We start from the raw sequence: 246980 nt of genomic DNA, 5'->3' as shown, positions 1-246980 counted from the left end.
GCTGGTCATCACATACATAACACAAGAAGAGCAGGGCCATGAACAAGGGCTGGAGAGTCTAAATACTGTGTCACTCTGCCCTCAGGCCCTTAGGGCGCTCATCCATAAATAGGGTCACCCTCCCTGTCTCTCTGAGGGACCTTGAGGATTATGCAAAACAAACCACCTGATGTCAGAAAGTGCCTGTCAGGGGCGCTTGGGTGGCTCAGTCGGTTAAGCATCCGATTTCGGCTTGGGTCATGATTTCCCGGTTTGTGGGTTTGAGCCCCGTACCGGATGGTTCCGCTCTCAGCACAGAGACCGCTTTGTGTCCTCTCTCTCTCTCTGCCCCGTCCCTGATTGTGCTCTCTCTCTCTCTGTCTCTGTCAAAAATAAATAAACAGGGACACCTGGGTGGCTCAGTCGGTTAAGCGTCCTACTTTGGCTCAGGTCCCGATCTTGCAGTTTGTGAGTTCGAGCCCCACATAGGGCTCTGTGCTGACAGCTCCGAGCCTGGAGCCTGCTTTGGATTCTGTGTCTCCTTCTCTCTCTCGCTTGCTCTCTCTCTCTCTCTCTGCCCCTCCTCTGCTCACTCTCTGTCTCTCTCTCTCCCTGTCTCTCAAAAATAAATAAATAGATAAACAAATAAGTTGTTTTTAAGTGACTGTCATACCACGGTGCCTTGTTGATATTTGTTTCCTTCCTCCCTCTGGAGCCACCGGCCACCACTACAGGGAGTGGTGGGAAAGAGTTCCACCTGAGGTGGTGGCAGACCAGGCTCTCTCCCTAGGCTGCAGACGGCGAAGGCTTGTGTGAGAGCTGCTGGGGTCCCGAGGAGACAGGAGCCTCGCAGAGACCCCAGACAGGGACAGCTGTCCTCACGGTGCCTGGCACCTGGTTGGGGAACGAAAATGTGATGGCAACTCCAGGGACTCCCTTTTCTCCCTGCCCCCTCGGCGCATATTAATGATCTCTGATAATTAACAAGACTTTGCTCTTTTCTTTTCTAGAGACTCCTCCCACCACGAATTCCCAACGCGTGGGCCGTTGAGAATTTAAACTCCCAGAGAGGAAGTCTGAGGGGCAGGTAGGCACCGGCAATTCTACGTGGGCACGCGTTTTCTCTCTGGTGGCTTCTAGGCTGGCCTCCCCGGGCCAGATGTGCTCAGCGGCGGTCACAGGGATGGGATCACAGGAGTACGGGTGCTCTGGGAACAGCATGGGGGGCGGGGGCGGTCAAGAGCCTGGGGCCATCAGCTACAGGGACGGCGGGCCGATCTACACGCAGCAGTGTGACACAGCCATATGCGGGCATAGGCTTTTCCCTCCCTCCTTTTTCATTGTCTTGTTTCAGGCCCACCCGTCCCAGGCCAAAGATCCTTCCCCATCAAGCTGGTGCCATCCCCAAAGCAAAGGGATTATTGTGCTAGTAGAGCCTGGGAGCTGTGATAGCCTGTCTCCCAAAGGGCTTGTTTTTGTATGAAAGAGCCTCAAAGAATCACAGGCCTGGAGATTGCACACTGTACAGAGCAAGTTTTGTCACCGCATGGGTCCCAATCTTCACAAATTAGCTAAAGCAGAGGGCGAGCTGCCTGTCAGGGCCCAGCCCCTGGGACAGGCATCCTACGACGGCGTGGAGAAGCTGATTTTGGAGCCATCTTGCTCACATCCACCTGGGCGAGGTGAGACTGCTCCCTCCATCTTGCCGGTGGGAGCTGTGACAGCATGGATGGCGGAAAGTCACAGCAGAAAGGGAGTGACCAGCCGTAACCGCAGCCAGAAGAGGCTCTGGCCGTTGTGCTGAGTCAGCATGCCGCACCTACTGGGGGTACAGGATGGGGCTGTCACCACAGGGTCCCATCAGTCCTGGTGTCAGTTACCTGGGGAAGAGGTGCATCCATCACACTGGAGACAGCCAAGCTCCTGGGACAGAAGCCCTGCCCGTGGGTCTTGACCCGAAGCGCCAAGAGAGGGCTTCCCATCCATGGGCGTTGTTGGTTCCTTCATGGAGGACTTTGTTCTTCGAACTTCAAGACCATTGGAATCACCCGGCATACTTGTGGTATACATTCCCATGTCCCTGCCCCAGAGGCTTCCATTCGGGGTCTTCGATTTTGGCGAGTCCCCCCAGTAGTTCTGACCCAAATGACCAAGGACCACACCTCAAGAAACCCGGGCTAAGAAGAAGGGTTTGCTGTCAGGGCGGCCTGGATTCATAGCCTTGCTCTGCCACTTGCCGGCTGCATGGCCACTGGCAAGGTTTTTCATCTCTCTGGGCCTCCCTTTCCTCTTCTGACAAATGGGGACAAATAATACCCACCTCATCGGGGCCTTGAGGAGAATAAAGTCTATGAGGTGCCGCTCTCAAAGGCATGGGAAGGGTGGGCGCAGGTGACAGAATCTGTCCGCAATCTCCCTTGCAGAACCGTACTTGTCAGGGGGCGCTGTCTGCAGGAAGGAACGTCACTTCGAATGTCCTGAAGAAATACCAGCTTAGGACCTTCCGTTCAGAATGTTCACTGATGAGCGAGTGTAGCCTAGCTGGCCCACACCCCAGCACCCGCACCCCCGCCTCCTTCCTCTTTCAACGGGACCAGCCCTCTGCCTGGAAGCCTTCCGGACCCTGTTGTTTGGCCCCAAACACGACACCTGTCAGCGGGGAGTGTTTCCTCACCAACACCCCAACTGTGCAGACACCTCACGCAGATTCCGCAAGGACTCTTAGATCCTACACTTTGGTTTTTCAAGTAGTATTCCAAGGGCTGGTATCCAGCCATCGGGCAAATAGCTGAGAGATGGTAACAATCGGTTGTTTGGCTGGTCTTACACACATTCGTGTTTGAGGATGGCTGCTTTTGTACAGAGCATCTGGCAATCCCTGAACTCCACTAGGCATACTTTAATCTTTGACGATTAGAAAGTTACTTTACAATCTTCCTGTTTAATAATTCCAGTTCAGGACAAACCAGCTTCTACCCAATTAAGCCTACGACCCTGGCGAACATCCAAGGATTCTGTCTGTCCCGCACAAAACAAGCTGGGGATCTTGGTGGGATTGCTTCTGAGCCTTGGGGTCCCCAACCACATGGCGAGGGGCTCCCATGCCCTCTAGCCTGTAGTCTGTGTGTACGGGTGAGGGAATTGGCATTCATGTTTCTGTAGAGTGATGCCTGGTCTTGGTGCTGCCTCGCTGCCCATGACCCAACACGAAATCCTCGCTGCCAATGATCCAATACAAAATACATTTCTATTTGTTTCGCACTGAACAAATTCCCCAGGTCAGCCATCTAAGCAGAACAGAGTTGGTGGTGATGGAGAAAGCCCGAGATGAAGGCACAGTCATCAGCACTAGGAGCGTTAGCCGAGCGCACACCTCCTTGTGGTGCCTGGGTGGCTCAGTCGGTTGAGCGTCCGACTTGGGCTCAGGTCATGATCTCGCGGTTTGTGAGTTCGAGCCCTGCATCGGGCTCTGTGCTGACAGCTCAGAGCCTGGAGCCTGCTTTGGGTTCTGTGTCTCCTCCTCTCTCTGCCCCTCCCCTGCTAGTGCTCTGTCTGTCTCTCAATAATAAATAAACGTTAAAAAAATTTTTTTTTTTAAAGAGTGCACAGCTCCTCTGGGCACCCACTTGTCTGTCCTGACCGGTGCCTCTTGCCACCACACTGATGAGAGTCCCCACTTGTCTTGCATTGTGTAGGGGAGATACAGCTCTGAGAAACCACGTGTCTCTGCCACCCACTGTGCCCCTCCTCTGCGTTGCGTGTCGAGAGAACAGCAAGGCTAGCTTTGTAGTGGCCATCATGTCCAGGACAGCATTGGGCAGTGTCAGCGGAGGGTGGGGTCACGGCCTGGCTTGTCGCATCACCTGGCCAGCGCTCCATGGGCCCCCAGTCACACAAGGGAAGGCTCTGAGAGAGGATTCCAGAGCTTTGGAGCAACGCTGACCCAGTTCTTCTGTTGGGTTTGCCTCATCGCCACACTAGTCCCTGTGCCTGTTTCTTCCCAGCTGGGTCTGGCCATAAGCCGTGGGGAAGGAGCAGCTAAAAGGAGAGGCTGCCGGAGTCAATGACAACAATATTCATACTAGTAGCTCACAGTGATTAAGTGCTGTACCAAAGGCTGTTTCCTTGGAGGATTTTATTTGGAAAAACTGAGGCAAGAGAGGTTAAATGACTTGTCAAAGCCGCAAGGCCAGAAAGCCGAGGAGAGAGCATCTGAGTGCACATCATCCAGCTCCAGGGCTGGCCGCTGTTGAAGAACAATGCCTTTCTAGAATTTTTGAGGGCAGGGGGCATCCTCCAGAGTCCTGGGCAGCTCTGGTACAGCCCCTTTCCAGCTCCTTTCTCAGAGCCTGATGCCACGGCCTGGGGAGAGGCAGATTTCTCTTTTGGGAATGTTCCACTATTTGCACAGGGGTGCAAATAGGTTCCTTTTCTCCTGAGGGGCTTGAGTACAACAGCCTCAGCTTGGAGCTTTATAAATGCTCCTCACCCTGCCATCTGGGGGGGTGGGGAGGGCGGGGATTGTTAAAGATCGTTTCTCGAACCCACCTCCTGCCTTCTAAATCAGAATCTTAAGCATCCAGAGGGGTTCTTTGGAAAACCCCTAGCATAGGGAGCAGAGCACCAGCTTCTAGGCAGAAAGACTTGGGCTTATGTGAAAATCAGCCAGCTACATAACCTCTCTGGACATCCTCTGTAAAACAGGGCTAACACTACCTGCCTCATCCGGACCACAGCTTTATTGTCAGGGTGACGTGTGATCATGTACATGACAGCATCTTGATGAATTTTAACAATTAGCTAGCACTTACGAAACTTGCAAACGGAGGACTCAGCAAGCATTCTCTGTGTGTTTTTCGATGTGCAAAAGGCAGCACAGAGCAGTTCAGGAACGGCCCGAGAACCCACTGCGTAGAAGCCCAGGCTCGCTCTCGGCTCTAAGTCAGAGCTGTCGACTCCCTTTCCAAGTGCTGGTGTCAGACAAATGCAACGCGGTGGTGAGCCGGTGCCCAGGCGAGGCAAGCCCACGTTCCAGAAAGCAGGGTGGAGCCAAGATGCTCCACAGAAGCGTGAGAGCTGCCCCACTTATAGGGGAGCCTGAGAAACCTCTCCGGCCGATGGAGCGGCCACTTCGGTCACTAGGCGTGGCCGTGCCTCTCCTATGCCTGCAGACAGAGAGCGCCGGGTGACTAGAATCCTCAGCCAGGCCTGAAGGCAGTCGTGTCCCCTGCTGCCTCAGTCACATGTTTTGTGGGCAGCATTCCCAAGGAGCAGGGAGACACCGAACTGGAACATGGGCCCTGGCAGCATCATCCCCCCCCACCTCTGTTCCTTCTGCCCCCCAGCTCCTCACAGCTGAGACCAGTTCACAACGTTCAGGCTTGTCCACCCCAGGCCTTCAGTCCCCATGGAGGGGCTTAACGAGCTTCCTGAGAACCCAGGCACAGACCAAGGCCTGGGTCATAGACTCCCGGGAACCTCATTCTGCAAATGAGCTCTTGTGCCTAAGTCTTCAAGCGGGAGTCCTTCTAGGGCCCCCAGTCTGTGGGATTAACATTATTATTATTTTATTAATAGTACAGCAAAACCTTGGATCACGAGTAACTTGTTCTGTGAGTGTTCCGCAAGACGGGCACACGTTTCTAACAAATTTTAACTTGATAAACGAGCGATGTCTTGCAATATGAACAGTACGCGAGGCTGAATGTCACATGATCACAACGGAGCCAATGGTTCTTCTCTCTCTCTCTCTCTCTCTCTCTCCCTCTTGCTGCTGGATTGTGGGTGATTGCCTCCCATGCTCAGATGCTTGGTCTCAGGCTTGGTGTTTGGCAGAAGTCAGTGATTTTTCAGAACATCGGAAGGTGCCCACAACTGGCACTTGTGTATTTTTTTGTCACTTCAAAGCACCTTTGGACAGTCCTTTATTTTTGCATACAAGAGTAAGCTTAGGAAGGTTTTGCTTCATTCTAGGTCAGGCTGCCTGCAGATACAGACCCTTTCCTCTACTGCGTTATTTATTGCCAGTTACATAAAATACAGCATATGACAAGAGTTTGTTAATCTGTACTGTAGTAGACATCCGTGGGAGTATATACAATGGCCCCCGTGCAAAAAAGGTTGAAAAGAAAGGCAGTGAGGAGATATTTACGGTGAAAGTTGAGAAGGAAATCATCAAGAAGTACGAATGAGGTATGGGAGTGGCTGAGATTGCAAGATTTTATAAGAAGTTTATGTCCTTATCTCGTCTGCAGAGGAGGAGAAAAAGGCAGAGGAATCCCTCACTTCAAATGAGATTAGGGAGATATGCAGAATGTGGGAAACAGTGCAGAATTTTGTAGAAAGGCATCACCTGAAGGCTGTAGCAGTACGAGTGATGAGTCTGTTTAACGACGAGGTAATGTCACATTTCCATGAAACCCTCAAAAGGAAGCAAAAGCAATTGTCATTGGACAGGTTCCTTGCTAAAGTTGCACGAAAAGAAAAAGATTCCATTGTGCCAATAGACAGCAGTGATTCCATTAGTGATAGTGAAAGTCGCCCTACACAATAACCCTCCTCTCTCTGGTCTCCTTCACACCAGCCACGAAGGTTTTCAAAGGTAAGTGCAGGTTAATGTGTTTATTTTTCTTCATATTTTGCATTTCCTTTATTATTTCATATTATATTACAGTATTCTAATCATTTTCATGTGAATATTTTTTGGGCTGTGGAACGAATCATCTGAGTTTCCATTAGTTTTTATGGGGAAATTCGCTTTGATGTACAAGTGCTTTGGATGACAAGCTGGTTTCCGGAATGAATTATGCTCACAAACCAAGCTTTGACTGTATTCGTTACAAAAGAGTGTTACTATTTAAGCTGGGGCAGACTACGTATTGGGGATTGTGCTGTGCTCTCTGCCTGCATTACTTTAGGGACATTATTGTTCCCATGGGACAGATAAGGAAACTGAGGTGCAGAGATATTAAGTGCTTAGCCAAGTTAAGCCAGCTAGTAAGCGACAGAGCTGGGGCTGTTGGACTTCAGGCAAAGCCCATGCCCCACCGACATGGCCACTGTCCTGTACTCTTGGTCTGATAACCTGCCCCCTGCTCCAGGCTCTGCCATTCCTTTGCCCCCCTGGAAATCAGGGTGTGGCACCTGTGGAGAGACCCGAGTCCCCACCTTCCTGGACTCGGTTCCTTCTCCACTCTACCAGCAAGCCCAGCTGACCCCCCACCGGGCCTCCATAGCCAGCTGTTCTCGAGCCACCTGTCCCCCAAGTCTGCGTGCCTCCTTAGCCAGCCCTGGGGTGTTTCCAAAGACTCCCAACCTGTCTCGTGGCTCCCAGGTTTCTCATACTTCTATCCGTCCTGCCCGTGGCTGCCAAAGTCCTCTTCTTGAATCGCTCGCACTCTTTCCTCGGTGAGACACCCCAGACCTGGCTGCAGGCTATGGGGTCAGACCAGCCTTCCAGCCTGGCCACAAGAGCCTCCCAGTCTGACCCGAACCCCCGTCGATCTGCCTCCCACGCTGCCCTTCTCTGGTCTGGCCTTGCCGGCCTCCGCCTTCCTCCTCATATGTGCCTAATGCTTTTCCCCTGCATTCCCATCAATGCACAGACTGCTCACTTCGTCACTCAAAAATATTTATTGAACACCTATGGGTGCTGCGCATCTTCTCAGGCACCATGAGGGCCAAAAAGCTTCACACTATGGAGCTTAGAGACTGGCTGAGGAGGCACACTGGTGTCTTTAAGGAACTGAAAAGCCAGGGTGGTAGTTCAGGGCGGGCTGGGGAGTGAGGCTTGAAAGAAAGTTGAGGACGTCAGCGGGGACTGAGTCACGCAGACGCTTGCAGGCTACACACAGGGCTCCCTGTGACTTCTGGTGCAAACGGAAAGCACTGGAGGGTTTTAAGCAAGGAAGTGGCATGATCTGACCTCACAAATCCTGCTGTTGCTGTTGAACCATTCCCGGCTTCCGGTCTGATCTCTCCACCAGAAGGAGAGCTCCTGTCCTGCAGGCGCTGGACCATGGGAGGAAAGCGGGAGTGACAGTGGGGCGCTGCGGTAGTGATGGCTGCCAGTCCGCGGTGGCCCTTGCCAAGTGTCAACCCCACCGAGGAGCAGTGTGGTGATGCCACACGGAGAACAGTGCAGGACAAACCATGGGCAAGGGCCAGTCCCCATGGCAGGACCAAGGGGCACCCTGGAAAAGAAGGGTGAGTGAAGCTTCAAAGGAGGAGCTTTGAGTAGCGGGTAGATGGCAGGGGGACTCGGGGTAGGGGGAGCTGGGGACAAACAGGAGGAACTGCCCTGCTGGAAGGGTGGCATGTGTCCAGCAGGAGGAGGAAAAAACTGGGCTAGTCTGACGGGGGACAGATAGTGGAGCTCTTGACTGGTGGACCAGGCCTGATGCAGTGGGGGAGTGCTGGTCGGTGGGGGCAGGGTCCACGAGTGCCCCCGACACCCACGCTGCGTGCTGAACAGAGCAGCCTCAGACAGTCCCTTATCCGCCGGCTGCTATGCTGTGGGTCATGTGACCATGTGACTGTGGCCACAGATAACCGGTTGACCTGAGGCTCAGCACCTAACTCCAGAAGAGCCACGTATGGTCATCAGGACACCAGAGACCCGTGAGGTGGCCTGGCACGGCACTCTGTCCAGCTAGGACCAGAAGCCAGAAAGAAAGAACTGCCCCAGTCAGATCGTCTTGGGGGTTTCGGTAGCAGCTGCGTGGAGATGGCCCCGGTCGGGAGAATGCAGCAGCAGTGACAAGAGACACCCCCCAACCCCTCGCCCCGAGGGATGGCGAAACAGAAGCCATAACGTCCCAGACGCCCTGTGCAAGCAAGAGCAAATGAGACGGAGAGGAGAGGAGAGAGGCTGGGGTAGCGGGCCCAGAGCAGCGGCCGAGAAAAGCTGAGTTGCAAGGATGATGAACACCCAGGGGCAGGGAGGAGATGGTGTGGCTCGGAGGGACCACAACTGCTGTGCTGGGTGGTGAGGATCCAAGAGGCCGCTCTCCACAAGTCCTGCCCCACGCATCCTGCCAGCAGCGCCCGAGGCTGCCTGAGCGGGCCTCTAGTCCGCAAGCACCCCCAGAACACCAAACACGAGGATAGAGCTGCCGTGAGCTGCCACGAGCTGGGTGGGGGCTGGAGCGCTGCTGGGCCACAGAGGTGGCTTCTCCGAGGACTTTTGTGACAGGCACCCCGAGCCACCACACTGGACCAGGATCTGCTTGGAAAGTCTTTGGTGCAGGGAGAGCCTGCAGGCTCTGGGTGGTAAATTACAGGGTCAGAGACCACAGAAAGCCACAGGAAAATTCCTGTCAGGGCCAGGAGCAGACACAAGGAGGGGAGAGGCTGTGAATGGCTGCCTGGATGGGAGAAAAGATAGAAACAGCCAAAGTTCAGCTAGATGGTATGGAAAGAAAATGAAGAAATGATGGAACAAATGTCTAGAATCCCTGAGTGGGGTAGCTGGCAGGGGAGGAGGGAACTGTGTGACCAGATGTTTGCTTTGCCTCCTGGAATGGAAAGCACTCCAAATGGAAAACTTGCCCGGACCAGTGAGGTCAGAATCTGTGAGCAGCCCCTCTTCCAAAAGCAAGATGGCGGCATCCTCCAGACCCTCTGCGCCCAACTGGGAGTCCTGCTGGGATCAGAGGGCAGGCAACCTCTCAGCCCCTGCCCTCTCCAGTCCCCTCTGAGTAAAACCTCTTGTGGGCTGGACAGAGTGCGGCAACAAAACATTTGATCCCCAAGTTTACAGACCTGGCTCTGGAAGGAAGACCCACGGGAAGGGAACCACATCCAACCGGAGGCTGGGAAATGTTTCCCTTGGTCTGTGGCAGGGGCTGATGTTGGCGTGCTTCCTTCTTGTCCACAACAGGATGGCACAAGTGAAAGCAAACAAAACAGAAGCCAAGGCAAAGGGCTTCTTGGTCTGTCTCAATGAGAACAACCCAGAAATCAAGGCCAGGAGCAAAGGAGGAGCTCCTGGGGTGGGGTGGGATGGGGTGGGGTGGGGTGGGGTGAAGAGACCTTGTGGGAAAGCTGGCTAGCTCCAGGGACCTGCTAAGTGCTACAATGTCTCATGGAAGTGAAGGCCAGACAATATTAAGGGTTTCCTTGTGTTTTGTGTGTACATGTGCATGCCTGAATGTGCATGCGTGTGTTTGGCCCCCTTCAATCCCTTCCTTGACTTCAGTTTCCAAGACTTGGCTCTTGTCCTCTCCAGTAGGGCACGAGACACCTTGGAGACCCTTCTTCTTCTTAACACTGTTTGTACGAATCCATTTGGCTGTGGTAACAAGCAACCCCCAAGTCCCAGGGGTTCGCGATGACAACAAACATTTCTTTTTCACTCCCATCACGTGTGGGTGACTGTCAGCTGTGGCTCCCATCCATTCACACTCCACTGGCCAAATCATGTCACGTGGTTAAGTCTAAAGTCAGTAAGGTAAGCATATATGCTACTCTTAAAGGGATAGTAGGCATGGATAGGGCATACAGTAATTCAACCTGCTCCCTTGGTCTGCTCAGCAGTCTCCTCTGTGCAAGCCAGTTTTGTTCCAACACCTTTATGAAATGATAGCAGTTGCAACAGTGATAAATAAAGGCGCTAAAGGCTGTACTCTTAACCTCAGCGTGATACCGCTTCTTCCTCCGAGGCCAGGGTCGGAGTAGCAGCAGCTGAACCAACTGAGAAAGGTGATTTGACTTGCCCAAAGATAACGTATCATAAGCTGAACTAAACTACAAGTAGCCTGTGATGGGCATTAAGGAGGGCATTGTTGTGATGGGCACTGGGTGTTTTATGCAAGTGCTGAATCCCTGAGTTCTATTCCTGAAACCAATACCACCCCATATGTTGGCTAACTAAGATTTAAATTAAAAAATTTAAAAATAGGGGGGGAAAACCCCCAAAAGATCAAATATAAAAAAATTAAATAAAATACAGATACAAATGCCCTTGTGTCTGAAATTCAAATACCCTGGCCCTTTTTGACCCACCTCACTGCCCCAGGGAGCCCACTGGCTGCCCCGGTTTCTGGGGGCTCCTCCAGAGCACTCTTCTCCTCAGCAGTGCCCCCCCCCCCCACCAGACCTGGGGGCACGGTCGTCCAACACTTTGGAGCCTCGACCACTCCTTGTGCTAGAGCCGGACAGAGTGAGGCCCCAGGCACTGTCCCTGTCCCGTCTGTCTGCCTTTCCCGAGGGGCAGCCCAGGGTGGTGAGGAAGCCAGGTCCTGGGGATCAGATGGACCCGCTCTCGAGCCCTGGCTTGACCACTAATGACTTCAGGCAGGTTCCTCGACCTCTCTGAGCTTTATGTGCCTCTCTGTGACATACGAGCTTATTTAGTGGGTAGGGTCCACTGCTGAGTACCGGCCTTGCTGTTCCTCTTCAGCTCCTCCATTCTGCGTCCTGGTACGTCTCCTTGGTTAGAACACTTGCGTCTGTCTCCGTCACCTTCCACCGCCACTTTTCCACCCCTCCTTCTTGGGCTTGGGTCACTCCCACTGCCCCCCCAGGTAGGTTGGTGCCAAGGCACAAGGTGAGGTGGGCACACATTCCCATCTGCACTTGAACAAAGAAGCGAAATGGACGGGTTCTCTGTACTCTCTACCTGGACACACATACACCGTACACACGTGCACACACGCACGCACACACGCACCCACCCATGCACGCACCTATACATGCACACGTGTGCGTGTGTGTACATGTATGTTTATATTTATACACACAGCACAAACACATATATACATACATAGACAAACACACTCATCCACACACACACACATGCATATATATACAAATAAACACACATACACAAATCCAGACGCACATGCACGTTCCATGCATGCACAGCCCCTGAACAGGGTGTGGCTGGTGGAATGTGTGATGCTGTCTGTCCACCCACTTCCTCCCACGCAGGGTAGGAAGTCAGGGCCTTCTTCTCAGGCAGAGGACACCGGCAGGAAGAGGGCCCTTGGCAGTCCAAGTCCTTCCCCTGACCCCATCTTGTTGGTGAGGAAACTGAGGCCCCAAGAGTAATAATAGCTAACACACAGTACTTACTACAAGCCGGGCCCCGATTTAAGCGCCTCGTGTGTATTAACCCACTTAATATTCACAATCAGCCAGAGAGGTATCTCTTCTCTTGTTTTTCCAAATGAGGAAGCCAAGACCCAGAGGGTCATCGGCCAGCGGTAACACCGGCGGGGATGGTGTCAGGGTTAGGCCCCGTGGCTCTAGTACCCATGCTCCCAGTCACTTAGCTGGCCTGCCTGTCTGCCACCAACTATAATCTCATGTCCCTGGGCAAAGGCCTTGTGATAGCAGAATCCGGGTTAGACCCCAGAACTCTGGCCCCCCACTGCCTCGCCCTGGCTACTTGGCTGAGAGGCCTGTGACTTGACTGCTGGGCAGTTTACAAGGTGGGGCCGAGGGTGGGGAGGGTATTTGGGAGTGCGGTGGGGTCCTCGGTGCTCCTCTCCTCCTGCTTCTCCTCCTGCTTCTCACGAATGGCCCCCAGTTCCTGAGAATCAAGACCAGCATCTGAACAGGCCAGATGCCTGGCTTCTTTGGCAACTTTGCTCACATTCTCCTGGCTGTGCTTTTTGGGGGTTTGATTCAAGTTTAATTCCAGCCGGAATGACTGGAAATACCAAGTATTTCGCTAGGATTAATGCCTGGCTGGAAGAGCCAACAGCCTCCACCACGACCAGGTACCCTGGACCTCAGAGGATCGTTAATCCCAAGGAAATCTCTGTGACTCAGCTCCGGGAGGCTTCTCGGCCCCAGGAGGGCCAACCCAATTTTCAGACGCCCAAGCCCTGGGCTCTGCTTAGCTGGGGGAGGGGAGAGGGCGGAGCAGGATGGCTGAGCTCCAAGCAGCCCTGTTCACCCAGCCACTACCTTGAGCCGGTCCAGCCCATCCCCCATCAACAAACAGTGCAGGAAAGGGGGGGTGCCGAGGGGTGGGCAGGCAGTGTGCCCTGGGGGGCGGGGTGGCACTGTGCAGTGGTCGAGGGGCACAGCTCCTAGCCACGCCACCTCTTATGGTTTCTCGGCCTTGGCCCCATGCCGCGGTTTCTCATCTCAAAGACGGGATGGTACCAGAGCCGGTACCACCTCCCACGCAGAGCCGGTACGAAGACTGGGTGAGGCGATGTTTTCAAAACACACAGCAGAGTGCCTGGCACGTGGGAAGCCCCAAATAAGACTAGGGACGGGTATGAAACCTGTCACGCTGGCCGAGGCCTTGAAGTGTGAAACACCCCCATCCCAAGGTGATTAAGCCGGTTTTCCTTCCTACTGGTCCACTCTGAACCCCCACACTGCTGCCCCAGGCTCGTATCCCTAACTGGTGGTGTTGCCTTACCCCCACACACCGCCCCCCCCCCCCGCCCCCAGTCATAGCTGCATCTTCTCTGCCCGGGGCTCTTATTCCTGGTTCTGACCAGCCACCCTGCTGGTACCCCAGGTGCCCTCCAAAGTGGGGTCCTGCTCTGAGCCCCACGTGGTGATTAGGAAGCAGTGGGGGAGACTGTCTTTCCTTTCGTAGGCCTAGCTTCCCAGCTGGGTCCTGCCACCACAGAGAGGTCCCCTCTCATCCCTTGGGCATCAACTGTCTCCTGAGGTCCCTGCCTTGCACCTCGCCTCTCTGTGAGCTGCTGACGCAGCTGGAGAGCCCGCTGCATGGCTGGGGAAGTCCCGCAGTGCCTTGTGCCCGGTGCTAGACTATCTTAGAAGGGGCAAACACAGTGCCCGGTGAGGGAGTTAGAAAGAGAAGAGGTCATGGGGAAAGGATGGCAGGATGCAGAATGCCCTCGAATGCCAATCAGACTAGTACATACTGCAAGGCAATCAGTGAAGAATTGCCCACACTATTCTACAAGATGAATGCCTTGCTCCCAGGAGTGACCCTTGGTCGCCCAAGCAACCCAGCAAGACCTCATCGATGATCATAGCTCTGTACCCATCACGTACCTTCAGACCTTCTGGGCCCTGCAGATAGAACTATTCCTTCTGCTAGAATGCCTGCCCACCTTCCCTACTATATACCATGAGTGAACCCGTATTTATCCTTCAAAACCTCCACTTGAATGTCACCTCCTCCATGAGGCTTTCCCTGAACACTCCCTCCCCATGGTCAATCATGCCTCCTTGTGGTGTCCCACACTTTGCACTTTGCACCTGTGCGTCTCTCTGTGTTGTGGTTTGTTGGCTATGCCATCTTCCCTCGCTCTGCTCAGGGCAGGGAGAATGTCTGGTCCATCTCTACGTCCCCAGCTCCCGTCACAGAGTTTGGCACTCCGTGAAAGCTCAGCTACAACAATGACGTCTTTTAGCTAATCCTTCATGCCCGCCCTCAACCCTGTCGAAGCAAATCTAAACCCCAGCCCGAGCCCTCTATGGGGCCAGACGTCCAAGATGGACATCAAGACAAAGCTCCAAACATCACACAGCCTCAGGGTGGGCCACCTTCAGGCATGGGGAGTCATAAAGAAGTTTCCAGAGGGGCTCACGAGTCACCTCCTGGGGTCCTGCCATAAGAAAGACATCCCAGCAGGTGGAGGGCATCTGACATGCCAGAAGCGTGAAGAATGAAAAAGCAGAGTGTGGCCGGCACTGAGAGGCTGGCACTTGTGAGCTGGAGCAGCCAGAAGAGAAGCTCTGGCCCTCCCTTGAGTCTCTCCTCCCTGACCCACCGCCCCAGGTTCAATCTCAGCCTCGGTCCCCTCCCACCTAGCGTCCAACATCCAGCCTCTAGGGGCTGGCGCTCTTCCAGCCCTGCCCCCAGGGCAGACCCCGTTTAAGACTCTCCCCGTGTCACCCCTCCCCTGGAAGAGGCAGCTTGGGGGAATGAGGCAGTGGTCGAAGGCACGAGAACTCCCAGCCCGGCAGACTTGATGCCCTCTGCTTGTCTCTCCAGCCGCTTCTCATCACTCGCATTGAATGTCCTGGCCTCCCTTCTCCACCTGCTGCCATCCCTGTCTGCCCCACTGAGTGCCGGAGGAGCCCCCAGTGTTCACAGCCCCGGGCCCCACACCTCTTTTACTTTCCTCTCCAGCTCGGAGTTCTGAGTTTCAATAACAGAGCCCCGGGGATACAACCATGAGCGAAACGGTCTGTTTTGTTCACAGACTGGATGGAAAGTATACCTTGTACGCATACGCATATGCATATGATGTTTGGTTTTAGGGGGGCGCGCTGGGGATTAAGCGGGGAGTAAGTGCCAGCGGTGCCTGACATAAGACCCCAGGGGAAGAGGAGCCAGCCACGTGGATAACTGAGGGAACTTCCTGGGGTCGTGGAAATGTTCTATGTTTTGACCACGGTGGGGGTTATGCAGTCGCATGCATTTGTCCAAACCCGCTGAGCTGGACACTTATAAACGGTGACTCTGACTCTTACTTGAATTGGACTGTAAACCTAACATCATAAAAGAGTGTCCCAGACAACAGACACCAGGAGGCAAGAGTCGTGGCCGGCAGGATTGTGCAGGGTTCAAGGAGCCGCAAACCGGCCATGGTGGAGAGGGCAGAGCAGGTGCACGGAAGCAGAGCTGCATGTGTGTGGGTGCACACCCGCGTGTGCCTGTCGTCTTCCCTCGAACGTCTGCAGCTACGCCAGCAGCATAGCTCGTGCTTGTCAGCATCTGGAAGCCGGGGGAAGGCAGGGATGGGGATATGCTCGCTTCTGCACCCCAGGCCCCCCCTCACTGCCTGGCACCCAGGAGGTGCTCTACGTGCAGTGGGTGGGGATTAAATGGCATTGATTACCACTGAATCCCGTCCGAGGGATGTGTAGCTGTCTGCGGTGGTGGCTGTCCCCCAGGCTGCAGGAGGGGGGCCCAGCCAAGTTCCCCGTGGAGTTGGCTGGGACAAGCCTGTCTCCGGGGCTCACATGCTCCAGGGCAGGGACTCGCTAGGTGTGTGCAGTCCCACACGCTGGCCGATGCCGGGTTCTCTCCGCTCCCACCTGACACCACAGGCTCCAGGCTGGGCACGAGCTAGCAGCCCGTCCGCCTCCTCTGTCCTCAGGAGCAAGGGAGGAGGGTAAAAAAAGCCTAGTGAGCAACTCAGAGGAGATTAAGTGAGGTTGACAGGCGGAGGCCTTACATGCCTTATCTGTGTGCGTCACTGGGGGTTAGGTGACACAGCTTTGGAGGCTTGAGAACAGAGCTGTGAGGAGAAGGGAGACTGTCCGAGGGGAGTGAACCCCACATTTCCAGGCCTGGAGCCAGCGCTTCGCACACGTCCTCATTGTCTCTTCGCTACAGCCTGCAGGGGGACTGGGTCGTGTTTCACAGACAGGGAGCAGAGTCCCAGAGCGCGAGTCACTGCCCGCAGCTGGACTCAAACCGTGTCTTCCTGCTCCCAGGTCAGCACCACCTCGGAAACCAAGGAAGGAAGGGGACGCTGTGAGGAAAGTCCTCACTGAAGGGATGGGGTGCGTGGGGCTGTGGTGGCCAGGAGCCATGGGACAGGCCTGGGGCTCAGGGCAGGGGAGCCATGTCTCCCAGGCTAAGGCCAGTAAGCCTGGCAGGGCCTGGGGTGGGAGTAGGGTCAGCCCAAGGAAAGGACAGTGGCCCCTCAGAGGGTCTGAGCCAAGGGCAGATGGGAGCACAAAACGGAGAGGATTCTGGGGGACTTTACGTTGAGCCTGAGTACCACAGAGCCCTGTGACTGTGGTTCACCAGCTGCAGGGCCTCTGACGTCTATGCGGCAGGTGGTACTTCTGACAGGTCCCTCAAGTGTCTGCACGTGACTATGGTCCATCTCACCAGCGGGCTTGCGGGGTGTCAGAGCAGACGAGGGGATGAGGTGGGAGAGTTAAGTGAGTGCACAAGATTCCACGGCAAATCAAGGCTCAAGCAGGCCCAACGAAGGGCAGGGTGCATCCCGTATCTGCTCCTGTGACTCGTCCATGTGCCCCCGCGAGGGCCGGATTCCCAGGCGGGGTTGCCCTGGATGGCAGGTGAAAGAGTGCTGCAGACTGGATGTTTGTATCCCCCAAGAGTCCCTATGTTCAATCCTAATCCCCAGGGTGATAGTATTTGGACGTGGGGCTCTGGGAGGAGATTAGGTGGTAAGGGTGGAGCCCTCCAGGAGGGTCTTAGTGCGCTTATAAAAGAGAGCTCTCTGGCCCCTTCCACCATGGGAGGACATCCCGAGAAGACAGCCACCTATGAACCAGGAAGGGGATCTCAGGAAGCATGGAATCTTCCGGCACCTGGATCTTGGACTTCCCAGCCTCTAGGACTGTGAGAGAGCATGTGTTGATGTTCAAGTCACCAGTCTGTAATGTTTTTGTTATAGCAGCTTGCAGGGTCTAAGAGAGAGGGTCCGACCAGGCCAAGGGTGCCAGAGTTCAGCTTTTGGAGGAATAATATCGCCCTCCCACCTGTGGTCCCCAGGGCTCATGGCTGAGTCGGCCAAAGCAAGCAGTCCCAAGTTCAGTCAACTGTTGTTTGGTTGGGGGGCCACCAAGGGACATCCCTTTCAGCACCAGGGCTGGCAAACATGCAGAGAGTGAAAACCATCCATCCATCCATCCATCCATCCAACAAATGTCTACAGAATCTTGCTCACTGCTTGGCACTGGGGATACTGGGGTCGGGGCCTACAGCCGAGTTGTCATGAAGCTTTGCAGCCTAGTCAGGGAAGCAGACGTTAACTGGACAGCACAACCCAAGCAAAATTCAGCAATGGCAAATGCTTCCAAGAACAAGGACGTGGTGCTCATAAAAAGAAGGTTTGACCTGGTTGGAAGATCTGAGAGAACAGTGGGTGGTAATAAGCAGAGAGGAACTGGAGGACCATTCTGGAAGGAGGGAGCAACCCCTACAAAGGCCCCTGAGCTGTGAAGCAGCAGGCCTGCTGAGAGGAACAGTGGACGGTGAGGGTGGCCCGGGGCTGACAGTCTGGTCAGGGAGGCCACAAAGATGAAGCAACGAAGGCCACCAAGAATGGAAAGGTGATAAGTCAGGTCTCCCTGGGGTGACAGCCAGGGCAACAGGAAGTGTGGTTACTGTTAGACAAATGCAGTCCTCATGGCCAGCGCTGCTGAGAAGGAAAGCTAAGGTGCTTGCCCGTGTCTGGGTAATGGGATGTCTGTGTCTCCCCAGCAAAGACCTGGGAACTCCAACCCAAGGGACGTGGGGGGACAATTCCCTTCACCCCAGCAGCATCCATCTCTACTCAGTGCCCCTTTCCTTCTGGATGTTTGAAGGCTGCAAGGGGCAAGGGCAGGGTTCCCCAGTGGTCGAGGGGTGGGGGCCACTGTAACGGGCAGGCCTAACCTGTGGGCCCATGTGGGCAAGGAGGATGTCAGAGGAGGATGTCAGATGAGGCCTCACCACCGCACACCCACTTACCGGGGGGGAAGGGCCAGCTTAGGCGCTGTTGGATGACTATTAACACAGGCATTTGGTTTTCTGAGCCCACATGGGCCATCGTCAGGGTCTCCAGGGGACCCCAGCTTTGCTTTCCTCTCTACCCTTCTCCCTCTGAACCCCTTCCCTTACTAGCTTCTCTCCAGAACAACTAGGACAGTCAGCAGTCCCCCCAGACTCCCCACCTTACAACCCCCCTTCTCCACCCCTCACTCTATACCTCCTGAGCCTTCCCACCTTCCCCTCCCTTGACCAAGCCCCTGGGGGGGACGTAAGTCCTCAGAACAAAGGGATCTGGCTGCGAGCCACCTGAACAGTGGTTTGTCCAAAAGGGGAAGGATCCGGGTCACTGCAGACCCCAAGGTCTCTGGCTGCCAGCTCTCCTTCTGACTCCTGCTCTGTGCTGCTCCCCGCCCCCCCCCCCGGGGGCCTGATGACAGAGCAGGAGAAGAGCATGAGCTGAGGCTGCCGGGGACGCCTCTCCGAACTCCCGTCCACCCGTCTGCCCATATTCCTGCCAGAGTCTTCTTCTGGCTCATGAGTCCCAGGCAGGATGGCTGAGAGCTGCGGGGCTCGCCACACGCACAGCCCCAGCACATGTATGTGTTTGCACAAGTGCACATGCGCGTGTGTTCACAAGGAGACCTCTGATCCCCAGCTCGTCAGGCTAGTCGTGGTCCTCAGAGGTTACCCCCAAGGCCCCAGCATCCCTTTGGGAGTCCGGGAAGCAGGAGCCTCTCTCTGGCCTGGCTGATAGAAGCTTGGGTGGCAACTCTCTGCTTCCTGGGCACAAATGGCTGGTACCTCCGGGCTGGGAGAGGCTCTGGGAGAAAATAAAAATGACCTTCATTCCTGTCCCCACTTTTGTTGATTTACTTTTTCCCACTCTCACCTTTAAGCTTCCCCAAGTTCCCACACAGATGTCCAGCAGACACAGGCCCCAGGGCCGATGGGCTTGGGGCATCATCCTGGAGGCCTGACACAACCCCCTCCTCAGTGCAGGCTCGGGGACAGTCCCCGAATACAAGGACCGCACAGAGTTACTCGCTTTGGTGCTTGCCAAGCATATTGTCCCCGGGCCCCCCCTGGGGCGTGTGGCACTTACTAGCTTGGGACACTAGCTGCCGTGGAACTCATTGGAAACCCCTATGCCCAAGAAATGCCCTTCCAGGGGGGCTCCCATTCCCACTTTGCATGCACACCTGCAAGGCTCTCGGAATCAAAGTGCTTTCTCATAAGAGGCGGTTTTGAGTGTGCATCATGGAAAGTAGCCTTTGTGTTCCCTTCTTCAACAAATATTTATTGAGCTCCTTTATTACCTTTCCCTTTGTTAAATAATCGCTTCGTATGTACTTTGTAGGAGGCAAGACTTTCCCACCGGGACCCACACGTTCCGGAGCCTCCAGCCCTTCCCTTAACTGCCCCTTTTGTGAAGCTGGAGAAAAGCTCGGGATAAGGGATCCTGGCCAAAACAGAGCCCAAGAGATAAAGCCCAAGGCCAGGGAGGCAGAGATGGGTGTGCTCAGGGGCAGGGCTTCAGAGACACAGAGGGTGGCCCTTGTCAAACAGAGGCCCTGGGAGGAGGGAAGCAATCCTGGGGTGAGTGTGGCAGACAGGCTCTGCAGAGGCCCAAAAGGCTGATGGAGCTGTGCCCTGTGAAAAAAGCAAAGGAGAAAAGAATGAGTGTGCCCTTTCTCTCCATGGGACAAGAGACCCCAGAAGTTTGGGCCAGGCTTGGGCACCCCTCCGGAGTTGAGGGCTAAGGATGCAGAGGTGGTTCTGGGAGGAGCAGCAGAAGGGAAGGTCCATGTGACAGAACCGTGACAGAAACCAGCCATTGCAGTGACAGCAGGTGTTGAGGGCCTGCACACGGAGCCACATGACAATCACCAGCCAGCGGAGGCTCCCAGAGCCCTGTGCTGTTGACATGAGATCCGAATGGTGCCAGGCCCTAGCACCGTTTGGGGTGGACTTGAGAGAACCTAATACAGTGGTTCTCAAAGTGCAGGAACCGATTAGAGATGCAGACTCATAGGCCCCACCCCAAACCTACTGAATCGGAGACTCTGGGTGTGGGCCCAGCAGCCTGTTTTAACAAGCCGTCCAGGTGATTCTGATATGCACTTACGTTTGAGCACCTGTGGCCTAATGGGATCCCTGGTCCCTACCCCCCCACCCCCAAATCCCAGAGGAGGGCTGGATCGAGGGCAGGCTGGGCCTGTGGGGTTGGGCCCTTGAGGAACAAGAACCCCAGGACCCTTGCACAGGAGCACAAGCTGCAGAGGCAGAACTTGAAACCATGCCACAGGGGTGCTGCTTCCCCTGGTCTCTGCCCTAATTCCCTAGGTCTCCAGTGTGAGGATACCTGTTCTCCGTCGCCACAGCCAGGGCGAGTGCAAGCTGGTGTCACAGTGGCCTCAGGGGTTCCCTTCCAGGGATCAGCGTTGTACTTGGTTCTCTCATCCCAGAGCGTGTGAATGTGGATTTGAATGTGTCCAGCATCTCTCAGGAGTTTGCTTATGGGAGGAGTCTCCAATTCTAAAGCCTCCCCTCCTGGCATTCCCTGCACCCTGACCCACTGCTGGCATCCACAGTGGTGTGCCGGCTGGTGGAGACAGGGGACGAAGGTGCACCTTATTTCCAGTGAGTCAGTCACGGGGCCGCGCTCCCTGGGGCCCGGTTTTGTGCTACTCCTGGGGTCTCATTTGCACTGTGTGTGCTCAAAGACCGCACCTCTGGAGGAGGACAGGTGTGGCAGGAGCGTGGGCAGGAAACCACAGAGGAGCCTCATGCCCTGTCTGCCCCCATCGCTTGTGGCAGCCTCCTATGCTGGCAGGGAAACCCCACCGCCACCGCGCGGTGATGCTCCGGAGCCCTGGGCTCCGCCTGGGGTGAAGGGTCAGCCTGTCCCAAGGCATCCAGGAGGGCCAAGCCCAACGCTTTGCAGGAATGGTTAACAGTGCAGATTCTCGGGCCTCGTCCCAGACCTACAGAATCAGGAACCCTGGGGGTGGGCCCAGCGCTCCACTGGAACAAGCCCTCAGGTGTTCTTGGACCCCAGGAGGGGTCCCTGGACAGGTAGGTACCCCCGTGCACCTGCCAACCTCTTCTCTCTGCACCAGCCCATACCCTCACCTGTACCCCCTGCTCCGCTCACGCACCTCCTTCACCTGGCATGGCCTCTAACCACCTTGTCACTCTGTCCCCACACGCAGAGGCTCCCTTCACTTCCTCCCGCCGCTGTCTCCTCACTTTCCCTTCCTCGGGATGGATGTCTTTTTTCCTAACTCCAAAATAACCGAATCCTCGGTTCTTATGTTTGACAATCTCACTGCCCCATCTCCACACGTCACATAGCGTTGGGCCCTGGGGACACGACAGTGGACGTACACAGCTGACAGTCCTGTGGGGGCTTGGGATAGAGAGACGACTTTAACTGAGCATCTGTTCACTTACCATTCCAGGCCATTGGCCACCTCTCTGAGCCCGTGCCTGATTGGGTGCCAGGCCAGCGCAGGGCTTCCTCCCTGCCCAGAGCGCCACCAGCGCCCCAGGTGCACGCACGCATGCCCACAACGCCTCACTCCTGCAGCTGGCTGAGGGCCGAGGGAGGGGGCAAGAACCCGCGCAGCTGGGCAGCACCGGGGGGATCCTGGTGGCCACATCGGTTCTTCGTACCGCTCACTGTTGGTAGCACAGGGAAGAGCCCCAAGGAACGTGTCCCTTTACTGAACGCAGAGGAAAATAGATGAAAACCATTTTCCATCTTGGTTACACCTTGCGTCCTCTGATGAACACCAGCATCTCAGTAGATTGCCTCAGTTGTTCCCGAAGCTTCTGTTGTGTGCTGTTCTGAAAAGAATTCACCAGAAGCCACCCCACTCATGGGGTCTCAGGCCTCTGCACCCTTCAGCTAATTGCAGACTGGCGGACCAACAGTGCCCACTGCCTCGGGCAGGCAGCATGGCAATACGGTGTGGTGGGTGATGGTGTGACCCATAAAGTCAGACTGTCTGGAATCAAATCAGCTCCCCCATCCATCACCTGCTTACTGTGTGACCTTAGAAAAGCTACTCAACCTTTCTGTGCCTTCATTTCCTCATCCCACTGTTAAAATGGGCATAATAATAAAGTCTACCTCATAGGATTATTATCAGGTTTAAATTAACTGACACACACAATTTATTGAGTAGATAATAAATGTTAAGAATTATTTTGATTGGCTGGTTTGGTGATGACAGACTCAAAATCCTGTATTTCTTACCAGGACTGGCATTTTCATGCAGCAAAGGACACCTAGATCTCAATACAAAGCTTCTGACTGAGACTATGAACAGGAAAAATAACATGCTCTTGGTTTATTGTCGCCTTGCCAGTTAGGGTTCTGTGGGAAGGTGCCCTGGGGATTTCCACAGACCCACAGAATAACCGATGGAATTGACTAGTTCCAGCTACTAGGTAACATACATTCTAACTAGTGTTGGTTTGGGTAAGGTCAGTTTCCAGGGGATCATCCAAATGGACGAGGCCCAGGCTGGTTACTTATCTGCCTCCCCGGACATCACCAGCCCTGCTCATGGGAGTGTAGATGTCTCAGCCTCTCTTTTCTAGAAAGCACTCGGCAACCTGCAATGAAGAGCAGTAAATGAGCTCATACCCTTTCACCTAGTCGTAAATCCACTTCCAGGAATCCACATCAAGGAAATAAGCAGAGAGGTGTACACAATTTTAAGTGGAGGTTTGTCCACCATAGCCTCGATTGTATCTAGAATAAAACAGGTAGAAATGTCAAACACTAGGGAAATAGTTAAAGGAAGTATATGCCAATGACCAATTATTATACAGCCTTTGATAACCTAGTCGAAGACTATTTAACACCGGGCATAAAATGGAGTGGAAAAGAGGCCTCTGGGAAGGGGAGTGACCCCACCTAACTCACAGGACCTCAGGAACCTTAAACAAGGCATTGAGGCTGGTAGAGTGCAGGCCACCTCGTTGGTACTCAGTAAAGGGGCTGCTATTCTCATTGGCTCCCACCAGCTCCCCTGAGCTAAAGGCCAGCCTCCCATTTTAACAAGAAGGAGCACAGGGCTTGGAGTGGTTGCACTGGTGGGTCTGGGGCCACAGGTTGAAACAGAAATGCTGGTCTAGCCTCAGAGGAAGTGGGTGTAGGTGTGACTCCCCCAGACCTCCCCTCTCCCATGCTCACTGGCTAGCACATACTTCACGTTTGCATTGAGCCTTCCATGTCCCGGAGAGTATCTTGGACGTTATTGCAAACCTCTCAGCGACCCGGGACCCTGGCTGGGCCCGACGGGAATTCAGACCCCGCCACTTAGTGCTGCGTGAACCGAGGCAAGTTACCTTCGCAAGGCCTCAGATTCCTCTTCCTGGAGGGGCCACAGGGAGCGAATGTGGAAGTGGCCTTTCAAACGTACGATGCAAAGCCGTGCTAGGGGCCTGTTTTGCAGATGAGAGAACTAAGGCCCAACGATGTGAATTTAAAAACTTTGCTCAAGGTCCTGGGCTTAGGCAAGCATGGAGCTGGGAAGTACCCGGCTCTTCCAAAGTCCTAACCTTTCTTTCCTTTCCTTTCTTTAAGCAGCTTTATGAAATATAATTCACATGCCATAAAATCCGTCCCTTTAAACTGGATGGTTCAGTGGTTTGGGGTGTATTCACCGAGTCATACACCATCAATACACTCTCATTTTAGAGTATTCTTATTACCCCAAAACCAAACCCTGTCCCCATCAGCCATCATTCCTCACTCCCCACCAACTCCCTCTGCCCCAGGCAACCACTAATCTGCTCTCCGTCTCTACAGATTTGCCTAATCTGCACATTTCGCGCAATGGAATGATGCTGCGTGGTCTTTCGTGGCCAGCGTCTGTCGTTCCGCAAGTTTTTAAGACTCATGTTTAGCCTGAATCAAGACTTCATTCCTTCTTACGATGGATTTATCTACTGTGTGGGTATTTGTCCACGCATCAGTTCTGGGACATTTGGGTTGTATCCTCTGCTTGACTGTCACCAGCAATGCTGCCATGAACGTCGGGGACAAGTTCTGTGAGGACATATGTTTTCAGTTCTCTTGGGCATAGACCCAGGAGTGGATTTGCTGAGTCACTTGGCTTTACTGTACTGTTTCTCAGAATGTTTGACAGAACGGGCATTTTCCACACTTCTTCGGCCTGGAAGCCGTATTTCCACAAAGCATCTCAGAAGAACTTGGAAGAGTCTGATTGAGCCCCACCCCCTCATTTTGGGGAACCGGAAGCTCAGCCGAGTTCAGCGACCTGTTAAGATCACCCAGGAAGTGCGAGATGAGGCCATCTCAGGAAACCAGAAGAAATATGTGGCTCTTTGAGTAGCAAAGAGCTTCTTAGGCCTAAAAGATACTGAAGAAACCATAAAGGTAAAGAAAGATAAACATGGCTGCACCCGTAAACACTAGAACTACAGGACCTGAAAGACAAAGTCAGCAAGCAAGTGATGATACTAACACAGACAACCATGTCTGAACCCTGGCCACCGAGGTAGGGGGGAGTGCTAATTCTAATCCCCAGACCTCACTCTGGGAGTTTGAGAAACTCCCAGGTGCCTCTACTGTGATCTAGTATTAAAAATTAGAAGATCCAGTGTTAATATAATTAACAGGTAAAGACGTATTAAAAAGATCAGCAAGAAGAAGTCCTGTATTCCAATAGAAGAGTGGGCAGAAGACAAACACATTCTTTGTTGGAGAAGAAAGACAAGAAATGCAAAAGAAAATTCAACTTTACCATTAGCCAAAGACATGGAAATGATACATTGATTAAACATGTATTATGTTCCACGTAGCTTGCATTATCATTTTTAAGCCTTGCAACAATTCCGTGACGTATCCCCATCCTACAGATGAAAAAATTGGCCAAGGAACGCACCCAAGGTCACAGAGCCTGTAAGGGACAGGGCTGTGGCTGTGCCCAGCAGTCTGCCCCCAGAACCTGCACTTGAACTGGCACACCATGCTTAATCTCCCCAGTGAGATGCTTTTTTTTTTTTTTTTTTTTTTTTACCCACCAAATGGAAAACAATATGGAAATGTTACCTTTCCATGTCGAAGAGGATGAAGGGAAAAGGAGGGCTTTTGCCCACCGCTGGAGGACTCTTCGGTTGGTGCGACCTCTCTGGAAAACTGATTGGCCATATGTGGCACCAATCTTAACAGTGCTGAGGCCCTTTGACCTGGGACTTGCACTCCTAGTAACCTGTTCTGAGGTGTAAGCACAGAAGAGGACACAGGACATTCCAGGAAAAGCAGAGTCCTAACTGCATTTCACAAGACAAGAAACCTGGGGCTCAGGAAGATTAATACTTTGCCATGGTGACCTTGGTCACAGGACAAGAAGTTTCCACCCAGGCCCAGAGGCCTAGTGGTGTAGATGGGCCCCTCTCACGCTGTGGTCCAGGACGCAGCAGACAGCACGGGGGCTCCACAGTGGCTGGTGCAGACAGTGTGGAGACCTGTTCCGTGAGCAGCGCAAACCAGGGAATCTGTGGGTGCATGGGCAGGGCTCACTCCCCACCCTGACCCCCCTTCTTCCCAGAGACCCCTGGTCCCGACCTCTACCTTCCATGCCTGCCCCCCCCTCTCCAAATCTCACAAGGCAGGGTCGTCCCAACCCCTCCTGAGTCAGTGAGGGCCTGACTCACTCTTTGTCTGGCCTCCTTTCCCACTGGATACGGGAAACAACTTCAGTATCTACAACAGCTTGTGTGACCCAACATGGCTTCCCCGGAAATACTCGTTGAATAAGCAGACGTGATCAAATTTGGATTTGCAAAAAAAACCAAAAAACCCTTTTTGTCCTCTCAAGACTCCTTGGTTTTGTAAATGCATACAGATGGCTTGCACAACTTTTGTCTCCGGAAGGAACCATAAGAGCCTGCGCCGTGATGTTCTCTCCTTTGTATTCCTGCTGTGACAATCCTCATCCTCCCAGAAGAAAGGGATGGCCCTGGATGAACCTGGAGGCTGGCAGCAGACACAGAAGAGGCAAAGGGAAAGGCCACACATTTTATTCCTGTACAATAGGTTTATCATTCTTATTACTATTTACCCAAGGATGCCAATGAAGGTGCCACCATCTTGTCACTGAGCACTTGGTAGGCACTACCACCCAGAAGTTTTGAGTCCTGCAGGGCAGAGTCCCTGCTTTGCTGCTATCTTAATCCCCAGCACCTGGCCCGGGGCTGCTGTTTGATCACCAGAGATCAAAGACAGAAAAAGTTAAATATTTAATAATTATTAGCTATCATTCTTCAGTGACCCTTGCCCAGAGCTGTGTCAGCGGTAGGACGGTGGCATTAAGGACTGGTTTGAGGAACGGATCCTCGCTGCACAGGCCTGCAGGACGGACAGCCAAGCACCACACCTGGAGGCTCATGACCTGGCTTCCAAGTTATGTGACCTTTGCGAGTCCCTTCACCTTCCTGAGTCTCCCGCTCCTCATCTATAAAATGGCTGCAATAAGCAATTGGGTAGGCAAGAGGTCTTCTGAGTAAGGTGACCTGGTTTCATCCTGATCCTCGTGTTTCAGGGCCTGTGACAGGGCCGAGGGTAGATACGTGGCCCATATAGGTCTTCCCAGTCCCCTCGGATTACATACTGCTTCCCCTTCAGACTCATCAGACTGTGTGGTGGAAAAATCTGAGGACACTGTAGGGCCATGAGCCAGAACACTGCAAATCCGGGTCTTAGGCTGCCATGCCTCTGCGTTGTCTATGAGCGCTGCACACGGCTCGACAAGGTCCCCTGAGGACGGCCGTGGTCATTGCCCCACCCTCGGTCCTGCCTGAGCCCCAGCAGTGGGCGCCTCTCCGGGCTACCTAGGCAGATGGTGCTCCCCCCACCGGCCCTCCCTACCCCTCTGCCCTCTCCATTCGGTCACCAAGGTGATGCTGGGCATTGGTCTGCAAGAGTGGAAAGCAGGTGTCTGAGCACTCCTAGGTCCATTAGTTGCTAAGCGGGAAGTTGCCCTGCAGCCTGGAGCCTGAGGTTCAGGCAGACATCCGTGGACCCTGGGGAGGGCAGCTCCCCCCGGAGCAGACTTGGGGGCCTCCAGGTTTGCTGGCCTTGCTTGGTCCCCGTGTGTGCTGGCCACCCAGCTCATTTGGAAGTGTCCGGCCAGCCTGCAGGGGAAATCCGGCTAGGGAGACCTGCTCCATGTCTCCTGGGGAACCTCCAGAGGCCCTGAATGTGGTCTTGTGTAAGGCGGTCCCATAGCCCACCCCCTGTCCCCAAACACCTCCTCTACTTGCCAGCCACAGGATCTAGAATTCACTTTGGCACACATACAATGTTCCAGACAGCAGCCTAAACCTTGGAGAGACAAGGAGGGAAGATAATGACAGGACTTGTGCCAAGTACTTGTCCTGGCGTGAACACGTTCTCCTGATTCTTCCTAGGGAATGACAGGCAGAACTCAGGTTACTTTGATTATAGCAAACATTTATAGATTATTTCTTATATGTCAGGCATAACCCTAGATGATTTCACAACAACCTTCTGAGGCAAGAACTATGTTTGTCTCTCTTTTCTAGATGAGGAAATTGAAACCCAAAGAGGTTAAATAACTTGCCCATAACCACAGCTGTCAAATGTCAGCGTTGGAAGGAACCCCAGTGATCACTGGGTCTAAATCCCTTCTTTCACAGATGAGGAAAGGGAAGCCCTGAAGAGAGAGACATGTTTTACCCAAGGTCGTTCCCAGCTGGAAGGTAGGTGGTGAGTGGAGAGGAAAGGTCCTCAGGTCCATCCGGCTGGGGGGACCAGGAGCCCCAGGCACTGGGTGAAGCCGGATGGTAAGTGTGGATCCCCAGGATCCATACTGCCTTTTTCACTTGAATAGTCAGCCTGGCTGAGTTGAGGCTGGGCACACAGCTGCTGTGCCAGAAACGGCATTTCCCACATGCCCTTGCAGTAGGTGTGGCCATGTGTCCAAGTTCAAGCTGACACGTGAACAAAAACACCTCCGGGTCCTTTCCTAACACCCAGCTGGGGGCCCGGCATGCCCTCTCTCCCCTTCCCGCTGCCTGAGAGATGGTGACACGTGGGGCCATTGCCTGGGAGGCACCCAGGTGCAGAGGCCTCATGTGGAGGGTGGCACAGAGCCTGGCTGCTGGTCCCCAATTGGCCTCAGGGCACAGAACTGCCTCCTTGGGAGAAGAGAGGGTCCTCGGGATGAAACAGACCCCGTACATGTCTATCTCAGCAGGGATCTATGCCACTTCAGCCCTGAACTAGCTCCAGGCACACACCCAACCACCGGGGCCCTCATCCTGTTCCTGCCCAGGAGGTGGAGAGCCCTGGTGACCAGCAGGGACGGGCTCCGCAGCTTTCTCTGGTCCTACCGGGGACCAGTCCTGAGAAGAGTGGCCCTTGACTGCCTGGAGTCCAAAGTCGTGTGGCCTGCAGACCAGGGTGCACGTGGAGAGGCCTCTTGGGTTCCCCTGGCCACGCACCATGGTGCGCTCCAGAAGCTCCAGGTGGAGCACGGGGCCGTGGGCTCTCCTGCAGCCCTTCCCAGCAGCCTGACCTGGAAAATAAACTCAGCTCCTTGGTGATGGAGAGGTGGATAAGAATGGACAAGTCAAGCAACAAAGGCCATAAGCCTGGGTCCTGAGGTGGGCCTGCCTGGGGTGCAGTCACCTTCCTGCCCTGGCCCAGATGCAGCCGAATTCACTTCTCAGATATCTTCCTTGCAAACCTTAATTCTTTTTCTTCTTGTTTTTTTTTTTAATTTTTTTTAATGTTTATTTATCTTTGAGAAAGAGAGACAGAGTGTGAGCCAGAGAGGAGCAGAGAGAGGAAGACACAGAATCCGAAGCAGGCTCCAGGCTCTGAGCTGTCAGCACAGAGCCCGACGCGGGGCTTGAACTCACGAACCGTGAGATCATGACCTGAGCTGAAGTCGGACGCTTACCGACTGAGCCACCCAGGCGCCCCAAACCTTAATTCTTCTGATTTCATCCCACTGGACACGAGTTGAGCACCTGCCAAATGCCAGGCACTTTTGTAGGCTCTCTGGGGCGACAGGAGGGGATCATGAACAGGTCCTGCTTTTAATAGAGCTCCTGGCCTGGAAGGACTGAGGGACAAGTGCCCAAGGGATGACTCACCCAAGGTGAAACATTCGCAGGGGGAAGAGACCAGAAGTACTCTGTGCTTCGGGGAGCACTGGGAGAGAAGCAATGATTTCTGCCCACCCTAAGGGGCAGGTGTAGGTGCAGCGAGGGTGACAAGTGAGCAAGGCATGAACGATGAGCGGTGTGTCCCGGAAGGGTCTGGGGAGGTAGGGACTCCGAGTAGAGGGACCCGAGCAAAGTATTAAGACGGCGGCATGAAGGCCAGGCTTTGGGTCATGGAGGCAGAGGCCGGGAGGGCAGGGACAGCTGGCTGCCGGGTGATTACCTCCAGTTTCCAGCTTGGTGAGAGCTGACCCTCCCCTGTGCCTTGAAACCAAGGAGCTGTGCAGACCTTACTGTTCTCTTGCTGTTTACCTTGGAGAGGCATTTCTGTCTTTGGGCCTTGGGCTCCTAGCCCATGCGTGAGGGGCCCCGCACTGTGGCAAACAGCCAAAGAGCCACCCCAGGAGGAAGCTGTGGAGGGGAGGTGTGTCTGTTGCCTTTGGGGACTCAGGTGCCAGGCTCCGCTCTGCCTCAGGGGACTCTGGCACCTGTTGGGCCGGCTGCCTGACTCCCTGAGGTCCCACCCCTGGGGTCTGGGGCTCTCTGTTCTCTCTAAAGGTGAAGTGCTGACATCAGCCGGGCCCCTGTGGACATTTCCCACCAGCTCTTCCTCCTCTTCCCAGGCGCAGATGACAAATGTGTCCTGGCAGCTGCACAGAGAAAGGGCCTTTGATTGGGGGGGGGGGGGGGCTGGGAGGGGCTCTGTTTTATTTGTTGACTATAAAAATGTCAGCTTCTTTGGGCACCTTCTTGAATCAATATTTGCTGTTCTGAGGCTGAGTTCAAATGCTCAGTAATCCACTCGGCCTGGCTCCTTCCTCCCTCACCTCACTCACACCCACAAATGCTTGGCAGGGTCCCTACTGCCTGGGACGGGGAGCCCGCTCCGTGCCCTCCCACCCCGTGCCTCGGAGAGGCCACCCCTTCAGCTCTGGGGCCCAAAGGTGGCTCCCGAGAAAGGAAGGTTCGGGAGAAAGGATTTCACTGTGTTTCAACTTGTTCATCTGAAAAACGGGCAGAATCATCACATCTACTTCCCGGGGCGACGCCAGTTCAAAGAAAAGAAGGGATGTGCAAGTTGTCAGGTGTCCAGCCGTGTTCGGTATAACAATGACTCTGATAACGACAGTGATGGCGTTGAAGGCCGTCTGCAGAAGCTTTCCAGGTGTTGCTGTTGGCCCGGGGTTATCCCTCTAGCCCAGTCATGTGGCAGTGATCCGACGGCAGATTGTGGAACGCTTTGCTTTGGGAACCTCCACACTGACTGCTAGTTCTCAATCTCCAGCAGGCTGCCCGCCTTAGGCTTCTTTCTGGTAAGGGCCCCATAGAATGTTAGTGGGGAAACATGGGACTCTGAAGCTGGATGGACCCTCGAGTCTCCTCTTAGGGCTGGGTGCCTTTTGGCCAGTTACCTAACCTCTCTGAACCTCAGGTCCATTTGCAAGATGGAACAACAAGGTTTACCCTGCAGAGGCGTTGTGGGGCTTAGAGAGAGCGCACATAAAGCAGCCAGCGGGGCACCTGGCACTTAGTGGGGGCTTCACGGGTGTTCATTCTCCTCCTCCATAGTTGGCGCCTCCCGGTCCAACAGGATTATCTACCTCACACGTGGTGCATGCACTAAGTATTGCCATCCTGGGTGCCAGACTGAACACCATCCTGAGAGATCGTGAGGCTGCTTTGCTGGCATAGAAGAAGCTCCCACTCCAGCCTGCTTCGAGTTACTCTGTGCCCTGCTTTTGTTTGGCTTCTGATTTGGCTTGGCTGCAGAGTTGGCAAGGAGCTTGATACCTGCAGGGTACAGGGCAGAGTCGTCTTCCCGGGGCAGGTGGAAGCCTTGCGTCTGAGTGGCCTTAGGGTGAGGGGTGCGCATTGGGTCTGAGTCACACAGCGCCAACCCCAGGCTCCTACACATCACTGCAGGGGACACAGGGCCCCATAGCCTCTTCCTACCCATTGCTGTTGGCCGTGAAGTTCTGCCAAGGTGGCCATACCTCAGAGGCGGCATCATGCGGGAAAGTCCCAAATGCTGGAGGCGATGAGAAATGGCACAGTTATTTCAGGACACTGGAAGTTTCTTTAAAAGCAAAAACATACATTTACCCTAATTTGATTATATAGTAAACCGCAGTAAAACCACATCACTGCCGTTTATCATAACTAGCATTCGTGATGCACTCTCGAAGGTATCTTTTAAGATTGAAGTCACAGGGAAGTGGCTGAGTTGGTTAACTCGGTGAGACTTGAAAAAGAATTGTCTTCCATTTCCTATCTCCCCGTCCCGAAAGGCAATTCTTCCTCAAATCCATTAGTTTTTTCTTTTAATTTTTACAATTCTCTGTTTTTCAGATTTTTGTAGTCTAATTAACTTCTCGCGATGGAAGATGAGAATTTGGGTGTCTTTAACCAGAACCACCATACATCCCAATCATCCTCCACCAACCCCTCTTCCTATGGAGCTACAGCTCAGAGTGTGTTGGATATTTAGTATTTACAGTGTTATTCTTTTTTAATTTTTTTCACATTTATTTCTTTTTGAGAGACAAAGCAAGACAGAGCGTGAGTGGGGGAGGAGCAGAGAGAGCAGGGGGACACAGAATCCAAAGCAAGCTCCAGGCTCTGAGCTGTCAGCACAGAGCCCGACGCGGGGCTCGAACTCACAGTCCTGTAAGATCATGACCTGAGCCGAAATCAGACGCTTAACCGACTGAGCCACCCAGGCGTCGCAAGTATTTACAGCATTACGATTAAACGCTATTAATGGCTGAGCCACGTCCTCTACTAGTAGTGTTTTTTATGTCTTAACGCTACTTTGAGTTTCCATATCGGTTTCTTGTTTATTTTAATCTTAGCCCAAATCCTTTAAAAAGTAGAGTCTGAAGTACAGACAACGCTGCATAAACTTTATTTGGGAGATGCAAATCCAGGTTATCGAGGATGGGGAGAAAGCAAGGGAAGAAGGAAAGGTGGGTAGCAACGCAAAGTGGTGTGTTAGTGCGCTCGGTAACACAAAGAGCCACTACGAGCTGCAGGTTGCTGGACGGCAGATGCCCCCGTGATTTCTCCAGATGAAACGACAGGTTAAACTGGGCCCCCCGTGTCCTCTATGGAAGAAAAGAAGAAAAGAGAATTTCTCCGCCTGGCTCCTTCTTGTCTCTGGTTTCTCATTTGGTAAAATTCACCCCATGTGAATCTACTCCCTTGCACTTCCAGGTTGGATTATCCAGTGCGTCCACGAGCTACCACTTACCCCAGCCTGGGGTGTAGTAGTTTACCTGACACTGGAAGTAGCGAGTGGAGACAAAGCCTGGGAGGCTGGCTGCTTGGCCCAGCTGCAGGGATGGCGAGGAGAGGCTCACAGAGCTTGTGTCTCATACAGTTTTCCACATACATATGACTCACGCAAACTTACTCTCCGCTATCCAGCTAAAACTCCCCTCGATCATTCAGACACATCAGGTTGTCTATCAGTTTCAATCGCCTGGAGAGGGATCTCTGATCCCTTTTAACCTGCTCCACTCAGGACTGACGCATTGCTGTTGTTCTAGAATCTCCTTTCATTGTCATTTGGAGGTTTTCTTCCTGCCTTCATTAAGATGGAACTCTGGTTTCATGGACTTCACGTTTCCTTCTTGTTTTACGCCTTTGTTTTGGTAGGAGACCGCCTCAGAAATGGAGAACAGTTTGCACAGGGTGCGTATTAGTTCAATTTTGGCGTTAGTATTAAGCCTTAGCCTTACGAAGGCCAAAGCGCCAAATGCGTACTCCAGCATGATGTCTGGCATCCACAAGTTTGTGATAATCCATAATTACGTGACCTTGAGAGTTACCATCATATATAATGAGTGCAAAAATGTCAGTCATAGGAGTAAGTCGTGCCGTTCAGAGAATTGTTATATTAGAATATGCATCTTTGTGAATACTCGTTTTAGATGGATTTTGGAGTGAGAATGTCTTTGTGTACCTTGTATGTTTTAATTCTATAAAAAAAAGTCAAATATAAGTGTGTATCTACTATTGTGAAATTAAAATGCTATCACAATTAACAAGTGGTTTTATGCACAAAAACAATTGTTAAAAACAAATAGCTAACTATATAGGAAATAGGTTGTCAGCTGATACGAAGGGCAAGATAGGATGGGTTAGAAGGATAACTATAGGAAAAAAATTTATGAACCAAAAGTGACAATAAAAAGTTAAATACTGCGAGAAAGAATAATAGAGCCTAATTCAAACCGTTATAGAATAGCTTGATGTACTAGCACTCTTAACACTAACAAAATAAACTTTAAGAACTATATTTAGCTTTTGGTTATTTAATTCCACTTAGGCCAAAGGTATTTCGAGAACGCTTGTTATGGCTTCTGAGGATGTATTTTTGTCCCCTCAACATTTCATAAGAAGGAAAAAAATCAAAATCATGTACAACACCAACCACAATAAATCATCTTCTATCTAAACATAATATGTAAATAATGTACCAAAAAGAATTTTTAGGGGAAAAAACGAGGTAAACAACACATTTTCTTTTCACTTATCAGATTTCAAAGTGATAGACATCATCTTAAAAGTGCTTTAAGATAGTTTCTCATGGTTTTGCGTCCTTGGAGAAAAATGCACACAATATACTTGTTAAAAGAACTGATAGACTGCCATCAATTTTCAGTACTCAAGGATGACGTATTTTTGAGATTTGTTCAAGCAATGAATTTCAGGTTGAAAAAAAACCATGACACTAAAAAACTTACCTCTAATTATCTGCTATGCAGAAATGGCAATATTGGTAATCCTTCTGATATTAATGTAGTATACCCAGATTTTTTTTGATTAGTATTTCCATGGTGTACCTTAATCTAGTTTATTGCTTTTTTAAAAAAAACATGTTATTGCTCTTAACATTTCTTATCCTTATATTTCAATAGAATCTACTGACAGCATCATATGGCTTATTTTGTTTGTTTTTAAAAATTCTGACTATCTTTGCTTTTAATTACAGTATGTAGTTCATTTATGTTTAATGTAATTGTTGACATATTTGGGTTTAAATCTGTCATCTCATTATTTATTTTTTACTCATCTCAACTGATCTGTGTGGCATTTTCTCTCCTTTTTGTCTTTTAGTACATTAATAAGTGTATATTTTTTTATCATTTTTTTCTTCCATCCACTAGCTTTTTTATATTATTATCCTTAAAATTTACAAGGGTCTTTGACTTATTAAAGTCTACCACCATAAGTTAGTACTTCTACTGCTTCCCAGATACGATATAATATTGTGATACAATAAGATATATATAGATAGATAGATAGGTATAGATATAGATATAGATATATCTTATTATATATATAATAAGCATATATAATAAGTATAATAAGTATACATATATAGTACATTATATATATGTATATATGTGTATATATATATAATAGATCTATATATATAATAGATCTAAACCTTAATAAATAGATCTATATATATAAATATATATATTTATATATAAATAGATCTATATATAAATAGATCTATATATATAAATAGATCTATATATATAAATAGATCTCTATATATAAATAGATCATATATATTTATATAATATATATATTATAATTTATATTTATATAATATATGTGTATATATAATAGATCTAAAACCTTAATAAATTCCTAAGCAATAAAAGTGCTAGGAACATCTTCTATCCTAATATTTAGATATTAGCACTTTTATTGCTTAGGAATGACACAGAGTTCCTATATCCCTTGGAATTTCCTGGGTGGTAGGAATACCTTTGTTCTAATAAGGTGACTCTTGGTGGACTTCTAGATGGCTTCAGGATGGGGAATGGTCACCAAGACCAACCAAAGCTGGGAACTTTCAGCCCCACCCTCATCCTCCAGGGAAGGAAGCAGGACTGGAAATTGAGTTACTAATCAATCATGCCTATGTGATGAAACTTCAACAAAAATCCTTGAACTGGGGGGGTTCAGAGAGCTTCCATGTTGGTGAACACATTTATGTGCCAGGAGGGTGGTACACCACAACTGCACAGAGAGAGAAGCTCTTGCTCTCAGGACCCTTCTGGACCTCTTTGTGTATCTCTTCATCTGCTATCCATCTGTATCCTTTATCATACCCTTTATTGCATAGTAAACCAGTAAACATAATTGTTTTCCTGAGTTCTATGAGCCATTATAGCAAATTATCAAACCTGAGGGGGGGGGTTGTGGGAACCCCTAATTTGTAGCCAAGTCAGACAGAAATGTGGGTAACCTGAGGACTCACACTTGCTATGGCTGTATTAAGGGAGAACAGTCTTGTGGGACTGAACCCTTAACCCATGGGATCTGCCTCCCAGTAAATGGTGTCTGAACTGAACAGAATCGTAGGACATCCAGCAGGTGTTGGAGAATTGGTTGGTGTGAGAAAAAAATCCACACATTTGGTGACCAGAAGTATTGGTGAAAATAGTAGTGAAAGGAAACAGTAGAGGAAACAATTGTGTTTTTCCTTTTCATAAGGTAAGGACTTCCAGGAACTAAAACACTCGATAAAGTAAAATAAAAGTTGCTTGTCAAGGAGTAAGGCAGGGGTGGGGGAGTGGGGAAAGGCATTCTTACCGAAAGAATGGCAAAACTGGTAGAAGACACATTTATAGAACAGAAAACCAATCTTTAGACTGACAATAGAAAAATCACAGTGAAGATAATAAGTGACCTAGGCATCACAAGCAAAACATTTTGCACGCCTCCTTAAGTTATGTATTAAGAATGTAATTACAGGAGCACCTGGGTGGCTCAGGCATTCAACTTTGGCTCAGGTCATGATCTCATGGTTCGTGGGTTCAAGCCTCGCATCGGGCTCTGTGCTGATGGCTCAGAGTCTGGAGCTTGCTTCGGATTCTGTGTCTCCCTCTCTCTCTCTGCCCCTCCCCGGCTTGTGCCCTCTCTCTCTCTCTCTCAAAAGTAAATAAATAAATAAACAATTTTTTTTTAAAAAGAATGTAATTGAAACTGTATATTTTAACAGAATTACAGGCTGAAGCAAAAAAGATAATGGGCCGTTTTCATGGTTCTTCCCCTGAAGAGAAACTGCATGACTTTGGAATTGTTTTGTCATTTACTTATACGAGATGGTCAAACAGATGGAAAAGGAGCTATGACCTATAAAAGAAGGCTTGACATTTTAAAAAAATGACCTAATCTTGTATGCCTGAGGTAGTAACACCAGCTTCGTGGGATTAGCTAACATCCCCTGGTTAATTGCAGAGAAATTAATTCATTTGCTAGACTCTGCTGGAGAAGTAACCAGAATGAAAGACCTTGAGGGAACAACATTTTCTTAAATTATGCCTGTTTAAAAGACCCTCCTTTTGTTCTTCTCCAGGGAAGATGCAGAAATTGCTGTGCATGCATAAGTTTTAGATGCAGATGAAAATTTATAGAAGACTTTGTTATTCTGAAACCCACTTCTGTTACTTCATTTCCACACCTGTGTATCCAAGCCTTAAAAAAAAAAACATATTTGTGTGAGAACAAATATTTGTTTTCTTTATGAAAATACTGCAACAGTACAAAACTTCCATGCTATTTCCAGGAAAGAGCATCTTTATTGGCAACCAAATCTTCAAGTAGGAGTTGAAAAAGGAAACAAGCATTACCTGAGTTAACTATAGAGAAGAGGAACGATTAATCATTTGGGAAAAACTTCACCTTCAGGGGTACCCTGTGCCGGCAAGGAGACACTAAAATTAGTTTTCTCCACCACGAAAGCTCAGTTCAAAGTCAGCATCTGTTTGTATGACAGATATAATGACCACAGGAATAATCTAGCAGCCTGAAGTGCTGACGAAAATGCCAGACTTTCAAACTCGACCTCTAACGAAAGCTTTTAGTAATAAAATTATATCGATAGGCAAACTTTTTAGACGAAAATTTCTGATGTAGCCGTGTGTTTCTCAGATGGTGATTTTCGGCTTCAGCCAAACACGGATGCTCGCTTGGCCGTTTCACAAGCGTCTCTCGTCAGGTGGTAAATTTTTAAGACCTTGCTCATCTGAAAATGTGCTTATTTCAGCCTTATGCTTGACAGTTTGGCCAAATGTAGAATTCTAGGTTGGACATCACTCTCCCACAGAACATGAAAAGCAATGATCCATATGTCCCCTCATCCAGGGTGACTGCTGGGGAACCCAAACCCATTCCTGATCCTTTTAATATGACTTTTATACTCTGACTCTCTCTCGAAGCTCTTCAGGTTCTGTTTGTTTGCTGATAGTGTTCAGAAATGTCAGTTTCGGATAGGTCATCTTTCATTTTGTGATGGGTACCCAGAGCATCTTTTCAGTGTGTGTAAGCTCATGTTTTGTTAGGTTGGGGAAATTCTCTTTATTTGTTTGAGACCCCCCTCTTCTATTTTCTCTTTCAGGAACCTACTCTTACTTGGATGTTGGTCTTTTTCTCAGGAACTGCCTACTGCTGCCCACACTTGAGAAATCTGTTAAGATCCAAATACAAGATCTTATATTGATCTCAAAATTTTCCTTATCTCTTGGGGAAAAAAAAAAGAAAACAACCAAACAAACCCTTTTACCTAAAGAAGAGGCAAGACGAGTGGGGGCAGATGGAAATACAGGCAGGGGGTCGGCCCGTTTCTCTCCCACTGACTCCCTCGTATCACCCAGCAGAAAGAGAAACCAGCCCACACCAGACGAGCCGGCTTCCTTTCCCACCGTTGAGTGAGCTCAGGCAGGCCACGTCAGTTTCTGGGTCGCTGTCTCCTCATCAGTAAAAGGAAATGTGAAAAATAATATCTTCCCAGCCGACTGAAATAATAGGATCTCTTATTATTTTGAGGTGAGCTGTGAAGAACTTGGGAGAGCAGGGACTTGAAATCAGCCAAGCTTTGTTCATGTGGGAGGAATTTTTATTGCAATAACATTGGCGTTGGTCGTTTTAAAATATTGTGTGTGTGTGTCTCTCTCTCCCTAGTGTGCTGTTAGTTTCTGAGAGAGCGGAGACTCAAGTGAGAATTGCAAGAGATAGGTTTTCAACAGGACGATTGGACAGTCCCCTCTCTCAGTGGCTGGATCGGGAGGCCCAGACAGTCTGGGACACTAATTATGTCACTTGTAAGTAAGAGACGGTGAACCTCTCACAGTCCTGGAGGCCCTGATATGGAGCTCAGAATTCTGGCCTGGTTTTGGCACAAACGGTTACATTTCCCGGTTTGAGACCAGGGGCCTGTGGCTGGCATTCTGATTGGAAGAACGTGGCCACTGTTGGCTTTCTGTCAGGACGACTGAGATGACTTTTTCATTCTCCCCAGCCGGCCCCGCCTGCCCCTGGTCACTGCCACAGCCTCAGCTCGGGTCCTGATCGTTTCTGGCCCAGACTGTGGAGAAGCTTCCCGCCCCGGTGCACACGCCACGGGGGGTAGCCTCATCGTCCCAAAGCTCCGGTCTGACTTGCCACTCTCTTACGGTAAACCTCTCGATGGGGGCATTTAACTTGTGTACGGACTTATCATTTAGTTGTGCATTGCATATATAGCCTGGCACTGTTTTAGTTTATCCAGACCATTCCTGCCATTCTCCATTCTTGCCTTAAAAAAAAAAAAAAATCAAGTTGTTTCCTTTATTTCATATTTTTCTGTCTCTCCACATTTGAAATGTTCACGTGTTATTTCTGTCCTTCTAGTGGTCAAAGTTTACCGCACATATTTAACCGGAAATCTTACAGCTGAGCTCTCTCTACCTCCCCTCCAGATTTCTCCTTCTCTGATCTCACATGGAGCTATTTAGAATATCTAATTCAGGGGCCCCTGGGTGGCTCAGTCGGATAAGCGTCCGACTTCAGCACAGGTCATGATCTCACGGTCCGTGAGTTCAAGCCCTGCGTCGGGCTCTGTGCTGACAGTTCAGAGTCTGGAGCCTGCTTTGGATCCTGTGTCTCCCTCTCTCTCTCTGCCCCTCCCCTGCTCGTGCTCTGTCTTTCTCTTTAAAAATAAATAAACATTTAAGAAAATATTTAGAATATTTAACTCAGGGGAAAACTGTTTTGTGTTTATTGATATAGTAACACTTAAATGCTTACTGTTTTTTCTTGCATATCATACCATTGGGTTGGCATCATTTTCTTCCTTGAAGTTTATTCTTTGGAATCGTTCTCTTGATGGGAAATGCTCTCAATTTTGCTTCCTACAGCTATTTTGCCCTTCGTCTGGAACAGTACTGTTACTGAGTGCACAGATCTAGGGTGACAGCTATATTCGCTCAACCCTTTATGGTCAGTCTTCTGGTGTCCATTGCTCTGTTGAGAACTTAACTTGCTTCTAACTGTCTTTCTCAAGGGATCTGTATTTTCTCTCTGGTGGCTTTCAAGGTCTTCTCTCTGTCTTTGATGTGCTGCCATTTCAATACAGGATGTCTAGGCATGAATTTGGTTTCAATTTATCCTGCTTACCATATGTTATGCTTCCCGGATCTGTGGGTTCATCTGTGTTTTTCATCATTCCTGGGATTTCCTTAATATTGATTGCCTCTGCTCCATTTTATCTTTATTCTCCTTCCAGAACTCCAATCAGGCATAATAGGCTTCATTCTATCTTTGACGTCTTTTCATTTCTCTTTCATTGTTCCCCACATTCTTCTGTTCCTTTGCTGCGCTCTGAATAAATTCTGTTTCAGTATGTCTAATCTTCTGTTTACTTTATTGACTGTGATTTTTCACTGCAATGGTTACACTTCTTATTTGGATTTCCATTTCTGTATTATTTGGATCTGTCATTTTTTTTGCCTTTCTGTAGTAAACTTATCTTTGTAATTGTATCCTTGTTGGGGGTAAGACAGGAGGATGTCAAAGAAGAATTCCTAACGGAAGTTTAGAAATACTCAAAACTAAACAATGGTGAAATCGCCACATATTAAAACATGTGCAGCACAGCATATGTGATGTTTGCAAATGTTTATATCCTAAACACTTGGATCAGAACAGAAGGGAGACTGAAAATTAATTAGGTAAGACTCCACCCTAAGAAATGAGCGGAACAGAAGACCCGAGGACCATAGAAGGAAGTAAATAAAGATAAGGGTGGAAATTAATGTAATAGAAAACAAAGGAAAAGAGAACGAACGAAGCCAAAGTTGGTTCTTCTGAAAGAATAATCTATACTCACTGTCTTCACACCCGCAAATTGGCTTTTATCTCATTATTCTGCTGATGTTGCTCCAGCAAAGGAACTTCTAGTAGTTTCCTGCAGACCAAATCTGAAAGAACTCTTGGTGGTCCTCACCCACCTTGCCTTCTGCGTGGCCGTGGGTGTTTCTGACTGGTCCCTGAAGTTCAGATCCAAGCGCCTGCCCAGTGTCTCCACTCAGATATACCTAGGGGCATTTTAAACTTGGTATGTCCCTGGCTGAGCCCCTGCAGTCCCCACCCCCAGCCTCACTCCTCTTGCCATTTCCTTGTATCAGAAAGGTCAACTCCACTTTTCGTTCCTCAAATTGAAAATACTCCACAAGTGCTCCTTGCTTCCCTCCTTGACCTTTTACAGATTGTCGGAGTCCCTGTCCAAATCCTCCCGCAGCCTCCCATCACCCTTGGAACACCACCCAAACTCCTCACGGGGGCCCTTACTGACCTGTCCCCTCCCTTGCCTCTCCACCCACCTTTCCACCCGTTCACAATGCTCCTGCCGTCTGGCCAGCAATCGTGTTCCTACCCCAGGGACCTTACGCTCGCCAGTTCCCTCTGCCTGGAACACTCTTCCGCCAGAGCCCCCAGGCTCACTCTGCCAGTTAGTTCGGGTCCTTGTTCAAATGTCTCCGCCTCGGACCTCGGAGAGGACTTCTCTGACGCTGTATTTGCAATGGACACACAGGCCTCCCCTGTGTACACTCGCTCTGTGATCCCTGCACTTTATTTTGTTTTAATTTACAACACTCACCATCACCGACCTGGCGGGATGCTTACCCATTCATTGGTCGGTGTCTTTCACCCATCCCCGCCTACGGGAATGCACACAAGCGGTTGGGACTTGATCTGTGCCACTCCGCACTGTATGCTCGAGTCTAGCACAGGGCCTAGGACACCTTGGAGCTTCATAGGTATTTGCTGAATGTGTGCACGAATGACCCAGTGAGTGAATAAATACTTGGCTGGGATAGGACAGAGAGACAGAAGGGGGTGCAGAGTTGAGGAGGGGTGTATTAACTCTCTAATGTTGTCTCCTTCATAAAGTCTTCCTGATTTCCAGCTGTGTAGTCTTATCCTCGCTGTCCACAGCATGTCATGTCTTTTATGGCCACTAACTCTACATAAAAATACCTTTGGCCTAGGGGCGCCTGGGTGGCTCAGTCGGTTAAGCGCCTGACTTGGGCTTGGGTCGTGATCTCACAGTTTGTGGGTTCGAGCCCCGCGTCGGGCTGACAGTGTGGAGCCTGGAGCCTGCTTCGGATTCTGTGTCTACCTCTCTCTGCCCCACCCCTGCTCACTCTCTCTCTCTCTCTCTCTCTCTCTCAAAAATAAACTTAAAAAAAAAAAAAATCTTTGTTAGCTGAGTCACCTGACCCAAAACAAACCAGATTTGAAATTTATTGACAGAGACTAGATGGGATAAAGCTCTTTCCAGGGTAATTTTTTTTTTTTTGATTCCAATCATCCTGAGAGCAGAGCAAAAGTGACACTATAGCGATAGGTCCTTGAGCCCAGGCACTAACTATAACAATCTTTGTAAACCCTCCACTAACTCAGCACTAATGATTACAGAATGTGCTTTGTAAATAAATGTCGCATGAATGAATTTGACAAAAGCTCCCTCCCCTACCTCTCTCTCCCTCTTTTTATTTTTCTGTTTTCTATTTGCAAATTGTCTCCAAGGACAGTCCCCAGGACCCCTTCAAGATAGATTTAAAAAAAAAAATTCTAGCTTCTTTTAAGCAGAGGCTCTTGGTTCTTAAGCCCAAGGTGAGAACTAAGGGAACCTCCAAGCGCCCTGTGGCTACGGGTGCTGGGTGGCTTTGCCCCTTTGCATCCTCTGCTCTCCTGGTGTTGGTCTCTTCTGGCCTATACTGGCTCCTGGAAGGGCCACAGAGGACGCAAGACTCCCTGTCTTACTTTTCTGCAGGCTGTGCCAGCGGCCGGCACCTGCTGCCGGCTCTAGGGGGCGCTGGTGGCAGGTCTCTGCAGCTGCTCTCCCTCTGGTCCCGACCCGGGCAAGCTGGGCTGCATGGCTCAACTGGAACTGAGCGGGGCTGACAGGGAATGGGGGGGTGGAGGAAGACGGAAAGGACTAGAGCAAGGGAGGAGTCACCTGTGCCCTATAAATCACAGACGTTTGCCAAGTGGAAAAATACCCTCAGAATGTTTCATTTTGTGTTTCTTAGAAACATTTCATCACAGGACTAAAACGAAACCATCCGCGCGGGAGCCAGGTGCGACCTGCTTGCCTCCGTCCTGCGTCCTGCGCGCACCGGCTGCCTTTCCCCGCTCTTTGGTCTGAAGGGCGCCGGGCCCTGGATGCCCAGGGTGAAGCGCGCACCGCTGCGTCACGCTGGTGCCCTTTTCTGGAGAAGTTCCTTGACACGCCTGGGAGGCCTCCAGCGGTCTCTGGTCCTCTGCTCCTTCCAGACCTCTTTGGGGACCACAAGAGCACACAGCATGGCCATGTGGGCGGCGGGGCTGTGCTGCTGCTTCCTCTGCGCCCCAGCGGAGGAGGCTGGCCAGAGGCCTGAGCTCTTGTTGGGTGCACATCCCCGTGGACAGCCCAGAGCTCCAGCCGGACTCACATAGCCCCCGGCAACACGCTTGGACCAGGATGCGGAAGAAGAGGCCCACCCAGCTCTGAAGGAGATGGCCGGGTCCCTGTAACATTCCCAGTGGCCACTGGCTCTGGGGGTAGGCTGGATTCGTGCTCTAAGAGCCAAGGTGGCCGGGGCTGGGCCCACAGGCTGTCTCCATTAGCCACTGCCAGAGGTGGTGTGGCCTGGCGGTGAGGAGAAGGGGCTCTCATTTCAAAGCATCAGGGGAAACTACTCAGGCTCTTCGAGGCTCAGTTTCCTCACCTGAAAACGGGCGCTACCAGAGTACCTACCTCATGCTTTGTCACGAGGATTGCATAAGATGATGTTTGTCATGTGATTATCGGGGCGCCTGGCATTTCAGAAGGGCCTGGAATACAAGGGCGTTTTGTCAAGCTGAATAACAAGAGCCTGAGTTACCGAGGGATCTAGGCTTCACAGGATGTATGCAACCACTGTCACCTGTAAAAGCCACATAGACCGGGGGTTCGTGGAGCAAGGCTGGAGCCGAATGGCGTCTCTGAGTGAAGACCCGACCCCTCGGCCTGGCTCCCGGCCAGCAGGACAGCTGTTCAGGGAGCAAGGTGGTCTGAGCCTCAGCAGGTCCGGCCTTGTGATGCCGTGTGGGGGGCAGGCTCTTTGATCGCCACAACCACCCTATTCAAGGGGAATTATACCATTTTTCAGATGAGCAGATTGAGCCTTAGGGATGGTCGATCCATGGCTCACGGTCACGCGGCGAGCACATCCCGGACCTGAGATTTGAACCTCGAGGGTTTGACTTTATAGATCATCTGTCTTTTCTGTTGGTGCTGCTTGCCAGCACCCAGACGGCCTTCCAAGGTTTACGGACTCCCTTGAGACATGAGTCTCAGAGGACAAAAGCTGCCCCCTGCTGCCCCCTCTCCACTGTTCACCCCGAACCCAAACTTCAAATATCGCGTGATGTCGCAAAGCAAGGGGTCGCTAAGAGTAGGCCGTGATGGTCCCACGCTGGAGACCGTGTCTGACGGTGGCCTCCTGCCCAGGGGTGTCTGTGGCCCGGCTTCCTGAATCCCTGGTGCCTACACATTCTCCAAGCCTGTGCCTCCAGCTTTCTGTAGACGGTCTGAGTCCCTGTATATTCTTGTCATAAGTCCCTTGTGCCTGAGTCCTGCTCCGTGCACTGAACACTGACAGCCCTGGGCCCAAAGCCACACCAGGCGTCTCTTCCACCGCTTCTTCCGACCTTGACTAGGAAGCGGGGGTGGGGGCTGCTTCAGCCCTACATGCAGAGCGGGGGTTTCGTTGCCTGCCTTTGACCTCATTCTTTCTGGCTTGGGATGCCCTTTGCTAGGGGCGCCTGGGGGGCTCAGTCGGTTAAGCGTCCGACTCTGGCTCAGGTCACGATCTCACTGTTCGTGGGTTCGAGCCCCGTGTCGGGCTCTGTGCTGACAGCTCGGAGCCTGGAGCCTGCTTTGGATCCTGTGTCCCCCCCCTCTGCCCCTCCCCTGCTTGTGCTTTGTCTGTCTCTCAAAAATAAACGTTAGACATTAAAAATAAATAAATAAATAAAATGCCCCTCACTCAGCACAGGATTCTAGAGGTTCTTGCTGGCCCACATCGGCTGTGCTTCCTGCAGTCAAGAGAGGTGGGACCCCAGGGCCGGCCCAGGACATCAACACACACCGAGAATAAGCCCCTTTACCCATATATGCCTCACACTCTCGCACACGCCCCACCTGGCTTCCCTACCTCCCCTGCCCCATCCTCCAGGCACATGCTGCATATGTCCCTTCTGGGGCCCGCTGGCTCCTGCGGGCCCCGTTGATTTCCCTCCCCTGTCTGCCAGCTGAGCCGCCCATTCTGGTGCCAGTAAAGTGAAGCCGGGAGCGGTGAGGAGGCTAGAAAAATGACCAGACTTGGCGTGGGCACAGACGTGGGCTTGTGGGCTCCACTGAAGGCTGGCCTGTGAGCGGAGAGGGCCTCTGAAGTGCAAGGTCAGATATGAGACCTTGGGGTGCCCCCCCAGCTCCCTGCTCCAAGAGGTCAACAAGGCAGTGGCACCCACAGGGGCGGGGGAGAGGGTGGTGTGGACACCCACATGCGGAACCCTGGAAGGCCCGGCCCCCTCCCACCTGGTCCTGTGCTTTTCTTCCCCCCCCCCCCCCCCACATCCTTGTGCCACAGAGCTTTCCATCTTCCAGAGCGGGAGGGGTAGTGAGGGGAGTGGATCAGTCAGCCTCTGGGTCACCTGTGCATTTATTCTCACCTGGGCCCTCAGGGACCACGGCCTGAGCTGCCCCTCCCCCCACACCCAGGGTTGTGTCCTGTCCCCGCGGTGCCCAGAGGGGCGCCCAGGAGTGTCCCACAGATGCACAGAGGACTGAGGGGGAGCCCGAAGGACGGGGAATCCGTGCGGTCAGCTGAATTGGATGCCCCGCTCCGGTGCCGCTGAGGAACTCAGTGCCCCAGCAGTTTCTTCCCTATCACCAAATGCCCTTGGGTCAAAGGTGGCCTTGAGCATGGGCCTGACTTCTTTGGGTTCTTTGGGTTCACGGCTTCCAGATTTGGGTCTGATGATACTCTGCTAGCTTTTAGTTCTTCAACGCTTTTAAAAAGATTTCTCTTTCCTTGTTAAAATTCCATTTTGGCTTTTTCAATGGCCCTTGGTGTGAGCATTGATGGAAGATGGCTGGTAGAGTTCTTACAGCAGATGATGAAACGGGGGCAGCTTCCTCAGTCTCCCCTATTTCCCCGTTCCCCTGAAACTGTTTCTGATGCCTTTTCTCACCTCCTTTCTCCTTAAATCTCCTTAGATCCCACCTCCTCCACCTTCTCCCGGGCACCAACCATCGCACACCCTTACCCCCCTAGCCACACGGCTCCAGTGGCCACCCTTTCTCCCACAACAGCAGATTCTCCCTCCTGGATGTTTCCATCGCAACACGTCGAAGTATGTCCTTCTAAAAGAAAAACTGTCTTTGGTCCCAAGCCTCTTTTGCGTGGCTACGGCCTGTTTTCACGCTCCTCATTGCAGCAAAACTCTTCTGAAGAGTTGTTGACACTGGTCTCCATCTCTTCCCCTCCCGCTTCTTCTTGATCCCGCCCCGAACTGGCTTTGGTCCCCACCGTTCCACAGAAGAGTTTCTGTCAAGGTCACCAATGAGCCCAGGTTGCCGAGCCCAGTGGTGGATTCCCAGCACTCGTGTGGTGGTGCCTCCCACCCCCTTCAGCCACGGTCTTCATTCTCTTCCTCTGGACCTCAGTCCCCCACCCCACTCCCCCAAGGCTTCCCTCTCTTGCTGCTGAGTGTCCCCCTGCGTGACCGCAAGGCGGCCATGTGGCTAGGTAGCTAAGGTTCCCCCTCCAGCCTGGACTCTGGTGAACTCCAGCAAACCCCTCACCGCACCCCTCCCAGATCTTCGTCTTTCCCATTCAGCGAAGGGTAACTCCATCCTGCCATCGCTCTGGTCAAACACTTGGGAGCCGACCTTGACTTGTCTCTTCTGCACGCAGTGATCGCCAATCAGTGAACAAATCACGTTGGCTTTTCCTTCAGAATACAGACCAACTCACTGTCCTCACTACTGGTCTGAGTCATCACGGCTCCTCACCTGGATTAATTCAGTAGCCTCCTAACGGCCTGCCCCCAGCCATGGGTTGTCCACGCAGACCCCTTAAAAACACAGAGCGATGGGTCTCGCGTGCTCCGTCACCCAGAGCTCTCTCTGGCTCGAGTAAAAGCCCAGCTCTCTGCAGTAGATGGCCGGCTGTCAGGTGACTGGGCCTGGGCACATCTCTGGTCTGCCCCCAGCTCGCTGGACCCCGCCACGTACTGCGCTGACCACCTTGCAGCCCTGCCTGGACGGGCTGGTGGCTGTAACATGCGCTCTCCTCCTTGCCTCCGTGTCTTAAAGTTGACGCTCGCTTTTCCTAGAATGTCTTTCCCTGTGTGCTGCAGCCTGGCTCCTCCCACATCCAACAAGCTCCCCATCCCTCAAACTTCAGCCTCGTGCTTCCTCCGAGTGAGGGTGGTTTGGGTTCCTCTGCACTCTGCTGGCTGCCTAGGAGCCCTGCCTACTCCCAAAGGTGCAGCCCTCGCCCTCAAACCTTGCCCTTGCTTAGGAACACTCACTTCGCAGACAGGGAGGATTTACAGTCAGGGCTCGCGGTCACCCTGGCACATCCTCCTGCCCGCACCCCCGCAGTGCCGTCTCCCAAGCTCCAGTGGCAACAGGTGCACACCTTTCCTAGAGAGCATGCTCTCGGGCTTGCCCATCTAACCTCTTCTAGCCACAAGTGGATCCCCAATTGCCAGAGTTGATGCCGTATCTCCAGTGCTGGGCACGGTTCTGGCACATGGAGTCTAAGTAAATGTTCAAAGAAAAAATAATTCCGAAAGGACACAAGCAGAGCTGTATAAAGAGGAAAACCGGTGGGCGATTACAATTTCATTTATGAAACGTCATTACATAGACCGTTCCACAATATATCTGTTGAGCTAAAATCATTTGTAGGGTTGGAATTAGAATTTTCCTAGGTCTGTCTTCTGACGGAGCTATTTTTCATCTTCTAACGACTCTTACCTAGAAGTTCAAAGGCTTTAAAGGAAGGAGGGGCATGTTTGGAGGGAAATGGCAAAGTCTTTTTCAGGCGACGTTTGTCTTCTGTTCGGCAAACATCCCATCGCTGACTTGGTTTCCGCGCGGCATGAGCTCCGGGGCAGGTGGGACCACTGTAGGTCCCAGAGAAGCCTCAGTGTCAGTTTTGTCCCGCAGCAGGAGCTGTGGCATCCTCCGTTAGCTGACGTTAGGGTGTATTGAAACACACAAGAGGTTTCACTGCGGCTCTGGCCTCACAGGCTTCAGCCTGCTGAAGAGCAAATAAATAAAAATAAATTGAGACCATCGCCCTCTAGTGGCCTGCATTTCTGGCTTCCTGCCGCTGAACTGTTTGAAAACACTGAGGCCACGCTTCCTCGTTTTGGAGTCAAAGTTTTAATGAGTATTTTTGAAAGACATTTTTAGGAGAGTCCCTCAACCACTTCCTAAGTGAAGTCTTTTTTTGTCTTTCCTTGGAGACGGCTGAACCCAGGCTTGCAGAAGGGAGAGGCATTCCCGGGACCCTTGGTGGGGCCCCCTGTGGGCCTAATGCGGGCCATGGACAATGCAGTCTCCGGGCCTGAAGAGAACAGCATTGTTTCGTGGGTCTCTGTGAAGTGGATGTCCTTTCTCAAGTTCAAGGCTAGTCTTCCCACCTTTGGAAATCATACCCCCTGCTTCTTCAGGTATCTTTCTTTGCCTTATCAAATGCCTCCTTTCCTCCTTATCTTCAAACCCACTTCCTCTTACAATTTAGTTCAAATATCAGCTCCTGAAGAATCTCTCTTGGTGACCCTCTCCCCTCCAAACCCATCCTAAGCTTGATTACGTGCTCCTCCTGCTGTATATAAGACACAATGTATTCCGCTCTTAGAGCATTTGTCACAATATCAAGCAGGCCAGTCCCTGGTTGAGGGTGGAGATTTTTTTTTTAATTTATTTTTAATGTTTATCTTTATTTTTGAGACAGAGAGAGACAGAGCATGAGCAGGGGAGAGGCAGAGAGAGAGGGAGACAGAATCGACAGCAGGCTCCAGGCTCTGAGCCGTCAGCACAGAGCCTGACACGGAGCTCGAACCCACAAACCATGAGATCGTGACCTGAGCCGAAGTCGGATGCTCAACAGACTGAGTCACCCAGGCGCCCCAGATTTTATTTTGATTTGTGCATATTTGAAGCTTTTTAGAGCTTCTGGAAACCGTGGAAGTTCAATAAATGTGTGCGGAACATAATAACCATTTAATTATTTTATGCATCATATTCAAATTTTCTAGCCCGGGTCCTTCATTTTATAGAACATGCACCAAGCTCCAGAAAAGTTGAATGACTTATGTAAGGCCTTGCAATCAGTCAGGGGAAGACTAAGGTCTACAATTTTGGAGTCCTAACTAATCAAGAGATCCCTGTTCCTCCCACTAGGCTTTCCTGACATTCTGTGTGTCAACAGCACATTTGCATAAAAAGGACACAATGCATACCATATCCCTTTTATGACACTTAGACTTTTCTTAGTGTCTGAGGCTTTGATAAATTTTTTGTTGATAGAAAACTCCAAATCAAGAGGAATGGACTATAATCCGCCTTAAATGGGGCAGACTGGTCTGGTGGTAAGTACCGAGGTCTGAGAACTGGGGGTTCGTTCAACACATATTTAGGTTGTTAAGTGGATTAAAAAGGTGACTAGTATACTGGCTACGCCCTTAAGCCGCTGACAATCTAGTTGAGGAAGTAAAGGCGTGTCCACAATGAAGGTAGGGCACAACCGTATAAAGGACGATGGATGTACAAATATGCAAGAAGTCTCTTGAAACTGGGGGAAGTCGAGGAAAATTCTGTAAAATTTTCAGTATGTGGCAACACAAAAGATGAACAGGATTAAAGAATAAAACTTTTAAGAAGGCTACAATTTGTAGAGAAATTTATGAAGAATGTCCATAAAGATATCCTTCCTTCCATCCATCCATCCATCCATCTTCTATTTATTCCTGGATTGGCAAATGGCAGAGTGAGGAGAGATCCTTCCCCTCCACCCCCCCAAAGTAACAAAACGGACATTTCTTGAAGTTGAGCAAAGGTGTACAATAAATCAACAAGTGCTTATTGAAGAAAAATCTCTGACTTGGGGGTAAGAACAGTGTGCCTGTGGTATTTTAGCCTAGAGCTGCTCCTGCCCTCTTCCAGCCCCTTCCCAGTGGCAGGTCTATCTAGCAGAGCAGGACAAGCTGGGAGGGGACCACTTGGTTGAGAATGGTGTGCAGAAAAACACTCCCTTGGGCATTGTTAGCAATAGAAGCCATCTCAGTGGCCAATGAACGGGAAAGGTGAATGCAGCTAACCTGAGGTTTGAATTTGGTGAGGACAATCAACACACTGGCACACTGGCCAGAAACGTAGCAGGGAGCTAGATTTGTGGAGTGACACAACCACACTCTAGCTGGCCACACATCCCTGGCGGTCCAGAAGGCTGCACACAAAAGCAGGGCCAAGCAGAGCACACATTCAGCGAGACCAGAAAGAGCCCAGACCTTTTATATACATTCCTGGCTGAATGTGAGACCTTGGATACAGGCAGCCCGCGTGCACGCGCGCGTGCGCACACACACGCGCACACACACGCACACACACACACACACACACGAGGGCCTACGGTCAAAAGCTAGGGAAGGCATGTAAACTTCCTGAACTTTGAATGGGTTCCCCAACCTACACACAGCTCCACTGGCCAAGGTATTTGAGTACAACTTTTGACAAATTATTGACTGACCTCTAAGTAATGCTGACACAGGGATGACTCCGGGAAGCCAGATCTAAAAATAGAAGTAAGATTTAAAAGTACAAAACTGAGGGGCGCCTGGGTGGCTCAGTCGGTTAAGTGTCGGACTTTGGCTCAGGTCATGATCTCACAGTTTGTGAGTTCGCGCCCCGCGTCAGGCTCTGTGCTGATAGCTTGCTCAGAGCCTGGAGCCTCCTTCAGATTCTGTCTCCCCTTCTCTCTGCCCCTCCCCCGCTCACACTCTGTCTCTGTCTCTCTCAAAAATAAATAAGCATTAAAAAAAAAAAAGTACAAAACTGAGCAGAGACCTCGGTGGCCAGGAAAGACAACGTCCATACAATTAGTGCAAGGAAAGCACTACACAAAACACGGCAATAGCAACCACCACCACCTCCTTGGGTGGAGGAGAACAGATCCAAATCCACAGTCGTTATAAAAACGTATTACATGAAATGTCCTCTTTTTAGTAAAAATTGTAAGCTATGCCAACAAACCGAAGAGTAAGCTATTATCAAGGTGGGGAAAGGAGTGAATAAATACTATCTCTGTCCCCGGTCTTCACCCACTAATGTCAGCAGCACTCCCCTGCCCCACAGTCATGACAATCAAAAATGTCTTCAGCGGCTCCTGGGTGACTCGGTTGAGCATCAGACTCTTGATTTCAGCTCAGGTCATGATCCCGGGGTCGTGGGATGGGCCTGGTGTCCAGCTCTGTGCTGAGTGTGGAGCCTGCTTCTGATTCTCTCTCTCTCTCTCTCTCTTTCAAAAAATAAAAATGTCTTCAGACATTGCCAAATGGGGAGGTAGGGCAAAATTACCCCTTGGTTGAGAACCACTGCCCTAAAGCAATAGTAATCAACCTAATGTGGTATTGGCACAAGGAAAGACATAGATCCATGGAAAAATAATTAAGAATTTGGCAATAAAATCTCACATTTATGATCAATGGATATTTCACAAAGGTATCAAAGCAATTTTAATAGGGAAAGAGCAATCTTTTCAATAAATAGTACTAGGATAATTAAATACTCACATGCAAATATGACTGTAGACCGTTACCATACATGAAAAATTAATTCAAAATGGATCGGAGACCTAAAATGTAAGAGCTAAAATTCTAAAACTTTTAGGAGAAAACATAGGTCTCAAGTTTCTGTAACCTTGGATTAGGCAAAAAAAAAAAAAAAGAGGACAATCTGTAAAACAAAATGTTGGTAAACTGTCCATTATCGAAATCAAAATATTTTGTATTTCAAAATACACCATTAAAAATGGAAAGATATGCAGCGCCTGGCGGCTCAGTTGGTTGAGCATCCAACTTCAGCTCAGGCCATGATCTCGAAGTTCGTGAATTCGAGCCCCGTTGTCGGGCTTACTACCGTCAGCCTGTCAGCACAGAGCCCGCTGGGGTTCTCTGTCCCCCTCTCTTTGCACCTCCCCCACTCATGTATCTCACAAACAGTAAATACAACATTTAGAAAAAAAAGGAGAGAAAAACCACAATGTTAAAGAAAATAAATATAGAATACAGAAAGAGCTCTTACAACTCAGGAAGACAGACAATCCTATTTTTTAAGTGGGCATAATATTTGAGCAGACATTTTACAAAAGACACACGAGTGGCTAAGAGCATAGAGAGTCAGCCATTAGCCATTAGGGAAATGCAAATTAAAACTACACTGAGCTACAACTCCACACCCACTAAAACAGCTATAAAAAAGATCAAAAATAACAAACGTTGGTGGGGGATGTGGAGAAACTGATCCTCTCACCCTCGTACACAGCTGGTGGGAATGGAGAAAAACCAGTTTGTAAGACAGTTTGGTAGTTTCTTCAAGAGTTACCCATAACTTTACTTATTACCTAGCAATTCCACTCCTAAGTACATACCCGAGAGAAATGAAAATGTCCGCGCAACGACTTTTATGCAAACGTTCCTGATGTTATGCCCAGAATTCCTGATCCCCAAAGACCACCAGGGAGCCGAGTCCGATGCAAAAGCAAAAGAGCCTTTATTCGAGCTGGCTCGAGCTCAGTCCCCTACCTGCACGGACGCAGCGGTGAGATACTGGGGTGAGAGAGCGAGTTTCAAAAGCACAAAGGTTTTATAGGGGTCTAGGGGCAGCCGATTGGCTGGGGAAGGGTCGTGGCCGCGGCCAATTGGCTGGGGAAGGGTCAGAGTCCTGTTAGGCAGGTCGCTGGGCGTGTTTTGATCAGGAAGTTTGAATGGGTGAGCGGGAGGTTACTCAAGGGGAGGAGGCGTGGTCTAGGTGAAGGACACAGAACAAGATGGAGTCCGCAGGCGTAGGCCCGCCCTTTCACCTGACAGCGTTTTCACAATAGCCAAAAAGTGGAGACGATCCAAACGTTCGTCCCTTGGTGAGTGGATAAACAAAATAAGGTATATCCATACAATGAAGTTATTTCCAGCAACAAAAAGGAATGAACTCCTGATACTTGCTACCGCATGGATAAAGCTTGAAACGTTTTGCTAGGTTAAAGAAGCCACATGCAAAAGACCACCTATGAATGATGCCATTTATACGAAATGTCCAGAAAAGGCAAATCTGTAAAGACACAACATAGATTAGTGGTTGTCAGAGGCTAGGCTAGGAATGAAGACTGATTGCAAATGGGCAGGCAGGGTCTTTGTGGCTTATGAGAGTGTTGTAGGAGCCTCTAAGCTTACTCAACAAGCACTAATATTCCCACCTAAAACGGGAAAGCCATATGTAAATCCCACCTCAATGAAGCTGTTTTTTCTTTAAAGTTGAACAAATACCATAAAATTCTTACACCTTACCCCACAAAGATAAATGCCACTTTTAGTGTTTTGTTTTGTTTTTCTGCGTATGTGAGCAAAAAAGTGACTTCAATGGTTTTTAAACTGCTTCAACAAACTGCTTGGTTCACATTATGAACATATTTGCTTGCTATTAAACTTTTTTTTTTAATTTTTTGTTTCAACGTTTATTTATTTTTGGGACAGAGAGAGACAGAGCATGAACGGGGCAGGGGCAGAGAGAGAGGGAGACACAGAATCGGAAACAGGCTCCAGGCTCTGAGCCATCAGCCCAGAGCCTGATGCGGGGCTCAAACTCACAGACCGCGAGATCATGACCTGGCTGAAGTCGGACGCTTAACCGACTGCGCCACCCAGGTGCCCCGCTATTAAACTTTTTTAAAGCAAAACTGTGCAAGTCTTATTTCATAGAATCATGAATGATGAAACTGGAAAACCATCTTAAAGATCATCTAATGCCTTTATTTTACCCCTCTTTTGGTTTTAATTTCTTTGTGTATACAATGAAGAGGGGTAGAGCTAGATGGTTTTCTGGGCTCTTTACTGCCCTGTTCTTTTCTCCTCCTCCACCGCCCCCTCCTCCTCCCCCTTTTTTTTTGGTTTACAGAGAGAGAGCGTGAGCAGGGGAGGGGCAAAGGCAGGCAGAGAGAGAATCTTAAGCAGGCTCCACACTCAGCACAGAGCCCCACACAGGGCTCCATCCCACACCCCTGGGATCATGACCTGAGCCGAAATCAAGCATCAGACCTCAACTGACTGAGCCACCCACGTGTCCCTTTACTGCCCTGTTCTAACTGCCCTTCCCCTCCTTATTAAAAAACAATTTCTATTCCTTCAGAAATGAGGACTTGGATCTGCTAATAAAAATCATTAAAAACTAAATGAACTCGTGAGCTCATTTCAGGCCAGGTATATGGATTTTTCTCAAAAGAGAATTCTAAAAATCCTGTACTATCCTGCTTTTACCAACAAGAAAATTGTGATTTCCCTTGGTGTTAAGAAATTGGGATTTTTTGCAAGGGGAGAATGGGGAGTTATTTCTTAATGGTTATAGAGATTATCTGCAGTGAAAGGCACGTTTTGGAGACAGTGATGGCGGTTACACAACATCATTAATGTAACTATTAATGCCAAGGGACTGTATGCTCAAAACTGGTTAAAAGGGCAAATTTTATGTTATGTTTTACCACAAAATAAAAAGAAATTGTTAGGTCAGCCAATGACCTACAGTCTCATCTTATGTGGTATGCCACTTATATCTCAGCAAAGCTTTTTTTTAAAAAAGCTTTTTTTCCTATGTTTTTTTTAAAAACAGCTTTATTGATGTATGTGGTACAAACTCAAGGTGCATATGATTTGCTCTGATATATATTGTGCAACGATAACCACAATAAGGTTAACATATCCATCATCTTACATACTTCTGTGTGTGTGGTGAGAACACTAAAACTTCTACTTTCTTAGCAAGTTTCAAGTATGGAATATGGTATTAATTAGAATACGGTCATTAATAAAATGACCGATGGTCACCATCGGTACATTACATCCCCAGAACGTATTTACCTTATAGAGGCTTGTGCCCTTTGGCCAACATTTCCCCCCATTTCCCCCACCCCCTAGTCCCTGGCAATCACCCATCTATGATGCCTTCTATGCTGAACCCATTCTCTTAACACAAAGGCTATTTGCACGGTGACAGTCTTTTGCAACCCAGTAAAATACTGGTGGAAATTTCAGGTATCTGGCAGACAGGCCCAGATTTTGTCAAATCATAGTCATTTGGAGATGCTTGTTCTTGTATCTGGTCCTATTTTAAGTTGGTCTTGAAAAGGTAAGCCCACAATGCATTTTGGTACACTGGCAACGTAAATTTCCAAGCTTAAAATGTTGATTAAGTTGACATTGACTGTGCTGGAAAGAAAGAGACCCCGAGGGTGTAAATTAGCTGCTGCTTCAGAAGGTTTTCCCATTACCTAACTGGATGCCACATGGGCTCAGGGTTTTAAATATCCCGTCTTTACGGCATCAGTAGATTAAACCACTCTCTGTAGTCCAGCTGATCCTACTCAAGCTCCCGAGGCTTTTGCCCAAGAATCAGGTCATATTTTAATGTGACAGAATGAGGTCCAGTGATTAAGGTGAGATTGAAGCTTGATGACCTCAGAGGTTGGACTAGTCGAGGTACCAGGCACAGCACTACTGTTAAGATTGTTACATCGGTCTATAGTTGGTCTTCTCAAAATCAGATGGGGTAAAAACTACCCTCGACTCAAGCTCTTCCCCTTTCTATAACGTCAATAAATGTGAAGATGAGCTGAACCCAAAGAAATCCTCTCTGGAGGTGGGAGACTGAAGATTACCAGCTACCGAAAAAGCCAAAGATGTCGTGTAAGTAGGAAGACCGAACTGTGTTGCGATCAGTGGGTACAAATGAAGGATGAACAAAGACTTTCACTGAAGGAACATCTTTATTTGATCTTTAATATACAGTATTACCTTGAACTTATAAAAATTACATATGGAGGACATGACTGGAAATCAGTTCAAGAGCAGCCAGTGGGTACCGATTTTAAGAGGTTATACTTACCCCACTCACTAGCTGAGGGAAAAGTTTTATCGGTGAATTTGAGATCAGTGAGATTGCGGAATGGCATTTCAATCTCCAAATCTAGTAATTAAAACTGGGGGTGCCTTATTTAGTTAATCCAACCCAAACTAATTTGTTTTCAAAGAAATAATTTTTCCCAAGAGCAAGCTGAGCTTATCTCTATGGGGTGTTCCGGTAAGCAATTTGCAGAATTCTGTAGCATTCAATAGCTGCTAAGACATCTGCCAACTGTTTAAAATCTTCTGCCTATTAACATGTACGTATGTGGGTTTATGTGTCCGTGTGCATCCACACGCTTCACGTCCACACTGAACCGAAGCCGTCTGTGGATGTCGGACCTAGAAAGGTAGCTCAGTTACAGGCTTTCCCTCTAGAATTTCCCAAACTAGTGAAATACCTACTTGATAAACTCCTTAGTGAAAAATCTCTCTCACACGGCAACTGGTGCGCTGCAACGTATCTACTAGTGATAGGGAGTCGTGTAACTTTGAGTCATTTCATGAGTGCTACTGGGCCCGAGCCAAGTGTAGGAGATGAGCTGTTTGTTACACATTGGAAATGTAAGGCTGAGATTGAGGGACGCCTTAATTTAGATATGATGCATATCGACACTCTGAAATAATGGTACTGGCTTGTACAGGATTTGAGTCAAGTTATGCAGTACAAGAGAACTCTCCTCTTGGACAGATCTTTTGTCTACACTCCTCAGATTTAGGCTGTTCACGAGGTAACAGAAGCGGTACCATCCTGCAGTCTAAAAGAGGGATAGTGGCTGCCAAACGGCAAATGAGGCACGTAACCCATTTTCTGTTGCTTAAAATTTTTCAAGAGATTGGTTTTTGCAGCACAGAGGTCAGATTCTAGCTTATTCTCATTGGAGGGATCTAAAAATACTCAAGTGGAGGAGTTTTTCCAGCTCCAGCAATCCAGAGTCCTGGTCCAAAGGTCAACGAGCAGGCAGAACTTGGAGAGAACAGAATATTTGGACACCACAGAGACCCTCCTTTTTACATGGGGTCTGGAACCATGGCATTCAATGACAAGGCAAGGCAAGTGCCATGCCCCCAAAACAAATGAAATTGCCTCTTTCATGACAGTCATATCATACTGCGACCTGAACGGAGTCCAGAAGAGTGCATCTATTTTCAAGACAGCAAAACATACGGCGTTCGGTTTACAATCGTACAGACACACACCTTTCTGCTTTAAAAATGAATTGCGTAACCCAAACACAGAGAAAAGATGCAGATCAAGGATTACAGGGTCTTACAGAAATTAAACGTGGGATCAAGGGTTAACGATTGTGACCCGGGGGCCAAACCCAGCTCCCCATGCTTTTGTCAATCAAGTGTGATTGGAACGCAGCTATACTCCTTCACTTACATAATGTCTCCACCAACTTTCATACGTTCCAATGGCAGAGCTGAGTAGTAGAGAGAGACCGTACGGTGTAGAAAGCCCAAAATACCATCTGGCCCTTTACGGAAAAGCTTGCTGACCCGTGAGAGGTCAAAGAATGTTTCCATCATGATCTGAATGGGCTGAAGTTAACAGAAAATCATCTTCACCTGTGTTCTTGAGCCAGAATAAGTACACTAAGATATCTCCAGATCATAATCTGGTTATTCAACTATTCTGCTTAGAATGTGTGTAGCCAAAACTTACTAACAACTGTGTTTGCTAGTGTTTGTCAACACAGACCATATTAAAAATCTGTGTATAATTGTGTTTATGTATGTATCTATGAAAAGGGTGGATAAGATAGGAGTTAGCCAATTTGAAGGGAAGGAGACCTAAAGGAAAATAAGAATTCAAAACACAATTACTAGAAACTATTATTTGGAACTTAGAAATATTTTAGTATATTTTTCTTTATATTCAACAGCATGGGACCATCAGTAGGGCCGTTGGCAGAGGAAAAACAACGTACAACTGCAAATTTGACCCATGACAAAATGTACGTGAATATAAAATAACCAGCGTTTCTATAAAACATTAATTTTTAATTATATAATTAGGGCGATATAGCAAAAGAAGAATGCTTTAATTTACTTCGAAAGTAAATATTTTAGTCAAAGTTGCATCAGAAGTCAAGTATGTCTTTAACATTTTCCAAGAGGCTTTAGTTATTAGCTACAATTATAGTTCTTAGTATTATATAGTAACACGTTGCTTAAAATATATTATAAACCATTTCTTTTCCTCTTTAAGTGACATATAAAATTAGGGATTTTGTAATATGATTCAGACTGGGAAACAGTGAAAATGGTATGCATGCCACTGGAATCACAAAACGTCTGACGCTCGCGAGTGCCTGGCGTAAAGCTCGGCACCTACAAGGTACTCCGTGTTTGCACACTCATTCTCTCACTCGCTCACGCATTCATTCATGGAAATCCAGGCTTGAGGGGAAGCTGCATAATGAGAATGGCAAGCGCAATCTTTTATCGACAGACCTGTGGCTCTGACAAAGACTTTGGCAATGGAGAGTGGAGAGGAGAAGCTGATGGTCCCGATTCCAAACCGCGTGGCACCCTGGGGTGCCTCAGATGACATCACGGAGAATGAGGATCAACATTCCACAAAAGGAACACACTCCTCCAATATCCAGATTTTACATTTACATATAAACATCTGCTCAAAGACAGAAGTAAGGTGGTGCCAGACACAGGACAGAAAGAACGAACCCTCTGACCAGGGCCTTGTTTTTCTGCGCTGAGACTTCTTGGTTAGGACCGCACTCGCTTGGTTTTATCAATTTTATACCAGTTTCAACAAAAAAGCATGAGTCTAAAATTCTAAAAGAGAAACGCAGAAGGGAGAGGGGTGTTCAACCTCCATTTTTTTCTTTCATGTGCCAACTGATCAGCCTACTCAGCACACTTACGCCAAAGGCACAAAGCGGGGTATCAGCTCTCTGAAGAGGCATCTGGAAAGGAGCATCTCTAGGTTCTTTGCAGAGAGTCTTAGACGTGTAATGAGTATTTTAACCTGAGGAATAAGGTCTACGAAATGCAAAGGACTGTGAGGGATGGAAGAAAGTAAATACTCTTGGAAAGTAAGTAGAATACAGGACAAGGATTGATTCTGGAGGAAATAAGTTTAAAAATCTGTAATAAAAACAAAACATGACACTGGCAAGTCCTTTGTAGCTGACTTTAATTGCCTTTGGTATCCAGAGAAGAAAACAATGGAAGCGTTGGTGTCAGCTCTAGTCTTACCATCACAGGGAGGGAGCAGGCAGTGAAGACGACCGAAGCTTCCCCTGCCCCTCTCCGGATTCTTCGCTTGCACAGAAAGGGCCATACTCACGCACCTCTCTGCCTTCTCTTAAGCCCCAGTCAGCCGAGGGGGCGGAGGCTCTGTCTTCTCTTTCCTTGAGAAGCTCCTGGGAGACCAAGAAGGCCCCTTACTCTGCCCTCTTCTGAATAGGATACGGGCAGACTCGCTGCCATCTACTCAGCGGCTCTGGGTCTTCGCCACCTCAAGGGGTTCACGTTTTTTAGTGACTCCTAAGTGGGCTTATGCTACTTTTAGGAGGAAGGCTAACGTTTTTTTGAGAACCAAATATTCTCCCTTTCTCAGGTTAGTCATCTCCCCTTCTCATTTCAAAATTTTAACTTTTCAAGTAGTAAAAGATACTATAATTTCAAAATGTGTGCTAAAATTTAACTCTCTTAAAAACTTAAATAATGCAACTGGCTCCACATCCTTATTTCCTATGTATCCTGAAAAATCTCGGGTTTGGTTATCATTTATGGATCGACTGCTGAACTGTGAGGACTATTTGTGGCGTAAGATGATCCCTTAGAAAATACTTAATTATGTTAATTTATTAAATCTTTTCTCCAATTAAAATCTGCTACGTGCTAATAAGAGATGAAAAAGAAAAGCTATCAAAATAAGAAAATAAACCTTCAGAATTCCAAGGTGGGCTTCTTGCACAAACACTGTTTCATGAAATCTTCAAGTTCAGAGTAAATACTAGACTGATTATAATGCTCCCAACTTTTATTGTCAATGGAAGCTGTTTGTATTAAACGTAAAGAAGAAAAAGTGTCTTGCACTGTGACACAAATTCAAGGGACAGAAAACTTACAATCATATTTATCTTACAATACAGTTCTTGATAAAATTTCAGTTCCTCCCCCCAAATATGAAGAAATAGTAATTTCTTTAAAAATAAATATCACTGCAAAATCTATTTATGGTAAGAGAAACTCCCTTAGATATATCCCAAATTTAGTTAATATGATTAATTATACCACACTTTTATCACTAAAAATTACTTTGAAGTGGTTCTGATTAATTCTTTGGATTTCTATAAATATCCTTGGAGAAAATAAAAGCTGAATTTTATTTTTGACATAAAATATTTGTGAAAAGTTCGCTCATCTGACGAGATAATACAGGATCCCCCTGTTCCCATTTCAGATAGAATGTATGAGCAAGTTTCACTGTATTTTGTTTTTGATTTCATAAGGTTCTAAAAGTAATTTGGCTCATCAAGGTAAATTTGGAGCTGCATAATAGTATAGCGAATTGTGCCAAGCCACAGAGAGTTGTAAGTTGAGGGATTTTACTAAATTTGTAAGAAGGTTAAAGTGGATAAAATTCACTTGGTAGATTTGCTGGTTTGGGGAAAAAAATCTCCTACCAACAAAACCAAGGCTTTCTCTCAAAACGGGTTTCAAGGCAACAAACTGCAGCATTTCCCCCACTTGTCGTCATGCTACCAACACTAGACTGATCAACATGCACGAAATCCCAAACCCAGGCTCGTGAGTAGTGGTTTCGATAAACAACAGTTTCAATGATTCCGTATGGAGACGAAGACTTGAAGAGTATTCTTTGTGAGATCATGCCCCCAGAGAAAATCAAATTTAACCAAGAGATTTCAATGGAATAGATTGAGAGTTGAAATGGTTGCCAGTCTGATCGTCCAACGGGGAACCTGAAAACTGAGACAGGAACAGGTACTTTTGTTGTCTTTTCCAGACCTCTTGCTCTTGATGCGGTTCCACTGCTCTTTTGTTGTTTGTTTTAGTTCCTTCCATTAAAAATGGAGAAAAAAGGGATAAACGATGAGTAAATATCTGATTCGAAAGCTGCTCCACTTTGGAAGGAACAAATGTATAATCAGTTCCAAAGGCCATCCCTCACTTCCACAAGGTGCTCCGCATTCTTGGCTTATTCTCAGGCAGTCTGGTCTCCGGATGCCAGGACTCTAAAAACAGTACAGTAGTAACAGGCATGATTTCCCATGTGACCATCTCCTTATGAAACAAAGCGTGTCAGGTCGCTGTCCTACACATACCAGAATATGTTTTGGTCAGGTATAAAATGGAATCATTTCAAAGTTGAGATATCTACAAGTTGAAAAGTCTTGTGGGGCACAGTCATGTTTCACCCTGCCATGTTGACTTATGAGGTCCAGGTTTCCAAAAGCCCCCCCTCCAGACTGATTTCTGTAGTGGTCCATGTAAACAAAACACAGGGGAGAACGGTCTTTCTGGAGCTGCTTTTCATCGAACAGCAGGATTTCCTGAAAGTGTGGTGTTGGCTAAATGTAACACGGGCAGAGGATGAGCCTCTGTATTGAAAACCCAGTGGTCTAAAGGTAAAAGGTCGTCACTGGAGAACAGCAGATACAAATATCTGAAAATAAAAGAGAGAAAAAATGAGCTTTGATTAGAATTCAACAAGAAGATCGTGTGATCTAGCTACGGTGGCAAAAGAAACCAATAACCTACTTTGAGCAGCTTTGATGAAAAACATCACACAATGAAACTCAGTCACGCAGTCACTCACATCATCTGAAACACAGTCACAATGAGTTCTAGAAGAGTGCAGTGTGTGAGAAAATCCAGTAAGATGCACAACTAGACTTTGGAAGTAAGATGGTTAGAAAACAAGCCCCACCTACCTGTCTGAAGCACATCAGACAACAGTGCTGTGAAACGGGATGAAACAACCGCTTCACAGTATTTCATGTTCTTTTAAGAGTCACATGTAACATTGGTCATATGTTTTGGCCAATTACAGTTCATAGGACAACTAGAAATTAATCAATTCACATTTATTAGCAGACACTGAGGCACTAACTAGTACGTTATTTGGACACAGAAAGGACTTTTTAAGTTTACTTATTTTGAGACCGTAAGAGTGAGCATGAGAACGGGGGAGGGGAAGAGAGAAGGAGAGAGAATCCCAAGCAGGCTCCATGCTGTCAGCACAGAGCCCGATGTGGGGCTGGAATTCAGGAACCTCAAGATCATGACCTGAGCGAAAATCAAGAGTCAGACACTTAACTGGCTGAGCCACCCAGGTGCCCCAGCAAGGACTTTTATATACTCTTAATACTTTAGTATTAAGTACTTTATTATATAATTAATATAATATAATATAATATAATATAGAATATTATATATAATGTATATATAATATTCTATATATTCTATATATTCTATTTTATTATATTTAATATATTTAATTATATTTAATATATTTTAATATATATTATATTATATATTATATATATTTGTAACTATAACATATAATATAATATATAGAATATGATATATAATATTCTATATTATATATAATATTCTATATTCTATATTATTATATATAATAGTATATAGAATATATATACTATATATGTGTATAGAATATATACATTATATATAATATTCTATATTATATTCTATATATAATATATATTATATTATTATATATATTATATAATATTAAAGTACTTAGTACTTTAGTATTACTCAGAGTATTAATACTTTGAGCAGTTACTGCAGTGTTAAATAAAAATTTCAGAAACACTATGGATTTACAGGAGGTCTAAGAATCTCGAATTGCTCTGAATAGGTAGTAACATTGTTTATATGAAAGCAAGACTCCTGACCTCTCCACGGGCACTGCAAGCCATGATGGTCACTTGGAAATCAAAATGACAGGGCTGACACAAACAATAACTTTTACTCATAATGTTCGGCACATTCTAATCTGAATTCTGTTAAAGGGTTATCAAAGTGAGCATAAAAAAACCAACTGTACTGAGTCAGGAAATCTGGGTTCTAACTCTTCATTTCAGCAATAACTAGCTGGGCCTAGCATCAGGCTTCATGGAAGAATTCCTTTAGAGTGGTTTTGCTGAAATCCCTATTTTAAAAACAGGCACATTAATCTTTTTCTGATTACTATTACAGTTCTAGATGGCAGAGTAAAAACACAGCACTGAGATAAACAGGGACTGTATACCAACTTTGTAACTGGTAGAGCTGGATGGACAGTCACAGGCTTCCAACCTCACTCTCTGTCCCTACACCTTGAGACCTGCCGGACTCGGATTTATTCACCAGGTCATGGACAGGGACATTGGAAATGAAAAAGCAGACGTGGTTGGGCATAGCAAGAAGCTCTGCCGGGTCTGCTAACTCTGGGACTAGGAGCACAGTGGAGCTCGGGGCACTGACATGTCCAGGAATGCTAGGCTCGGAACGATCCCACGGCTCTTGTTAAATGAGCCGATGCATCAGGCTCGCTCTAACCTCATCACTCTTTGAGACAGAAAATTCAAGAGTTTCCAGCAAAATGATTCCTTTCCACGGGAGACGCTATGGAAACATAGCGGATATAAACACAGGTTATAAAAAATCAAGAAAATAACAAATGCGGATGTTTTAGATAATCAAAGTGATATTATTCTTAAACCATCATTTTAAAAATGGATTTTAATTAAAAACTACTGTAGTGGGTTGAACAGTGCCCCCCTACTCACGTCCACCTAGAGACTCTGAATGTGACCTTATTTGGAAAGAGGGTCTTTGGGAATTAATCAGTCAAGGATCTTGAGATGAAATCATCCTGGATTTAGTGTGGGCCCTAAATCCATTGACTTGTATCTTTACAGGAGAAAGGACAGGGAGATTTGGACACACGCGTGTGCGTGCGCGCGCAGGGAAGAAGGTCATGTGCAGCCAGAGGCGAAGATTAAAGTGATGCCACCACCAGCAAAGGAAAACCTTCAGTGGGAAGTGGTTTCAAACTCCGTTATTCCACCAACTGTGTGGTCACTTGTTAAGGCAGTGCTGGGAACTAATACAACTTTCACCCCCAACCTCCAGGATACCTTTGGCCCTTAAACGCTGCTGGCTTCCTTGGGCCAAGGGGTCTGGAGTAAGACTGGAGAGCAGGGCTTAGACGTACAGTGACACACACACACTCACATAAACACACACCACATACATTCTCACAAATTTATAATAAAATCCATGTTTGAAATTAAAATAATATAGCTAAACATTCTTTTCAACTTTGGATTACACATTCAGAAGAGGATTTTTCACTGGGATTTTGAAAACAGAACAATTGGAGAAGAGTGAGTTTTGCTGCAAAAGTTGAGCAAGGTCTACACTCTAAATTAGTTACCACACTACAATTTTTCCTCTACTAAGCATTTTTCTTAAACTATGGTTTTAACAGATGACAAACAGCACTGACAAAGCCTGTAGGTATATAAAAAGGTGCTATTAAGTACATTTCAGTTTGAATGGATGTGGAGCTTAATTTTTAGAGTTTTTTTTTAAGTTTGTTTATTTTGAGAGAGAGACAGCACCCATTCACAGGCACAAGTTGGGGAGGTGTAGAGAGAGAATTCCAAGCAGGTTCCGCCCTGTCAGCACAAAGCCCGACACAGGGCTCCAACTCACGAAACGTGAAACGTGAGAGATCATAACCTGAGCCGAGATCAAGAGCTGGAGGCTTAATTGAGCCACCCAGGCGCCACCCCCCTCCCCCCACCCAGAGCTAATTTTCAATGTTGTTCACATATGTCTCTTCTAGCTGTCTCTTATCTAAAGACAAGGTATTCAGTGGAGGTGGTGGTGCCCCCAAGTGTTGGCAGTAACCAAACAGGCACGTTTTTACAGACAGAAAAGTCCAGCAAATCTGAGGAGACAAATTTAAGTTCGAGAGAGAAATGGTAAGGTTCACAGAACCAACTGTCAAGTTAATGTGTGCTTACTGACTGCTTTATTTACTTATCAACCAAGCCTTGATGACTCATTTATTCTTCTTAACTATGCTAATATCTAGTATATTATGGGAAGATGTTACAATTCAAAGAGGCTTGCATGTATATGCTCATGTAACTTCTAAAAAAAACCTTAGACTGTTTGAAAAAATAATGTACTTAAAACCTCCATTTCGTTTATACTAGTAATGTTTAAATAATGTCTTTGGAACAGACTGGTTAGAAATCAAATTAAATTGAAGATACTCAGTGGAAATTATATTCTAAAAGGTAACACATTAAAACATGCCATTATTAATCTCTCCAAAAGACCTGCCCCTCTCTGCTCTTCCCCACATCTTTTCTCAAATCTTAAAGTTTTTTTCCTTAGGGGGAAGGGGTGGGGAAGAAAAAGAATATTAAAACTAATGTGGGTACATTACAAATTCAAGTGCAAAATAAACATGCTTTTTTTTTTTAAGGATAAACTGAAGAAAGCAGACATTTCTGATCACTGCAATGGCTTAGGCTTTATCTTGAGATATAAGGGAGCTGGGAGGGACTCCTCTTCCTCTGCTTTTAGGGGCTGCATAAGTTAGGATGCAGAGGTTAGGTATCCTATAGGATAAGCATAAACAAAGGACGTCTGCTCCTATAACAAAAAGCCCAGAGGAAGACAGCGACAAAGGATGGTTAATTCAGCAGTACAACACAATCTGGGTTGCAAAGGTTTTGTAAAGGTTAATAACGAAATGTTAAGTTTTTCCTGGTGTCAAAAGACCTTATCTTTCTTTCCCTTTTTCTTAGATCACTGCCTTGAGAAAACTTTTAATTGTCCCTCTGAAACACAGGTACATCTTTTTAAAAGCCAGCTTTACAATTTAGTTTTTTCTAAAGGCCTGCTTTTGTAATGTAAACGTCGAGGAAGATGCACCCCAATGTCTCTATCACTGTGGGAAGCTAGCTTAGGTGCCTTTTCTCCAAAGCTTTACTACCCCGTGTCACAGAGAAGGAAGTATATGATTTTTCCTTTGGATAAAGACAACTAATTAACATAGATGGCCACCCCAATTACCACGTGAATTTAGAACGAACTATGTATGGCAAATGGTGCTGTGGAGAGAGTACTCTTATTTAAGGACGAGTTATCACTTATCTTCAGAACATGTATATAATGGATTGTATCCGCCTGGTTATATGGGAAGGTGAGATTTTCTGTCTTTGCAATCTGCCTGTGATGCAAACTGCAATCTGGTTTAGCGCTTATTAAACGATAAAAATATTTTTTTAAATGGTTTCTTTTGCTGCTATATTTGTGGAGAGGATTTTCTGGGTTGGCAGAAGACTTGAGTGCCATTTTTTCCCCCAGTAATCAGGATCTCCATGATTTTTTTGACTTTCTCCTCAAATGATGCTCCACACCTTACATCTCCCTACAAGTCCAAAGTCTGAAAGTGAAGGGCAACATTTCTGCAGGTGTGGGTCTATTTTGATGGTCTAATACATGTATAGTAGTATCTCACTACAGTTTTAATTTGTACTTGATCATGTTATGCATTTTTTCCATGAACATATTTACCATCCTTGTATCTTTTATGAAGTATCTGTTCTTTTGCCAGGTTTTAAACTGGGTTGCATGTTATCTTATTTTTGAGTTTTTAGAATTTGTCATATAGCCCAGATAGAAGTCTCTTGTGAGTTACATACTTTGCAAGTGTGTGCCGTATCTCCTCATTCCTTTGCTTTCTTTCATACTCTTTCAAACATATTCCAAAGAGTAGATATTTTTTTAATTTTAGGGGCGCCTGGGCGGCTCAGTCGGTTGAGCGTCTGACTTTGGCTCAGGTCATGGTCTCGCAGTTTGTGAGTCAGAGCCCCGCATCAGGCTGTGCACTGACAGCTCAGAGTCTGGATCAGCTCAGAGCCTGGAGCCTGCTTCAGATTCTGAGTCTTCTCTCTCTGCCCCTCCCTAGCTCATACTCTCTCAAGAATAAATAAACTTAAAAACATTTTCAAAAAGTAGATATATAAAAATTTTTAGACCAAGTGATCAAGTCATTCTTTTAGGTATCATGCTTCTGGTGTAGTTATTTAAGAAATCTTTGCCTAGCCAAAGATCACAAAGATTTTCTTCTACGTTTTCTACTAAAAGTTGTTGGTTTTAAATTTAGGACTATGATCCATCTTGAACTGACTTTTTTTGAAGTTTATTTATTTGAAAGAAAGACGGGGGGGGGGAACAGAGAGGGAGAGAGAGAATCCCAAGTAGGCTACCCCACTGTCAGAGCAGAGCCTGACGTGGGGCTCGAACTCACAAACTGTGAGATCGTGATCTGAGCCGAAACCAAGAGTCAGACGCTTAAACGACTTCGCCACCTAGGCGCCCCTTGAACAGATTTTTTTGTTTATGCATACAGAAATTATTCTAGCACCTTTCGTTGAAAAGCCTGTTTTTTTCTCATCACAATTTTGTACCTGTCAAAACTCAGGTGCTCAAATATATCTCAGGTTTTCTCTGGACTCTATTTTGTTCCATTGATATATTTACCTAGCATTATACCAATATCACTGTGTTTTGATTATCATAGCTTTATAGTAAGTCTTAAAACCAGGAAGTGTTAGGCTTTCAACCGTGTTCTTTTTCAAACTTGTTTTGGTTATTCTAGGTTCTTCACATTTCAACGTTAAATTTAAAAACAGCTTATTAATTTCTATAAAAAAGCCTCTTGAGATTTCGAATGGGATTTCATTTAATCTACAGATTGATCAATCTGGGGAGAATTAACAATACTGAGTCCATCACCCAAGTGAATCTCTCCATTTAATTAGATCTTTAATTTCTTTCAGCACTGAGTTTTAGTGTCCAGTGTTCAGGTCTTTTACGTGTCTTGTCAAGGTTCACCCCTAAATATTTTATAATGTTACACTATTGTTAAGTGGTTTAAGTTTCAATTTGATTGTTTATTGTTAGTATATACATAATTAATTCTGACATCTTAATCTTGCATTTGCAACTCTGCTAAATGCTTATTAATTTTAGTAACTTTCTGAGAACTCCTTAGAATTTCCTACGTTGATAATCACAGGGTTTTGTTTTTTTTTTACGAAAAAAATGATTGTTTTCCTTCTTCCTTTCTAGTCTGGATATCTTTTGTTTCTTTTTCTTGGCTGACTATACTAGCTAGAAACTCCAGTCCAAGACTAAATAGAAGTGAAGAGAACAGGCAGACATCTTTATCTTATTCCTGATCTTAGGAGGAACACATTCAGTTTTTCAGTATGAGGTCAGCTGTAGGTTTTTCCCTTATGCCCTTTATCAGGTTGAGGGAGTTCCTATCCATTCCTGGTTCGCTAAGAGGCTTATCAGGAAAGGAAGTTCAATTTTGTCAAATAACTTTTCTAGGTCTATTGAAGTGATCATATGTTTTTCTTTTTCAGCTCACTGATTTTCAAATGTTAAATCAAATCTCCATGCCTGGGATAAATAAATCCAGTTGGTCATGATGTATTACCTGTTTAATAGGTTGTTAGATTTGATTTGCTAAAACCATATATATATGAGGAATATTAGTCTTGTTTTCAATGAGCACCCTGCTGCCATTCTTATATTTGCTCCTTTTTACCTAACTTGTCTTTTTTCCTCTGGTTGCTTTTCAGATTCTTTTCATTATCAACTGGTTTTAAGGTGCCTTAGTGAAGTAAGTAGTCTTCATGTTTCTTGTCCTTGGAGTTTATTCAGCTTCTTGGATGTGTGGGTGTAGAGTTTACATCAAGTTTGGAAAGATTTGGGCCAATATATTTTTTTAATCCATTTCTCTATCCACTTCAATTTCACATATTTTAGGCCACCTATAGTTGTTACACAGCTCACCAATACTCTCTGCATTTTTATAAGATTCTCTTTTTTTTTTGCTCATTTCATTTTTATTTTAATTGCAATGTCTTCAAGTTCACTAATCTTTTCTTTTACAATGTCTAATTTACTATTAATTCTATATGGTATTTTTTTCAACACAGACATTGCAGTTTCCATTTCTAGAAGTTTGATTTGGGTTTTTATATCTTCCATGTCTCTTCTTAAGTTTTTGAATATATGGAATATAATCAAAACAACTGTTTTAATGTCATCTGCTAATTCTAACAGCTGTATGAATTCTTAGTTTCAGTTGATTATTTTCATTGTTGACCATGTTTTCCTGCCTTACTGTACACATGGTATCTTTGGCTGGATGCCAGACATTAGGAGTTTTACCTTTTGGTTGATGGATAATTTTGTATTCCTATAAATCTTGAGTTTTGTCCAGATATATAGTTAAGTTACTTGGAAACAGCTTGATCCCATCAGGACTTACGTCTGTGATTTATTACGTAGATCTAAAGCAATAAATTGTTCCCCACTACTGAGGCAGGACTGTCCCAAGTACTCTACTCAGTGCCCTGTGAAATTATGAGATTTTCCAGCCAGGCTATTGGGAATAGGCACTGACTGTTCCTGAGCCTTGTGTGATCACCATAAGCTGTTCCCTTTAACCCTCATAGATGATTGTTTCCCCCAAACTCAGGCATTGTTTCTTTCCTCTGCTGAATACTCTTGGGGATTCTCCCGGGTTCTCTCTGTGCAGCTCTCTCCTGTGAACACCAGCTATCTGAGTTTCCTTGGACTCACAATTCCAACTCCTTAGGGAGACTGTGCCTCAGGTACCCCGCCCTATGCTGTGGCCCAGAAACTTATGGAGGCGGCAAGCTGGGGCAAACGCTGGGCTGCTCGTTTGTCTCCCATCTCTCAGAGATCACATCCCTTCACTGCCTCCTCTCCGGTGTTTTGAAAGCCACTGTATCCTATATTATTTATCTGTTTGCTTTGGGTGGAAGGGTAAATTCTGAACCTTGTGACTTCATCTTAGAGGAAGAGGCCTGCTCTTCCATTTTGAGATACTTTGCCAAATAATTTGCTGAATTCCATGTACCTATGTTCATGGAATCACTTAATCCTCTATTATTAAACCAATCCACAAAGGACATTAGAGTTGGTGGAACAAGAACTTGTTCTGAGGAAGCCTTTCTGGTTTTTCTTGATTACTAATTCTTCTCCAGAGTTTTCATATCATGACTTTCTAGAATTTCGTGAAAATGGACATTAAATCCATATACTTTTATTTTCCTCAATCCAACTTTTCCCCTTCTTTAAAATTAGCTATCTATTCTGTTGTTTCCCTCCATCATTCCTGAAAGAATACTGATTACAATATTACATTTGCAGTAGCACCCTGATATGTAATTTCTTAGGATCCTTGCAGTCATTTAAAATAAGTTACTTTTCTTCCTTTAGGGCTCTAATTTTGTCTCAGCCATATTTGTTTTCCTTTAATTTCAGCCCTAGTATAGGTTATAAGGATTGGAGGAAGAGGTTGGAGTTAAAGTGTAGATGCTTTGCATTTTATCTTATGATTCCCTTTTTAGTGTGCCATTGCTTTTTTTTTTTTTATTGTGGTAAGAAAACACACAATATAAAATTTACCATTGTATGAGAGCCTGCCATTTGTGACAGCATGGATGGGCCTGGAGGGTATTATGTTAAGTGGAATAAGTCAGAGAATGATACATGCCCTCTGATTTCACTCATCTATGGAATCAAAAATAAATATAAATAAATAAAGGAATAAACAAGCAAAAAGCAGAAACAGACCCACACAGAGAACAAACTGATGGTTGCCAAAGGGGAGGTGGTGGAGGAATGGGTAAAATGGGGGAGGGGAGAGGGAAACCGGCTTCCAGTTATAAAATATAATGTGGATAAAAGGTACACAACAGGCAATGTGGGCAATGGTACTGTAACAGCACGATATGGTGACAGATGGCAGCTACACTTGCGGTGAGCACAGCATACAGGGACCTGTTGAAGCAGCATGTTGCACACCTGACACGAATGGAACACTGTGTGTCCACTTTAAAAAAGAGACAAAGAAATTTACCATCTGAACCATTTTTAAGCTGAGCAGTGTTGCTATATTCACACTATTGTGAAAACAGATTCCTGAACTCTTTCACCTTGCCAAACTGAAACTCTATACCCTTGAAAGCAACATTCCCCCTTCCCTTACCCCCAGCACCTGGTAACCACCTTCTCCTTTCTCTTCCTATCAATCAGCTTGGTCACTGGTACTTCAAGTAAGTGGAATCCTAACAGTATGTCTTTTTGTGACTGGCTCATTTCATTTAACATGATGTTCTCAATGTTCATCCATACAGTTACTTCCCTGATTTTGATTTTAGAAGCCTATCTCCCATTACTTCTAATGAATATTCTTTAGTCACTAGTCTAGTTTTCTTCCTGTCTTTTTATTTATTTATTTATTTATTTATTTATTTATTTATTTATTTATTTTTAATATTTATTCCTTTTTTTGAGAGACAGAGAGAGAGCACAAGCAGGGGAGGGGCAGAGAGAGAAGGGGAGACACAGAATCCGAAGCAGGCTCCAGGCTCTGAGCTGTCAGCACAGAGCCCGATGCGGGGCTTGAACTCATGAAACGCAAGATCATGACCTGGGGTGAAGTCGGACGCCTAACCAACTGAGCCACCCAGGAGCCCCTCTTACTGTCTTTTTAAAGAGAGGTAGCATTTCTTTTCTCAAGCTGGATCTCTTTTCATGAAATGACTTTCTGCTTTGCCTCACCTATTAACATATCAGGTATCATTTAGCATTATCTCAAACTTTCTTCATGACTGCTCTAGCCCAAGCCAAAGTTCCCTTCTTTGAATCTAAAAGACTTACATTCTATTTGGTACTTGACTATATACTCTGTACTTTTATTGAATTTGCCCATTGCCAGAAGGAAGAGATTTCTTAACTAGCCTGCAAGTTCCTCATACGGTATTATGTTTCATATGCTTTAATTCCCAAATCACACAATTCTGGAAAGAGAGCGGTTACTTAATAAATACTTTTGAATTGGACTTAGTTTGCAAATCAGCTGTCAGAGCAGAGAACAGCACTGAACAGGAGACCTCATATGCTACTTTCCTCATCCAGCTGGAAAAACAGTCCTTCTCTCATGGCAGGAGGTTAACTTTAGGATCCAGTTACAGACAAGATAAAAGATAAATGGAAGGGAACAGTGGCTCTGTTTTCCCAGACTTCCCTCTTGAATTATTTTTTCCTAGGCTAACAATCCTCACCCCAATCATCTCATTGATTCCTGCCTCTCTCTCAAATATACTACTTAGACACTTTTGCTTATGAACTTAAAAGTCATACTACCCTTGATGCTTTATTGACAAAACCATTATCAGAACTGTCTTTGAACCTACTTCAAAACCTTGTTCACTAGGGGATAAGCTTTAATAGTCTGATAGCTGGCTAACTGGGCTTTCATTTGCTTATACTGAGAATAACTTTACAGGCGCAGGCAGATAACAGGAGCTATAAAAAGCAAAACCAGAACTACCAGAGGACAGGATAGCAACATTTGTAACAATATCTGCCCTGTGCAACAATTCACTAGCTTTCCCCTCCTCCCCGCTCTAGTATTTTACTATAAAACCTTCACACCTCAGAAACTTTGAAAGAATTTTACAGTGAAATCCATACATACTTACCTCCTAGATGCTACTATTAGCATTCTGGTATATTTCCTGGTCACAAGTCTATTACTCTCCTCATGTATTACTAGTTTTATCATTCTAAAATATTCTCTCTAGAAAGAGCAGCTAATTAGCAAACCTAGCTAAAATATCAAGAAAAAACTTGATTAGTAAAATTATTTGCAAAGGGAGAACTGGAAGTCTCACTAGAAATTTTTAAAAGACATTTCAAATTTTGAATAACAAACTTTAGGCAACGATATTTACTTGAGTTTTGACAGGAAGACCGGTGCCACAAATTTTGACTGCTATGGGTTCTTCTTTACCATCTCTAAGAAGCACCAAGATTAAAATATTTAAATATTTTATTTAATAATGGCAAACTATTTAGTAATAATTGTTTATTTGATAACAGCAATTAGATACCATTACTTTTAAGGGAAGAATTAAAAAATTCCTAGAAAGAAAAAAATTAAGAGCTAGATACATGTAATCAAATGGCAAACAAACATAATTCCTCTTCTTTCCCTGATTCCTTTCAAAAGCACATGACTAATGCCATCAAAAAGAAGACAGATCCATTGATTGATGAATGGATAAAGAAGGTGTGGGGTATATATATATATATATATATATATATATATATATATACATACATACAATGGAATATTACTCAGCCATAAAAAATAATGAATTTTGCCATTTTCAATGACGTGGATGGATTTAGAGAGTATAATGCTAAGCAAAATAAGTCAGAGAAAGACAAATACCATACGATTTCACTCATACGTGGAATTTAAGAACCAAAACAGATGAATATAAGGGAAGGGGAGAAAAAAAGAGAGGGAAGCAAACTATAAGAGACTCTTTTTTTCGGGGGGGGTACCTAGGTGGCTCAGTCAGTTGAGGATCCAACTTTGGCTCAGGTCATGATCTCATGGTTTATGAGTTTGAGCACCACGTTGGGCTCTGCTGACAGCTCAGGGCCTGGAGCCTGCTTAGGATTCTGTGTCTCCTTCTCTCTCTGTCCTTCTCCCCCATTTGCACTCTCCTTCTCTCTCAAAAATAAATGAATAAAATATTTTTTTAAATTAAAAAAAGAGGTTCTTTTAATTTTTTTTTAAATTTGAGAGAGAGAGACACAGAGTGTGAACAGGGGTAGAGGGGCACACACACACACACACACACACACACACACATACACACACACACAGAGAGAGAGAGAGAGAGAGAGTCAGTCTCAAGCAGGCTCCATGCAGGGCTCAATCCCACCACCCTGGGACCATGACCCGAGCCAAAATCAAGAGTGGGTCCTTCAACTGACTGAGCCACCCAGGCGCCCTGAGACTCTTAACTATAGAGAACAAACTGAAGGTTTCTGGAGACAAGATGGGCAGGGGATGGGCTAAGTGGGTGATGGGCATTATGGAGGGCACTTGTGATGAGCACTAAGTGTTGTATGTAGATGATGAATCAATAAATTCTGCTCCTGAAACCAATATTACACTATACGTTAACTAACTAGAATTTAAGTAAAAACTTAAAATACATACATACTACAAAAATAATATGCCAGGGCATTATTTTGGTTAGGGCTGTTCTAAACAGCATAACCATGTATATATGCTAAGACTTCCTCAGGAAAAAAATTATATGGTACCATGTGTTTTTCTATAAATAAACTCAAGTTTTACAACCAAAAAAATAAATAGAGAGAGAACAGATACACAAAACACAGTATATCCATACAACAGAATACTATTTACCAAAGAAAAAAGTGATACATGCAACAACACTGATTAATCTAAAAAACATTACGCTGAAAAAGTTAGCAGACCCAAATAAGTGCATACTACATGATCCCAATTATATGAAGTGCCAGACAGGCAACCTACAGTGATCAAAAGCAGCTAAGGGTTGGAGGTGGGGTGAAAACCACCATCACTGCAAGACTAGGATGGAAATGTTCCAGAGTGACTGGGGTGGTCGTTACCCAGGCTTATATATTTGCCCAAGACAATGAACTGCACGTCTAAAATACTTCAATACAGTGGATTTTTAAAGTTAAAATAAAGAAGGCTAAAGGAAAAGGACGAAAAAGGAAAATAACCTTATTATGTGTTACTGCCACATAAATACAATTTGGGTTGTAGCTCCCTCTGCTGCAGGGAAAAAAAAAGGCAAGGATGTTTCAAAGTACACAGTTTTGACACTGAAAAAAATGCTTCATGGTGAAAGTGATATTCACTCTGTGTATGTGTGTGTCCCTGCTGTCTAACATTTGGATTGCACTGTGACACTGTGGGACATCCTAAGAGGAATCAGAAAACAGGGAGACCATGGTTTTGGTCCTCCAGTATACCATTTGAGGAGACTGGATCACATGAACAGGCACTTGGCAATGACTTTCCCACCCGACCTCAAGGTGTACTGGCTATACCTCGTCAGTGCAAGGAATTCCTTGATCCCTAACTTCTTCCATAATGGTTTACTGATTCACAGGTGTCAGGGGTTCTCAGAGTCTGATTCCCTAGACCAGGAGCATCAGCATCATCTGGAAACTTGTTACAAGTGCAGATTTTTAGGCCCCACTCAACATGACTAATCAGACTTTGGTGACACAGCCCAGCAATCTTGTTTTACAAGCTTTCCAGGTGATTCTGAGGCAAGCACAAGCTTCAGAACCTCTGTCCCAGGTGCACCAAAACTTCCAGCACTAGTTGGCGTGCATGGTTTCTGCTCTCCTTCACGTGGGCATCTCAACCTCTGCCTCTACTGAAAGCAGGTCCACTGCCCTGACGCCCTCACTTTTCACATCTCATTTCAAAGGTCCTGGGCCTTTTCTTCCTGCTTCATCAACTCCTTCACACATTCACTGTGAGCGATCTTCTAGCACTAACTGAATTCTGAATTTAAGCCTGGAGCCTCAACCAAGAAATAAAGTAGGTCTCTTCTCCTGTTCCCATTTTTGCAAGACCGTATAAAATTGTTCTTTTTCAGCTGTCTCTCTTGGAATCAAATAATTCAATCTTTTATTTAACAGATACTTAATTCTGAGACAAGTAGGTGTGGTCCCACCATAGATACAGAGATAGAATAACTAAAATATACAAAAATCACTGCCCTTATGCTTATATAGTATATGCTTATACTCTAAGTTGGGGAATGCCTATGGAAATGACATAGTATGTTAGAAGTTGGGTGCTGTAGAGTAAAGGTGAAGTAAGGGGAAATGATACAGGAAAAGGGAGCAATCTGAAATTTTATATAGGATGATCAGGGAGTGCCTTAAAAATATAATTAGAGGGTGCCTGGGTGGCTCATTCAGTTAAAACGTCTGACTACAGCTCAGGTCATGATCTCATGGTTCATGAGTTCGAGCCCCACATCAGGCTCCAGGCCGTGGAGCCTGCTTTGGATTCTGTGTCTCCCTCTCTCTCTCTGCTCCTCCCCTGCTCTCTCTCTCTCTCTCTCTCTCAGAAAATGGATAAAACATGAAAAAAAATTAAAAATATATATAATTAGAAATGATAAAATGACACAACTAAAAACTACCATTTAACACCTGAAACTGCAAAACTCCTAGAAGAAAACACAGAAAGAGCTCCTTGACTTGTGCCTCAGCAATGATTTTTTGGCTATGACACCAAAGTGCAGAAAACAAATGCAAAAATAAATAAATGGAACTACACCAAACTAAAAGGTTTCTGCAGAGTAAAACCACACACACACACACACACACACACAATGGAGGACAACCTATAGAATCAGAGAAAATATTTGTAAATTGCATATATGATAAAAGGTTAACATAGAAAATATATAAAGATCTCATATGACTCAATAACAAAAATGAAACAATTAAAAAGTGGGCCAAAGAACTAAATAGACATCTGTCCAGAAAAACCATACAAATGATGAACGGGCACATGCAAACACACTCAACATCACCAATCATCAGGGAAATGCAAATCAAAACCATAATGATATCAACTCACATCTGTTAAAATGGCTGTCATCAAAAAAACAAGAGAGATGTTGTGTGCTATTGGTGGGAATGTAAACTGGTGCAGCTGTTATGGAAAACACTATGGAGATTCCTCAAAAAATTAAAAATAAAAATGCCTTATGATCCAGTAATCCCACTTTCCTGCATCCACAGGAAATGGAAACAGTGTATCAAAGAAATATCTGCATTCCCATGTTTATTGCACCGTTAAGCTTCACAATAGCCAAGATATGGAAATAACCTATGTGTCTACCAACTAATGAATGGATAAAGAAGACATGGTATGTATAAAACACACACACATACACACACACAGAAATACTATTCAGCCCTAAGAGAGATGATTTCCTGCCATTTGCAACATGGATGGACCTTGAGGGAACTTTGCTAAGTGAGATAAGTCAGACAAGAAAAGACAAAGATTGTACGATATCCATAAGTGGAATCTTCAAAGGCCATACTTGTGTAGAAACTTCTAGTTGGAAGGTGAGTTCTGGGGATCTAATGTAGAGGATTAGATTACAGTCAACAATGCTGTATTATATACCTGAAAGTGGCTGAGAGAGATCTTAAACGTTCTCACAAAAGAGAAATGGTTAAGTACGTGACATGATGGAGGCATTAGCTAACACTACGGGTGGTAATCATATTACAATTAAGATAGATGTATTAAATAATCACTCTGTACACCTTACATTTACACAACACTGTATGTCAATTAGATCTCAATAAGGCTGGAAAAACAAACTACGACCTAAGAGCATGAGAGTACAGATGCAAATAGCCAACTTTGTTCTTACGTAACATATTTATTGAGTGTCTCTTACACTGCGTACTGGGTGCTAGGGAGGTGACAGTAGTTAAAAGGAAAAGTTCCTGCAGTTATGAAGCTTACATTCTACTTACTGGTAGAGACAGATAAAAAAACAAATGCATGTATCAGGTGGGAATAGTGCTGAAAAAAATAAAGGAAAGACGAGAGAATAATGGAAAGTACAGATGATATATATACACAGGGCCTATTTTTATGGACAGGCACTCAAAAAACACAGCAGTTGGAAGTCAAGGGGAGTATGAACACAATTTGTGAGTTCCTTGGTGTCAAGACTGTTCTCTATACATTCACTGCTGTATCTCTGGCACATAAAACAGCAAAGGCACACATGAGGCATCAAGTATTTGTTGGATGAATTATTTCATACACTACAGTGTGTCATCTCTATATTCTGATCACCATTTACTTAGTAGATAAGGACACATCAAGAGTAAAGAGGTAGAATTAAGAACCCCAGGAAATAATAGTTTAAAAGGGTGAGAAAATTCTGAAACCTTTATCCCTATTAATTTCCTAAGAACTTCCAACCGTTTTGACTTTCTGTGTTCTTAACCTATAGAAAAAAAAAATCAAGTGACTTATTCTCTTGAGTTTATTTTGAATCACTTAAAAATTCAAAATAATTTAAGACTGACTTCTAAAAAGCCTACTCGTTCAAAACTTACTTTACGTATCAAGTACTATCTAAATATTTTGTTACTTCTCAGAATATTCTCAATTCTCATGTTTCTAACCAGTTAATTTTCTAAAATACTTTTTTCCCTGAACTTTCAGAGCTTTCCATCTGTGAGAACTTTTGTGAAGAGTTAACTCTCTAGACTTAACTCTGTTTAACATTTTAGTTAAATGTTTATCATTTTAGATCATAACTCAAATGCACATGCCCTTGACCCAGCCATTCTACTGTAAGGAATATAAATGACTATTTATATTCATATAGGGAGCAGAGTTATATATAAAAGGATACTCACTGAAATGTTTATAACAGCAAAAAACTAGAACGAACTTCTATATCTAACAATAGAGTACTGATTAAGCAAATGACATACTCCTCAGTGGATTTATGTGTCCATATGGAAACCTTTTCTAGATAAAGAGTAAGATGAAAATTGCAAGTCTCAAAACAGCAGGTATACATGATTGCATCTGTGGGAAGGGGAGGGGGGAAAAGGCTATTAAAAGGATACACATTATAAATATATATTTTTACATGTTTGCTTATACCCTGAAAACCTCTAAAAGGATACCTCAAGAACTGTTGAATAATAGTTATCTTTGGGAAGTGAGACTGGATGTGGAATCCAGAGAAATTTTTCTTCTTCGTTTTTTTCTGTTTAATTCATTTTGCCATATCCACATTTTATTTTTATGATTAAAAAAAAGCTATATTAAAAACAATCCATTTGGCCTTGATTTTTGAGGAACTGCACAATATAGAGGAAAAAGATGTTTACACAACTAATTTTAAATATGACAAGAGCTAAGCTGTTCATTCTGTATCATTCAACAAACATTTGTTGAGTGTATACTGTAACCCAAACGTGAAACTAAACTCTAGGGCATTAATATTTCCTGTAGACTATTAGGACAAGGAAGTATCATGAGTATACTTAAGGATCGATTAATTCTGCCTTAGTGTTGGAGAGAACTCACAGACAATGATATCTAAGCTACACCGTGAAAACCTAGTTAAGAGTTTGTTAGGGATAAAAAAAGGAATGAGGAATCGCATGCAGAAGGGACAGCAAGAGAAGGACATGTAAGTGAAAATGCATAGTAAGCAGGTATAGACCTGGTAAGTGGTTCAGCAGGAGACGTGACCGAAAAGGTACATGCAGCACTTAATCTCAATTATTCAATATAGGAGCAAAGAAGGTGGACAATGTGGAGGCAAGAGGCATCTTTTTCATCCCTCTTTCTCACCTGGTGGAGTATACCTGCAGGACAGTCCGAAAAGCAGGACTACTGGAGCAAAATTAATGTGAACTTAGTATTTCAATAGGTTCTTTCCCAATGAGCTTTACCCCCCACATCAAACAACACTCTCACCCCTCCTGTATGACTAGATCCTTACATCCCTGCCCACACCAGAATATAAATTTTTAAAATCTGAAGTAATCTGATAGTAAAACATAATATTTGATTATTAATTTACGTCATTTCTCTATGAGTGGGTCAAACATTTAGTTTTCATGTGTTTACAGTATTGTCCAACTTTATTTTCAGTGAACTGCCTTTACTTATTTTAGCTTAGCCTTTGTTCCTTAATTTCAAATTTCAGTTATTCTACTATCAAATGAATTGCAAATATGTTTTCCCAGCATGCCACCTTTTACTTTAGTGTTCTTTTTTTTTTCCCCTTGCGGATGTTTTCCATTTTCAAGTGGCTGAAGTGTTTTATCTTTTACTTCTATGATTTCTGGGGTTTGTGCCATGCATCCTCACCCCCAGAGTTGGGAACAAACATTTCCGACTTTTTTCATGATTTTATTTCATTTTTTATATTTAAAGCATGTTCTATGTAAGATCATTTTTTGGTATTTAGCAGGGATCCAGCGAACTAGCCATGACTCTTTCCTAATGAACAGTTTTCCTAGTATCCTCTGGTAACTAATCTAACTTTTCTTCAATGATCTGGATGGATTTTCTACAAAGATGAAATTCCCACACACAAGAGGGCTTATTTCTGAACTCTGTTTTGTTCCACTGCTCCATTTACTCTTGTACCACTACTAACCTCTTGATTTTTATAGCTTTATTAACAGTTTTTAAATGATCCTCTATGTATAAATATTGCATGCTATATGATATAAAGTAGCTTATAATTTCTTTTATTGTCTGGAAGGGCTTGTCCCCTGCAGTGACTGTGTACTTTGTCAAACACAGCAAGCTGGAACTACATTTGTCAGAACCACTTTCTCTGTATGCTCGTGGGTTAGAGCTGGCTACAGAAGACAGACCCTGCACGTGAGCCGGAGGCTGAAGTATGGCGGCACCCACCAAGCGTCAGAGGAGTCTAGTGTTGCCATGTGCTGTTAACACAATGCGCTTGCCGGTGACTGCCTGGCTCACCTTGCAGGGTGGGGAGGCCGCCAGACCTTCAACACCTGCCACTCCTGCTGGAGCTCCTCAGTCATTTTTCCAGTTCTTAAGCCACACATATATAGTCCCATGGCAAAGGGTGCCAGCTTCGTCTGCAAATTAGCTGCTTATCAAAGTCGGAGGCCACGAGACACAGATAAGGGATCATTTGTCCTTGTGAGTTCCAGTCTGCCCTTGTTCTCCTTTGCTTTGCATCTAGCTTCTTTCCCCAACTATTAGCACAACCATCCTGCAATGACTTTCCACCTGCTACCGTGTATTTTGTGCCAGATATAATTCTAAGTGCTTCACTATATTAATTTCCATAACAACCCTTTCAGGTGATACTATTATTAATTTTCTTTTTACATATGATAAACCTGAGGCAGAAAATTCAGTAACTTGTCCACATAGTTACTACGGGGAAGAGTTGGGATAAGACAGACAAATATGTACTGGTAGAGATGTTTGTATGATCTGATGAATTTGGTATATATAGAGAAGACATTAAATCTGTGAGTGTCACAAAGCTAGAAGAGCTAATACATTAAATGAAAAACGCAACAGTTCAAAAAATTTCAACAAATCAGAATATGTTAAATCTAACAAAGTAAAATTTAATAAGGATAAAGATAAAGTGAAATAAAATTAATTACATCAAATAGAAGAAAGTAATTATCTTAGTTCATGTTAAAAAAACAAAACAAAAAAAAACCAGACTGGGGCGCCTGGGTGGCTTAGTCAGTTAAGCATCCCAACTTCAGCTCAGGTCATTATCTTGGTTCATGGGTTTTGAGCTCCACGTAGGGCTCTGTGCTGACAGTGGGAGACTGCTTCAGATTTTCTGTCTCCCGCTCTCTCTGCCCCTCCCCTGCCTGCACTCTCTGTCTTTCTCAAAAATAAACATTAAAAAAAAAAAAAAGACCAATAGCAAAATTTCAAGCTATACTGACAGGATTACTAGAAAATAGAAGAGTATTATCTTGCATTGATGTGAGTATAATGACCAAAGTAGGGACTGGTAACCTGAACTGGTTTAACCACATCTTAAATGCAGTGTTCAGTCCAGAAAACCATGGACTCATGTCCACAGAAGGCAAGCAGACCAGTGCCATAGAAAGAAATAGTACACAAACCTGCAATCTTTAGCCTGGCAAATATGCAGCAGACTGTATACTTCCAAAGGGCGAAACATGTATCACTGAATGGAGCGCACAGTGAAGCAGATTTTAACTCAATGTAAGAAAGAGTTTTCTAATAAGAAAGGCTTTTGAACAGTGGCACGGGTTGGCCTTCTGAGGCAGTGAGCTGCCCATCAACCGAAAAGATTAACAGAAGACTTTATGACACAATACTCTGTATGTTGTAAAGATACTTTTAGCACTGGGAATGTGTGTAGGAGGAAGAAATGGATTGTGGTGGTTTCTGTTGGAATGAATGACCTCTAAATTTTCTTGCAGCTCAAAAAATTCCTTTTGATTCTAGGCACAAAAACAGCAATTAAATTTGAGGCAAGAAAATATGGTTGTAGTTGAATTTACTTAAAAGACTCTGGTTTTTTTCTGATTACGAAAGTAAAAACAATGTTTTGATGTGGAAATACATATGAAGACATTTATCTACATGTTTTATCTATACATGTGTATATATATACATGTATATATTTATATGTGTATATGTGCAGGTAATAGCCTACTAATTATACCATGAGGAGTCTCTATTACTGGATCCATAATATCCACTGTGGATGTGCCATAATTTATTTAACCATCCAACTGTTACTAAACATATAATAACTCTTTATTTTTAGAAATGCACTAAACACCCTTGTACATAAATTTTTTTCTATAGCTTTGACTAAGACTCTTGACCTATTCTTACATAGTTTTCCAGAATTTTGCTATTATATTCGAAGTCTGAATTTTAAGAGATAGGAGGGGGAAAAAGTACATAAGGAGGATTCACAGGAAGCCACACAAAACATAACTTCTGCCCCCAGAGATTTTCCCACCGAAGGCAGACACACTGTGGTGGCAAGCTTGGCCTTTACAGTGTTTCTCTTTCAATAACAAACTTTTAAGAGGACCATGGTTCCAATAACCTGTGATTTCTTGCAGCCTTTAATGCCTAATATATAGGAACGCAGAAAAAGATGGGAATGCGTCTTCAGCAAGTACACTTATCAGACCTTCGAATCAAGACGCCAACAGCACTGTGCTGAGATCCAACGAAAGCCAAACGAGACCTAGGTTAACAGATGTAGATACTGAGGTACAGATATATCTCTTGGAATTGTTGTAACTTAAGGGGCCCTGGATCACCTGCTACGTCGCTAAAAACCAATGAAAAAAACAGTCCTCAGAGCAAACAAACCCGTTATCAAAGACTCTTTCTTGCAAGTATGGCACAGTGGTATTGCCTCCTATTTCTGTATAACAATCCAGACTCCAAACAAAACGCTTCAAGTTTAGCAATTCCTCCTGAGCTGAAAGCTAGTCAAGGCTGGCTTTTCCTTTCTTCCATAATCCCTCCCCTCACCTAAAGAGCAGACTGCCTTGTATTACTAATAATATGCCACCATTTTCAAGAGACTAAATCTCCTCTTAAAATATGCAGATATAAATATTCTACAAATTCAATCTTGAGAAAATCCCTCCAGGGCCTTCTGTCCCATTCAATCTAGACTGATAAACCTCTTGATCTTTCCTTCATTTGTTCCCTAATTCCATGTCTTCTTTTTTGGTTTCTACTCAGCGTTGATGGCACATATCCTCCAAGACATTAACTGAGAAAGTAGGTTTGTGAGACCCTGCATGACCAGAAACTTCGAATTCTAAGTTGGAATTTTCTCTCAGAATTTTGAATCAACTGCTTCCACTGCTTCTAGCTTTCACTGTTGTTCTTGAGAAGTCTGAAGCCCCGCCTGATGTCAGATCATTTTTCTCGGACTTTTATTCCCCCTCTCTTTGGAAGCTGCTGGATCTTTCCTTTACCCGCAAATGTTCTGAATATGGCCTTGTGCCTTGGTGCGGGTCTGTTTTCATCCACTGTGCTGGAATCTTGATGGCTGCTTTCAATCTGGAAACTAATGTCCTTCAGTTCTGGGATATTTTCTTGAATTACCTTGTTGTATTCATATTTTGTTTTTTAAACAAACTTTAAACACTTGAAGTATAACATACAGACATAAACATGCACATATCTTACATATTTATTTTGACAAATATTTCTAAGTCAATACTGCCCGTTAACATTTAAAAGTGAAGCCCCAAATGCTGACTAGACACCGTAGGCATGTTGCCATTTCCTGGTGGTTGCACCACTCGGGGATGGGGGAGGAAATGGCCATTTTGCTGAGGGAGCCTCACGTAGCAGTGCCCCTGGATTTTCTTCTTGCAGGCAAATCCATTTCCCCGGAAAGGAGCCCTCCAATCTCCCATCTACTACCTTCAGCTGGGCCTGCCATCCCGGCAGCCCACAGCCTCCGTGATTTGACCTCTTCGGACAAGACGTCTCTAGTTTCATTCGTGGTAGAGATGAGATGAGGCGGGGAGGGGGGGGGCTGGGGTCTAGCTACTCCTTCTATAAACTTACTTAAAAATTCTACAGTTTTCAATCCTACCATGTCAAGTCCTGCGTTTTTCCAAAGTTCTAAAGCACTCACCAGTTTGCTTCCAGTTAACTTCTCCTGATGCAGGTACTTAGCTTCTCTGTTTTCCATCTCCTAAAAATTTGCTGACATCTCTTGTCTCTGTTGATTTCTTTCTCATTCTTTTTGTCCTTGAACATTGCACCTGCTTAGCCCTCTATAGTCATTTTAATGGCTTTCATGAGAGAGTGGAGGATAAATCAAGTGTTCGCTCTGCCAAGCTAACCTGGAACGCCTCCTTTGTTACATGTAGCCATCTTCAAACATCAGATATATGCTTTCTTTTCTCTTCATCCTCAAAAGCTTCCTGCACTTGTATTTTGAGCTCCAGATCTATATTTGCAAATGCCTCTTGGGAACATATGTCAAAAGTAACTCATTATCTTTTCTGAAAATCTACTTCTTCTTGCAACTTGGTGTCATAATCCTTACAGTTACCCACACTGAAAACTGAAATGTTATCTCCTACTCTTCCTTCTTTCTGGATCTCCCTATATCTAGTAAGATACTAGCACTTGTCAATTACACCCTCTAGAGCACCTGAATCTCATCCTTCATATGTCACTGTCTGCCTTACAGCTATTCCCCGAATACTAAGTCATCCTACTCTACCCATTTTGCCTTCAAGTCTGGTTTAAATGCCACCACTTCCATGAAGTCTTCCTTTCTGCTTTCTAGGTTAAGTAAACACTTCCTCCTCTGGAGGACTGCTCACTTTATTAACATTTCTCTTGTACACTTAACTATGTTTAACATTTTTTGCAAACCTGCATGTGTTTTATTTCCTCTGTTAGAACGTTAGAGTTTTAAGGAAAGAGGCCTCGAAGGAATCTATCCCTGACCTTGCTCATTACATAATTTTTATCATGCCATCAGTATGTATGCTATAGAAATAAACACACTGGCAACTACTGAGGCAAACAAAAGAAACAGAGGACACAGCATTTTACCTTCTGGAGAAAAATGTGTAGCTATAGCTGTAGGACAATAATATGTAAAAGGTAAAACAGCCCTCAACTAGGTCAAGAACACATGCTATTACATTTAACTCTGCTGCTCCCAAGCCAATCAGTTGCCATCTCTGATAGCCAAAACACACGGATTACTGCCCTTTAATGAATGGACAATAAATATGAACCGCTTGATAGAATATACAGTCTTCAGTCAACAGCTACTCAGCTTCTGATAAAGGCCTGTTTAAATTAATTGGTATTTGAGAAAAATCTATGAAGTCATACTAATCTTCATTCCTCTATAGAGTTTCAAGCTCTATCTTCATAGTAAGAAAAATATAAACCTACAACTACATTAGTCTTCACAGAAATGTCTTGATTCAAATGCATTCTACATTATGCCATCAGTTTTTATAAAGAATAAGTCACATTAAGAGTTTTGCATCTTCTATAAAACGTCACTGTTTGAAGATATCTGCCATTATGTACTAGGATGAGCCCTATAAAACTGCCAGTATTTCACTGTTGTTGACTTTTAAAAAGGGCATTTTTATGTGGTGCATCTAATAGTTCAGTACTTAATAACAAGCTATGAAATTAGGTCATCTTATAATTCAGCAGTAAGAAAAAATTGGTCTCATTTGTCAAAGTCATATGTTCTCCCAACTCACAAAGATGAAAATGACACTGAGCAAGATGCTTCCTTTTTGCTACCAGGAGGCTCAGTGCTGATGTAGTACTCAACTGTGATAATTCTGTAGCCTAGATTTTGTTATAATTATCTGAATGATTCTTCTTGTCTCACCCTTTTCACTTTTATTGATTCAAAAACGTATATGTGTTTTTGTGAAAGTGAGTATTGTGGCAATTATATATATATATATATATATGTACATATACATATATATATATATATATATATATGCAAATTATATATATATAATTGGTTACCTAGAGTGCTGTGTTGAGAAGGATTCTTCCTGAACTTGGCAGTGGAAAGTACCAAGGTCAGATGGTAATATTCCATATACGTAACTGGAAGGGGAAAGGCAGCATGCCACATATTTGCAACTTCATCTCATGTCCTAATGGGGACACTGAAGAGGAATCTGAGAATTAATTATGAAAGCCAATCTGCAAGAAGTGAGATCTGAACTCAATTTAGAAATAAGAGAGGGGCATTAATTGATAGAAATGGTAAAGGCATTCCCATCAGAGCCAATAAAACATGAAACAGACAATAAAATGAAAGGGAGTATATACATGTGTGTGTGTATGTGTATGGATACACAAATAGTCACTGTGCCATCCTTACAATTTCCTGGTCTAAAAAAAAAAAAAAAAGAGATCTTAGATAATTTGGGTCAAAGTCCACCGTTTATGGCTATGAAAACTGAAAGCAAAGAAACTTTATTCTGACACACTCTCCCAGCTTACAGCAAGTGTGTAACTAAAGCTGCTGTGGTTTTGCCTTCTCACCCAGTGCTCTACCTCACACGGTCCCAGTCTAACCATGCAGGGTGAGCCCAACAAGGAAGGACCAGAGGCCGGGGGGCTGACTACTGAGCAGATGTTCTAAACCATCAGCAGCAGTAAGGGTTTGGGTTAGGATCAGTCACAGATAGGGAAAGGAGGGGGCAAAATAAAGAAACAATGTAACACGAATCGTAAAGAGTTAATGATATATCAGAGAAAAAAGAAATAAGTTTATAATGTACATGAAGAAAAGGTGGGAAAATACGAGTGCTAGGGACACTAAAGGAAAAACCAGAATAAGATGGCCATCTGAGATCAGAAACTTAGTCTGCAATAGGTACATTTCGATTATAATGTCCCAACACATATGCCAGAAGCAGACTAGAATGCAGACTCCAGGAGGGTAGGGATTTTTGTCCTTTTTGTCTGCTGACACATCCACAATTAGCCTCAACAATGCCTGGAAATAAACTTTTTTTTTTTTTTTTTGAACAAATGAAGTTTGTTTCTGAGGCACTCAGGTACAGACACACAGGAAATAGAAATATGAAATTTACGAGAGGGTATCAAAAGAGATTTACTTGGGAGATCCGCAGGGAAGTGGACACATGTAAGGTGTCGGTTTCTGGAGCTCTGCCTGGAGTTCTGAGTACAAGCCCAAACAACAGTGGTCTTTCTTTTCCATTGTTCCTTTTATGTGTGTCTTTACAGGAACTCTTACAGAGAGGAGGGATGACTGTGGTCATATACCCTCTAGTGCCATCACAACTCCGTTATTATTCCTAACGGACTTCGTTAGTGCGAGCAGGGGGTTCAGGTGCAGTCCCAGGACCAGCAGGACCAGGGTCAGCGGGGAGTTTGCCAGAAACGCAAATTCTCAGGTCCTGTGCTAGGTCCACCACAGGAGAAACTGTGCGGTTGCAGCCTCGTTACCAATGCTTTCAGGAGTCTTCCAGGTGATTCTAACGCATCCCACAGAGCCGAGAACAAAGCAAAGGTACTCAACTCTTAGTGGACAAAATACCTACCTCATAGTTTAAGTCATTCTTCTGGAGATGCAGCTAACAATTTAAGACCCGATTACAGAAAAAGATATTTGTAATAGAATCTGGTGTCACAGGCCACCAGTCGTAACTCCTCAAGCAGAGACCACGCAGCGACACCTGCCTACAGTAAAAACAGAGTATTTAAAGGCATCCACTTACTTCAACGTCTCAGCGAGAAAGAAACTCTGCTGCACATCGTCGTGGGTAGGAGTAGACGAGTACACGTCCTTCACCCCGGAAAACCCGCCGCTCACTCGGCAATACTTCTCAATAGCCTGTGAGAGAGACCAGACAGAAGAATCAATTCCACACAATTTCACGTCTTGGGGACAAATTAAGGAACCCCAGTCAAAAGTTCACAAAGATCTATCTGAGGATTTGACAGGTTAAGAATAAAACTTATTACAGAATGGGAATATTCTCACACTGGAAAAATTAACGGAGGGATCTGTTTCCTGTGGAACTTTTCCCCCTCCAAAACTCCTCAATCTTTTAAAAGCATCTTCTATTTTCCTAACTGAGGAAAGTCAAGTTTGGGCTATTCACACTGAATTAGAGACCTGTCTGGCATAATAAAACCTCATTAATTCTAACAAATCAAGGGCGGTCAGTCTGAATTAAAATTTTCAAAGGGAATTTTTTCACTTCTAAGGATAAACCACCCAAAACAAGCTTAAAGAAAAGTATTACCTAAGAGCTCTGCTCTCCACAGTAATAAGCAAGGAGGTAATATTTACTGCAAACATACTACGTGACAGATGCTACATTACAATCCTAGCAGTTAGACATTACAGGTGGTACCAACTGGCAGAAAGCAGCCATCCACATACCCACTACAACAAGAATTACCATGTCAAGAGCCAACCATTAGGATGTATTTGCTCTAAGTCAAGGCTCTTCTAAGAGCTTCACATGTATCATTGAAATCTCCCAACTACCCGTGAGGTTGTCTTAGGAGGCTCCACTTTTCCCACAGGAAAACTAAGGCAAAGGGTGAGTTGCTCTACATTATTGCTAACTACTGCGCTCTGCTGTCCAACTCGGAGCTAAAACTCTTAATTTGTATCTCTTCTTGCAGCTTTTGAACGTGCCTAAATAAAATATACTCAATCCAATGGAATCCATTCAAAACCCTGTTTTTTTAAAGTTTGAGAGAGAGAGAGAGAACCCATTCAAAACCCTGTTTTCTTAAAAAGTTTATTTTGAGACAGCGAGCAAGAGAGCACACACAAGGGGGGCGGGGTGCAGAGAGAGAGGGAGAGAGAGAATCCAAGCAGGCTCTGTGCTGTCACAAGGCTCGATCTTAGGAACCGTGAGATCATGACCTGAGCTGAAATCAAGAGTCAGACGCTTAACTGACTGAGCCACCCAGGTGCCCCTCCAAACCCTATCTTTAATTCAGAGCAACCGAATATCCTGCTTATGCAGGTGTATATCATACTCTAAAATTAAGCCATTCATGAGAAGTTGAATTACACATGGTTCTTTTCTTTTTCTACCTAACCCTGAGATACTGTCTAATGAAGGTATAGTTATTTAATCATTACTGCCATGGCTTTTTGTTCCTAGTCTTGCTAATTTTCTTATTCTTCTGGTCTCTCTCCTTTCTAATGAAAAGCTAATTAACACTGAAAGTTTTTATTTAATCAAGCTGTTCGTTTTTATATAATTCCATTTTAATTACAGCTGGGTTTTAAAAGTCTTCTTACCAGTTTGGGGCTTTTTTCTATCTAAATATTTTAAATGTATTTTGAATTCAAGAGTTTTTAAATGCCACATTCTGCGCAATGATCATGTGTCTTTACCACCAGAAAACTATCAGAGCAGTTTAAGGATACTGAGAAAGTAGCAGGGAGGCATGACTAATCTTTAAGCCATTTAGAGTCATTTCTTGGAGGCAAGTTTTCATGCAAATATATTCAAGTTTGGAAGTTTGAAGACGTGACTGGAATAGCTAAGGCTACAGAAGACATATGAGATACCATTCTTCAGTCTCAGCCTGTCTTCCCTTTACCTTCTTCATACCCAACAGGGAGGCCAGTGATAGGGAAGAAAGCAACTTCTATTTAAGAGGTGACTCGTCCTCTTTTGTCTTTGCCCCCCTTTTCTGCATCATGGCATACTTCTGAACCTTGAATTTAAAGTATAATTATATCAGTTCTTGTTCTCTATATTTGGAGTTTGTGTGTCTATCTAGACTGTAAAAACAACACTCTAACTCCTGTCATTCGACAGACTTAGGTTAAAGCCTGAGCTCGTGAAACCTCTTTTTAATAGACAGAGTAGGGCCATACTTTAAGAAGGTGCACAGGAAAAAAGAACCTTAAGAAAAGGATAGATTATCCTATAGTGTTTCTCACTGAGTGGACAGGTTTCTGCCACCACCCCCCACTCTGCTGCCCCACGTGATTCAGATAAATCTTTCTTATTCCTCTGAATAAGAATCATTAAATATTAGGAGACATTCAAGTCAGACATCGCAGGGTTGCTTTACCTATTTCTCGCATATACAATATTGCTTAATGTACATGAGCATTAGTAAGCCACTGCTATCCCACAAGTGTGTGTGTCCTATTCTCGAACCACTGTGACAACAGTTGGTTATCTTCCCAACTGTGGCAGGACTCTGTAAAGAGAATTTCACCAGCAGTTATGATCCTGTCTGGAATTCTGGAAGTAAGAGGCCAGTGAAAAGCAGCATCAACAAATGCAGCATCCCTTCCCGTTCAATGTAACCACCTGTCTCCGCTAATGTTCTTTTTGTTAAACTCCGCAAAGACTATCCAGGTCTGAATGACAAATGACACAGAAGTGCCCTCACTGTAGTGCAAGTCTTTATCACACTGCTCCTAGATCACTGGCAGCGGTCTCCCAAATCCAGCAATTTGCAGCTTATAATCAGAGCCTTTGTTCGGTCACTCCCCACTAAATAGCCTTTAGTGGCTCCTTTCTCTTTAAAAAACGTTTAGTAATCCTAGAATGGACACTTCCAGTTAGTTGGTCTTGGTGGGCAGGACATGGTGAGGAAAAAGATCTGACAGGCTGTTTAGACAGGCAAAGGACTTTCTATCTCCACCTCCTGTATGAGAAACACTTATGTAGTAACTGGGAGAGGTGTCTGGTTGTGAGTGCGCGCGCGCGCGCGTGTGTGTTATTCCTGAACCACTGGGTAAAGGACACATCCCTTGATCTGGCATGTAAGACCATCTACATAACGGCTCCAAACTTCACTCCCTCTGGTGGCCACTGTGAAACCTTCTTTTTACATAAACTGGTCTACGTTCTGCCAGAAAACCTATCTTGCCCATTCTTACTTGAGCAAGTTACTGACACTACTTATCTCACCTACAATGTCATCTAGGCTGCACATTCATCATAATTAGTGCTATTTATCACAATTAGCATATCTCAGACAATAAATGCTCCCTCACTCCTGGGAATAAGCTATACTTTCATGAGAAGACTAATATTTTTCTTCCTCCCCAGGTACTGACAGCCACCTTGTTCTCTGAAAGGCTAGTCTTTTAGGAATAAACTGCTTGCTTCCTTTACTTACTAACCATTAAAATTTTCTCATAAATAGATAAGTAAATAAAGTCTTTCAACCTAGAAAAATTTTAACAATTCACTGATTCTTCATTTGGTGGTTACTAAGAAATTACCTGGAACACAAGCGAATACAGGGTAATCTACTCAGGTAATTGTAAGTCTGGGCAATTTTACGATTTTTTTTTCTCCCCCTAGGGTTAAGCATTAATTGTCAAGTACAGAAACTATAGAATCATACTGAAACTCACAATGCCTTTTAAATGACACTTTATAGTTATTCAAGAAGAAGAATGAGTGCACACCCATAGGAAAATAGTTTTATTCAAGAACTAAATCGGATTTTCCTTCTATTGCTTAAGAAACTTAGAAATCGAGTCACAGAGTTTTTCCATCACATAATTGGCAGGAGCACTATGGTTACCGAACATGAGGCAACACGGATGGCACGATGGGAAAGCTTGATTTAGCGCTCACGCACATAAAATGAAATATTGGCTTATTTACCAGTGCTGCTTCCCAGCCCCACTGCCTGTATCTTGGATCGTGAGTGAATCGCCATAGGTACCAATAGGTTTCAATTACTTCTGGACGGAGGATGTAATACTTTTCAGCCTGCCGGACGGCCACAGCCTCTACTGCACCATCAAACTTGAACGACTCAGGACCCAGCTTTAATGCTGTAACGTGACCAAAGAAACAAATGAGCACAATAAGCTACTTGTGTTTGTTCACTAGAGCTTCTTTCTCCCCCCAAAACATGGGGTATAATGTAAAGTTAGTTCCATTTTGTTTTATTTTTATTCTTGCTGTTTTGCAAAACCAGTGACTTTAAAAGATCTACATTTGGTTTTCTTGTAATAGACTTACAAATATTCCTACTATCCTGACACGAAGTATTTCTCATACATAACGTTCATCAACATACTGCTGAATCTAACTATACTGACAAGTCTAGTAATCCTCTGGAAACAAATGCAAAGCTAGATGTAAGCACATTACATAATCTGTTCTGTTCCAAAATAAAATGAGACAGATAATTGTATTGTACGGAACTATTTTTTTAAAAGTCAAGACAATTTTAAAGTCCTTTTAATATAACACACATATATAGGAAAACACTGTAGAGCTCAGATCTTGAATTAGATTTAGATATAAGTTATATACTCTTCAAGCATACTATAGTATACAAAATGCGATATGTTTTAAAACTTAAACCAGTTTTAAAAATAAACTCTTTTATCCTATAGCCTCTGTATATATAGCAAGAAAGAGATTCAAATTGCCAATCACCAAGAATTTTACCTGTGGTGCTCATTTATCAGTTTGAATAAAATAGCGCCATTACACATATATTTCAATGCTACATACTATTCTGTGAATGATATGATTTCCACTCAGGCTAGAATATAGAACTACATGAAAGTCTTTTTAATCACCTCTTTCTAATTACGCCTAGCACCCTAACTTTGGCCAATATAAAGTCATCTTCCATTGGGATGCTGGAGTCACACACAATTACCACTCTCAGCGGTCATTCTTTCCGTTTATTGGTGGCAACAGTTTCAAGGTCTCTAATCTTTCAAAAAATGCTGGAAATTTTTATATTTTCTCAGAAAAGAAAAGGTAAAATAAGAATGATAATGCTGGTAGACCATAAACAGAATCATGCCATAGTTGCTGTCATGACATGTATTGCTGTGGCCAAATTTCAGCCTTACAAGGGAGACAACGTAAGCTCTAAATAATCACATACCATTGTGAAAAACAGTCTTTCTCACCATCTACCACTCCCAAGAGAAAACACAAAACCAAAAAACATTGTACCAATGGTAGATAATTCTACTGAAAGCAAAACATGTGATCCAGAAAAGTGTACTGCTAAGTCTTAGAGAACTAAAGTAGAACTCAAGCACAGGACTTCAACCTGAAGGTCATGAATTCTATCTCTGGCGGGCTCTGAAAGAAGAAGACATTGTGTTGTGTTGTGTTGTGTTGTGTTGTGTTGTGCTGAGAAGCCTCTGAAATTGTATGCAAAACTCTGTGTGCACATAAAGGTTTGACCAGCTCCTCAATGGGATCTGAGATTAGGATTAACCAACAAATCCTCAGTAATTTTTTGTTAGAGAACTTCTAGCCAGCTTATTGACAAGGTCAGCATACGATCAAATATGATTTGGCATTTTAATAAATGCTTTTAAAATGACTATAAAAGTCAAACATCCTAATGATGCCAATCTAATACAAGTACAGGAAGTCATTTGATCTGAATTTCTTATGTCTTTCCTTTCTCAAAGACTGAATGCTAAGAACTGATTATATGGAATTTTTAAATGTTAATCTTAAGGCTAACTTTAAATTAGATAACTTCTGTAATGATAATATTGCCTGAATTTGAAGTAGAAATTGGCCGCATGGAACTAATATTTTTAACTTCTCATTAAAAATTATGTCTCACTTATTGGTCATTCATAAATTCACAAATAAAGCACACCAGAGAGAGAACATATCTGTTTTGTGAGGAGCTGGCAAATAAAAATGTACAAGCCCAAATTATACACACATTACATCCATTACTCTGGTCAAATCGCTGGTTTTCATGTTTCTAAGGCATCATTTCTTAGTGCTGTTTTAAGAAACGTAAAAAATAATTTCCTAACAATCTATCTTGCATTTAATTTCTATTTTCTACCTTTAATTTCCCACTTACACTTGATACTTCATTTCCAACAAGTAAAAACTGAGTTGAAACCATAAATAATTTAGTGCTGGGATACAAAAAGAACTCTAAGAGGATGCAAAAATCATCTAATGTAGGCAAAGGAAAGAGATATGCACAAATAAAAAAAAATTAAAGTAAAATGTCAAATATGACAAAGGTCAACAGTAAGACACTAAAAAGTACATTTAAAGAAGGCATAGATTAGTCTGCAAGTCATAAGATTCTTCCAGATATGTAGAATCTGTAGAGATCTCAGGAAAAATAAGCATACTCAGGTCAACAAAATAAATACAAGAAAAAATAAAAAAGCATAATAAGGAATATTCTGGGACAGGCAATTTGACTACAGTTTGAGTAAATTAATAATAAGGGAAGAACTTAAACTATTTCCCTCCTATTAACTTCCAAGGAAAAAAATAGTTGAAGAAACAAAGTATGTCTAAAACTCATGTCCAGTGGATCTCATTTCCATTGGATACGTTAAATGTATCTAAATATTAAAATTTCCCCCAGATGTGATAGTACGTGGTCTAGGGAAGATCTTACCCAACAACTTCCATAAGAAGTAAATTAAATAAAAGTCATTTTATTGATGTTCAGTAGTTTTTTTTTTTTTTTTTTTATCTAGAAACCTAGAAAAAGAAAGAATAGTACTATGTTTTGGAAGTCTACCATCTTGTTTGGCACCAATTCTGCATTATACCTCAGAATAAGCTAAAACAATGTTGTCTGAAACTCAGCTAAGTTACTGCTCAGTTTCACAAACAGACTGAGAAATGTTTCCTACAAACCCAGCTAAATTATTAAGCTGCAGGCCATGTTCATCAATAAGGCAGAATATATAAAGATTACCAAACTTTGAATTAACATTAATTCTAATTCCAACAACAAATGAAAGTGAAATTCCAAAGTAATTATTGTGTGAATTTAGCTGAAATAACTGCTAAGAAGTGAACAGGTATTTTTAAACAAGGTGGCCAAAAATACAGCACAGCTATACCAAAACACATAAGATATAATAACCAAGTGGGAAGGAAGCAACACTAGAATCTTGCCTTTTAATTCAAGGATCTAAACTGAGATTAAAGATGAGTAAAAACAGTGAAAGATTTGAAAATACAGGACACAAATCAAAGAGAAATCTTTTTGGGCATACCATGGCAAAGAGGGCCACAGGTTCATTGACTTGCAATGTGACAATGACAATCAGAACAAGTATGACAGCAACAACAATAGACTGGATGGTTTAAAATTTCATTTATACTCACAACAGCATTCTGAGGAAGACAGGATAGGTATTGTTATCCCATTGTTTTGCAGATGAAGCACCTGAGACTTAGGCAGGTTAAATGACTTGCCTAAGGTTCATAGATAATAAATAGTGGAACATGGGATTTTTGAATCCTAGGCCACCTTTTCTTTCTATAATATCACAGTATTTCATATCAGCATCAGCAATGTCATTACAAAATGTGAAAGTCAGGGAATCCTCTCATAACTCTGGTAGTCTATGGATTTCTCAAAGGCAAGGGACAGGTCTTATTCACAATTCCACCTGTAAGCATCTAGCATAATGCTTGGCACATAATAGGTGCTCCATGTTTAATGGAGTGAATGATTAATTATACTAACTACAGCATATCACATTTTTAATACGTCTGTATGAAATCCTACTGTTTTATATCTATTAGTGGATTTGTGGCCAAGACCTGCATAATAAGTCTTATTATCATGGGTCCTAGTACATACACTGAATAGCCATAGTGGTCCTCCAATGTTTTACTAATTTTAGCTGCATTTTAAATATATATTTGATACTCTATATTACTAACATAATATAATTTAGCTTCTATTTATAACTTAGATCACTGACTTTCTACATACTACATACCAACACTAAACCACCCTAAAATAACTTCTACTTCAGTGTCCTTTTGACTTAGTTGTAGTTTGTCAAGAAATGGAATCCCTGCCTTACTTAGTGAGAGAACTGAAGGGTCAATTTCACCATAAGTTCAATTCCTCATTATATAAAAACAACCTGAACTAACCTGAACTAAAATGAACTAGGATAAATTTTAAGCCAGTCACACCTGTGTCATGGTACCTGATGGCACAGCAACCCTAAGATGGAAATTCAGTTATTTAATAAAAGCAACAATTCAATTTCTGAAATCACAAATAGAAATTACTAGTGTTTACTTTTTCTGGGAACTCATTGTCCATTATTTCATATAGAAACACATTTTTAAAACCAGAAAAAAATCTTGGAAGGTCTACTTCAGTATTTCTCAGTCCTTTTTCAGGATGTTTAAAAACCTAATTGTTGGGGCGCCTGGGTGGCTCAGTCTGTTAAACGTCGGACTTTGGCTCAGGTCACAATCTCATGGTTTGTGAGTTTGAGCCCCTTAGCGGGATCTGTGGTGACAGCTCAGAGCCTGGAGCCTACTTTGGAATCTGTGTCTCCTTCTCTCTCTGCCCCTCTCCTGCTCATGTTCTCTTTTTTTAATAAAAAAATACATAAAAAACCTAATTGTCTTCTCTCTCTGTGAAATTTTAATAATAAATATACACTGTTTATCTATGACTGTATATAAATGACTGTATCTATGACTGTATACAAAAAAAGAAAAAAAGATTTTTTTTCACCCCCAAGAACCAATTTTTTTCACCACTGAAAACCAACTCATTTTTCAGGTAAGGACACTGAAGCCCCAAAATATTACATATGTGCCTAAAGCAATACAGAGGATCTTTTTAGTTAAACGCACAATCAACTCTAAAATTACTGGTAAGCTAAGAGACTACTAGATACCTAGATAACAATTATACATTCAAATAGCTACTATTATCTTTTGGTCACTCTTATTTTCACAAGAGTATAGACAAGCCAGTAATCTAAATCAGTTTTGTGTTCTTTTAAGTAACTAGTCCTACAGAAGCTGAAATGAATGGCTAAAATGGATTCTTACTATACTAAATAATGTAATCCCATACATCCCCAAATGTCATTTGTCATCCCCGCCTCTTGTCACTAAAACAATTTCTTCAAAATCTTTATTAACAAAGTCAGTAGTAGAATTCAGAATTGAAAAAAATGATTCAGGAATACATTTCCAGAATTAAAAATTCAAGGTCTTAAGAAAATGATTTACTGTGTTAGAATAACCTATTTTAAAGCGAAAACTGCCCATATATTTTCCTCCTAATTTCTGGACATATTTTTAACTTAGAGGTTATTTTAGTCTAAGTAGTTAGTGTTATTAATACTCTTACCAGTTCTGTCATATGACTCATGACATGTACGTGCAATTTCTGCCCCTAGCTCTAAATAATGACCAGCTTTATCCATTCTGGAACCATCTGCTCCTAGTGCAAACATTCCCCCAGCAAAACAGGCCAAATGCCCCATCTTCTTTTCTAAGTGCCCATTTTTCCACTCTCCAATAAAGGTGAGACCTCCTCGGGACTTCTTAATAAGATGTTTCTCTATAGCCTACGAGAAAGAGAAGATAGTTAAAATTTTAGAAGCAAAGTGTTAGTGTTACTACATCCTTCTACTTATCATAAAACCTTGGTAATAGGATATTCTACAAACTGGTAACTTTCCCAAGCCGGAAGAGTTAATTTATAGTAAGTAAGTTTTGGAGAGTAAACAAGTTGCATATAATCTTGAACAAATACCCCATCACTACTACGACAAAGACAAGGTGGAAGAGGGAAGACTGGCCTAAAGACTACCTTTCAACACACCACCTGTATTATAGGTTTTTTTCTTCTTGAGCTAAATGGAATTCATAACAATCAACTGAGATCATGAATAGAAATAAATTAATATAGTTATATAACAAGTTTAACCCAAAAGACTCTACCAACTTATTTTCTATTTCATACAATAAAACTGAAGACGAAGAATATCTAAATTAATCTAAAAATACGATTTTGACAGTTAAAATGGTTTCTCCTTTTCCATATAACTATACCTCTTGTCAAAGTACTTTAAGAAGGTACTAGTAGATGAGGCATCTTGTAAGTTATAAAGCTTACAAAACTAGTTAAAGGTTCAAACTTAACTCCGTAGCCCCTTGCTTTGGCAACTTAGGCACTTATTTTGGGTGTTGTGCCATGGCTATGAGAGACCAAGTGACAAACACAGTCCATCCTACTGGAATGTCAATTTTACTCACAAGATGTAGGGATGGCAAGAAAAATATTTTGTATTAAACTTGAATGTAACATAAAATAGAGTCCAACAATCACATTTAACTTTAAAAATGGGATTTTGGGGGCACCTAGGTAGTTCAGTCGATTGGGTGCCTGACTTGAGCTCAGGTCATGATCTCATGATTCGTGGGTTCAAGCCCCGTGTTGGGCTTTGTGCTCACAGCTCAGAGCCTGGAATCTGCTCCGGATTTTGTGTGTGTGTCTCTCTCTCTGCCCCTCCCCTGCTCGTTCCCTGTCTGGTCTCTCTCTCAAAAATAAATAAACATTAAAAAAATGAGATTTCTAAGAGCTTTGTTCCTTTGGACTATGTTCTCAGACTTTGCTAAATGGGGCTATAAATTAATTTTCTACCTTTAGTGATACTTCTAGGGAAAAGTATAACTTCATAAATTCAGTTCTCCTTGGTGAAAAGGTAAAAAGTATTACATCTGATTAGAAAATATACTTCCCTGACAATAAAGAGGAATAAAAGAATTAACCCACATGTTTGTAGATTGTTCTCTGACAAGTTCAATAACAGCTTTGGAAAAATCTATTGTGTATTCTTTATAATGATGAGGTTTGTTTCAGAACTATACTATACTTCACAAGGCCTGTTAAGTGTAGCTTACAGTCAATAAATGCTTGATTTACAAGTTTTTGTTGTTCTTTTAACCACAGTACACTGAGGCACAAAAGAAAAGGTTAGTTTTTTGAGTGCAAGGACAATGTTTTTTATCTTTGTGAGCCTTGTGGCATCTAGCACGTTTTCTACATGTAAGGCACCAATAAATGCCTCCTCAAGAAACATTTATTGACTGCCCACAATGGAAAGAACACTATATGCCAAGTATTAGTTTCACTCCTCTGAGTTAAACAACTACAGGAAATTAGTTCCCTAAAAAGTAAGGATATAAAAAGGATAAGATTTTTGCTTTACTTTAAAAACAAAACAACTGTAACTGTGAATAGTGTTAATATATATGAAATATATATACAATCAACAAAGCCTAAATGTGTCTCTTTGAAAATCACAAACAGCTTTGATCCAAAAAAAAAAGGAGAAAAAACAAAACTCAAGAATATCAGGAATAAGGGGAGAGAAGGATGGGCAAAATGGGTGAAGAAGAGTCAGATACAGGCTTCCAGTCATGGAATGAGTAAGTCACAGGGATAAAAGGAGCGATAAAAGTCAATGGTGAGCATAAAAGGGATAAAAGTCAATGGTGAGCATAGCATTATGTACCGACTTGTCAAATCACTGTTTTATACCTGAAAATTAATGACACATAATGTGTCGACAATACTTCATTAAAAATAAATGAGTAACAAATTAAAAGAAATGTTTATATGTAACTTTAAAAACTGATTAAAATCACTAAAGGGCTATGGGGTTATAGTGGATCAGAAAGCAAATAACTTAAGTGGTTAACACACTTCTCTATCTCACAGTTTTTGCTTGGTAATATCGCATACAAGTGCTTCCAAGACTGAAACCTGTTCCAATTTTAAGCTGTCACAACACTGTGGTAAAAGGTTACATAAATATGAAAGTCAAGTGGTTAAAAGCACAGGCCCTGGAGCCAGACTGTTCAGTTCCAGGCTCCATCACATACTAGATATGTGACTGTCAGCAATTATTCAACCTCTTTGTGCCGTAAGGTCCTCATGTGTAAAATGATAGTAAAGATTATTTGCTTTCATATACATAAAAGGGGTTACAACAGCACCTGGCATGTGGAAAGTACTAGATAAGTGTTTTGCCCTTGCTATTTATCCATAAGGCTTTCCATGTGTAGGTTCAATGTCATTTGAAAGAAGAAATGTTTATGGAAATGTATATGTGACGTCAGAAGCTTTTTCAGTCTGTGTAGATAATAACTAAATGTAATTAAGTTTCCATACATAAATATGTTACACTAAATTCTTCAACAATTTCTTTAATGAATCATGGGAATCTACTCCCGAAACCAAGAGCACACTGTATACACTGTATGTTAACTTGACAATAAGTTATATTTAAAAATTTGTTTAATGTTTATTCATTAATGTTTAATGTTTATTCATTCATTTTTGAGAGACAGAGACAGAGCCTGAGCGGGGGAGGGGGTGGGGGGGTGGGGACACAGAGTCTGAAGCAGGCTCCAGGCTCTGAACTGACAGCACAGAGCCCAAAGCGGGGCTCGAACCCACAGACTGTGAGATCATGACCTGAACCGAAGTCGGATGCTCAACCGACTGAGCCACCCAGGCGCCCCAACAATAAAATTATATTTAGAAGAAGAAAAAAGTAATAAAATTCCCCCCAAAACGAAAACAATGTAAGATTTTTATATTAAAATTCTAAAACTCTACAGGGAGGACATATAATAAAACGCATGTAAGGTGTTCACTGGTCACTATGAAACACAGCACATATTCAGAATGTTAAGCAGGTAACTGTTGTGACAAGAATTACCTCAATAGCATCATCATACATTTTCCTTGCCTCATGGTCTGTTTTATCTGACATCAACCATGCTTTCAGTAAGTATTCATAAAAACTGTCTCCCAGCCCGCCAACTGACGTATGATCTGTAACGAAAGGCAAAGAGAAGGGTGAAGGTGGAGGAAAGAGAAGACAGAAGGCAATTCAATAATCTTTCTCAATTATAATGACTATTACTGGTCAGTCATTTAAAATTATACTGACAGCCTTACTTCCAGCCTACTTCAAATTTAGTTGAGCAAAAGTATACTCTCATCACTCTCCTCTACGTGGGTACCCAATTTTCCAGAAGTCTCTTCCTGCTGGATGAGGTATTTCACATATTTAGGAGTCTTTTTCTTCAGCCATGTAGTTTGTACATTGTCACACAACCAAGCTTTTCCAGAACTGAAAACAATTATCTTTCATATGATAAGGACTTAAACTATACAAGCTAGAAGATTAAATATGAGATATACCTAAATCTGATGTTAACCAAAAAGAGCCTATTTTTTCCATAGGGTGGTTAATGGTGATTTCTATTCTATAGACAGCAAATTAAAATAAGTCCAAGAATTCCTTGGTAATAATGCCCTGCACTTTTAATCCTATCCAAGGCAACATCATAACTCCCAAGGCAACCGTACTCTTTTATCCCTGACTTTTGACAAGCCCTGCCCTACATTCTTGAGCTTTGTTTAAAAACACATATCCTCCCTGCATGAAAAGAAAAACAGCACACTTTTGCGAGCTGTCAATCATTCATGGAGTACCAGCACTGGTTTTCTACTTTCGCGGGGAAAGGACAGACCCCCTGGGTGGTTTGTGGAACAACTGGTTTTCTGCTTGGGGGAAAATGCATATTAATGTTTTTATCTGTAGCTCATAAATATAAATTTGTGGTGGATTAATGACTTAACAGTAAAACAGAAAACTGTAAGTACACCAGAAAAAAATATAATAAAATGTCTGCCCTTCTTTAGCGAATGATCTTCTTTGGCAAAACAAAGGAGCCACAAAGAAAAAGATTTATAGCAATATATGGTACAAGCTACCATAAATGAATCTGTAAGGCAAGAAATAGAATAGGAACAGATATATGCAACACATAGAACAGAAGTAAGGGTTAATGCCCTATACAAAGAAGCCTGATAATTAAATAAGGACAATTGCTACCGAGCACACACAAGTAATTTAAAAAAAGTAACACAAATTGATGATTAACGTAAAAAAGGAAGTTCAACTCCATCAGTGACCAGAGAAAAGCAAATTAAAACAATGAGGTTTCATTTTGTTGATTTAATTGGCAAACATTTTTCAAAGTATTTTTTTTTTTTTTAAGTTTATTTATTTTGAGAGCAAGTGAGAGCGGCAAAGAGGCAGAGAGAGAGGGAGAGAGAGAATTCCAAGCAGGTTCTGGGCTGACAGTAGGGCTCGATCTCACAAACAGTGAGATCATGACCTGAGCCGAGATCAAGAGTTGGACACTTTACCAACTGAACCACCCAGGCACCCTGGCAAACATGTTAAAAATTGTTAGCGCCCAATGTGGCTAAAGTTATGGTTCAAAGTTGCTGGGAATGGAGGGAAGTTTTATAGTAGCTTTCAAAATTTAAGTAGGCTTTCTACTTCTGGAATTATCCTGTAACAAATACTTGCACAAACACACAAGTATAGATATAAAAACAAAACAAACACTTCATCAGAGCACTATATTCATTAAACATAAGATAACTTCAAAAGTCTAGAGAAGTAGCTACATAAATTACAGTACAAACATATGTAACAGAACATGCAATCATTAAACAGAATCAGATGAATCTGCAATCTGTACCAGATATTGAAGGATATCTATTACATGCTGTTAGGTAAGGGAAGGACAAGTTTCAGAATAATATAGTTTGATACTGCTAAAATTTGTATTTTCAAAGAATATTACTGTACACATAGAAAAGGTATGAGAAGACAACTGTGCAGAGTAATTACATCTCAGAAAGTAGTCCTTCAGTTTTTATTTTGCACACTTATGTATTACTGGACTACATGTAACTTGTGTAATTAAATCATTTTTTGTTACAGAAAGTAATAAATGGGGGGAAGGCCACCAGTCACTTTCAAGAACATGTCTGCTAATACTGTAGTAATTTGCTTGTACCTTCAGTAGCCTGCATCTCAAATGCTCTTTTCTCACTTTTTTCCCACTAGTCATTAGTGCACATGATGAATTTCACGTATGTATACACCCACAAATCCACCACCAGGATGAAAATACAATGCATTTCCAGCATTCCAAAAATCTGCCTCATGTGGCCCTCACAATCAATACCCAACTTCCAAAGATAACCATTTTTCTGACCTCAATCACTAAATGATTTGTCAAGTTCACATAAAACGGCCATATACTCTCAAGAATGATTTGGTAGCTTAATGATTTCCTTTGTTTTCCATCTAAATGTCTAGAAGAAGGACCCGTCTGCCTTACATAGGCTTCCTCAGTCTCCAGCATTAAGTGTTTGGGTATCAGAGAAGACACTTAGGGGAACAGAAGACAGGTACAACGATCCCTTACTCTAAGCTTCGGACTGCACAAGAAAATCACGACTGAATTTCTAATAGTTTTCAATACTCATCACGCTTACATTTAAGAATTTTATAATGATGGTAATATATGATGATGGGCTGAGAGGATAAATTATACTTAGATGCTAAATTAATTCTAAAAGATTTAAATATTTTATGGTTACTGGAAATCATTAAAGATAACATATAAAATATTAAAACAATATGAAACTAAGTAGACAGGGAATGTCCCTCATATTTAATGAACATATAGGACAGAGAAAGATTTAGGGATGCCTTTTAGGTACATTATTTGCTAATGAACAAGAATGGAGTCATTTTATATTTGGCAAGCAACTATTTTAAAGCAGCTATATCCAAACAAGTATGACAAAATATCCCCATCAACACTGCTACCTCAATTTTGTGGCTATGTCAAAACATCTGGACTCACTCAGCAAATGATACCACTACTATCTTACCAGCTGCCCAGTCTTGTCTTAGACTTCAATCAACTGCTTAAAAACATGCCTTACTGTAGTTGTCCTCTTATTTTAACCATGACTTTCTCATATAGCTTTTAGGTTTCATCCCCCAGATTTTCTAGTTGCCTTCCTTTCGTCTCCTATCTTTTTCTCTCACCATTTTTATTCTTTCCCATCCCCTCAGTCATGTCACTTACACTGAGTCACTCCTGCATTTCATCACCCTAGAGACCTTCCTCCTAAGCTATCACCTTCAGACTTCTCTTTTCCTGCTTTCCTAAGTTAAACCCATTATTTCCTCAATACTATGTCTTAGTTCACGCCTGTTGTACTGAATCATATTCTTCTATGATTTCCCAAGAAAGACTATGTGGATTGTAGCTTTATTATGAGCTTCTTAATTTTATTTTATAAAGATATCAAATTCAAGGTTGGAAATCATTTTCCCTCAGAGGTTCTCAAAGGTACTGTTCCAGTGTCCTGTAACACAAGTATCATGAGTGAGAAACATTGGCGATGCTGTTTTACAGGCTCAAGGTGTTCTCTCTCAATGCCCCCTTCCTCACACTCAACTCATTTTTCCAAGCTTTACATCTTCATTTTGATACTGGTTAATTTTTTTCCTACATTCATTGTGCTAAAGATTAGTATCTTTCAGCTCTGAGAAAATTCTCTCCTATTGTTTATTTTCTTCAGTTTTGCTGGTTTCTCTCTTCTGAAACTCTCATTAGTTGGAAATTGGACCCCTTGGATTGATTTTATATTACCCTTCTCTCTCAAATTAGTCTCTCTGTTTCTATATTCTGGGATTTTTAAAAAAAAATCAATTTTTTCTTTTAGTCCTTTCACTGAGGTTTTTAATGTAAGCAATTATACCTTTTACCTCCTTTCTGTCCTCTAATTCTTTCTTTTTCAATGTACCCTGTTCTTATTTTATGAACACATCATCTTCTTAGAGTTCTCCAAAATAAACAGATCTGTTTATTTATAGAATTACTTCAGTTTCCTCTAGGATCCCTGTTTGACTTTAATGATTTTTTTTCTGCGAAATTTAACATGTGCACAGAAAAGCATATAAAACATAAATGTTATGCTCATTATAGAGAACATCTGTATAATTTCTACTCAGAAGAATGTCAGTACTCCAAAAGCCTTTCACATATCCTTTCTCAATTACAATTCCCACATCCTGAAAGGTGAACCACTATCTTGACTTTTGGGGTAGTCACTTATTTTACATGGCTATCATCTACTACCCTCTCTCATCTGCTACTATTTAGTTTTGTCTACTGGTATGTTTAACAAAGGTATCATATATTCTCTTGCATCAGTCTTCCAGATCTCAATGCTTAAGACTCAACCATGTGGCTACATGTATACACTGCTGTTTGATATCCCACTGCACCAATCAACCATAATTTATTTATCTGTACTTAAGAATGAAGTTCTCAGTAGCTAGTGTGGGCTTTTCTCTACCAAACAGTAGGTACTCTCTCACTGAGCAGACTTATTGGTCACAAGGTCTCTCTCTTGAGTGGGAATTCTGACTGGATGCTTTCTGTGTAGGCTAAGTTGAGGAAAGGTGGGCTATGTGTGAGGCTTTGCTTTAGAGTCAGGAAAATGGCACTTGCTGTGAAACTGGATCTGCTCGAATTTCAGAATAAAGGGAGGCTTTATTCTGGCTTATTAACATCCATATGGAAAATTTTCACCTTTCTTCTCAATGAAATCATTAAATTTTTAAAAAATAAGTGCTCAAGGCATCTGGGTGGCTCAGTCAGTTGGGCGTCCAACTTTGGCTCAGGTCATGATCTCATGGTCTGTGAGTTTGAGCCCTGTGTCGGGCTCTGTGCTGACAGCTCAGAGCCTGGAGCCTGCTTCAGATTCTGTGTCTCCTCTCTGCCCCTCCCCCACTCCTGTTCTCTCTCTTTCTCTCTCGAAAATAAATAAGCATTAAAAAATTAAAAATAAAATAAGAAGTGCTATGTAGTTATGCCTACTAGTAAATGTCAGAATGAGCTGGTGCATAAGAATTTTAAGTGGAGCCCATGTTCCCTTTAACAATCTTATACCTAGATTTTAGCTCTACTTTTTACTCATTATTCAATGACATGTACTTACAGTTTATGAACTCTGAACCTCTCTGGAACTAGATCAGTTACGGTTTTTGTAGTGTTCTTGTAGTATATTCTAGGTATGCCTTTCTCGCTTCTACTCACACAGTCCCAGCCAGAATGCATTATGCTAATTTGTTGAAATATCTTGTCCATTATGATCTCCCGTTTATCACCAAATTTCCCTACCATCTTGGGTTTATTGTTTTCTACATTTTTCTATACTTTCATTTCATTGTGGTCTCAATGAGGACGGCTGGCCACAGTGGAGAAGTTATAGTTCAATCTTCCACCATGGGGCAGAAGTCCTAACAAAGCTTTCTCAAGTTGAATTCTTTCTGGATAATTTGTTAATGCTGTATATGTTGGATTTCTCATTCCCCTGTCTCCTAATCTGCTCCCACTGTTGTCCTATCATGAATAAAAATCAAAGCAGGTGGGAACTTAGAGAATCTTAGTTTACTCCAGTATTTCTAGACTGTGTGCAACTTGTAAGCTTGCAACCACGTAATTCAAGATGATTTTAGGTGGTTTATGGAATAATTTTTTAAAACTTGTCATAGTTTTATAATGACTATTGTCAAGATAATCTCTTAACTTCATGCAAAATCCTGCCCCTTCCCTGAAACACACAGCAACAACAAAGGATGAAATAATATTAAAAGGCATTTCCACACTTGAAAACAAAATACAAACTGTAATACATAAGAAATACAAAGAAACTCATTGTGTTAAAAGCAGAAGTTTCTATTTCTTGAAAGTGAAGTAAATAAAGACATCTAGAAGTTTCCCTCCTCCAACATAATGGGCTTCAAAGCACTCACTCATGGTGGGGACTCCTAGACTAGCAGAAGGAAGCAGAAACAGCTGTATGATTGAGACTGGGATAAATTGCTATATATTGGGGAAAGCAGATGTATGATACCCTTGGGAGAGCTGAGATTCCAGCATGAAAAAGAGTAAGTTCTAGACCGATGAGCCAGTGGAGGCATTAATAAAACTTCCAGGAATGGAGAAGTAATGAAAGTGGAAAGAAAAACATACACTTCATGAAGCTCTCACTCAAACTGAGCTTGCAAATGAAACTCCAACGCAGTGTGCCTGGGGGCTCAGTCGTTAAGCATCTGACTTCAGCTCCGGTCATGATCTCATGGTTCATGAATTCGAGTCCTGCATTCGGTGAGCCCTGCTTCTCTTTCTCTCTCTCCCTGCCCCTCCTGGGATTCTCCCCCTCTCTCTGCCCCTTGCTCACTTGTGCCCCCGCCTCCTCAAAAACAAACAAATAAAAAAACTCCAATGCACATAAGGAAAATGAGTTATGAAAGAATTCAACTATGTTAATAGAATTTACCATACCACGAAAAAGCAAATAATGCAGCTATCTTCTGAAAGCAATTATAAAATAAGTATATTTTAAAAGTATACTAAGAGAGGGGCACCTGGGTAGCTCAGGTGGTTAAGCCTCCAACTTCAGCTCAGGTCATTATCCACAGTTCAGGAGTTTGAGCCCCGTGTCCGGCTCTGTGCTGACAGCTAGGAGCCTGGAGCCTGCCTGGGGTTCTATTTTCCCTCTCTCTCTGCTCCTCCCCTGCTCGTGCTCTCTCTCTCTCTCTCTCTCTCTCTCTCTCTCTCAAAAATAAACACTAAAAAAATTTTTAAAAAAAGTATACTAAGAGAAAGAAATTAATATATAAAGCCCAAACTGATCAATTTGCACTGAGAAGTTGGCAAATATATAAGATTTTAACACACCTATTTGAAAACAGATGAGAAAAAAAAGTTAAAAAAAAGAAAAATGAAAAAAAAATAGCTAATGAATCTGAAATGCCTTAAAGGAAATTAGACTCTCTGCTAAACTGTGAGCAACTTGACAACAGACACTCGTTGGCTTGAGTTTCTTTATATATCCTATAGCACCTCACACGATTCTTACTTACGGAGTACTCAATGAGTAATTATTAAACAAATGGCTGACTTTCCATTTTCAAGTATTAAAAGATTTTCACAATTATAATAACTTGTCTTTAAGGTATTTTTTCTTTTTTATTTTAAGGTATTTTTTCATTAAAAAAAATGATTCCATCTTCAGTCTCTCACTTGTTTTCAGTTTAAGGAAACAAATAATTATGGGAGAAACAGTAATACCTAGCGTAACACCTAATACTTACAAATTCAACAAAAAAAGGTTTACAGAATGAATGCATTAACTACTTGAAGCACTCATTCTTGCAAGTTTTACTAAAATTTGCAGGTATACAGTTTTAAACACCTTCCTAATTTCCCCCAACATGATGATGTCTATAATTGTAGTATATTCAATATCTTACATGGAAAATCCACTGAAAATATAAGTTTAAAAAACTTAAAACACCTCATTCCTATGGATTATCAGAAATATGCAAAAAAAAAACCCTTTGTATTAAGATTTTCTTTTTGGAGTTTTTAACCTTCTGTAAACACATCTTTGCACTGAGAGCTTTTTAATTTTCTCACAGCTCACTGTCCAGATACAATATTTCAAACTACTCAGGGGACTGTAGTAAGAATGTATTTTGTAAAAATACCCAAATGCCCAAACTCCATTCCTCTCCTCTCTCTTTTTTAAAAATTTTTAATTAATTAATTAATTAATTAATTTTATTCTTTTTTTTCCAATATATGAAGTTTATTGTCAAATTGGTTTCCATACAACACCCAGTGCTCATCCCAAAAGGTGCCCTCCTCAATACCCATCACCCACCCTCCCCTCCCTCCCACCCCCCATCAACCCTCAGTTTGTTCTCAGTTTTTAAGAGTCTCTTATGCTTTGGCTCTCTTCCACTCTAACCTCTTTTTTTCCTTCCCCTCCCCCATGGGTTTCTGTTAAGTTTCTCAGGATCCACATAAGAGTGAAACCATATGGTATCTGTCTTTCTCTGTATGGCTTATTTCACTTAGCATCACACTCTCCACTTCCATCCATGTTGCTACAAAGGGCCATATTTCATTCTTTCTCATTGCCACGTAGTACTCCATTGTGTATATAAACCACAATTTTTTTATCCATTCATCAGTTGATGGACATTTAGGCTCTTTCCATAATTTGGCTATTGTTGAGAGTGCTGCTATAAACATTGGGGTACAAGTGCCCCTATGCATCAGTACTCCTGTATCTCTTGGGTAAATTCCTAGTCCTCTCCTCTCTTAAAAGAGTTTGAACTTAAGGCTGCTGCTTGCTCCTTATTCCCCTACATTCTGGCTTTAGCCTCCTGCACAGAGCCGAAGCAAAATGGTACTCTACAAGTTAACAGCCACTTTTCAGTCCCAGTACATCAAATAAAATTTACAAGTCAGAGAAGATGACTAGATCACACAAGGCAGAAATAAGGGAGAGAACAGAAGGCCCAAATTAACTAAAGGGAAGAAGAAATCAAGGAACCGATTTTAGAGTTACTAAGAAGGTAAAAACAACAGGACAGGAATCTGGCCACACTGTCAAGTTTCTGGCACAGGCCAGGCTATGTAAAGTGTGGGTGAAATAAGGAATCACAATGAGGAATAAGTTTTAAAGTAGAGATAATAAGCTCAATTTTGTACCTAGTGAGTTTAAGATACCCCCAAACAATCAGGAAACAAATATCCTGTACATGGGAGGTTTTAAGTTTAAAGCCCAAGAAAAATCAGTAATGAAATACTGACTTCTATCAGGAGGGGGGTGGAGGGACAATTTTTTCCGTAAAGGGCCGGATAATATACAGCCTCTGCTGCGTGCTCCTCTGTTTTGTTGTTGTTGTTGACGATGATGATGACTGTTTAAACCCTTAAAAAACATCGAAAAAAGAAACCTATTTTTAATTTGTAGGCCGAACAAATGCAGGCCAGAGGGTAGCCTGACGCAGTTTGCCTATTGCTGATTCAGATTTCACTGATACATAGGACACAGTTCATCCTGTAAAAAGAGAGGAGGTCTGTGAGGCACAAATGGAAAGGATAAGAAGAATTCCTGGAAATATCAACATTTAAGAAGCTAGGTGAAGAAGAATATGAAACAAATTCCCATCCCTTTAAAGCACACTGGCCTTGTGTGAATGTGGTAAAAAGTAACATCACGCTGGTTTCAAGTCCAACCCTCAACAGGCCTTACATGCTCCACTTCTTTTTATGGGACCTTGCTACTGTCAGGGAAAGATGCATGGTATAGCCCCTGATAGATGGTGAGAAACCCTAGGGAGCAGGGCTGTGTCTCCCCAGGCGGGGCCGTGCTAGATCAGCCAGTCTTCAGCCAACCTGACTGCTCGCTGAGACACATTGAGTAAGTCCAGACAAGACTGGCCTCTCAGCCAACCTGTAGATTTTGAAGAAATAAGAAAGTTTTAAGCCACTAAATTTAGAGTGGTTTGTTATACAGAAATAGCCAACTCACACACTGTCCTTTCTGGACCAGTCTACTGGCCCACATAAGAAATTACTTTTAGTGGAGTGATAGAAAGCAGAGCCCAGAATGCAACGTATTAAGAAGTGAACAGAAGGCCAACAAGAAAAACCAACGAATATGAACATTTCTTCAAAAGGCTACGTCATGATAGGAAGAAGAGAGGTGGAGTGTCTGCTAGAAGGGGCTATGATAATGAAGAATCAAGGAAATAGAGACAAGGACTTCCCGGCAACTGAGAAAGGAACCAGGAGTGTAACACATGGCAAAATTAAAATGGGAACACCAAGAAAGAAAAGAGTCCAAGAGTTGAAAGAAGACATAATACAAAACACAGGTCAAAGGAAAATCCTACCCAGGATTGTCTGAGGCTAGAAAAACAGAGAAAAGCCCAGTGACTAAATGAGCTGAGAGGTAGAGATCTCCTACATAAGGATCTTTACTTTCACTTTGATTTAGGAAGCAAGGTCACCTGGGTGAAGGGAGGTAAAGCGTATGGTGACCAACTTTTTAAAAACTACCAGAATACTTCTGGGAATAACTGCAATTTTTGAAAACTAGAAGAATAGAGGGGCACCTGGGTGGCTCAGCCAGTTAGGTGTCCAACTTTGGCTCAGGCCACGATCTCACAGTTCGTGAGTTTGAGCCCTGTGTCAAGCTCTGTGCTAACAGCTTGGAGCCTAGAGCCTGCTTCAGAGTCTGTGTCTCCCTCTCTCTCTCTGCGTCTCCCCCTCTCTCTCTGCGTCTCTCCAGCTTGTGTGCCTTCTCTCTCTCAAAAATTAATAAACATTAAAAAAAAATTTTTTTAAGACCTAGAAGAACAGAATGAGACATACAAGGGGCAACAGGGAACAAAGAAATTAATACCTTGAACAACAAGTTCATGATGAGGTTAGGCAATGGAACAATAGAAATGTGCTTCACATCTTGTTCAGAGGGAAGATACAGTAATGATTAATTCTAAATGTCATTAGAAAAATACAAATAATCAGGGTGCAAGTTAAAATTCAAGGGCAATTGTTAGAAAAGATGAAAATATATATATGTTTTTGAAACCAGTAAAGAAAAAGACAATGAAACTAAAGACTTAAGGCAGCATAGGGAAGATATTTTAAGAATGTATAATAAATAGAAAAAACCCTAAATAAACAGAAACTGACTTAGAAAGACTTGTGTTTTGGACCCAGATGGAGTAACCAGTGACTGAGTTTACTCTGTAACCTAAAACAGCCAAAACCAATGGACATGTACATGAAATGATGGTTTTCAAGATACTGAGCATCAGGCAACAAAGGACGGTGATCTGTGAGATATAGAAAATAAACAAGGTGAGTCCCATGACTGCCCCAGATTACTGCCTCAAGAAAGTTTCCCGGCAGAAGCACAGGGAGAAGAAAATAACGCAGTCCAGAAAGTCCAAGGCAGCCAGGGTTCCCAGACCAAGGTGCCAGAGAGGAGACCTGCACAGAAAGAGAAACTAGATATCTGCAAAGGGTTCCCTTGAGTATCCAGCAGAGTACTGAGTGGCACACATATGTGAGGAAACTACCTGATACTGGGAGAAAATAGCACAAAAGGACTGTCTTGGGCTCACAAAGATCCTACTGGTAATAATGCCTCCTCCCCTGAGCCAGACTAGAAAAATTCATACTTCATGGGGAATTAGACCAGAGAACACAGGAGGGGATAATTAGCCCTACCACTGAGTGCAAGGCACCAGATTCCCCTAATAAATCATAAAATCAACACAGGAAAAGGTCCAATAGTTTCCAAGTAACTTAACTGTATCCCTGAACAAAACTCAAGACGATTTCTAGGAAAAGGCAACTATCTGGCACTCAAGCAAGGTAAAACTGACAATGTCTGACACCTAATCCAAGATTACCAGGTATGCAAAGAAGCAGGAAAGAAACAACTCACAATGAGAATAAGGAACCAGTCAAAACTTTATCTAGAATTGACACAAATGGTACAGTGACCAGAGAAGAATATTAGAAGTTATTAGAACTGTGTTACCTATATTCAAATAGGCAAGTAGAGAGACAAGGAAGATATAAAAAGATCCAAAATGAATTTCTAAAGATGAAAACTACTGTGTTAGAGACAAACAAATACAGTGGAAGGGATTAAATACAGTGGAAGGGATCAGATAATACATACAAAAAGATCAGTGAACTTGAAGGCACTGCAACAGAAATTACTGAACATGAAACAAAAAAAAATTTTTTTAAACAGAAACAAGTATCAGTGAACTAAGTGGGTCACTACACAAATAATTAGAATCTCTGAAAGAGAGACACGACAGAAAAACTATTTGAAGAAATAATGGCCAAAATTTTTCCAAATTTGATAATAACTGTAAACTCACATGATAATGAAAACACAACATATCAGCATTTGTGGGATGCCACTAAAGCAGTACACAAAGGAAAATTAACAGCATTAAACCCTATTAGAAAAAAAAAAGGTTTCATATCAATGACTTCAGCTTCTACCTTAGAATCTAGAAAAGGAAAAGGAAATTAAACACAAAGTAGGTTAAAAAAAAAAGACAAATAATAAAGGTTGGGGTAAAAATCAGTGAAACAGAACCTACAGATTTTAAAAGGATAAGGGAGTATTATGAACAACTTTATGCCAATAAATTTTTAAAACTAGATGAAATGGACAAATTCTGATAGACCAAAATTACCAAAACTCACTCAAGAAGAAACAGATAACATGAACAACCTTCCATCTGTCAAAGAAATTGAAATTGTACTTAAAAACCTTCTCCCCAAAAAACTCCAGACTCGGATAGCTATGTTGGTAAATTCTATCAAACATTCAAGGAAACAACAATAAAACTGAGGAGGAGGGAATACTTCACAACTCACTCTGAGGCCAGCATCGTAATAGTACTAAAACCAGACAAAGACAAAAAAGAAACCTACAGAGGAATATCTCTCATTTAACAAATCAATTATAAGAAAATATTGAAAGGCTAATACATCATGAACATCTAGAATAAATACGTATGATTTATTCTAGAAACGCAGAGAAGGTTTAACATTCAAAATCAATTATGTGGGATGCCTGGGCGGCTCAGTCAGTTAAGCATCTGACTTTGGCTCAGGCCATGATCTCGCGGTTCATGGGTTCAAGCCCTGCATCTGGCTCTGTGCTGACAGCTCAGACCCGGGAGAGAATCTCCCTCTCTCTACCCACCCCCCGCTCATGCTCTGTCTCTATCTCAAAAATAAACATTAAAAAAATAAGATAAATCAATGTGATTCACTCTATTCAATAAACCAAAGAAGAAAATAGATGCACACACAAAATATTTAAAATACATTCCTGATAAAAAAAATTTTAAGCAAACCAGGAAAAAGGAACTCCCTCAATATCACAAAGGGCATCTACAAAAAAAACCAAACCCTACCGTTAAAGACTGAATGCTTTCTCCCTAAGATTAGAAATCAAACAAGGCCGCTCCCTTTCATCACTTTTCTTCAACACTTCCCTACGGGCTCTAGCAGGTGCAAAGGCCAAAAAAGAAATGAATTAAATTTAAATAAATGGCATTCATATTGGAAACAAAGATGTAAGCTATCTTTACGTAGAGATAATAAGGTCATCTATGAAGAAAATTCAATGGAATCTACAAAAAAGCTACTAGAACTAAAAATTGAGGTTAGCAACTTGCAGACACAAGATGAACATACTAAATCAATTTTATTTCCATATTTTAGCAACAAAATATAAGAAACTGGAATTTAAAGTATCATTTTTAACAATATGAACAATATGAAACAATATGAACAATATGAACAATATGAAACATCTACAGGTAAATCTGGTGAAACACATGAAAGACCTGTGCACAGAAAGTGACAGAATATTTGAGAGAAGTGGTGAAGAATACCTAAATAAACGTTGAGACTGATACAACCTGTGCACAGGCCGGAAGATGTCAACTGTCAAACAGTGTTAAGATGTCAATTTCCCCCAAATGATTTCCCAATCAAAATACCAGCAGGGTTTTCTATAAATACTGACAAAGTGATGCTAAAATTAATATGGAAATGTAAAGGACTTAGATAACCAAGACAGTTTGGAGAAAGAAAAAACTCAGAGGGCTAATCCTACTTGATTTCAATACCTGTAATAAAGCTAGAGTAATCAAAACAGCATGGCATTGGCATAATAATACATAAATAGGCCATCAGAACAGAAAAGAATCCAAAAACTTATACCTATATGTACAACTGATTTCTGACAAAGGTGCAAAGCCAAAGCCAATGCAGTGGAGAAAAGACAGTCTTTTCAACAAATGGGTGTATGGAATAATCAGACACCCACATGCAAAAGAGAAAAAAAAAAAGAACGAAAGAAAAAAAAAAAAGAACTTTGATACCTATATAAAAATCAACTGAAAGCAGATCACAGACCAAAATATAAAACCTAAAGCTCTGCAACTTTTAGAAGAAAACACAGGAGGAAATCTTGTGGCCTTGAGTTAGACAAAGATTTCTTAGATATGACACAAAAGAATAATTCATTAAAAAAGACTGATAAAATGGGACTTCATAATTGGAATCTTTTTTCTTTAACAATGTTAAAGAATGAAAAGACAAGTCAAAGACTGAGAGAAAACATCCATTTACAAAATGGGCAACCGGAGAGGGGTCTGATCAGATAATTCACCAAAGAAGATAAATGGATGGGAAGTAGCTCATGAAAAAGACAGCTCACTGGTGATTTGGGAAGTGTTAATCACCTATTACAGTGGCTAAAAGGAAAAGGCTGACCATGTCAAGTGCTGGTGCACGTGTGGAGGAACGCTGCTCATGGGAATGGAATATGGTACATCCACTTCAGATAAGAGTTGGACAATTTTTACTAAGTTAAGCATACACACCTACCATTATGATACAAACATTCACTCCCAGGTCTTCACTCAACAAAAATGACAACGTACATCAACATGAAGGCTTGTATGTCAATGCTCATAGCACTTTGTCTGTGATAACCCCAAAGTGGAAACAGCCCAAATGATCATCAACAGGTGAACGGAGAAACAAATCACGGTATTCTAGAAAGTAGAACTCTACTCAGAACTACTGATAAACACGGCATGGGCAAATCTCAAAATAATCATGCTCTGTGAAAGAAGCCAGACAAAAATAAAGCATACAAAGGATTCCATTTATACAAAGCTCTACAAATGCAAATGTATCTATGACGAAAGAAAGCAGATCAGCAGTTGCTTAAGGAAGAAGTGAGAAGGGGAGTGAAAGAAGAATCATAAAGGGGGATGAGGAAACCTTTAGAGGTGATAGATAGGTTCATTATTTTGATTGCAGTGATGATTCCATAGGTATATACTCATTTAAAAACTTACCAAACTGTACACTTTAAACATGTACCGTTTATTATATGTCAGTGACACCTGTTTGTTTATTTAGAGCGGGCATGCAAGCAGGGGAGGGGCAGAGACGGAGAGAGAGAATCACAAGCAGGCTCTGCACTCTCAGTGCAGAACCCAACGCAGGGCTCGATCTCACAAACTGTGAGATCATGACCTGAGCTGAAATCGAATCGGGACGCTTAACTTACTGAGCCACCCAGGCTCCCTGACTCTACCTTAATAAAGCTGTTATTAAAAAAGCAAGTAAACAAAACAAAAAAGATACCTGAAATTAGTCCTATCAGTAATGCAACAAACTTAACTCCATTTAAAAAATACTGAGAATCACACTGGAATTCAAAAAAAAATTTTTTTAAACCTCTATAAATACACCATAAAATTTTTTAATCAAGATATACCTAAATAAAATTGCTCAGGAAACTGAAAATAAAGAAATGGTCAAAAGTGAGTTGGGGATGGATAGGAGGTTTGTATAGAAGATTTGGAAGAGTAAGCAAGAGAAGTAAACTGATCAAAGAACTGTCAGAGGTACAAAAGATCCAGGTGGAATTGGAAATTATAAATTTATAGCAACTTCAACATAACTACAGATGATTTTCATCAGCAATGCTCAGCTGAGTCTACAAATGGGAAAGGTAGATGGCTGGGTTGATACAAGTTTTGGGATTTGAAGCACAGATAAAATAGAAGGTAAAGTACTCGAATACTCCCCCATTGGTTTGGATCCTATGCAGTCTAGGCTGGATACGAAAAGAAGCAACAGGTCACCAATCCTCTTGTCCACAAATATTCAGGATCCTTGCTGCATTGTTTTGTGGCACCCAACCAGGTAAAACAGCAGCCCAGTTGTCAGTCTGCTCTACTATTATCCCCAAATTCGCAACTTTCACCATGAATGAGAAGCCCAACATTGCTTGTCAACTTTAGCGTGACTTCTTGATTACTGTTCTTTCCCAGTCCTTAAAGCAGGTATTTGAAATCTCTTCTTCAAAAGTCCCCTACAGCTCTACCTTCTGCCTACTCTCAGCATACAACCCTGCTTCCTAATTCACAGAAAAATATAGACCACTGATGGGGGAGAGAGGAAACCCTAAAAACGTATCTTTCAACTTGTTGCACCCCCAACTATCATTTTATCTGTTCGCTTTGCTTATTAAAGAGGAAGAAATACCCCTTCTCTACATACTCCATCTAGCTCTGGACCCTAACTACTTCTGCTTCCTTCTCAGGAATCCTCCCCCTCTTGGCTGGTTTTATCTATAACATCTACCCTTCAACTGAATTTAAATGTTTATTAACATCTTAAAACTGAATAATCTTTCTTGAAGATACTATACTCTTTGAGTTTGAAACCTATCAGATGTTTACTGAAAAAAAAAAAGTGAAAAAAGAGAAATCATGGATGATGTCTAGATTTCTGGCTGGGCAAATGGGTGAACAATGGTGCTCTTCACTGAAATGGATAATACTGAAGGAGGAAATGATTTAAAGTAGAAGGAGTTTGAATTTGGGGCATGTGGAATTTGAGGCATTAGCTGGATATCCAAATAGATGTGACAAACAGACAATCAGGTATGTGGAAATCCCGAGAGACTGGGGATATACACTTGGGAGTTATCAATATATGAAACAGATTTGAGCCATGGGAGTTTGCAGGGAGTGATTAAAGAACACAAATGGTACGTTGGGGCATGACACTTACACAAGAGTCATTCAAGTAACACATTGGGCATTTTCTATTTTGTCCTAGCCACCCACAAATATTTCTAGGCATGGTGTCATCTACAGAAAGGATTAACAAATGAGCAGGAAAGAAAAACAAGATAACGGAGACATACAGGAATTAAAGGAGGTAAAATAACAGGGTAATTAGCAGAGAAAGGCAAAAGTCTTTGGTATCATGATTTAGGAGAGATGTTGTTTAGGTCTGTGAATTACTGCCAGGGTTTACAGATTTAGTTCTAAGTTACCAAGGCTCTAGGACAACAAAGAGGTTCTCTCCAGCTCTTCTAGGCTGTTGCTCTAGTTGAAGATTATATGCTTAATAAATGAATAAACAGCTGAAGCCTGAGATCCATGGTAACCTCAGAATTTATCACCCAGTAGTCTGACCTTGCTTAAGCCACTGAATCATGTCTTCCCAGGTGTCAAATCTGATGAACCATGTCACTCTCAGGTCCTTTGGAGATGCAGACATTGATAACACATCATAAAGCACTACTAAATATCAATGATTCGTACGATCTGCCTCAGCATGTTATTAAGTTAATGGCAGGTTTCTAACGGAAGGTATTTTTTGAAGTTTTCTTATAGGAAATTCTAGAATAAAAGCTGATATTTGTATCATGTCATGGATTATGAGGCATTTTCAAACACAGTACCTCAAAAATATGACCTACATGATCATCCTATTAGAAAAGGATAATGAGAACAGATGAAGAAACAAAAAGCATGGAGAAGTTAAATAAGTCATCTAAATTATTACAGTAAATTATTAAGCAGGAAAGCCAGGGTTAGTCTTCTAACTCACACCCATACTTGTTTTTTCCATGATTTTTAATTTAGTAGTATAAAACATACTGAATCCGTAATGAACAATTTCCTATATTTTCTTCCCTTTAGTCATTATATGGCATAGGCTAAGCGCTGTGCTTGGAAAGCCAGTGAGAAAACAAAGAGAAGAAAAGAGAAAAAAATACTAATAATGTGCTTTTAAATCTAGGTTCCTTACTATGTTCTTTTATATCTGTTGCCAAGTACTTTTCCTGAAGGTAATTACCAGTAATTATTCTCTGTGATTGCTATGTGCATGTCGCAGACACCACCATTACTCTAATTACAATACAGTCAGCCAAAGCTGGATTGTTAAATTTCAGTTCGATTCACTGTTTGTTTTGCAGACTATTTATAGATGTGACAGATGTATAGTGCTCAAAGACAATAATGGATTTGATACACTTTTCTGAAGCTGATATAAAATATACAAAAACATTAAAAGGAACAAATTGGACAATTTAGTGAAGACCACAGCTGCTAAAAGGATATTAGGATAGTTTCCCTAGGATTTTGAAGTCCCCTTGCTAAAATAACCAGTGAATTGTTCTTTCTGTAACATTCTCAAAATTAATAACTGCTATGTGTGAATATATTCTGAAGAAGTAATTTGAATTTATTGTGAGAAGAAAAGGAAGAATGAAATATTTTATTGCCATTTTTTAATTGTGACAAAATATATGTAACATGAAAGTTGCCACTTTAATCATGCTTTAAGTGTACCATTCAGGAGCATTAATTACATTCACAATGTTGTACAGCTCTATTTCCAAAACTTTTTCATCATCCCAAAGAGAAACTCTGTACCTGTGGAGTAATAATTCCCACCTCCCCTTTCACCCAAGTTTCAACCACTAATCCACTTTCTGACTATGAACTTGACTGCTTTAGACTATTTGGTAAAGTGCAATCATACAGGACTTGTCCTTCTTGTGACTGGGCTTTTTCATTTATCACAATGCCTTCCAGGCTCATCTGTGTGGCAGCGTGTGGCAGCTCTTCATTCCTGTCACAGCCAAACGATGCTCCATTGTGTGCATGTGCCACAATGTGTTCGTTCATTCATCTGTTGGACACTTTGGGTGTTTCTACTTTGGCTACTGTGAATAACGGTTGTGTGAACGTTAGCATACAAGTATCTCAGTCCTTACTTTCAAACTTCGGGGTATATACTCAGGAGTTAAATTGCTGGATCACAGTGGGTTTTCTGTAGTTAACTTTTTGAGGAACTACCAAATTGTTTTTCACGGTGTACGTTCCCAGCAGCGATGTATAAGGATTCCAATTTCTCCCCACCTTTGCTTACACATATTTTCTGTCTTTTTGATGACAGCCATCATAGTAGGTATGAAGTGGAATCTCATAGTGCTTTTTTGACTTGCCTTTCCCTAATGACTAACGATAACGAGCATCTTTTTCACAGGTTTATTTTCCACTTGCAGATCTTCTTTGGAGAAATGTCTATTCAAGTTCTTTGCCCATTTTTTAACCATCTTTTCGTTGCTGAGTTGTAGAAGTTCTTCATATATTCTGGATATTAAACTCTTATCAGATATGTGATTTGCAAATATTTTCTCACATTCTGTGGGTTGTCTTCCACTGTCATGATAGTCCTTTGATGCACAAGTTTTTACTTTTAATAAAATCCAATTTATCTACTACTTTTTCTTTTGTTGCTTCTGCTTCTGATGAAACCACTGCCAAATCCAAGGTCATGAAGATTTGTCCCTGTTTCCTAAGAGTTTTATAATTTATTTCTTATTTTTAGGGTCTTTGATGCATTTTGAGCTAAGTTTTATATATAAAGTAAGGGCCCAATTTCATTCTTTTTCATGTCATTACTCAATTTTCACAGTACTATTTAAGAGAAAAAGTTGTATTTTTAATAATTAAGATGCTGTGAATGCTATACTGTTCGTCATTTTAAAGGCTGGCAATTCTCAGACAGTGAGTTATTTTTTTTCAGTATTCTAAGATTTTGATGTGGAAAATGACATCCTCTTTTTTATTTAAAAATGTTTGTGCACAGGGATGCCTGGGTGGCTCAGCTGGTTAAGCAGCCAACTCTTGATTTTGACTGAGGTCATGATCTCACAATTCATGAGTTTGAGCCCCGTGTTGGGCTCTGCACTGACAACATGGAGTCTGCTTGAGATTCCATCTCTCCCTCTCTCTCTGCCCCTTCCCCACACCTGCTCTCTCCACCTCTCTCAAAATAAATAAATAAATTTAAAAAAATATTTGTGGGGTGCCCAGGTGGCTCAGTCAGTTAAGTGTCCGACTTTAGCTCACATCATGATCTTGCAGTTCATGGGTTCAAGTCCCGTGTTGGGCTCTGTGCTGACAGCTCAGAGCCTGGAGCCTGCTTCAGATTCTGTCTGTCTCTCTCTGCCCCTCCTCTGCTCCCACTCTCTCCCTCTCCCTCTCAAAAACAAATAAAACATCAAAAAGAGTTTTAAAAAATATTTGTGCACAGTGAAGGAAACCATCAACAAAATGAAAAGGCAACCTACTGAGTGGGAAGAAAATATCTGCTATCGATATACCTGGTGAGGGGTTGATATCCAAAATACATAAAGAACTCATACAACTCAATAACAAAAAAACAAAACAAATAACCCAATTAAAAAATGTGCAGAGTATCTGAAGAGACATTTTTCTAGAGAAGACATAAAGATGGCCAACAGGTACATGAAAAGATGCTCAACATAACTAATTATCAAGGAAATGCAAACCAAAACCGTAATGAGATACTACCTTGCATCTGTCAGAATGGCTATTATCAAAAAGTCAAGAAATAACAAGTGCTGATAAGGATGTGGAGAAAAGGGACCCCCTTGTGCTTTGTTGGTAGGGATGTACATTGCTGCAGCCACTACAGAAAACAGTATGGAGGTTTCTCAAAAAATTAAGAATAGAATTACCATGTAATCCAGCAATCCCTCTTTAGGTATTTATCCAAAGAAAACAAAAACATTAATTCAAAAAGATGTACATACCTCTAAGTTCATTGTAGCATTATTTACAATAGCCAAGATATGGAAGCAACCTCAGTGTTTATCCATAGAAGAATAAATAAAGAAGATGTAGTGCATATATAATGGACTATTACTTGGCCACAAAAAAGAATAAGATCTTGCCGTCTGTAACAACATAGACAGACTTGGAGCATATTACGCAAAGTGAAAGAAGTCATACAGAGAAAAACAAATACTGTATAATTTCACTTATATGTGGAATCTAAAAAAAACAAACAAAATGAAAGAAAAAGTGACTCACAGATACACAGAACTAGTGGTTGCCAGAAAGGGCGGGGGGGGGGAGGGGCAATGGGAGAAACATGTGAAGGGGATTAAGATTTACAAACTTCCAGTTATAAAATAAACAAGTCGTGGAAATATGATGTATAGCATAGGGGAATACAGTCAGTAATATAGTAATAACTTTGTACAGAGACAGTAACTAGACCTATCAAGGTGATGATTTCATAATGTATAAAAACACAGAACCACTATGCGGTATACCTGAAACTAATATAATATTGTATGTCAACTATAAATCAATAAAAAAAAAAGGAACACAGTGAAAAATAACCTGGTGGAAGCAACCCCAAAGTCATCAGCTGATGAATGGATAAACAACAGTGGTATATCTATAAAATGGGAGAATTATTCAGGCATTAAAAAATCCAAGTACTGATACAAGGTATAATATGGAAGAATCTTTAAAACATTTTGCTAAATCAAAGAGGCCAATCACAAAAGACCACACAGTATGTGGATGACATGAGAAGTCTAGAACAGACAAATCTAGAGAGACACAAGAATAGATTAGTGGTTGTTTAAAGCTGCGGAGAGTGGGGAATAGGCAAATAGATGGGTGATAGCTAAATGGTACAGGATTCCTTTGGGGGTTAATGAAAATGTTCTAAAGTTGATGTTGAGGATGGTTATAAATACTGAAACCCATTCAACTGTATATTCTGAATGGGTAAATTATATGGCACATGTGCTATTTCTCAAAAGCTGCTTTAAAAAAACGTTTTTAATCTTACTTTAAAACTGATAGATGTCCCTTATCAAATTTAGATTAACACAGATAAAAAGAAGAAAATAAAAACAAGCATTAAGGAAAAAACACAGATAACATATTTATCTAAGCCAAGTATTCTGTAACCTAACTTTTAATGGCTGCATAGTATATTATATCTGAAGGTACTACAATTTATTTAACTAAATCTCTTTCATAGGATGTTTAAAACTGCACTGTCCAATGCAACAGGCACTAGTCACAAGTAGCTATTTACTTAAATTAACTAAAAGTAAATAAAATTTAAATGCAGCTCTACATCTGTACTAACATTTCCAGTGCTCAACAGCATATGCATTTAGTGACACCTATACAGATAGCACAGATATAGAACATTTTTCTCATTACAGAAAGTTCTATTGGACAAGACTGCTTTAGAATGTTTCCAAATTATTCATATGATAAATAACTTCAAAGTTATTGCAAATAAACTTTATATATATGTGTGTGTGTGTGTGTGTATACATATATATAGAAATATATATATGTATGTATATGTCCAAATTTCTTTGGAATAAATACCTAGAAATAAGTCTCTGGTTCAAAGGGCATACAAATTTTTCAGTTTTTGAAGCTCTGGATACAGGGATATGCCCATTTCCTTTATTAATTTAATAGATTAAGAATAGTGTCTTCTGTTTAAAAGCTGCATTGGGAATCACTATGTTGTATACCTGAAACTAATCCAGTTGACCCTTGAACAACATAGGTTTAAACTGTGCAGGTCCATTTACATACAGATTTTTTTTCAATACAGTATAGTACTGTAAATGTATTTACTATTCCTTGTGATATCCTTAATATTTTATGGATATTTTTTACTTTAAGAATATAACACACAAAATTTGTGTTAATCAACTGTTTATGTTATTGGTAAGGCTTTTCAGTCAACTACTAGGCTCCTGGTAGTTAAGTTTTGGGTGGGAGTCAAACTCCCACTTCCGACTGTGCCCCTAATCTCCACATTGTTCAAAGGTCAACCGTATAATATTGTATGTCAACTACACTTCAATAAAATAAATAAAATAAAAGCTGCATTGATTTATGGTGGTGGTGAAGCGGGAAGAGAAGGGACAAAGATCTCTACAAATAGGACACCAAAGATGGTAGTGTTGCAAATTCTACTATAGTAGAATTTATATAGTAAATTATATAGAATTTATATATATAGTACCAGTCTGTACAGAAAGAGGATGTTGTCACATTACATTGTCTCCATATACCACATATCTTCAGTAACACCACTTTTAGGATTAAAAATGCACATCTGTTTATTGTCCATTTGTGTTCTGTTTTTTCATGAACCAATTTTTCTCAGTGTATCTTTCTATTAAGGATGATTATCTTTTTTCTTATTATCTTATAAGAGTTCTTGATATACAGAAGATATGAACACTCTGTTTTCCAAATACAATCAAATGTATTTCCTTAGCTTGTTATTTGCCTTTCCTAGGAAATGTAAGAGGTTAACATTTGGATAGTAAAAACTGATACCTTTTGTTTAAGGAGAAGGTTTTCCCGATTACAAAACAAAACAAAAAAATCTAGTATTTTTATGTTGTTATTTTTTACAGTTCAAGTTAAGCTTTACATTATAGAATATACACTGGCATACGACGTAAAGAAAGAACTGAACATAATTTTTTCCTGATATTAGAGTTATTCCCAAATCTTAATAAAACTCTAAGAGGGAAATGTACTTTAGAATTTTAATAAAATTCACCCAAGTTACTAAGCAGACATCCAAACCAGTCATCCTTATTTGGAATAAGAAAAGCACATTTTTATATTTTAGCAATGCTGTCTTTGGGGTTTTGTTTTTTCCAAAAAAGTATCATTTCCACTCAGTAGAGGCACAGATCTTGTATTTTCTTCAAAATAAAGAGAAAAATGAGCTACATGTAAAGAATTCCAGAAGAGGAAAAAGAAAAGTACAGAAGAGGAACCAAAGACTGAGATTTATTCCCAGATCCATGAAAGACACAACTGTACTGACCACTGTGCTTTCCTTTCACAAAATAAAAGACAATTTCCTTGAGAGGAGCCCCGAAGATTCCATGACAAATGTTTTCCTACTCTTGGTAGCAAACACCAGCATAATTTCTCACTGATGGATTAAACATTATTTTCCATACATAAAATTAAGAGATTGTTATTTTTACCTCATTTTCTACTGTTTCATTATGATTTCATTAGTCTCAAAAATAACCCAACTATGTCATACTAGGGGCAAAGTAACACGTTCTACTCTTTGTTTTCGTTCTCTATCTTTCAAGAGAGAATACCATTGGTAAACCCATATTTTATTTCAATTCTGCAAGTTCCACATTTCCAAATAAACATTATTTAAAAAAATTTTTTAAACCTTTATTTTTGAGAGAGAGACAGAGTGAGAGCAGGGGAGGAACAGAGAGAGAGGGAGACACAGAATCCAAAGCAGGCTCCAGGCTCTAAGCTGTCAGCACAGAGTCCGACATGGGGCTCGAACCCACGAACTGTGAGATCATGACCTGAGCCGAAGTCGGATGCTTAACCGACTGAGCCACCCAGGCGCCGCAACATTTGTTATTTTTAAAAAATCTATTCCTTCGAAGATCAATTCTAAAGCTTTAAAACATCACCCTCTCATCAAACAAAATACCTTCTCCTCACCGAGGAAGTCACTTCTGCCAGTCTCACATCACAACTGGTATATGTCTGTACCGTAACACTTACCACATCATATTCCAGCTCCAACGACTTTGAAGTGTGTCTCTTCCCCTGCTGGCCTGGGAGCTCCCTAAACTCAGACCAAGTTCTACATAGTTATCCCTCATCTCTAGTTTCATCCAAGCATTTGGCACAGAATCTGAATAATAAGACCTGGTATCTTCTGTTAAAATGACTGGACAAATCTTGTCCAAGAGCAACTGCGCCCCGCCTTTCTAATCATTTAAGACCCTTGTTTGTTCTTCATATTCCTTTAATAAATACCTATCCAAAGCAATGCTCTTATTTACATGAAGCTAGGATTTATAAATAGGGGGAACCCTTTTTTTTTTTTTTTTTTTTTTTTGCAAAGGCGGCACTATTTTTAACAAAGTACCTACACATTAATGGAGTAAAATACTGCTTGTGACACAGGTTATTAGTGTTTCCATTTACACGTAGAAAAACTGAAGCGACAAAAGATTAGAAATTTGCCAAAGGTAACGGCACTAGCAGATCACAGGGTTAGAAGCTGAGGGGTTCCAACCATACGTGTGATGGACTTTTCACTACATCAAGCAAGTCTCCAGACAAATAACCTTTTGACATAGCATCGGCTGTACTAGAAATACTTACACTGACCCCAGCGACCTGTTCTTGGGTTCAAATAATTTGGATAAAGACCATTTGGACGATCCATTTTCTGAAGTAGTTTCCGAATATGCATGACCTTAACAAAAATAAAGAATACAATTAATAAAGTAAATGTCAACTAGGCTTTGTGGTTTTTCCTCACTCAGAACCTACACCATCTCCCGTGTGTGTGTGTGTGTGTGTGTGTGTGTGTGTCTGTGTGTGTGGTGGTGGTGGTGGTGGTGGTAGTGGTCAGGAAAGGCTTCTACTTTATAAATGACTCGTTATTTTTACCAGATGATATACCACCATTATTTAAAATTCAAGAAACAATTGAAAATATGAAGAGCACAGAAAAAAACTAATTTAAATGCCAACATTTTACTATCCAGAAATAACCATCAGAAACATCAGTAATACACATCATTCCAGACACATTTAGTATGTACATATCTAAATATAAAAACAGAAATAATTTCATAGAAATGGAATCATAAAAGGACATTTATAATAAGAAGTATGAAACTAACCTGAATACGTGAAAAAGTGAACTAAATTACTGAACTCTAAATATTGATCCCATAATAGAAATCCTGAAAATTCCTAAAATCCCCAAAATTTTGATTCCTGAAAGATCTCCCTAAAGCTACGGAGGGAAGAAATCACAAAAATATATTAAGAAGCTAGAAACTTTCTCAGGGACTTTATCTGCATTCATCTATACACTGGATGGATTTTGAGAGTGCACAAATGTATTCTACTCCTTGTATTCTTATTTGAGAATGTTCCTTTTACCTCTGAAGGAACCTGCTCAGTATGCATGACTTGGGGAAACATCTTCACAGAACCTTATATATACTTCATTATTTTCTGGCTTGAGCACAGCACAAATCCTGTTAGGACAATGTCCCGGTCATCTTGCATTTGGCTGGACTTTGTCATTAGGCGGTTTTAGGAACTGGCCCAAGGATGGTGTGTTGTCTGTGTTCTTTCAAGGCTGAGACCAACTCTATGTACAATCCCAATCTGAATAGTTCCGTGAACCACGACTAGGCAGTCTGAAATGATGCCATTAGGGATAATAAAATATTACCTTCTTTTGTCTTCTGAAAATCAGGCATACGTTGAATCGTCTCTGCCTCTTTCAGCTGCCTTTCCTTTCTGAATATTTTATCCATCTCTTTTTTACTGTCGACACCTTTACTAGCTTGTCTCAATTTTGTCTTCTAAGTCCATCATTGTCTTTGAACACCTCCTTTGTACTGCTTCCAGTTTGGCTTTGATTTTTGGTGGTAACTGTTTCTTGCAATTTGTTACTGATAGCACATCTTAACTGTCTCTGAGCACTCTATTTCTGTTGATATACTCGTTTCACAGAGAGGAGGGCTTCATTATCTTCCCTCTCATGGCGATGTTCGGTCAGGATTTAATTGCTATTTCCTGAGAAGTATTTTTTGGGCATCTCTTATATATCCTGTTCCTTCCCTCTTTTTTCCTGGTAATGCACCTCTGTATAAATTCTATCCTTGTTCTTTCCTGATGAATTACTCATTGTTATTTTCCTTGAACCAGCTATTTACACAAGGATGACATAAAAGGCCAGGAAGAGACCGGACGCCTTTGCTTTTCCCCAGATAACCGAGACCAGCAATGCGGTAGCACTGCTCATAAAAGAAAATGTGTCATGCATTCTCTTCCCTCACCGAAGTTTCCTGAGAATTCTGTTGTCCTAGCTTCTCAACACGCCTGTAGAAGGGTCCAAAGAAGCACCCACCATCAGTCCGTGACCCTGTTCTCAATGCTGCTAATGAGGACTTCGGTTCTGCGCCTCTAGATATACCATTTATTTCAGGCAACTGTGCTCTTCTGGTTTTTTATCCTTGAAATCTGCAGCCACAAATATCCTCTCTTGTTTCCCAAACCTCTCTGTCCTTGGTTACGGCAACCTTTTCTCCTAGTTTGTGGTGTGAAATATCAAGTATCTCTCAGTTCTGTTAAAAAGGGAATTTGCAGTTCTCTCTCTCCTTCCTGTCACTTTTGGGTGATTCCCATCTGTCAGATCCTCTACTTCAGAAATACCATATGCTAGATTACCTTCATTTTACACATTTATCAGCTTTTAATCTCTTCATGCTTTTTCTTGGTTTCCACTATGATGGTCTCCTGCTTTTCCACGTTAGTAAATCGGTTTCCAATTATGTAAAGTCACTGCTTTGTTGTTTTTCGTTTATTTATTCATAATAGAAATATAACGTTTTAAGGTCTCAATTTGTTTCTTCAGTTCTGCAATCTTTTTGTATCATTATTTCTTTGGAGTTATAATTTTACTGAGTTCACTTGCTATTATAGTATAAATTACAGCGACTTCATGAAATTTGAAAGTGGGTTCTTTATCAGTCTTTTACATGCTATTTACCACCACGGTTTTGTTACTACCCTGTTGCAGTATGTTTATATACTTGCCACGTTTTCCCTCTGCGTCTTGCTCACGTTTAACAGGGTCGGCTCTGACCTGAACTTTGGTTTGATAGGTTACAGCTGCAGTGTCTCTGAATTCATCCCTACTGTGTCGGGTGGGTGAGAGGGGAGTATTTCTCCCCTCCTGGACACAATTTGAGATGTGGAGTCCCAGTGTTCAGGGAAGATGGAGGCAAGACCCCTCGGGAGCTGTGGACAAGTGAACACCCCACACCCTCGGCACTGGTGTCCTCTGTGAGATGGACTGATGGGGAGTGCCAGGAATCTGATGACGTGCTTCCTTTGCCCAGTAAGGGTTCAGAACAAGGTGGGAAACAGACGTTAAGTACCATGCCACAAGCTTTCTGCTTCTTGGCTGTCACATACTTATGACATGAGACTGCAGCCTCTCCTCCTTTCATTGCTATGGATAAATGTTTGCCGGTCTTTAAGATTTTTGTTAATTTCATCAGGAAAAGAAAAATTCTGTGTCTTCCTTCACTGCTGTCTTTACCTGCAAATTCTTCTCAACCAATGAAAACAGCTCACACATAGAAAGGAATATACACAGATTCCACTCACATCCCAATTTAAGAAATGCAACACTACAAACACCTTTGCTGCACTGTTTATACATTTACAGAGCACGGACTCTGTCCTGGCTGTACTCACAGTTCTGAGTTTTATGTTCATCACTTCTGAATCCCCACACAAAACATATTATTCAGCTCTGCTTGTTTTTAACTTTTTAAAAAAGGTTGTATCATATTCTTTTAATTGATAAATATAATTCAATTCTTCCCACTGCTGTACTGAATTTTATTATATAAATTGCTAATGCAAATGATTCTTCTATGTATAGTATGGTGTAAATGTACATATCAAAGAGTGGAATTGCTGGGTCACAGGGTATATGTATTTTCAACTTCACTAGATTTGTCTTAAATTTAAGCCTTTAATGCTCCTCAAATGGTTATAATCTGCAATGCTGCCCCTGTCATAATGTTTCCACATATATATGGATCTATCTAAGGAACATTTATTCTGTTCCTCAGTCTATTTGTCTTTATGCACCAACACTTCCCTGTGAGTGTCGATATGGGTAATGCAAACCCACTCCACATTTCTCCTCTATATAAATTCTAGAAGAATCTTGTCAAGTTTCATTTTTTTAAAAGAAGCCACTGGAGTTCTAAGTGGCACGGAATTAACGCTACAGATCAATCTGGAAAAGACTAAAGTTTTTATGATACTGTTTAGCTGTACATGAACAGAACATCCTTCTCCATTTACTTAGGTCCTCCTCAATGTCATTCAAGTGTTTTGAACTTTATTTATCTTTTGTTAAGCTTATTTGTAAGGAAGTTACACTCTTGCTCCCATCACGTAAAGTTCCTACCACGTATGTGTTTGTTAACATTGATACTTTCTTGCCTGTTGTAGTTGGTGCAGAGAAATGCTGGTGATTTTTCGTATCTATATTGATCTTCTATTCAAAACTATATATATGCTCTTATTTCTAATAGTTTAAATACAGATTATTTTAAGATTTCAGGTGGATAATCATGTAATCTGTGAATGATTATTTTTTTCCTTCTTCCTTTTCAATCCAATTCAATTCTTTAACTTTCTGTCACTTTGTTTTTCTTGTTCTGGGGCTAGGGACACTGCAACACTATGCTGAATAGAGATGGCAACAGAATTTTCACAAAACTACTAGTGGTTACACTTCTCAAATAACAGTAAATATTGTAAAGAGAATGGACATTCCTTTAGATAGTTTAAAAAGAAAAAAAAAGGGGGGGGGGGCCCAGAGTACTGACATACACCTTCCTGGAAAGGCAAACATTTTCCAAGCAACGATCGTTCGGTAAATCTTAAAGAACTCTTTTATGATAAACAAAGAGAAGGCGGCGAGAAAACTGACCTTCTTGTAGTAGACGGGGTCCCCTGTCAGGTAGCTGAGGTGGACAAACTCCATGTGCAGTGTACCAAATTCGGCAAGAATGCTGCTACCTGCAGATGCCCAGCCCCAGTTCCGCCCTACTCCACTGAGGGAAGGCAAAGGTCAAAGGAGACAGAATTGGAAAAAGACCAAAACATTTTTGTAATGAGTACATAAACTTTAATTCTTTTAGAAATTATTATATCGAACACAATAGCTTGTTTATATCTAACAGATTATTACTTATAACTTGTTTTGAATAGGTACTATATCCACATGTTTTAAAAATCAAAACAATACAGGAAAGTATACAGTAAATAAATAGATTTCATCCCTGAACTCTCACGTCTCTTCACCCTATCAGGCCCCACAGATTAGTTTCTTATGCAGGCCCCACTTGCATTAGTTTCTTATGTATTACTATGCATATATAAGCAATCCAAATATCTATTATTTCCTCCTCTATTACACAAAATATAGCAAAGTATACATACTCCTCTGCATCTTGCATTTTAAGATACACTGCAGGGGTCTTTCCATAATTGGTTCATCAACAACTTTCTCATTTTTTTTTAAACAACTGTACAAAATTCTATGATATTAATGATTTTCAATTTGAATGCCCCACCCCAGAGGCATATGAAAATGTGTGAGAGCATTCTGAGTTGTATCGAACCTTGAAGGTGCAATTTACGTTTATTGTGTTAGGGCCAAAGATGTAACGTGCCTGAGAATGGTTAAGTCAATGCCATACAATAAAGAACTGTCCTGCCCCAAATGCTGATATACGTGTGTAAAACACCACTATATTACACAAACATAATTTAATCAATCCTCTGTTGGTGGTCCTTCATCATTTTTCTAATATTTTGCTATTAATAAAGACTCTGACAGTGAATAATCTTATGTACATCTTTTTTGTGCTTATATATTCCTAGGGTATCTTCCTGCCTTTTTTCAGCCTGCCTTATAATTTACTGGAAGCTAGACTATATAAATGAAAAAGCACAGACACTTTGAACATTATATTCTTTCTAAAGGTTAAGTTCCTTCTGAAACACAGGTTGAGTGCAGGCAGACTTAAGGGGAGTCTATTTCCATTTTACCTCTATTTCTAGGGAGCGCCCTCTGAGACCGCGGCTGGAAGTCTGGGGTGTTAACAAGCGCCCTTTACCTTGGCAGCCTTAAACACTGGTATCTTTCTCCCCAGTACCATGTGGCTGTTACATTTTTTTCTTTGCCCTTTAGCCTCCAACCACGATTTCCTTCTAAGTTTCCTTGAGTCTTGCCCCCATGCACATAAAGTTGCAGAATCAACCAACAATTTGAGGGAAATGTATAAATTGCTGGGCTTAGAAATTTCTCTGCAATTCCTTCCTGTCTTGAGATTTTGTCTCTCATGCCTTAGCCACTCTGGCAACTCTACCTGAGCATAGTCTCCTCTGCCCCAAATGACCACCCCTTGAGGCTTGGCCTCTCTGCCTGCACAATGATTTAAAACATGTCCTCAGGAAAAAAGCCAACATTTATATGGATATGACCTTCTCCTAGGAAGTCCTCCCTCAGTTAGTTGCTCCAATGCCATCAAACTGCTTTGCTTAGCTGTTATGATTGGTTTCCTTATGGGAGGACTAGTCTGATAACGGTTGGAACAGGAAGTCTAGGCTAATTATTCAAGTAGCAGAGCTCATGGATTATTTCTATGAGAACTCTAAACCATTCTCCAGGGTCTTTTCTACTTTCAGGAGGAAGTAAAAATACAAATCTTTCTCTTATTTTATATCCACTTGTATGCCGCCAATTCAATATACCATTATTATTTATCTGTCTTGAGAAAACATTAAAATAGATAAAGTTCTTTAATTATTTGGTGCTATTTTCATATTGGCTTTGAAAATATGCTAGGAAAATACCACAAAATTTTTTTTTGTAGCTGGAAGTGAGAATCAAAGAAGAAATACGGATACAGTAAACTACACAGAACAGTCATTCATTTCCAAATATTAAGTGCCTAGTATGCTCTGGGAGATACAGTATTGAACCTGACATATAACATTTCTGCTCCTACATTAAATAAGACCATTTTAAATAGTGATAATTTCATACAGAAATTAGAATACCGAGTACTAGTGATAGAAGGTAAGTTAAAGGAAAGGTTCTTTATATATAGTGTTCAGAGAAACTGTTTCTGAAATGACACAATTTGCACTGAAACCTACATTAGGAGAAGGAGCCAGTGATGAACAGATCTGGAAGAAGAGAAATTCCAGTAGAGGAAACAACAAATGCAATGACCCCGAGGAAAAGGAAGGTGGCTGGTGTGGCTAGAGCTCAGGAAGGGGAAGTGAATGATACAGGATGAGGTTCGACGGCTAGATATAGTCCAGACTACACAAGAATTCTGGTAAGGCCATGCTAAATTAAAAAAAAAAAAAAAATTCTGAGTGTAATGGAAAGTCATGAAGGATTTTAAGAAATATAACATCATATGTAAGGAATAAAGCGTACCATTAAGAAAGATTACCTAGGCATCAGTGCGGTGAATGGATTACAATGTGGTCAAGTATAAACACAAAGTCCCTAGGAAGTCTAACAGCTTCCTCTTACCTACAAAAACTTTCTGTCCAAAGGTCCCAACTTTGAATGCACTTAGAAGAAGTGCATTTAAACACTTTTCAAAACACTAAATTCTAAACAAGATTGTTCACATACTTGACACCCCACCTCACAGGAATGATCTAAAATGTTAAATTTGATATCTACCTATATTCCAACAACTTGGAAAAATAAATTAAAAAAAAAAACCCTAAGAAGAAGGCATAACACTGGTGAGGTGATGAGCTGCCAAAAACAACCAGATCATCATTTCATCAAAATGTTGTAATTTTCAACTAATCAAAAATAAAAGGGGTAGATATTAAAATGTACTTATGTATATCAGAGAAACGGAACAAAAAATATGTAATCACTACCAAAAGACAAAAACAAACAACCAAGCAAAAACCACGATCTCTCTGGACTGACCACCAGCAACTGGAGTTTAAAAATGTTTGATAAGCTTCTGCTGATTTACAAGGCAAATCAACCTGTGTCCTACATCGTGTTATATGTTTTTCATAATAAGTGATCTATATTTTGTTTTTGTTTTGTTCAAAGTCCATTGAAAATCTTTAATCAATGAATTCAAGGAATGAAATAAAGTTTTTAGCGTATTGCAATGATTAAAAACAAATAAGTCACACAGAGAAAGACAGATACCATATGTTTTCACTCTTATGTGAATCCTGAGAAACTTAACAGAAGACCATGGGGGAGGGGAAGGGGAAAAAAAAGGTTAGAGAGGGAGGAAGTCAAACCATAAGAGACTCTTAAAAAAATGAGAATAAACTGAGAGTTGATGGGGGGGTGGGAGGGAGGGGGAAGTGGGTGATGGGCACGGAGGAGGGCACCTGTTGGGATGAGCACTGGGTGTTGTATGGAAACCAATTTGACAATAAATTTCGTATTAAAAAAAACAACAACAAAGCACGTGAACAGGTTGACACTGAAATTTACCTCAGCAAAGGAGGAACTAAAAAATTAAATGATGTAAATTCAACCAATGTATAATGTTTAAATGGGTATATCTTGATTTATAGGAAGACTCTTGATGGAGCTCCTATTTTAAATTAAATATATTTATATATACTTCAGTGGAAAAAAATTGAGAAGACTTATGATTTTGCATCAGCTAAATTGGAAGAAATACTAAAGCCAATTAAAAATAGAAATTTTACACCAAAAAAACCCCAAATAATCCAATTAAAAAATGGACAGTGGATTTGAATGGACAATTTTCCAAAGAAAACAGAACAAGAGCCAACAGATACATGAAAAGATGCTCAACATCACTCATCATCACACCTGTCAGAATGGCTAAAATCAACGACACAAGAAAGAAGAGGTATTGGCGAGGATGTGAAGAAACAGGAACCCTCCGACACCACTGATGGGAATGCAAGCTGACGCAGCCACTGTGGAAACACTATGGAGGTTCCTCAAAAGTTAAAAATAGAATTTCCATATGATCTAGTAATTCCACTACTGGGTATTTACCCAAAGAATATGAAAATGCTAATTCAAAAAGATATATGCACCCATACGTTTACTGCAGCATTATTTACAAAAGCCAAGATAGAGAAGCAACCCAATTTTTCCACTGGATTAAAAAGATATGGTATATATATAGATATAGATACAATGAAATATTACTCAACTATAAAAAATTAAATCTTGCCATTTGCAACAACATGGTTGCATCTAGAGAGCATAATGCTAAGTGAAGTAAGTCAGAGAAGGACAAATACCATATGAGTTCACTCGTATATGGAATTTAAGTAACAAAACAAATGAACAAAGGAAAAGATACAAAAAACAAAAACTCTTAAATACAGAGCACAAACTAGTGGTTGCCAGAGGAGAGGTGGGTGGGCAGACTGGCTGATGAACACTGAGAAGTGTTTAGAACTGCTGAATCACTTTAACATATACCTGAAACTAATATAACAAGGTATGTTCATTATGCTTGAATTAAAAAAAAAAAGTTTTATGTAGAAAATACTCTGAGTGAAAAGAATCACATCTGTGAAAATAGCCAGGCTAAAATATTTACACATTTTAAATTGCAAAAAAATGGAGAAGTGAGAATATTCTACTTTTGAGCAGAACTTCCTCTGAGCAACTGTAGAGAGAATATCTTCTCAAATAAAAGCATACAAAAGAGTCAACTGAAGGTGCCAATAATTTCAAATTTGGATAAATATACAAGGATATAGGTCTGTGTGTGTTTAGAAATGGTTTCATTTTGGGAAATCATTTTTGAACAGAACTATTTGAAAGGTCACCCAATAAAATAAAACTAATTTGTCAGTCTTTAAATGTAAGAAATTAAGTAAATAATTTAATTGCTCCTCCATTCACTCTTGAGTGTAATTGTACCCTTAACTGTACACTTATAAATAAAACGCTTACTGGTTACCCTCATTATATGAACGGCATAACATGTTTTTTAAATTTAGTGTAACGTAAATATTTTCCCCATGACACCATTTAAGCGGGTGCACATTACTTTCTTATGTACTACCAAAATCTGCTTACCCAATCACGTTCCTCTTGGACATTCAATATGTACTTATGTCTCTGTTTTCATGAAATATGCTATGATAAATACCATTTCATATATGTCTCAGTCCGTGCCTCCAATTACTTCCTTATAGTAAACTGCCAGAGGTGGAATTGCTGGGTCAAAAGGAATAGGTTTTAAGGGATTCTGATAGATACTGATAGACGCTTCTTCAAGGATGCTAGGTACAAGGAAAGCTGTGATGTAAGAATGACCTTCCCACATCCTTATCCACAAGAGGCGACATTATAAAAAAATAAATAAAGCCTTCCCTATTTGGCAAAAAATAAATGCAATGGTTTCCTTAATTTTTATTTTAATGTGAAATCTTATTTTTGTTACATTTCACTCAATGGGGGAGAAGGGAAAGGTCACAGAGTCAATGATTTAAAATTCAAAAGATATGAAACAGACTTTTAACTACAGAGAACAGATGGTTACCAGAGGGGAAGGGATGTGGGGATGGGCTGAAGAGGTGATGGGGATTAAGGAGTGCACTTGTCGTGATGAGTATCAGGTGATGGTACGGAAGTGCTGACTCACCATGATGCACACCTGAAAGTAACATTACACTGCATGTTAACTAACTGGAATTTAAATAAAAACTTAAAGAAAAAAAAGATAGGGAACATAGCACAAAGTAAAAAGTCTCCCTCTAAGTCCTGTACTTCTTCCATTACTTCCCAGCTCCAAAGCTAACCTTTGTTCTTTCTCATCTAGTCTTTCAGAAAATTTCGTACCTACACAAGCATAATCTGAATTACTACATTAGGATTTAACTTCACTTTATATATTGATTGGTCATTTATTTCTGTTTTTAATTTTCTATGTTTTCCAAACGTTTTGTGTCTAATATTTTTTCAAATTTAAGAATGTCTTCAATTACAGATCAGTGATATTTTTTGTGGCTTTTTTTTTTCATAGCCCCTCAGTCAACTCTGGTCTATTTATTTTTCTTTTCAAAGAAACACACTGAGGTATGACTTAATACAGAAATGCAGCAATTTAGACACAGAGTTTCAAGAGTTTTGGCAAATGAATACACTGGGGTAAGAATCAAGCCAATCTCTCCAATCCTGTCCTCATACACCTTTGCAGTCAAATCACACTTTCCCTCCACCCAGTCTCAAACAAACCATTCATCTACTTTCTCACATTATTCATTAGTTCTGTATGTTCCAGAATTTTATGTGAACATAATCACACAGTATACACTCTTGGGCATTTGACTCTTTCATGCACCACATCTCTGAGATCATCTATATTGCCATCTCCAGTAGTTCAATTCTCTTTATTACAAGGTGGTGCTCCATTGTTTTAATACCACAACCATTTAGTTATGCACCTGTTAGATAAACCCTGGCGTTGTTTACAGTTTGGGGCTATTAGGAATAAGGTGGTTATGAACCACCTCTGTACAAACATATGCTTTCGTTTCTCTTGGTCATGTATTTATCTTAGGAGTACACTTTCTGGGTCATATAATAATTCTGTTTTAACTGTATAAAACTGTTTTGCAAACTGGCTATACCATTTTATATTCCAGCAACACAGACTTAATATTTTGCTTTTTTGATGTCTATTTTTTACGATCAGGTCTTTAGTCCTCTTTCCTGCCTTCATCTGGACTGAGTGTTCTTTAGTAATTCCGTTTCTTCACTGGCTTATTTTTTGTGTGTATGACTGCTTTACAGATTACCATAGGTACCAATAACTGATCACAGTATACTTGCAAATCTCACAGCCCTTCCCACATAATGTAACAACACGACAATTCCCTCGTGTCATCCTCTGTGCTAGTGTCGTCACACACTTCTCTTCCACGTATATTACAGACCTCCAGTGTGACGTTATTATGCTTGCTTTAAATAGCCAATTATCTTTTAAAGAAAACTGTTAAGACAAAAAAAAGCAGGTTTTTTATATTTTTTATTTATGTATTTACTCTTTTGGCTGTTCTTCCATTGCTTTATGTAGCTCTGCCTTTCCATCTAATGTCATTAAAAATTTCTTTAACATTTCTGGTAACAAAGTCCTGTTGGCAAAAAATTCTTTAAGCTTTTGTGTGTCTTCAAATGTCTTGATTTCACCTTCAGGTTTTTTTTAAATATAATTTATTGTCAAACTGGTTTCCATACAACACCAGTGCTCATCCCAACAAGTGCCCTCCTCAATGCCCATCACCCACTTTGCCCTCTCCCCCACCCCCCACCAACCCTGTTTATTCTCAGTATTTAAGAGTCTCTTATGGTTTTGAAAACTATTGTCAGTGATCACAGAATTCTAGACTGACTGTTCTCTTTCAGCACTTTCAAGATGCATTCCATTGTTTTCTGGCTTGTACTGCCCCAGACAAGAAGCAAGCAGTACTTCTAACCTTGTTCCTGTGCATAATGTCATTTTTCCTCTGGTGTTAAAAAAAAAAAAAAGATTTTTTTTTTCATTGATTTTCACCCATTCATTAAGGCTTCTTTACTTTACCTTATTTGGGTTTCATCAAGTTTCTGGGATCGATGGGTTTACAGTAGTTCATCGAATGTGGAAAATTTGGGGCCATTCCTTCTTCGAATAGTTTTTCTGCCCTCTTCCTGCTTCCTCCCCACCCCCAACTACTCCATTATGTGTATGCTAAACATCTGGATATTGTCCTGCAGGTCACCAGCTACACTGGCTACGTTCCTTTCATTTTTCTTTCTGTGCTTCCATTTGGGTGGTTTCTACCTCCAAGTCTTCAAGTTCATGGATTTTGTCTGACGTGGTGTCAAATTTGCTGCTGAGCCGGTCAAGCGAATTGTTTATTTCATATTATTTCTCAGCACTACAAGTTCCATTCAGTCCTTTATAAAATCTCTCTTCTCATCTGGTTCATATTTCCCTTTAAATCCCTGAGCATACTTATAATAACTATTTTAAAGTCCTTTACTGCAATCTGCATCACCTGTTATTTGTACATGTTTCTACTGACAATTGTTTTCCTCCTGATTATAGGTTACATTCTCCTGAATGTATGAATTTTATTACCTTCCTTTAAAGCATTTTCAATTTTCTCTTGACAGTTAAATAACTTGTGGACAGCTTAGCTCTTTCAAGGATTGTTTCCAGGCTCTGCTAGGACAAATCTATATTGTCTTTACTCTGTGGCTAGTTTAGTTCTTTACTAAGGCATGAGCTTTCTGCACAGTTTCCAACCTCATATCCTTAGTGTTCAAAAGACGTTTTAATTTTTTAACTGACCAATGTATTCAACTCTTTATTATTCCAATGGGTTTTCAATTGATCATCTTCTTTTTCTTGTAGGAAAGCAATCATATGAGCTGCTATTAACTATAATTTTGTCTCCAATCCATATCTTCATATTATTCCTTTTTCCTATTTGGTTACCCTTGTTAAAACCTCCAGAAAAATGTGAAATACTTTCTTATTCTTGATTTTAATGTGATGTCTCTAACATTTCATTAAATTTTGTATTTAATCAAAGCTGTACAACTTCCAGGCTTTTTATTATGTTAGAAATCTTTTGGGGCACTTAACTCAGTCGGTTAAGCGTCCGACTTCCGCTCAGGTCATGATCTCACGTTTCATGAGTTCAAGCCTCGCATAGGGCTCTGTGCTGACAGCTCAGAGCCTGGAGCCTGCTTCAGATTCTGTGTCTCCCCCTCTCTCTGCCCCTCCCCTGCTTGTGCTCTCTCTCTTGTCTCTCAAAAAATGAATAAATGTTAAAAAAAAAAAAATTAAAAAAAAAAAAGAAATCTTTTGGTGCCCAGAAGACATAAAGTCATTTTCTATGTTTTCCTCTAGAATTTATGTCTCCCAAAGTACCAATAAATATTTAAAAGGTTAAGCATTTTTAAGTGACCTTAAATGTTCAGAATCTATGTAAAAGAAGCCTATACCTCTACTGACTGATGTAGAATAAGATTTAAATAAATGAAAAGACATAGCTTATTATACAGGAAAGGAATATTTAATGTAAAGATGTCCCCTAAAATAATTTCTAAATTTAGTGCAAACCCAAATATCAAAGATCAAAAAAAGTAAACTGGACACAATAATTCTAAATTTCATAGAAAGAAAATAAACATGTCAGCAAAGCTGATACTGAAAAACAGGACACTAAAGGGACCAGTACAACCCGACAGTAAAGCAATTATAACACAGTAATTAAATTGATGCAGAACTAAAATAAATACACTAATTAATGTAACAGAATAAGATCTAGAAGACAGATTCACATATATTTGGAAATACTTTTTATATTTTATTATATTTTATCATAAAATTATTACTTCAGTGTCAGAGCAAAAACCTAAACATCTCAAAAAAAAAAAAAAAAGCTCAGTTTTTATCTTCCTTTCTATACCACAACACATTCCAAATGGATCAAAGTTATAAGAGAAAAATTAAACCATTATTATACTAGAAAACATGTAAATCTTTGAAGAAAAGCCTCCCATAAATAGTAGCAAAAAGTATTTGCAACATATAATATATGACAAAGTACTGATTTAGCTAATATACAAAAAGATCTTGAAGATTGATTTAAATCTTAAATCTAGTGTATACTTTAAAATATCCACTAGAAAACAGAAAAAGATATAAGAAAGCTGTGCACTGAATAAAATGTACCCAACCTCACTCAAAAATCAGTGAAGTGAAAATTAAGATTTCATTTTGTCTCTATCTGATAAAAATAAACCCTATTTGAAAATGTTAGATAAGATGCACTCTCACACACTTATTGTGGAAATGTCTACTGGTATATTCTCTTTGTGTCTTTCAATACAAAAATGCACGTAACTCTGATCCAGCCTTTCTACCAAAGACATCCTACCACATATACATGTACACACATGTACACATACATATGATTCCCAACATATGCAGGACATTTCTTCTAGTGTTTTTTAATAGCAAAACTCTGGAAATAATTTAACTGTTCATTAATATCAGATTCATTTTAAATGAATCATAGTATTTTCATAATCATTACTATTATAAAGTTCTTAAAGATTTAGTAGGGGCGCCTGGGTGGCTCAGCCAGTTAAGGGTTCGACTCTTGATTTCGGCATTAGGATCATGAGATTGAGCCCCATGTTGGGTTCTCTGCTGACAGTGCAGAGCCTGCTTGGGATTCTCTCTCTCCCTCTCTCTCTCTGCCCCCACCCAGTGTGCACATGCACGTCATTGAACACTCACGTCACAAGTATTATCTTTTTTTTTCAAAAGTTCACTTCCAGAACACCATTTCAAATGGCTGTGTCACATTTCAGTATATGGACATGCCACTATTCTGTATTTAATGTACATTCTATTTTCATTAATATAAACATCACTGCTATGAGCATCCTTACAATTAAACCTTTGTAAATACTTTCACCTATTTGTATTAAGATAAATTTCTAGAAGTGAAATTACAAGGTCAAAGGGCAAGCATATTTCAAAGTGTCTAAAACCTACTGCTAATCTATCTTCCAAGTTACTACAATTTCCAATTCTAACAACTATATGTGGTTCATCATTTCTTCACTTTGTCAGTCCTAAACAATACAATTTTCTTTTTGTCAATTTTCTAGGTAAGAAAATACAGTCTTATTTCCAATCTAAATGTTTTTGATCACTAAAGTGACTGAAGATTTTTTACATTTATCTTTAACCAGATTTATATATTAAGAATGACAGTCATATGCTATTAATACCACTAGTGCTATTAACATTTTTCTAGTTGGTTATTCCCCTTAAATTTTATGATGATGTCTTATAAGTGCTTTAAGTTCAACATGATTGAAAATTTCAAGCGAAGCAAGCATATGTTTAAAATCAGTTGAGTACATGACTCAACAATTCTACACATTACTCAGTACTCACATTATAAGTGTACTTTTTTTTGCAGTTTATTTATTTGAGAGAGACAGAGACAGTGCAAGTTGGGGAGGGGCAGAGAGAGGGGGAGAGAGAGTGAATCCCAACAGGCTCCACGCTGCCAGTGCAGAGCCCGACGTGGGGCTTGAACTCATGAAGCTGAGATCATGACCTGAGCTGAAACAAGAGTTGGATGCTCAACTGACTGAGCCAACCCAGGCACCCTATGATAAGAGTACTCTTAATCATCACCTATTTCACCTACCAGCTACCCACTTTCCCTCTAGTAACCATCTGTTTGTCTTCCTTAGTTAAGGATCTGTTTTGGGTGGGGTTTTTTTCTTTTTGTCTCTTTCATTCTGTTTGTTTTTTAAAGGTCCTAATTTTTACCTCCTTACTCCTTCTTGAATAATGAGAGGCCCATCTAAATTACGTATTTACCCCAAGTAGACAATTTCCTCTTAGAACCCTTCACTGAGCTACGTATAATAGAATTTCCTTCTGGGGTCAAGCTGAAGAAATTCAGTGACACGGCAGTTTGAGGTTTATGTGGAGGATACCAAAACTGTTGGCTAGGAAACTTAATCTCTGTGTGGTTCCTTTTGCTCTGTTTTTAATGGAACCTTCCAAATATGGTTTTGTTTTGTTTTGTTTTGTTTTGTGTTTTTGCAGGGCTCAATTTAGCTTCATTCACTGTGCTTTTACCAACCATGGAAGAATCATACTATTGCTTATCAGACTTCTATCTGGGATAGGTGTCATTTGACCGTAGTCACCACATTAAGTGATATGAATATGGTGGTGAACAAAACACGCATGGTTCTGTTGGATGGATGTACAGAGCAAGAGAATTCAATCTAATGTAGGGGTTAAACAACGCTGCCTTTGAATGCTGTTGCCTTCAGGAAGGCAAAAAACTCCAAGTGCTTCCAACCTGTTCTATGAGTTAACCCTCTAGAAGTGAAGTAACCTTCTTATTTCCTATGTACATTTTCCTACTTTTACAGAGAAGAGAAAAGAATTTCAAATACACTCTCTCAAGATCTTCCTTCAATCTCCAGATAATAAAATTTATCTCAGTTAACTCCAAGGCAAGCTTTCCAGTTAAAGGTTAAGCCTCTTTACAGAAATGCCACTTCTGCCCTTTCATAAATCTCCTTACTTAAAGGATTAGCAGAGGCATTTGGAGGTTCTTATATACTGGCTCCCCATATTTCATCACCAGCCCTTCCTCTAAAAGTTCAATTTTCTCCCCTATATTTTCTCATCTCCACATCTCCTTTTGGTTAGACTACTTCCTCCACTCAAAATGCCCTACCCCATTTGTATCACCAATTACCATCATACTTCTTTATAAAAGCAAATTAAAGCACTCCATGAAAACACCCTGATCTTCTTAAACACAAGCCTTCTTTTTTCTGATGATCTCATATCATGTTTATTGCACATGGATGCCTTCTACTTTATAACAAAACATCTGGGTACCTGCCATGTGCCATTCCACTGAAAATCACAACAATGCAGTCCCAACTTGTCCTCTGACAGTAAAAACTGAGTGAAATCTGTTGCGTTTCTATACAATAATAATGAAGCAGCAAAAAGAGAAATTAAGGAAATCAATCCCATTTACAATTGCACCAGAAGTAACAACATACCTAGGAATAAACCTAACTAAAGAGGTCAAAGACCTAATACTCTGAAAAATATAAAACATTGATGATGGGGCGCCTGGGTGGCTCAGTCAGTTAAGCGTCCGACTTCAGCGCAGGTCACGATCTCGCGGTCCGCGAGTTCGAGCCCCGCATCGGGCTCTGGGCTGATGGCTCAGAGCCTGGAGCCTGCTTCCAATTCTGTGTCTCCCTCTCTCTCTGCCCCTCCCCCACTCATGCTGTGTCTCTCTCTCTGTCTCAAAAATAAATAAACCTTTAAAAAAAATTAAAAATAAATAAATAAATAAATAAATAAAACAAACATTGATGAAAGAAACTTAAGAAGACACAAAGAAATGGAAAGACAGTCCATGCTGTTGGATTAGAAAAACAAATATCATTAAAATGTCTATACTACCCAAAGCAATCTACATATTTAGTGCAAGCCCTATCAAAATATCAATAGCATTTTTCACACAGCTAGAACAAACAGTCCTAAAATTTGTATGGAACCACAAAAGACCCCAAATAGTCAAAACAACCTTGAAAAAGAAAAGCAAACCTGGGAGCATCACAATTCTGGACTTCAAGTTATATGACAAAGCTGTAGTGATCAGAACAGTATGGTACTGGCACAAAAAATAGACACATGGAACAATAGAACAGAATAGAAAATCCAGATATGAACCCACAACTATATGGTCAAATAATCTTCAACAAAGCAGGAAAGAATATCCAAGACCTTCTCTTCAACAAATGGACTTGGGAAACCAGACAGCAACATGCAGAAGAATGATACTGGACCACTTTCTTACACCATACACAAAAATAAATTCAAAATGGATTAAAGACCTAAACGTGAAACCTGAAACCATAAAAATCCTGGAAAAGAGTACAGGCAGTAACTTCTTTGACATTGGCCATAGCAACTTCTTTCTAGATACGTCTCCCGAGGAAAGGCAAACAAAAGCAAAAATAAACTATTGGGACTTCATCAAAATAAAAAGCTACTGCACAGTGAAGGAAATAATCAATAAAACTAAAAGACAACCTATGGAATGGGAGAAGTTATTTGCAAATAACAGCTGAAAAAGGGTTAATATTCAATATATAAAGAACTTATAAAACTCAACACCCCAAAAATGAATAATCCAATTAAAAAATGGGCAGAAGACATGAATAGACATTTTTCCAAGGAAGATATACAGATGGCCAACAGACACATGAAAAGATACTCAACATCACTTACCATGAGGGAAATGCAAATCAAAACTACAATGAGGTTATCACCTCACACCTGTCAGAATGGCTAAAATCAACAACATAAGAAACAACAGGCATTGGCAAGGATATGGAGAAAGGGGAACCCTCCTGCACTGTTGGTAGGAATGCAATCTGGTACAATCTGGTACTCTGGAAAACACTATGGAGCTTCCTCAAAAAGTTAAAAATAGAACTACCCTATGATCCAGCAATTGCACTATGAGGTATTTACCCAGAGAGCACAAAATTACTAATTCAGAGAGGTACATGGACTGCAATGTTTATAGCAACATTATCTACTATAGCCAAATTATGGAAGTAGCCCAAGTGTCCTTCGACAGATGAATGGATAAAGAAGTGGTGTGTATGTATACAAATGCACACATACATACATATATATATGCAAATGTAGACACATACATATATACATACACATACACACACACACATACACACACACACACATATACACATTCATTTACACACACACAAAATGGAACATTACTCAGCCATAACAAAGAATGAAATCTTGCCATCTGCAATGACATGGATGGAACGAGAGAGTATCATACTAAGCGAAATAGGTCCATCAGAGAAATCACAAATACTATGTGATTTTATTAATATGTGGAATCTAAGGAACAAAACAAGCAAGGAAAGGACGACAGAAAGAGAGAAAAAACCAAGAAACAGACTCAACTATACAGAACAAACTGATGATTACCAGAGGGAAGGCAGGTCGGGGATGGCTAAATAGGTGATGGAGATTAAGGAGTATACCTGTTGTGAACACCAGATGATGTAAAAAAAGTGTTGAATCATTATATGGTACATCTGAAACTAATATTACACTGTATGTTAACTAACTGGAATTTAAATAAAAACTTAGAAGAAAAGAAAATTGATAGAAGCATTGATCAAATGTCAGGAGACAAACCCAGGTGTGCCCTTTTGATGTCCAATTCCCTCATCTATAAAGTAAAGATATCTATTTCACATGGATATTGTTAGAATTAAATAAGATCATGTTTATAAATGTACCATGCTACAAAGATTCACTTTTTGTACTTCCTATTAAAAAATAAACAAAAACTGTGTTATTCATCTAACATATCTATAGTATATTGTTTAGGAGAGTTCAGCAAAAATTTAAATGCTATCTTTTACTGAATGTATGATATCAGTATAAAAAGGAAAATACATAACAGATAACACAGAGAGTAAACAAATAATACAAGAGTGTAATATATACTGTGCCTGATGGACAGAGACTTATGAACACATAAATTACTAAAATTTACTTAAATAGAAAACAGAAACATGATCTAATTAATGTAACTTATTAAGTGTCAAAAGACAGTAAATCAGCAGTATCAAAACTTACTCAAAATAAAATCTGGAACCAAGTAACTTTACCAGAAGTGTCTACCAAGAATCTTGGGATTACAAAATTAAATTAAATTAAATTAAATTAAATTAAATTAGTAAATATCTTAAACAGACTCTTCATGAGAAGAATCACTACCCAACATGTTTTGAAAGAGAACCTAGATATCAAAGCCAGACAAGAGTATTAAAAAATGCAGACCAATCTCATGTGTGAAAAAGATACAATGACCCCAAACAACATATCAGCAACTAAAATCCAGCAATATAGAAACAGAATAGTACATCATGATCAAACTGGATTTGTTCCTTGAATGCTATAATGGTTCCTCATTGAAAAACAAATCCATGTGGATGTCTGGAATAAAAAGATTTAGGAACAAAATTCTTGTCAACATTTCGATAACTACAGAAAAATTGCTTGGAAAAAGTTCAACAATACATAATTTTTAAAAAGAACCTCTTAAAATATTAGCAATAATAGAAATGTCTTATGACTAGCATCACACTTAATGGTAAAAACTCACTTTCCACTAAACAAGAGTATCCTTGGTCACTATTTCTATTCAATACTATTGCTGTAAGTTCTAGCCAGTAAAGTAAGGGGGAGGGGGTAAAACCAAAACTGTCCCTATTCATAGGTGAGATGCCTGTATATAAAGAAATCTCTGATAAATTATTGCTATTAAACAAGAGGATTCAAATTCAGCAAGATCACCGAATTCAAAATAAGTTTACAAAAACAACTATATTCTATGTTCCAGCAGTAGGGAATGAAAAATTTTAAATAATACCATTTATTATGTGTTTTTTAAACAAAGAATCTATGAATAAATCTAACAAAATTTTTCTAATCTCTGCTCTCATTATGACCCTGAGATCTTCTAATGACTTAACTAACCTCTCCTGCAGAAAATTAAAAACCAAGAATCTATGAATAAATCTAACAAATTTTTTCTAATTTCTGCTCTCATTATGACCCAGAGATCTTCTAATGACTTAACTAATCTTTCCTGCAGAAAAAAATTATAAACTCTAGATGAAATACAAACTGGCCTAAAGTCACTGGAGAATAAAACAAAAGTGGTCAGATTCCAAGGACAGTGGAAACTTGCAAATATGGGCAAGTACGGGGTAAGTTTCACACTTTCTTACAGCTTTTACCCCAAATTCAAAGCCCATACTAGGCAGAACAGAGAAAATCTGACAGAAAACTTGCAGTCCTTCTGTCTTAAAGAATCAGAAGCCAGTTTTTGCAGCAATTACAGCTGCTGAACAAAGAGGGAGAAAGAATGCTGGGGAGAAAAGAGCAAGAAAGGGGAAGCCTCTAGTTCTGTATATGAAGTTTGTCCCTGGCTGCCATGCGAATCAGGAATGCTTGAAAACAGAAACAATGCTCTGGAGCAATACAGGTTAAAGATAAAGAAATGAAATGAATTGAGACATTGTTTGAAGTTTGAATCCAACTAAGAACGAAGTTAAAGGACTACTTAAATCCCTCTCTCCCTCTCTCCCTCTCTCTCTCTCTCTCTCTCACACACACACACATACACACACCTAATCATAACAGAATCCAGAATTTCCATAACAAAACTTTCAGAATGTCCCAGATTCATTCAAAATGTTACCTAGCCTCAAGTGAAAAGCTAATCAATGACACCAACTCCAAGATGGCCCAAGTGTTAGAAATAGTAAGACTTTAAACCAGGTATTCTAACTGTGCTTTATGAAATACAGGTGTATTCACAATGAATGAAAAGACAGAAAATCTCTATCTCAGAAACAGAATGAGAAAGAATCAGATCAAAATTCTAAAAACTCCACTGCATGGGTTTAAGAGCAGATTAGAGCAACTTAGGAAAGAGTCATGAAGACATGAAGACAGATCAGTGGAAATTATTCAGTCTGAAGAACATAGGAAAAAAAAAAAGATTGAAAAATATAAACAAAGACTTCAGGGACCATGACACAAAAACAAAAATTCTGAAATACAAGTAAATGACATTTCAGAAGGAGGTAAAGAAAGGGGAAGAAAAAAACATTTGAAGAATTAATGGCCAAAATTTTACCATTATATTTGGTGAAAGACCTAAATATTCAGATTCAACAAGCTCATCAACAAAGCCTAAGGAGGATACAAAAGCAACAACAACCAAAATAAACCTGAGGCACCTCTTAATTGAACTCCTGAAAACCAAAAATAAAAAAAATCTTAAAAGGATTCAGAGGAAAAAGACTATATATGTATACGACACAATCATTTAAATTATGACTTAATCAGAAACAATGGAAAACATATGAGAAACAATGGAAAACATAGGAGAAAGAAACAATGTTTTTGAAGGGTAGAAAAACTCACCAATTAAAAATTTTACATACACTAAAAATAAAATCCTTTAAGAATAAAAAACTTTTTTATAAAACACTTTTCAAACAAAGAAATTCAAGTGAGAATTCAAGCCTACAAATGAGCATTACAAGAAATACTAAGGTTCTTCAGGCTGAAATGAAGTGGTACCAGATTAAAGAAAGGTCAGATCTTCAGAGAGAAATAAAGAGTACTAGATATAGTAACTGGGTAAATACTAGAATATCATTCTCCTCAATTCTATAAAGTAAATAGGTCTGTTTAAACTAATATTTTAATAATGCGTTTTGAGATTTAGAGTGTATTAAATGCAATTCATTTCACAACTATGGCATATAAAGGATGGGAGGGAGGAGATGAATGGAAAAGTAGGGTTGAAATGTTACTATACATAAGTAGTACAATATTAACTCTGTTAAATGAAAAATTAATTTTGTACCCCATGATTTTATAGCAACCACCCCCAAAATATAATAAATTAGTTAAATAAAAGCACTAATAAAGTAAAGCAGAATTCTACAACATTTGTCAATTCAAAAGATGTTAGGACAAAGGAAATGAAGGAAGGAAAAACAGAACTTACACCAAAAACCATAAAATAATTAGTAATAAATCTAACCAAAGAGGTGAAAAATCTATACACTGAAAACTATAGAAAGCTTTTGAAGAACTATAGAAAGAAATTGAAGAAGACACAAAAAAAATGGAAAATTATTCCATGCTCCTGGATAGGAAGAACAAATATTGTTAAAATGTCAATACTACCCAAAGCAATCTACATATTCAAAGCAATACCTATCAAAATAACACCAGTATTCTTCACAGAGCTAGAACAAACAATCCTAAAACGTGTATGGAACCAGAAAAGACCCTGAATAACCAAAGCAATCTTGAAAAAGAAAACCAAAGCAGGAGGCATCACAATCCTGGACGTTAAGCTGTATTACAAAGCTGTAATCATCAAGACAGTATGGTACTGGCACAAGAACAGACACTCAGATCAACGGAATAGAACAGAGAACCGAGAAATGGACCCGTAAACATACGGCCAACTAATCTTTGACAAAGCAGGAAAAAATAGCCAATGGAATAAAGACAGTTTCTTCAGCAAGTGGTGCTGGGAAAACTGTTCAGCGACATGCAGAAAAATGAACCTAGACCACTTTCTTACACCATACACAAAAATAAACTCAAAATGGATGAAAGACCTAAATGTAAGACAGGAAGCCACCAAAATCCTCCAGGAGAAAGCAGGCAAAAAAATCTCTTTGATCTTGGCTGCAGCAACTTCTTACTCAACATGTCTCCAGACGCAAGGGAAACAAAAGCAAACATGAACTATTGGGACCTCATCAAAATCAAAAGCTTCTGCACAGCGAAGAATGAAACTATCAGCAAAACTAAAAGGCAACCGACGGAATGGGAGACGATATTTGCAAACGACATATCAGATAAAGGGTTAGTATCCAATATCTATAAAGAACTTACCCAACTCAACACCCAAAAAACAAATAATCCAGTGAAGAAATGGGCAAAAGACATGAATAGACACTTCTCCAAAGAAGACATCCAGATGGCCAACTGACACATGAAAAAATGCTCAACACCACTCATCATCAGGGAAATAGAAATCAAAACCACAATGAGATACCACCTCACACCTGTCAGAATGGCTAACATTAACAACTCAGGCAACAAGAGATGTTGGCGAGGATGCGGAGAAAGAGGATCTCTTTTGCACTGTTGGTGGGAATGCAAACTGGTGCAACCACTCTGGAAAACAGTATGGAGGTTCCTCAAATAATTAAAAATAGAATTACCCTACGACCCAGCAATTACACTACTAGGTATTTATCCAAGGGATACAGGTATTCTGTTTCAAAGGGGCACATGCACCCCAATTGATAGCAGCACTATCAACAATAGCCAAAGTATGCAAAGAGCCCAAATGTCCATCGATGGATAAATGGATAAAGATGTGGTGTGTGTGTGTATGTGTGTATGTGAAATAGATAATTCCACAATCACAGTTGGAAACAGTTTAATACTTCGTGTGTGTGTGTGTGTATACATATATACATACATACACATATATACATGCATACACACATACATACATATATACACATACATACACACATACATATATACATATATACACATATATGTATACATATATACATATACACATGCATATACACATACATATATACATATATACACATATATGTATATATACACATACACGCATACATATATACATACACACATGTATATATATGCATACACACACATACACATATGTATATATGTGTGTATATATATGTATACACACACACACAATGGAGTATTACTCGGCAATCAAAAAGAATGAAATCTTGCCATTTGCAACTACGTGGATGGAAATAGAGGGTATTATGTTAAGCGAAAATAGTCAGAGAAAGACAAGTATCATATGACTTCACTCAAATGAGGACTTTAAGACACGGAACAGATGAAATCAAGGGAAGGGAAAAATAATATGAAAACAGGGAGGGGGACAAAACAGAAGAGACTCTTAAATATGGAGAACAAACAGAGGGTTGCTGGAGGGGTTGTGGGAAGGGAGATGGGCTAAATGGGTAAGGGGCATTAAAGAATCTACTGCTGATATCACTGTTGCACTACATGCCAACTAACTTGGATGTAAATTTAAAAAATAAAATAAAATAAATAAATAAAACAGAACTTAAATCAGACTGCAGCAATAATTATATTTCATGTTAATTGATTAGAAGGCAGTTATTTTCATACCGGCAAAGTCCAACTACATGCTGTCTTCAAAAGAACTAAAATTATAATATGGTTAGGCTGAAAGTAAAAAGAATACATCAGGAAAGTAGTAAGCATAAGAAAGGTGGAGTAGCTAGATTAACATCTGATAAAACAAACTTCCAAGCAAAAATATTACCAGACATGAAGAGGAGCACATCATAATGATAAAAGGGTAAAGTCATCAGAAACACAAATCATAAACATGTAATACCTAATAGTAAATCTTCAAAATACAGGAGACAAAAATCTGACAGAAATAGAGTGAAGTAGATAATTCCATAATCACAGTTGGAAATAGTTTAATACTTCATCTCAGCAACTCATAAAAGAAGTATACCATTAATTAACTTAAGTTAATTAAAAATCCAGAAAGACATAGATAATCTAAATAACACCACCAAGTAGCTTAACCTAACATAGAACATTACCCCAACAACTGCAGAATACAGATTCAAGTGTATTTACCAACAAAAACCATATGCTGAGCCACAAACAAGACACAATACATTTGAAGAGATTGAAATTATACCGAATATCTTCACTGATCACAATTAAATTAGAAATCAAAACAATAAGGTATCTAAGAAACCTCCTTGATTCTAAAATTTGGCAAATTAAACAACACAATCGGAATAACTGATTTGCAGGAAAATACAGATGCTGGCGAGGATGTGGAGAAATGGGAACCCTCTTGCACTGTTGGTGGGAATGCAGACTGGTGCAGGCACTCTGGGAAACAGTGTGGAGGTTCCTCAGAAAATTAAAAATAGAACTACCCTACAACCCAGCAATAGCACTACTAGGAATTTACCCAAGGGATACAGGAGTGCTGATGCATAGGGGCACATGTACCCCAATGTTTATAGCAGCACTTTCAACAATAGCCAAATTATGGAAAGAGCCCAAATGTCCACCAATTGATAAATGGATAAATATGTGGTTTATATATACAATGGAATACTACTTGGCAACGAGAAAGAATGAAATCCTGCCATTTGCAGCAACGTGGATGGAACTGGAAGGTATTATACTAATTGAAATAAATCAGAGAAAGATAGTATTTGATGTTTTCACTCATATGTGGATCTTGAGAAACTTATCAGAAGACAAGGGGGTAAGGGAAGGAGAAAAAATAGTTATAAACAGAGAGGGAGAGAGGCAAACCATAAGAGACTCTTAAATACAGAGAAAAAACTGAGGGTGGATGGGGGTGGGGGAGAGGGGGAAATGGGAGATGGGAATGGAGGCGGGCACTTGGGATGACCACTGGGTGTTGTATGTAAGCCAATTTGACAATCAATTATATTTTTAAAAAAGAAATAACTGATTTGTCATAGAGGATATTCTAAGGAAAATTATAAAATACTTTTAACTGAAAAATGAAAAAAAAATTAAAATTTCTGGGATGAAATTTACAGCTTTAAAATTCTTATAAAAATAAACAAATAAATAAAATTCTTACAGAAAAAAATGCTTATTAGGGAAAAAAGAGGTAAAAATCAAAGACCTAGAGTTCCAATGTAAAAGCTTTAAAAAGAACTAAGTAAGTACAGAAGAGGAAAAAAAATTGAAATCAATGAGACAGAAAACATAAATCATAGAATTAATGTTACTAAATGCAGTTAAAGACAAAAGTCAGTTCTTTGAAAAGATTAATAAAACTGATAAATGCCTACCAGGATTGATAAAAGGAGAAAACAAATTACCAGTATCAAGACTGAAAGAGGGGTTATCACTATAAAGCCTAGAAACATGAAAGGCCTAAGAAAGTAACATGTACAACTGCACACCAAAATCTTTGATAACTTCCATGAAATGGATAAATTCCTTATGAATACTATTAATACTGACACAAAATGAAAATAAAATCTGAATATCCATATATACATTTTTATCACATATATATGTTGAATATACATGTATGAAATATGTATGTATGTACATACATACATACATATAGTTGAATATGTTATTAAAATCTTCCCACAAGAAAACTTCTAGCCCAGATGGTTGTGTAGGTGAATCTATCAAATATTTAAGGAAGAAGTAACACCAGTGCTTTCAGAAAACAGAGGAAGAGAGACTATTTCCTACTTCATTTTATGAAACCAGATAACTCTAATACCAAACACAGCTATACATTAAAGAAGATAATATATTATGGCCAAGGACTATCCCAGGAATTCAAAGTTGGTTGAACATTTGAAAATCTAACAATAATTTACCATATTAACAGAATAAAGGTGAAAAATGTTATGATCATCACAGATGAAGAAAAAGAGTCATCTGGCATTTCTCAACATCCACTCATGATAAAAACTCTAAGTAAAATAGGGAGAGAAGGAATTTCCTCAACCTGACAAAGGCAATTGATAAGAAATCTGCAGCTATAACTATACGTGATGAAATTTTTTTTAAAAAGCAGTATCATAAAAACCTTTACTAGAAATCTAGAAGACATAAAAAATATAGGAGACAATCTTTTTAACAAAAACTGTAAACCCAAATGTTACAGAAGACATACTTGAATATATAAAAATTTAAAACTTATGAATAAAAAATTATAAATAAAGCAAAAAAAGCAAGTCTAAATGTCCAATAAATTTATGAAAATGATGCTCAAGTTCACTAGTCAGAAAACAAATGAAAATAACAATGAGTAACACTTTATAGCCATCAGTCTATCAAAAATTAAGCAGAACTTACACCTGCAGACATTTAGGTACTCTCACACATTGTAGGTAGAAATATGATGAAACTATAGTCTTTTTGGAAAACATTTTGGGAGTAACTATTAAATGTAAAATGCATATACCCTTTGATCCAGCAATCCTACATTTGAGAATCTGTCCCACATACAGCCATGGGGTGCCTAGATGGCTCAATCAGTTAAGCGTCCGACTCTTGATTTTGGCCCCAGTCAGGATCTTGTGGTTGCGAGTTCGAGCTCCGCGTAGAGCTTCGCTGGCAGTGCGGAGCCTGCTTGGGATTCTCTGTCTCCTGTCCCCCTCTCTCACTCTGCCCCTTCCCTGTTTGTGCTCTCTCTCTCTCAAAAATAAATCAATAAGCTTAAAAAAAAAAAAAAAAAGACACACAGCCTCTGATCCAGCAATCATATTCTTGAGAATCATTTTCAGAGAAAAATTCTCACTACAAGAGGACATATATAATAGGATACTATTGTTAAAAATGTTTATGGTAGCAAAATAATGGAAACAAATACCATTGATAAGGCAATGATTGAATAAATTATGGTACAACCTATGTATAGCATTGTAACCAATGTATTTTAGGTTACACTAAATACGTTTCACTAAGTAGTCATCAGGAAGACTGACTTAGAGCTTTATCAGATGATCTGGAAGAGTATTTCCCTGAGATACTGTTGAGTGAGAAAAATGAGAGGCACAAAAGCAAGCATCCAAAAAACCACACAAAATTTTTAAACTTGCCCCAGAGCCTGTACCATACTGTAGAAGGTAAACATGTGGGGCTAACATAGGTTGGTTTTCAGGCAGCAAGAGAGGAGGAAAGCCTATGTGTGGGACACGTGCAGAGCTCAACCAAAAGAAAAAGAAAAAGAAAAAGCTTTAAAAAAATAGGTAAATAATTAGTTATGATCTAAACTCAAATAAAATGTGGATTTGTGTGAATATACACAGAGAAAGTAAGTGAAAATTAAACTTATAAAATGTTCAAGACAATGATCGTTGAATGCCTTCCCACTTTCAGCTCGATCTGAGTTTGAGGTTTTGTGATTTAAGAAAAAAGTCCTGCAGTCTTTCTTCGCTTTCTTCAACTCATAATTAAATTTTAAATTAATAATAATTCTTATTATTTAGGAAAGTTATAGGATTCTGACAATGGTACTGACGGAAACCTCAGAAAATCTGTCTTAAAAATAAGGAATGAGAACAGATGTAGTACGTCGTTTGGCTATCTCCTTTTGTGTAGGTCACTGTGGAACTCCAGCCAAATTATCCCCCTCACAAGGAGGTAATTTATATTATAGATAGAGCATGAAATGAGAGAACAGTGAAGTTAAATTTAATGTTCAGCATTAAATGCTAATTTCTCAATGGAAATCTAAACTCTACACAGCTCTCCATTATAAAGAAATAATTAAAATAGATCACTTTTTTCAAATAAAGTTGTTACAGAATCATGATTCCAGAAAAATAAGTGTTCCCAACCTTCATTCTAAAGGGCCTGGCAGCAAGAACAAGAGTCAAATTTTCACGTAATTTCCAAGCTCCAACATTGAGAGGAATAATAAATTTCATTTGGAGAAAAACGTACACAGTAAAAATTTCAGTCAGCATAAATTATTTCAATGCAAGTTAGATATACTGACATTACCCAATTTTTTTAATTTTAATTATATATCTTTGCATGATTTCTAAAGTTATCAAAATTTTTTCTTTCATCTATTTCTAAGTGAAACCAGTGTTTTCTATCAGAATGGAACATACTGGAAAGAATGTTGAAGAGTTCACTTTAAACTTCAACAGTACAAACACCATAATAAGAATCCTAGGGTCAACATCATGAATTATTTTCTCCCTGATCATTCAATAATAGGAAGGCCTAGTTTTAAGGCACATTTGTGTTCCATTATGACTTAGAAGGTCAACAGGTGGTACACAAAAAATTAAAGAGGCAAAGCACTTTGAATCCATTACAACACGAAATGGAAAAGAATAAGCAAATAAAAGAAACATAGAGGTAAGGAAGAGAAATTTACACTTAGAGAAGCAAGCAGTAGAAACCGGAATACAGTTAAGGCAGATGAATTGTTCCAAAGTGAAGAACTTTCAAACAAACAAAACAAAAAACCAAAGAATGTTTTAAAGAAATATATTTCTGCATATATGTAGAGAAAAACAAAACAAAAAACCAAAGAATGTTTTAAAGAAATATATTTCTGCATATATGTAGAGAAAAACAATTTAAGTCTTATAAAGTATGGGGAGGGCTGATCATTAGTAATTTCTAACACTAAGTTAATCTAATTCTTTCAGAACAGGAATAACCACATAAAAATAAAATTTACCTTTTCAGATTCACCATTGCCCAAGGAATCCCAGTAGGTGTGTTAAAGGCAGGAAGGAGTTTCTCAGCCAGCTGAACTGCTTTAATCTTGAATATCTGAGATCAAAACAACATAAAGGAACTTTTTATAAAAAAAATTATAGCCACCCATTCATAAATTAAAGCCATTGTCATTTGCTGATCTCTCACAGGTCACATACTACACAGAAGTACAAGGAGAAAAAAGGGCATCTCTTTGGTACCATGAAGCATACAGCAATCAGAGAAAACGTTTGTAAACTGGATACTGAGGAAAGCTGAGTATGTAATGGCCTGAAATTATAATTAACTGAAAGGGAAGGATGTGGTTTTAGTGTTAATATTATCTGTTATTTTCAGCTGTCAAAAGTCTAAGAAATGTCAGGTTATGAAATGTCCATCCGATGGTATACAAGCTTAGCACAAATATTAAAACAAAGATTTGGATAAATGCCCTTGAATTACTGTAAGCATGTTTATGTCTCAACATTTTTCCATCAACATCTATCCACATTATTAAAAAGAAAAGGTCTGAGTTCACATTCCAAGTCTGAGAGTTATAAATGCTTCAACTACTGCTATTTTGGGTATGAAACAATAAACTACACTAGTATCAGTGGTTTCCAAACTTTTAAAATCATGTACTACTACCAAGATATTCAGAGTAAACTTTCTAATATTCTTAGCATATCCAAATGGATATGCCTCTCTATCCCACCTTTGGAGACTGTTGACTTAAAGGCTCCAAAATGAGACTGGGTCACAATAACCTAGTAGGAAAAAAGGCACATTCTCCTATATGCTTCAAGCCTATCTTCTCTCAAATTGATTTCAAACTCATCAGATATTTCAGCTTCCATCCGTCCACTGCAGTCAAATATTTTTGATAAAATATTATTCAACTCTTCAAATAAGGAGTTGAAGGTATGGAACAGATCAAAGTTATATGTTGAGGTTATATTAAACAAAGCACCCCAACATTACTGGGGGTAGAAGATATCAGAGAGAAAAATACACACAAGCTAACAAACAAATATGATGTTAAGATGTTTTTGCAAGGTTCCTTAAATGAGGCAAAACTTCTTAGCAAAACTTGTAATTAGATATTCTCATACATCAACAATTTACCATTTCCTTGAATGCCTACTTTGACATAAAAGTCTCAAGAAAAATGTAACAATTTAAGGTTAGTTTTTGTTTCTAGAGAGAGCATGTGCGTGTGAGTACATGAACTGGGGAGGAGCAGAGGGAGAGAGAGAATCTCGAGCAGGCTCCATGCCCAGTGCAGAGCCCCACACGAGGCTTGATCCCACGACTCTAGGATCATGACCTGAGCCAAAATCAGGAGTTGGACGCTCAACCGACTGAGCCACCCAGGCACCCCAAAGTTAAAGTTTTAACAATTTTCTCATATTCATCTCATATTCAGGAGAGCAAATGTAAACTGGTCCCCTTATGTTAACATTTTTACCTTAATAAAGTCTAGTTACATTATATAGTGAACAGTACTACTTCTGTTTACCATGAGGACAAAGGGACGAAGTTCTTACCTAATGTTAATATCATGGATTTGTTTTTATATTACATCTTTCCTACATACAAAAATTAATGTTTGGGGTGCCTGGGTGGCTCAGTCAGTTGGGTGTCCGACTCTTGATTTCAGCTCAGGTCTATCTCACAGTCATGAGATAGAGCCCCACGTCAGGCACGGGGCCTGCTCAAGATTCTCTCTCTCCCTCTCTCTGCCCCTGCCTGCCCCACTCACGCTCTCTTTCTCACTCTCTCAAAACAAACAAAAAACTAATATTCAAAATGGTAAAATGCTTACAAACATAAACTTTTCTAAACAGAAAGCATTCTCTCCTTTCCCTTCCAGAAGTAAACTTCCAAAAGATATTTTCTAATTTTCAACTAATTGGAGCCATCAATAGCAGATAACATACATAGTAACCAGTTACAGTACACAGCCCCCCAAAACAACACCCCAAAATCACAGAGAAAAATTTCCTTATATAGTATGCTTATCTCAATATATTCACAAACATACAAACTCTTTAATGATAAATAAATTATAGCCCTACATTTCTCATTTTCACAAATATTTTGGTAGACAGCAGCAACAGCTAATTTAAAACATACTACTTTTCGGCAATGCAGGCAAGTAATACAAAATCCAGAAAGTGTCAAAGTAAAAAATAAGTCTCTTTTCCAGTCCGATTTCTCCACTACACAGTTCCTTCTACAATGCAGGCAGCTATCAGCTTCTTAAATGTCTAGTAAATACCTTGCACTAAATCAGTTCCATTGTATACATGGTTCCTAGCCTTGTCACATCAAATCCTCATTTTCTGACTTTCGCAGAAACAGAAATGCTATTAACAGTTTACACACACACACACAGAATCTTTGTCTTTGTCTCTCTCTGAAACATGGACTATCATGCACTCTATCCTGAACTTGCATCTTTCACTTTACTGAACCTTGGAGATCTTTCCAAATCAGTCCACAAAGGTCTACCATAACCTTCTCTTTAGTGGCTGCAGAATTTCTCCTTGTATTGATATACTGTAATTTAGTCAGTCCCCTATGTGACAGACATATGTTTCCAAACTATGTGACTAGGTAAGATAAATTCTCAAAGGGGAACCAAAGTATTGATGGGTATATTCGTTTGTAATTTTCATAGTTAATGCCAATTGTCTTCCACACACTTTGCTAATCCATATTCCATCAGTAGCCATTTCCCTGTATTCTTGTTAACACAAAAGTCATCAAAATTTTGATTGCTGCCAATCTCATACAGACAGCTCCCGATTTTACAATTGACAATGAACATCTTACAATTTATCGACTTTACAATGGTGTGAAAGTGATATGCGTTCAGGAGAAACCAACTATAAATTCTGATCTTTCCCAGGCTAGGGGTATGTGGTAGATACTCCCTTGTGATGCTGAGCGTAGGCAGCAAACTGCAGGTCCCAGTCACCCGTGGGGAGGTGAGGGTGAACAACTGATATACTTTCAACCGATCTGACTACACAGCCATTCCGTCTTTTGCTTTCAGTACAACATTCAATAAATTAGAGGAACTACTCAATACTTCATTATAAAAAACTTTATTATAAGGTACATTATGATTTTGCACAACTGTAGGCTAATGCAGGTGTTCTGAACACATTTAAATGCATTTCCAATTTACAGTATTTTCAGTTTTTGATGGGTTTACCAGGACATGACCCCACCGTAAACCAAGGTAGATATGTAGTTGAAAAAGGAGACTCCATTATCATTTTTATTTTCATTTCTTTTATTATGAATGTGATAGATACTCAACACTCATCCAAATCTCCTTTCAAGCACACCTTCAAATACTGCAAAGGGTAGAAAACTACATAATGGCATCAACATTGCCAAGCATCCTTAAATACGCAATATTTGGAATAAAGAAGTAAGTGATCTGAGGCAGTGGCCTTGCAAGCACAGTGGTGAAGGTATCTGGTTCTTCTGGTGGCTCTAAAAGAAGTTTGAATGACTGGTCTCTGTCTTCATAGGGACCCTGTGAGTAATCAAGGCAATGGAATTGGTGCTCAATTAGATACACAGTATGTTTGGGCATTTCTCCTGGCTGCATGGTTCCAAGCTGTATTATAACAAAAATACCTGATGTCATGGCCCTCCCAAAGATTCTGTTAACGAGTCAGTACCCTGTAATAAATCACTAGGTAAAACAGATCCTGTTTTCTGCTATTATGATTCTTGATGGATACAATCATGAGTGCACATCAATTATTTCACATGTTTAAGAGGCTCAACAATATTAAGACTTCTACAACATTTCATTTATTTACAGAAAAACTTTTATGCGTCCAATGTGCATTATGTGAAATCCCCCAGTTATTTTTACCAGAACAAATGGTGGGCAATGGGACAATGCTAAAAGTTCCTAAGAAGACTTAGGACCAGAAGAATTACTCCTGGGTGTGGAAGAACTGGAAGAAATGGGGTTAAACAGATAGAATGTGGCAAGATTACAAACAACCTTAAAACAGAAACAATGAAACTTAAAGTAACACAATTGATAACACAGAACCACTGTAGATTATTGAGAAGGGAGGTGATATTAAATGCATGGGTACTTTTAATTGTTTTTCTTTACTGAATTAAATTAGTAACAGAATATTCTTCTAGCCTGTTTTCAACCTAGCAGAGTGAGAATACAGAAGTGAAGAGTTTAGAATGCCCAAATGACTCCCTAGGCCATTCAGGGTAAAAGTCCTTTAAGAGGCTCTAAATCTTTATAAGCAATGAATCGCTATGACTTCTGTGCCTCACTCTCTCCTTCCTTTCTCTTCCAGCAACCTACTTCAGCCCCACTAACCTTTTTTGTTGTTCTCTGAGAATGCCAGTTATGCTTTTGCTTCGCTGTCTCTCCCTTTGCTATCCCTTTCTAATAAATGCTCTTATAAAAAGATGTTCTCATGGCTCTCTCTTATCTCCTTCAGGTCTCTATACAAATGCTACTTCTGCACACACTCCCTGACGCACATCCAATTTGAAATTAAAACCCCTTCATCCTCTTCCATGCTCTGTTTTTCCCCTTACTGCTTACCAGTAACAGTGCACGTATGTGTAGGTCTACGTGTGCAAACACACACATGCTCTCACATACCTACCCTGTTCATTCCTGTTACCCCCACAAGTAGAATGTAAACCATAGATGGGCAGAAGCGGTTTTATTCACTGTTTTATTCTCAGAACTTAAAAGAGTGCCGAGGCTATAACCAGTACTCAACAAGTGTTGAATGAATCAGTTTAGGAAGCCAAAAAGCACAGAGATTTATAATAAGCAAGTAAACTATCTTCTTTCTCTTCCACACCAACCCAAATCCCCGAAATATCTGAGGCTAACATGGCAAGGTTTTAAGAGCTTAAGATCTTCTACAGAAATGTTGAGATGATGACAATGATGATAATGACAAACACAGATTAAACCCAATCAATTCTCACAACACCCCAGTGAGATAAATACTGTTACTCCCATTTTACAGGTTAGGAAACTGAGGTTTAAAACAAATAATTTAATTTGCCCAAGGTCATACAACTAGGAAGTGGTAAGCCTGAATTTAAGCCTAGGCAGTCCAGCTCCAGAGTCCATGTTCTTGCTTGACTATTCCACTAATTAGAGACACAGATATCTAGATACTGACATCGTGATACAGACACAGAGGAAGACAAAAGGCATTCCCACACCTTGCATTATTTAATCTTACTTTCTGTAGCCAATAATTAAATTCCTCAAAATATTTCACTAATTCATTGCATATCTTTCTGTCCTGTATCTTACATCCTCCGTTTTGAATGACAGTTTGGGCTGATATAAAACCTGAGTTGTCAGTTACTTTATCTTAGTGGTCTAAAGATAATCACTCCAACATCTTCTGGCTTCTCTTGCTATTGAGCACTCTGCTGTCAGCTGTCACCCTTCTGTAAGTAACCAGCCCTTTCTCTTTAGCAGCTTTTCATATTTCCTCCTTATTCTTGGTATCTTTTCCAATATTGACTTTCTATCATTTATCCCATTAAACTCATCTGAAGTTCCCACTAAACATTCTTTGAAACCTCTCACTCTGTATCTCTCTTTTTTAATATCCCTTCTTCTTAATTTCTCTTTTTCTTAATTTCTCTCTTTAATTCATTTTATTTCATTCTGGATGAATTTTCATCATCACCATGAACAGAAACATCCTTAAGGGCTAGATAAGTGTTCCTTAGGACCAAGTGAAAGTTACTACAAAACTGTAGGTTAAGAGGTAGAAACATATTCTCACACACACACACACACACACACACACCTCTCACTCAAAATGAGCCTACAAACAGTATTTCCAAACTCATGATGAAATCCAAGATTTATGCCATTTACAAACTAACAAGTCAGCCTACCACATTTTCATGAATGTCTACAAAATCGTGAGTATCTCTGACTACTGGGTCAGAGGCAGAGAACTGAATATTATTCACAGCAAAGTGTCAGCCAAAGATCTGAGTTTATCTACACTGGCTGTACCTGGCCCACCCTCAGCCCCACCTCAATCTCACAGGTATGATCCAAAGGGTCCCCGATGGATTCCTGCACACACAGTGGACTGTGCTGCAGGGGAAGAACACTGAGCGTGGAGAATGTCTTTTACAGTAAGTGAAAGCAAGCCTACTTGATGAGATTAATTCATGCCTGCAGGCATGGCCCTAATGACCTGGGTAAGAGCAGTCAAGGCCTTGTATTTGTGGTCTTCCTGGCAAAAGTGTGCAGGGACGCTCAGGTGCTACGCTGTTTTGCCTTCCTACCCCTCCACGTCAGCAGCAGTGCTGCCTTCCTGTAGCAGTAGTGAATCCACTCTCTTCCAATGCTTGCAGAACCAGCTTCATCACCCTCAGTCCTCACTGGAGACAGCAGCGGGAGCACCGACCTGCCAGTACACTGTCATCAGAGGTCTGAATTTCAGCTCTGCTTATAAGCCCTTCCCCTTACGGTTTCTAAGATTTAGGAGTTAAAACCTCTTCCCCATATTCCCTCAGCCCTGGTTGCCCTCCTGTAGGAGCCACCTCCATGATACTTTAGAAAATTCTTTTTAATCTTGCACTTACCTAGGTAACTTTATACCTAGTTAACAATTCTGTATATTAAATTCTCTCTGTTCAAATAACTGGCAGTTTCTGCCTCTTATTTGGACCCTGGCTGATAAATATATAAATATTTTGTTATTACTATATTTGCTTATTTTAAAAACCAGGAAGATGAAAATTTCTAAAACTCATATACAGTTCCTGTATTCTGAACCAAATACTTTGATTCATTTCCATCCTTTAAGGACACACAACTGTTAAGTGGTTAGATTTTTATTCTGTCTTTTCCTGCTACTAACATAGTAACACAAGTACCTTTTCAATTTTTACAAAACTGTCTAATTTACTGTATCCTTTTCCTCTCCTCCCACTCACTCCTCATACTATTTCAACATGGCTTCTGCCCCCATCATTTCATTGAAATGGATCTTGCTAACAATTAGCTGTACATTTCAGCATCGATCGCTTAGTCATTATTGACCAGTTCCTCCTTAAAATACTTTCTTCCCTCGTGTTCAGACACCCCACAATCTCCCTGCCTCCTTCACTGAGTCAGACTTCTCATACCTGACCTTTTCATACTGTGTTCCTCCAGGCTTGATTCCAGGTCCCCCTCTCTTCCTAGTCTAAATTGTCTCCCTGAGCAATTTCACATGTGCTTGCTTTCAATTATCAGCTACACAGCCACTGATTCCCAACTTTGTATTTCTCATCAAGACTTCTCCAATGAGCACCAGCCCCATTACATCTGCTTACTACCTATTTCCACTTAAACAGAGCAAACTCCCCTCACACTCGAAATACTTAAAATGAACTGATGATCTTCCTCTCCCAAATTAATGTTCTTAAAATGCTCAATTTCTAGTAACTGTCCCACCATTAGTCTAGTACCAAAACCCTGAAACCAACTCCTCCTCTGCCTCATCCCACCCACAACCCCCACCCCCACCCCTGCCCAATCCTTTGGAATTGCCTCCCAAATCCCTTGAAATCATTTAATCTCTCATCTCTGTAACCCATCGGAGTCCAAGAAGCCATTATTTCTTGCCCCCAAATACCACAATGGTTAATTAACTGGAGGGACAGAACACACACACACACACACACACACGCACGCACGGTAAGCTCTAACTATTGGTCTGTAACTTACTTTTGTCATTTAATACATCAAGCATATTTTTCCTAGATAAAATACATCAAACTTACGTACACAGTTGTATAGTATTCTATAATATTCTATAGTAAGTATTCTATAGTAAGAGATGTATTAATTTATTTAACCATTCCCCTCTAGATGAATCAGGTCTGTTCAAACACTGGCTACTAAAAACACTACTGCAATAAAATATCCTGCTAAGTATTTCTTAAGCATCCACATTGTTACTTTTAGGTAATATATCCCTAGAAGTGGGATCCCCTGTCAAAGAGAATTTTATATCTTAAATGTTTACTGGACACCACCAAATTATTTTCCAAAAAGTTTGGATCATTTATATTCCCTCCAAAAGCTTATCACACATTTGTTAAAATTTAAACCATACACTTGAGAAACTTAACAAAAGTCCATGGGGAAGGAAAGGGGAAAAAATAGTTACAAACAGAGATGGGGGGGGGAGGAGGCAAACCAACAAGAGATTCTTAAACAAAGAGAACAAACTGAGGGTAGATGGGGGATGGGGAAGATGGGGAAGAGGGGAAAATGGATGATGGGCATTGAGGAGGGCACTTGTTGGGATGAGCACTGGGTGTTTATATGTAAGCCAATTTGACAATAAATTATATTTAAAAAAATTTAAACTATACCTTTAATTACATCCATACAATTAAAGTGAGTGCATTTCCTTATAGGTAAATGAGCTACTTAAAATAAATAAAATAATCTTTGAGCTGGTCCTTGAAGTTCTTTACCAGGCAGAGAATGTGGAAGGGTTAGAGTCCATCTTACACATAAAATTATGGTAGAGGTCTATAAACACATAGGAAATAAAACAATGTGGTCTAAACACGTAGTTTCATGTACGCAGAATTTTGAGCTTCTCCTCCGTGGCTCCTTCCTGCCCTGGATTTCACTCCTAGATTTCTAGCTCCCGGGGTAGCTAGCTCCAAACTCTGTCTTCTGATTTGACAAACCAATAACCATAATCATGACATCCACTACGATGGGTATTGGCATAACATTAAACATGTAAGAATGTGTACAGCTATGTAGATGAACTCACACCTTTAAGAGGAAAATGTTAGTGTATTTTGAAAAGGTTAGCTGGGGCAGCAAAGCTTAGTGGAATGTTTTGCCCAATTACCAGCATGTCTATAGAGAAGGAAGAGGTCAAATTTTCCATGGAAATAGCAGCAATTCCTGGAGGAATATCAGGTTTTCCAAAAATAAAATGAGAATTAGTGCAGTAAAAACAGAGATGACTAATATTTAAACCAGGAAATATCTGGGTCAAAAAGGGCTATTCTATTTGCTTAGAAAGTCTCCTTGAGCTTATTCAGAAACACTCCTAAACTATAGGCAACAGACTACATTTGTGTTTTAGTGAAGATAGATTTTGTTGTTGTTGTTTACTTTCTTTTTATTATCTGTAAAACATGGATTAAACTCCACATAACCATTTCTCTATTCTATCTGACAGATTTCAGATGCAGTTATCCACATAAATTATGTTATTATCTTACTAAGGGAGGGATACCACTTTGATAACCATTAAAAAAATGAGAAGAGACAATCCTGTAAAAGAAATGTCATATATTAGAGGCTAACATCAAGTAAACATAATAAATCATCAAGATTTTTTTTAAGTTGTGAATACTTAATATAAATAGCCTTGCTCTGAGAAATAAAATGATAAATTTTCACATTTATTATATTAATAAATCAAAAGGAGAGAGGAACACTTTGTCAGATGACATGTAACCCTTATTTGGTTCCCTGTACCAGAAAACAGAACGCATGTCAATGTTCTTTATTCTAGTTACAGACTACCTTAACATAAGAGATGCACTTTGCCAAGTTATAAATTAATTTTCTGGCTTATGTAAGATGTAGGAATTTCTTGTACATCCAGTATTACAGTAATGTCATATTCGAATTATTTTTCAACGTTTAATTCATTTTTAGCAGATCTGAAATTTACTATTGCTTTTCCAGAATAGTTATGAATCATAGTTTTCGAGGTAAAATGATCAAGAAGAGAAGTATAAAAAGGTCAGTAAAATTCCACTGTGTGAAAAAGTCAGAAAAGTAAAACATGTTCTCTTTATATGTACCTGAGTAGACTGTGTCCTAAGAAACCGATTTATGACGTCTACCTCAAATAAGTAAAAGGATCCATCACCCCTTAGCAACACAGACTAGTGACCACTTGAGAGAAAGTCAAAGGAGGAAGAAAAGTAAAGCAGGATCTACTGAGTTAGGCACTATGTTAGGCACGGTCACACAACTGAATCCTCGCAACAACTCTCAGGTGAACGCTCTCACGTTTTCATAGATGAAAACAATTAAGTTACAGAGGTAAACAGCTTGCCAAATAGCACGAAAAGGAGGCAGAGTAGGGACTCGAGCCTCTCATCTCCAAAGCTATGTGCTTCTCTCCACTTTGAAATGTTTATTCTGGAAGTCTGATGCATAAAAACAGCAAAAATGAAAATACTGGCAACATCATACACTTTTTCAGCATGTTATTACTGTTTTCCTATGACAGTAACAACCAAACTCTCAACATTTTGCTTCAACTTTCAGACTAGGAACCTAATGTGAAACGGCCAAGGCTGGCACTTCTCTTTCATAAGCTGCTCATAATTAATTTTGAATCATGTGCCTTTTGATACTAAAATGAATCAAGCTTGTCAGCTACACCCCAAAAACTTAGTACATGCTCAGGTAAGCATGGAAATATGGGGGAAAAATGCCCTCCTTTCTCAAAGACATCTTATAATGTCTAATTTGGAAACAAATCTGAAACTGAAGGCATCAAAACAGTTCCATTTTCTTCCTCCTTTCATTATTTAATATTTCAATCCAGAAGCTCCTGAAGCCAGGGGTCTGTGCCCAAAAGGTATGTGTAGGGTGCACACAGCACTGTCCCGGAGAGGGGCTCAGACCAACGTGAGGAAAGGGAAGCCAGCCAAGCAAAGGGGAATAAAATCCTAGAGGGTCCGTGTGAGGAAGATGCACTGAACAAGGTGGCAGGCAGCCTGCTGAGGGCAGCAAAGTGATTTCATACAGCAGGACGAGGCAAGTGGGTTAATATATGAGGAATAATAGTAGGCAGGTTTCACACTATCAGAAAAGAGTGCGAAAAATGAAAAGGCAGAAAGCCAGAATAAACCTTATGGTGTTGCGCTGAAATTAGAGCTATTAGGGTGATTCGTGGCTGCCAATATTTGGAGATCAAAACAGAAAAGAGTATGGACATAAACGTTAGTAAGCAGAGTAACAGCAGCCCACGCCTGGGGGAGGCAGGGCAGGGTCGACAGAGACCCCCTCTGAGGCGCAGGCCTACAGGAAATGCCTAAAGCTGAGGACAGAGCCAGAACATTAACAAAACTTGCCGACTGGGCCCACCCTAAATACAGGGTAATGTTAGAGGAATCTGAAGCTAGCGGTGCACTGTGGCTCATCTCAGCAACGAAAAATCAGAATCTGGTTCCATCCCAGTCTAAACTGACTGAACTCCCGACACTAACAGCACAGGCACGCTGCTCCAGGCATGAATACCATTAACCTCAGTCTCTACTGTCCCACACATGATGTTTGGCATTCAATCAAAAATTATGAAACACCTTACGAAGGCAAGAAAAAATAATCCACTTTATAGAGACAAAGCAAGTGACAAACCAAGCTTGGTGAGGTTAAAACAATCTGAGAATTTAAAGTGACTATGATTACCACATTCAAAGACCTAGTTAGGGGACAAGGTAGCAAGCATGAAGACAAGGAGGACCTGTGGCAGAGAAACAGAAATTATTAAGTCAAATGAAATACCAGAAATAATTTTTTTAATGTTTATTTATATTTGAGAGAGACAGCGTGAGTGAGAGAGGGGTAGAGAGAGATGGAGACAGAATCTGAAGCAGGCTATGTGCACAGCGCCCGACAAGGGGCTTGAACCCACAAACCATTAGATCATGACCTGAGCCGAAGTCAGATGCTTAACCGACTGAGCCACCCAGGCGACCCTCTAGAAATATATATATTTTTTAAATCAAAGTAACAGAGACGCAGAAAGCCTTCAATAGGCTCAAAAGTAGATTCAATGGAGCTGAGAAAAAAAGAAAAAAAATCAGTGTACTTGAAGATAGGTCTATAAAAATTACCCAAACTGGAACACAAGGAATAAAAAAGCAGTGGGTGGGGTAAAAAAGAATACCTATTTCAAGAGCTATGAGACAATCTCAAAGAGTCTGATGAATGTATAATTGGAACTTCAGAAGAGGCAGAAAAACATTTTAAAAGATAATGAATAAGATATCAGACCATGCATCTAAGAAGCTCAGAGAACCTCAAGCAAGATAAATAAGTCCTACTCGCCCCTCCAAAAAAAGAAAAGTAAAATCACTCAGATTCTTCATACACAATAAAATATGAACAGATTATCTTAAAGGCAGCCAAAGCGGGGGAAAAGACACATTACATATAGAGGAACAAAGAATTAAAGCAGACTTCTCATCACAAACTGTGCAAACTCTAAAAGCTAATGCAGTAACATCTTTAAAGTGTTGAAAGGAAAAATAGTCAATCCAAATTCTGTAACACAAAGAAAACGTCTTTCAAAACTGAAGAAATAGACTTCCCAACCAACAGAAACCGAGAGACTGCACAACCAGGAGATGTGCACTGTACAAAAAGTTAAACGAAGCCCTTCACACAAAAGGAATATATACCAGACAGAAAGCTGAACCTACAGAGAAATGAAGACCAACAAAAATGACTGAAAGATTAACAGGCATTTTTTTTTTTATTAGGCAGAAAAAAACAAAAGAGGAATAAGGAACAGATGGGTCAAATGGGATACAACTAACAATGTTACAGATTTTAATGCAACTGTATCTGTAATTATATTGAATCTACATGGTCTAAACAGACAAATTAAAACCAGACTGTCAAAGCTTTCTACAGGAAAACCAACTTTAAATATAAAAACATATAGGGTAAAAGACGTACGATGCACACATTACATAAAATAAAGCCAGAGTGACTGTATCAGTATCAGAGGAACAAGACTTAAGAACAGAGAATGTGACCAAGGATAAAAAGAAAAATTTTTAAATAAAAGGATCAACCAAAAAGACAGAACAATCATAAAATAGGTGTATACCTAAGAATAAGCCTCCAAAATACATAAAGTAAAAACTGGTAGGACTGAAAGGAGAAACAGGCAAACCCATAATTATATTTGGAGGTTTCAAGACTCCTCACCTAGTATTTGACAGACCAAGCAGACACAAAATTAGTAAAATTACAGAAGATCTGAGCAACACTATGAACTGACTTCATTGATTTTTTTTTACCAGAACCACAACAGAATACACATTCTTTTCAAGTACACATTCTTTTTCAAGCAGGCCATATTCTGACCCATATTACCTGCCTACAAAAATTAACTAGAGAAACGGGAACCCTCTTGCACTGTTGGTGGGAATGCAAATTGGTGCAGCCACTCTGGAAAACAGTGTGGAGGTTCCTCAAAAAATTAAAAATAGACCTACCCTATGACCCAGAAGTAGCACTTCTAAGAATTTACCCAAGGGATACAGGAGTACTGATGCATAGGGGCACTTGTACCCCAATGTGTATAGCAGCACTCTCAACAATAGCCAAATTATGGAAAGAGCCTAAATGTCCATCAACTGATGAATGGACAAAAAAATTGTCATTTATATACACAATGGAGTACTACATGGCAACAAGAAAGAATGAAATTTGGCCCTTTGTAGCTACATGGATGGAACTGGAGAGTGTGATGCTAAGTGAAATAAGCCATACAGAGAAAGACAGATACCATATGTTTTCACTCTTATGTGGATCCTGAGAAACTTAACAGAAACCCATGGGGGAGGGGAAGGAAAAAAAAAAAGAGGTTAGAGTGGAAGAGAGCCAAAGCATAAGAGACTCTTAAAAACTGAGAACAAACTGAGAGTTGATGGGGGGTGGGTGATGGGTACTGGGGAGGGCACCTTTTGGGATGAGCACTGGGTGTTGTATGGAAACCAATTTGACAATAAACTTCATATATTGAAAAAAAAAACATAAAAAAAATTAAACTAGAAGTTAAGCTTCCAACTCTTATTCTCAGCTCAGGTCTTGATCTCAGGGTCCTGAGTTCAAGCCCTGTGTTGGGCATTGCACTAAGAGTGAAGCTTACTTAAAATAAACAAACAAAAACAACAAACAAAATAATTGAACTAGAAATGATTGAAAGATATATGGAAACCCTGAAATATTTGAAAATTTTAAATCAGAAAATATTTTGAATTAAAGGAAAATGAAAATATATCAAAATTCAGAGGATGCAGCTAAAGAAGGGCTGAGAAGTGAATTTACGGCATCACTGTTATATATTTATTTATTATTTTTATTTATTTTTTTATTTTTTTCTTTTTGAGAGAGACAGAGCGTGAGCAGGGGAGGGGCAGAGAGAGAGAGGGAGACACACAGTCTGAAGCAGTTCCAGACTCTGAGCTGTCAGCACAGAGCCTGACACGGGGCTCAAACTCACAAACTGTGAGATCATAACCTTAGCCGAAGTTGGATGCTTAACCGACTTAGCCACCCAGGCGCCCCTTATATTTTTTTTAAAAAAGAAAGAAAGGTGTCATATTAATGATCTAAGCTCCAAATCTAAAAAACTGGAAGAAAAAAAGGGAGCAAATAAACCTCAAAGCAAGCAGAAGGAAGTAAACAAGAATGAAAGCAGGTATAAAATTGCATGAAATAGAGAAAAATCAGTAAAACCAAGTTCTTTGAAAAGATCAATAATATTAATACACCTATCTAGACTGACAAAAAGAGGTGAAACAGGAGACACTACTAGCGATCCCACAGATAGGAAAAGGATAATAAGGGAATATTACAAACAACTTTATATCTACTATCTACACAACTGAGAGGAAATAGGCAAATTCCCTGAAATACACAAACTACAAAAACTACTCAAGAAGAAATAACCTGAACAGTACTATATCTACCAAAGAAATAGAATAGTTTTAAAACTTAAGTGAAAAAACAAAAACAAGAAACTCCAACCGCATGGCTTCAGAAGGGTATTTATTTTCCCAAACAAATAAAGGAGAAATAATGTCAACTATACACTAACTTCTCCAGAAGAAGAAGAAAAGAGGAAACACTTCCCAACTCATATTAGGAAGTCAGCATTACTCTTATATAAAACACACACACACACACACACACACACGAAAACATTAAAACTACATATAGATAAATATCCCACATGAATATAAGTGGAAAAAATTCTCAACAATGTTTCAAATTAATTCTGGCAGTATATAAAAAGATAATACACCATGACCATTTTGGGGTTTCTTCCCAAAAGTGCAAGCTTGGTTTGACATTCAAAAATCAACCAATATCAACAGATAAAAGAAAAATCATATGTGTATAATCACCTTATTAAATACCACAAAAACATTTGACAACGTTCAACATCCATTCACACACACACACACACACACACACACACGCACACACACACACGCACACACACACAATCTTAGCAAACTAGGAATGGAAAAGATCTTCTTCAAGGTGATAAAGGGTATCTACAAAAAACCTATGACTAACATTTATGCTTAATGGTGAAAGACTAAATGTTCTTCCTGTAAGATCAGGAAATTGATAAGGATGTAAAGCAAGACAAAGAAAGAAAAGAACTACACAAATGAAATTGTTCCCTATACAGAGAAATAAAACTATTCACTGATGACATAATCGTTTACAAAAAAAATTCCCAATCTATTAAAATCTATTTAAAAGCAACTAGAATTAGTGAATTTAAGAAAATCTCAGGGTACAAAGGTCAATATAAAAATCAACTGTATACTGCACAACATGAATGTTGTTCTTAATGCCACGGAATCATATACTTAAAAATGGTAAATGGAGGGGGCGCCTGGGTGGCTCAGTCGGTTAAGCGTCCGACTTCAGCTCAGGTCACGATCTCGCAGTCCGTGAGTTCGAGCCCCACGTCGGGCTCTCGGCTGATGGCTCAGAGCCTGGAGCCTGCTTCCGATTCTGTCTCCCTCTCTCTCTGCCCCTCCCCCATTCATGCTCTGTCTCTCTCTCTGTCTCAAAAATAAATAAACGTTAAAAAAAATTTATAAAAAAATGGTAAATGGAAATTTCTGTTATGTATATTTTACAGTATTTTTAAAAATGATAAGCATCAGGAAGTTATCTAGTGATAAACAAAATGTCCTACATCAGCTGAAAATTTAAATCTTTATTAAAACTTACTTTCAAATCAATTGTATTTATATCCACCGGCAATAAACAACTAGAAATTGAAATAAAAAATATAGTACAACTTAGAACCAAAAAGCATAAAATATGTATAAATCTACCAAAATATGTAAAATATCTACATGCTAAAAACTAGAAACACCAAGGAAGAAAATGAAAGGAGGATACATCATGTTCGTGGCTTGGAAGATTCCATATTTGTTAAGATATCAATTTTCCCTAAATTCATGTATAGATTCAAAGTAACCTCCATCAAAATCCCAGTAGAATATTTTGTAGAAATCAGCAACTGATTCTGAAGTTTATATAGAAAATAAAGTACCTGGAATAGCCACGACAATTCTGAAAAGGAACAAAGTTGGAAGACTCACACAACCCGATTTCAAGACTTCCATAATAACGAACACAGTGTAGTTCATACAGTGTAGCAAAAGGACAAACACATGCAAAGCAACAGCACACAGTCTAGAAGTCGACTCACACATATATGGTTAATGGATTTCAAGAGGAGAACAAAGTCAATTAAATAAAGGAGAGTCTTTTCAACAAATGTTGCTAGAATTTTTGGATATCCAGAAGGAAAAAAAGAAAGCTCAAACTATACCTCACAGCATGTATAGAAATCAACTCAAAATGAATTATACATTTAAAAGTTAACAGTAAAACCATAATACTATTAGAAGAAAACATGAGAAAATCTTCCTGACCTTGATTAGGCAAATATTTCTTAAACACCAACAACAAAGAAATCCATCTTTAACAACATATACAACAAAAGATGAATTTTCTTAAATTTACAGAGAGCTCTTACAATCATTTAGATCAACAAACCAATTAAATATGTAAGTTTCTCAGGAAATAAAGCAGAAATGACTTATAAGCTCTTCCTTTAGGTTCTCTTTCACCTACTCTCCCAACCCCATCCTTTAACCTACACCCGAGTAGTAGCAAAAAGGAATTTCCCACACCCACTTTCCCATCACAGCAGGTCACAAGTCTATGTGTATTACATACACCAAGACTTCTGGAAAGAAGAATTCAGAGTTGTTCCTGTGTTGTTTTTTTAAATTTACAGCAAAAACTTGCATTCAATTTCCAATCAGGCAGTTTTAATAACTAATTTTTGGTCTTAGGAGGATCCATATTCATGCAACCTGATTGATTCCTTAATTCTGATCTTATTAACTACCCCCCTGCTCCTTGTTTCGACCATGTGATTAATTGCAGTGGCAAAATCCTGGAGAAGGATTGCTTCTGCAAAGGAGAAGGGGTATATACAGAGATAGGACCTGTGATTTTACTTGTTTTACTGAGATTCTCAAAATGGCAAAATCATTCTTCCCAAGGCCAGTTCCACCTGAAGCAGCCAGCTCTCTCAGCAAACCTTTACATGTGCTCAATATTAGTCAATTAAGCAAAACAATATGCTGTTAGGGGAATCTTTCATTATTTTATTAAAGTCCATTCAGAGCCCTTCCTCCAAACAATGTATTACTTGAGTGGCTCACCTCTTCTCCCGAAAGGTAATACGCTGCAAGCAGGCCTCCAATAAATCGAATGTTGACTTCAAACACAGACACCTCTGAATTCTGTGAAAACATATTGAAAATATTCACATACACATTAAAGCTTCATAGTTTCCAAATATTTTCAATTCGTCATAAGTTTCTCACAAACACCCTGTGGAGGATGGTTTTTTCTGCTTTCCACATCTTCATTTCTCACGCAACTGCAATCTCACCTCCCGTTTATTAATGTTACTGAAACTCCCCTATTATTGTCACCATGGCTTCCTATTGGCTGAAACCATTTGTGTGTACCTTACATAGCACTGTGAAATTATCAAGATATTTGATGCTCTTGACTAGTCTCTCCTCAAGAGAGCCTCCACTTCTTGAATTCTGGAATAGCGGTCTGTCTACTGATCCCTTTCCCTCCATTACAGCATACTGCCCATTTTTACTTATATTTCTCATGAATTTTAAGTATTTTTTCCTAGTATGTATAAAAATTTAACAAATGTTAACAGAGGCACCAAAAAATGATAGGATGATGGATTATTCAATTAATAATGTTGAAAAACTGGCTCCTAGGTTAGAAATTTGGATACTCATTTCAGATACATCTCTCTCTCAAAACGATATCCAAATAATTTAGAAATAAATGTAGAAAAAATTACAATAAAAAAGTAGAAGAAAATGTGACAACATGAATTTCCTTGACAAAGCAGGTACTTTGTAAGCATAAAACCAACTGTATTGATACCAAACACAAAGACCTGAATTTCCCCAGAATGACAATTACCTAGAAGAAAAAATTATGAACAAAATTCAAAGGCAAACAAAAAACAGAAGGAAATTTGGCACAAATATAGCAGTATTAATAACCTTACCATATAAAGTCTACATGTTTGTATTTAGATACAGACATAGATAAGAAAAATTCTAATTACATGGAAAGAAAAGTAGAAGTGGCAGAGAACATGAGCAAAGAAGTCACACAATACACACAACTGACTAATATAAAGGTAACGTTCATGGGGAGCCTGAGTGGCTCAGTCAACTGTCTGCCTTCTAATTTTGGCTCAGGTCATGATCTCACAGTTCGTGGGTTCAAGCCCAGGGTTGGGCTCTGCACTGACAGGGAGGAGCCTGCTTGGGATTTTCTCTCTCCCTCTCTCTCTGCTCCTCCACTGCTTGTGTGTATGCATGTGCGCTCTCTCTCTCTCTCTCTCCCTAAATAAATAATAAAGCTAACGTTCATAACTAATTTTTAATAAACATTAAAAGAAAATATATATTATCCCCTAAGGCCTTTCCAACATTTATAGGCAGAACACATAATTTGCTAACACAAGTATATATCTCCAAAATAGAATTTTCACAATGGAATTTTTTAGTAACATATATCTCCTCCCACCCCATCCATAAAAGCAAAATGCTTTACATTACTTCATATATTCCCAATACACAGCATACTGCAGGGCACAGAGCGACAGTCACTAAATACAGAGAAGAAGCAAAAGAGGGAGGGAGGGCAGGCCTCTATAACTCACCAAAACAATAACCTTCTTAAACAGTTTCCCTGATTTCAGCCTTACCTTCCTCTTTATAATCTATTTATTCAGCACCCTGCAGGCAGAGTGAACCTCTTACATTTTAAGTCAGGTCAGGTTACTGTTGTGTACAAACTCTTACAATAACTTCTGGTTACACTCAGAGTAAAATAACTGGTAAGACCCAACATAATCAGATTCCCCACTACCTGTCTGACATCATCTCCTTTCAACATCTCTTGACTTTTATTACCAAATGGTTCTACTGGCTGCTCAAGAATTACCAAACTCAAGTCTTTATGCTGTACTTACAGGTCTCCAAACAGGAAGTTTTTCTAACCACACAATATAAAATAATAAAGTACACCTTCATCACTAATATCTCTTAGCCTCCATTATTTCCCCAATTAACACTTATCAACATCTAATTACATATAATTCTATATTTGTAAAATTCAGACCTTCCTTCACAAGAGACACAGAAGAGAAGTTCTAGAGGGAGAGAAGGGAGAGAATGGAAGACAGGCATTATTCAAAGGAGTAATGATTGCAAATCTTCCAGAAGTGAGAAAAACATAAGTCTTCAGACTGATGGAACATTACGAGTCCTTTAAAGAATAATCCACACATGGACACATGGTAATGCAATTATAGAATGCAGAAAAATAGAAAAAATGAAAACAAGGGGAAAAAGACAGATTATTTGTGAAATATTAGATTGACAGCATACTTTTCAATAGTATGACAGAAACAGGAAGACAATGGAATTGTACCCTTCAAAGGTTAAGAGAAAATAATCAACCTCCACACAACTATATTCTACACTCAACTATAGTATCTATTATGAGAGAGCCTTATATCCAAATGGCTTCCATTGGGTCTCTCCTCAGAAATGTCACCAAAGAGTCCCTCTCACTAGCTATCCCATGTAAATAGCAACCCCACACCACCACTTACTCCAATCCTACTTGCTCCCCTTTATTGTTCTCCACAGCACTTATCACCACCTGATATATTAAACAGGACTTGAATATTTATTTACTGGTTTTCTCCCAAAACTAGAGTACAAACTCAAGAAGAAGTTTTGCTCATTACTACATTCACATAAGCCAGAAGAGCACCTGTCACAGAGGAGGCATTTAATGAATGAATTATTTATTTATTCCTTCATTTGTCAGTCATCCATCCATTCATTCCTTAATTTGGAAGTTTCAAAAATGAGTTGGAAACAGCTAGACAATGATTACACATAAGACAAGAGGGAGATGAGCTAAATTAAAGCATTCTAAGATCCTTATGGTCTTCAGAAGGAGGATGAAGAAACCGGTTCATTTTAAACTGTGAGAAGTATGCACATGAAATTTTAAGGATAACCCCAAAATGAGTGGAAATGACAAGTAAAATGTCAAAGTAGTAGAGGGAAAAAGAGCCAAGAAGTAATTTAATCCAAAAGAAGGAAAACAGAAAATAAAAACAATGAAAAGTACAATAATAACACAGGTTGAAAAACACAGATGAAGACCCAACTCCAAATACACGTTATCACAATAAATGTAAATATTCCACACTTGACAGTTAAAAGACTCCAAGACTGGATAAAAATAACAAAATTCAAATACATACTACATGCAAAATATACAGCTAAAACACAGGACACAGAAAGGTTAAAAGTACGGGGATGGCAAATGACTGCGCTAATTATTAAGCTCTTTCTCCTCAGGTTCAAATTTATCCTTCTATACTCTACTTTGGTATCCTGGAATTGGAACTGTGTGAACATATGTCTCGTTAGCCAGCTGGCTCCATTATGGGCCATGCCAACAGGAAGTTTTACAAAGGTAACGTACAGCTGGAAGAAGGAGAAAGGACTTATTCCTTCCAATTTACCTCCGGTTTTGGACAGTGTCAAATGAGTCATTGTTCTTCACCCTGGCAGTGGCTGTTGGTTCCAGGTTACAGTTTCCCTGCCACACACACTTTCTTTAAATCAGTCTCCCTGTGGCCCTTAGAAATACCAGGCACTAGGTAGGTACCATCTCCTTAGAGGTCCGAGTCCCAGCTCTAAAAAAAAGCCCTCTTAAGAGCTCCTAAAGTACCAGAAACAGAGTTCCAAATTACTCAAGTTTAATAGTCCCAACTTCTTCCCACTGTTCTCAGAGTCCCAGGGAGGTAGGTGTTTACTATAGCTACTATCTCTTGTGATACCACAATGTTCTCTTTGCCTTTTCAGTTTTCCATTACTTGGTTAACAACTGTAAACATTAAATCCTCTAATTAAAATAAATGGCACAGTTCTGGCTCCTGACTGAGCCAACTGATACAATGATATACCAGCATATTATTAGGCCTTACAAAGCTGCCATGTTAGGGGACAGGAGTATTTGAGACCGTACAGATGCCAATTCTCTCCAAATTAATCTGTAAATTGAATGCAAGACTCATCAAAATGTCAACAGCACCCCAGAGCTTACAGGAACAAAGAGCAGAGAACTGCTAAGATAATTTCCTGGTAGAACAAGATCAGATATCAAACTTCCTATAAAAATATCATAGTTAAGACAGTTAAGTATTGATGTCATAAGCATAAAGAAAAAAGCCAAAAGAAAAGAATAGGCCCCTGTGACCCGTGTGGCCATGTATAAACAGCAGGGAAACGAATGGTGCTAGAATAAACTGCTGCCTGTCCAGCTCACCCTACATACAAAATCAATTTTATGTGGATTAAAGACCTAAATGTAAAAGCCCAACTTTAAAAAATTTAGAATGAAACACAAGAATTTATCCTCATGACCTTGGAGTAGGGATTTCTTAAACAAGAAGCACATCCTATAAGGACTACATGGCCAAACAGAGAGAGGAAAAAAAAAAAAAAGACTAAATTTTTCAGCCTCCTTTTGCATCAAGGTTGGGCTGTATGTGTCAGATCTACTCAATAGCATACAAGCAAAATCAGGGTAACCCACTCCTGGAAGGTGTTCTCACAGGAGAGTCATGGATCCTTCCTCTTTTCTACAACTGGAAGGTTGACCCACTTTATCAAGAAGCCATCTTGTACCACGAGGTGGAAGCTACACACTGAGAAAGCAACAAGACAAAGGATCTTAGATCCCTGAGGATCAAGGATCTATCCAAGCCACCCCTAAGCTGCTGGTCTCTGTGCCTAATTTTCATGAAAGAGAAACACATATCTATATTTAAGCTCTTTTATATTAGATTTTCTGCCACTCACGAACTTAAACCCAAGTGGTAACTGATATATGTCCAAAATGCTAGAATCATATAAAAGAAAGTAATCCAGATTTGTGTGGTTAGCATCAGGAAAGCATGAGAGAAGAAATAATTATGGATTCAAATCACAATTTGAATGACAAATTGGGTCTGCCAAAGGAAAAACAAAAACAAAAACAACACAGTAAAAGAGTGACTTCTGACTATAGTCAAAAAGAAGAACAATCACAAATGTCATGAAAGGTGATAATGAGTAAAACAAAACAGCCCATATACTTTGTGGGTGAATACTGGTAATAATGAAAACAATTGCTACCATTTACTGAGTACTTAACGTGTATCTGATTATTTCAAATAATCCTTACAATACTGCATTGCGATAGCAATTTTATGACACATTCAGAAAGAATAAGGAATGTTCCCAAGTCACACAACTAGGATGTAGCCGTGCTGGTCTTCAAACTTCAGCCGCATCACTTATCAACTATGCAAAATGCTGGAAGCATGGGCATAGGCCTAGTTATGAAGGCTCATTAAACCTGCACTGAATTATTGAATCTTTTAAAAATAACAAAATGCTTAATTGTTTATAAAGGAGTTTATGCATTCCTGGTATTTCTAGTTCAATGTGGGGTTTTTTTTTTTGTAACTACTGCTTAACACACTGAACACACTGCCTCAAATGATAACATCAAGAAAAGTGAAAGGAAGATGAGAAAGGGTATGTATTTTATGTAAAAGTTAAATAACCACTCTAATCCCAAAGGAGGACAGGGAATTTATGATTTCCTTAAACTGCTAGTAAAATGCTCACAACCACTATGTTTATTAGACAGGGTCTTTGCAGAGTTGATCAAAGAAATCATCAACTGTATACTCACCACACTGAAATCAAGGTTGTGTTCAATCCATTTTTGCCCATCTCGGAATTCATCATGAAGTCCCATGATATAAAGGGTATCCAAAGCATCTACTATGGTAGCACCCATTTGTGAACTTCCTATATTTGGGGTGGGGGGGAAAACTGTCATTAAAAACACGCCCTTCATACAAGGTCTGTTTTAATTTTTTAATATGTAAAAATCGAAGTAGAAATATAAGGACCAAAAAGAATACCCAACATGGTTCACTTTTCCTTAAGAATAAATAATATACACTGTTTAATAGCTATTCCTAAAGATGGCATGTTGACAACTAATAGGAAGGTAAAGGAAACTAAAATTATAGTTCTCCTTCATTTTCTTCCTGGTCACAGTATGAGATCTCTATCTACTTAACAGAGATAAGTTTTTTTTTAAAAAAGGATTAACTCAGGAAATGGGGAGGATGGTTCAAGATGATAAGCTAAGTCATAAGAACCACGTTCTTCTGGTACAAATTCACAGAAGGAGCAAAAAAAAATACTTAGAAATATTAATAAAAGCACAATAAGACTAAAAGACCACAGTAAAACAAACTATAACAATCCTTAACAATGAAAAAGCAGGTTAATCATATTGAAAAAGAAGGTATTAAACAAAATGTAAGTAGAAAAAATTAAAATAGTAAGATCTACCTATCTTCAAGAGAGAGAGAAACCTGATGTTAAAGGAAAACAATTCAGGGAGGAACAAATTCAACAAAACTAGCTGATATCAAAACTAGACACTGTAAACATATGACAAGAAAATAGGTCACTCTTAGTAACAAATAAAACTCCAAAAATCCTGAATACAATCTAAAACAAATCTAATAGCACAGTAAAAAAAAATATAAGTAACAGCAGATGAGTCCTCCTCAATTACTTCTATCTTCTGAGAATGAAAATCATCCACACTCGTTATTATCTACATTAAAACGGCTTCATTATTATACTGTCTTCATCAACATGAGTTTTACTGTTATCCTTGCCAGAAAGATAAAAGGATAAAAGTTGCAAAATTATTTTACTGTTCATTCCAGGAACTTTCTGAAAGACCTGTCAACTCTTCAACATAAAGTACCAAATGATGGCTTATACCCCCAAACTCCTTACCTCCAATTCTCTGCTTATCAATCCAAAACTATTATATTATGGTCCTTACCTAATCATAACCAAGTACCCACCCCTACCCCAACTGAAGGGCCCATCTTAACCCAGACTTAAAATCTCAATAAATATCTCAACTTTGTCCTCTGACAGGTTACTAAGGCTCTGGTTAGGTAGTGATCTACATTCCACAGTTAGCATTAAACTCGGCTGTGTCTTATCGACGAGCTATCTTAATGGTATTTTAGGATTCAGCATTTGTCATTACTTCGTTATTATTCTTTCTTTCCCTCTTTCATTCCTTTTACCAGTGGGTTAACAGCGTTTTCTCCTGATGCTTTAAAGTTATAAAAATTTGTCCTTATAATGTCCTTAACTGACACCACATCTTCTTCATGTGATTCTAATAATTTCTTCAATTTATCAGGAAGTATTATCTTTCCACTAACAAGACAAGTATTCCACCACACTCTGGTAAGTTCCTAGGTCTTGTCCCCATTTAGCTCTCTTTATGTTGACATTAACTAGAATTTTTGTTCTGGGTTATTACATACTTTCCTTTTACTTTTCTTTGTTCCTCAGCTTTTTATTAGGATAACAAATATTTTATCAACTCTTCAACATAAAGTACCAAATGATGGCTTATCCCCCCAAACTCCTTACCTCCAATTGTCTGCTTAAGTATGTATCTCTTTATATTAGTATTTCATCCAAAATATTTATCATGCTTATTTTAAATCCTTAAGAGTACCTATTTTTGTTATTTCAATTTTTATAGAGAGTTATGCTTCAGTTCTCTGGTTATTTATGGAGTCCTGGAAGTGCACATTCCTCTAAGGTGCTGACTACTCTGGAAAACAAAGTCCAGACCCACCTGTTCTGTGCCAATTCTGGTTAGTTCCACAAGAAGAGGTTTGTGCCATGGGCTAAACAGACCAAGGAAGAGAAAGGCAAAATTGGGAGTTCCTGGCTATTACTACCTAGGATTATTTACCTAGACAACTCAAGATTTCAACTGGAAAAAGTTTTTAAAAATCTAAAACTACCCTTGGGTCAAAGAAGAAGTGAAACACAACATTGTAAAACATATAAAACATTAATAAATTTTATTGTGAGAACATAGGATTCAACTAATGAAGCTGTTAGAAAAACTCATAACTTGAAAATTTTATAGTATTTAATAAGAACAAATGAAAATAATTGAATTCACAACATTCTAAGGAAGAAAAAGAATGATAAACTTGAGCAAAAAGTAAAAGAATCAGAAAAGGCAAAAATTAACAAATTAGAAACAAAGAAAACTGTCAAAAATATAAAATTCAAAAGATAGTTTTATTAAAAGAACTATACAATGACTCTATCACTAAACAAATTCTAAAAAGTAGTCAGGGAATACAAAAGTACAAAATAAAACTGGATTGGGCACCTAGGATGACTTCGGCTCAGGTCATGATCGCACGATTCATGAGTTCGAGCCCCACGTCGGGATCTGTGCTGACAGCTCAGAGCCTGGAACCTGCTTCAGATCCTGTATCTCCCTTTCTCTGCTCCTCCCCCACTTGTGCACTCGCTCGCTCTCTCTCTGTCTCTCTCTCTCTCTCAAAAATAAACATTAAAAAAAAAACTGCATCAACACACAGATACTGAGGAAATTAAGTATAAAAAGGCCACTTTAGTTATGTTGTACCAATAAATTTGAAAAAAAATGAGTGAAACTGATGATTTTCTAAGAATATATGCATTATATGTTTAATATAAATAGTAATGTGTACTATATAAAAATATGTTTTATATATAATTCTGACTTATGAAATAAACATAAAATCCAAACAAGCAAAACAGACCAAGAAACAGAGGAAAATGTGAAGTTCTCAAAGAGCTACCCACTATAAAAGTATCACACTCTGGAAGTTCCATAGAATAGATTCTACCCTAATTTTAAGGATAGCAACTCCTACATAAACTTTCAAAGAACAAAGGAAAAGAGAGTTTAAATTCAATTTATGGATTCTGCATACCACGGATGCAAAAATCTCAGTAAGAAAAATAAAACTATCTGATCTCATTTGTGAGCATCATGGACATATTTGGGAGTAAAATTGCCAAGCTGTATGGTAATTGACGTTGAACTCTACAGGACAGTGTGCAAGAGCTCTCCAGAGCTACCACTTTATACACGCAGAAACAACGGATGAGAGTTCTAGCTGTTCCACCCTCCTTGTCAGTATTCGGTATTGCTGGTGTTTGTAATTTTATGTGTTCTAATATGAATGTATAGGATGTTATGTTGTGGTCTCAATTTTAATTTCTCTGACAACTGATGTGCTTACTGACTATGCATAAACTTTCTTTGGCATGTAATTATTTATATATTCTAAATACATCCACGTGTGTTTGTGTGTGTGTCACAAACACATTCTCCAAGTTTTGGGGCTTACTTACCTTTTTACTAATGTCTTTCAGAGAGCAGAAATTTTTATGAAGTCCAATTTATCCATTTTTCTCCTTTTGTAGCTTATGCTTTTTGTATTCTAAAGCCTCTTTTCTTACCTCAAAGTCACAAAGATTTTCTCCAATGCTTTCTACTGAAAGTTTTATACTTTTTGCTTTTATGCTTAGACCTATGATCCATTTCAAGTTAATTTTTATGTACAATGAAGAATCAAGGTTTGTGATTTTTCTATATGAATATGTAGCTGATCCAGCATGATTTATTGGAAAGACTATCCTGTTTAGTCACGGACTTACCTAAGCAACTTTACTGAAAATTAATTAACCACGTATAATGTACATGCACTCCGAGTTCTGTTCTTTGCCACTGATCTCTGTGTCTGTCCTTACACTAAAACCATACTGCCTTCATTACTGCAGCTTTACAGTAAATCTTAAAATAAGGTAATATAAATCCTTCAACTCTGTTCTTCCTTTTAAAAAATTATTCTTACTATTGCCCAAGCTTTGCATTTTTATACAGATTCTTAGAGTCAGACTATCAATTTACACAAAAAGTCATTTTGATTGGGCCATCTCAACAATACTGAGTATTCCAATTCATAAACATGGCATCTCTGTCCTTTCAAACTTCTCTCAATAATCACAGTTTTAAGTGTGTGAATTTTACACATATTTTGTTAAATTCACCTACGTGCAGTTCATATTTTTTGATGCTACTACAAATGACATTTTTAAACTGCATTTGGACTATTTACCAGTATACAGAAATACAATCTATTGGGGTGCCTGGGTGTCTCAGCTGGTTAAGCATCCAGATCTTGATTTTGGCTCAGGTCATGATCTTGCAGTTCACAAGTTTGAACCCCACAGCAGGCTCTGAGCCTGCTTGGGATTCTCTCTCACCCTCTCTCTCTCTGCCCCTACCCCACTCGCACACTCCCTCTCTCAAAATAAATAAACTTAAAAAAAATTTTTTAATATAATTTATTTTGTATATTAAACTTGTATCCTATGACCTTACTAAATTGTATTCAACCTAGGACTTTATTGTTGTTTTTTAGTAGATTTCTTAAGACTTTCTGCATGAATAATCATGTTGACTACAAGTAAAGACAGTATTACTTCTTCATTTCCAAACTTTATACTTTTGTCTTTTCCTTGCTTTAATGTACTGGTTAGGAGCTCATCTACAAAGTTACACAAAGTGAGAGAGCAGACATCCTTGCCTAATTCATAATCTTAGGGGAAAATATCTAGTCTTTCAACACGAGGCATGTGGCAAAATTTTTCCATTTGTTTCATCTTGGGGTGTGTGTTTTAATGTCTTTAATCAGGTTGAAGAAGTTCCCTTCTAACCAAGTCTGCTAAGAGTTTTTATAATGGATTGATCCTGAGTGTTGTTAAATGCTTTTTCTGCATCTACTGAAATGATCATATGGTTCTTCTCTTTTATTCCCTTAATATTTTCAATTACATCGACTAACTTCTAGATATTAAACCGACCACGTAATAATCATGAGTTACTATTCATTTTACATTTGCTGAATTAGATTTACTAATACATGGTTAAAGATTTTTGTATCTATATCCACGAGGGGCATAGGTCTACAGTTTCCTTTGCTTGTAATATCAGTGTCTGGTTATGGTATTAAGGCTTTTGTGGTGCTACCAAGAAGATATAACAATCCTAAAGGTGTAAACACTTAACAAGAATATATGAATATAAGAAATGTATGAAGCAAAAACTGACAAAACTGAATGAGGTTAGGAGACAAATCTAAAATTACAGTTGAAGACTTCAACACCCTTCTCTCAGTGAGTAATAGAACTACTAGACAGAAATTTAGCAAGCACAGAGGAAGTCTGAACAACTCCATTAACCAATGGCTTCTAACTAACATCAAGAGAACATTCTACTCAATAACAACAGACTACACTTGTATATATTCTTTCCAAGCACAAATGGAACATTCACCAAGACAGACTATATTTTGGATCATAAAGTAAATCTTCAACAATTTAAAAGAACTGAAATACAATGTTCTCTGACCATAAAGGAATTAAACTAAAATTCAGTGACAGAAAGATAAAAGGAAAATCTCTGAACATTTGAAAATTAAACAACTTACTCAAGGGAAACTTTTCTTCCCCAAGCTGAAAAATACATGGCTTTTCCCATGAGCTTCTATTTTTTTAATTAAGTTTTTGTTTAAAAATTCCAGTTAGCTAACATACAGTGCAATATTAGTTTCAGGTGTAGAATTTAGTGATTCAATACTTACACAGGACACCCAGTGCTCATCACAACGAGTGCCCTCCATAATCTCCATCACCTATTTCACCCATCCCTGTACCCCCAACCCTCAGATAGCCATCAGTTTGCTCTCTATGGTTAAAAGAATCTGTTTCTTGGTTTGCCTCTTCTTCCCCCCTATGTTCATTTGTTCTGTTTCTTAAATTCCACACATGAGTGAAATCATATGGTATTTGTCTTTCTCTGACTGACTTTATTTCACTTAGCAAAATATTCTGTAGCTCCATCCACATCACTGCAAATGGCAAAATCTCATTCTGTTGATGACTGAGTAATATTCCATTGTATATATATACCACATCTTCCTTATCCATTCATCCAGTCAGTGGACATTTAGGCTCTTTCCATAATTTGTTATTTTAAATAATGCTGCTATAAACATCGAGGTGCCTGTATCCCTTCAAATTAGTATTTTGGTATCCTTGGGGCAAATACCTACTAATACTAATGCAACTGCTGAATCATAGGGTAGTTCTGTTTGTAACTTTTTGAGGAACCTCCATACTATTCTCCAGAGCAGGTGCACCAGTTTGCATTCTCACCAACAGGGCAAGAGGGTTCCTCAAGAGAAATTTTAAAACATATTGAATTAAATGGAAAGTGAAACACAACATACCAAAATCTTTAGCATACAACTAAAGCAGCACCTACAGGAAATGTACAGCACCAAATGCTTACATTGGAGAAAAGGATCTCAAATCCACACTCCAGGCTTCCACTTAGAGCAATTAGAAAAGCAAGAGCTAAATCAACTCAAAACTGCAAAAGAAACAAAATGGTAAAGAGCAGAAATCAAAGAAATGAAAAACATAAAGAAAATATTAAAAAGATCAACAAATAGATATTTTTCCAAAGAAGACATATAGATGGCCAGCAGACACATGAAAGGATGCTCAACATTGCTCATCATCAGGAAAATGCAAATCAAAACCACAATGAGTTATATCACCTCACACCTGTCATAATGGCTAAAACCAAAAACATAAGAAATAACAAGAGATGACGAGGATGTGAAGAAAAAGGAACCCTCATGTACTATTAGTGGGAATACAGACTGGTGCACCAACTGTGAAAAACAGTATGGAGGTTCCTCAATAAATGAAAAATAGAATTATCATATGATCCAGTAATTCCACTACTGGGTATTTATCCAAAGAAAATGGAAACACAAATTTAAAAAGATATGTGTACTCCTATGTTTATTGCAGCATTATTTATAAAAGCCAAGATAAAAGCAATATAATAGAAAATTACTCAGCCATCAAAAAGAATGAAATCTTGCCATTTGCAACAACATGGATGGATCAAGAGGATATAATACTAAGTGAAATAAGTCAGCTTGAGGAAGACAAATACCATATGATTTCACTCATATGTGGAATTTAAGAAATAAAACAAAATAAAAGAGACAAACAAAAAAACACACAAAGAACAAACTGGTGGTTGCCAGAGGGAAAGTGGGCAGGGGATGGATGAAAGAGGTAAAGAGGATTAAGGAGTACACTTACCACGATGAGCACTGACTAACGTACAGAACTGCTGAGTCATTATATTGTACACTAGAAATTAGTATACACTCTATGTTATTACTTGAATAAAAAAATAAAGTGAACCATGATAAATTTTTTAAAAAGATCAATGAAACCAAGCTTCTAGCAGGACAAAGAGAAAATATGAATTACTAATATCAGGAATGAAAGGGGATTATCTCTACAGCTGCCACAGACATCCAAAAGATAGCAAGGCAATACTCCAAACACTCCATGCACATAAAATCAATAACTAAGATGAAATGGACCAATTCCTCAAAAACCATAAACTACCAAAAACTCACCCTGAAAGAAATACAGTTGATCCTTGAAGAAGCCTAGGGTTAAGGATGCTGACCACAATGCAGTCAAAACCCATATAACTTGACTCCCCAAAAACTTAAGTACTAATAGCCTACTACTGTTTACTAGAAGCCTACTGATAATAGTTGATTAACACACACTGTCTTAATAGACAATGTTTAGAATTAAATTTAGTTTATAATTAAACTACATTCTTACAATAAAGTATGATGGAAAAAAGTTATTAATAAAATCATAAGAGAAAATGCATTTACACTACTGTACTGTATTCATCAAAAAAAAACAAAAAAACAAACACCCTATATATAAAGTAGACCCATGCAGTTCAAATCCATATTGTTCAAGAGTCAACTGTAGATAAGCTGATTGGTCCTTACTGTTAAAGAAACCGAATTTTCAGTTTAAAAACCTCCCAGGGGGGGAAAAAAAATCTCTAGATGCAGATGGCTTCACTGGTGAATACTATCAACACTGAAGAAGAAAATAAAATCAATGTTAAACAATATCTTCCGGAAAAATAAAGAGCAGAGAACAGTTCCAAATTCATTTTATGAGACATTACCTGGATACCAAAACAAGACAAAGATAATGTAAGAAAAATACAGAGCAATATAAATGCAAAAGATAAGTGCAAAAATCCTCAACAAAATATTAGAAGTCATAAGCCAGTTAAGTTAGAAATAGCAAAAAGAATTTATACATAAACATACCTACATACACAGACACAGACACGTATAGAGAAAATAAAGGCACACTTCAAAAAGCACTGCAAAGTTAACACTCTTTTCCAAATCAAAATTCTTCCCTTTAAGGGCGAGAAGACCTATTCCTAACAAAACTCTGAATTCTTCAGTATATCTAAGTAAAAAGAATTCATTCCATTAATTACTGTTGGAATAATTAGTACCAGTGCTAATTTACATCCAGCAACATTTTCTTCTCACTCACTAGCTCCAGGAGTTTGCCTTCACGGGGCAAAACCAAAAGAATATACGCCATCCTTCTGGAAGTAGCATTTGGTTCGAGGATGGGCACAAAAGCCAATTTGAGACAAGAAACAATGAGTCAACGAAGTTTCTACGAAAACCAAGTGCTCTCTGCTCTACAGATGTGGTAGTATGTATATATACAGCTTCACACTGAGGCAGCCGTCTTGCTAAGAAGCCAGCCTGAAGATACCAACACACAGAGGAAAACGGAGAAAAGACATAAATAAAAAGCTTAGTTGGACTCCCATCTATGCTAGGACTTCATTGAGCTGATTAAATTTACTTTAGTTTAAGCCATTTTGAAATGGATTTTCTGTTATCTGCACATAAAGAATCTTATGATGCCAAGGACTAACCAGATAGAAGTCAGAGGAATGCTTATTTCAGTTACCACATAAAAGAATTTTTTAATAATTGAAGCTAGTAAAATGGAAAAGAACACGTTTTTAAGTTCTTTTCCATGTAATCTCAAATACTGTAAGTAAAGTTTCAATACTCGCCTGTATGTTCCTACCATAATAGAGAGGCTAGACTTTTGAAGTTTCTTTCAATTCTAAGATTCTGATTCTTGAAGACATACTGAATTTGGGACATCAAATGAGACACTCAGAACTATTACCACTCAGTTAGACTTCTCCTAAAGTAAAAGGAAACAAAACAAAAACAACACAAAACAAAAACAACACAAAACAAAATAGGGGCACCTGGGTGGCTCAGTCAGTTAAGTGTCAGATTCTTGTTCTCAGCTTAGGTCATGATCTCAGGGTTTGTGAGTTCCAGCCCTGCGTCAGGCTCAGCGCTGTCAGCGAGGAGCCTGCTTGGGATTTTCTCTCTCTCCACCTCTCCCCTGGTTGCTCTCTCTGTCTCTCTCTCTCAAAATTTATAAACTTACCAACTATTTTGCCTAGGACCCGTATCCATTTGACAAATGTTAATACAGTATGTGTTCTGAGAAATACGGTTTAAAAAAGAAGTAGAAAATTAACATGCAACTTTTATTTTACACATTTATACTCTAATCCTTTAGAAGGACTAACAGTTTACCAAAGAGTTTAATACTGAAAAAAATATTTACTTGAAAAGAGGATCTAATTTTAATTAACCATTAAACATAAAATGTCTTTTCCTGAACTAATGTCTCACACTGTGGCATCCACAAAACAATGGGAACTTTTCCATTTGTAACCTTTGCTAAGGAAATATGCTTTATTTCATTAGGTGACAGATTCTAAGTTAACTGTATTAAGATATTTCTGGTGTCTTTGACAACCTAAAGAAAAATTTTTTCCATTATTCCTCGATTCCAACATCTCTGAAACCCAAGAGAAAAGATCTTTTCAGACATTTTATGTTTTACAGAAAATAAGCAAGCAACAAATTACAAGAGAAATCATAGCATTAGAAAAACTCTTTCAAATGTCACGAGGAAAAATGCCGTGATTTAGGTTACTGTGGTGGCACATTACAATTAGCAAAGATAACTACGTTGCATATAACTAGTACATGTGCCTCCCTACCTCAATATTTTCTTAACTTCACCTATTATTACTTAAAAGATACCCATTACATCAAGAAAAATTGAGAATGCGGGAAAGAGGTGAAGACTGTAATAAATAACAGCTTGATGATTCTCAAGACTTATCCTTAGGTTAAGTAAAAGTTAAGTACTTTTTGAAATGGAGAAGTTTAACAAGTAGAAGTGAGCTCAAGAGACCTAGAAAGTTAGAGTGAACTCAGGCTGAACACAGCTCTTCCCCAGACCTCCATCCACAAACAAATGAATCTTTCCCTTGGAATTGTGAGTGTACAATATCACCCACTCACCTTACCAACCAAATCACCTTGGGCATGTGACTTTTTTATATATACAGAGCACTACTGCTTTCTTTCACGTCTCTTCCCCCTCATAATGCGGGGGGTATCAGAACTGTGCTGAAGAAAGAGAATTACAAATAGGTACCTAACTTCCCTGACATTAAAGAAAAAAGTGCAGAAAAAGCTTCAAAACACTGATAAATGACTACAACATCTGTAGAGGTAGAAAATCTACCACATTATCTGTATATTCTAAAGCAACTAGCATGAAATCTTGACTGAAGCTTGCAAAAAAAAAAAAATACATGTTGCTTCAAATTATAATAGAAATGTTCAGGTTTTAGAAAGTACTTAAGAACTTAGATTCCGTTTTAAAGATGGATATAGTAGTTAGAAGAGGTAAACTTACCAAAGATATTAGTGGAGTGTCCTTTCCTTGCAATGGGTCTGAGTTCATTATGTCCCCATCCATATATCCTATAATTATCCCAGGCATGTTTCATCATCTGAGAAAAGAAAAATTATAATCCATCAATTAACATCACTCACAGACCGTTATTTCATCGATCTATATCATCTATCACTGTAGCCTTACCCATTCTTCCTGTTATCTCCTGTATCAGAATATTATTCTATTAACATTTTTTACTAGCGTGATAACCCACATCATCATGTTTAACCTCAGTCTACACAAGAGAAGGAAAACTTGGGTTTAAAAGACAAGTTCTTTTTATTGGGGAAGAAGGTGTCTGTTCAGCACTCTTTCCTTTGAGGAACTGTCAATTCTTTGGGGAATAGCTCCCCTTCCCTCCCTGTGATCACGACGGCACTGTCAATCAAGGGGCTCTGATTCCACAACCAATTACTAGAGAACTCCTTACCCTTAGGCTGAAGATCAGCAAAATCCTTCCTTAAAATAAATACTTCAGGCTTTGCAGTCCATACCATCTCTAGCAATTACTTAACGCAGCTACCATAGCACAAAAGTAGCCTTAGACAATACGTAAACAAATGGATATACCTTCTCCAACTAAATTTTATTTTTAAAAAATAGACAGCAGGCAGAATTTGGCCTGTGGGTTGTAGTTTGCCAACCCTGACCTAATCACAGTGACTAGGTACCTGTGATTCAAGTAGTGGCAATAAAGTCCTTTTATGCATATTGTTATAGACACTAGGAGATAAAGGGACTCTCTCATTTTGCAATCTCAAGGTCTGTGTAACACATTATCTTGGGCTGATGGGGGCTAACACTCTCCCAATGTGGAGATACTAAACAAAAGGATAAAATGAATATTATTGACAATAACACCTACAGACTTGGATTTAGCCAAGCTCGAAGCCCTAGTTTACAGCCACTTAGCTAGTAATTTTTTTTATATCAACTAGTTTGAACTATCAACTAGTTTGTTAATTATACAACAGGTGAATTATTTAATAGTGGACTGTGGTATATAAAAAATCTATTCATTTAACAGTATATCACCCATTCAAATATTCCTCAACTTGCTTTTTTACAGCTTGCATTATTCACACACCAAAACCAGACAAAGATATTACAACAAAACTGAAAACCAGTGTATCTCAAAAACAGATGCAAAATTCCTTAACCAAAATTAGCAATCTAGAGAGGATACTACATAATGATCAAGTATAGTAAAACCTAGTTTTAACCTAGACTAATTTAACATTCAAAAGCCAATCAACAGAATCCACGTTACTAGAATAAAAGGAAAAACACCATACGATCATTTTCATAGAGGCAGATGAAGCACTTGACAAGATTCAACAGCCATCCATGATAAAAACTCTCAATAAACTATAAGGAAATGCCCACCATCTAATAAAGGGGATCTTCAAAAAACCTACAGCTGACATCATACTTAAGACTAAATTCTTAACCCTTCAAGTTGATAACAAATCAAGTATGTCCATTCTCCACATTTATTTTCAGTAATGTACTGGAAGTCCTAGCCAGTGTAACAGGAAATAAAAGGCATAACAATCAAAAAGGATAAAGGAAAAGCACCTCTATTCACAGAGGACATTACTATGTATAAGGAGAATCCTAAGCAATCTAAAAAATAATAATAATAACCCACTAGAACTATAATGACTTCAATAAAATTAACAGGGATACAAGTTCAGAAAACTAAAGTCAAATATATTTCTATATGCTAGTAATAAACACCAGAAATGGAAATTAAAAAACAAGTCCATTTATAATAGCATCAAAAAACATGAAATATTTAGGAATAACCATAATAGAATATGTGCAAGAAATTATATATGAAGAACTATAAACACTGACAAATTAAAGAAAACCTAAATAAGTGGAAATATGTAACATGCTCATGGAACACTGGATACTGTTAAGATAACAATTCTTCTCAATTCATTTACAAATTCAGTAAAATCCCAATCAAAACCCAGCAACCTTTTATTTTACGTAAAAAAGTGAATTCTAGAAAGGCAAAGGACCCAGAAACACAAAAACAATTTTTAAAAAGAACAAAGTTTGAGGATTTAACCTGATTTCAAAGCTTACTATTAAGTTAAAGTCTTTAATACAGTGTCCTACTGGCATTAAGGATAAGTATACAGATTAATGGAACAGGTAGGAATCCAGAAAGAGCCTCAACATCTACTGAATCTGTCATTTGATTTTAAACAAAGTGCCAAGCATGAAAAGATGCTCAACGTCGCTCCTTATCAGGGAAATACAAATCAAAACCACACTCAGGTATCACCTCACGCCAGTCAGAGTGGCCAAAATGAAGAAATCAGGAGACTATAGATGCTGGAGAGGATGTGGAGAAACGGGAACCCTCTTGCACTGTTGGTGGGAATGCAAACTGGTGCAGCCACTCTGGAAAACAGTGTGGAGGTTCCTCAGAAAATTAAAAATAGACCTACCCTATGACCCAGAAGTAGCACTTCTAAGAATTTACCCAAGGGATACAGGAGTACTGATGCATAGGGGCACTTGTACCCCAATGTTTATAGCAGCACTCTCAACAATAGCCAAATTATGGAAAGAGCCTAAATGTCCATCAACTGATGAATGGATAAAGAAATTGTGGTTTATATACACAATGGAGTACTACACGGCAATGAGAAAGAACGAAATATGGCCCTTTGTAGCAACGTGGATGGAACTGGAGAGTGTGATGCTAAGTGAAATAAGCCATACAGAGAAAGACAGATACCATACGTTTTCACTCTTATGTGGATCCTGAGAAACTTAACAGAAACCCATGAGGGAGGGGAAGGAAAAAAAAAAAAAGAAGTTAGAGTGGGAGAGAGCCAAAGCATAAGAGACTCTTAAAAACTGAGAACAAACTGAGGGTTGATGGGGGGTGGGAGGGAGGGGAGGGTGGGTGATGGGTATTGAGGAGGGCACCTTTTGGGATGAGCACTGGGTGTTGTATGGAAACCAATTTGACAATAAACTTCATATATTGAAAAAATAAATAAATAAACAAAGTGCCAAGGTAATTCAATAGGAAAAGGATCATTTCAACAAATGATGCTGAACAGCTAGAAAAACTGAAGTGCACCCTTACTTCAGACAATAAAAAATTAACTGGCAACAGATCACAGACTGAAATGTCAAAACTAAAACTTAAACATGTACCCACACAAATACTGACACACAAGTGCTCATTGCCAACTTTATTCCTAATAGCCAAAAACTGGATCAAATGTTGAACAACCATTCAACAGGTGAATAAATAAAACAAACTACGGTACCTGCATATAACGCAATACTGTTAAGATAAAAATTACCTTCATGTGCAATCTACATAGATTGAATCTCAAAAAAATTATGCTGAGCAAAAGTCCAGAAACAAAATATCACATACTTTATGATTCCACTTCACTGAAACTCTAGAAAAGACCAGTCTAATCTGCAATGACTAGAAACAGATCAGTGGTTGCCCAGGACCAAAGAGTAGACTGACCAGAGAAGGGCACAAGAAAGCCATTTTGAGACTGTAAACGTATTCACATCTTGATAATAGTTGCTGTTATACAGGTGTATACATCTCTCAAAACCCATAACCAAGCAGTACTCTTTTATATTTTTAACAAGCAGTACTCTTACAACAGGTACATTTTATTGTATACACATTACGCCTCAGTAAAGCTGATTCTTAAAAGAAATCTAATAGTCTGCCATATCTTCCCCACTCATAATTCCCACTCTCCTGGGGCAATTAAACTCTTTTACCTGTTTTTTTCTATCTAAGACTATATTCTGAAATATAGTCTACAGTGCTATTTCAGCATTTAGATATTTACTGTACTCTCCTATAGTTACGGTAATTTAGCTTTCTTATGCCACTACTATCTCCACGTAAACTTCCCCACACTGATTTCTCCTGCCCACATCCTCCCAATTTAAATAACAACATGCTTTTCTTATAATTATCACACTATTTTATTCAACTTTTGTTTTTCCTGCTGTTACCTACTTGTCTGAGGGTTTGAGTTTCTTTGTTTGCTTAGGTTTTTAATGTATCGATTCTGAATTTACTTCCAAATTATACTTGAGCTTCAAAACTTGTCTCAGTATAATCAAACACACCAGATAAGACTATCAGTTCCATTTTATTCTCTGATGTACCAATCTTTCCTGAAGCTCTCCACCCTCCAGCTCTAAGCTCTGCCCAAAGCACAGCAGTCACCCTGCTGAGTCCCTTATTCACCATCCGGAGAGCGCCCTTCCTTTCTCTCTCTAGTGACAGATCCCCTATTGCCAAAAGCCCTTCTCTTCCTATTTTTGTGCTGAAGCATATTTTCCGATAGCAATCTGAGAAAATGACTAAATTTACTCTCAGATTTGATTCATAAATTGGCCGAATAGATCATTCTTTCTAAGCCATTGCTCCACTCTCTTCCAGTTTCCAAAATTGTGACTGAGGAATCTGAGGTGCCATTATGTACGATCCCATCTTTTGAGTGGGGCCTTTTTTTTCTCCCTAAACTTTTAGGATCACTATTAATATTATTTTTTTTTTTCGAGAAGGAGTGTGCATGTGTGTAGGGGGTACGGGTAGAGAGAGGGAGAGGGCAAGGGGGGAGAGGGAGGGATGGAGGGAGATGGAGAGAGAGAGAAAGAAAGAGAGAGAGAGAAAGAGAGAGAGACAATCTTAAGCAGACTCTATGTCCAGCACAGAGCCCAACACAGGCTTGATCTCACAACTGTGAGATCATGATCTGAGCCAAAATCAAGAGTTGGACACTTAACTGACTGAGCCACCCAAGTGCCCCTAGGATCTGTTTTTGAATGCCTATTTTTCTAAAATTTCAGAAGTCTCTCTTTTTGTTTTTTTGTTTGTTTGTTTGTTGCTCACTGTTGTTCTATGCCTGACAGGTCCTCTCAATCTGTAAACTCACATTCTTTAGTTTCAGCCAATTTTCTTAAATTGTTTCTTTGATTTCTTCTCCTCCTTTTTCCTCTATCTAATCACCTGTTAGATGTTCTTGACTGATCTTATTTTCTTGTTTTCTCAATCTCTTTGTTCTACTGAGAGATTTGCTCAATTGTATCTTCCAACTCTTCTACTGAATTTTAAAATTCTATCACACTTTTTATTTCCAAAAGTTCCTTCGTATGCTATAAATGTTCCTTTTCAGAACTTATTTTTCTCACTTTATGAGTTCCATTTTGTGTCACTCCAATGATGTTAATGCTTTTGTTTTTTTCTCCTCCCTGTATTGTTTCTGTATTCTCTGAATTCCTTTCTTCCATCTGTTTTATTCTCTAATGTGAGAAACTTTCCTGAAATGCCTGGTGATCTTTGTTCTTCACATAAGAGGGAAACAAATGATAATTAAAGGCTATCAGTAAACAAGCAGGACTTGAACTGAGCCTCATCTTAGTTAGGGAGCACAGGTGACACCCAGTGGTGTTTCACTGAGGAACAGTGTAGAAGACTCTTTTGTCTTGGGCCAGTCTCTTCAAAGAGAAGTCATCCACTCTCCTGCTTATTAAATACACACCTGGCTGTCAGAATTCTGAGAGCTCACAAGAAAGCAGTCTTAATATATTCAGAACATTTTTCACTTAATTCCCTCCACCTTAGCCACTTTTTTTGTTTTCCCTCAGCCATACCTGGTGTTCCCCAAATCCAGATCTTCCCTAATTCATCCCTCCAAAAGGTAAACTTTACTGTTCTGCTGGGGAAGGGAGGGCAGCAGCTAGGATGCCAAAACTAGAGAACTGAGGATCTAGGAGTTAAGAGCACCTCTTGAAATTTTCAAATAATCCCTTTCCAATTTCATTATACCCCTGCCTTCAGAGGTAAACAATGTCTCTAATTCTTGAAATGCTCAGGTATCCTGCCATTCATATCACCTTGCCCCTTGTTAGCTTCTTTCACCACCAGCTTAAATTTCAACTTTCTCTGTGTGTTAAGCCAGTATCGATAATGTTTAATAGGAGCCTATACAGGCATTGGCTTGTAAAAATACCGGATATTGTGGTGTGCTCTAAAGGGTTAACTCACCAGGTCTGAGTTGTCCAAACCCTGTACATCCTAAAGAAAGATATGTCCTGTGCCAGACTCCTGGAAAATAACTGCTAAAATTTTATTATCCTGTCTGTCAAGAATATCTTCATTTAAATGAAGCTTTGGGCCATGTCAGTTCATGTTCACAATGTGATTTATGGTGGCAGCCTTGGGCCACATGGTATCAGCCTGACCTTTGGAGGACTTGGGAGAACTAAGTTCAGCCACGCCTAAAGAATGAATCTCAAATAAAAACCCTGGACACCAAGGCTCAGGTGAACTTCCCTTGTTGGTGATATTTCATACACAACACTGCTGGAAGAACTAAGCAGTGTCCGCCGGAAAAGGACAACTAGTAACTTGCATCTGATGTCTCCTGGACTCTGTCCTATAAGCTTTCTCTATTACTAATTTTAATCTGTTGCCTACTGCTGCAGTAAACCAAAATCATGAATATAACAGCTTTGCTGAGTTCTGGGAGTACTTCTAGCAATCACTGAGGCTGTAGGTGGTCTTGGGAGTCTTCTAAACACACACTGTTATTTGAATTATTACATACATAAGAAAATATTTCAATAAATTCTAATGACATCTAAAAAAAAAAAGTCAGGCATCTCAAAAAACAAACAACAACAAAAACCCCACAACAATCTGTCAACATTTCCCCCATACAGTCTAAATCCTTTAGCAGCCAGTGCATAAAACAGACTCCAGGATCCAGAGTACAGTTCTATTTCACAATTCCATCAAGGTCAAGTTCTTACACTAATTCATAAGGTCAAGCTTAAAGAATCTACTAAATCTTCCATGTTCATTATTAGAATATATTTGAATACATATCTGACTATTTGAACTAAACTTACTGTCTTATTTTATGATAAACAATCCCTTTGAAATATTGTTGATGCTGTTACAACCTGACAAAATCTTTTTTTTCACAGGCACTGCAACTGCAAACTCTACCAAGAATTAGCAGGAGTTCTAATTGACAAAATTTAACTGTAATATTCACCAGACTTTCCCCTCTCTGTTATTGTCTTTATCTCCAAGTAATTCCTAGAATAACAAATTGAAAGACTTCTGAGATTAAACAATTTAAAGAATTCTGAGGTCAACCGCTTCCCATTCCTCAATCCATTGAGACTGTTTGGAAGGAATCTGCAGTGTGGTTGAGGGGTTTCATGACCCATTCCTTAAAAGATGGCAGATATAATGTTAACTTTTCAGGAGCATGTTTATGAGGAGATTTGCATAGTATCTAGCAGAGTCCCTTGTAAGTAAACCCTTAAGAAATTTCCTATTCAATGATAAATTATTTACAGATCTAGTCTACATTATTTATAAAATGCTGACTATCAAAAGATCTCTCAATACAGAATGGTATAACAATCCAAACATTATATCAAAATTTTAAGTGTCCAATAATATTACAATCCATATTAAGAAAGAGTGAGTTCTAGCCTTTACTGCCAACTTGGAATCTGAACTACGACCATGACCCAAAAACAAACAAGAAAAAGTATGACACGATAGATGATACAAATGTTCATATATATTAAAATCCAGTCAAATGCCATAACCATTCCATATCATAAATCTCAGCTTATTACCTCTTTAATTTTTTCCCTTTTCTTTCTTATGTCATTATCTTCTGGGTCTCCACCATCTATTCCTATTAGATTTGGTATAGGGACTGGTGGCAGTGGCTTCTTCTCTTTTGTCTTCATTTCTTGGACTACCTTATTTTTCTCTGTCTGAATTTCTGCTCGGATTTCCTCTCTCGACTTTTTTAATTTTTCTTTTGCTTCTTCCAGGGCCTTCTCGTGATCAGCTCGAATTTTATTTCTCAAACGTTCTTCTTCTTCCCTGTGAGAAGAAAAAAAGACTAGTTAAGAATAACCCTTAATTACTTCAATATAAAATTTAAAGTTTCTACCAAACCCTGGTAGATGTTGTCTACTCCTGCCGTTAAAAGGTAAGGATGATCTGTGAGAGACCCAGCTCTATCTGCCCCTACAGGATACATGTAACTTGGTATAAGCCCTGGGTGCTAAACAGTAAACACTCTACAAGCCTGGAGAAGAGGGAACCTAGAAAGAAAGTTACAATTGCAGGACCAAAAGAGCAATCCGTAACTTGTCAGGAGACACATGAAAAAGGAAAAGTGGGAGAAGGAGAGAAGGGAGGGGGAGAGGGGCAGAGAGACAAACCAGAGAGAAAACTAGATGGGGGAGAGAAAATTAGTAACAGAATTAAGTATGAAGAGGGGACAAAAATATAAATATGGGGTCAAGGAAAGAGATAAGTGGAAAAGATAAGAGCTCAGGAAATTTTTCATTTGTTACATAGTACAAGACATGCTTCTAAAACTTTCACATTTTGGAAATACCATAGATCTTAAAACACAATTCCCAACTGATGTGGGCAGAATGCTTAAAACTCCCTTGAGCCCTCGTTAAAAATACAGATTCCAATTCGGTAGGTCTGTATGAAACCCATGAATGTGTATTATTAAGAAATCCTCTGAGGAATTCTGGTATGCACACAGATTTGGAAGCCACTACCGCAGGGGATGCCTACAGGGTCTTTCACCCAGCCCTAGTTTTGTGAGAGCTCGATCTTCTCTCCACACATCTGCCCCAATCCACACGAATGAATACAAGAGTGGTAGTTACTATTTTCCAAATCAGCCAATGATGACTCCTCTAAGGGTAAATATCTAGCTCCACAGTCAGCAGAGTCCCCTCTCCAGAAATTTAATTCAAACTCTGCACGCAGCTGGATCCACAACATTGCTGGTGGGAATATAAAATGGTACAGCCACTCTGGAAAAGGTTAGTGATTTCTTAAGAAACTAAACACGCAACTATCACAAAATTCGGCAACTGCGCTGCACATTTATCCTGGAGAAGCGAAGGCTTATGTTGACACAAAAACCTATACACAGCCCATGGCAGAAAGACAAGAACTGTATGATTCCACCCATATGAGACACTCAGAGTAGTCAAAATCCTAGAAAGGAGAACGGTGGCTGCCGAAGGATGGGGGAAAGGGAAATGGGAAGTTCCTGGTTAATGGGTAGAGCTGCAGCTCCTACAAGATGAAAGAGTTCTGGAGATGGCGGCTCAACAATATGACAGCATTTACTACCACTGCACCGTATGCTTAAAAATAGCTAATGTGACAGATGTTACATGTATTTTACCACAATTGCTAAAAATTGGGGGGGGGGGGGGGGCGGATCCTATACAGGAAAGTTGGTGACGGCTTTACCCATAATAGGCAAAAACTGGAAACAACCCAGGTGTCCTCCAACAAGTAAATAAACAAACCACTGTTTCTACTTGGTATAGCCACAATATGGAATACTACTTGCAATAAAAAGAAATAAACAATTCATCTACACTTGAATGAATTTCAAAGGTATTACTATGTGAGTGAAAGAAGCCAGTCTCAAAAGGTTACATTCTAGATTTTTTTTTTTTTTAACGTGACATTCTCAAAAAGACAAAAATGTAAGGATGGTGAATAAATCAGTGGTTGCCAGGAGTTACGGATGGGGGAAGGGTTGGCTATAAAGGAATAACACGAGAGTTTTTTGGGATGATAGCATTGTTACGTATCCCAATTATAGTGACTATGGGAATATGTACGTGTTTAAAAATCACAGAAGTGTACATCGAGAAAAATATCAATTTACAGTCTAATATTAAAAATTAAATTGTTAAATGTTTAGAGAAAAAAACTGGATTGCTAGCAGTAAGAAGGGGTGATGAGGAAAACATGAGAGAGAAAAGAGGGGAGAGAGCAACACAGACAGTCAGGGCAACACAAGGGAACTTGAGGGCAGGGAGAAAGCAGCCATGGGGCCTGCAGACAGACTGGAGGTGAGAAGAATGCAGCAGGGGGGAGCCAAACAGAGTCTCAGATAACAAGGCAGACACAGGCAAGCACCGCCCAACAGCCTTCCAGTCCCCCTCCCTCCCCTCACGACACAGAAACCCTGTGCCTAGCCCCAGAGAAGAGACCATGATGTGTCTATGCCAACCAAGTCTTTCTCACACACCCCTGTAGCTAGGGGTGGTCGCAGAACCTTATTCCAACTACAGAGACAAAAGAGGACTACTGGGAAATATTTTCCTTTTGGGATTAAAAAACGGACAGAACCATTTGAGAAAAGAGCCTGTTAGCTACTAAGACCAAATCTACCTGAACACAGATTCCAGTCTCCAAATGCGGCTGTGATGCCTAAAGCTATGATAGTCAAAACGCAGGAAGCCTGGGGACAAACGGCCAACACGGCTGAGAAAAGACAACAAAGAGGTAAAGTGCCTACTGATATCACTGGGTTGCTGCCAGGGCCTTTACTGGTCAGTCCCATAATTTCAGACAGGGGGGTTGAAACAGTGGGGTGTTCTTTCACTTCCGTCTAAGAATTTTTCCAAGTCACTCACTCAGTGAGCAGACAGGTACATGGTCAGGAAGGCAAAGGCCTAGGACTAAGCACCAACGAAGAAGCACATCAAACAGAGACGACCAGTTCTTTCAAGGGCAGTTTCTGTCCTGATGACAAGTGGGAGAGTCTCTATAGGGAACTACACTTTCCGCCTCTAGCTCCAAGCACCATGTCACCACTGAATGGCACACGGAAGCCCCCACCATGTTTGCAGTGGCTCATCTGTGCCATCACTGCGGAAAGCATCTTCGCCCACCAGTGCACCTCCACAAAGTTGGGTATTACATGCCACTTTCTAGAGCCTACCCTGGGAACAAGGGAGAAATACGGGCCACAATACATTCTATGTCCCTCTCCAAAGCTTCACAATGCACAGGGGTATTTTAAAGGCTCTGAGAAGTCCCGCAATAAAAGTGCCTAACACCTCCTAACTTTATTTAGTCACAGTCCCCATTTTCTTCACACACCACTTTTAGCATGCCATGAAACACGCCGCCACAGAAGATAGCCCTCCAACTATGCCATCAACCAAACAAGCCCTTGGGAGAACCCTGCCACTTTTTTGCTGTGTGGCATTAGATGGATGTCACCTCTCTGAGCCTCCTTTTCCCTACCAACCTCCCAAGACTGTTGTCAGGAGTAGATGAGATGACACAGGAGTCTAAGAGTATAGAAAAGTCTTTATCAACTCAGTTTTCTTTCTTCCCTTACTACCTACCCTCCCCCCCCCCCCCCCCCCGAGCCATTTAACGATTTGGGCTAACATCAGCACTCTCAGGTACCAGGACCAACACCCAGAGACATCCTGCAACTTCTCGGCTTCCCTGCACTGAATGACACAACAGCTTCTGGGCAAACCTACAAGGACTTAGAGGGCACCAAATGCTCTTAAAATGGGGCCAGCCTCCTGCAGAACTAGGAGAGAGCTGTGCCCTTTCTCTTCCAGCCCTGACTCCTTTGCCCATATGTCCATAATACCAGTTGGGGCCTTCAGGATTACCTTAGAAATAATAGTGGGCATGAGTGTAGAGAAACTTATTTTCATTTACTATTCTTTAAATGCTAATATCTATTATTTCTCTGAAAGTGAAGAAGATATTTGATAGCAACATATGTGAACAATTTTCAAATTATACTTTAAAAATTATTTTTAAAAATAAAAATTGAGGACACCTGGGTGACTCAGTCAGTTAAGCATCTGCTTCTTGATTGTGGCTCAGGTCATGATCTCACGGTTGTGAGTTCTAGTCCCACACATCAGGCTCTGCGCTGACTCTCTCTCTCTCTCTCTCTCTCTGCCCTTCCCCTGCTCGCTCACTATCTCAAAAATAAACATTTAAAAAATAATAATAAAATAAAAATAAAAATTTGAACCCTCTAAATTGCAGTACTCTGTACAAAAGCCCCAGTCACATTATTCCAGTTCATTGTTAATGGCATCCAAACGGTGTTCACCAGAACCTATAGACACTGGTTCACCAGAACATTGTGCAGAGCTTTATTCAAAAACATTTTGAAAATCTAAAAGACCTATAAATTTGCATTTGTCCCAAATAATTATTTGTTTAGCAATTTAGTGAGCATAGTCACCACAGAATAAACACCATGAACTGAAGTGCAAAGAAAGACCAGTCTAGTCCCTAAGAGGAACTCCAGAGTCCAAGGAATTGAGTCAGACCTCTTGTCAATCGGGTGCCAAGAAGAACTGTTTTATAGTTGGGGAGAAAAAATACTCAGAGTAAAAGTACTTAATCCAAAAGTCAGGAGACAATTCTCTTTCCAGCTCTGCCCCAACTTACTCTGCAATCTGGCACAAATCACTAAAAACCTCCAAGATCGGTATTTTTGGGGAAAACACATATTAATACTACCCTGACTACACCACTCGGCTAGTGATATCCAAGGTAAGTAAAAGTATTCCATTAATAATATCTAACATCCTAACCTCTCTGCTAGTTTTCTTCCATTTTTTATTTTCATTTCATCAGTGTCCTTTCAAGGGGCACCTCAAATTTTTAGTGGCCAAATCTCTAGCTGTTTATAGCAGCTGAATCAACTCTTTCGGATGTTTATTTTCACCTACTTGATCTTTTACTCACATATTTTCAAGATTTTTTTTAGCTTTGATATCTTCAACAGATAACCATGTGAACCTCCACCTGTGTATGTCTGTACCTTTCCATCAGTGACTTGTATCTTTTTGTTTAGTAAAGAATCCAGCCTTGTCTAAAGGGAAGTCTGGCCTTTGTCCTCAATTTCTCGCATACCTGATGAAAACGTCCTTGTGTATGGTGGGTGCTGGCCACATCAGACAGTCCCAGAGGCAGGGCTGGCCACTCTAGAAACACCAATAGTATGACTTAGGGTGAGGGTTCTGGGTCAAACAGTTTCACGGAGACTGACTTCAGTCATGTGGACAATCAATTAATCATGCCATAACAAAGCCTTAATAAAAACTCTGGACACCAAAGCTCAGGCAAGCTTACTGGCTGGCATATGTACTGAAACACACTGATGGGGAGAGACTAATGTCCTGACTTCACAAGGACAGGATACTAGAAGCCCCACGTTTGGAACCTTCCTGGACTTCACCCAATGTGAAGTCTGACTATAAACTCTATCCTTCTCCTGTAATCTATAATTCTCTCATGAATGTAACAGCTTTCAGTAAGTTCTGTGAGTGCTAGCAAATGATCAGGCCTGAGGGTGGTAGTAGGAGACCCCTGAAATTGCAGGTCCTGGCAGAACTGAGGTTGTCTTGTGGAGAACTTTGCCATTTGACTAACTCTGAATACCTTCCAAGGCTTCCAATAAAATTTGGCCTTACATCTATAGGTTCTCATGAGATCTGAAATTGCTTTTTTCAATTATGTTTAATGTGTAATATTTAACTCACTCTTTGATACCTGACACATAACGTAAGGTTTGGTTTCTTTGCTACCGTTGTCTTGTTTTGTTTTGTCCTTCCACACATCCTGGATCCTTGAAAGGCAAAGGCGAATGACAAAAAACTAATAATTGTTGTGGCTTAGATATACAAGACACTGGCTTAGTCAGTTACTTATTTAATTCTGACACCAATTTATGAGGCACCCTCTATTAAGCACTGTACTCCATCTTGTTAGGAAAATACTAAGGCACAAAGAGAAAAACTAAGTAATCTGTTCAGGGTCATAAAGCTAGTAAGTAGACTAGACACAAACATAGGCATTTTGACATATGTATTTATGCGAATAGTGCCTTTCATAGAAGAGATGAATTGTATTAAAGGGTTTGTCTCTTACTGTGCAGATACAAACACTATTTCTCAATCTTTTCTCCCTTCTTCTTTCATCCTAGAGCCCTCAATTTTTAGCTAAGCACATGCTCCTGCTAAATAAAACTCTACTTCTCAGCCTCCCTTACTGAAGCTGCCCTACAGAATTTGTATGATCAGAAATAAACTTTTATCTTGCTTAAGCCACTGTTGTTTTGTGACTTTTATGTTTGGTAAAATGACCTAATATTAACTGAGCCACTCTCCAACCTACATGTTCTCTTTCCCTCAGGCTTTCATTAGTATCTGAGGGCTGATCTGCCAGAAAGAAACTAACCAGGTGATAAATTTCAGTCTCCAATTAGAGTATTAAAATAAGTCATGTTTGGAAACATTGTAAAGGGCAAATACAGCCTCAGTTACATGAGGATCAGTAAGATCACACTGAAATCTTATTTGGCAAAGATTTAAGCAGATCTACAAATACTTCCCCTTTATGCTCATTCTCTTCCTCTCTACTCTTCACCTAACAAACGTGAAGTTCCATCCATCCTTAAAAAAACTAAAACCTTCCCTCAAAAAAGTGCCTGTCTCCACATTCATTGGTGTCTCCCTTCCTTCTACCCACTATACTTTTTCAAAAAGTACCACACCTGCTGTTTCCATTTTCCTTAACCTCACATCATTCGTCTATCTGTGACAGTTAAAAACCAACAACGAAGTTCTCCTTTGAAACTACCTCTTCCTCATACTTGCCTTTCAAACTGTTGATCACACACTGGCTTTACCACCATCAATCCGCCCCAAAATGTTGTATTCCATTCTCAATTCTGTTCTCACTCTATGTATTCCTCCTATTCAACACCAACCGTTTTCTCAACTATTATATTAAAAACAAAAACACACAGTCAGCCTTTACCATAAGGTTACTAAGTACTCCAAATCCAAATTTCTAACAGCATGTAAGACACCATGCCAAACACCTCCAATTCAACATGTCCAAAACAGAACTGAATGATTACTATGAAAAAGGGACAATCACAGGCTAGGTTCATTCACGAACACAGATTCTTTTTAATTAAAATATCAGCAAAGTTAATCAGCAATAATAAAACATAGAAAAAAAATAATTCATCATAACTAATTGGACTCATCCCAGAAATAAGGACAGCTTAACATGAGAAAATTCAATCCATGTAATTTACCTATTACTAAAGAATAAAAATTATACAAATCATTCAGTAGAAACAGGAGAAACCTACATTTTAGGGAATTTGGGGTTGCTTTCATGGTAATTTCAGATTAAGTCCATAGTTATCAGTCAATGAATTAAGTTCAGCTTAATTCAGTGATAATCAACAAACAGCTACTAAATGTGAGGGAGCTAATAATCCAATAAATATGTAAACAAAGTAAATATAAGATGAGTGGATCACAACAAAGGAAGTAAGTAACTACAGGTATTGTAGGTTGTAGACAGGAGAGGTACTGTAGGCTAGACAGAAGAGGTAAGATATCCACAGAAAAGGTATTTTCTAAGCACACAAGTATGCCTTGAGAAGATTTACATAGCAGAATAGCATTTCTAATGCGCCTGCGTGGCTCAGTCAGTTAAGCATCCAACTCTTGGTATCAACTCAAGTTATGATCTTATGGCTCGTGGGATGGAGCCCAGGCTGTCAGCACAGAGCCTGCTTGGGATTCTCTCCCTCCTCTCTCGCCAACCCCCCAAAATAAATAAACATTAAAAAAATTTTAAAAAGAAATGCATGATCTTCAAATACAAATTAAAAGGAAAAACATGAGTTTGCCAGGCAGATGAAGAAAATAAAGGCAAGCAAGGTATAGACGGGATAGTATATAAAGATAGGGAAGAATTGACACAACACACCAGTTAGCAAATAAATTGCTTTGGATGCTAAATGATAGTGTGCGTGGTGAGAGAGGGTACAGTAGAGTAAAACAGACCAGACCTAACAAGGAAGCCAGAGAAGACAAAAGCTCAATCATGAACAGAGCTTGCACTGCATCCTGATGACACACACCTGTACTTAAATCTTAAAAAAACAAAAACAAAAACAAAAACCTGCCTCTTGAGGACTGACTACTTGGGGGTAGGGGGTTAGGGAGGAAGATGATACAGGAAATGGGAGTTAAGAGGTCACAAGGGCCTCTCAAGCAAAAAAAAAAAAAAAGATAAGGACCTAATAAAAATCCATCTAAAGTAGATATGCAGAAGTGGGACCAAATATCGGAGATCTTAGAAAGGCAAGGCCAATAATATTTAGATAAGTGATTAAACATGAATGGGAAAAAATTAAATGATAGGTTTTTTACTATAGTGACTGGATAGAAAGGGGTAGTTAACTAGCATTAACTAACTACAGTGACCTTGAGTAAAGGGAAAGATGAGAAAAAAACGAGTAGGTATGGTTTTACACATGCTATGTTTAAAAAGTCAACAGAGCAAGCAGATGTCCAGGGCTGAAGACATGGATTTGGAAATCATCAGCCTCCAGAGGAGCTGAAGCTCCCACCTGACTGCTCACTCACGTGGGTGAACTTTATGGTATGTAAAGTAAACCTCATAAAGATGTTTATTAAAAACCAGGAGCAGTTATTCTGCTACCAGACAGCAGTTTTCAGAGCAGGGAAAAAGAGGGTTTTATAATAACAGGGTCAATACATCATGAGAATATAGCAAGAGAATATAACAATGTAAACATTATATACCTAATCAAAGGGTTTCGAAATATGTGAAGCGAAACTGATAGAAATAAAAGAAGTAGACAAATCCATAGCATATTAGGCAAATTCAACACCTTTCATTCAATGATTCATAAAAGAAGTAGAAGGAAAGTCAGTAAGGCCATGAAAGGCAGACAACACACCATCAACCAACCTAACCTAACTGACATTTAGAAAACACACTACCGAACAACAGCAAAACACACATTCTGTTCAAATGTAAACAGAACATTTACCAACACAGACCATTTTCTGGGCTGTAAAACAAGTCTCAATACATTTAAAATGAGTCAAACCATACAGAGTATGTTTTTTGCCCTCACTAGAATTAAAGTGGCAATCAATAACATGAAGGTATCCAGAGCATCTCCAAATATTTAAAGAATAGAGTAATACATCTCTCAATAATCAAGATTCTAAAAAAAATGAAAAGTGATACCAGACGGGGGCACCTGGATGGGTCAGTCAGTTAGGCCTCCAACTCCTGATTTCAGCTCAGGTCATGATCTCATGGTTGGTGGGATCAAGCTCCACATCCAGCTCTGTGCTCAGTGTGGACAGCCTCTCTCCCTCTCTCTCTCTCTGCCCCGACGCCACTCACACACACTTGCTCACTTGCTCTCTCAAAATAAATAAACATTTAAAAACACTTTTAAAAATAGGGATACGAGATGACTATAGTGATGGATGCACGTAAGAGCTCATATACTAACCACCACTGAATTGTACACTCTCAGGGGTTGAACTGTATGGTATGTGAATCAGATCTCAATAAAGCTGTTTTTTTAAATTTTAAATTAGAAAGTGCCTTCAACTAAAAGATAATAGAAACATCAAAATTTGTAAATGAAGCTACAGGAATCCTTACAGAAAATTCACAGCACGAAAATGCAAGTATGAAGAAAAGAAGAAAGGTTAGAGGGACAGTTACAACACAACCAATCCATATTAGAAAGATCTTACGTAAAGGGCCTCAGGTTCTACTTAACAGAAAAAGAGAAAATTAAACCTAAAGTCAGCAGAAGAAAGGGAGTAATAAAAATGAAAAAGAAAACAGAAAACTGAACATTGAGCAAAACCAATGAAGCAAAAAGCTCACGCTGAGATTTAAAAAAATAAATTTCTGGGGCGCCCGGGTGGCTCAGTCAGTTGAGCAACAGACTTCGGCTCAGGTGATGATCTCATGATTTGTGAGTTCGAGCCCCGCGTTGAGCTCTGTGCTGACAGCTCAAAGCCTGGCGCCTGCTTCTGATTCTGTGTCTCCCTCTCTCTGCCCCTCCCCCACTCATGCTCTGTCTGTCTCAGAAATAAACATATACAAAATTAAAAAAAAATAAACTTCTGACAATACCATTAAGAAAGGGTAAAAAGAGAAGCCACAAATTATAAAAACTAGAATGAAAGCACCAGCAAAACTACAATACTACAAATATTAAAATTATCGTAAGGGACTATTTTTTTACTAAGTTACATCAAAAAGTCAACAATCTACATTTCTTGTTTTTTTAAAAAAATAATAATACTTAAGTGGAGTCAAGAGGACCTAGATTACCTGAAAAGCAAGTATCTGTTAAAGGAACTGAATGTATACTTAAACCTTTCTACAGAAAACTCCAGTTTAGATGATTTCAACAGTGAACTCTACCAAGTATTTAGGGAAGAATTAGTCTCAGCTCCACAGAAACTCAGGAAACAGAAGAGGGGATACTTCTCATTTCATGAGGGCAACATTACCTTGATACCAAACCAGACAGAAATAATAAATAAATAATTGCTCCTTGTGAACATAGAAAAACACTTCTATGATTTAAAAAATACGTAATGAGGGGCCCCTGGGTGGCGCAGTCGGTTAAGCGTCCGACTTCAGCCAGGTCACGATCTCGCGGTCCGTGAGTTCGAGCCCCGCGTCAGGCTCTGAGCCGTCGGGCTCTGGGAGGATGGCTCAGAGCCTGGAGCCTGTTTCCGATTCTGTGTCTCCCTCTCTCTCTGCCCCTCCCCCATTCATGCTCTGTCTCTCTCTGTCCCAAAAATAAATAAACGTTGAAAAAAAAATTGTTTTAAATACGTAATGACTAAATGGCATTAAATTCAAAAACCAAAAGATGCAATTTACCATATTAACAGACTTTTAAGAAATGACTGCATGATCGATCATCTCAATAGATACAGAAAAGACATTTGGCCAAATCCCAATTCCTATTCCTGATTAAAAAAACAAAAACAAAAAACTCTCAGCAAACTAACAATGTAAGGGAACTTCCTAATCTGATAAAGGGCATCTATGAAAAACCTACAGCTAACATCATCCTTAATGGTGAAAATCTAAATGCTTTCCCCCTAGAAGTTGAGGAACAAGGGGAAGGATGCCCACTCTCACTATTTCCATTCAAAAATGTATGAGAGATTCTAGTCAGTGCAAAAGGCCAAGAAAAAATAGGCAATTAGTTAAGAAAGGAGGAAATAAAACTGTATTAATTCAGACAGGACTGTAGAAAATCCATAACCCAAGACCTAATCATATTTTGCGATTTTGCACCTTTCAGACTATACACATGGTAACCCCTCCTTCTGGAATCTTCCCTATTCTGTCCCTGATGAGTAATACTCAGTCATCAAAATCCCACTCACAAGTTATCGCTATCCAGCACAGAAAATCCAGCATTCTCCATATTCCCCTTTGAGATATAATTGACACAGAGCACTGTAAATTAAATTTCAGGAATACATGTTGATTTGACAGATTTATATGTGGCAACATGATAACCACCATAGCATTACCTAACATCTCTATCATGTCATAGAATCACCATTTCTTATTTGTGGTAGGAACATTTAAGATCCACCCTCTTAATAACTTCCAAGTATATACTGCTGTATATTAGATCCCCAGAACTTCTTCATTTTACAATTGAAGTTTGTACCCTCTAACCAACATCTCCCCATTTCCCCCACCTCTGAAAACCACAATTCTAAATCTCTGTTTCTACGATTTGGGCCTTTTTATATTCTACTTACAAGTGATACATTTGCCTTTCTCTGACTTATTTCACTGAGCGTAATGCCCTCAAAGTCCATCCACGCTGTCACAAATGACAGCATGTACTTCTTTCACATGGGAAAAAAATATTCTGCCATATGTATAGATACATCTTCTTTATCCATGTATCCAAACTGACAAACACGTAGATTGTTACCATATCCTGGCTATCATGAATGATGCTGCAGTAAACATGACAGCGCCAATATCCTGTCAAGATCCTGTTTCCATTCCCTTTCAACATATACCCAGAAGCGGGACTGCTGGATCTTACGGTGCGTCAGTTCTAACTTTTGGAGGAACCTTCATACCACGTTCCTTAGTGCCATACCAATTCACACTCCTACCATAGTGTACAAGGGGTCCCTTTTCTCCACATCCTAACACTTGTTATATCTCTTGTCTTTTTGACAACAAACCTCTAGCACCTGAAATGGTATTTCACTGTGCTTTTGATTTGCATTTCTCTGATGATTAGTGATATTAGGTATCTTTTCACGTATCTTTTGGCCATTTGTATGTCTTCTTTGGAAAAATCTATTCAGTTCCCCTGTCCATTTTTTAGTTGTATTGTTTGGGTTTTTTGCTACTGAGTTGTATGAGTTCTTTATGTATTTTGGATATTAACTCCTTATCAGCAATATGATTTCCAAATATTTTTGCCCATTCTGTAGGTCACCTTTTCATTTTGTTGAATGTTTCTTCTGCTGCACAGAAGCTTTTTAGTTTGATGTAGTCCAGTTATTAATTTTTGCTTTTGTTTGTGCTTTTAATGTCATTTCCCAAAAAAAATCACTGAAAAAGGCAAAAATGTCAAGGATCTTTTCCCCTGTTTTCTTCTGTAAGTCTGACTGTTTCAGGTCTTATGTTTAAGGCTATAGTCCACTTGGAGTAAATTTTTTTGAGTGGTATAAGTCCACTCTTCTGTATGTGGTTATCCAGTTTTCCCAATACCATTTATTGAGGACACTATTCTGTCCATTGAACATTTCTGACTCCCTTCTCAAATACTGTAATGGTTTATTTCTCTTGATTCTGTTCCATTGGTCTATGTGTCTATTTTTATGCCAGGACCATACTGTTTTGATTACTACAGCTCTCAAGTATAGTCTGAAGTCAGTAAGTGTGATGCCTTCAGCTTTGTCGCTCTTTCTCAAGAGTGCTTTGGCTATTTAGGGTCTTTTGTGACTCCATATGAATCTTAGGATTTTTTTTCTTCTAATTCTGTGAAAAATGCCATTTGAACTTTGATAGGGACTGCACCAAATGTCTATGGATAGCTTCAGGTAGCACAAGACATTTTAACTATATTAACTCTTGCAATCCATGAGCAGGTATATCATCCCATTTATTTGTGTCTCTCCAAGTTCTTTTATCAAAGTCTTAATAGTTCTCACTGACAGATCTTTCACCTCCTTGGTTAAATTTATTCCTGAGTATTTTATTCTTTTTGATGCTATTGTGAATGGGATTGCTTTACTTCATTTTTAGATGCTTCGTTGTTAGTTATAGAAACATGACTGATTTCTATATAGTGATTTTATATCCTGCAACTTTACTGAATTCATTGATTAGTCCTCACAGTTTTTTATGATGGAGTCTTTAGGATTTTCTATACATATGATCATATCATCTGCAAAGACAAATTATACTTCTTCCTTTCCAATTTGGATGCCTTTTATTTATTTTGCCTGCTCACCTGGCTAGGATTTCCAGTACTATGTTGAATACAGGTGGTTAGATTGAGCACTACTGCCTTATTCCTGATCTTAGAGGAAAAGATTTCATTTTTCACTGTTGAATATGTTGTTAGTTGTGGGCTTATAATACATGGCTTTTATTATGTTGTATTACGTTCCTTCTATACCCAATTTATTGCAAGTTTTTATCATGAAAGGATGTTGTATTTTGTCAAATGCTTCTTCTGCATCTACTGAGATGATCATATGACTTTTATCTTTCATTCTATTAATGTGGTGTATCACATATATTGATTTGCATATTTGGGGCCACCCTTGCATTCCAGGAACAAATCCCAGGTGATCATGGTGTATGATCCTTTCAATGTGAGGCTGACTGTGGTTTGCTAATACTTTCTTGAGATTTCTGCAGTTCTTTCCTCAGGCATAGTGACCTGCAATTTTCTTTACTTGAAGTGTCCCTGCCTGGCTTTGAAATCAGAATAATGCTGGCCTTATTAAATGAGTTTGGGAGTATTCCCTCCTTTTCAAAATTCTGAAAAGTTTGAGAAGGACTGATGTTAATTTTTCCTTAAAAGTCTGTGGTAGATTTCACCCATGAAACCCTCCAGTCCTGGACTTTTCCTTGTTTGTTTTATTACTGTTTCAATTTCCTCCTTCTTCATGATCCAGACTTGACAGCTTGTAGGTTTCCATGATGTATCAATTTCTTCTAGGCTATCCAATTTGTTGGCATTTAATTGTTCTCAGTACTCCCTTACAATCCTTTGCATATCAGCAGTATCAGTTTTGTCCTCTTTAATTTCTGAATTTATTTGAGTCTTCACTTTAGTAGTCTAGCTAAAGGTTTGTCCATTTTATATTTTCAAAAACACAGCTTTTAGTTTGGCTGAGTTTTTCTATTGGTTTTCTGATCTCCATTTCTTTTCGTTCTGATCTTTTTATTTCCTTCTTTTAACTTTAGGCTTTGTTTCCCCTTTTCTTAGTTTCTTGAGGTTTAAAGTTAGGCTATATAAGATCTTTTTTTTATTTAATGTAGGAGTTTATCACCATAAACTTCCCTCCCAGAACTGCCTTTACAGCATCCCGTAAGTTTTGGTATGTTGTGTTTCCATTTTATGTTTCAAGGTAGTTTTTGATTTCCCTTTGGATTTCTTCTTCAACCCACTGATTGTTCAAGAGTATTTTGTTGAATTTCAACATATTTATGAATTCTCCAGCTTTTGTTCTACAATTGATTTCTAGTTTCATACCACTGTTATTTTAAAAAAAGATATTTGGTATGATTTTAATACTCTTAAATTTATTAAGACTTGTTTTGTGATTTATCATACGATCTATCCTAGAAAATGTTCTGTGTACACTTGAGATGGATGGGTACTCTACTGCTGCTGGATGGAATGCTCTGTGTATGTTACATCCACTGGTCTCAAGTACGGTTCAAGTGCAAGTTTCCTTGTTAATTCTGTCTAGATCATCTACCCATAGTTAAAATGGGATACTGAAGTCTCCTACCATTATAGTATAGTTGTCTACTTCCCCTTTCAGATATTTTAGTTTGCTTCATTTAAGTGCTGTGATGTTGGATACATATATAATTGTTTTATCTTCTTGATGAATTGACAGTTTTATCATTATATAATGACCTGCTTTGTCTTGTTACTGTTTTTGCTTAACTCTCTCATGTGTCTTATTTTTAAGCTCTCTGCTTGAAATCGGTTTCAATTTTTACGGTTTATTTTGAAGGCAAAAAAACACATTTTGTCAATTTGCTTCTCTTCCTTCAGGTTTTGCTAGAGCCTGAGATTAAAATCTAAGCACAGATAATGCAGACACACATATAACTAGATCATATATGCAAAAACCCATTATAAAACAAACCTTATAAGAAATGCAAAGTGTTTTCTTACCATTTAAAAATATGTAATAAGGCAATAGTAAAATCTCTACCCCAGAATGGAGATTCTAAATAAAACAAAGCCTGGCTATCCTCAATGAATCAAAAACTAAAAATGGACATAAAACTCAAAAGAAAAAGAAGGAACTAAGCATGCACCCAGTAACTCCCACCCTTTTGTTTCCTTCAGCTTCAATATAAGACTTTTATTTCATAATGTTCTTTTGTCTTAGAAGGTGACTCAGTCATTTAAAAAAAAATTTTTTTTTTAATGTTTATTCATTTCAGAGACAGAAAAAGACACAGCGCGAGCTGTGGAGGGACAGAGAGGGAGACACAGGATCTGATGCAGGCTCCAGGTTCTGAGCTGTCGGCACAGAGCCCGATGCGGGGCTCTAACTCACAATCCGTGAGATCATGACCTGAGCCAAAGTCGGGCACTTAACCGACTGAGTCACCCAAGCACCCTGTAGGTGATTTAGTATTGTAAGTAGTCCTTTTCATTAGCTAAAAATGTATAAAGAACAGGGGCGCCTGGGTGGCTCAGATGGTTAAGCATCAGACTCTTGATTTTAGCTCAGGTCACGATCTCAGTTTGTGAGATCAAGCCCCACACTGGGCTCTGTGTTGACAGTGTGGAGCCTGCTGGGATTCTTTCTCTTTCTCCCTCTCTCTCTTTCTCTCTCTCTCTCTCTCTCTTCCTCCCGCTCCCTTGCTTGAGCAATGTCTCCCTTTGTCTCTCTCTCTCCCTCTCTCAAAATAAACTTGAAAAAATATTTTTTAATAAAAAAAAGTATAAAGAAAAAATGTTGATGGTTTTCTCATTATTATAAAGATACTCTCCCACCAAAATCATAGTCATCAAAAAGTAACCATAAGTAGAGAGAGACCAGAAGCAACACTAATATACTATAATCATCAAGTCACACATGCAAGCCTGTGTTTATTGCAGCATTATTTCCAGTATCAATATATGAAAGAAACCTAAGTATCCATCAATAAATGTATGAATGTGTGACAAATACACAACACAGTATTACTTGGCCATTGAAAAAATGAGTTTTTGCCACTTGCAACAACATGGACAGGCCTAGAAGGTATTATGCTAAGAGAAATAAGTCAGACAAAGTCAAATACTATATGATTTCACTTAAATATGTAATCTAAAAACAAAACTAATGAACAAACAAAATGCACAGAAACAGACCCATAAATGCAAAGAAACGGTGACCGTCAGAGGGGAGGGTGGTGGGGGACGGACAAAACAGATGAGAGGGAGTGGGAGGTACAGGCTCCCAGTCATGGAAGGAATAAGTCACCAGGGTGAAAGGTAAGGCACAGGGCCTACAGTCGATGGTACTGTAATAGCACCGCATGGTGACAGAGAGCAGCTACACTAGTGGTGAACAAAGCATATGTATACAGACTCCTCTGGTCGAATAACTCTGCTGTACACCTGAAACTAAAGTAACACCGTGTGTGTCCACTACACTTCAATTAAAAAAAAAAAATCAGCAAAAAAACCAGGAAGACAGAAATCATTGGTTCAAAACGTCACTATCGGTCATCTGTGAAGACATAAAAAGTTTACCCTAAGTGTTATTTTTTAGTACTTTTTTTAATGTCTTACTTATTTTTGAGGGGTGGGGGAGGGGCAGAGAGAGATGGGGACAGACGATCCGAAGCAGGCTCTGTGCTGACAGCAGAGAGACTAAGGCGGGGCTCAAACTCACGAACTGTGAGATCATGACCTGAGCTGAAGTCAGATGCTCAACTTGACCCACCCAGGAGCCCCTCTAAATGTTCTTTCTAAAAAGGTTTCATGGGGCGCCTGGGTGGCTAAGTCAGTTAAGCCCCCAACTCCTGATTCCAGCTCAGGTCATGGTCTCAAGGTTTCTGAGATCAAGCCCTGAATCAGGTTCTGCACTGACAGCACGGAGCCTGCTTGGGATTCTCTCTTCCTCTCTCTGCTCCCCGCAAAATAAAACAAAAACAAAAACTTAAAATAGAATTTTTAAAATAAATAAATAAAAATCAAAAGTTTTAATTAAGTTACTCATTTTTTTCCTATGGAGCAAAACATTCATTATCCATTCAGGTTTTATCGCAGCCCCTGGTCCAAAGCCACTATTTTCACCAAAAGCATCTTTACCAAGTACCCCTACCTACACTGGAAACAGTAAGATTCAGGAACAAAAGCTGTAGCCATCCCTCTTTGTTCCAGATCATTTCTCTAAGCTCTGCATTCCCATTTTCTAGTTTTGAACCTTCCTTCTCTTCTTGTTTCTCTAATTCTTGGCTGACATCCTCCTCCTTCACCTAGCCTCTTCAAACTGACAACTTGTTTCTGTGGCCTGCCTAAATTATTTGGACATTATGTCTTAGAATGAATGTGTCCCTAAAAATTCATAGACTGAATGTTCACATCACTAAAAACTAATGTTGAAATTAACTCCGAACACGATGGTATTTGGAAATGGGGCCTTTGGGACGTAATCAGGGTTAGACGGCATTGTAAGAGTAAAGGCCCTCATGATGGGATCAGTGGCCTTCTTTTGCTCGCTCTCTCTCTCTCTCTCTCTCTTCCCCTCTATGGACCCCTCCTGTCCCACCCTAAGCACAGAAGAAAGGTCACACGAGGACACAGAAAGAAAGCAGCCAACTGCAAGCCAGGAAAAGAGACTTCCCCTGAAACCAAACACTGCTAGATCTTAACCTTAGAATATCCAGCCTCTAAAACTGTGAGAAATAAGTCTCTGTTATTTAAGCCATCCACTCTCCGGTATTTTGTTATGACAGCCCAAGTAGATATAGACAGCTCCCCATCCTCAGCTCCAAACCCTGCAGTCCACTAACTAATGATCGCACAAAAGGTCTTAATTTTCATGAAGTCCCACTTACCTATGTTTTTCTTTTGTTGCCTGTGCTTTTGGTATCATATCCAAGAAATCACTGCCAAATCCAATGTCATGAAGCTTTTCCCGTAAGTTTTCTTCTAAGAGTTTTATAGTTTTAGCTCTTACATTAGGTCTTTGATCCATTTTGATTTATTTTTTATATAAGTGCTGAAGCCAGATATTTTTTTTTTTTTTGGCTTGAAAAAGGAATAAAGTCCTTTGAACTAAGGAAAAGTACCAAGAAACAAAGCAAGGAAGCAAGAAATAAAGTTCAAGCTAGAGGGTGTATACAGTGAAGTAAATGAGATGGGTAATAATTTGCAGCCCTTCATTAAGATAATCCATGCAATCCAGTGTTTCTCAAATGCACTATGGGCATTTGGGGCAAGAATTCAAGTGTTTGTTGTGTGGACTACCAGGGCACTGTGCAGTGGTTAGGATTCTTGGTCCCCATTCACTAACTGCCAATAATGCTACCCTTCCCATCAGTGTGACCAGCAAAAAAATGCCCCCATGTTTCCAAAAACCCTCTAAGGGGAGCAGTACTGGCCCCTGTTTTAAACCCCTGCACAGAAAATACTGAAAGGGTACAGTCTAGAAAGTCTATTTATATCTACATTTCTAAGCAGCACAAGTAAGAACTTCATCCTCAACTATAACACAAGTCACTGTAGTAAAACTTACGGTTCTTTTCAATTTACTCTATGCTTAAGATGTCAATATGCAACCCCTTATCTAAATTAAATGATTCACCAGTATATTGGAAACAGAATCCCTTCTCTTCATATAAAAGTCAGAACGTTGAAGATAGTTTGTCTATCATCTAACAGCAAGACAAAAGCCCATGACCTACACTTAGGCAATCAGATTCTCTGGCTGGGACTACAGAGCTGAAGTAACGGACATAAAAAAGCAAAGACTCAATTTTAAAAATAAGAACTCAGGAAGCAGAGGAATCCAAGGTCAAAAGGTAGCAAAGCCATAACCCGTGCTCAGTGACCAGCAGCACTGACAGTGGTACACTAACTGCTTCTTCGCCCTCACTATGGTTCTGCATACCCAGCTTCCTTTAATGCCTATTTTCCAAACCTCGTTCTCCAGCCTTTATGTCAATTCTGAAAGCCAACCAATATCCTTCTAATTAATATCTTTTTTGACATGCATTACACCTGGTTTCTACTGTTTGTATCCAAAATTCCTCTCCTGCAATATTTTTAATGCAAACGGAACAGGTATTCTGGGACTATGACCTAAGCTCATGCCTTTGACTCACTCTCAAATGTTGCTAAGGCAATTCTAACCAGCGTAGAATGAAATATTCTGACGCACCAACACCACTGAAAAACAGACGAGTCCCACCTAATGCTTTAAACTCCAAGTTATTCTGAATATGGCATAAATGAGAACAAGGCGAAAAGCAAGAAGGCAGTCAACCAACGCAGAATTTCTATTTTACTATTACTCACTGATATAGAAATTACTTTCAGGAATGTGGGAAGAGACCTGAGACCTGGCACGAACCTACACAGCCTGCTCTCCTGCAAAGCTATTCACGTGCCTGAGTTGAGAACTGCTCTAACTTCCAGCAAAGGCTGAGAGGGCCTGCCTCAGTCACTCCTGCGAAGAGGTCCTCCTGATCACCTGCCCAATCTAAAAGCATCACCGGACGGAGACTACTAGGCTCTCCGGAGAAAAGGCCCAACCCAACAGGGATCCACTTTGCCTCAGGTGAGCTGCTGGCCATTCAACTCCAATTCTACAAAAAGAGGCCCCTCATAGACTGTTTCACTGACTGCTCATCTGGATCTGATTAAAGTCCATACACTAAAAACAGGGAAGCCAGATAACACCAGTGAGTAAACCTAAATCTTAAATTCTAAATCTACTCCTCTATACTCTGCCTCATGATCCTGGAGCTTAGACTCTGCAAATTATCTCTCAACTGGTCTCCTATTAGGTTCAACCAAGAGGAGTACAAAAAGAGACTGGAAAGCAGAAGAATGAGATCTTGATAACCTAATTCTAAAATACTTACGGAAATCAATTCATCAGCAAGATGTAGCAATTATAAACATATATGTAACACTTATAAACACCAAACAGCAGAACCCCATAATATATGAAGCAAGCATTGATAGGACTGAAGAAAGTAAAAGGCAATTTTACAATTGTTGGAGATTTCCATACTCCACTTTCAACAACAGCTAGAAAATCTAGAGGAGAGTTGAACAACACTATAAAACCACTAGACCTAACAAACATATATAAAACACTACCCAACAACAACAAAATGTGCATTCTTCTCAGGTGCACATGGAACATTCTCCTAGGTAAACCATACGTTAGACCACAAAATAATTCTCAATAAATGTAAAGAGATTAAATCATACAAAGTATCTTCACTGACCATAATGAAGTTAGAAATCAGTAACAGAAGGAAAATGACAATTCAAAAATATGTGGAAATTAAACAACACACTGAAACAATCAACTGGTCAAAAAAGAAATCACACAGCAAGTTAGAAAATACGAGACAAATGAAAACAAAAATACAACATACCAAAGTTATGGGATACAAAAAAAGCAGTCCTCAGAGAAAAATTAACAGCAATAAAATGCCTACACTTAAAAGAAGATTTCAAAGTAAAAATGTAACTTTACAACTTAAAAACTAGGAAAAAAGCACACTAAACACAAAGCTAGCAGAAAAAAAAATCAATAAAGATTAGAGATAAATAAAATAGAAAATAGAAAAACAAAGAGAATCAATAAAATCCAGTTAGTTCTTTGAAAAAAGATGGACAAATCTGACAATCCCTTCGCCAAATGACAAAAAAGCATAGATGATGTAAGTAACTAAAATCCGAAATAAAAATGAAAACATTACTGCTGGCCTTACAGAAATAAAAAAGATTAAAAGACAGTACTATAAACAAGTGTACACCACCAGATCAGAAAACCTGGATGAGCTGGACACATTCCTAGAAACACCAAACTGCAAAAAGTGACTCAAGCAGAAACAAAATCGAAATAGACCTGGAACAGGTAAGGAGCCTGAATCAGGAATCAAGAAAGGCCAGGACCTCCCAACAAAGAAAGGCCCAGGACCAGATGGTTTCAGAAGTGAATTCCACCATGTTTAAAGAATTAACACCAGGGGCGCCTGGATGGCTCAGTTGGTTAAGTGTCCGACTTCGGCTCAGGTCATGATCTCGCAGTCTGTGAGTTCGAGCCCCACGTCAGGCTCTGTGCTGACAGCTCAGAGCCTGGAGCCTGCTTCAGATTCTGTGTCTCCCTCTCTCTCTGACCCTCTCCCGTTCGTGCTCTGTCTCAAAAATAAATAAACATTAAAAAAAAATTAAAAAAAATAAATAATTAACACCAATCCTCCTTAAACTCTCTCAAAAAATAGAGGCAAGAACACTTCTTAACTTGTTCCATTAAGCTAGTGTTACTCTGTTTATCAAAGCCAAAGACACCACAAGAAAACTACAGATCAACAACCTTTATAAATATAAATGCAAATAACCACTACAAAAGACTAGCAAACTAATCCCAACAGCATATTAAAACGGCTATATAAACCATGAGCAAGTGGACTTTATCCAGAAATGCAAAGATGGTTCAACATAAGAAAATCACAAAATGGGGGCGCCTGGGTGGCTCAGTCTGTTGAGCGTCCGACTTCAGCTCAGGTCATGATCTCGCAGTCTGTGAGTTCGAGCCCCGCGTCAGGCTCTGTGCTGACAGCTCAGAGCCTGGAGCCTGCTTCTGATTCTGTGTCTCCTTCTCTCTCTGCCCCTCCCCCACTCATGCTCTGTCTCTCTCTGTCTCAGAAATAAACATTAAAAAAATTTTTTTAATAAAAAAAGAAAATCACAAAATGTAATATACCACATTAGTGGAACAAAGGGAATAAAATACATAAGCATCTCAACTGATACAGAAAAAGCATTTGACAAAACCCAACACCCTTTCGTGATAAACATACAGCAAACTAAGAATATGAAGAAACTTCCTCAACATGATAGATACAGGGCACTTATGAAAACTTCACAGCTATTATCATACTCAACGGGTGAAAGACTAAAAGCTTTCCCAAGATCAAGAATAAGGCAAAGATGCCCACTTTCACCACTGCTCATCAACACTGAACTGTTAAGTTCTAGCCAGAGCAATCAGGCAAGAAAAAAGAAATTAAAGGCATCCAAATTGGAAAGGAAGAAGTAAAACTATCTCTATTCACAGATGACATATACACAGAAAATTTCAAAGAATCCACAAAACGACTACTATAGATAATAAATGAATTCAGTAAAATTGAGACCACAAGCTCAACACACAAAAGTCAGTTATGTTTCTATACATCACAAAGGAAAAATCCAAGAGGAAATTAAGAAAACAATTCCACTCATAATAGCACACAAAAGAATACCTAGGAATAAATTTAACTAAGGAGCTGAAATACTTGTGCACTGAAAACTACACATATTGCTGAAAGAAAATGAAGAAGATATAAACAATGGAAAGATGTATCACAGTCACGGACTGGAAGACTTACTATTGTTAAAATGAGCAATCTACAGATTCAACAAAATCCCTATCAAAACTACAAGAGCTGTTTTTGCAGAAACTGAAAAGCTGATCCTCAAATTCATAAGGAATTACAAGTGGTCCAACAATCATCAAAACAATTCTGAAAAAGAGTAACAACATTGGAGCATTCACATTCCTAATTTCAAAACTTGCTACAGAGGTTCAGTAATCAAATCAGTATGGTACTGGCATAAGGACAAACATATATAGATGAAAGGAATAGAACAGTGTACAGAAATAGACTCCTACTAGTACAGCCAAATGATCTTTAAAAAAGAGGCCAATAAAACAGTCTCTTCAGCAAATGGTGCAAGGAAAACTGAAGAGCCACATACAAAATAATGAAGTTGGACCCCTTTCTCACACCATACACAAAAATTCAAAATCCACAACCTAAATATAAAAGTTAAAATGGGGGCACCTGGATGGCTCAGTCAGTTAAGCACCCAACTCTTGATTTTGGCTCAGGTCATGATCTCACTGTTTGTAAAATCAAGCCCCATATCGGGCTCTGTGCTGACAGTACACAGCCTGCTTGGGATTCTCTCTCTCTCCCTCTCTCCCTCAAAATAAATAAATAAACTTTTTTAAAAAAGTTATAATCATAAAAGTCTTAAGAAAACAAGAATAGATCTTTATGACCTTGGTTTGATAATGGATTCTTAAATATGACATGAAAAGCATCAAGCAACAACAAAAACCTCTGAGCTTCATGAAAATTAAAAACTATTTACATGAAAGAACGTTTTTAAGTGAAAGATAATCTACACAAAGGGCAAAAATATTTACAAACCATCAATCTGATAAGGGTCTAGTATCCAAAAGATACAAAGATGTCTTACCACTCAGTAACAAAAAAGACAAACCACCCAATTTTTTTAAATTTAAAGACCAAGGACTTGGGTGGACATTCCTCTAAAAAGATATACAAATGGCCAAAAAGCACATGAAAAGATGTTCAGTATCAGTAGTCATTAGGGAAATGCAAATGAAAACTACAATGAGATACCACTTTACACACCAGGATGGACAGAATTTTTTTTAAATGTTGGCATATGTGTGGAGAAATTGGAACCTGCAGACATTGCTAATGGTAATGTAAAATGATTCAGCTGCCATGGAAAACAGTTTGGCAGTTCCTCAAAATGTGAAACATATAATTACCATATGACCCAGAAAGTCCACGCCTTGCGATATACCCAAGAGAATTAAAAACAGGTACTCAAATGCATGTACACACATGTTCACAGCTGTCCTATTCACAACAGCCAAAGGGTGGGAACAATCCAAATGTCCATCACCAGGTAACCGCATATACAAATCACCTATAAAAACAATGGAGTATCACTTAGCCATAAAAAGGAATGAAGCTAAAATGTGGATTAGTCTCAAAAACATTATGCTACACGAAGAAGCCAGACACAAGGGGTCTTATATATAGCATGACTGTGTTTATGCGAACCATATACCATATCGGTCGTAATATTTACCAGAAGAGATAAATCCTGGGGTACTTGAATGGCTCAGTCAGTTAAGCGGCTGACTCCTGATTTTGGCTCAGGTCCTGAGCCAACATGAGCCAGCACGTGCTCTCTCACTCTCTCTCAAAATAAATAAATCAACTTAAAAAAAAAGATAAAGCCTTAGAGACAGAAAGCAGACTGGTAATCTGCTAGGGGCTGGTGGAGAGGACAGAGTGAGGAGTAACTGCTTAATGGATATGGAGCTTCCTTTTGGGGAACGAAAATGTTTTGGAATTAGAGGTGGTGATTGCACGACACTGTGCATGTATTAAATGCCAGCAAATTGTTCACTTTTAAGATGATTAATTTTACGTTATGCAAAGGTTACCTTGCTTGAAGAAATACATACTTACAGAAGAGTTTAGACTCAAATCAAGGTAAAACCCACCTCATAATCAGGGTGCCAGTATGTCAGGTTCTGTTAAGAACCCTCTTCCAGGTTGCTGACTGCCAACTCCTCACATGGTGGAATGAGCAAAAGACAAAGCAAGCTCTCTCCTATCTTTTCATAAGGGCACTAATCCCGTTCATGAGGGTTTCACTCTCATAACCTAATTACCTCCCAAAGGCCCCACCCTCCTCATACCATCACACTGAGAATCAGGATTTCAACATGCGAATTTTGGGAGGACACAAACATTCGGCCCATAGCATTATCTGATATCAAGGCTTACATAATGCCACATTCATTTTTATACTTCTTAAAACAGCAAGCCATGCTAATGCAAAAGAAATATGCAAAAGGACACAGAGAAGCCAGAAACAAACCTATGAAAATATGAAAAATAGCTTTATAGAAGAAATGACATTACAAATCTATGGGAAAGGACAGATTCTTCAATAAGTAGCAGAGGGAAAATCGGACACCTGTATGGAAAAATCTAAACTCAATCCCTACCTCATCATTCATACACAAAAGTCAAAACCATGTAGGTTAAATCCCTAGATGTAAAAAACCAAACTTTAAAACTGCCAGAACTGAAAATATAGGTCACTATAACTTCAGGGTATAAAGTATTCCCTAAGCAAAATTCAAAAGGCAATACCATAAAGAAAAATATTAACAATTTCAATTACATTAAAATTTTCCACTTCTGTAAAATCAAAGACACCATCAACGAAATATAAAACTAAGGCATCCATCACAAGAAGATATGTATAATGCATATAACTAACAAAGAATTCACTCAGATTGTATAACTCATACAAAGAAAAAGGAAAAAAACCCAAAAGAAAAATTGGCAAAAAAAATGTAAACCAGCAACTTAAAGACTAGGAAATCCAGCCAACAACATTAAAAAAAAAAAAAAAAAAAAAACAAAACAGTTCTACCTTACTAGTAATTGGAAATAAAAACTAAAATTGGCATCATATTGGTAAAGATTTTTTAAAATCTAACAATACCATCATTTACGAAGATGCAGGTAGGAGTTTAAATTGGTACACTCACTTTTGAGACAATTTAACAAAACAATTTTGAGTCAATGATATACCAACTTTACAACTCAGTTCTATTACTAAGTTTCTACCTTGGAGAAAAAATATGTGCCCAAGAACACATGTACAAGAAGGTTTCTGCAGCAATAGTATGAAATTAACCAAAGAATCTATCAACAGGGGAATATACAAACAATTTGAGGTTTACTCATAAAATGGACTAAGTAAATAAAATAACTGAGCCACAGCCCAATTAGAAACATACATAAATTGTTAAAAGAATGACGAGCAAAAAGAAAACATGCAGAATGATATACACTGTGTTTAAGAACATGCAAAACTATATTATAATTATATATTTAAACTTATTTATAGAGATAGTTTATATCAATATATATGCTGTAGAAGTATAAAACCATGTACTTAAGACAATGTCAAACTCAGACTAGAGGTTTGCCTCAAGAAGGGTAATTTTCAGCTAAAAAAGGAAAATGTTAACATTTTAAATAGCACCTACAGTGACAGTAATATTATGTTAAGACTTTTATTTATGCTTATAACTCTTTAAAAAACAACATTACAGAGAACTTATACCAGATATCAAAACATACTATTATAAAACTATGAAATTAGAATAGTGTGGTGCTTTCAGGAATAACCAGAAAGATCCAGAGGGGGTTAAAAAAAGAAAAAAAAAAAAAAAACTATGCACATACTGGGATCTATTACCATTTACGTAAGTAATCCCCTGTTGACAGACATTTAAATCATTTAAAAATGTCATGTTATAGCTTCAAGGGATATTCTTGGAACATCTTTTTTTTTTTTAATATGAAATTTATTGTCAAATTGGTTTCCATACAACACCCAGTGCTCATCCCAACAGGTGCTCTCCTCAATGAATGGATAAAGAAATTGTGGTTTACATACACAGTGGAACATCTTTTTGTGCAGTGATGTGAAGATTTCCCAAGAATAAGTTCTCAGAAGAAGTACTGAACCAAAGATATGCACTTTAAATTAGCTAATACTATCAAGTTGTTCCTCATAAAAATTCTATTAATTTGGACTTACAAACAGTGCAAGTGCAAGAAGGACCAGCCACTCAATGTTCAAGGTTATTACCAATCTTTTTAAGTAGAGGGAAAAATCCAGGTCATGAAAAGATAAATGTTTATTAATGGCATCACTCATTAAGAGAAAAATTATTCACATTTATTATTATACATACCAACAAATATGTCCTTGTAGCTGATGCCACCTTACTGCCAAATAATTTAAAAGGTCATGTATGGCACACAGAACTTTACAAATAAAATATATATAGTTATATAGACAGTTTTAGACACCTAAATATACGCAATTGTGCCACATCTCAATTGGCTGGCATATTTTTTTCAGATGCCAGTGCCTAGTTCTTGACTGAAAAAGAACTGCACCTTATTTCCAGATAACACAGTCCATATTCCAGAAATGGATAAATTAATGACATAAATTCACTAGGGAAAAACAAAGGGGAGGAAAGAGAAGATGGTAACTTATCTGACCTCTCAAAAAAAATGCCAATGACCTAAATGCATGCGCCAGAGGCTCACCTAGGTGATAATATATATATATATATATATATATATAATATATACTCTAAGAATGATGTTAAGATTTGAATCTAAGATTTAAATTTCTGAGTAGTGTCCAAGTCAAAATTAATCTTCCATAATCCCCAATACTTAGTATAATGCTTAGCACATAATACTCAAAAACCCTTAATGAATAAATGAATGTGACCAGTGTTTTTTTAACAGTAACCTCATTATCACTAAGGAGAGGCCAAGAGATCTGCATAGGTAATAAAGGTTGATTTTATAAATATGTAAATGTCAAAAATGCAAAAGGAAAAACAATATACACATTGTTCTTTGTAGTCTCCAGATTACTTCATGTCCTTTTGTTTCTTTAACTCTTTACATAACTTGTCCTTAAAGTTCTTGTTTAGATATGGGAAATAAAAGAGAATGGACACTTTCAAAGGCATCTCTCAGTATTAATGTTAGAAAATCAAGGAAAATTTTCCATCAAGGGTAATAAGAGCCTTCACAGGTCTGAGGCCTGACTTACTCAGGGATGCTTGTTTTCCACAGCATCTATCCTAAAGACTTAGATACCAAATTAAGAGATGGGATTGTTAACTGGGCTCAAAAATGACACCTGGAAATACTTCTGTAAATATACCTATTACCTTCATTCAGGCCAGCATATAAAATGTTAAAAATAAAAAAGTTCAATAAATACTTTTCAAACATAAGAGAATCAAGAATGTATAAAATAGCATTTCATTCATTTACACTTTTTAAATTGGTACAAATTTCATTATAGAATATATAAATGAATTATATTCACATATAAAATGATTTTTAACCTTAATTTTTATATATAAAAATGACACTGCTAATTCCTATTTAGAACACATTTTGTTTTCATAGTATTTGTGATATCTTAAATTACTGCACATTCTTCAGTTCCATACTTCATGAAATTATTAGCATTTCGTATGTATGAGCTGGAAGCAATCTAAAGATTCAATCAATTCCCTTATTTCATAAATAGGCACAGGGAAATTAAACAGCTTATCTAAATACATTCTAACAAGTAAGGACGATGCTGAAACTAGAGCTCCTATCTCTTAACACTGAGCCGAAGGGGTGTTTGTTTGTTTTATGTTTGTTTATTTTTGAGAGAGAGAGAACAAATGGGGTAGAGGCAGAGAGGCAGGGACAGAGGATCCAAAGCCAGCTCTGCGCTGACAGCAGAGAGCCCGTGTGGGGCTCGAATTCACACATCATGAGATCATGACCTGAGCCGAAGTCAGACGCAACCGAGCCACCCAGCACGCCAAGCCCAATGTTCTTTTAAATATACAATGATGCCTTTCTCCTGGACTACAAAAATCCCAAGATAAATCACTGAAATCAATAACCTTTAAAGGAGATTTTTCTTATAATAAATCCTAGAATCTAATCTGTAAATTCTTCACTACAGCCATGTTCTAAAAGGAAAACATGTTCCAGCAAAGTTCAATGGCAATCAAAATAAACTTTTCTGGGGTGCCTGGGTGGCTCAGTGGGTTAAGCGTCCAACTTCAGCTCAGGTCGTGATCTCATGGCTCATGATTTTGAGCCCCACGTCAGGCTCTGTGCTGAAAGCTCAGAGCCTGGAGCCTGCTTTGAATTCTGGGTCTCCCTCTCTCTGCCCCTCCCCTGCTCACACTCTGTCTCTCTCTCTCTCTCTGGTGCTCTCGCTCTCTCTCAAAAATAAACATTCAAAAAAAATTTCTTTTAATAAATAAACTTTTCTCAAAGAATGTACACAGTTAATGGAAAATAAAAATAGTAAAAATAGATTGTTCTGGCCAATGAATGTGTAGTGTCAAACCAAACCATAATCTAAAATTTTTTAGCATTTTCAAACAGTAGTAAACAGAACATTTGCCCAGCTAATCAATTCATGTTTACCATGTACTACCGATTTTGAAAACAGCAGTCCCCCTTCTCTGTGGGGGATAAGTTCCAAGACCCCTAAAGGATGCCTGAAACCACAAATAGCAACAAACCCTATATATACCGTTGTTTTCCTATACATACCTATGATAAAGTTTAATTTGTAAATTAGGCACAGTAAAAGATTAACAATAACTCATAACAAACTAGAATAACAATATATTGTAATAAAAAGTTATATGAATGTGGTCACCCTCTCTGTCTCAAAATACCTTACTGTAGCACACTCACACTTCTTATGATGATGATGTACGATGATAAGATACTTGTGTGATGAGATGAGATGACCTAGTGTTAGGCTGCTACTGACCTTACACGTCAGAAGGAGAATCATCTGCCCCCAGACCACAGTTGACTGCAGGTAACTGAACGGAGGACAGAGAAACCACAGATTGGGGGGTGGAGTGGGGGGAACATGTTTAGTTTCTGACGTGCCAACTTTCAGCTATGATCCAATTTTATAATATCTATATTTGTAAAAATTAGGTTAGTAATACCTAACTTAACAGGTCTGATGTGAAAACTAAAGGTTAAACATGTGAAAACACTGATCACAGGCTCTCCATTGTTTTCCTCCTTTTTTCCTAAAGAAGGAGAAATTCAGGGGCGCCTGGGTGGCTCAGTCAGTTAAGCATCCGACTTCAGCTCAGGTCACAATCTCGCGGGTCTGTGAGTTCGAGCCCCACATTGGGCTCTGGGCTGATGGCTCAGAGCCTGGAGCCTGCTTCCGATTCTGTGTCTCCCTCTCTCTCTGCCCCTCCCCCGTTCATGCTCTGTCTCTGTCTCAAAAATAAATAAACGTTAAAAAAAATTTTTTTTTTAAAAAGGAGAAATTCAATTTGAGGGCATGCAAAATACCTTAGGTACATTGATAGGAATTAGTATGTTGTAGATAGGGTCAACAGGAATTCTTCCCTAATTTTTTAAATTATTTTTTATAAAGGGCCTTTATTAAAGACTATATGCTTCTCACTTTAAGACATCATTCCTCCTACTTTTGCTTCTTACTTTTCAATTCTTCCTGGTGTTTTGTTTATACCTTCTCTTGGGGAATTTGTCACCTTGCCATGAAACATCATTTATTCAATAGGTATATACTTTTATTAAGGACCAAGTGTACTTCAAGCATTGGAGATATAAAGATAAATAAAAGACAGTCATTTGCCCTCAAGGAGCCCATGCTCTTTTAGGAGAGACCGAGAAGTAAGCAAATGACTGTAAATATGCAATCACAGACATACGTGAGAAAGATAAAGTACACGGGAAAAACACTACCTACAGGCAGGGGAGGTAAGGGAATAAACCCATAAGTGGATTTGGGCAATCTCAGCTGTGATGATTAGTTAATATTAACAAGAACCCTGTAGATCAGAAAACACTATCAGGAAATAAGATTAAATGCAAATCACTGAAAGTAACTGAAGCATAGATTTACAACAAGCGATGCTGATAAAAAATAAAATCGAATTTTAAACTACATGTTCTAGAGGCTACATGTAACATACATAAGACAATGTTAATAATTTGGAAGGAATATTCTTAGATTATGTTTGATCCTTTAAAATAAGAAAATCCAAGAAATATTAATAAGAGTAAATAAACATTTCATAGCCCTAGAACACTTTTTATAAAACCCAAGAGAAATTCTGGAAAGGCTACCATAGCTTTTAAAAAAAAATAAACTAATGCTTGAACAAATCTGATTTCCTTAAAGCATTTAACTCCAACCAATAAATACCGTTAACATATTAACATTCAACGTGTGGAGCACTGTACAGTAGGTCATCTCCTGGAATTTCCAACACTCACTGACCAACATGAAAATCAGCATTTATACCTTGGCATTCTGCATTTTAACCAAACCATACTGATATTTTATTCATTTTGGAGAAAAATGAAAAATATACTAACATATTCAGTGATTTTGTAATGCTGAACTAATAAAAGCAAGGTCACTGTCATTTGGCTTAGGATCAGAATTAGACTTTAAGTAATATACAAAATGTCATCTGATGAGCAGCCCCAAAACACAGCCTCTTCCAAATCACTATCAATACCTATGAAAGATGCAGAAAATGACAAAACCTCAGATTACCAAAGAAATAAGAGCCATCATATCAGAATTTGGAAGAATTCTTTACTAACTTATAACCACACTTGGAGTGTCCAGAATCAAGCCTCACCTCATGCAACAAAAAATGACCAAACTACTACCCTACCCCAATTGTAAAAGGGTCTGTCCCAATGGAAAAATGGGACAGAGTCCTCCAGTCAGAGCACTCACTGTTTAACTGGTCTTTCCCCACAGTCTCTTCCCAATTCTTACCTTATTATCTAACTAGTTAGTTAGAGAGCAACTCCTAGAGATGGGAGAAGTGCGTGGGAAATAGAATGGAAACTGATTTCTAGGTGATAAGGACAAGACAACAAAAACCTCAGTAGCTGTCCATGCAGCCAACTTACTCTCATTTCAGGAATTACATAAAAATGTTCTCTAGCACCAAAACAGTGAGAGGACTAAAGATGCTAGTATCACAGCAGAATAGAGGAAATTACACTGAGAGCTGCACAGATCAACTTGTCCTCCAACTACCCAGGTGAAAAGGGTATTCACTCAATAAAAATAGACATACACACACACACATATACATACACACACAAATACACATATACATACACACACACACACACACACACACACACACAATAAAGGCATCTATATCAGACTGTTGGTAAATATCAAGTATATACAGACGTTCCTTTAAACAGACTCTGATTAAAGGGAAGTGGTAAAAAGAACCACCAGCCAAAGGGGGTAAATACATTACAAGGGAAAGTCCAGCAGACTTAAATGATGTAACCTCCCCCAAACACGAGCAGAATGCCCTAAGAACAGGATAAGGGGGGAAAGGCATGGAAGAGGGATGAAATAAGGAAGGATATTAAAATTAAAATGACAACAGTGAGATTTTAAATCTCTACTCATGCAATAAAAAGCAAAACTGAATCAAGCAAAAAATACAAATCATGACATGAAAATCTTAAGAAACTCTCACTAAAGCACACTGCAATCTGGACTAGACACATTTCAAGTTCAAAAACAACATGCCATTAGTGACTACCACATTGGCCAGCACAGGGTCAATAGTGATTATGTCTAGTAAAATGTCTCACAGCTAGTTAGTAAAACCAAGATGCAACTTTAGGTCCCTTTAACTCCAAAGCCTGTTTGTTCTTTCTGTTTGAGGAAACTATCAGAAGTTAACATACCTTCAAGTATTCAATTCATACTAACAAAATCCTGACTAGAGGATGAAACACATTGGCAATTCAAATAAATATTTAAAAAACAAAAACCACAAAGCCCATTTATACAATGCCATTATATAAAATGTCAGTTTCAAAAATGAAGGTAATAAGTAAAATTTTAATTAGATAGGTCTATTATGTACACAAATTATGAACATGATACTTTATGTATATCCAGTGTATATTTATAACAACATTCATGTTGTGTGATAACTGACCCCTGTTTTAGTTACCTTGAAATCACAGATGTTAAAATTATCAGCAACATCAAACTATGTGTTTTACATTATTATCATCTGAAAACTATGGACTGTTTGTGAACCACTTAATAGAAGGGAACATACAGGTTTTTCCATGAAAATGCTTTATCTTAAATTCTTATATAACATCAATCATATAAATTATTCATTCCACATAGTATATACGTCTTAGTAATCCATAGCCATGTCACCCAGAAACTGGGAGTTATCCTGGACTGCCTCCTCCTCCTCCCTTAGCCCCCATATTCAATTGACAATCAACTTCTGTGAAACTTAACACTTCAACATCTTGTGAATCAACCACTTTTCTCCACGAATTTCTCTCCTCCACTATCACCAGTGTGGTCTAAGCCAATCTCCTCTGTGACCTAGACTCTAATTTTACATTTCTTCCTCCTCCTCTCCAATCCAGTGTTTACACTGCAATCATAGTGATTATTTAAATTTTTAAAAAATGATTATGGCATTGCCCTGCTTTCATGAAAACCCTTTACTGGTTTCCTACAGTACTCAAGATAAAGACCAAAATACTTAACTGCAGACTCTCCAGGAGCCTGCCCAGGGATTCTGATCTGAATCTGAAAATTGCCATCTGAAAATACCATAGCCTCTAATTTTTTCAAGAGAAATCAGAAATCTAGACTTTCGTGGGAAATCTCCTGATATGTGAAAGCTGGCAACTAACCCATACTTTTTTGAACAAGAAGGCCAAATCTGACCTCTCATGTAGTCTTCACCTAGCCCCACACCAGCCATACCGAACATTTCTCAGGTCCTCAATGGTGCCAGGCTTTTTTCTTAGGGTTCTCCCACATGTTGTATCCTCTGCTTTGACCACTTTTTCCCACATCTCTAGTTCACTTAGCAATCTATTAGTTCTAAGTCTCTGAGCCAGTCACTGCTTCCTCAACGAAGCCTTCCCTATTGGCACTGCCTGTCCCATGACCCCAATCCACAGGGATAAATCGCACCATTATGTACTCTGACAGCACTGAGTACAACTTCATAACATTCCTCATACTTCAACAATAAATTTACTTATTTAATGCCCATCATCCTCCTCCTTTAATGGGAAGCTCCATTAAAGCAGGGCCTGACACACAGTAGACACGCAATACACATTTGCCACTAACTACTTTGGTTATAAAATGTTCCTTTGGGGAGCCTGGGTGGCTCAGCTGGTTGAGCGTCGGTCTTCGGCTCAAGTCGTAAGTTCGAGCCCCACGTTGGGCTCTGTGCTGACAGCTCAGAGCCTGGAGCCTGCTTTGGATTCTGTGTCTCCCTCTCTGACCTTCCCCCATTCATGCTCTGTCTCTCTCTGTCTCAAAATAAACAAATATTGAAAAAAAAAATTTTTTTTTAAATGTTCCTTTAGACAACAAGATTCTGGTATGCTTTTAAAATATTAATCTGTATCTAACTTTTCAGAAACATGTATGGTATTTAAAGTGGCCTTAATATTAAAGTAATTCAATTAAAACTAATTATTGATAATAATTCCTAATATTTATTGACCACTTACTAAATACTAAGAACTATTTTGAGTACTTTGTATGTTACTATCTCATTCAATATAACAATCTGTAAAGTAAATGCCGTCATCCAGAGGAAGCAACTTAGGCACAGAGTATGAAAATTTACTCAAGATCATGTATCTAAATCAGTGACAAACTAGGGTATGAATCTATGTAGTCAAGACTCAGAACTTAAGCACCTAACTACAATACTAAGCTAACTCATTAATAAAGAAAAGTCAATGCAACAAGTACCCCTTAAAGACTGTGAATAAGAAATAATGGCCATGATTTATTTTCCATTACTTATCCATTAAAGTAAGGTTCCTCATCCCTCTACCCTGCACCCTTCTACACATACACAAAATTAAGATAAATTATCAACTTGTACTTTTCAAATTAAGAAAGATGTTTTTTTGACCCACACCCAAAATACGTATGATTTTAGCACCAACTAACTGTTAAAATACTATCTTTCTGCATGATTTTTATAAAGATAATGTGTCTGCATTAGCTTGATGTTTTATGTCTCACATTTTAAACTTGTTATTTGAATGATCTCTGCTTTGAAATGGATTTCATTGGTCAAATTAGAAATTGATAGACTGTGCTTTAAGATATGGTAAGCAACAATCAATGACATACAAAACAAAGATAAAAACAAACTGATATAAGCACAGAAATATGTATAGAGGTAATACAGGGATCCCTCTTCACCCGAATCCTCACTATGTGAATTCTTGTTTTCTTAAATTCAGGAACTAAATACACTGGAGTAAACTCTCACAAGTATCATTTGCTACCTGGACTCTTACTATCCAAAACTCAGGATCTGGCTCACCCACCATCCCTTACTATGAGAACTCAATAACCAACCCTCTAACTCCAAACTCAGGAACCCAAGAATTTGGGATAGCAATACACAAACATATGCATTCACGGTCCTATTAATTTAAGAATTTTTGTTTGAGAGATTTAAGTAGGCTTTTTAAAACATGAATAAGATGGACATACCTATTCTCATTCAAATCTTAAATTTTAACTCCACTTAACTGAGAATCTTTCTATGTGAATATTTCTAAACTAGGATGTTGCCATATACTGCATATATTTTAACCTTTAGACCACACTTAAAATGTGAAGAAAACTGCTCAGTACATGACGGATTACTATAATTATAGAGTTAAACAATGTTTATGCGTGGTTGTCAAAAAAAAATCTGAAGCCAGTCTTAACACCCTTTATTTTCAAATGTTTATCAGAGCTTCTATAAAAATCATGGGAACTAAGGTTTCTCCAGGAAAATAGTAGTTTCAGTGCTAATTTTTCAGCAACATATTTCACAGATCACATCAGATTTTCTCGAAGTCGCGAAGGGCAAAGGGCAAAACAGAAGGAACTGATGCAAAAGAGTACAGAAGATGAAAATGATGGCAAAAAGTCCAAATTTAGTTACAGAATAATGGCATGAAACAGTTTTAGAAGTAACTACTCCATAAGGTTCAGCCAAAAGTCAAGGAATCAGGAAGAAAATAATGAATTAACAAGATTGAGAATAAGGAAAAACCAGCTGTCATTACAACACTGCATTATCCCAAGTATTTAACTTAGGCTCACATCTGAACCTCAGCTTTTCCAAAAACCTCCTACTTAATAAAAAGTTAAAACTAATGTCAGTTGAAAACAGCATCCAAACACATAGTTTTTTTCACACACTCAAAAATTATTTTAAGAAACAGGGAAAAGAGGGAATTTAACAGTTAAAAAAAAAAATGTAGGTTTGAGAAAAATAAACTACTTTCCCGAACTCTTCTTCTGACACAAATTGCATAAATGATTTAAAGATACAGTCACTAGAGCTCCCATTTTACCCCAATTTGGCTCTAATCACCGAGCGCTCCCCTCAATTTGGTGATCTGAAAGAATGTGATCCCTTTAACCAAATAAACTGCAACAGTTCCCTGACACACTCCATCTCACACATTATAAAAAATAAAATATATAACCAAATCTTGTTACAAAACACAAAGTGAAATGACTGTAAGATTCAATGATATTTTTAACGTAACTAATTCCATATGGAGCACCAAAACAGGTCCCTGACAATAACAGAAATCAGTATATTTCTGTAGGCTAAGACGCCACAGGTATATTCTGCCCATAGTTTGCCTTCCTAAAAAGCTAAGATTCACTACTAAGCTTTAACTACAAGCCAGAGAATAAGAGCCCTCTGGGAGAGAACAAACTCACAGAAGCGGTCAGGATTCAATGGGTCTATTTCACAGGGTGGCACTAAGACTGAATGCAACACATTCTTAATAGATGAAGGCACAGCATAGGTCATCATTTCTTTAGATTAAATTTTCATACCTCCATTCCCAAACGTTCATATGAGGCACTACATCTCTGAGCACAAACGTTTCTCCTCTATAAAACAAAGGAGCTGGAGGACTAGGTTCTAGGAGCCCTTCCCGTCTATGGTTCCATTCTATCAGTTCTGAAATAACTACAACTCTAACGACTCGAGGAAAATTACATTTTACTGCAACAACAACAAGGAAAAATTTTTAAGACCGGTCTGATGCAATAAACCATACCTTGCTCTGCCAAATGTTAATATCAGAACTTCTGAAATAAACAAACCTGTGTCTATGTTCATCAGGTCCATGGATCAGGAAGACTCCAGGGTTTTTGGCCCCTTTGCTGGCATCTACATGGGGAATTAACACATCTTCCAAACCCAGATCAAAGCGTTTGTGTTTTGAAGAGTCTGGAAGGAAGAAGAATGCCCCAAAACACAGGGTGATGAAGGCACTTAGAATAAGGAGGAGGATAAACTTCTCAGAAAGTCTCAAGGTAGCCCTGTGATGCGGAAAGGAAGGCGGCCCCAGGTTCAGAGGTGGTATCCTTCGTCCAGATAAAGGGAGCAGGGCCGGGGTAGTCATCGTTTACGCTCTCGGGCAGAATATTTTATAAAGTTATCATCTTATATCAAATGTACAATACATTGAACAGTCTTCAAAATCTTGGCAAAAATGGGGAAACTCAATTTTGCTCCTCTTAAAGGACTGTTGTGCTTTTTAATAGGGCACCTCTTTCACGCTCGTCCAATTACATTCAAAAACGTGTGTGGCCCCCACACGATCACTAGTTTGTGTCCTGTGATATTTTCTCTGCCATTTGGCTTTCAGTACCTCCTCGGGTTATCACAAGTCTCCTCTTCATTCCTAACGGCGGACGAGGCAAGCAACGCTGCAGAAAGGATGCAAGGTGGGGTCTTCCATTCCGGCACCCCAGTGAGATGCTTCAATGTGATCTGCCGCCCCAAACGGGAGCCTGACCAGATCCGAGGAGTTGCAGAAGGTTCACTTAACCACCCCTGACGCTTCGATTTCAGAATCTCTTCACCTCGGTGGTGGAAAAATAAGGGGCTCCTCGGGAGTCTGCCAACGGGGAGGGAGGTCTCCCGCCTCGCCGGGAAGGCGAAGCAGCGGCGCCGGGCGAAGTCGCAGGGAGGGGGTCTCGCACGCCCGCGCCTCCCGACGCCGCCCCCAGGCTCCCGGCTCCGGGGAGAGCTCCGACGCTGCCCCCTCGACGGCCGGCACGAAGGGCATTCGCGCCCCCAAAAGCCTGCGCCCTCGCAGCCGCCGCCGCCGCTGTTGCTAGCGCACGGGTCTGGCGGGGAGCGGAACTTCCTCCTCGGGCGGCCACTGAGAAGCCCCGGCGTGTGCGGGGGGAGGGGAGGCGCGGCGGCCGCCCCCGCCCGGCTCCGCCTCCCGCTCGCCGCCGCCGCCGCCGCCGAAGTTAACCCCGGCGCCTGCTCCCCGGACGAGGCCGCCGCTGACCCCGCCGCGCCCAGCCGCGGTGACCGGGCCCCCGCGGCTCAGCGGCGTGGAAAGAAGCCGAGCCTCGGCCCCTCGGTCCGAGAGCCAGGGGCAGGCGCCTGCTCATTCCTCGCTCGGCGCTGGGGAGGCGGCGGCCCCGGGCGCTCGGGAGCGGCCGCGCCTCGGGCGGGCAGAGGTCGGCCCCGTCTCCGTCCTCGCCGGCCGCCGTGGGGGCCTCCTCGGCGCAGCCTCCGGTCGCTCGCAGCGGCGGCGGCTGCGGGAGAGGCGGCGCGTCCACGCGGTGCGGGGCTACGGCCCCGTCCTCGGCCCCTGCCTCTGAGGCCCGGAGAGCGCAGACAGCAGGAGGCCGACACCCGTTGGGCACACGCCTGCGAGGGACCCGGCGTGCGGGGGATCGGATGGCGCGGGCCGGCCTGCCGCCCCGACTCGCGAGTGGGCGTCCCCGGGCGCCGGAGTGTGAGGTGCGCGCGCACGCTCCCGGCCCCGCCCCACCCGGCCCGCGCTCTGGCCTCGCGCCGCTGCGGGCTCCAGCGCCCGCCCGCCGCCCGCCGCCCGCCGCCCGCGCGCCCCCCCGGAAGCGTCCTGCCGCCGTCGTCTGGGCGCGCGGTGGGCGAGGGTCGCCGGCTGCGCCTCGCTGCCAACTTCGCCGCTGCCAGGCGCTTTGCCATCGCCGGATGGTGGCCCTGACCCGGCTTTGGGGAGCGGGAGGAGGGCTCAGGTCGCGAAGGTTTCGCCTCAGTTAAGGCTTACCAGAATTAACGGGCTCTGGTGTTTAATCTTGCTTCGCGGGGAGTCTTGTGGTATAGACCGTCCGTACGTAGGGCTCAACGGCCGGCTCTCAAACTTCTTCCATGCAGCCGATGTACACACTGCTGGGCACCCTAGGCTCGCTCATCAATACTGAGCTCGGGCCGTGTGCCTGGCTCCGTGTTAAGAATGGCGACCTTGCCCATTCCTTAGGGCTTCCATTCTGAGGAACGTGTGACCCCAGCCCGTATGACCCCATATGACCTCAGTCCCCTCGGGGTTCAATTTCGGCAATACATTGTTCTCCCTTGATCTCTTCACACTCCTGAGCACCTCCACTCCCATTAAAAAAAAAAGGGGGGGGGGGCGCCTGGTTGGCTCAGTCAGTTAAGCGTCCAACTTCGGCTCAGGTCATGATCTCACGGTCCCTGGGTTCGAGACCCGCGTCGGGCTCTCTGCTGACAGTGCAAAGCCTGGAGCCTGTTTCAGATTCTGTGTCTCCCTCTCTCTCTCTGACCCTCCCCCACTCATGCTCTGTCTCTCTCTGTCTCAAAAATAAACGTTAAAAAAAAAAAAAGGCAAGTATGAACGAGGAGGTGCTAAAACCCAAAAGGGCGATATTGTTGAAATCCAGGCCTAAAAGCAATCCCTTCATCCGTAGCGTTGAGAAGAACCATGTGTTGTGATTAAATACAAAAAAAAAAAAAATTATACTATGTATACTGTCGCTTGCAACTTACTTTCACGTTGAGTTTTATTCTATTAAGATAAATTGTCATTCTTTCTGGGCACATCCTCACTGGTAGCTGGGGATTAGAGAGGAGGCCCTTAAATGGCTGGGGAGAAAAGGACAGTCTTAACTCAAAAATCAAGCAAAAGAATCCTCATGTTCATTGGCACAAGTCAAAGTACATTCCAGTCTGCACTATTTTCAGAAGCCCTGCATATCTAACTACCTACAATATGACAAAAGAAGTCATTGTCACTTGCCATGCTTCACTGTATCAAAGAAATAAAATGTTAAGGGAACTCCCCCCCCCCCCCCTCACGATTTCACTGAGTCAGGCTGGTAGTGAAGTGTGCTGAATCCAAAGTGAGGTCTGTGTTGGGACACTTGTGAAGAGTAGGTTTAAGAAAGGCCCTACAATGTTATGAATAAGTTTCTAAAGCTGAGCCTGTCTGGAAGCCAAAGGAGAAGAAACATGAGTTTCCTACTGATGAGGTCATTCTTTTCCATGAAAAGATGAGGGGAAATAAATATTGAGCTGTGAATGATGTAGCAAGTTATATGAATCTTGAAAAGTGAATATCTTTTAAGTTGACACCAAATCATTAACACTAGAGAGATCAATCAGGAAACACGCCATAATCTAATGTGACTTAGGCAGGTTCAACCTGGAAAAGGCTATAGCTTCTGGAAAAGGGTTGTATGTCCCCCTTCCTCTTTCTTGCCCTTGCCTTTTTTGCAAAATCCATTTTTCCTTCAGGAAAGTAAAAATGTCATTATTTAAACTCAGGGTTAGGGGCACCTGGGTGGCTCAGTAAGTTGAGCGTCCAACTCTTGATTTTGTCTCAGGTCATGATCCCAGGGTTGTGGGATGGAACCTTCCATCAGACTCTGCACTGCGCATGGAGCCTGCTTGAGATTCTCTCTCTCCCTCTCCGACCCCGCCCCTGCCCAACTAGCACACTCTCTCACTCTCTCCCTAAAATAAAAAAATAATAAAATAAATTAGGGGTTATTACAGATGTCTAAACGCAGCCTGCAATTCTAAAGGCATTGAGAATACTATCAGTTATAATTACAAGCATCAAAAAATAGTGTGTAAAAAAATTAGATATATATATTTAGTGTGTGCGTGTATTCTCTTCTAGAGACTAGGTCCCTTTCAATAAGTTGTAAAAGCAGCAGGACTTTTTTGTGGGGATTTTTAAAGCAAGTTGCAAATTTAATTCATAAATTATAATTACAAGTACATAAAATAAAAGATTAAAAGGTAAGATTTGAAAAATAATTATAGCTGTTGTGTTAGGATGTTGGTATTACATATGATTTACCCCCTGTGTTCTGTTTGTGTTGCTTTTATTAAATAAATAATGTTATAGAAACTGGTACTTGAGAAAGTTGAGGTCAAGTTTCAAATAGATGGACTCCGTTGTATCAAGGTTAAAACACATCTGGGGGAAATCAACAGAAAGCAGAGAGTACATGAAATATATGTAAATATATGTTACAGGGAAGGATTTCAGTCTAGAGAGTGCAAAGAGAATATCTTATTTTCAAAGAGTAGTTATACTTTGATCAGAGATATAGACGAGATCCAAAGTGTCAGATAAAGTGATGATTTCCTTTTTATAAATCCATATACATTAATTGATATTTTAGTAAATATGACTTCTTAAATTCCTAGTGAAACAAAATTTATCCGTACGTATTTCGGATTTATAGGACCATTGCTAAGATCCACCTACATATTACACTGTAAAAATTATTTGTCTTTGTTCAGTCATCTGTTAAGTTTTCCATTATCAAAACAATTTTAACACCTATTATACACAGACACACGCACACACACACACACATACCATCTAGCTCTGTTTTCATTGAAATTGAGATTATATGCTAGAGAAAAAAAAAAAGAAAAAAAATATATGCATATACCTGATATGCAAAAAGAGGCTTTTGGTTTACTTAAATAACCTGCTCCTTCCTAGTTTCACCTGGTTCCCAAAGTATCCAAGAAAGATGTTAGAGAAGAAATCATCAGATATGACCACTAAATGCATAGAGAGCCTGTTCTTTCTGCTCTTGCATTGTTCTATGAAGCTTTTTTCCTCGGAGGGTAGGGATAAACTCAAGTTCAATGTTACGAAACTCTCAAGTTAGCTCTATGAAAAATCAGCAAAGCCATAAAAGCTTCAGCTGCCTCACCAGAGCCAAAGTCTTTGCGGCTCATCTGTTTATAAAAGACACATTTGTTGAAGGACTACTGTGTGACATCCCCTACGAGGTGCTAGAGATTTGGAAAATTAAATCAGAATCCCTATTTCAGTGAGCTCCCAGTCTGGTATGGGGAGATAGCTGAACACTGACAATTACAAACCGGGGAGAATTATATTAGAATAAAGCCCCAGGGGTTTGTGGGATCACTCAAAGGGCACCAGAGTGGGGGAGATGGGGGGGAGGAGAGATTGGGAGTGCATCAGGGAAGGTTCCTGAATCAAGTGCCACCTGAAGTGAGCCTTTAAGTAACCAGGAGGAGAGAAGGGTGGTGTTCCAACCTAGGGAGCAGAATATGCAATAGTTGCTGCTTTTTCCTGCCACTTATCCAGACCCCTTCCCTGACTACTCTTCCAATCAATAGCTTAGCTGCCTGGCCCTAATCCCTCAGTACTCTTGAACTGGGAAAGTGAGATTTTCTAATTTTAGAAAAACCTATGACTATTTAAACACGTTGCTGGGACCTCTCCCAGAGCCCAAGAAAGGGCCAAGCAAGGAGGAACCCAGAAGCCTAAGCTTCACTGGGCTCATATAAATTACTTCTGCTCTGTATCCAGCCATATCTAAGGCTAGTTCATCCTTTGAACGTCTCAGTTACCCAAGCTTTTCTCATTGCTTACACATTTCTTTTCTCATCAGAATTAGTGTCTGTGGCTTTCAGTGTAGAGTCTTGGCTAATACACAGCATGTCTGCATGGAGGTACCATATGGAGGCTGTACATGACGAAGCATCAGTAGTTTTGCCAGTGTAAAGGATCACTCTTTCGGGAGGCCAGCAGGCTTGGGCCAGGGACAAAAGTGAGATAGAACCAAGAGACAACAACTGTCTTCTTGAAGAGCTGGAGGAGAAGACCTAAAATCGAAAGGGGTGGACAGGAGTGACAGCAGAGCCTCGCAGCCACTACAGAAGCCTTCCAAGTGGATGCTCTCATCCACCTTGATAAAACGCAGTCTGATGCCAAAGGAAGTTAAGCATTCTTTATAAATCCTCATATTAAAGTTGTTTTTAATCCACTCAAGGCAGTTAACTTGAGACTATGTTTCATTGATTTATACATTCATTCATTAAATATTATTGAGCATCCACTCTCTACTGGTGCTGTGCTGTGTTCTAAATATCCCAAGATGAATAAAATATGGAGGGCAGCTGCATATAATGAAAGGCATATAGGTTCTGTAACTAAAAGAATCTTGGGCCCAATCCTGCTTCCGCCATCCTACCTGCGTGATCTTGGAAACATTGGAATCCTTCCTTATGCTTAGTTTCTCCATCTATAAGATTACATTTAAAACACAAACCTCATAGGGTTGTACTTCACCATAGTGGGGATTCAGGAAATATTACCTATGGTTTTACCATAGGCATCAGGAGGAGAAGGAGTTGACAGATGGAAGAAGTGGGAAGAGCCTGTAAAAAGACATGAGGAAAGGAGGAAGAACATGGCATGTTTTAGGGGCATATCTTTACAGGGGGTGGGTAGGAGAGTGTTCCATTAGAATATGACTTTTGTCTCCTTACATAGCTATCCTTCACACTCAGGAGTGAGTTTCTTGATTGGGGAGTACCATTACGTTCTGTGGCTTGTATATAGTTCTTTACTGGATGGAGCTAATCTATTAAAAGGCCTCAATTACTGAGGACTCGTTCTCTTGTTCTCCTTCTGCCACAGACAGTGCAGACAGTGATCTTGGGTAAACGTGTCTGCTTTGCAGACCCAACTTTCACCTTTGGTATGGTGTTTGGAGGCTAAATTCTGTGGGAGCTGGAAGCTGGTACAGAATGTCAGCAAGCCCTTTTGGGTTACAGATCGAGAACCTTGCTCTTTATTAGCTTATCTTGTAATAAAGCTGGCATTTTTTTTTCAATCTCCACTTGACTGTCCCCTATGTCTTACTTCATCCAAAAGTCGGGGGGCGGGGTGGGGAGAAAGGGTATGCAATTTATTGAGCCTCTAAAGTAATGAATTTATGGCTAGAACATAGAGTGAGGGATGGTGAGAGATAAATCCAGAGAGGTAAATGCAGAAGGACTTCTATTCAAGTTGGTGCAGTAAGGTCATGCTTTGATCCATTCCCTTTACTCCACACTAATAGCAATGATAATTAAAATACAGAAAGAGAAAACCAGAAAGGTATAGCCAGGCTCAGAAACAAATAACCCCTTTCATAGATCAGAAATGGAATAAAAATGTCTGCAGAAAGCACTTAGCAAGTCTGAAGCCACAGGCCTACTGGGGTCTCAGGTTTGAAAGCCAAGATTTTTGTCTCCTGCAAGGTGACAGGAACTAAAGATGCTCCAAACAAGGTGGAAGACAGAAGCCAGGCTTGGTTCTTGAAATCAGGAGCTCATGAAAGAAGGCTGAAAATAAACTGCTGCCAACCCACGGCCTGGGGAAGCAGAAGGACAAAGACACAGCCTTGGAATCAGGAACCGAGCCAAGCAGGTGGCCAAGGGACTGGTTCTGCAATAGCCCCAATATCACTGTCGGGTAGAAACATCAAAATGCCAGCAGTAGACCCGATTCCAGAATGGAGATCCAGGGAGGCAGGTGGAGGCAAAAGTCACTGAACATAGAGGGGTGAGCACAGGGTAAGTGAAAGGGGGGGAGGGGAACCCGACACTAAACTAAAACAGAAAACAGCAAATAAAAAACTTCCCACTCAATATGAGCCTGACCACCAAGTTCCAAGCACATATCCATATCTAACACTGAGAAAAATGACCAAAAGAATGAACACTCAGAACATGAATTTTTTTTAATGTTTATTTATTTTTGACAGAAAGAGAGAGAGACAGAGCATGAGCAAGGGAGGGGCAGAGAGAGAGGGACACACAGAATCCAAAGCAGGCTCCAGGCTCTGAGCTGTCAGCACAGAGCCCAACGCAGGGCTTGAACTCACAGACCGCGAGATCATGACCTGTGCCGAAGTCAGACGCTCAACCAACTGAACCACCCAAGCGCCCCACTCAGAACATGAATTTACGCTAGATAAAATTAACTCTATGGAACTTAATTAGTAAAGCAGTAAATATTAAAATAAATATTAATAAAATAAATACAATATTAAAATATTAATATTTTTTGCATTCTCAAAGAGATAAATGACAAGAAATTAGGGACATTTTATTTTTTTTTATTTTAATTTTTTTAACGCTTATTTATTTTTGAGAGACAGAGCATGAACCGGGGAGGTGCAGAGAGAAGGAGACACAGAATGCGAAGCAGCTCCAGGCTCTGAGCTGTCAGCACAGAACCTACCACGGGGCTCAAACTCAGGAACTGCAAGATCATGACCAGAGCTGAAGTCAAACTCTTAACTGACTGAGCCAGTCAGGTGCCCAGAAATTAGGGACATTTTTAAAGGACAAGAAATTAGGGAACAAATGCAAGCTGAATAAATAACAGATAAATGTGAAATAGAACAAATAGAAATCTTAAACATAAAAGTGTGGTCACTGAAACAAGAAAATCAATAGATGACATTAAGTCTGGAGCTGGTCAAAGTTGAAGAGAAAAAGTAATGAATTAAAGGCATGTACTGAATAATTCACCCAGAACACAGTATAGAAATATAAAGAGATTTTGAAATGTGAACAAAAAAAATTAAGATTCATGGGTTTTCTATGGAGTGGCTCCAACATATGTCTAATAGGAGTTCCAGAAGGAAAAACTGAAAACTGAAGGGCAGAGTGGAGAAACTGCTGTTAAAAAGAAGAAGAAATGATTGAAGATTTTCTAATCAAAACATCAGAATACCGTGTGTACCGCTCAAGATAAATGAAAGTAAACTCATACTTCTGTCGTATTAGAGTGAAACTACAGAGCAATAAGGATGAAGATAAAATCTCAAATTACCAAAGGGAAAACATTGGTTATCTACAAAGAGAATATAACTAGACTTCTCAAAAGCAACAGAAACAAGAAAACAATGAAATATCTTAAAAGTTATGGGGCGCCTGGGTGGCGCAGTCGGTTAAGCGTCCGACTTCGGCCAGGTCACGATCTCGTGGTCCCGGAGTTCGAGCCCCGCGTCAGGCTCTGGGCTGATGGCTCAGAGCCTGGAGCCTGTTTCCGATTCTGTGTCTCCCTCTCTCTCTGCCCCTCCCCCGTTCATGCTCTGTCTCTCTCTGTCCCAAAAAAAATAAATAAACGTTGAAAAAAAAAATTTAAAAAAAAAGTTAAATGGAACACTATCATGCAAGAATTAGATTTCCATTTAAGGGACACGTCAAGACAAAGACATTTTCAACTGTAGAAGACTAACAGAATCTACCACCCACAGACCTGTACCAAAAGAACTGAAGAATGTCCTTTCCCCTTTCCCGGTGAGAAAAAAATAAGCCCAGAGGGAAAGCACTGGGTTCAAGAGATACTGGTGAGGGAAGGAATTAATAAAAGGTGATGGTAAAATTAAAAATAACTACTTTAGTGTTAAAAAAAATAACAAGAAGGAAGAAAATGTACAATGGATGGTTCAAGCATGTTCAATCCCTTGTCATGTTTGGGAGAGGTATAAACATAATGACTTTGTCTGAATAGGATATTTTATAATAATAAAAAGCTGATCTAGAACTTCTAAATCTGCAGAGAGAAAAGAATGGCCAAGGATTAGGGAAATTTAATACAGAAAACCGATCATTCAAAAGAAGGAAAAGAAGGAGAAAAAAAAAGAAAAGAAAGGCATGACAAAACACACAAAATGGAATAGTAAGATTAAGTACAAATACATCAGCAAGTAGAATAACTAAACAGATTTAAATTACTTATTAAAGACAGATAGGGTATCAAGTTGGTTTGATGATAGCAAATGACTCCCAAAACTAAACCACAGAAGTACGGGACATAAAAGGATAAAAAAGATAAATTATCAAAATGCTATCAAAAAGAAAGCTGATGAAGCGTTAATAATATCAGACAAAAGTCTTCTAAACCAAACGAAATAAAGAGGGTCGCTACCAAGAAGTTGAATGTACCTAATAACATAGCTTTCAATTACAGAAAGCAAAACCACCAGAAGTACAAAGAGAAATTGACAAGCCCACTGTCTGAGTGGGAGATTTTAACGATCTATCAGACACAGCTACATCAAGCAGACAAAAAACAGAGGTAATAGAGATTGTATCATGAAGGGCCTCGAAGGAGGCCACATTAAGGAGCCGGGTTTTATTCTGAGAGCAATAGGAAGCCATTAAAGGGTTTTAAACGAGGGAATGATTAGATCAGATGTGCATTTTTAGAAGGATCACTCTGGCTATAAAGGGGAGAGTGGACTTCAGGGTGGTCAGACTGCATAAAGGCAGGAAGGCCATTTAGAAAACTCATTCTACCATCTAGCTAACAGATATTAATGGCCTGAACTACGGTAGTGGTATTGGTGAAGAACACGAGCAGGCATTTCAAGAGGCGTTCAGATAGCAGAGTTGATTGGATGGCAGGGGAGAGGATTAAAGATAGCACCCACATATATACCTGCCCTAGAAAATATGATGCATGGCATCAAAAGGAAGAGGAGGTTTTTTTGTGGGGAAAGAAGATATTATTTCCTTGTTTCTTTTTATGCCACTTAACACCCAGCCCCACAATTTTGACATTCAAGCTGGTTCATTAAAAAGTTAAATTATAGGGGTGCCTGGGTAGCTCAGTGCCTGGGTTGAGCATCCCACTCTGGCTCAGGTCATGATCTCACGGTTTGTGAGTTTGAGCCCCATGTTGGGTTCCGCGCTCGTAGCTCAGAGCCTGGATCCTGCTTCAGATTCTGTGTCTCCTTCTCTCTCTGCCTTTCCCCTGCTCCTGCTCTCTTTCTGTCAAAAATAAATAAACATTTAAAAAAAAATTTGTTTTAAAAAGTTAAATTATATTCAACATACAAGGAGTATGCAAATCCATTTTAATTAATGTCTATCAAAAGTATTCTACTTTTGGGGTGCCTGGGTGTCTCAGTCAGCTAAGCATCTGACTCTTGATTTCAGCTTAGGTCATGATCTCACGGTTTGTGGGAGCAAGCCCCGCGTCAGACTCTGTACTGACAGCACAGAGCCTGTTTGGGATTCTCTCTCTCCCTCTGTTTCTGCCCCTCCCCCGCTTGGGCACGTGCTCTCACTCTCTCTCTCTCTCTCTCTCTCTCTCAAACAAATAAACTTAAAAAAAAAGTATTCCACTTTTAACTATTGGTGCTTAGAGGATGTTTCAATAATCTGGACACTTTAACAACACCAGAAAAATTTATGTATATTCTAAATAATCACTTCCACATAATAGTCCTTTAAGATTCTATTTTTATTGCAGATTCTTCCACTTTCCTATACATAGTGGTTTTCAAACGCACCTATCAGACTAACTACCAAAGTAGCAAAGTAGTCATGGCTTTCCTTAGTGCACAGCTGGTATTGAAAACAAGTAAATCTGGTACGTTGACCTGTGAATTCTTACAGAGAGTTATAGCTTTCATGGCACATAACTCCTTTCCTTTTTCTGGTCGTTATTAATTACCTTAAACGAATGTTTGAGTTTACAATGTGTGTCTATCCTTCAGAGAACAATGATTTTCCATTGACTGAAGCTGGGAGAGGTGTACATATAATACAACCAAACTGAAGTTACTTATAAATGCTGAAAATTAAGGAGCTATTATTGCAAAGGCAATTTAGTAGCTTCAAGCATGAAAAAGGTTTAAAGGACTTACAGATTTCCAATTATGAATTTTAAGGTTTTGTATTTACAGCCGTTCTAAATGGCAAATAAAGTTCCAAACGTGTTGTGCAATTTCAGGCTAACATTCTAACACACAGGGCAAAGTCTGAGCCTGTAATCCACAACAGGACTGCTCAAAGAGCTGAGAAAACTTTTGGAACCCTAAAGAGAATCTGCTTGGAGGCTGCAGACTGGAAGCTTCCTGGTTGTAATGCAGCCATAACGAGATGTGTGACTCCAGTATTGGCCCTTAAATGATGGCAAGGATGTGTTCTGAAAAGACAAAACCTTTTTTGTGTCTGATTTTTAAAGTTAACGCTTTATTTGAGGGCGAATATCGCATTAAATTTCACACATGGAGTCTGCCGTTTATTACAAGCCATTATTGGATAATTTCACTTCAGACCACGTTACTTCAGTTGCAGCCCTCTGCATTCCAGGGCAGTGTAAGCCACACAGTGAAGTGGGCTCTCCTCCTTTAAGGTCAT

General features: G+C 40.2%; 1 protein-coding gene across 4 annotated transcripts; it reads right to left on the bottom strand.

Moving 5' to 3' along the window:
- Nucleotides 1-59316: 59316 nt before the first annotated feature.
- MAN1A2 (mannosidase alpha class 1A member 2) lies at nt 59317-235396 on the bottom strand. Of its 4 annotated transcripts, XM_027058270.2 has the most exons (14): nt 234851-235396; nt 197634-197889; nt 189915-190011; nt 178954-179072; nt 173298-173378; nt 155668-155762; nt 130097-130220; nt 125716-125809; nt 100762-100877; nt 97377-97596; nt 91886-92058; nt 87992-88107; nt 74894-74945; nt 59317-61832 (listed from the first exon to the last, which is right to left on the bottom strand). In XM_027058270.2, the coding sequence occupies exons 1-14, from the start codon at nt 235150-235152 to the stop codon at nt 61806-61808; spliced, it is 1872 nt and encodes a 623-aa protein (XP_026914071.1). In that variant the 5' UTR covers nt 235153-235396; the 3' UTR covers nt 59317-61805. The 4 variants fall into 4 exon arrangements, with proteins under 4 accessions (XP_026914071.1, XP_014932163.1, XP_053070644.1 ...); XM_015076677.3 differs by lacking the exon at nt 74894-74945; XM_053214669.1 differs by lacking the exons at nt 59317-61832; nt 74894-74945 and adding an exon at nt 78538-78773.
- Between the last annotated feature and the right edge of the window lie 11584 nt (nt 235397-246980).

The sequence above is a fragment of the Acinonyx jubatus genome, chromosome C1 (genome assembly GCF_027475565.1).
Source record: "Acinonyx jubatus isolate Ajub_Pintada_27869175 chromosome C1, VMU_Ajub_asm_v1.0, whole genome shotgun sequence".
Classification (NCBI taxonomy): domain Eukaryota; kingdom Metazoa; phylum Chordata; class Mammalia; order Carnivora; family Felidae; genus Acinonyx; species Acinonyx jubatus.
The sequence above is the reverse complement of the archived record's forward strand: the minus strand, read 5'-3'. Positions and strand labels throughout refer to the sequence as shown.

Excerpts from the sequence above, each read along its gene's own strand:
- MAN1A2 (XM_015076677.3), bottom strand. The coding sequence starts at position 235,152 with ATGACTACCCCGGCCCTGCTCCCTTTATCTGGACGAAGGATACCACCT. Across the intron at positions 197,890-234,850 it reads CCTGATGAACATAGACACAG|GGAAGAAGAAGAACGTTTGA; the intron begins GTTTGTTTATTT and ends TTCTTCTCACAG. Across the intron at positions 179,073-189,914 it reads ACACTCCACTAATATCTTTG|GAAGTTCACAAATGGGTGCT; the intron begins GTAAGTTTACCT and ends CCCCAAATATAG.